This window comes from Ciconia boyciana, chromosome 1 (assembly GCF_034638445.1).
Source record: "Ciconia boyciana chromosome 1, ASM3463844v1, whole genome shotgun sequence".
NCBI lineage: Eukaryota > Metazoa > Chordata > Aves > Ciconiiformes > Ciconiidae > Ciconia > Ciconia boyciana.
This window is the reverse complement of record NC_132934.1, coordinates 204,251,827-204,540,184: the sequence shown is the minus strand read 5'-3', so window position 1 is coordinate 204,540,184 and position 288,358 is coordinate 204,251,827. Positions and strand designations below refer to the sequence as shown.

The 288,358-nt window shown below is 37.1% G+C and overlaps 3 protein-coding genes across 7 annotated transcripts; 1 reads left to right on the top strand and 2 right to left on the bottom strand.

Moving 5' to 3' along the window:
- Window positions 1–31,358: 31,358 nt before the first annotated feature.
- Window positions 31,359–39,004, bottom strand: LOC140648712 (collagenase 3-like). Its single transcript, XM_072855058.1, has 10 exons — window positions 38,873–39,004; window positions 38,531–38,772; window positions 37,223–37,371; window positions 37,005–37,130; window positions 35,978–36,139; window positions 35,234–35,351; window positions 34,498–34,631; window positions 33,984–34,143; window positions 33,105–33,208; window positions 31,359–32,478 (listed from the first exon to the last, which is right to left on the bottom strand). The coding sequence occupies exons 1-10, from the start codon at window positions 38,993–38,995 to the stop codon at window positions 32,378–32,380; spliced, it is 1,419 nt and encodes a 472-aa protein (XP_072711159.1). The 5' UTR covers window positions 38,996–39,004; the 3' UTR covers window positions 31,359–32,377.
- Window positions 39,005–87,298: 48,294 nt separating this feature from the next.
- DCUN1D5 (defective in cullin neddylation 1 domain containing 5) lies at window positions 87,299–102,807 on the bottom strand. Of its 2 annotated transcripts, none has more exons than XM_072850640.1 (8): window positions 102,436–102,807; window positions 99,575–99,666; window positions 96,864–96,934; window positions 96,372–96,463; window positions 89,554–89,662; window positions 89,355–89,459; window positions 88,375–88,477; window positions 87,299–87,617 (listed from the first exon to the last, which is right to left on the bottom strand). In XM_072850640.1, exons 1-8 carry the CDS (start codon window positions 102,519–102,521, stop codon window positions 87,562–87,564), a joined length of 714 nt encoding a protein of 237 aa, XP_072706741.1. In that variant the 5' UTR covers window positions 102,522–102,807; the 3' UTR covers window positions 87,299–87,561. The 2 variants fall into 2 exon arrangements, with proteins under 2 accessions (XP_072706741.1, XP_072706740.1); XM_072850639.1 differs by lacking the exon at window positions 102,436–102,807 and adding an exon at window positions 100,261–100,897.
- A 144-nt stretch (window positions 102,808–102,951) lies between these two features.
- On the top strand, window positions 102,952–286,228 carry DYNC2H1 (dynein cytoplasmic 2 heavy chain 1). Of its 4 annotated transcripts, none has more exons than XM_072850636.1 (89): window positions 102,952–104,765; window positions 106,634–106,801; window positions 107,798–107,933; window positions 108,257–108,375; window positions 108,944–109,088; window positions 109,865–110,097; window positions 110,357–110,491; window positions 110,589–110,702; window positions 110,898–111,009; window positions 111,184–111,308; window positions 112,653–112,828; window positions 114,217–114,412; window positions 115,614–115,709; window positions 117,581–117,733; window positions 117,844–117,942; window positions 120,066–120,205; window positions 120,295–120,523; window positions 121,139–121,266; window positions 122,528–122,643; window positions 123,907–124,034; window positions 128,423–128,572; window positions 129,313–129,518; window positions 130,423–130,578; window positions 130,670–130,784; window positions 131,182–131,352; window positions 131,539–131,921; window positions 132,675–132,807; window positions 132,898–133,015; window positions 133,184–133,296; window positions 133,386–133,505; window positions 135,772–135,922; window positions 137,498–137,700; window positions 138,206–138,388; window positions 138,600–138,782; window positions 138,937–139,160; window positions 139,938–140,053; window positions 142,080–142,279; window positions 142,936–143,200; window positions 143,541–143,748; window positions 144,125–144,254; window positions 146,212–146,367; window positions 147,066–147,325; window positions 148,041–148,224; window positions 149,786–149,937; window positions 150,468–150,612; window positions 151,884–151,986; window positions 153,507–153,674; window positions 153,804–153,928; window positions 155,109–155,357; window positions 156,150–156,258; window positions 157,280–157,393; window positions 158,235–158,377; window positions 160,465–160,546; window positions 161,857–162,011; window positions 163,706–163,843; window positions 166,275–166,388; window positions 167,639–167,799; window positions 167,965–168,088; window positions 168,854–168,975; window positions 169,701–169,787; window positions 171,098–171,224; window positions 173,010–173,151; window positions 173,694–173,803; window positions 176,808–176,906; window positions 178,134–178,257; window positions 181,183–181,346; window positions 182,455–182,574; window positions 185,013–185,147; window positions 185,923–186,066; window positions 187,760–187,849; window positions 191,747–191,812; window positions 196,056–196,106; window positions 198,249–198,326; window positions 199,513–199,644; window positions 201,553–201,625; window positions 207,250–207,410; window positions 212,040–212,165; window positions 214,124–214,234; window positions 216,545–216,700; window positions 218,713–218,788; window positions 220,240–220,451; window positions 222,337–222,441; window positions 243,724–243,840; window positions 254,647–254,856; window positions 257,685–257,774; window positions 272,031–272,140; window positions 272,452–272,533; window positions 280,706–280,822; window positions 285,657–286,228. In XM_072850636.1, the coding sequence occupies exons 1-89, from the start codon at window positions 104,565–104,567 to the stop codon at window positions 285,813–285,815; spliced, it is 12,855 nt and encodes a 4,284-aa protein (XP_072706737.1). In that variant the 5' UTR covers window positions 102,952–104,564; the 3' UTR covers window positions 285,816–286,228. The 4 variants fall into 4 exon arrangements, with proteins under 4 accessions (XP_072706737.1, XP_072706736.1, XP_072706738.1 ...); XM_072850635.1 differs by having other exon boundaries at window positions 147,978–148,224; XM_072850637.1 differs by lacking the exon at window positions 146,212–146,367 and having other exon boundaries at window positions 147,978–148,224.
- Window positions 286,229–288,358: the final 2,130 nt, after the last annotated feature.

Here is a 288,358-nt window from a genome sequence, read left to right as displayed (position 1 = left end):
TTAGAGGGTGCAAACAGGAACTGTGTTGTGGCTTTAATCAGAAGTCTAAAGTGCTTGAAAATTACCTTGTCAGTGGGCACGGTGAAGATTTATTGGCAAAGACACAGCTCTGATTTAAATGGGGTGAGCTGAACTGAAGAGGTGACTTCACATGGCACTTTTGCCTTACCAATATGTCCACTGGTTCATGAGTTCTGCATCAGGAGTGCCCAGAAACACTGAATTCTTGACAAGGCTGAGCAGGTTGGGTGCCTGTTTCGTGCCTTGGCCCCATAGGTAACCCCAACGAGATGCTGATCTTCCCATCTGCCCTGGGAGGCTGCTCCCCTCTGTGCCCTGAGGTCGCCGTTGCCCTCCAGCTGGGTTGGAGACCGCACAGACCACAGCGGTGGTTCTTGCCAGCTTATACAGCAGCAAAGCAGCCAGGACAGATTCAGGAATACTGCTCATTTCTTCCCTCAGCTCATCAACCCTCGGACTCATATGTCCCATATCACTGGTAAGTGCCTTAATCACCGCACTCAGGGACAAGAGTGGGTGCTTTCCCAGGAAGACCCCTGCAGTAGAACAGAGCATTTCACTGAAAGCCTGCCAACATCCAGGCTAATACTCCTCCACCACAGAACTGTTTGTCCTCTGGCAGTGTAATTCAGTCTAGCCCAAGTGCCAGGCTTTTTAGCAGATTTGTCAAAATTCTAGCTGGGAATTTTGCCATTTCTTATTTTTATATGGTTGAAATTCCATCCAGAAATGTCATGCCAGTTCTGTTTGGCAGTTTTGACTTACGGAAAGAAGTGGAAGGATACTTAACATAGTAATATAAACAATTGTCATTAACTGTATAAACGACTGCAAATTAGGTCAAATGAAGCTTGAACTAACTAAACATATAGACACTATGATTTCACCTCCTAAATTTATAGAAGGGTCTGTAAATGTCTTCTTTCCCACCTCCTCTTGGGTCATGCTGTTTCTCAATTCTCCCTCTCTGACCTGCCTGTGCCAAGGACGGGGTATGAGGGTCTTGAACATACCCTGACATGGAAGAAGCTGCTGTTTTTTTCCACTTGAATGGGATTGGGGGATAAATTCATACAAGCAGGTTCTGGGACTTGAGGAACAATAACTGAACAGAAAAAGACACAAGCCCTTTACATCATTATACGGGCCAGTCTTTGCTAGATAACAGCTAGATAATAGCAAAGAAGTGGTTGGGGGAGGTAGGCAAGCAGAAAATTTGCCACATGGAAACAAAAGTAGGTCTGCTATTAAAAGACTCAGGGAAACCAGAAAATACTTACTGAAAATGAAACACTTTCAATTTGTCTCTGCAAGACAGTATTTTGAGAGTATTGAAACTGAGCCTGAAATAGGTATTGACTTGAATTCCACAATTTTGCTTGTATATCCACATACTTCCATTCATAAGTGGGACCTCGTCATCCTAGTTTTATAATATACAGCTGCTGCTATTACATTAGTCATTATTCTACTTCATCTGAGCATTGTGTCCAGGTTCTATTGCAAACTGAGAGATGGCATGTAAAGATATCCTCAAAGGCTGATTTTAATTAAACAGGAATTCAGATTTTTTTTTAATGTCTGTATCCCTCCTTGAGTATTATCAACAATAACAAAGCTGAAATCACTTCCACACTTGTATTTAGTTTATAAACAAGTTTCATAAGTTGCATGTCATTTCCTCTCAGCAATGTCTGACTTAGTAGCTTCTTACGAAGGCATGGTCACAAAGCGGTTGCAGTCCATTGGTGTTATATCATGGGTCAGTGAACAAGAGGTAGGCTAGAATCCAATGCCCAAGAATTTTGAGGTTTGCGGGAATTAAACTGGAATACAAAATTTTGAAATTTTGGCACCCTACATATGACCCCTTATTTCGTAAGTGGCAATATATTGGGGCCATACTCTGAATATTGACATGGCCCTGAGCAATGGGTGAGGCAGGAAGCACTGTGGTTGTGAGACACAAGTAATTCACTGTTTCCTCTTTACCATCCTGGCCCCCGCTAGATTCAGACTATGTCACTGTCCCAACATGCCAAACCATCGAAGAAACTGAAATGTTGGCATGATCCCACCTTTTCTTCTGAAGGGGAATGGTCAGAAAAATGTTGCCCCCCTCTCTCCTCCCATGCACAGACTTTAATGGTCAAGGACCTAAACCTGTGTGATTCTTATTCTGTTATATAGGGTATCAACAAGCTTCCAGATCTCTGGGTTGGTAGTTAATGTGATGGTCATTTAGCCTCAAGATTTACTGTAGTTTCTTGGTTTTGTAGGACAGAAAACAAGTCCACAGAAAATGCTTTCCCATTTGCAGTTGGTCATCCCATCTCTTAACAACTGCTTAAGCATTTGACTTAGGTATTTTCATAAACCATATTGTTAATATGTTATACATTAGTGTTATATGAACTTGATTGCAATGCTTTGGACTGAGTATTAGGAAGAAATTGGGAGCTTTGCCATTTAAAGAGTCTCCAGACTTTTCTGGAATTCCTTTTGGTGTGGACTGGAAAAAGCTTACAGCTTTGATAATTTGACATGGAACTCCTGACTAAGATATTCAGTTAAGTTGTTATAACTACATGAAACTCAAGACGCCTCCTTAAGGAAGCCTGAGTTCTCTGAATCTTTTGGACATGAGCAGGGAGAGCTCTAGGAAACTGTCTCTTGTTCTGTTGTCATGTGTAATGGTTATAATTTGAAAATTTAGGCAATCAGCTACTGGTAATCTTGGTCTTCAGTTCATGTTGTATATTTTAATATTGGAATCTCATACAATATCTGCTATCTTTCATGTGTGTTTCTTAAGCAGAAAGTCTTCTGGATACAGATGAGTTGTGATAGATGCAACGTATTTATTTATTCAGGTGCAGAGACTAGAACAACCATTTTAAATACTGAGTAATGAACTTGACTAGTGATTGGTGCAGTCTTAAGTTCTGTGTGGCAGGGGTCCATTTTTTGAAGGAGACTTGTATATTAATAAACTTGGAATTCTTTGACATCTTCATGTTTCCTTGATCCTTTTTTGGTCTGGATGTCATCACCACTTTATATAGTGGTCTACAATGATGCTTAAATAGCTGCCAGTAGACCATGAGTACCAAACATGAATTTTACCTTCATTACTTATGATCTTTACCTGGAGATCAACATCATTTGTGCAATCAATCATTTCTTTACTTTGAAGAATTTCTGTTAGAGAATGTGTAGTATTCTAACTCTCCTCCTGTAAAAACATGTATGTGTGGCCACCAGATGCACTGGAGACATTTGGGAGTTATTGGTAATGTAATGTAACAGCATGTAACAGCCACTCAGTCCTTTACCTTGTTCTCACTGCACATGCCTCATGCATTGCCCCTGCCTTCTGACACAGCCCTTTGCCAAAGAGAGCTGGAGGTGGTAGGGAAACACACAAGACAGTGGAAGACACCATGATTTGGTTCAAAATTTCTGGTCCCTCCACCACTGACAAAAATATATTTTTTTCAAATGGCTCATACTTCTGAATCAAATGGCTTCTTTCCTTTCAGAGAAGGAAATCACAAGAGGGTAGTATCTTCTGTGGAGCTGCTCACCTGCTCAGAAGTGCTGCTAGCCATCTTAGACCCCTGTCTGCTGCAAGCAGCCCTGCACCCACAAAGTTTTCACTTAGCAGAAGGATGTCTTTGAACAAAGTGATGAAGAGGGAAATCTTTAGATGCTACCACAGGCAGCCAAGGGTATAATTTATCAGCTTTGTAATAATACTGGCAATTAAATGGTTTTAGAGATGTACTTCTTAGACAGGAGGCCACAGACCATAGGACAATTGCCAAGCATAAGCAGGGTAGCCAAAAGAATTGAATATTTGTTGTATGTCTAAAAGAAGGAAAATATTGATTTAGTTTAAACTCTTGTAAAAAAAGAAAAGCTGGTCAATTTTTTAAACCACTTCTTTAAAGATGTTCACTATGTGAAGGTGCTGTCATTATGCATTTGTGGCAATGCTAAGCTAAAAGGAAACGATCAGCTTTTCACATCTCTTTTAAACCTGAATAGCAAAGAAAATGCTTGTTTTGAATACCAGTTCGAATAATCAAACACCTCAGTTAACATATTAAAATGCCTTGGAACACAATTCCAAGAATGTTTCTTGACTAAACAAAAGGATGAATTTTAATAAATACTGCAAATATTAAATTCACGATCTATTTAATTTATATAAAAATTGCTTTGAGCATATGATTCTTGTAGTTAACAGAGAACCACCTGTGATGTCAAGAACGCAGACTCAGGCCAAAGCAAACAGATTAAAAGACCTTATTAATATGTCACTTTCCAGCAGTAGCTTCCTCCAGCTCACAGCTGGCTGCCTGCAGAGGTTAATGTCCTCTTAGAACACCTAGCTGAGATATTAAAATGAATTCACTTTACCTCACCCAAAATAAGTTGGACTATTAAACCTTTGTAATTTTAATTGTTTAATCAAATTCAAGTGATTCGAGTGAAGCACGTCAGGGAGGCATCAGCTCTGGTGTAGAGCAGAAGGAGGGACTGGTGAGTAGCAGTTTCTCCAGCTGGCACTGCTGAGGATGGCGCAAGAGCCAAGCTTGTATGTGCAGTTATGAGCAAGGACAGAGATTAGGTTTCAGATGTTAAATTAAATTATTTTTTTATGCTCACAATGTTCTCAAGGGATTGGACTCACATGACTTGGTTGGAAATGATTACCTAGTGGCCTCCAGCTAATTAAAAAAGCCCAAGGCAGGCTCATCAGGATGTTGCTTCACTATAGTTTTGTAAGACTTGATCACAGTCTTTTCTCTCCAAAATCTCTTAGGATAATGCTTCACATGCTAAAGACCCAGTAAACTGTTCCCAGAGCTATGACAAGTAGTTCGGGTGAAGGTGAACAGAAGGAAGTGCTGTGGGTTGTCATGGCGTTTGAGGAATGAAGGAATAGGCAGCTGTGCAATTCATAATGACTGATTTTTCCCTAGATCATGCATTCACAAGACACATTAAGCTTGTCAATGCATCACCTCTGTCCTTCCTGTAAACACCTTATTATAAAACCACTATAATCTCCAGATTGTACATGAACTGCTTGCAGTGGAAGACACTTCATCCAGTGCACCATGTACTACCTTAGTAGCTATGTAGGACAAACTAAGGAAGACTTACACAATGCCTTTCAAAGATGAGCTGGAAACTAAATCACGTGGCTGTGCTGAATACCAAAAACCACAGCATCAACACACACACAATTATGGCACATCACGATCTCCCTCCCAGTCACTAATCTATCTACTGTCCACAGGTCAAAATTTGTCTTTCTCTTTCTTCAAGAGATAACTTGGGAATTTTATTTCCCCGGGGAAGTTTTGGTTAGCCTTACCTGTCTCTTAGTAATAGCTTCTCAGCCCCACATATGTGAATTATCTTTTCCTATAGAGATGATTACTTGATGCACCTGTAATTAAACTCTAAATAAATAATCCCATATTGTATTTGATTCTGAAGCCATCTGCTTCTCTTTCACACCCAAAGAAAAGTTTGTTAGCATGAAAATTTATTTATATAATAATAGAGCTTCTTTTATCTATGCTATTTAGCAGATGGATACCTACAACATAAAAAAATAGTAATCAGATTCAGTTTAATTAGTATTAAAAATATCAAAAGGCCACAGGGAATAGGCTGTGATTTTTTAATATATTTTGCATAATTTTTTCATATTTTAGTGTTTCTTGAAGTGGTCACTGATCTTTAGACTTGCACTGCAAAATACAGAGTTAGAATTGCCTCAGGTGACACAGGAATATCCTTTCAGACATTGGTATTCTCAAAGGAGCTACACTGTGGGGAATTTGTCTTTGCAGCATTCAAATTTTGTTCTGTTAGAGCCAGGATGCTGTGTAAAATGGATCAATAGTTCATTCCTCTAACATCTATGACATATATTCTCTCGTCATTTTACCTGAGAACACAAATCATATTTGTGAAGCAATTAAAAATGCAACAAAATAGAGAGAGGTATTATAATTCTATTCGCACTATATGGAAGAATAATAAAGTGAAGAATTTTTTTGTTGTCCAGGTATTATTGTTAGTTGAAGACATGCAGTGAAAAGAGAGCAGGATCATTTAAAAGCTTGATTTCCTTCTATTTTTCATCTGAAAAACCTCATTCTTTTGACATGCCAAAATCCTGCAAGAAACAGGTGTGTCTTCCTTTATATTCTGGAAAAATGTAAAGATGAGGAAAAAACCAAGTTGTTCAAAGAACAGTTCATCCTAATGCATCTGAAACCAACTTCTAATAAAATATCTAGCAACTATTTTACATATTCACATGTTATTGTTGGGTAAAATTAAGAAAAATTTAATTGATGTGAAAGATTGATCATTTTACGTGAAGTGAGTGAGAGTCTGGTCTGAATTCCCTTTGGTGTTAATAGGAATTTCACAGTGGAAGAGTGAAAAAATTCCCCTAAGTTTTATTGTTGCAATAATGGCTCAAACATGATTCAATTTTAATAAAAATCATAGTTAGGCAGATAATGAAATAAATTGTTACCCACTTGAGAAATTCCATGTAATATGAATTAGTCACTGAATATGTGTTAAAAGTAATCATACAGACTGTTAAATCATTAATAGAGAATTTTTTATTATTTCTCAAACATAATATGCTTGGCAACTCCTTGTTTTTCTTTCCTCCACCAAGAAAGTTTCTCTTTCCTTTAGAAAATACACTAGTCAAATACGCTCAAAATTTCCCAGATTATGTTTTAGCCCTTCCAAACTTCTACACCACCTATTACTTCATATATTTAGAAAAGAGTTTCCTGCCCAAAGCTGACAAAAAAGGGAAAGAGCTTATTTGCAACAAATTTTTAAGCCACATTAAATTCAGAGGGTGTTGAGTGCCAAGAACACTGAAAACATTTGAGGTTAGTTTTTCTCCTGAACTTGGCAAGTTTTGATTTCTGGTTTTACACTTTTTTTTTTTTTTTTTTTTTAACACTACTAGAATTAAGGCACGAAGTCCCATCAAGTATATATTGCATGTAAAACACATTTTGCATTTAATAGGAAAAAATATTTTTTTCTTAAAACACAGTAGATAAAGGAATACCTAATGTTTAGCTAAGTGCACAGAAATGGAGAGACCAAGCCATTAAACTTACAGTGGTGCCACAGATGGTACATGCATCCATCCATGCTGTTTACTTGTGAACTTACCTCATATACAGAGCAATGCAGTGAATGTAAACACAGGCATATAGATGGGTAATTATGATGAAAGAATAAAATACAAAGCTCAGATGCTTCTCTCTCACAGGCTGTCTTTCCTGCACCTGGGTCAGGGCAACCCCCAGGATCAATACAGGCTGGGGGATGAAGGAATTGCGAGCAGCCCTGTGAGGAAGGACTTGGGGGCACTGATGGACGAAAAGCTGGACATGAGCCGGCAATGTGCGCTCACAGCCCAGAAGGCCAACCATATCCTGGGCTGCATCTAAAGAAGTGTGGCCAGCAGGTCAAGGGAGGTGATTCTGGCCCTCTGCTCTGCTCTTATGAGACCCCACCTGCAGTACTGCGTCCAGCTCTGGAGCCCTCAGCACAGGAAAGACATGGACCTGTTGGAGCGGGTCCAGAGGAGGGCCACAAAAATGATCAGAGGGCTGGAACACCTCTCCTATGAGAACAGGCTGAGAGAGTTGGGATTGTTCAACCTGGAGAAGAGAAGGCTCCAGGGATACCTTATTGCGGCCTTTCAATACTTAAAAAGGGCTTATAAGAAAGATGGGGACAGACTTTTTAATAGGGCCTGTAGAAATAGGACAAGGGGTAATGGTTTTAAACTAAAAGAGGGTCGATTCAGACTAGATATAAGGAAGAAATTTTTTACAATGAGGATGGTGAAACACTGGAACAGGTTGCCCGGAGAGGTGGTAGATGCCCCATCCCTGGAAACATTCAAGGTCAGGCTGGACAGGGCTCTGAACAACGTGATCTAGTTGAAGATGTCCCTGCTCATTGCAGGTGGGGTTGGACTAGATGGCCTTTAAAGGTCCCTTCCAGCCCAAACTATTCTATGATGCTATGATTAGTCAGAGCTTGTCAGGTGATGGGAGAGGACGGTCACAGAAGATACACATTGCGTGTACCCTGTTTTTGTACTGCTTTCCATCAGAGTCTACAGGACACAGTCTGGAGATGGAGCATGAGGGGAGATAGGTCTTGCTCTCACTAAGTGTGGCACCTTTTATTTTCCTACCAAGAAGCTTCCTTCTTTCGTCTTTATTCATTAAGTCTTGAAGTTCTTGCCTTTTCACACTACTTTTCTTATCTCCAGGTCTCTGTTTTGTGAGGAGGTTAATTATACTTTCCTTTGGACTACTCGTTTGAACTTCAGGTTCACTCAGAGAAGGTCTGTGGAGAATTATGTGATACATTCCCTTATTGGTACGTCATCTTACTACCAAAGGATCATAACACAGATGAATAATCACTCACACACACAAAAAGATTGAAACACAGTTCTAACTAAAAGAAAATGAAAGCAGCCATCTTTGACAAAAACTACCTTGTAACTTCCAGACTGAAATAATCACATCTATCAGAGCAGGGGGAGACCAACACTCAAAGCCGTACTTGTGATTTCATCTGTCACAGCTAATGAGGAAAACTTAAACACAATCTCTATGCCCAAAGGCAGATGGAGAGTAAGGAGAACTGGACACCTACAGTAGCTTTCTATATACCTTGGCTTGTCCTGTCTGCCCTAAACCTTTCTTAAAAAATATTAATAAGATTGCTGGATGCACGGTTGACCTTGGGGAGGAGATAATTTAAAAGGTAAAGGGATTAGAAGGAGGAGATTCCTCGCCCACACTAGCAGAGCCTGAAGGAGGAAGGACATGAAGGGAGATCTTGTTCACACAGACAAACTGCTTTACAGGACTGGAAAAAATCATTGCAGCCATGTCCTTCGTTAGTACTAAAACCCCAGCATATTAAAGATGGGGTTCAATTAAACTACTTTTGTCCATGTAAAGTCAGGGATCCAGTTTGTTAGTAGTGTAGCTCCCATTACTCTCAAGGTTCTGTAAGACGCATCTGGGGAACATAATTCACTCAAACTGCCTGAAATAACTCCTTTAGGATGGGCTGAACCAACTCTTAGAGAGTTTCCTCTGCTTCTCCATGGACCATAAAAAGACTTTTATAACAATGAGATAAATCCTTTCACACGAGACATTCCATATTTTGGTGCAGCTGTACAAATAATTCTGTATTTTTCCTTTTAGTAAAAAAGATAGTGCCAAAACCAGCTGGCTGTCATGTTAACTACTGATTCATTAGCACAGAGAATGGCAAACATAGACAAGAATGTGTTCTGCTCACAAGCAATTTATAGGAGTCTTGATCTGGTCAATTAAAGATAAGAGTGTTATTGGTACAAGAAGGATAATGAAAAGAAAAGGCAAAAACGTCATGTTTGCTGTTAAACAAAGAATAGCGTGGAAAGTGCAACAGGATTTTCATCATCCTATAGCATCTTGTCCCCACAACAATAAAAGAAACATATTTAGTCAATTTCTCTGAAGACCTTCCTAGAAAAAAATCTCCAGTGCAATCATCGCTACCGTACTCCAGTTGTGGAATTAAGCAGCATGTGCCAGTATATCTCAATTCCTCCCAGCAGGCATTTCAGGAAAGGAGAATTTAACTTAAGTTTTATTGCCAGAAAATTATTTTGACTCAGTAATCTGTATCAGTTTTCTTGAAGCTAATTCTTTCTTAAGAGTATTAAAATGATGCATGACTCAGGTGCTTACAATTTATTTAGCAGAGTGATTTAATTGTTAGTATCTGCTTGAGGCTCTGTTCTTGAGCAAAGACTACTGGAAAGTATTTGCATTTCGCTCTAACAGTCACGTACCCACTTCCACGCCTGGCAGAACTATTCTGATGGGGACTGAACAAACGCCCAGAAGACACAGGTCTATGGGAATAAGGAAACACAACTAGGATAGGAGAATATTGTGAAAGTCACTTGTGCTATAATGAAGGCCTAGGCAGTGATCCTTCCCAAGCAGTAGCTAAGGCCAATAGTTGTTTTGAGAATTTCCTTGAGAGAATACAATCAATGACAGAGTTGAATGTATTGCCTCGAGTCTGAGGCACGTCTACATCTTTAAAGAATAACTTTGGTACCAGTGTAGGTGAGGCAGCACAGGCCTTACTACAGAAATCTACACTGTGTGTCATGTAGGAAAATTCTATGCACCCACAGGGAGAGGGTGATGACAGCCTCCTGGTGATACCTACCCAGGTAAATAAAGAGGATCATGTACTGGTCCTGCAAAACCTGGTGCACCTCATGCCCTCCTGTGGCTGAGCTTTTTTACCCTCCCTGCTCCAAAACAGGCACTTTTCATTGATGCTGTCAACTGGAGTGCCTGGATGCGCACAGAGGCATTGCCTGCAGGGTGTTAACTGACACTGGGGATGGGCTGGAAACTGAGTAGCACGGTCAATCACCCACCACTGCTGGAGCCCTCTCCCTATCAGCTTAGGACTGTAGGCTAGTCTCTACTGGCTGTCACAGGTAACGTTTCCCCTGCAAGCCACAGTACCTGCCAGAGCTGGGGACCGAATGAGGTTGGAAAAAGGCTCCTTCCCTCCTTTCCCCAGTGCCGTGCTGGAGGCTGTGCGACTTGATCCACATGCCAGGAGGAGAGCCTGCCTGCTGACCGGCTGCCACCCCATACATGGTCTCATTGCACTTGGCAGAGATGCCACCACCCTCCTCTTCTTCCCAGGCCCTGTCAGAACATAGGAGATAGACCTAGGAGCTAAGTTGGAGTTTGCTGATGTCTCACTTTAGAATATTTAACTGGTGTATTTGGGCATCTTTTTATTTATCAGACACCTCTGCAGAAGAAATACCAATCCTAAAGACAACTGTTGTAACAAACACAGGTAAAAGCTGCCATTTACCTATCTGTAAATCTGAATATATTGCTTGCACAATATTGATCCGTCTGGGCTGTTTCATCGCTTTTTAATAGCAAAAGCTAAGTGAGAAAAGATAGAAAACTGAAAGACGTGGAATCCAGTAATCCCCCTCCAGAGATCTGCCTTTCTTCCTTCCCTTCCCTGTTATCAGCAACAGCAAAGATTTGGCTTCTTTCTGTCTTTTCCCACACTTCTACATTATTTGTCCAAGAGCATTATTGACCACAGAGGCTTCCTGAATCTTTCTGCATCATCAGTTTTTTATAGTTTCTCAAGCATAGTTTGAAAACATATGTACCATGGAGATTCATTTATTCAAAACAATTGCTTACAAGCAAATATATTGCTTTTCTTCCTTTTTGTTATTTTATGTTATTTACTTTATACTTTCTCACCAATCTTTATTCATTTCTTCGTTTGCAGAATATTCCTGAATTTTAACTCTGAATCTTTTAAACTCAACTAATCTTTAATTTTTGACTGTAAACAGAGACACCAAACATTTAAATGCTGAAGACTTCCAAATATATTAGATAGTATCTCAGAACAAGAATCCGAGGACAGAGTTAGCAATAACACTACAGAGCAACAAGTGTGAGTGGAACATAATTACTGATGTCTGCACATTGTGGGCAGAGGTGAGAAGGAAGAAAGGGAAGATCAATTAGCCTTAAGTATTATGATGTGACAGAATAAAAACAAGCAAGTCACTCCAAAGGAAAAGCAATTTATCTGGATCAAAATTACATGCAGTTGAGTATCTGATTGAGATCCCTGGGTGGATTCTGAACAGATTGTTTGGAATGCTTTTAGAGAAATAAAAGCTATGAAAGTCTTCTTCAGGAGTGAAATTAATTTCCCTTAATGTTGGATCTCTCCCTTTGAAAGATACGCATACTGAGAGTGTGATTCATCTCACCCTAAAGTACACACTTAAAATACATGAATAGAGCTTTATAAGAAGAGTCTATTTCTTTGCTTTAACTATAATATGAGACTAAAGGTGATTAGCATGGGTTTAAACATTTGTGTTTCACCAGAAGGGTCTCACCCTAGCTTCCTAACAAATAATATTAACAGCTGCAGGGTCCAGATGAACCTTGGTATTATAGTCAATACAGTGTTTACCAGTAATCATTGCCCCCATTATGAAGTATTTCCATTTTGGCTTGGGCTTTGCTAAGTACCAAGGATATTAAGGAAGAGCGGAGTAAAAAATGTGTAATTGCATTGACTGACTAGTAATAGCATCTTGACTTTCACTGGGCAAAATCAAGGCATCAATCAGAAGTCAACTTCAGTAAAAAGTTCAAGAACTTGAATGAGAGGAGATCAGAATTTTCTGTACGTCAAAGGTGAAAATAAACTGGATCTCCAAAAAATACAATCTTAGAAAAGTACTTCAGCATATCAGAATACAAAAATTTGATTTAAAAAAAAAGCAGACGCGATATATGTAAGGGACAGAAAACTGGCTAAATCTAAGATAAATCTCCCATAAATGTACATGCTTCATAGATTTGTCTAAGTTAGGAACATAGTCATCCAGTTTCCTTATTACAGTCAATAAAGAAAAACAGGTTTCTTCAGACAGAAGCTGAGATATTAATGGGTTGAATCACTTTCTATCTCTCTCCATTGACTATATGGGAAGCAGAGAATAATTTTACATGTGGCTTAGCATTTCATTTAGAGGCCTGAAGTTAAGTGGAAGAATGCAGGCATTCAAAGAAGGCTCTGGTTTAGAGGTTAGGAAATGCAGGGACAAAGTGAAAGCTGTCAAACCAAATTAGGTCTTGAAACAAAAATTAAGCAGCAAGAAAAAATGTCAATCATGTAGAGAGATTTAAAAAAGAGGGCAAGAAGAAACAAAGATGATATGTGTGAAGTGGGGTAGAAAGATATTCTAGATATGGCTTGAAAGCAAAATTTGTCCTCCCACTTTTCAGTAGGAATACTGGCACTGAACATAAGACCAAACACTACATAAGTAAGAGGATGTGGGCATGGAGTAGAAAGCAAAATTTTTCAGCTGAAGCGTAATTCAGAGCAAAACATATGAACTGAAAACTCTGAAAAAAGTCAGTGAGCAAATGTTGGAAGAAGGTTGTTGGAAAGGAGTGATATTGAATTACTAGAATTTAGTAAATATAACACCCGTATTTGATATGGTAGAACAGCGATTCAGACAAAAGAAAGCCTGTTAATCCAACCATACTAGTATGCAAAGCATTAAATGAATTTGAGGGTAAGGATAACTAAACATGGAAGCTAACAGAATATGAGATAAGTATGGCATGAACTTAACAAAAGAATGTGATAAATGAAGTTCATATCTTCCTCTGCCTAATGCAAATGTTTTAATAGACAATGTAAATGTGTTAGATCACATTTTCTTAGGCTTCAGTAAAGCATTTGGAACAATACCAAAGGAAAACTGGTTAAAACATCATGATTAGAAGTAGAACTGCAGGGAGAACAAGGAGCTAACTATAAAGAAGATGACTACAGGGTATGCTAAGAGAAGAACCGAAGAGCTTCAGGGACTGGCTGCCGCATGGGAACTTCTTTAGAAATTTAACTAAAGACTTGGGCACAAAAAAATAACTCAGAGGCACTGTCAATACACAAAAGGGTCATTCAGGATTACCCTGAGAACTCATATAAAAGAAATAGAGTGAAACTACAAAATTCAAAATTGAAGACTGTCAGGAGACTGATGTAATTCCTTAGTCATAATCCTTCTAATACCCCCCAGACACCTTGTTAAAAAGGTGTTTTCATTACCCGTCAGTATTGAGATTTCCCAATGCATCAGATGCAGCACAACACAAAATACATACTGGAGCTCTAGAAATCTTCCATATGTTACACTAGGTGCAAGACACCTGTACAGTATGTCTGTCTGCCTTTTCGTTCTTGTGAGAACAGAGCTTGAGCAAGTCAACTCCACTCAGGCAACACACTTGGTGTCCAGAGAGCTGAATGCTTCATATTAAAGATAAGAAAAAAGCAACTAACAAACAAACTTATGAAAGATACAGTAGTAAACCATACCACTCCTTTCTAGCTGATATTTTGAGTCTATTGCTCACAGCCTCTTCTGAATCCTTGGTTCATTATCTGTTCCCTTAAGCAAACCAAACAGAAAATTCAGTATCCTGATGGGCATCCTGTCAGACGGTGCTCACTAGAAGTGATCGTTAAAATATTATATAGCCCCTGATGTGGGTCTCATTCCCACAACATCCCTTACCTCCTAAGCAAACATGTTAAAAAGTGAACAGTGAGTTTTATTACGTATTGATTAGAAAATGTCAGGGATATGCACGAGAAAATTAATATCTTCATCATCTTTCATTTTGCTTATTATGTTCAGCTAATTTTATTGTCTGTTTACCTATGTTAGGATGGGCTGAATCACCTCTGGATGCATAAATTTATCTCCCTTGACTGTAGAGAAGGTCTAGACAATTTGACCTTCAGATGATTACATTCAAGTAAAAATTAGTTCTAGCCTAAAGGTCCCAAAAGTAATAATCTAAAATATATGTTATTTTGGGGACTATTTCAAACAGCTGTCTTTCTTTGGTCTAACTTCAGTTTCTTCTCTCCAGTCAGTCAAGATTCTAACTCATTTATGCATATGCCTCTAAAAAAATATAAACCAATTGAACTTAGCCTTTCCCTCCCTTTTTATCCCTTTTCCTCATTATTTCAGCTTTTTACAAAACAAAAAAAAAGAAAGAAAAAAAAAGCAAGAATTAATTGTAGGATCAAAGTCACAAGTAAAACACAAAATTCAAAAAAGTCTTCTAGCATACCTTTCATACAACCACATGCATTAGCATTGTATATTTTTTACTATACCTTGTTATCAAAAAAGCTGCTATGACTATTTAAATAGTAGATAATATGTTGGTTTTAATAGAAATGCCTTATTAAATAGTGACTTTCACTTGAAACATTGATATACCTATAATTTACTTTCTAGTGGGAACAAGCCATAGAGTAGGAGTAAGAGTAGACTTCATTACAACTGCCAATCCATATTCATTAAAGCTTCTGCTGTTATTACTCCCCATCCACAGAGTAAATTAGCCTCTCCATAAAAGTTAGTGACATGACAATATTTGGCAGCGCTGCAACAAAGTGGCTTTAAACGTGAATTTGCTTGTATGCAGTCTGCCTACCCGGGTGCCAAAACTTAACAGAGCACAACATACATATGTGAGCATATATGTGATCTAGATATGTTTAAAGAGCTGTGTGGGAAACAAACTGTTGATATTGCCAGACTGACCTGCCTTTAACAGATAAGGTTATGTTCGTGAGAGAAGATACTAAGGCAGAATATTAGGCAATCAATGGATCTAAATCAGCCTGGACTGCACTATGCAGCTGCGCACAGGACTTGGTTTATAACTCCTAACGAAACTTTATTTGGGAAATTCATTATGAGAAATTTGCAGTGATACAAATGTCTGCTGGTGTTTCGGTGGGAGGACAAATTTGCCCAGGGCTTACAGCAGACCACAGGTGGGAGAGGACAGGGAGTGGGGCAGAGCCAGGTCGGAGTTCCAGCAGAATGAGACCTGAGGCAGAGTGGGGACAGAGCTGGAGGGTGACACTAGGATGGGCTGCTGAGAAGGACCCTGAGCCATGACCCACAGCAGTCTCGGCTGAAATCCTATGTGAGTGCTCTGCAAGCCCTTTATCAGGCATGAAAATGAAGATGTGAGGAGCCACGTTGTTGCAGGTGGAATAGGAGCTTACAGTTAGTGATCTCAGCAAGGAAATTAAAACAAACACCTATGTCTTTAACCTATGCTTTCCTCTAATAATAATTTTTCAGCTGAGTCATTTCTACAATTTCAGAAGAGGCAGGAAAAAAGCGCTATTTTTTAATGCTACAAAATCATCCTCAATAAAGAATCTGAGTTATCAGTCTCGACAAAGCTCATAAACAGACATCTTCTTATGGTGTTCTACACAGGCAAGAGAGCAAGAGGAAGTCCTGACTAAATCCAGCTACAGAAAACAGCTCCACAAGCATCACTAAAACGGAAATGATTTCCTATTATTTTGTACAGTATGTCTTGCACTTTGGTGCAACTGTATTTTGTGACTCCCACGTAGCTATTCTGAACAAGCTTCCTGAATAAATACTTTAATAGAGTTATGATTATACAAAGTGAATACATACCATTATAATCAATACTTTCAAAGTAGTAGATTTTTAATTCTTTTACTCTGTCAAAATTCTTATCACTGTGTAGCCCAATAAATTGAGTTTTTGCCATTAGAAAAAGTCCATAGTCTTTGTACTGACCTGCTAGGATTTCTCTGGACTTGTTTCAGCCTGAACAGATTCTAGATTGTTTCAGCTGTGCTAGCAATTGTCTAGACAACTGCTATTGCCTAAATCGGTTTTAGTTTAGCTTTCATTTGTAGCAACAGTGAGTAGTTATTCTGCGAGGACTGAACTGTGGTGTGGGAAAGTGCAGATACAGGTCCCAGACTGTAACACAAAAGAAAAGGGGTAGGTGCTCAGAAAGTTGTTTTTCAGTGTAACAGTTTCAATGGCACAATTCAAGGTTTTTTGTATTAAATTGGACTATGAGTGAATATCACTGCAAGTAGTCTAGCAATTTTGTCTGTCACACTGGTAAAATGTTAAGTATGTCGGGTTATGCGGTAAGAAGCTGGTCTCCATGCACAGAGGAGCCCCAAGATCAGTGGAGGGGACCCCAATAACACCCCGACCTGGCTGTTCCCGTGACATCGCAGGAGCGCAACCAGCCTCCCAAAGGCCGCCATGTGCTTACTGGGAATACCTGCCCAGCCTCGCTAATGGTTGGACCTGCAGGCGTGCAGCTGCAGCACACCCGGCTCTATCAGGCTGCTGGGTTTGGTCCCTCTCCTAACAAAGGCGGCTAACAAAAAATTGTTCAATCTGTATAGGTGGTGTGTTCCAGTTTTGCCCATAATAAGATTTTTACTGCAACCATCAAAATTTATCTAGATTAAGATTTACTAGCGTAGAGTCCGTTACCACGGCTAATACAAAAACCAGGAAACACATTCACCATTACTCCTTGTCCCAGCTACTGCTGCTCACCAGCCATTTGCACTATGCTAACTATTCCGTTGTGTGTAAGCTCTGCACTCAGTTTCATCCTGTAATTTATTTTGATTACAAATGACTTAATGCATTTAGTGGCAAAGGAAGATGTTTTATTGGTCTGCTGTTCATGGAGGAAGGTGGTATTAACACTCTCAGTTTCAAGGTTAAAAATTGCACTGAAGTCAGCAGGACTAGACTGAACAATACTTTCTCAAATACAGATAGGAAAATTGTTTGGTTCTAAAGTGGTGGCTGTAAGCCACTAATACTGCACTAAGATATTAAAAAGAAGATGTGAGGAAGATCCCTCTTCTTAATACCACATTCAATAGGTCACGATGGCTTCAGTATTTTGCCTCTGCTATGGTTTGATCCTCAGTCTGCTCAAAAGGAGATACATGGAAAAGTGATCCAAGATGAAGAAATCTGTTGATCAATGGAGATGATTAGGCAAACTGTACAACTGCAGGGATGCCACGGGATGAGGCAGAAATTGAACAAGACTGAAAAATAACCAGAATCCCTTAGGTAATGTAAGTCAGGTTTAGCTTATGAAATGGAGCAGTTCTGCATTTTGCATAACACACAAGTACCTCAGTGTGTTGTCCTTATTTAGAGCATTAATCTACTTTCAGTAACAACCAAAGCTTTCTACTTTCTTTATGCATTTGGCCATAAAATGAATCTTTTTTCTTTTTTTTTTTGTTTCTGTGCTAAAGGTGAAAATTTTTTCATTTACATAACTAATGGCGCCAGTATGACTAGCGATAGGACATGAGGAAATGGACTGAAGCTGCATCAGGGAAGTTCAGATTGGACATTAGGAAAAGGTTCTTCACTGAGACGGTGGTCGGTCACTGGAACAAGCTCCCTAGGGAAGTGTTCACGGCACTGAGCCTGTCAGAGTTCAAGGAGCATCTGGACGACACTCTTAGTTATATGGTTTACTTTTAGGTAGTCCTGCAAGGAGCAGGGAGTTGGACTCGATGATCCTTATGGGTCCCTTCCGACTCGAGATATTCTATGATTCTGTGATTCTAAAATGATAGAAGCTGTCTTCACCAGTTCCTACTAATTCAAAATTTCTGATGGGTTAACAGTGTATGGGCAGAGTTCATACTGCATTGGATTGTCTATTCTGTTGGCAACCATACAAACCAGATAATACCCACAATTCATTCTTTATCACTGGCTCTATCTTATTCACTATAAATGTAATTGTGTATCCATTTCTAATCTGGATGTCATTGTATGTTTGGTCAACCTGGCATTTCACAGATTTAGTATAAATCATCACAGAACCATGATCTGTGAATCACATATATTTTATTGCTATTTTTCCATGTTATCCATTGAACAGAAATATCAGTTAATTCAGCAGTTATAGTCAAACTGTTCTCATAAGGCAACTACATAGAACTCAAAATGACATGTCTAGGGTGGGTGGAAGGTGAACCTCCCTTCCTAACAATCCAGCTAGCTTCTGCGTCTGAAACTAGTTGCCAAGCCACTGGGTTTTTCCCTCAGATCACTAATTAGTTACTATAAACCAACTCATTCTTTAACCAAAATAATTTCTATCTCTCCAAAAGAGGAATTTATTTTTCTCTCTCAGTCAATCAGTTCTACTTGTAAGATATATCACCTCTTCCTTAAACTCAAATCAAAATTAGGTGCATGACGTCTCAATTATTTGACTTTTAAGTAAATGAACTCTGGTTCAATGAATGCAAAGAAAAGAAATTACATTAACTCAGAACTGATTACATGGACAGAAAAAGTATTCACTATTAATAAAGAAGTAATTACTCCAGTGTGCTGTCTCTGCCATTTCTGTCTCACAGCTAAATATGAAAACAGGAGTTTACAATTTATTCTGTAGTTTTGTGACACAAAATGATTTGTGTATTTCTGTTATATACCTAGCTTATTTTCTTCATTTTTCTGTAACATCATGGAAGCATTTCATCTGGTCTGCTGAAACAAATCTTTATGCAAGTGCATGTTGTTTTCTGGGTTTATACTTTCTCTTACAGCCCTGAAGGTTCTCCTGTACCTTCCTTCACTGAATAACTCTATTTTGCAATCGTTCGTTCTAAGAAATTAGTTCCTTATGTTCCATCATCTGCCATCATGTGTTATAACCTGTTCACTGCCAGGTGGTTTGAAGACAAGTCTGTAACTGAGAAGTGTTTGATAAAGTCTCAGGACATTTGTATTACATCTCCTTACATGAAGAGTGTTTTCCGCTGGATGACAGTTGAATCCTGTACCCTTTGAAACTGAACGACATGAAAGATTTTAAGGCATTGAGGGCGTGAGGAACAAGACGCCTAATGAGATGCCTAGTTCATGTTATTTATGTGACAGCAGTGCCCGGAGGACCCCATGAGGATGGGGGTCACACTTGCTTCAGTGATATCCAAATGCAGACACTGCTACAGAAATCACATATAAGCACATTAACAGGCTAGGGACTAAAGTTGCTCTTTCAACACTAATCCAAACTATATTAATCTTCACACAAGTCCTAGCAAGCATTATTTCCTGTTACATGATACACCATAGCCTCGCGTGTTTGTTCTTTTGCTGGGTGCAGAAAGGCCCTCCAGGTCTTCACTATTTACACCACGCCATCTGAAGCAAGAATGCCTGACACAGCAAATGAGAAGAAAAGATTTGTGGCACCTGAGATCTCAAAGAAAATTAAATCCATGCAAGCTGCTTGATGGAAATAACTAATGATTCAAAGTGAGGAAGCAGACTAGTCAACTGTATCATGCTAGACAAGTTCTACACCCACACATTAAATCTGGCATGTTCCCAAGAAAAAAACCCAACAGTTGGTTATGATCATCTCCAGTATCAGAAATAACCAAAAATAATGCCAAGCAGTATGGAGCAGAGTCACTTTCTCAGACCTCCACAGAAAAATTGTTTGAATTTGAATGAATTCAGTGCAACTAAGAATGGGGCCACAGTCCCCTGCTGCCAGGTGTTCTTCCTAAACCTGGGGTCCAGTATCACTATCTTCTTGCTGGCTTAATATCGTTATTTATACAGAACAGCTTCAGTGGAAGGGCCCAAGAAAATGCCTTTGAGAAGCTCAGTAATCTGGTGATTACAGTTCTCTCTAGGAAGTAAGTGGCAGGTATTCGAATCTCTTAGGAAAAGAAGGATTTTGAATCTGGATGTCACGTCCTCTGCATAACTGATCTAACAAAAATCATGAGACAAATGGCTCTGCCCCCTCATCGGCCTTCAAGGGTTTTCTGTGGGGACTGACTTGTTTAGACCACAACTACTACATAAGGTGACTGAGACAATTAGGTTGAAGAATGTATAGTTCAGCTGCTGTGCTTCATAACATGCTGTAAGCTGGTTGTATGTCTAACCTCTTATGCAGTTCTGGCCATGCTCGGCATCAGAAATATCAGGTGCCTCACAGACTTAGAGAGTTAGCTGGGGGGTTTGCAAATGTGCAACTAAACCACTTAGCTGTATAAGTGACACTTAAACATACTCCCAGTTGCTTAAGAAATGTAACAAATTTTGTCATACTGTAAAAAAAAGTTGTTACCAAGCACTGTTATATATGAAAGTTTGAAGATACAATGTTGAATCATGCCATTTAATGTGACTTATAAGAAGGGCACTTTAGCATCTTCCCTACATCTAAGCAAAGGGATTTGGGAGCAATTCTCAGCTTGCAGGTCCCTGGCTATGTTTTGGTTCTCTCTGGGAATCAAATAAAGCACAAACTATCTCCCCCACAGGAAGGAAACTGAGCAGCAAAGGACCCGCTCCAGCGTTTCCCCGTTGCAGCTGATGATATGAGCGGGCTGCATTACAGCATTGACCTGCCCCGCAGTCCAGGGGCAGTCTGAGATAATCACCTATCCTTCTCCCCTCCCCTGCCCATCTCTTGCTTCCTCCCCTTCCCTGCTCCCTGCCAGGCCCTCTTCCTCATGGTTTTTCTCTCTGTCTTTGCTATTCTGCCTAGTGGCTTCTCCATCCAACAGCACGTCATCCAAACATGGGGAAAACAAATAAACAGCGGACAGGTTCCAACTCCTGCAGGCCAGAGCTCTGCTCATGTACCTCTGTGGCTGTACCTGACAGCTCGCTGTGTGTTACATCTACCTGGAGAGTAAACTCTTTAGAGGAGGAATTGACTCATCCCAAACTGGAGTTATGAAGACTGTTTTTACCTGGTCCACAAGAAATAGCATGTCTGTGCCAAAACAGAAAGCATTTTAACTTGAGTTGCATGCCTGCCTCTGTTTCTGCCCCAATATTTCAGAAGAAGTGAGAATCCCTTTTGGTCATTCTCAATGTGAGTCATTAATGATACAGTACTTGTCATATCATATAGGCTTGCAGCTTCTATCTTGTTTACCTAGACATAGAGTACGTTCTTGTTTAGTCATCAAACACAGAGGAAACGAGGCTAATTACGTCATTGTGATATTTTTAAAAATAGATGTTTTACATGTGAACTATTTTCAGTAACAAATTGCATTGCTGGAAATAATACTGAGAATTGTTTTGATTATATCATCTCACCAAAATTTAGCCTACCCATTCCGAGCCTAAACAGATCTGTGCCACCTACACAGCTGTGGTTGTTGTAAGGTGTGTGTGGGGGGTGGTGGAATTACAGTTCCTTAATCTTGTAGCCTGGTCTGCAATGATAGGTGATTTAATCTGCCTGTGTATTTCCGCATAGGATCACATCTGTGGGTCTCACATATTTGTCAAAGTTGGCTTGACATTTCTTGTTCCTGGGAGTTTTGCTTTTAATGTATCCTCCCTTTTAAGGATAACAGCACTGGTGGAGTTTACTGGTAATGACAACCTTCCTCCTTTTCCTGTTGCGACAGTTTGTTCCTATCCTGCCCCCCAAAGTTTGCATTCCATACATTAATTAAACTTCTACCCTTTCATAAAGTAGCTTGTTTACCCAAATCCTTTACTTCTGAGAAGTGTATTTGCAGGCTGGATTTCTTTCCTTCTGCCTGTTTTTTAAACTCATTCTTTCAAACCTGGCATCATAAAATTGGCACAGTAATCTGAGTGGTAAGTATTGTGTAGTAAGATACATCAGAGGAAGTAAAACAAGTCACAGTTTCACACAGCCCTCCCTCTTTGTCTAATGGTAATATCTATTACTTTAGTCCTGAGTTGTTTCCTTATAACAGGATGGCTGGGCTTTTTTGTGATTCACTATTGGCAGTTAGTGTTGACGCATATTGAGCTTGTAAATCTCTGATCTTTAATAAACACAGAGAAAATGGTAAATTGCAGATAACTAATCACTGAAGTAATACTGACAATATCCTTGGCTCCTGCTTATTTGTCTGTAATTTTGGAGGAATTCTTAAATTTGTATTCCCTTGGCTTGTCTTCCCTTATTAGATGGTATTTCTGATAACTGAGGTTAAAGTAAACCTCTTATAATACAGCTGTCTATAAACAATAAGGTTATAAAGTACAGAGAAAGAGATGGATGATAGTTCTAGAAACATCATGACCTGATTCAGTCTGACCTGAATATTGTGTCTAGTTCTGGTCATACAGTCTTAAAAAGCAGATAGCAAGAATAAAAGACTGCCAAAACTGTCAGGAGAATTAAAAAATATTGCTCACATCAAAAGGCAAAAAACTGTATCAGTTTTAAAGTTAAAACAAGTAAGAGATCTGCTAAAGATACATAAACAAGCAACATACAGAAAGTAGGTGCTCTTATTTACTCTGTTTATTTATATAAGAACAATGACACATTCAGTGAAATAGGACAATAGTTTAAAAATAGATAGTAGAGAAGTAGTCTTTCATAAAGACCACAAAAATCTGTGGAGTTTACTGTATTATTTTAAATCTGAGATTCAAGTGAGAATGTGAACATTAAGAATGCCTGTATCTATGTAAGAAAGAACTAAAGAAAAACAATGCAAAATTCAGCAGCTCTTGAAATATTTCATGGCAGTATTTTGTTTACTCATCATTTCCATTAAAGACAGAGAGGATAGGACAGTCCGAGATGGCCTCTGATTTGGACAGCTGGGCAATTCTGATGTTCTGCAACTGTAATCATTAGAACCAAGGAGAAACTTCACACTTTAAACACACGTCAATATGATGCAAGTCATTCCCTGGAGTGCCATGAAAAATCCAATGCAGAGAGCTGTGAATGGAGCAAGAAGAACCATAAAAATTAAAATTTCCAGTGTTTATTTAAGGCTGCATGCACCGTACCAGTTTGTTTGAGCCTGAACTTTGAACAAGCATTTTCCCTCTGGAGATGATGCTTGTGCAGCCTCACACGGGGATAGTGAGCTCACATCCGATATTTACTTTGTGCATTAAGTGACTCAGTTTCAGAGAGTGTAACTCATATTCTAAGTCTCATGAACATAACACAGAAAACTCCCGAATGAGAAGCTGAGCTGTGTGTTTCATCCTTGGCACCCAGCAGAAAGCTGCCAAAGAGCTTCTGCTGTCCTTTGGTGGAAACACTTGAATGGTACCAGATCCAGGTGCTCTTCCAAAACAATGCACATATGTTATTAGCATCTTCTCTCAAGTTATTACTAAACTTGAGACCGCTTGTACGTGAGGAGTAAGTTTCCCAAGTAGTCTGCAAAGCAGCTGTTATCTGGGCAATTACTTCCTGAACCAAAGCCAGATGAAGCAATGTTGAGATTTCCATTTTGTCTGAATTTTGGTTCAGACCCTAGCAGGGCTTCTTATTGATTATTTCTTTCTTAGTTTTCACACTTTAGATGCTCATAATAGTTATATAAATTAAGTAATTGGAAATAAACTAATGTTATCACTTGCTTTATATTTCCCACTACATCCTGATTCTCCTGTTATAGCTCTGTATCTTCCCTGTTATATTACTATGCTGTTATTTCACTGTTTTGTGTCACTGTAGATAGAGCTGGGTGCATTGTATTTCCAAGAAAGTTTATTTGCACCATGATTGTCCCTGAAGGTTATTTGCACCATGATTTCCAAGAGTTGTAGACAGGACACTTCTGTGGTACTTATGAGAGCCTCATGTAATTTTTGCTTCTCTTAATTTGGAAATGACCTCAGTTGGAAATCTATTCTCATATGCAAGCTAATTTTTGGACTGATGATCATATTGGAGCTTCTTTCCCTTTGTTTTGGAGCAGAACCTCCACATTGGAACTACAAAAATGTTCCCAAAGCATTTTGTCCATAAAATGCTCTGCTAAATTATTAGTGTGACACACACAAATTTTGCAAGAGAAAGGGTCCTTGGATGATTTCTGGAAACTACAGCCAGATAGCCAGCCATCAGCTAAGTCTCTGATATGGGCTACTTTGGGGTATAAACCAACCTTGTGTCTAGGCTCTGTCAGAATCACGAAAATTGTTTTCCTTTATGGCTTTTGCCTGCAGGGTCTAATCTAATAGACTGAGAGTAATAGATCAAAATATGTAGCTAGGAGGAGAGCATGCATTTTACCAAGCTCAGTTATTCCAGTTGCCTGACCACATCCTCACTGCACTGGTGAGTCACTTCATCAAGCTGTCCCTTAAAGCTGCACTCCATGGCACTGCAGGCATCTTCTAATTGTCCGGGGGTACCCGCACTGCAGTTTGCCTCTGGAGACCTCAAACATGACATCTTATCCCATGGGTCCTTACAGCTTCCCATGACCAAATTTTTCTGGCTTACCCTAATGTCTCTGCACGACTGATGTCCTTTGACTCCATCATGCAGCTCTGCATGATTTATTTGCCATTATCCACCTGTGTGCTATAGCAAAAGAACACATAATTTGGACCAGGGGTAAGATTTATGAGTTATCAACTTTCTATGGCCAAGACACATCTGTGCCAGAACCTGGAGGCCTGTGGAGGGTTAGATATCTGGCTTCAAACCTCTCAGGCTTGCCCCTGTGAGTGGAGACATCTTCTCTTCCCCAGTACTCTGTGGCTAAGTCTTCACAGCATGTCCCAAGGCTTCTGTGATACCTGCTGATAAGCCCACATACCTTCTTTTATTGAGGTACCCTACAGGCCCAGGCCAGAATTAAGTGACCTCAAGAGTACCCAGAGCCATAGCCAGTGGTAAATGTGGGGGGAGAGATGATTCTCTGGATCGTGTGAATGGAGAAAAAGGGAAGTCTTTTGGAGCTAAGTCCTTCCCTGAATCAGTAGTCATAATGTAAGAAGCACGCATCAAATGATATTAATTTCAGCCCTGACAATAACAAAACTGTACCAGTGTAATTGTTTTTAACATTAACAATTTGAAATACTATTTTAACATTAATAACCCTCAGTCGGCCCTAAAGGAGGGGCACTTTCTGCACCTTCACGTACTTGACAGCAGCAGGGACCATGGTCAGGAAGGACTTGATCTCCTGATTCACCTGGAAAGAGTCTGGAATCATTAATTTAATGTATATACATGGCATGCCTTGACTGCTGTGACCCTGAAGTCATGGTTGTCTACCAAGTCCACCTAAATTATCTTGGTCCCTCTACCAACAGCAACGACTCCACCAGCCAAAGCCACAGTTGCCCACATCCTTCCTGCCTGAGGCTGTGGACTGTCTGCGTGGACCACTCAGGGGACACCAGCAAACAGCACAGGCAAAAGCACCCCCTGAAGTGGACCCCTCCTTCCAGCTACACTTTCTCGCATGTGCTCCCTCCCTAATGCTCACTAGGTTAGTGCAGGGCTGTTCCTGTGTAGCAGGCATTTACAGTGCTTGAACTACTCACCCCTCTCAGGATGGGGTACAATGGGGGACATGACTTAGGAGACAGCCCAAGCTGAGTCTGAAAAGGATGTTTGTTAGATAAACAGATAGTGGAAAGGACACTGAACTCCAGACCCTTCAGACACAGCTCGTTCCCAACAGACTCCCGCAGGTTCCTCTTAGGATGTCAGGCTCTGAAGAGAGCTACATCATTTTATGTTCCTGTGAAGAATATATTCAGACAACACAAGTCATGCAGATATAAAAATAAATTTTTCTTACTCTCTTCCTAGGATTGCAGTCCCTATAATGGTGAACTTACAGAGTGCCATAATAATGTCATTTGGGCTGGAGAAAGCAACATTTGACCCTGGAAATGGCCCATCTGCCTCTTTTAAGAAGAGAAGAACAGGATCATGCAAAGTCCAGCAGAGACTACGTAGTATGGATGTGACCATTCTCAGGACACTGCTCCATAAGCCTCCTACTGCAGAGCGGTAGGACCTTGGTGCAGTCCATGCAAAAAGTAAAGATACAACTTGCATGGCTCACTCAGATACACACAGAACTGCATCATCCTGTATTATTATGGCAGTAGGAAATTTATTATATGACATGTAAATAAGAAAGCAATACTTGTTTCTCTGCTGCTTGGAAAGACTTTTCTTAGAGCAAAATGCTCCCTCATCCATTTTCTATGAGGAAGGCACGGGCAGAGCACACTCTCTGTAGCACAGTGCATGGGAGATAACAGTGTACGAAGCTGAGGGGATAGGCGAAGTGAGTGCCAGAGGTACTCCTGAACAGCACTGGCTGGAAATTCAAACTAAAGTATGTAATCAAAAGGCTGTGACTAAAAATTATGTGTCAACCACATGAAGACTGTGTTAGGTAGGAAGGAGGAAGATCCCAGGCCAGACACAGTCTCTGTGGTCTTTGAACCTTCTGCACCATATTAGGGAGAACTGGTGAGGTCTTCTCTGGAAACATTTTTCATCAGAAACAGCAGAACCATCAAAACCTAAAATTGGTGTGGACTCACAGTGTGTGTAAGACACCCCACTTTGTACAAGAAAATCCAAACATAATTGACAGAAGGGCTTGATCCTACATCCCATATAAGCTTTCTGATTAGTGGTTAGTCTGTCTTTCCAAAGAGTAATGTTTAATTGTATTTGTGTAAAGAGGAAACTTCTCCAGCAGGACAGATGGAAAGAAACTCACCAAAACAGAAGTTAATATGCAATTCTTTCATCTAGAAGACTGAAGATTGAGGTCTAGACCGTTGTTTAAATCAATCTGAGCAAAAAACTGAAACGGTATATTCTTTCCCCAAACCCAGTAAGTATGCTGATTGACAATATGGCTACAGACTATCCCAGAGGAAAAATATTTTTCCATTAAAAATTTCCAAAATGTCTTGTTTCTTTCTATTACAAAGAGTAAAGATGTTTGAAAGTCTCAAAAGTATTTTCAGGATAGGAAAGCCAATTTCTGCCTAGCTCAAAATGCTCAGTAGTCTTACTGATCTGGGTGGTATTAGGGATTCAAAGATCAAGACCATATTCTTCACCTGTAAAATATTCACAAGCCTGGAAATACTAGCTCAGAATGAACTGCAAAAGGCTTAGAAATTGTCCTTAGTTCTTCCAAGCAGATGTGATCATACACTTGATATTTCAGACACTTTTGATTACATTTATACAGTTTTACTTGGGTTCTTTGCAACTGACATTTTTCTCCACTTTTGCCTTACTTCCATATTCTGCAGTGTCATTTTTTCAGAAATCAGGTTGTGTCCTGAAAGGCTCTCATCTTCCCAAGGAGGTGGAATATGTCTGTCTACGTGTGTGTGTCTAATTTTCCAATGAATGAAGTTAAAATAAGGGACTGCGTTATTCCTAGGACTATCCACGGAGTATACTGTTTTAAGTGTATTGCATTGATGTTGAGAAAAGAACTATCAAAAGACTGAAAAAGTAGTGGGCCTGACCGTGAATATATCTAGAAGAAGTTTCCTCAACATTTTAATATCCTAACTTGTCACTCAGAGATCCACATTTCAACGGAATATAATCATTAAATTCTACTTATTAGTGTTGTTTTTTTAATATCTTCACCAAATGTAAGAATTTGCTATAATTAGCTGCAGCTTCTTCACCCACCGTATCATTTTTGATTCTGTGCAGATTCTCTAAGGAGCAAAGCTGTTACTGCCATCTAGTGTCCTCAGAGCAGGTTTCTGGACATTATCCTGAGAAAAAAAGGGTTTTCATTATAAGACTCAATTCCTTCTCCAGTTTCTCAGCTAGTAGTAAATCTCATGTAGCTCACAGTACCTCTTACAGTGTTTGTTGCCTTTCCAGCATATTAATGAATTTAGAGGACAGCTGTCTAGTCTCTTACTTTGGAAAGTGTAAATGATGTTTGCTCACTTCTTTCTCTAAGTATTTGCATCCTCCGAGTCCTACTTGTTCAGGAACATGTAACCAGCACAGAAACTAGTCCTGAGGGGCATCTGACAGATTCCTTTTCCTGCCTTATCCTTTCTCCCCCTCCAAATGATCATTCTTAGCAGAGATCAAAATGGATATAGTGTGTAGTTCCACATAAAAACTAGCAACCTGGTGGGAAGTTATTAGTTCTGCTTACATTACATCCTGGGACACAACTGTCTCAGCCTCTCATGGTCCTCTCCTCACTCACGACATCTCAGGGAAAGCAGTCAGTTCAGTCTCTGTCTCAAGAAAAGGACTCATTTCTTTTCAATACCTGATGGTCTTGGGTGATATCCCATATGGGTCCCCACCAGGCACTCATGCAATGTTATTCTCATGAGATGGCAGCAGGTCCCGTGGCAATGGGTCCTGTGGAGAGTTTTCCTTTCTGGCTGATGGCAGCGCAGGGCTCCTCTGGCTCTGACCTCAGCCTTCCATTTCCACAGCACAAGCATTTTTGTTTTCCACTTTTTCTTAATGAAATGCCAGGAACTGACAGCCTGGTACTTTTCTCAACTGAGGTAGAGCTAACCGCAGAGCAGCGCACGTCTCTCACTGGGGATGCAGACGCATGAGCTGGAGCCGTTCTTGGACTTGTGCCGGAGGCTGCTTCCAGTCAGCCAAGTGGCAAAAAGAATCTGACTATTTGGGCTGGGTCGCAGCTGGATATGATCATGCTGAAGCCTCTGGAAGATCCAGCTTCCTATGCAGTACCTTTTCCCCCTGCCAAACGTTCAGTTTTAACAGAAATTCACATAGATATGAAACCCATTCATTGACATCTCCTTGCTTCTCTGTGCATCTTTGCATTCCCTGCTCCAGTGAGGCTCAGGTCAGACCTTTGAAATTCAGAACTTTCAGACTCAACAACTAGCCCTTATGGAAGACTCTTTATTATTTTGACAAAATTTTCCACCAAGTCTTTATACTGAGAATAATCAGGACTAGGGTTACATGTCCAGAACCTTATTTCACTGCAGAGTAATTAAGCTAAACTACAGCCCAATATCAAGCACCATTTTTTCAGGCACACCATGTCTGTCAAAAATGATTTTGATATATAAGTGAACTAATTTCTGTTTATTATGCATCGACAATTGTACTGGCTTTTTCCCTAACAGTTTTATCAATATTATGTCATATAACAGAACTTTGATTTTAGTCCAATGTAAGGTTTTCCATTTGTAAAGTTTTTTTTCAGCTCTGTATCCTTGCATTTCCTTTAAGCATATTAAGGTCTGGAATTCATTAATTCACAATTTTATAGTCAGAAGAGACCACTAATCTGTTAGGTTACCTTGTCTGACCATCTATGTCGCATAAGTTACAGAATTAAACTCACCTAGCCCATTGGTGGGTAAGCCTGGCAATTTATGCCAGGTATTCAGTGTTGATGGGCTTTGCTTGGCAGGCCTGGCTGATTGATTGACTTAGGGGTTGGTTTTGAGGAAGCAGAAGAGGACAGTGTCGTTTCAATTAGTTATTAATGTTTAGCATTCAAATTAATGTGGAACTGAATTTCACAATATTTCTTAATAACTTATCATACTTTTTGTAATGATAAGGACAAAATCCAACTTAGTTCTTATTCTGCAGGTTTGAGGGTTCTTTCCTTTTTCATCTCTTTTGTCTTTCTGTCTTTCTCTCCTGTGTTGGTTTTGGCTGGGATAGAGTTAAATTTCTTCATAGTAGCTAGTATGGGGCTGTGTTTTGGATTTGTGCTGGAAACAGTGTTGATAATGCAGAGATGTTTTAGTTATTGCTGAGCAGTGCTTACACAGAGTCTGGGCCTTCTCTGCTTCTCACCCCACCCCACCAGCGAGGAGGCTGGGGGTGCACAAGAAGTTGGGAGGGGACACAGCTGGGACAGCTGACCCCAGCTGACCAAAGGGATGTCCCATACCATATGGCATCATGCTCAGCCTATAAAGCTGGGGGAAGAAGGAGGAAGGGGGGACATTCGAGTGATGGCGTTTGTCTTCCCAAGTAACCACTACGCGTGATGGAGCCCTGCTTTCCTGGAGGTGGCTGAACATCTGCCTGCCCATGGGAAGGAGTGAATGAATTCCTTGTTTTGCTTTGCTTGTGTGCATGGCTTTTGCTTTACCTATTAGACTGTCTTTATCTCAACCCACGAGTTTTCTCACTTTTACCTTTCTGATTCTCTCCCCCATCCTCTTTTCTATAAAATTCATTTTCTCAGAGGTAAAAAAAGAAAACCAGATTTTTAAATAGAGGAGGAAATTTTAATGAATAAAATGCACAGGTTAGGGTTCCTGATTTCTTTTATCCAATAGCTCTGTCTTGCTTTTATGACAGGCAGCATAGGATATTTTAAATCATAGAATCATAGAATCATAGAAAACCAGGTTGGAAGGGACCTCAAGGATCATCTGGTCCGACCTTTCATGGCAAAAGCACAGTCTAGACAAGATGGCCCGGCACCCTGTCCAGTTGAATCTTAAAAGCGTCCAATGTTGGGGAACCCACCACTTCCCTGGGGAGATTACTCCAATGGCTGATTGTTCTCATTGTGAAAAATTTTCCTCTTGTGTCCAACTGGAATCTCCCCAGAAGCAACTTGTACCCATTAACCCTCGTCTTTTCCATGTGACTCCTTGCAAAAAGGGAGTCTCCATCTTCTTTGTAGCTACCCTTTAAATACTGGAACATGGTGATAAGGTCTCCCCTAAGCCTTCTTTTCTCAAAGCTGAACAAACCCATTTCTCTCAGCCTTTCCTCATATGGCAGGCTTCCCAGTCCTTTCATCATCTTTGTGGCCCTTCTCTGGACCCTCTCCAGCCTGTCCACATCTGTTTTGCATAGCGGGGACCAAAACTGAACACAGTATTCCAGGTGTGGCCGTACAAGCACCGAGTCATTTCACAATGTCATTTTATTCCTCCACTTTATTTAATTTTTTTTTTTTAAACTGAAAAATAATTACAGTCCCACAACATTTGCATTGATTAAAAAAAAACAACCCTCAAAAACTTACATTGTACTGGAACAATTGCTATAGATATTAAAAGACTGATGAACATGAAAAAAGGTATTCTTTTGAATATTTTGATTTGAATGTTCAGGTTCTCTGCTGGCACAGTTAGGCATAACCTCTATAAATGTCACTTGAACTACTTCAGTCTACACCAGGTGAAAACATAGGCTGTGTTACAGTATGTAGCTTCATGCAAGGTTTCAACTTGTGTGATTCTCTTGTTATTGCTACTTCTTTCTGGTTTCCCCAGTGTCATACAGGCTGATGATTTCTGCAGGGAACACTCTTCTCTTTTCTTGCTTTTCTGTCTGCTTTGGAATGACTCCTTGCGGCTTCTATACCTTCTGCTTGTTCCAAAGATGACAGGGGCATCCATTTCCAGGGGGACATTCCCATTCAAATGGGGATACATTCAAATACCTTTGAATTCTCTAACTTCAGTGTTGCAGTCTGGTGTTACCTAGCTCAGGAAGTCACCATGCAGTCCTGACTCATTCATTACACATCTGAATTCCCAGTACGTTAACAGGAATTTCACAAAGAGCTGAGAGCTGAAGGATTAGTTTAAAAATATAACACTCCTGGGTTTATCAGGTCTATTTCTTGGGACATGCTAGGAGATCCTTGAAAGATGCTAGACATGCTCAGATTACTGGGAATTAATAATGCTCATGATCATGTAGGATGTATCCATCATCTCACTTTAATACTAGATAAACTTTAAATGGGTGTAATGCCCCTTGAAATGCTAATAATTTCTTTTCTTCTTTCTTATTAAGTTAATTCAGTCCCAGACTGACATACAGCTATATAGTTCTATATATACAGTATACATTTGGTGGTACATAGCCAGAGCTTGTTCACAGAACCTTGCTGTCCTCTAATAAATCTATATGCCCATATTATTATTTCCATGTACTAAAAGCTGCTCTGCAGCCTATGACATGGCACTCCACTGTAATTAGCACCAAAATATGGAGTTAGTATGCAGGACACGGACAATTCTTTTGCTCCAGATGCTGTATTCAAACTGCAGCGGTCCGTTGAAGAAGTAGAGATAACCTAAGGAAAAGGAAAGTTAAAACAAATTAACCCTGAGAAAACCGTGTTTTCACATTAAAATTATCTTTCAAATAAAAATGATCTTGATTTTTTTCATTTTTTAATAACTCTTTTAAATGCAATATTTTAGTATTTAGAATGCTGAGCTAAATTTTCAAAGGTCCTCATTCCATTTGCCAGACCTGGATCAGTGTTTTAAAATAACTGATATTTTAATTTAGTGTCAAGCTCTGCATTTTATTACTATACAGCACTTGCTCAGGAAAGTACAGGGTTTGCCTGTTAATGTTTAAGACTCTGACTTGGAAACACTTCTTGAAGAGCTGGATAGGAATGGGCTCCATTTGAAGGAACGGTCACATTATACTACTTCTATATTAAGCATATCACTTTAGGTTCCCTAAGCAAGGAGGCAGGTCTTTTTTGGCTCCTCAAATATATATGTACACAGCTTATAAGAGCACCTTGGCCAGAGGGCAATTTAGATCAGAAACCTGATTCAGTTGAGAACAGAAGTGTTGATGTGAAAAAATCAAAATTACAGACGACAGAATTTCCCACAGGACATTAATCTCAAGTTTCAATGACAACTAATTGTAATAAAGTTTCATTATCAGATTATGTACCATTTCTTTGATAGACTGCATCCACTCTATCACCAATTCCTGCGAATTCTTCCTCTATCAGCCTGGGGTAGCCTGCTTCCATAACCTCCGCCTCTTCATCGTAACTGTATTAAACACAAAAGAAAATAAAAATTCAGAGGATTTAAACAGCCTGGGAGTTTGGTCTGTGCCCTTTATATGCTTTGAAGTTACCCATGTCAGAACTAGCCAGCAGCCTTCAGGTACCTTATGTCTAGTGCAATAATGAAACTCAGGGCAATAACCAGGGCACTCTTCCACCAGAAGTACAAGCTCAATAAACACAAAACTAATAAAGCTACATTTTCAGAACTGATCTATAAAGTACATATTATACGGAGATGATCGTACCTGGATGTATTGGCACTACAAGCCTACCCTGAGGCTGCTTGGCACAGAGATACTAGGAAGGGATGGTAACATCTTAATTATGCATCAGACCTGGCTGTAAGCCCCACTCATGGACAACAAAAACCAGCCATCCTAGGGTGGGATAGATTTCTTACTCCCACAGCACTGATACCATTTTGTGTCACACAAGCAACTCAAGGAAGCAAGATGGGAGTTTTGTCTAGGAGACATGACCATATTACAAACTCTCCTGAATTAGGGCAATTCATTCTCCTTTCCTTTCTTTCACTCTTTCAGCTTTTAAAGGCTGTCCCCATATGTTTATTAAAGTCTTGCATACATCTTTATGACATATTCTACACAGCTATAGCACCAATGAAAACCACAGACTGGAAACATGTGAGCCACAATCAAGTGCCTGGTTTGAAACAACCTGCTGATCTTTTGGTACTTCTGGACAGGTTATGACTAGGGACACTGAAAAGAAGCACCAATCTGTCTCCAGCTTACCTCCAGTACTTATTCCCAGCAAAAAAGAGAGTCTTTCCAGTGTCTTTAATATGGACAGCTGCATCTATTCTTTTCATTTCTTTCGGGAACCCCATTTCATATATCTTTTTAGGAAAGTCTTCAACTATGTCATAGCCATTCAAAGCCCAGACTTTCTTTCCTGAAAACAAGAACGATGTATGCATGAGTCTTTTGTAAAGGCTCAGCTTTGACAGCAGAATAAAATGAGGATTCCATGATCCTTATTTTCATACATCTAACAGATTCTTAGATCACATACTCAGCAGGTGTTAAACTGTTTATGCTAACTGTGATGCTAGGCATCTGAGCTTAATTGTACATGTAATAATTCACTGAAAATTGTATAGATTCGCATAGGGTGAAACCAACAGAGTTTGGTTTTTGAGCAAGGAAGGTAGGATGCTTTGTTCTTCTATTGATTACCTTTACATCACTCACAGAGCTTGACTAAATATGTATATTTTTTCTGCCAACAACAAAATTGAAAACTCACCCTTAAACACGAACACAAGATCTTTGATGGGGTTTTCATAAGCTGCATCTATTTTATTTGGAAGCTCTGGCCAAAAGGATTTAAGTAACACCAGTTCTGCCTCAACCATCTGAGGGTGCAGTCGCCAGAAAAACCTAGTCCAGAAAAAGAAGTATATTTTATGTTTCTTGTCATACTACAGAATAGCAGTATCTTTGATGTGCTATACTAAAAATTAGTTAATGGAGAATTAAATTTTTTTCACAGCATAGAATTTTCAATACATAGAGCCCCTGGTAGACCTTTCCTTTCCTCATTGTCACCTAGCTGCAGACCATTTCTGTCACTCACACAGTGATCATCTCAAACAACAACAAATTAATCTTTTTTTCATTTACAATAAGAGAAACACTGCTGCCCCATGTGAGGCTTCTGAATGTGGTACAACTTCGTTCAAATAAATGCTAGTAGATTTGTGCATGTTGAAGAAAGCCCTGTGGAATGAAAAATGTGTACAAACAATGTCAGTCTTCAGCCATATCATCTTCACTTCATATTCCTGGGAAGTCAAATCTGTAATTGTATTATAAATCCTGCCTAAAATGATATATGATGCAGTTTCTTAGAGGCATCTATATTGACTTGTGATTTTTTAAATTTATGTTTACTCAAATCTTTAGTAAAAAAATGAAATGGTGTTTTCGTTTACTCAAATTTTAGCCAGTACCCACCATCCATGATATGGCAGTCTCCTTACCTGTCCTTGAAGATCAGCATTTCTCCACGAAGTTCTGTTATTGCATCAAGTGATAAATCTGCATCACATTTCTCTGGTGTTTTGGGATGTTTTGGGTTGGGATCTTTGTCTCCAGCACCTGGAATCATATAGTATGATCTAAGTTTGACAACGGTTATTTCCTTTCTGTGGATCATGATATTGAATAGAACATAGAAGAGTTCCCAAACAGCATGATGAATGCAAGCATAAGGGGCAAACCATTTGTACTGGGGAAAGTCTATTCTTTCTCTCCTTTAGCCACATACATCCATGGACTTTGGAGTTCAGCTGTGCTGCAAAAATGTTAAATGGACTTGCTTTCTTTCTCCCAAGTTTCGAAGGTCCCCCCAAAGTTTTATACTTTCTATGATGAAACATGGATATTTCTGTTTCTCCCTTTAGACTCTGTTTTACCTTCTTTTTTGAGGGAGGTTAAAAAGTACAAGGACTTTGCTCCCCACCCACCCCCACCAAAGGAGACAGCAGCGACCAACTCTGTAACACTCTGCAGTGTTACTTCCTTTTTTTTTTTGGTTTTCTCTGAACTACTAAATCTAAGCATCTTCTGTTCCTGAAGTCTGGTTGCCAAGAATCCAGTGAATCAGTCTTAATCAGTCATGACTGTTGCTATTGAACATCTGCAGCTTTTTAGCAACTGTACAGTGCATCTGTAACAGGTTATAATGACACAGGAAATATATATTATATATTATACAGACTTACCATAAAGCTCTTGGATCCCTTGCACATCATCATCAGGAAGCACAAACCCAGTTTTTCCAGTGTATGTGTAAATTGGAAACATCAGAGCTCCAGGGTCTCTAGAGTGTTCAAGTCCCAGTGAATGACCAAATTCATGGGCAGCAACAAGAAACAAGTTATACCCTATAAAAAAACACAGTGAAAGTAAATGTATAGCTCCTTGTATCACCAAAGTGGACTTGGACTAATCAACTAACCTTAACATTGTGCTTTAACATGTAGGACAATGAAGGAGACAACTGGATTAATGGAAAAATTATGTATAATTGCTTGTCTTTTTCAAACTACCACGGAATTTGTTTTAATAAGGGCCTAAACGATCGAGCATCTCATAGCTGGTGTTCAACATAAATCTTATTTGACAATGTTGTTCTATAGGCAGATTTAGATTTCTTGAAATTTCTTAGCAACACTGGAAAGCTCTGGGGTGAAGTCTTAGTCTTAGTCAAGCCAAGAACATTTTTGTCAGGAATTCATCTCCGGTAGAGACCATATTGCAGCAATTAGATTTAATGCCAGAAGGGTGAAATAACACAGTGCTGAAAAAAATAGTGTTTTGTTCTCTTTGTTCTATATTGTTCACTGTCCTGAATAGGCAAGGTGAAGAATTTTCAGATTAGATGTAAGTAACTGATTTGCAGCCGAGTTAAGTATATGTGTTTTCTATAGGCTTCAGTAAGGTAATTCCCATCAGTCTGTGATCAGAACTAGCTGTCCTCAAGCTCAGTGAAACGCCAAGCTGACAAAATATCTTGTTTGTGGCATTTTTTTAATCACTGCACTTAGGAGGTGTATATCTTAAAATTTACGGTAGGCGTATGTTATAATTCCCTTTATGATTGGAGATCAAACCCAGCTTCCTATGAGTAGACAGTGAACATAATGACTAATGAACAGTAAACAGGCAAAACAATCTGTTTACAGATATCAAACAGGATGAAATTGTCCATCTACCACCATTTCAAATAGTCTCAGGAACTTCTGTTACCTCTAGAATCATCTGACCAAGCTTCATCATCATCAAAATGGGCATCTCCTCCATAGTCTGGACCAGGGGGGAAAGCATGAGCCAGTAACCCAGAGGGTCCATCGAAGGGGTAAAAGTCACCATGTTCTATAAAACAACATTCAAAACAATGAAATCAATTATCCCATTTTATTGGCAGCAATATAACCATAATGTAAAAATAATTGGTTCTGTGTTACCTTTAGTGCCAAAGGAGATCATGATATCAGCTATACCACTTCGTATTCTGGTGAAGTTAAGCGGTGTCACATCAGACCAAACTTTGAATGCTTTTTTGAAAGCTCTGTCTACTTCAGCACGTCTCAGATCTGAAGTGTAATTCATAATTCTATCAAACAGATGAATACCTCCAGTTAAATTGTGCGAATTGAAGAAAATGTGTAATACACTTTTATCTGACTGTACACCTCATTAAAATTTTTTGCTTTATTCTTCCCTGTGTTCTTATCTAAAAACAAAGAGCTCGGCAGCTGCATACAGTATTCAAAAAAATAAAAATAACCATTTCTGTTTTCATTAAAATAATTCAGAAACATCTGAAATGATCCAACAGCTTTCTGTAATTGGTTTTATATGCACCAGAAGATATAGAAAATGACAGATATATTCTGTATTAAGTCAAATCATATAAGTAACTTCAAATTTTTTTTATGCCATATAAAATATCCCAAGATCCTCACTTCCTAGAGGAGCAAAACATGATCCAAAGAGCTTTTTATAGGCTAGAATCATCCATATTAAAGTAACATTTATCACCAGACACTGAACTGATAGAGTTCGGTGATATCATATTTGGAATCTGCTAAAGAAAGGTTGCAACTGGTCAAAACCCCCTGTTGAGGACCTTGCGGTATTAAGGGAGAAGGAGCTACCATGTGACCTTTCAGCACTGTAGCTTCCCAAGGTCAACTTTCTGAGGTCATGGTGTGGGGATTTGTCTGACCCAGCATAGATATCTACATCTGGACTGTGAAATGGAAGAGGGACAAGGATCAGTCCCTGCTCTTACAGCCACATTGCACAGACCGGTTTGCATCTACACTGCTTTGTCCAGGGCAAGACCTATGTGAAGCAGACACTAAATCAGGTCCAAAGCAGAGCTAAGGAGTGATCTAGAGATTAAGCGCTGTGAGGATCAGTGGTGAGGTGCATGATCTTAGTCCCTACCCCTCTTTCATTCAGCACCATGGATACACCCAGAGTGTCTCCGTGGAGGCCATATGAGGAATTACTAGCTTACACCACACCAGCTTTCCTCTGTGACACAGTGCAATGGAAAAAAATCGTATTTACTTCCTTGACCTGTAAGGTGGGTTTGGGGGATCCTTCCAAAAGTGGGGCTGTAAGGATTTTAAACTGCAACATGAATTTTGTCAAACTCAAATACATCCTTCTCCCATCTGCCTCATATACTGAGCAACGTATTGGACAAGGCACCTGGAAAGAAGGTAATAACAGTAATAACACTCAAAATGCCATGCATTTACCTGTATGTCAAATTAGTTTTTGACCATTTGAGTTTTCTAGGGAAAAAGTTATATTCCCCCACATCTGGGACACCACATCTTGGTTTCTGCATCAGTTCATACGTTTCTTCATCTAATTTGCCTGTCACCTCCAACCCAAAAAATGCTTGCATTTCTCGAAGTTTAGATGCCACTGTGTTGGCACTCTTCCTCATTATGCCAGCAGGATTCGGACGGAGATCATAGTGAGTCCTGAGATAGCGCTAAGAAGGGGAAAAGAAGTAATAAGCCTAGTTTCCAAACAGTTGTAACTACACAACTTACTATTTATAAAACATGCCAATGAATTATTTTATACTGTACCTCTGCAAACTGAAGGTCTTTCTCTGTGAATTCATGGCTATCTTCAAGGGGAATAGGGATTGTCAGGCAAAATGACAAACCCAACAAGAAAAAGAAGACAGCTGAAAGTCTTGATTGCATCATGTTGGATTTGTGAAGTCTGAAGCCCTGATGTTTTAGAGAGCAGTTACCTTTACTTTTATAGTCCCAGCCCAGTGAGTCACCACTTAGGGACAAATTAGAACTGCCTTGTCGCTGAAAGTAAACATGCTTAGATGGCTACTTTTTCTCTCCTCCCCATCACTGTGGTTTAGGCATCTGTTGTCCCAGTGAGCACTCTGAAACTGTATCCTCATATAAACATGGTCTCTGAATATTGACATAGGTTGTGGGAAGAAATGGGCAGAAGCAAACCACACTTTTTGATTATTTTGCAATCACTTACACTGGCAATCACTGGCAATAACTTTGCAATAACTCATTCTTCTCTGCTAGAAAAATTGCCTTTCTACTATTTGAGAGACAAAAAATCTATATAACAAGCTTCATTATTTTTAAAATAAATTCTGAAACTTTTCAGTAGTTACACTAGTTCAACAGAAATTTTTAACAGTTGGAATAGATCACACACACTTCAATTGTTAATAAATGTTGCCTTGGCTCATAAGAAATAACATTATGGAGTATACAATAGGATATTACATTTCCTTGTTTCTGTAAAGAAATATAACGCTAAAGCATTAACACAAATTTTACTTCAGAGATCCTTAAAGTGACTTCCTATCTATCTTTCAGAATAAATTATTGCTTGAGATGTACCTAAAACCAGAAATGCTAAATATCAGGAAATAGTTTTGAATATTTAAATTTTTTTAGTAGTAGTAGTAGTAGTAGTAGTAGTAGTAGTAAAGCAGGTCCTGTAAAGTGACTAGTTCATACAATCTGTCTTCCTTAAAAAACATGAATTTAATTTACTTTATGAGGGGAGCACAGCCACAGATCAATGAGATAGCTACTACTCTGAGAGAGGCAATCTATCAGCTACAGGTAGGCAATGAATCTGTGTGTCTAGAATGGCAGAAATATGTGATTTTGACTTATGAGGTGGATAATAGGATAAATCTGGCATCATGACGGACATGGGCCTTATTATACTTCAAAGCTTAAAGATGATTTCTGTCTCCCCGGGGTCACTCCAATCTCAGCTGCTGCTAAGACTTGTATCACATCACACGCCCACACGTGTGGGTCCAAGGGGAGGTGCTGTTTCGGCTGAATCCACCTTCCTCTTTCATGGAGACTGTTCCTGCATGGAAAACCTCAGGCAGCTTTCTGGTAGACACTGGTACACACTTCTGGAATACACTACCTTGCCGTGGATGTTGCCTTGTTGACAAAATACGAAAAAGACAAAAATCAGTGAAGCTGAATGTGTAAAAGCTCAATTTGTTACTGAAACAATATTAGACTTCTGTCTTACAAACAATATTAGCCTTCCGTCTTATGATGACAAACAGCAAAAGCAAATAAAGCTGAGAGGAATTTGTTACGTAGGCCATTTCTACCTCACTGCCCATCTCAGCCAGTGCTAAATATGGTTACAATTAGGGATTGACAACACCTGTTCAGACAGTTTGTGTATTCTCCCTTACATTGTCCATCACCAGCACTGAGTTTTTTATTCAGCAGTGGTGGCACAAAGACTGTTAATTATCCCACCTTCTTAAGAAGTGTTGTCCCCTGAAGTGCTCCAGGACGAGCGCTGAATCCATATTGCTGATGTTCTCACTGGGCTGCACTCTTTTCTAGAGCAGACTGCCAGATTATGTATACGTCTTATTTCTTTCCTTCCAACATTTCTGTATTGATATTTGCAGCATTGCTTTCATTAGTGTTGGGGTATTCAGCTATGCAGTAAGCAGAGTTTACAGTGAATTTTGCCTGCTTTGTCTGGAGCTTAGGAGCAGTGGTGCTGCCTTGTCAGGGTTTTTGTGGCTGTAAGGAATACTTTCTTGACACCATGAAACTGTGGGTGTCACTGCTCTGCGGAACAGTGCCAGACATATCTCAGAAATCTGTGAGTAAAATGAATATCTTAAAACTCTACAGGTAATGTTCCTGTGAATTCCAAATTCTCTGAAATTAGCTTTATTGTACCTAAGGGAGAACAATTTTATACTGCCATTTGTATATCACTGCCCTTTGCCAGACTTAACTAGAAGTTTTTTGTTCTGTGTCAGGCACTTATACCACTACTCTTTCTCAGCTCTGATGTTGGAATCTTTGCTTCTGAAATAGGAGAAATTAATTTCCTAACCAACTGTTACTGCAAAAACATGATCAGTCCATCACACTTTATGAGAGAATGTTCCCAAATTATTCCTAAGTGGTTTCAGTGTTGCCTTAATAAATATAGTTTAGCTAACTGGTAATTAAAGGTGAAACCAAGTAATCAGAGGCAATATTTGAATGATATAAATGTAGAACAGAAAAAAATTATTTAGCTAGGCGCAAGAGTAAAATTAAAGAACAGTGTTAGGCTATCAAACAATCCTCCAAGGAGGTGTGGAGCCCTGTTCTTCAAAATGTTTAAGCTGCAGTAGTCAAAGCAGTAGTAAACAGAATTGTCCTGCATGAAGAGAAAGGTAGATTAAGTAGGGAAGAATGATTTTGCAGTTTCTAATCTCTGATTTTTTTTACACAGATGCTCTGAAGTCCTTTGAAGTTCACAATGAAAACTCTTTCAAAAACTTTGCCTTCGGTACTCTTTACAGAGCTGTCCTGAGGCATTTCCAATGAATATTTGAAAAACTGGACCATGTAATTATAGCAAAAAACTAAAACAGGCAGCTTTTCTGAAAACAACTTCTCTTATTAGATCTGTGTAAGAAAAGATGCATAAAGCTGGGTCTTTTGCTATTATAAGACAATGAAACGAACAAGTTAAAAGACAGTCCACTGTTTTGAACAGATTTTGCAAGTGAGTAGAAAAACATACAAAGAGAAAACAGGCAGGGAGTCTGTAAACATTTTGTTACAGGGAGTAAATCAAAACGCTAAAACAGAAATTGATTTCTGAAAGACTGTGTGTAATGAGCCATGTGAGAGTGGACTATGGCTGAACTGTGTTTGCTGCACATTCAGCTGATTCCTTTGGGATCCCTGGCCACGTAAATATACACGATCCAATATGTTTTCTTACACATTTTATTGCTATTTATATTACACCAGTGGCTAGAAGACTATATTGAGGCATGGATTTTTATGTCCTCTGTACACAAACTGAAGAAACACTGGTGAAGGACTGTGCAAACAAGCACATAAAAGGGCCAATGAAAATGAGCAGTATTCCCCCTTTTTCCGAAACAGCATCACAGACGTAGCATGTAATTTTTTTTTAAGGGGAGACAAAAAGCCTTGACAGAGCTGGGAACTAAGTACAGACCTCTGAAGTTGCTGTATATTACCTTAATACATTGACTCTTTAAAGCCTCAAGCAAGTTTTTAAAGTTGGCCATGATAAATGACAACTTCAAAGCATGCCAGTGTTGGGCAATGCAAGACATAAAATCTATGGCTCAGGCTCAAGTGATGCCACTGTCTGAGTTTAAAAAAAAAAAAGAAAAAGGAGTTAAAAACTGTGAAGAGAGATGTAAATGAAGATAAAAGCAGTCAGCAGTGGTTCATAGACCTTGCACTGACCCCAGTACAAACAAGCAAGCATGGAAAGTTACTTTTTAAGTGCATTGCAACCCACAAAACTGCTGAATAGTAAGATTTCAACAAGCACTGCAAAATTTCTGCAGTTCTGGCATCTTGTGGGTGTGGGTAAAGTTAACTGGACTGATGGTAATTTTCACAGGCACAGCAGAGACTGGAACAATCATGCTGGCTTTCCCCCCAAGGAAAAATGGATAAAGAGGGATGGGAGATGTGGCGAGAAGAAACGAAGAGCCTTAAAGCAGCACTTAGGTACTAATTATTTCAAAACAAGAATCATGCCAACCATATGGTTTCAACATACATTTTGCTACTGCAAATAATTGAAAGGTGTCATGTTTTGATTTACACTGTTTGGTGTCCAAAATAGCACTATATAGTGAATGTGGTGAATGCTCTGTGACCCTGAAACAGCAGACACTGCACTTAAGACAAATAAACAAAAGTCAATGCGTCCATTTGTTAAAGTTTCTTACCACAAGTTGTATTTCAGGTGGAAAGTCTCCAGTGCCTAGGGCTATGCCATCACATTTAGATCAGCTTCCTCTGGGAAGAAGGATGGTATTCTGAGGCCTGTTGTGCAGCTGGGTAAATGGAGTCCCAGAGTAGTTAAAAACACACGCTCTGGCTCTGCCTCTCCAGGTGGGACTCCATCTGTGGGACCTGTTACAAGAAGGGGGTCAAAGACAACTGAGAATGGTTTCCAGAAACAGCTCTTCAGCTGGGATGGCAAGGGATGTTACACCAACCTGAATCCTTTTTATATTAAACAGCAGCATCCCTTTGCCATGTGCTGGCAAAAAGATGCTATTGTGGTGCCCAGAGGTGTTCAGCAGGGTCCAGTGCCAGAGGCAAGACACATATAAACATGTTTCCAGGAGGCAATGGCTCTTGTTCGAATGAGTCCCTGCAGACCCTGTGGACCACTAGGTCATGCAGAGGCAAAGACCACCGTGAACTGGCTGCCTTTCTGTCTGCCTACAGCACAAGGCAACTTGCAGCTCAGCACCTGCATGAGCTTGCAGGACCTGGGGGCTGCTGCCACACCGGGAGCTGCTGATCAGCAGTACTTTTATTCTGTACTCACTGAGCTCCAAGGTAAGATTCAGCTTTATATTAAAAGAACTAAATTTGGCCACCTTCCTGGGTGCTGTGTGTCTAAACTCTCATTATAAAAAATGAAGTCAATACACTCACTAAACCATAGCCAGCAGTTCCACTTACACTGAGGTAGGCACCTTGGGATTATTTCAGTTGCCCACATACAGATATCTAATGTTGTTTGAAGGACAGAGAGCTCTCATCAGTCCTGTGTCATCTCTGACAGTCTCATGCAGATGTCTTGCGTTCCCTCCTGCATCTCAAATGGCACTAGATGCCCTTGTTCGGGTTGCTGTGCTGAGTCCCTCACAGCTGCGCTCTGCTGACTGTACAGGAGCTGACTGTAGTGGAGCCCCACCACCCGGTGCACACAGAGACACTTCAATTTAGGTGACCTATTCTAGAGCTGAACTTCAGGCCCATTTTCTGCTGATGGCTGAACAAACCAGGAGCCATCATGTTGCAGAAGTTTGTTGTGTTGCTGTGCAAGGTGGCAGCTCTGCAGCTGGAAGGCAGTCGGGCACTGTGCGCTCCCTCCCAGGACAGCGCTCCTGCTCACAGCTGCGTCTGGCCTTGGAGGAACAGGGGCTCCCACCTCATGCTGACAGCCAAACTGAAAGAGAGAAAATGTGTCAAAGAGGTGCAAGAATCCAGGTATTCTCTGTCCAAACAGCTCCTGCAGAGGTAGTAATTCATGGGATTCAGGAAAACTGCCCCAGAGAAGTGAGTGTGCCCCAGTCAGCTGCTCCATGCAAGGCAGCAGCTGCAAACTCCCATGGAGGTCAGACCATGTCCTGCTCCTTCTTACCACTCTGAATGCTCTTCAGGACTGGAATGGGCTTCCTGTTTTGGTCTATCCATTCTATATGAGCTACCCACAACTTTTTCTGCTTCAGGATCAATGTAGGATGCTAAACTATCTGTTATAACTTGGTAGCTGTCGCCCCTTTAACAGCATTTTTTTTTGCATATGCAGTGATATGCACTAGATACTAATCTGCTCAAGACCTGGCTCATTTGTTGTGCTTCTTACTGCAATCAGAACAGTGCTCCTGTATCCAGGCTGCACTAACCATTTGAGGAAGATATTTACAGCAGTCTCTGTAATTAATTTTTATTGATTTGTGAAAGAAATAGATGGAACCTGCAAAAAAAAAAAGAGATAATTATTTGAAGAATGACTGTAGCCATTATGTTCTGAGATTGTAGAAGTATTTAATTCTTTCATTACGGTTACTTTATTTCTTTTTACAATGTGGTACCCAGTTGCCAAAGTCCAATACTCTCTGACTGGGCTCTTTCAGATATTCCACACATACAGGGTTCAATGCTTAATACAAAGTTTACATACTTGAAATTATCTGAAATTACATGGAATTTTGATTTAGCACAGTGACACAGCAACATACTTCACTCACAATATAAGTACAAATTACATCTAGCAGAGTATAGCAATTGCAACATACAGCTGAATCACAGTACAAATGTGATTACCAGTCTCTATTATATGCTCACTATAATGATACTGGGTGTCCACAGTCCCTGGAAAGTAACACATAGGTTGAAGCCATCTCAAGACTCTTACTCTCTTCAAAGTTCTTTGTTTGGTTTTTATACTCAGTGTGGGGCTGAGCCACATACACACTGCCCCCACGCATACACCCCCCATGCTGCTCTGGCTAACTCAGGAATATATTTCGCACTCTTGATTAACTCGGGGATGAACATTTACACAGCTGGCTGATCCACTCAGCAGAGGTAGCCTCCAGTCCCTTTTGTGCTGAGACAAGTTCAGCTTTTTCTGCAACACCCATGGTCAGTCCTTCTTATATTCTTCCCTGATATTCATGAGCACATCACCCTTGCCCATCTCCCCAGAGCCTTCTTCCATTGTAAGGGTTCATTGATTGTTCACATCAAGTACAAAATATCCAGTTGTCTCTATTGCTAGCAAACTGTAGGCAAACAATGAGTTTGTGTCTAGCCAACATAATTTTGCTCCTAATGGGAAGGAGCTGGTCAACAGTACAAAAAATGGAAAATTAAATCCCATGAATCCAGTTCAAAGGTAAAAACTTAATTTTCTAAATTTGTTTTTTGAGACATTCACCACCCTACATTTCTATTTTTTAAATCCTGATGTTTACATTTGCAAACACATACAAAAATATATTTAAGAACTAACTCAGTAGCACTGTGGCTCTTTGACACTCATAATTAGGTCTTGGTATGTTTCGGTGTATTTTATTTCTTGTGTCAACCCAGAAATACATATAATATGTCTTTAAAACATTTTAATTTTAGCTCTTCCATTCTAAAGTATGTTCCCTGTCTGTCAATTTAGTAATGTAATTTAGTATGTAATACTAAAGTAGTGTTTATTTATGTAATAAATTTAGTGTTACATTTTAGTGTACAATCACATTACAATTTAGTAATGTAATACTAAAGTGGTGTTTTAGTAATATGCTATAGCAACTTTATTCTCAAATCTTAAGACCTCCACTGTGAATGGATAGCCACTGTTCATAGAAAGACATAGTCCATTGTAGATGTAATAAAAATCAGCATTAGGAAGAAAAAAATATTTGATGATTTATTTATATAGCAATTCAACATTTCTTTCTAAAAGTTTGGTCACTCAAGGATTTAAATAAGTTATTTGGGTGAAAGAGAAATTTTGCATGTTAAATATCTAGGTGGAATTTGAACTTCAAATTTCTGCATTCTACACCTTGAGGAAGGACAAATGGCCCTTTAGGAATGTGAAATAAGAAGTGATGTAATGTCCTCTGAAATGTTTTGGTTCAGACTGCTTATTATTTATGACAATTGGAGCTAGGAGCCTGACAGAAACACACATGTCTTTCTCCTGACACTTTTTTCTCTGTTGTATGTTAACACATTTACTATTAGTAATGAAGACTCCTCATAATTTCTGATTCAGCTTTCTATTGATCACTACTTCAGAGCACTATATCTCCTATACCTCTTAATTAATAAATCAGAACAAGTACTATCATTACTGAATCTAGACATTTCAAACTAGTGCTGGCTCTAGTAAGAAGAAATGCAGCAGAGGAAGAGGGCAGGTTAATGATGTGGATTCTGAGGAGGGGAGAGAAATCCTCTCTTCAGCACCAGTGAAAAATATGAGGGTTGTGAAATACTGTTCACAAGATAATGATCTATACTGAATGAGGTATTACCAGACACTTTCCAGATGCATCAATCATTAAAAGTACAGCCTGACTGAACTGTATTCCTGATGCCTTTTCTTTTTCCAAGAATTGGAAATTTCCAATTGGAAATTTCTACTGGAATTTCCACCTGGGTGTCTACCTCAGATTTCTTTTCAGGATCAAAGTCTCCCATATATGCACACAAATAGTTCTGAATAACATCAAATGAATTTTAAAAGTTGCACTGAAATTACTCAAAAGAGACAGCATCACAGACCTTAAGGACAGGTGCTTGCCCTTCACAGAAATGCATGGAAGAAACACTCTTTAAGTGAAGCTTACTGTAAATTTTTGATTTGTAAGGAGTTTTAGGAGTAAAACCATACATTTTAAAAATATTTAGGAAAGGAAGTATAATTTTTAAAGCTCTGCCTTTTGCTTGCCAACCACATTCATGTTGTTTATACAGCTGGGCTTTTTAAAAAACAGTTTCTCAACTCTATTGCAAAAGCTCTTGAGAATAAGGAGGAAAAAAAACTTGATGTCTGATGCATACAGTTTTATAGGAAGTACTACAAGCAAGTGGTAAGCTTAAAATTAAGGTTTGAGTTACTGGTAAGAGATTACTAAAGGGGGATTTAAGAAAATTTGTAGTGCTACCTAGCAAAGTGCATGTTTTCAACTATAAAGGTAAGTGGCACAGAAATAAATGTCTCAACTTTTTCCATTACAAAGAAATATAATATAAAGGTGGCCATATATTTAATTAAAAAACTCACTCCCCCATATGGATGAAATTCAGGGGAGGCCACCGAGATGGTGGGGGCTGGAGCACTGGCCCTGTGAGGAGAGGCTGGGGGAGCTGGGCTTCTTCAGCCTGGAGCAGATACAGCTTCAGGGGGACCTAACAGCAGCTCCCAGTGCCTGTGGGGAGGTCTTCAAGGAGCTGGAACTGGGCAAGTCACTGTGGTGGAGGGCAAGAGGGTGAGAGACAGTGGGCATTACCTGAAACAAGAGAGGTTCAGCCTGGATATAAGGAGAAACCTTCTCCCCATGAGGACAGTTGGGCAGTGGCACAGGGTGCCCAGAGAGGTTGTGCAGTCTCCGTCCTTGGAGGTTTTCAGCCCCGACTGGGTGAAAACCTGAGCCCTGAGTAGCCTGGTCTGACCTCAGAGCTGACTCTGCTGTGAGCAGGAGGTTGACCAGAGACCTCCCGAGGTCTCTTCCAGGCTGAGTTATTCTGTGATTCTCTCCCTTAATATCAGTAACCAAATAGAAAACTTAGATATTTTGAAAACATTTTATTGAGTATGCTTATGTGTGACACTTAAGAAATACTCAAGTTCCATACATTACAGATTTTTGAGTATGAATTAGTCTCGGTACAAAAAAACCCCCAGGGTTCCAAATGTTGGCTGTCACTTGAAATCTATCTTTAGTGGATTCTTACGTTCACATTTATTGATTAATGTCTTCATAGTAGTGGATCTTCAGTTATTGTGAAATACTGGTCAGAAACTGATATAGAAAAATTAACCAGCCAATACAGTTTGCAAATACAAATTAACTTTAATGTGATTCAGACTTAAGTTCTCTAGATATGTAATTTCAATACTTTCAACATCTTATTAGCCTATCTAATGCCATAACATGTCTTGCACAGTAACAGTGCTCTATATGAATGATGTTAACAGAGCATTTTCAGCCATTACTACAGATTTCCTAATTTCTCTTTCTGCCACTCTCTGACATTCTACCCTTTTCATGCCAGCCTCTGCTGTATAGATGCACTTTTGTATTCACTTTCAGAAAAAGATAATAGTTTCCATTCCTCTTTTTCATAAGATGTAGCATGCAATGACCAGCATTCAATTGCAATTACATGGGAAGGGGAAAAGATGATGAAGTTTTCTCCCACAGACTCCCTGGTAAAATGTAAGCAGTCTCCCTGTCATGTGGCTTTAAGCACTGAGCATTTGGAACACGGTAGCTGTGGGATGAAATGAGAACAGAAGGGAGGAATTTCTGCAGCGTTTTTTATAAGTCCTTAGAAATTAATTTCTCATCACAATATCTCTGTTCTTACCTGTGCTGAAAAGTTACCATCGTGTTTCCTAGCCTTGGCATTCAACATTTTATTTTCTGTACCATTAAATATCAAGAAGTGGCATCTTTCCCCTGCTTCTTCCTCTTTCCTCAGCAGGCACTGTGCTCTGATTCACTGCAGCGATAAAGACTGTCTGCCAGTAACTCAAACACATTAGTGGGGTTAAATGATTATAGAAAAGTAAAATTAGAAATATTATTGGTTAACAGAAGAAGACTTGCAAAGGCTGTGACCTTTGTTAGAAATGCTTGTTCATATTCATACTGAAAAACTAAGATGACCCCAGATGACCTCTGGAGGTCATCTTATCCAACTCCCCTGCTCAAGCAGGGCCACCTAGATCCAGTTGCCCAGACCAAAAGTGATCAGAGAGATGGAACACCTCTCCTATGAGAACAGGCTGAGAGAGTCGAGGCTGTTCAGCCTGGAGAAGAGAAGGCTCTGGGGAGACCTTATTGCAGCCTTTCAGTACTTAAAGGGGACTTATAAGAAAGATGGGGACAAACATTTTAGCAGGGCCTGTTGTGATAGGACAAGGGGTAATGGTTTTAAACTAAAAGAGGGTCAATTCAGGCTAGATATAAGGAAGAAATTTTTTACAATGAGGATGGTGAAACACTGGAACAGGTTGCCCAGAGAGGTGGTAGATGCCCCATCCCTGGAAACATTCAAGGTCAGGTTGGATGGGGCTCTGAGCAACCTGATCTGGTTGAAGATGTCCCTGCTCATTGCAGGTGGAGTTGGACTAGATGACCTTTAAAGGTCTCTTCCAACCCAAACTATTCTATGATTCTATGATTCTGTGATTCTATGACCATGTCCAGATGTCTTTTAAATATCTCCAATGATGGAGACTCCACCACCTCCCTGGGCAACCTGTCCCAGTGCTTGGTCACCCTCACAGTAAAAAAGTATTTCCTGATATTCGAAGGGAACCGCCTGTGTTTTAGTTTGTGCGCATTGCCTCTGGTCCTGTCACTAGGCATCACTGAAAAGAGCCTGCCTCTGTCCTCTTTGCACCTTCCCTTCAGGTATTTATAGAAATTGGTCTCTCCTGAGCCTTCTCTTCTCCAGGCTGAACAGTCCCATCTCTCTCAGCCTGTCCTCATAAGACAGATGCTCCAGTCCCTTCATCATCTTCGTGGCACTTTGTTGGGCTCTCTCCAGTATGTCCATGTCCCCCTTGTACCGTGGAGCCCAGAACTGTACCCAATACAGCAGGTGTGGCTTCACCAGTGCTGAATAATCCGATGAGCTTCCTATGGAGCTTCCTGTTTCACAGTGTTCAAGTATTTTTTTAGTGATTTAAGTTATTTGCTGCATTCCCTCTCTCTGTGTCTGTCACAGTCCTTTTCTAGAACTGCTGCCAAATATCTGAATAAAAATAGTTCTTTTTTATTGTCAATACATGCCAAAAAACATATTAATCCAGAGTTACGTTTCAGCTAGATGCATATTGAAATCTGCCCTTTCCCAAGACATAGGCTAGCCATTACATGTTGTGGCTCCTCATAGACACAATAAAATAAGCAAGTCCTTCTCTTGCTAAAGAGCACCAAAGGGAAAAAAATCACACTGGTATTTTCACCCCTGCTGAAAACTTCTCTCTTAGTCAACACCTGAGTAAGGAATCATACAGGAGTTTACATCCATAAAACACATAAGGAAAATACAGTGGAGAAGTCACTTTAGCTTTAGCTAGTTTAGCTAGATTTAAAACATCACAACACAAAATTGCTTGTTACAGATAATAGATGCTCAGTCATTTTCTGTGGCCCATTGCTGTTGATTTCCATGTAGACTTTAGCTGTTCAAAGGCTGCATACAGTGGCTTATTGGGTTTATTTCATTGTCCTAATGAAAATTATCTGAAGGCAGTCATACTTGTTACCGAAGGATTGTGCTAAATCAATTGGAATTTTTGTTTAAAATCCAGTACAGACATTTACTTTTTGCCTGTTCTATAATTAGCTATGTTCAGATGTTTCACAAACACTAGGCATATTAAACAGCTGCTTCAAGTCACTCCCACTGTGCTAACTATGTATACATCTTAAAAGGTAGTTACCATTCCATGACTTATACCAGTGATTAACTTCCAGTAAAGGCTCAGAGTTGTTTAGTCACCCTAAATTTCCTACTGTCTTTCCCAGCAATTGAGGATGCACTAGTGGGAGACTAGAGGCTACTGGGAGTCATCAGCACGTATTTCCTGCAGGTGGGCAAGCATGGTTCTGTTTATTAGATGATCTAGAAAAAGAAAGAAATATTACCTGTGTAAAAGAATACACACAAAATGCAAGCAATTATTCATGTGTCTCATAAATGAGAATTATTGTGTGATGGTTCATACTTGCAGATTCATAACCATTTAAAAACTCACTAAAATGACATAAGGCTTAGGTCAGAATATATTCTATCCCTGACTATTTTAAAATGGTTAGAGCATCTTCTCTTTGCCAGCTTTTGTGCTGAAAGTGATCATTATATCAGCACAGCCATGAGACAGTCAGACCAAGGTCTTGGGAAGACTTCAGGTCACATACTCCTAAAATTTCAGTGTCCTCCAGTTTGTTTAGTCCACTTTTCACTAGCCAGATGTGAAGTGTTATTTAATATATAAACAGGTTAGAAAATACCTGCCCATAGTTGTGTCAGAATCTTTCAATTTAATAAAAAATCTGGCGCCATATGTCCTTTGGTTCTCCTAGCATATAAAATGGAAATTCCTGACTGAAAGCAAACCGTGACAAATGTTCACTGGAAGTTGCACAGAGCTTATGCATTAAGTTTTGCTATTGCTTTGTTTCTTTTTAATGCAAAATAATTTATAAAACCTGTTCAAAACTGACATGGAAAACTCTGACTATGAAAAACAATTCTATAACCATCAAATAACAAGACTATTTAAATTTCAAGCTTACATAAATGGTTAGAAATAAGGTTTGTGTCTTTGTTTTCCTTTAGTCCTGGATGAGGAAAGAACATTGAAGCAGTATCTTTTAGCTTTGTCTAAAGAACTTAGCAAAATATTATGAAACATCAAGATTTTCTCTGAAGGTTGCTTTCCTATAAAGAATTATTTGAAACTATTCATATAACTCTGAATTAAACATTTTTTACCACTTCTGTTTAGGAAACATACATGTATCAACTTCTGACTTACACCTGGACAAAAAGAAGAAGTGTTGTTTCTATATAGTATGAAGTCAGTTGACTTCCAGAAACTGGAAGTCTTCAGACTGAAGAGGATGTTACAACATGACAGATCTACTTTTGGTTATTAGGAAATTTGACTAGGAGACAAAATTTCACATTCATGCACCTAGCAAAGTAGGAACTTGAGGTTCACCCACATCCCAGATGAATGCCCTTGTTGCTGTACTAAAGGGCTGGAATCAGTTCCTCCTGCCTTTGTGTGAGAAGGGATCAATCCAGTTTTTAATCCTGTCTCATGGAGTACCTAACTCCCAGAGTACAAAACTCTGATTGTACCATTAAGTACAAATACTTTCATTCAGTTTTGCTGAATTGCTTTAGTTTCTCCATTTAACATACAAATGACTAAATGATCTATCTAGCTCGGTATTCTGTCTCTTAGCAATGGTAATAAGAGACAATATCTAGAGAGAACCTTGAGTCTGATGAGTTTTTGACTGATGCTGGCTGGTTTCACAATATTCTGTAATACCAAGTTCTAGATATTCACTTACCACTCTGTAAGAGATGTTTTGATTTCTCTGTCTTAAATCAGACTCCTGCAGGCCTGATTCAATGCCCCCTAGTTCTAATACTGTAGGATTTGGTACATAACAGCTTTACATTCAGTTTATGATTCACCTTCATGATTTTGCAAATCTTAGTTATATCAAGTTCTTGATCTCCTCTTCTCCAAACTCCTAATTTGGTAGCTGGTCCATTCACTTAATAATTTAAATTGCCTTTCTAGGTACATTCTTCATTGTCATTATAGCGTTTCTGAGATTTGGAGAACAAAACTGCACAAAGTACTCAAGAATTGAACACAGGAAGGTTTTATATAGTGGCAAAATTATGCTCTCTGTCATTCATGTTCTCAGTGCTTATGCTTATGATGCCCAGCAATTTGTTGACTTCTTTTGGCTGCCACAGCATATCAGCAATGGCTCAATCAATGTATTTCCAAGTGAAGATTTATTCGTTTAGAGTTCACTCTTGCTCTTATACAATAGGCTGTTTACCTTCCAAATCCAAAAGGCAGAAAGAATGTGAACTAACTTAACAGAATCGAAGTTGACCTGACTGTAGATTTTTGCTACTACTGCCTTAGTGGTAGCAAAAACCCAACTAGAAATGCACACTGTTTCTAACATTATCAAAACATAAGGATTGTTTTACCTTATTGTGCAATTTTAGCTGCATTGTTTCATTATCATTTACAGGAAAAGAATAAATAACAGGAAGAGAAGATCAATTTCCCATTCAAAGCTGACATGACAAAAAACCCCCATGTGGCTAAACAAACTCTAAGTTAAATTATAGGATATACGATGTGCTCTGCACTAGATAAATGTGTGGGTTTTTTCTAAAGCTGCGTGAATAACTGATATTTTTGTTCAGTTAGAACAAGAAAAATTTAAAAAAAGAATTATTTGATCTGAAGTTTTTTGTGTTTGCCTTTCTTGTCAGAAGGAAAAAAACCCACATTTCATGTCTCTTTAATGAGAGCTAAGGCTTAAGCAAAATCAGTTTAAAAACCACGGGTAGTATTAGTAAGTACAGCCATAAGATCCAGGGAAGTGATCAACCCCTCTGTTTGGCACTTGTGAGACCACATCTGGAGTGGTGTGTCCAGGTTTGGACTCCCTAGTACATGGGGAGGGGTACTAGGGGTACTAGGGAGGGGTACCAAGATGGTCAGGGGCTGGAGCACAGGACATAGGAGGAAAGGCTGAGAAAGCTGGGTTTGTTCATGCTGGAGAAGAGAAGGCACAGGGGAAACCTTACTGCTACCTACAAGTACCTGACAAGAAAATGCAGAGAAGATGGAGACAGACTCTTCTTGGACGTGCACAGAGAAAGGACAAGAGGCAATGAACGGAAACTAGAACATCAGAAATCCTGCTTAGATATTAGGAAAATTTTCTTTATCATGAGGGAGGTAAAATATTTGAATGGGCTGCCCAGAGAGGGTTTGGATATTCATCCTTGGAGATGTTCAAAATTTGAATAGTCAAGTCCCTAAGCAACATGGTCTAATTAAACCTGTTTTGAGCAAGGGATTGCCCATATGACCTCTGAAGGTCCCTTCCAACCTAAATTAACCAGTGTTTCTGCAATGCTTTGAATGATGGCTGTTATTGATCCAGTAGGTCATTGGAAGGTCTTTCAGAAGGAACTTAAGTATCTTAAGATCTAAGCTGCTGAGAAACAACACTCAGCATACTGCTCTTGGTTTGCTGATTTTTGCGGGTGTAGTCTGAATCATGTTCCTTCCACCCAGTTCAGATTTGTGAATCTTTTCAGGTGCACTGAAATTGTATTTTTTGGTGAACAAAATATTTGTCTAAAATGTTCTTTTAGCTCTGAGTTTTCTCAGTTTTCATAGTAGTGAGTCAATGATAAAATTCTAAAAATTAGTCTTCTAGCTTCAAAGTGTTTCATAAGCATTAGTTGATTAATCCTCATATATATCTATTACCTAACTAAGCAGTTTCTTGCAGGGTATATAGTAAAATTGAGAAAGATTGGACCCAAATTTAAAAATTATCTGTCAATTTCAGTGCATTCATTTCTGGCACTTTGTTAAGCACCTCAATTTAGTCCTCAAATCCAGGTAAATGAAAATTCAATGGTATGTATATAGAGGAGGATCCTAAAAGTATTGGTGAACTCATCAATAAATGTTAATTTACAGATCACTATATAGCAAATTCATTAAAGACAGTTGCAGATTTGAATGTCCAAATTCTAGTGCATGATGCTCAAATTTGCAAATTCAAACAAGAAAGCTGACAAAAGGGTATCCACTGCTAATGGTTTCCCAATCCAATCTCTATGTAATCACCATGTGTTGGTATTCCAGCTCCAAATAAATATCAAGTTGACAACTCAAAATACATACATCTTTGGTAGGTTTCTCCCTTTAAATCCTATGCCAGGCACTCTACTGATTCATAGGCTTAGCACATTCATTTGAGAAGGAAAAAAAATGTCAAAGTGACTGGCTAAAAATTTCTTGAAAATGCTATCTACAAAGGCTTTGTAAGAGGATGAAGTGTTCAAATGGGCTGTTCTTAATTCTTTCATTATGGAATTCAGATGTGTGAGTGAGCACCATGCATATGAGAGTTATAAAATGCCTGGGAACATAAAATGAGTTGTTAAGTTGCCAAAGCTAACATGCTGTTGTACAGGATTAATTATTATTGTGCCTGCTTTAACCTAAGATAATTGAAACTGTTCTCCTGTGACTTGATTAGACTTGATTGATGGTTATTTGAGTCACATAAAACTATGACTCAAGTCTGAGTCTGAAACTCAGACAGTATTTTTAGATTATTAAAAAATGGAGACACAATTGAGGCAGGGAACTCCTCTGTCTTGTTTACCTAAGGAACGAAGAGTAAGGTGTTTCACAGACATTTGAAAGCAGAGGTCTTTCAGTGAGTCACTAGTGGATTTTCCACAACTGCTATTAAATAATAACTAGAAGCATAACAACAAACGGCTGAATTCTTAAATGAGCTGCATGTTAAAGAATGCTCAAATTAATCTCTTCTGAGTACTAAGTCTTTCTGTTTGAAGAAATACAGAGCTAAACTTTGCCCAGGCACAATAGTGTGTTGTCATTTTCTCAAATCCTTTAGCCAAGTGATCCATTTGACATACTGCTTTATGTTAGAGTCCTCTTTTTCAAATCTATGGCTGTAGATAGACACTGCTCCGAACGACTTCTAAACCTCTTTGCAAAGTGTCAAAAAACTGTTAAAAATGCCTGAAAGGTATAGTTAATGTATTCACACTAGTATTTTCAAACAACCTATATTGGATATATATGGTAAAATGCAACCATCTTTCTCACTGTTTATCAGAATTGCTCCAGAGTGCCAGGACTCTGTTAAGTCAAAGATTTTTCTGATTAAATAAAAGATGTATTTTCAAATACAGTCCTATGTGGACGGTAATACTAATATGATATTTATTCAGATATTTAGACATTCAGATATTCAGATATTTATTCAGAACTATCTTGTTAAGAACTTGCATATCTCTCCATGTCATTGGACCAGGCTATAAGGACAATGAAATGGTGTCATGGGGAAAATCCTGCTCAGTTTGCCCCAAATACCTTTTTTCATGGAACATTCTGTTTAGAATAAGCATTTTCTGTTTCTACAACATAATCTGGTGATTCAGCCCTGACATTTTTGATCACAGAAGCTGCAGAATACTTTAATCTAGACATTCTTTGCTGATAGCAATGAAGCTACAGAGATGTTGATTTTTCTGAGTAGCTGGTAAGTATTAGGGGCTTTTTGTTAAAAAAGTTTGAGTATTGTCTGACTCAGACTGAAACCAAACCAAACCAAACCAAACCAAACCAAACCAAGTCATCACAAGGGGTAAACTTACTTGTCAGTCATCTTTATAGAGTAGGTGGTTAAATTCCAATGTAATGACCCTTATCTTGATTAACAAGGGCCAGACTTGCAGTGGTAAAATGTTGAACTTCTATAGCTCTAGGTTAAATCCCAAACCTGAGATGCTAGAACAGATCCATGTACTATTAGAATGGGCATGGCACAGAGAAGAATGCATAATATACACTGAAATTATTTACTCCTACTCAACCTGAGTTAATGAAATTTTCAACAGCAGTATTGGAGAGAGAGGTCAGTCATGCATTCTTCTTAATAAAAGCCAATAACCCAACAGTTATAAATAAAACAGTGATTACAGTCCTTAGAGTATAACATCTGATTAAATGCTTAGTTGGGGGAACAAGGAACTTTCCTAATATATATTCATCTGCCTTCCACACCGTATTTATAAATATATGAAATCCTCTAATCCAGAACAAAAGTTTTCAAGATTACCCCATTTTACATAAACCTGGATTCTAGACAGGCCTGGGGTCTGAAAAATGTGTGGAGATGCAATAAGACAGACCAAGTTTGCAAACTAGACAATATCCTATGATTTAGGCATTAAGAGCACAGGGCATTCAAATGAAGCAGTGAAAAAAAGATAGGATAACAGTGTATGCCATTCACAGAGGGGATTAGACTAACTCATTTGGGAGGATGATTGTCATGAGACCAAGGGGGAAAGATTTGATGGAATTACTTTATCCTCCTCACGTGAAAGGTGCTACAAGTTGTCCCAAGTTGTCAGACTCAAGCAGTTAATCAAGCAGCAGTCCTGCTAGTGGATGTTATTTATTTTTCCCATGAATAGGTGACATAGAAGAAAAGCTGATTTATGTGTTGAAACTTTTTCCGCACATATTCATGTTTTCCCCTCTCCACTTCTGTTGAAGGACTAGCTCTAGTTATATGAAATTATGTACATTCTAGTTGTGATTCACTGTGGAGGAGTACGTTAAAAATGAGACTTTCTTTGAGAAAGATATGGCTCAAGAAATTGTGCTTAGTTAGATATCTGGAGGTAGCTTGATAATTAACCAATTCTTGGTAAAAAAAACCCCCTCCTAAATAGACATAAATAAAACAATCATAACAAAATACAGTGTAATTGTGTTCTTTATCTGAAGCCTCTATCAAGAACAACTAATAATCTTATTAGTGTGAAACTATTAAAATTAAAGAGGAAGCAAACTGAGGGGGGAAGGAAACTACAGCCCAAAGTTTGGAAAGGTGCAATATCTGTAATTGCAGGTGACCTGGAGCTGATGGTTTATATTATGTCATAAAATGAAATTAAAAGTCTGGTAAACACAACACGATTCACATCCTGGTACTGAACTCAAAACATCTAGAAATAAGTAGAATAAGCAAAAATATTTAATGATACATCAGACCCTGCTTTCTGAGGTACCTTGAACTTGCTTTGTTTTGTCCTTCATTGGAATGAGTTTTTGTATTCCAAGGAGGAAATATTTATTGCCTATTACAAAACAAAGATATTTAAAAACATTGGATATGAAACCCCCAAACATACAGCACGAGTCATCACAAATTAATGATAAAGAAAGGAAGTATAACAGCCAAATTTATAGCAGCACAGCAGCTGTTGAACACTACATGGCAGTTTCTACATTGTCAAGCTAGAGATGTACTTACTGGAGCACGTGTTATGAATGGTTGTAAGTGCATGAAGTGCTCTCTCCAGGTCTATAGCTTATGAAGAAGCTTGAAAAACATCAGAAGTGTGGATTCAAGTTTAGTATATAGAGCCCATAGTTAAAATCCAAGTGTACAAGATTAAATGCCCGTTAAAAGAAATTTACCTATAAATATAGGAATTTGAGCAGCGTAAATACTGACATCAAGGATGAGCTTTTGTGGCCAAAGGGAATATAAAACTACTGAGTCAGGGTGGTATGCTGTCCTCAGCCTGTGGTAGCTGGGCCACAAATATAGGTCAATCATCCTGTGGCCGCTTTGGCTAATAAAAGTGGACATTTTAGCTAAGTCAGAAGTTCTTGCCAGAGGCTACAAATGTTCCAGGACGGATCCTCATGGCCATTCACCAAATCAGGGGAACAATGTGTCAAACATCTGCTCTGTAATACAGAGGCTGAAATGTGATGGAGTTGAAAAACTGCATTAAATACTACTATCTTTGACAATGCTTTTGAACTACTGATACTAGCAATAACAGAGATTGCAAATAATTTTTTTCTATTTGATTAGCAGATTATTTTAAAAATATAGGTTATATTTTGAATCCTTGGACCTAATTAATGATGGTTATGGAGGATATTTAATTGTTCTAGGTATCAGAGGTAATATTTCTTTTCAGCAAGATAACAGCTGCACATACTACTACTGATATTTGTGTTGTTCTAAATCAGTCATGAACAGAAGCCCATACAGAATTTAAGACACCCAGTGTTAACACTGATGCCCCTATACATGTGAGTTACAGGGCAAGGTCCTGGATGGTTTAAATGGATATCACGTGAAAACTTGCAAGTGGAAAAAGATGATATTCTGAAATAGGAGGGAGATTTTTCAGAGTGATTAAATTCTACAGAGAATTAGGGTCAACAGCTGCACAAGAGAGCCTTTATTGAGTATTAAATAATTTATCTCTGAATCAGTACTTTGTCTGTTGGACTTCCATAAAAATATATTTTGTACATATATGATCCTGTATTTTTGTCATATCACAGCTCACTACTGTAAGGAACCACCAAAGAGTTATTAGATACATATAATCTTTCTTGACTAACATGGTATATTAGTCTTTTTATCTTTAATCTCCCATTTGCAATTATAGTATTTGAAGTGGGATTGAGAACTACATTCAGATCTGTATCTTGGAAAAAGATATCAGAAAAAGAACAGATGATTTACAAACTTGTTTTTGTAGTCTGCTGAAATAAAACAGAATAATTCCATCAATCTGTTTGTAATTCCACGAATTTATTTGTAGTAACTACTTTGGAGTCCTATCAGAATAATATCTTCCCCATTGCATACTGAGGACTTATTTTTCTGGAACAAAAGGAAAGACCTAGATTGTACACCCTGAACAAAGAGATCGTAAGATTTTTAGGGCACGTGAAGTCCCAGTGTAATTCCAGCAGTTGCTGCAGAACAGCACCACTGTGGGTTTCCTCCTGCCTGCTGATGATTTTGCTACGTGCAGTTGTGGAGTGTGATGAGAATGAGAAGCCAATATGTGGCTTTCCCATTAATTAAGTCTTCATTTTGGGAAGTAAGGAATCAGCAAACTTTATCTTGTTTCCCAGCAGGGCCTAGGGAGGAAGGGGATGTCATTACGCACTTCAGTAAATTCTTCCTTTATTCTAGCTCAATTTTTTCCTACATTGCTACATTGGTATTGGCAAAACTATCCAGGATGAACTGAAATGATCAAGAAAGCCATTGTCACTGAACACCCTGGCCTCTTCCCTGCATTGTCCTTGGGAAGTGGAAATTACAGAAGTTTTACCAAGTCAGTTGAAAATAAAATATTTGACTTGAAATAACTCAGCCAGTTAAATAAAAATTATTCATCTTGTGACAGGAGGGAGACAATTCAGCAACTATGTAATCTTAGCAGAAAAAAAGGCTAAAGTTATGGCCAGTTGTAGGTAAACTCATCCCCACAGCGAGGAGGGTCGGCGTGGCTCAGCCCCATGGCGAGGAGGGTCAGGGTGGCTCAGCCCCTGCTGGGCCCAGTGCGGGCTGGCAGAAGCTTCCAGAAGGCACTGCAGGCACTGGGGCATGTCACGAGGCGTCTGCAAACCTGAGCCAAACCACAGCTATTTGAATGGCTTCCCGGCCAGCCCACGTGAAAGTCTGTGACCTACTTCTTGCAATACCCCAGTGCATAAACGTACCACCCTACCTGAGCTCTAGATTAATTTCCAAGAAGCATTTCTGAATACTTTTATCTTGATTTCCCCTTTTCTTTCCTCTCTCATGCTGGCCAGTGAGGACCAGTCTGTAGTGGCTCCCGTCCCCAGTCCTGTTCCTCCCCAGCCCTGCTGATCTCCGTCTCAAACATAGTGTAAGTAGAAAAGTCAGCTTTCTCACAATTAAAGGTGAGAGAAATATATTCCTCCCCTATCACTCATCCAAATGCACTTTCATATTTATATTCATACACTTCTCTCTGCAGCACTTTCCCCTAGACAGTAAAAGCCTTTCTAAATTACCCAGCTCCCTGCAGCAGGATCCTACAGGCTTTCTTTATGGGACGCCTTGGTGGTTTTGTATTTGTACCAAGAGGAGCGAGAGACAGTCCTGCTCCTGGAGAGCCTGTGATAGAGAGAGAGAAACCTGGAGATGGCGGGACAGTGCCAGGGGCTGCAGCAAAACCCTGTGTCCTGATAGAGACCTCCATCATGGCTTCTTGTGGGGTGCTCCTGAGGTGCTCCCAAGGGGGAGCTGGGCAAGGGGAGCACAAAGGCACCTCACCCTTGGTTTATTATTAAGATGTTGACTTAGAAGGAAATAAGCAAATACAGATTTCTGTAATGGTAGCTACTTGTTCTGTTTTTCATAGTAGAGTCATTGCACTAGTTAGAGGTAAATCTTGAAATGAAGAGTTATCAGCTGTATTGTCTGCAGGTTTGATCATGTGGTATAACAAAACATGAACCCTACTACCCGAGTGTAGTGAAAGCAGTGCAAAGTAAAAACATAAAGACATGAACACCAATTTTTCTTCTAAAGAACCACAGAAAATGTAGTAAACAAGGGAAATAAATTTCCCATCAAGTATTTGTATGTCTTTTTTATTTTATCTCTAGGGTTTTTTTCTTAATTATCTTCAACTGTTGAACATACGCTGCTTTCTCCAACCTCCTCTGAGGGTATCTCCAATCTCCTCTGAGGGTATCATGTTTTTGCTGAGACCACTACTCCAGTTTGTGGCTTCCAAGCGTAATTTGTTTCTCAATAGCAGTATCTGGACTTCCAATTGGAACTAATTTCTGATTATGCATTTTACCAGACAATTGACTTGAACAAATCAGTCATAACAATTGCCTTGAAGGGTCCTCACAGCCCCAAAATCACAGTTACAGTTAGGCCCTGCATGATGTGGAATAATCCTTAGCAAGGGCCTAAACATAATCATGTTGAGTTGAAGTGGTGAAGCGAAGCGAAGCGAAGCGAAGTGAAGATACTGGAGCACATGAGGGATAGGACTGGTGAAGCTGCATTGCCGCGTGGGCACACCTGTGTTGTGTGCTGCTCAGTGCAGAGCAGCAGACATGGCATTCTAGGCTGCATCAATGGAGGAGTATAGCTGTCCTGCATTTTCTGTGCCTTTTCGGAACAGTCTTGTATATAAGGCTGCACAGCAGACATAGAGGTATGGCCTGGAATCATGTTTGCTGGACAGACCTATGGGGGTACATCAGAAGAGACTGGGAGAGGCACAGGAAACAGTCATGACTGCAGGTTTGAGAAGGCTGGCTTGGAGACGAGAGCATGGGGTGGGAGGAAATGCAATGCCAGCATACTCTGGCCTGACACCAGTAAATGGAAATCTTCCGTGATCTGCTCTCTCTCTGGAGCTGAGCATCCTGTTGTAACTCGTCTGGCAGCTCTGAGGCAGGGTTGTACCTCTCCAGGAAATAAACTGTGAGAATCCCTTCACGTGCTCTTCCTGTCTCACTACTAACTGACATCTCAAAATCTTCTCCCAGACTCTATGGTTAGTACTACAGCTCGCTGCAAGATCAACTCCTAATCTGTACAGGGTAGCTAAAAACTCAGTTTGCATGCTGAGCTGGTGGATGGGGATGGAGCAGAGACCTGACATTAGGCCCTGTAAATCTTTTTCTCATTCTTAAGCATTGTGTAACTCATCAGCAGATTTTTGCGTAACGGCAGTTCCTCATTGGTTTCAAGTCCATACAGTATGGATGCTGTAATACAGACTTCTGAGTGGCTCTCGCTGCTTTTTCCTGTTTTCCAGGCAAAGGGGTTTTTGTTCCTAGAAGCACCACTTTTGCCAAGAATGGTAACCACAAAAATTGCTGTTTATGTCACAAATTCAGAGGGCACAGACAGCAAGTCTCTTGCTTGTCAGAGTAGAGAAGAAAGGAAGCTTGAGGCCCTGGGTTACCTTAGCGGGGAGGTGACCGGCCGTCTGAGCTAGCGTGGGAAGAGTCCACCACAAGGAACATGACACTAGCAGTGGTTTTGCTGCTGCCAGTAAGGACCACAGAGTGCCAAAGAACAGAGCATTTCTTGGCCTTCTTTTGTTGTTACACACTAAGGTTTAACTGAAAAACACACCTCCCTCCTCCAAATAAACTTTGCCCAGTTTGAGCATCATAGTGATTATAAACAGCAGAACTGACAGTAATCTGAACCAATAACAAAGAAACCAACTTTGTGGGAAAGAGGAAAATCATGCCAACACACAAAGCATTAAAAGGCAGGAGGAACCAGTGCATGTTTCTAAATATTTCTTCAAATTGTTGCATTTTCTGTCCTGTTTAAGATACACAATACTGCTGGGGAGAAAGCAGGTTGGTACAAATACTTCATTGTGGGCTCAATCCTGCCATGGTGATGAGCAGCAGAGCTTGCAGGGTGCCAATGGACCTCCTGCAGCTGCTGAGCTCTGTGCTTGGAATAACTCTCTGACCAAGCTGGAGAGAGTGATTTCAAGTCAACTGTAATTTGTTTCTTCATCCGTTGTATTAAAGCCGAAGAATCCAGCACCTTTATATTAATTCATCAGCAAAGCACATTTTAGCCCTTCAGTTTTTCATGACATATAAGTTGCATGCCCTCAGTTTCTTTCTTCTTTTCTTCTCTGTTTAGTTGAGGTCTTCAGAACTGAAGTTGTCTCTGATCCTTAAAAATCCTGTGAAAGCCTTCATGAGAATACAGGTTACTTTTGGTTTTCTTGCCCAAAGTATCTCCTTCCTTTCTTTTAGTGTGTATCACTCAGATACTTCATCTGACTGCTAAATTTCAATAAGTTCCTAGTGTATAGACTTAATCCCTTTCATACTTTTAATCTACTATTTACTGTCCTGTAGAAGCATTAGCATTCTATAAAGGGAACTCAGTTATTTAAAATAAATCACTAGTTGTTTTTCAAATGAGGTAGAAAGTATCCCTCTGTGGTTTTTCATACAGATTTGAGTAAACAAATATTTATCTACATCTCAGATGTATTAATTTCATAGAACTCTCATGGTTTCATCCCTACTAAACTTTACATGGTTCTTCTGTGTACCTTTAAATGTTTTAGAGATCCTTGGAAGTGAAAATAAAACACCATGATTATAACTGCCAAGAGCAATTAATGATAATATACTGTTTCATCCACTTATACGTAACTGAAAATGAATATGAAACAAAAGCTTCAGAATAAAATAAAGCTAAAAAATTACTCACAGGTCTTATCACCCTTCTAGGTCATTACCTAGCAACTGTAGCTACTCTGTATTGTTTGACACAGCTTTCTTTTCTCTTTGCTGTATAAATAATAAGTTTGCTTTTAGAAAGAGAGAAGGGATGAGAGCAGTTGGAATAAGCAATTGGTTTCAGGAAAGCAGACCACAACAAAATCAGGGAAGTGGTAGGTGCAATCTTTTGAGAAAATATTCTTAGTCTAAGAAAATAACCTAAGAGTGTAGGACAGAGTAATGTCTAAAAGAAGCAAATGAAGTAAATAAACTGTATGAATGCAAACTCTTCTGAAGCAAGAGGAAGGTCAAAAGAAGATACCATTATACTTGAAGATACCTGAGAATAAGAAGGAATTGAATAAAAAGTGGAAGCACTATTAAGTATGAACGTAAAGTACCAGCAGTAGCATGTGGGCACAAAATGAGAAAGATTAAGACATGAAATCACTTTTGATTTTTAAGGGTCACATAAAGCAACAAGTGTAGACCATACAGTTAAATTAAAAATTAAAGAAAGACAAAGGAAACTTGGCTCTGTTCCTTAGCAGGTGAAGGAGCCAGGTAAGGAAATGGATCATCAATGTGTGACATCATCTGGTGGGAGCACAATGGGTTCCCAGTGAGACTATGAATTTCATGTAGTAGCCTACCTCCTGGATCTGGTTTTATTCAACATTTTCACCAAAAGCTGGATGGAGGAATGGGGAGTATGACAGAATGTGTTACCACACGTGCTTATAGATGTCCTGGATCGCTTTCTCTATCAAGAAACTGGACCATCTTTTTCTGGTTTTTGTTTTTTGGGGTTTTTTTACTTTTTTGTTTAGAATGTTTCTTTGCTCTTAAAGGTGCAGAAGTCAATGTATAGTAAATACTTGAGGTGCTGCAGGATTTGGCAAACCAATGAGTACAGTTGTGTCTCTAAGCTTCTACATTTGGTAAAATATAATAACCATGCAAAGGTGAGCAGGCTATAACAGCATCAATGTTGTTGCAGCTACTCCTGGAAAATGCTTTCTGTTTTTCTGTGATAGAACCTAAAACATATTTAGTACAATTTTAATTAATATGAATGTAAACATGAGTAAGGCACTATATGATCTCTGGCCAATAAATGTAATCACATAACTATTGAGAAAAGTAATCATCAAACAAGTTTTAATTTTACCAGTGATTTTATGCTTTAAACACCAGTAACTCCCAGTCAGGTTCATAAAATGTGTGCATTCGGATGATACAGAATGAGCTAGATGATACATAGTGTAGAGCTGTTGAACTCAAAGCAGGTCTGTAGTAGGTGACCCACATTAGTGACAATACTGAAATACTGGGAGGGTGAGCACTGGCAGGAGAGTGTGCGCCAGACACTGCTCCCACCACAGATCTGAAGCCAAAGTTGGAGACGCAGGCAAAGGAGAGACCTGCTGTGTGTCTTCTTGCTAGGAGGACTTATGTTTAACTTGTGAGCAGCTGCTGCTCCCCCTCCTTCTGTATATTACAGATGGTGAAAGTTCCCTTATTTTGCAATTTATGAATATTCCAAAAGGCATTTTGAGGGGGGTCTTATGAAATAATGTACAGATGGACTTTGGTTTATTGGATTTCTTACATCTTTACTAGTACAGATTGCTGTACACTATCTCTAAGATCACAAGCTCTCACTTCACGCAGGAACAGATGGTTACTTATTGTGCCAGAATAAACTAATGAATACATGAAATGATTGCTCTCAGAAACTCCCAGTAACAGTGAAATGAAGCCATTTTGGATCCAGGACCTTTGCATTTGTAAAAACAGCTATTGGCTTCTGTTTTCTGGCATGCTGAGTAGTATTTGCAAGTCAGCTCTATTTAACGATGATTTCAGCATTCTCTCAGCATGCTATGGAAGTCGTTGGTGCTTAGTTTTCTTTTTTAGTTATATAGATCCTACATTATAGCTAATATGCCAGTAAGAAACAGTGATACGCCATTTAAAGATAAATTTCTTTGCCCTGGTGGCACAGAAAATGCAAATATTTAGATGAATCAAACGAGTAACACTAACAATCTGATCTTGTCGATGGTTTTAGGTCAAAAATATACCAGTAATAACAAAACATTAACCTTTGGTCTTCCTAGGATTTCAAATCATTAGCCCCTCATAATACATAGACACTGATTCAGAGTTGTAAGTGAGATAATGAAGCTGATAGCCATACTGCTCACAGGAAGGATTGCTAAGGCACACAGTTTTGTGCAGTAGCTTTGCCTTTTATCCTTATGGTGTATTTTATGATGAATACTGCATATAGTATATAATGTGAGCCCAATGGTCAATCCTTAATTAATCTTCTTAAATGCACTGTGATTCAATGTAATTAACACAAAGGGCAGAAGTACAAGAGGGAATGTTTTTCCCTCAATTATCAACCTATAGCATTATTGAATAAATTAGAGTCATGCTGAACACTTAATTTCTTAGCAGTGGGTATTACAAACAGATTTTACCTTAGCTTTAGCCCATCTGGGCTGAAAGCTTCTGTTGTTCTGCTCTTTCCGTGGAATCCTTTCTCATCACATACTTACTTTTGAAGCAAGTTCAGGCATTGTATTAAAAAGCAAACATTCACTAAATTCTGATCTAAGAATAACTATAAAAATATTAAAATGCCTGTTTAGCAATGTCTTTAGAGCCACCCCATGGTTCTGCTATTAATTAAGTCTGTTCTGCTTTGGGAAACCATCAATGGGAGCCCAGAAAGATCTAATGTGTTCTGTTTGCAGGATCCACTTCTTTGGCCGTAATAGGCCTAGACGGAAACAAAGAACACAATTTTGGTCTCAGCTGTTCCCAGAATTAGCTTATTTTGGATAAGGTTGGTAGTGCTTGACACAACGCCAACATCTGAAAAATAATATTATGAATGTGTTTCTAGGAGCAATTTGAGTGTCATCACAGCTATATAGTCATGCAAAAGGGTGGGATCCCTCTCTGAGCTTCACAAATTCAAAGTCTGATCCTGTCCTTCACAGTGCTTGGTGTACCCACATTGATACCATTTGCAGTTCCAGGTCCCACAAGGACAAACAGGGAAAGAATGAGGAGACAGGGTATAATACAAAGTAGTAAAAGTGATAACAGAAAGAGTTTATTTTATATATTCAATTCAGGTAGTAAGAAAAGTGATGATACACCCCACAAAAAAAAGGCAATGAGGAGTGAAGTGAGCAGTAAATCTTGAATTCTGTTTATCCCTAAACAGAGAGCTGTGACTTTGCTACTCCTTTAAATTCAGAATAAAAGTATTTTTCCAATTGGAGATGGAAAGCCAAATCAGTCATTAAACACTGCTATAAACGTTCTGGAACAGGCTGCCAAGCACCAACTGACATTGAAACTGGGGGGTTGTCACATGGCTTTGTGCTGAATTTAACAATACGAAGCAGGAATTATTTTAACCTGGAGCATTGATTAGTCCATTACTTAACACAGAAATGTAACAGAATAATATAACTGTAGTCCTTTTACAATATAGAGCTAATTTTGTCTGTTTGTTGCTCTGATTTATGCTCCAGATTAACCCTGTCTCTAAAAGCAAAAAGAAAACATGAACTGCAGTGGCTGCAATTTAGGAGAGCTCTTGGCTGAGTGACTGTGAATAGTAAACATAGGGCTAGACAGAAACTCGCTGGCTGCAAATCAGAGCCCAGCCCAGCTGCCTGCTAAGAGGGGGCGAGTGGTTTTACTTCACTTGCTTTTGCCAATCCATTCTGTTCATAAAGAGTACCTGGAGATACAGAAACTTGGATGTGATATGCTGCACTTGAGCCAATGCTCTCCTCTGCCAACAAAAAGGTAGTCCTCTGCTAGAATCATAATGGAAATCATAAAAATAAGAGATGGGGAGGACTATTGTCCTGAGTCATCTGATCATCCTCCCTGCCAACACAGGATTACTACCTACCATGCCCAAATTAGAGTTTTGTGCCAACTAGTTTTTAGGAAGCCTGAGGTTTGTAGAATTGTCTCTGGAAAAAATATCGTATTTATTTTCCTTTTGAGCTTAAATTTTCAACTGTGTAATGTCACTGTCAATTACTCCTACGCTGATCACTTGTAAAATGTCCCAGTATCCTCATTCTTCTCAATGGCGTGAAAATAAGCTGATTATCCAGCTCTGACCAAAACTTGTGCTCTTGGTTGGATGCTCCAGGCCCCAAAATATAGAGATGATAAGGATAACTAAGCAGTGACATATGTGCTAAGAACTTTGGTTCTCTGGGAATTATAGGACTTCAGGGACACAGATCAATTTCCTCCTTTTTTTTTTCCAATACAGGATAATGAGCCACCTTGTCAAAGGTATCTAACAATTCAGACATGCATCTAACTGGATTTTAAAAAATGTGGAAGCAGCAATGGGAGCTGGGTACTCAGGTTCTCTATGTATTTGACACCAAGCTGCGAAGTAAGCACTGGCATATTTCTAAGACCAGTCATGTTCAACAATTCAGTTACGAAGTTAAGTCAAATACTGAATGGAAACTTCCAGGAAAGACTTATGTTTGTGGCTGGAATGTCTATATGAAATTACAACAGCTTTGAAAGTCTGCACTTAGTATTTCTTACATCTGAAAGACTACCCTAAATGCTAGTGACTTCAGTAGGAACCAGCTCTGCATTATGCCTTTCTTGCTACCTGAATACCCTGTTAGTCTGAGAGTCCCCTGGTATACTAACTTGTAATTTTCCATGGTCTTTATATTTAACTGACTGCCTTAGTTGTCTGTTTTTTGTAAGAATAAGTCTCCCAGACAATATTGTCATATTGTTACGACGATAACAGAGAAAATACGACTGATATGAAAAGATTCCTTTAGAAATTTGTTTTTCATAAAATAAATGTTATAGGTGTATAAGCACAAATTAGTAAGTATGCATGACAGTTGCCTGACTTAGCAGCTAGCTATCTATGAAGATAAAATACAGCAAGAACTGTAATCACAGAGATTAGACTTAAAAACACATTATTAAACTTCTGGTCCCTTTTATTGTCAGGTCATTAGGATTTCTTAGTGTGATTTTTTATTATACTTTATTCAGTCTATTTTCAAATGTTTCAAAGTTGCTGCTACGACTCCCCTTGGGAGACTGTTTCTCAGTCAAACAAATCTCACATTTGGAACATTTTTGCTAATATGCCTTAAAACAATACAATTCTAATTTGTGGTTCTTAATACTAAGAATGCTTCATTAATTACAGCTGGTTTTGCACTTCAAGCTTATTACTGGAATATTTATTCTCTATACTAAGGATTTCAATCACCTAAACTCTTGTAAATGTGTTCTGTCTTTTCTTAAGCCTTGAGTTTGCGAACACTTTATATATGTATAGTGTGGCTATATGTATATAAAGCTATGCCCATGCTAAAATCTTTAGTGGACCAAACCTAGAATTGTCAGAAAAAAATACATTATTATTGTATTGTTGTTCTATTATACTATATATATGTTATCCAAACACTTTATAAACATATACATACATATAAAGTGTATATATACTACAGCTAGGGAAAGGGAATTATGCTCAGAAAACCAACATCAAGATTAATAAACTCTGTGGTTTAGTCCCAGGTCTAATCAACTGCATCAGTCTGCTCTTTCTGATGAGAATCTTCCTTGTAGAATGAATCTCTGAGTCTTACCACAGTTTGATCATGAACAGTTATAGCAGTATGTTCTTTGAGACCTTACGCTAGACGCACAAGTAACCAAGGTGAGGGTTAGATTTTTAGATGAAGTAGACATGGATGATTGCCGAGGAAAAAGAGAAAAAAAGGGCCTGATTATAAAATCCACTTGAGCAGCTTTACACATATGAACTACTCCACAGAAGCAAACAGGCTTATATACATGTTCAAATTTTTACAGCATTAGAAACACTAACCATTTGAGAACTATATAGCTAACAGTTTGTAAGCTACAATGACCACCACTCCCCCCTGTATAGCTACAGTACGTACAGTTCAAACAGCATTACTGCAGTACATTACATACTGGGGCAGGTTAACCTTGGCCGGCTGCCAGGCACCCACCAGCCACTCACTCACTCCCCCAGGGGAGAAAATGGGACGATAAAGCTCCTGGGTTGAGAGAAAGACAGGGAGATCCCTTGCAAGTTACTGTCATGGGCAAAACAGGCTCAACTTGGGAAAACTTATCTCCAGTTACAATAGACTTGGGTAGTGAGAAACAAAGAAAAAAATTAAACCAACACCGTCAATGCCTTTTTCCAGACTCAGCTTCCCTCCTCCACCCTGATTTCTCCCGGCCATAGAGCTGTCATGTATGACGCAGGATCTGTGGGAGCTCTCTGAAATGGCCTCTTGGGATCAGGCCAGGCACCCCAGGGTGTCTGAAGTGCACTGGAGACCCAACTTAAAGCACACGAATTAATTTGTACAGAGAGTGCTCAGTTCCTAACAGATAAATACCCAGTGCCATTTGGGAGGCTGTGGGGTGCCCGAGGACCCCAGGCAGAGCAGACCAGCACGGTGCCGCGTTCACACCAGCCCTGCCCTGTCCTGGTGTGGCGGCCGCAGGCCAGGAGAGGCTCCTCGCAGCGCCTGAAGTGACACTGCGGAGACTGCTCCCAGACACCTGAACCCTGCTCTCTGCAGCCAGGTGTGAGCTAACCGTCCATGCACGGAGCCAGCGGACTTCTAGGTGTTACAACTGGGATTAAAATAAGCATTTAGTGCATTTTTCCCAGGTCCCGGGTCCTATCTGCCAGTTTCATGTATATCCATAGGATATTGGGCTGTAAGACACCCCAAGCGGCACTAGGTCAGTATGTTAAACACCTGAATTGCTCCCTGGTGTTTAGACACCACATTTACTTGTCTGCACCCTCATGCTGAGCTCCACCTCGCTCTGCCCCAGCCCTGTCAGCAAGGAGGAGGCCCAGGGGAGGTGAGGTGGGACAGGACGGTGAGAGGCTGTGAGGTGACCACAGCCCCAGCCGCGAGGCTGTCCCCAGACAGACAAGGGTGACAGCAGGCTCTCCATGTTGGCTGTTTTCCCCATGGGCCTGAGTTATGTGGTTTGTGCATCCCCCTGCATTTCAACAAGGCTGAAGAGCGACAGCCCTTTTTCTCCGAGCAGCCAAGGGCTGGGCCTCCCATCAGCCCTGGCTCCCTCCACTGATGCGGTGGCCGTGTAACAGTGGGCAGAACGCTGCTGCCGGCCGTGTCACAGGGGGTTGGTGACACAGCCGCCCAGGACCGGTAGAGAAAGGGCTGTGCGGTCAGACGGCCCAGGCTGCAGGCGGGTGAGCGAGGGCTGAGGCGAGAGGCCAGGCAGGGAGGAGGGCAGGGAGGGGAGGGGAGGGCTGCTGGGCCCGGGTTGCCCGTGGCGCGACAGATGCCGGCTGCTCCTCCTTTGTCTTCCAGGGCTGCAGGCTCACACAAGGACGGGAACACACCATGGCGCGCTCCCGTCCTCGGCCAGGCAGCCAGAGACGTTCGCTACCTTCTGCAAGGACGATGACGCTAAGTTAAGGCCTCGAGACTCTGGCAGAGCCCTGGGCAGGCCTTGCCCACGGTGAGCCGGGGTGCCTGCCCCTTTGCTTCTTATCCTGCCTCTTCCAGACACACGAACACGCAGGGACAGGACCACACCATGGCGCGCTCCCGTCCTCGGCCACACACATTCGCTACCTTCTACAAGGACGATGACACTAAGTTAAGGCCTCAAGACTCTGGCAGAGCCCTGGGCAGGCCTTGCCCACGGTGAGCCGGGGTGCCTGCCCCTTTGCTTCTTATCCTGCCTTTGACAGACACAGGCCCAGACAGCAACAGGACCACACCATGGCGCACTCCCGTCCCCTCCCTCCGCAGACACTCAGCCAGAGATTTCTGCAGCTTTCCACAAAGCCATGGACCTAAGCGCAACCAAGCACTCACAGCCCCAGTCTGCACCGCGCCAGGGTCCCACAGGCAGCCCGAGGCTCCCCACAGCCGCGGACGACGGGAGCCCCGTGCCACCTGCCCTCTCTGTCTGAAACCGACCTTGAAATAAAACTTTCTGAGTCATGAACCATTGGCTGGTTCTTCGGGTTTGTGTGGTCTTCTGGGGAAAACCTCCTGGGCCTTTTCCTTATTGTCATAGAATCATAGAATGGTTTGGGTTGGAAGGGACCTTTAAAGATCATCTATTCCAACCCCCCCCTGCCATGGGCAGGGACATCTTCAACTAGACCAGGTTTCTCAAATCCTCCAACCTGGCCTTGAACACTTCCAGGGATGGGGCATCCACAACTTCTCTGGGAAACCTGTTCCAGTGTCTCACCACCCTCACAGTAAAGAATTTCTTCCTAATATCTAATCTAAATCTACCCTCTTTTAGTTTAAATCTGTTACCCCTCGTCCTATCACTACACTCCCTGATAAAGCGTCCCTCCCCATCTTTTCTCTAGGCCCCCTTTTAAGTATTGAAAGGCTGCAATAAGGTCTCCCCAGAGCCTTCTCTTCTCTAGGCTAAACAACCCCAACTCTCTCAGCCCTTCCTCATAGGAGAGGTGTTCCATCCCTCTGATCATTTTTGTGGCTCTCCTCTGGACTTGCTCCAACAGGTCCATGTCTTTTATGTCCTGAGGGCTCCAGAGCTGGACGCAGTACTCCAGGCGGGGTCTCACCAGAGCGGAGCAGAGGGGCAGAATTGACTGGCTGGCCACACTTCTTTGGATGCAGCCCAGGATGCGATTGGCTTTCTGGGCTGCGAGCGTACATTGCTGGCTCATGTCCAGCTTTTCATCCAACAGTATCCCCAAGTCCTTCTCCGCAGGGCTGCTCTCAATCCACTCATCGCCCAGCCTGGATCCAGATATAAGTTGGTAGTTTTGATTATTGTTCAGAAACCTCCCGAAAGCACAAAACTGTCTAGATTTCCTATCTGTTTCTCATTTCCATTAGGAATCAGTTGCATATTCATCACAAGCTGCATAGCTCAGCAGCAGCGTCAGCAAGGGAAAGAACTGTATTCCATTTCCTTTGAAATTCTGTCTGCTGCAACACGTTTTGACCACTTAAATCAGTTCACAAGTCAGTATATTACAGAATGTTTTCTAAAACTATAAAATCCTTAAATATCATCCCTACTTTGCTCAGAAGTTTGCAGAAGTACTAGAATTTTCAAGTACCCAGGTGTTTGTTGACTATATTTTGATTATATTCTTACAACGGCCATGCCATATTCAAAATTGTAGGATGAGAGCCAACAGGAAAATTTGGCTATATGGACAGGAATAGAAGAGTGGTTTAAGTGGCCTGTCAAACTGGTTTTATGGTTTATTTCAGTCCCTATAATGCAGTGGCACAGCTAGCCTACTGTATATAAGTATGCAGTAAGTATGTAAAGTATGCAAATTCCCAGATTGTTTGAAATTATTATTTTATTTTAGCAGCCATGGTAGAGTTCCACAAGAATCATAGGACCTTAACATTAGATATTTAAGATCATTGAGTATGGGAACTTTGTTTTGTTATAAAAGCTTAGTGCACATTGATGTTCTACATGAAAAAAAAGTGGAAGAGTAATAACCTTTTTTTTTTTTTTTTCATTCTCCACATTTCCAAGTACCGGTATGAAGCAAATCCCAGTTCAATGGGACAAGATCCTACTATTTGTCTGCAGGTAAGAGAGTATAATTTTTATTCCTTCTTACATGGTCATCATTCACTTATAGGTAAAAATGGGTATTGACTTCCATTCTAGATCTTATTTTCAACTTTTGTTTTTTGTGTTAGGGGCAGATCTGTAAGTGTTTAAGGAGTTAGGTGCCAAGATGCTTTGAGAAACCTCCACTTCTGTGTCCTGCTGTTCTCAATACTTTGGGTCACAGGAGACTCCTTTCTGTTGATTTTCAGTCAAGGCTATGCATTTGAAACAGCAGGAGTGACACGGAGATTCACCCTATCCATATCCTCGAGTAGCTCAAAGAAACCATAAAGCTGGCTTATCTAACGAGGTTTATCAGAATCGGATGCTTTCGTATGGTTCTGAATTCCACGTGTCTAGATCACATTTCAAAATGAGACTTAGTCCAGTAACTCACGTGTCGTCGCGATGCTTGTCCTACCCATGAACCCTATCTAAAAGGCTGTTTTCATTCATTTGTCCTTGTGCTGGAATAAGCATCACAACAAACATAGACAGAAGTCGACAGACTCGTACTCTTGCTGCCCCGAGCTGTTCTATGCTTATTTCCTGTTTAGTCTAGGACCGAAAGGGGAGAGAGCAGCGGCTCGCCGCGGAAGGGGGACACGGCTCCCGCCCCCCGCCTCGCCCTCCGGCCCGGCAGCGCCCTCAGCTTCGGCCGCGCGCGGCGCGGCGCGGCGCGGCGCGTCACGTCCGGGCTGCTCGGCAGGGCCGACCCCAGCGCTGGAGCCCGGGCGACCCCTGGCGGCCGCGCCGTGCCCTGCCGGAACGGCTCCGCACGACCTCCGCCGGAACGGTACGTCACAAAGCGGTGGGCGTGTCCGCGCGCCTTGCGCACCTCTGCGCGGTCGCCTGGGGGGGGAGCAGCGTGCTCCGTTTCTGCCCGTTGTTGTAATTTTATTGGTTTTACAATGGAAAAAGGAATTTCTTGAAAACGTTGACAGCACGTCAACGCTGCTCCAATATAAAAAAAATCGATTTAGCGTCACAGACTACTCTTGGAGAACTAGGTGAAAGAATATCTACCTCCATAGCTAGAATCACTAGGTAAAACTCTATTGCCAGTGTTATCCAAAGGTTAAAACTAGGTAGTTATTTTGGTTGCTCCTGTCCTTAAGATGTATTTGCCCCACTCACAGCAAATGACATGCACAAATGAAGAAATCGGGGGGGGGGGATCATGAAGTTAATGGTTTTCAGGCAGATAATATTTAACAAAGGACAGTATAGCTTCAGTGTTTCCCAGTGTCATAGACAAGGTATGGCTATTTTTATGGTTACACAAAGTCCTGAAGGTGTACAAGCTTACTAACTCACTCCAGCAGTCTGGATTCTCTGGGATCAATGGAAGAATTTCATACAAGGTTTAAACAAAGAAAATGGGTACCACTGGTCGATGAACTTACCTGGGTCTCAGCTGCAGGACTCAGAGTAAGTCTTGATTAAAAGAGGGATGGAATCGCAGATGAAAGTTGGACAGGAAGGAGGTGCAGACACTTGGTTGGTGGAAAAAATAGGTCAGAGCAGAATAGGTAAGGTCAAAGTTTGGTGGCATAGACTGCCATACATCAACTTTTTACTCTCAGACAAAACCACCAAATGGATATAAAATATTTCTATATTTGTTTAGGCTTGCAACTATATTCATTCTTAAAACAACAAAAATACTTACAATCCGGGAAGGGATAATGCTGAATAACAAATCACAGCCTTGTTACTGATAGCAATTTGACATGTATAACTGGGCTTTCTTAAAACAACACTCTTGTAACCAAGTTGTATATAAACATCACCCACTCCTGAAGTGAAAAAGTTGGCAGCTACCACAAGAATACTTAATAAAATTGTGCAGCACCCAAGTAGGGCAAAACTGCGGTATTACTGCATTCATAAATAACAGGGTTTTCTAAGACAGGGTGGGACTAATGTGGTTCCAGTTTATTTCTAAATTGCATGGGTCACATGATGTTATGCTGTGACTTCTGAATCAAAGCGTCAGTTACAGAACATGTAACAGAAAAGAGTGTCTTTCTTACAGGAGATGTGCATATTATGTAATAAAGAATACACATTAGAAAATTAATAGAGTGCATTGTTAAATGATGCACATTTTGCAGCATTTGCTGTAGAAGTCTCCTTTCAAAATTTCCCAAGGAACCACAGCCTTCTGAGTGTTCTGGGCTTGCCTATCGTAGGGCTGATGCAGTATAAACAACACTTACCATTACATAATGCTTAGTCAAACAAAGACTCATGTGGTGCATCAGTGACACATCAAGGCCAGGAAAAGTATTAAACATTTAAGTTGTCAGCAAGCGTCTCCAAATGAGAGATGAATTTCAAAAGGGACTGCATTTCTTACTTAAAATCTAATAAACAACTGATGACTTTTATGACCTTTCTGGCATCAAGTCCACTTCAGATGAGCTTGTGAAGGTGGTTTCCACAGGAACAAAAGGATATAGAAACAGAAGGGGAAAAATTCCCTCCAGAACATGCCATAGACCTCAAGAACAAAACTTTCATGGTATCCCTTTTCCCTATAGCTGGAATAGTAACTCTGGCTCAAACAGTCTGCCCAGGGATGCTGACCTACCTGGCCCATGTGGAGTGGTCCCTTTAACAATGGAAAAACTCACCTTCTGAACAGAAAAGTAAGGACCTTTCTAATAATGAGGTTACTTTAGAAAGAAAAATCTGCATGAGATAGAGGAACTATTATTTTAGAGGACAAACTATTTGTATTTTTTATTTATTGGGAAGCTTCACAAGTGAAATGCTCCCTAGATTTTTCCAATTATATAGAGAGAAGCAATCAAAGTAAAGTTAGGATTTTCTTTGAAATCAGCTCTTTTTATAGATATCATATGAAACCACAGAAGCATTTAACACTTTGTCCTACATAGATAGCAAGTAAAATTCACATCTGAGCAACATTCACTCTGCAACAGTGTGAAGAAACCCCACCTAGCCCAAAATAGGCTAGTCTGAGTAGCAAAGTGGGCTGTGTAAATGTGATTCTTCAAGTGAAGTAATTTCACCTGTTTTTGTTTTACTCTATTTTTCTACAAACCATAGGAAAAAAAAAGTAAAAGTTCTTAAAAGTTTTTCTACGACTGTGTGTCTCTTAAAATAGAAAAAAAATGCAAGAGAATACAAAAATGATGAATGGAAAAGGAAATATGTTTGATCACACTCTTTACTGTTGTTAAAAGCATCATGTGTTTCTCCCTGATGGCTTAGCTTCTCAGTTCATTCTCCTACCTGTGAGAGTTCCTTTAATCTGTTAATTCAATTTTTATTACAGTTCCTGAATTTCTGCAGGCCTTGGGCATTTATTTCATGAACAACATTAAACAGAGATGGACTGGGCCAAATCTCCAAGGAAATTCCAAGTGCTGAACAAAGTAGTTTTAATAGTTTTCTTCTGTACTAGAGCTGATCCTGTATGCCCTGCTTAGGTTTGGTTGCCGGATAGCTAGTGATGCCATCTCCCACGGGAAACGGCCAGTGACCCATCTGCTCTAGCTTCCAATAGTCTGATGAACTCATTCAGTGTCTCCGATTCACATTCAACCTGTTTACTCAGCTGACAGACTACACTGAATATGTTCCATTATAAACTTTATTTCTTCTGTTGAACTGGACTTATGAGTCAGAGTCAAAAGTGATTTTAAGAGAATTTGGCAATAGTCGATTTAGACTGTCCCTACACTCCCCTTGGTATAGAGGGCACTCATCAGAAATCCAAGCCCTACTAAAATGAATATTTAAGTTTATAATGTATATCTGAGTTTTCCTAAAAGCCATGTAAGCTTACTAGGCTGCTGGACAAAAGGAAGACCAGTATCTCTGTTTGTGGCTGTCTTTTGGGTGTGGCTCAAACAATTAGGTTTAATCTGGGATGCCTCCCATATTTTGCCCACAAGCAAAATAGGTGCCAACTCTCTGAACTGCCATAGAGCTTAGACATGATCTAGGCATCTACTTGCTCAGAAATGTCAAATGCAGCAGTTCTGGGGACACCCATCAGCAGATATTTGGACACCTTGGGAACCAGCAGAAGCCTGGGCCCATTAGAGCTATGGTCACCTCTAAGGTTAGATACGGCACGTAGGTATCCAAAGTATGCCTAAAGGCTTGGGTGGATCTAGATGCTGGCTCCTAATCTTGCTCCAGATGGCAATGTCAGCTGAGAGAATTGTGTTCTCAGGACCTCCCTAACATACCTCGCACACCAATGACTATAGGAAGAAACAAGGAGCTTCATTTCTTAGACACACAGAGAGTTTCAAGGTCCAATTCAGGGGCAAAAGAAACTATATTGCTTTTGCACTACCACAGCACTCTGCAGATCCGCCTCCATCCATTACATGGAGTTCTATAGGACTATATAATTACATAAATTTACCTATTTAAAGAGCTAGAAAGAGGTGTTAAAATCTCATGGTTGTAAATACCGTGAAGTAGTATTTCTTCCTTTTTTCTTTTAAAGGATTTTTATGTGGGTACAGCCCAATGTTTATGCAAAGCTACTCTTTCTCAGTAGTAACCTCACTCTGCAGAACCTCTCTCAGCCACTACATTTTTCCATATTAATTGCACAGTTAGCTATGCTTTGTGCATGTGTTGCATTAACACATTTAGAAGTGGACTTTAAGAATACTGCCCCAAGTGCATTCCTGTAACTGTGATTTTAGGTATACCTGCGTGTCCATGATAGCCTAAAGATAGCATTCCCAGATCTCTTTTGAAAATAGTATTTTAAAATCTTAGCCCTGCTGACAAGTCTCTGACATTGGCTTCTTGGAGTGTGTAGCACGACTATTGTTAGTCATCACTCATTTTCTAGGATGTATTTTGCAAGGAGACAGTCCTAAAGACAGATGGGGTCTTGTCCCATTAAGAGATTCTGTGGATCAGAATTTAGGTGTGAGTCTAATTGTTAATGAAATTATGAATCTTAGTTCAAAAAATACAAATGGACCAGTTGTGCTGCTGTACTGCAGCATATGCAAGATGTTTGTTAAATGCACATTCTTTAATCAGCAGATGAGCATTCACTGCAACTTTTCTCATTAGATTTACCTAAAAGTCAACTCGCTAAGCTGCACTGTTTAAAGTTCCAGATCCTCCCTCTGGATTAAAACTGAAAATAACCTGTTATATTTTAGTATTCTAAAACATGGCACATTCTCCTTGAAGTCAAAAATAGGAGAGAGTAGGGACATCAGTATTTCTAATTTTGTCACAACAGTGGGTTGCACTGATGGCAGACATAATAAAAGCCCATTGTAGAAGGCAACATAGTTGTTTTAAACCTTATTAATGTATTTTGTAATACACTCAGATTTTTAGAAAATACATTATTTGCACAAATTTTGAATTCATAGTTTAAAAAGAGGGAAAGCCATTATTTCAAAACAAACCCTTCCATTTTGGTTCAGCTTAACAGGTGTCTAATTTCATTTTTTAAAAATAATTTTGAAATGATTGTTCAAGTCAATGCCCCCCAAAGTCTGGGGGGTCACATGTGGCTGGGGACAGCCGAAGCGCACCTGGTCCTGATGTCCAGCATAACAGCTATAACAAATGTGCAAGAAAGGAATAGGAGTCCACTGGTCCCATGTCTCCTATGGACTCTCCTACAGTTGGGAAACATCCAGCAATTAAATGGTTTCCTCTTCCTAGCAGCCACCAGAATACTATCAAGGGGTTACATTGTTGCAAAAGAAAAGTGCCAAGACTTTTGAATATTCAGATCTTCTTAAACACAGGCCCTCTGTGTAGCATGTTAGGCATCTGCGTAAGGAAACATCCAAAAATTGAAAATTAAGACCAGATAATTTTGTTTGTGTAATGCATTATACCAGCCAAAAATCTAAGTATCTCAGACACTACCTGACACTTCCTTCTATTTCTCTGTGCCTTACTATGCCCCACCATTTCTAAATCTATGAAGACGTTGCATAATGTAGTGTGGCAATCATTATTTCTCACTGCAATATAACAAAAAGAACTTGCTTAAAAGAACTACAGCGAACTTCACACCTGTTTCAAACTGTAGCCCAAGTGATGTACACATAAACCTGGCCTGCAATCCAACCTAAACATGAGCGCTTCCTCTGTCTTCCACCTGGTGCTTCAAAGCAGCAGAAGCTTAGCACTTAGTATTTACTGCTTCTGTTGTAGTTAAGACAGCCACTATTTCAGGGATGGCAGGAAATTCAGGGATGAACCATTTTAAAATCTAAGCTAGAAGGGCCTAAAATAAATGTCTTGTCAATCATTAGGAACCTTATTTCTGTAAGGATGAACTCTTAAGCATGTTTGGAGAACTGGGCCCCTGTTACTTACTTCCAAAGGGCAAAATTTAACCAAAATAATCATACAGCTTGATTGGAATCATCATTGGTGAACTCAAACTATGCTAACACAAATGAAATCTTGAGGTAAAGGCCAAAACATTCAAGAAACATAAACAAAGTAATAAATGGGAATGAGGTGATTTTCTCTCTTGCATTGGTAACATTAATACTAGAAAACAAGTTCTTGGTTTAATTACATTTTTAAGGAATATTGAGCAACTATAGATGACGTACTTAAATGGAAAAATATTTAATATTATGATTGCAGGAATGTTCTAGTTAAAAGACAAGCACTATGCAAAGCATAAGCACAGTATTTATTTGTAGGACAGTAATGTCATTAGGTTGGGACAGAAGTTTTATTAACAACACAGTACCTAGTACAATGAAACTGAAGCCTTGCATGCTAGTACACTAGTTGCCCCCCCAAACTCTCAAATTAATAGAAAAATAATATTCTTTCTGTTATTAAACAAGGACTATGAACACGTTCCCTGACAAACGGTGATCCTTTAGGAAATTAAAATGAGCATCAAAAAGTAAAATAGCAAATGAAACTGTGTTTTGAAGCTTATTCTCTGCTTACAAATAGCTACTGACACTTAAGATGCTTCCCCATGACTTCAGAAACCAGTGATTTTCCATTGAGCTATGCATCACACTCACTATGCTGCAAAAATATAAGAAGCTCCACAAACTGTAACACCCTACATCATTAAAGTCGTAAGCATTTAATTTACAAATTATACATTGTAATGAACTTCAGTACAGCATATACTCAGTTGTGCAGCATATACACGGCAATATCCTTGTGTGATTTAATACACAATGTAAAATCACATTTCCATAAACAATTTAAAAAAAAAAAAAAGTCAGAAACACTGGCAAAGGGTAGGCCTTGGCACGTAAATATCCTGGTGGTTCACTCAAGTGTCAGTAATAATTATTGTCTTCCCATGAACATTGTTAGGTTTGGCATCTCCAAATCTACAAGGACATTTTTCCACAGTAGAGTATTCATTCTGTAAGCCAGTAATTAGCATTCCGGGGGTGGTGGTGGTGGGGAACCAAAACAAACCCCAAAACATATAATTAAAGTCAATGGGTCTTGAATAAGCCTCCTGAAGATTCAGGAAGGGAACAGCATTACACTATCAAAACTTTAAACTGGCTTCTAGGACAGAACCATTCAAATGCAGAAAAACCACCGTTGAGGGAGATTTGCATAGAACAGAAAGGTGACCAGCCACCTCCACAGCCCCAAAAATGTACATATGCTATAGGAAAGCTAAGGAGAACTGAACCTGCTTTCTAATTCTCCTTTCACCTTCAAACTCTTTCTGGGCAGTTTCCACCAGGTTGAACACCAGATAGGAAACATTTATATATATTTTTTTATATATAAAAATGTATGTGCATGTCTAGAGACTACAAGTCTGAAATAGGGACAGAACATTCCCCTGGCTAAACAAATAAGCATGGAAATAAAGGGGAAAATGGTAGGATATGACTGTACTTTATTTTCAGATATATTTCCTATTCTTTCCCCTGTGTGCCATGAATATTTCCGTTTCACATCATGGCAAAAATCACAGTGTCACGACCCATGCCCAGCCCTTGGAACTCCAGCACTGGTCTTTGCTTTGTATTACTACTCAGCCCTGATGCAAAAATCAAACACACGAGAGAATAAACTGTTTTCTTCGTTTTGTAGATCCATGCAAGTAGAACCAATACCTCGAACTACTACACAAAAGCATAACTCAGAAGCAAGTGCCAGGTACGCAGAGGACCTACTTTTTATAGAACTAATGTTCCTCTTCTTATTGTTGCTGTTATCTGCAAAAAATTAAAGTGATTATGTTTCTCATGGATTAATAATGATTTATGTCAGATGTGTTCTGAATCATTCATTCAGGTGTCCTAACATATTTTCCATATTCAAATTGAAGTATGTTAAGCAGCTAGATGAGGATGTAATATTAGCTGTTGAAGTTTATCATATTTCTTTATCAGTTTTAAATATTGAGAGGCATTACATCATAGGATAATATTTCCTCTTTAATTAGAAAAACTGATTTAGAGTTAACTGATTTTGAATGCAAAAAATAATTTCACAATAAGCCTATAATAGTTAGAAGGCTACAACTCACAACTACCATTTCATTTTATTACAATTTAAATTACTACAATAGGCACAGTAAACCTTCCTGAAATATTCTAATATTTAAGAAATGAAAAAGAATCACCTCAGTGCTATTATCAGAAAAAAATTAAACTAGCTGGCAATACTATGTTCTAGCCCTTTAATTCACTATCATAAAATGAACAGTGAAAATAAATTAAGTATTTTTTTCCTTATTGTTTTCAGAATTAAGTTGTATATTAGCTAGAATTTAAATCAGCCAAAAATACCTTAAAATTATTTTATAATCAGCACTAATTCACTACTGAGCTGATAAAAATACATACATGAACAAAACCCATGAAACATGGAGTGATTTTTTTTTTCTTAAATTGTCAAAATTAGGGAAGAAGTTAAATTTAAAAAGCTGAAAAATTTTATGTGTTTAAAGCATCTTTATCACTAGGCATAGTTTCTAGAAGAACAGGATGCAACCATAATGTTTTAATAACTTATAAAGTAGTAAGTCATTCAATAGAAATATGTTGGAACCAACTTGGATTAAGAAATACTACTTGGCTCATTAAGATAAAAATCTGTCCACTGTAAGACCTATAAAACAGAAAAATTCAATAATTTACATCTTCTGTCATTGTTGTTATGGTCAGTTACTATTCAGGAAAAAAAAAGCTAAGGAGATCCCCATATATAGGGAATGTCATACTCTGATTAGCTAACAAAAAAACGGAAGCAAGATTAAAGTTTAGAGTCTGGATGAAGTGATATACCACTCTGAGAAACTAATTTCATTTTGATGACAAGCCTGGCAGTGGTTTAAAAATAAAAATGAAGATAACACTAGGCAACATCATCTTGCAGTACACATTCAGTCTTTACTATGCCTACCTAACACTACAGTGTCCTTTCCCACAGAGATGGAAAGAAATACAGAACGATAATACAGAAGACAAGAGTAAAGAGAAGTAACAGAACTGTTGCCATTGCTTGTAGATATAGATATGCCTGGTTTGCATACCTCTGAACATCCTACTGACTCAGAAAGGCTTAGGGAACTTCATTATCAAAAGAAGATAAAGTGGAACTGTGGAGACAACAAACCGGCATTGCCTTAGGTCTGAGAGAGACTGATGATCTTTGGGAGAGAAGTGTCCTGAGGCAGGTATGGCATCAGACCTCAACAACTAGAAAGTGCCACAAGTGGAACAAGCTGTGTCTGCAAGGAAAACAGTGTCACTAACTCAAACATATGACAGGATGCTGGCTTTGATCCTTTCTGTAATGGGCGCTGAAAGACCCTATGGAAGAGTACACTAGAAAACACCAAGTCCTTTCCTAAGAACAGACGAGTGACCCAAGAGATATGCGGCCAGGGAAGAGAGAAAAGTGCCTTCTCTTTTCATCCATATGTGTTGTAACAGGTTGTTGGAACAGTGTTCATTCAATGAATAATTCATGACAGTTAATTGCCAGGACCATTATGTTCTATCAGCACCTAATAACATGGGATATAATCAAGAATGGTGTTTGCTGTTGCTCCCAGTTGAGATCAAGTTCTGTTTTCTCTATATGCACACAGGAGCAAAGAAGTTATTCAGTAAGGTTAAGTTAGAAATTAGACTGGTCAATCTTGCTGGAATTAAGTCTCTCAGTGATTTTAAGAACAGTTACACATACACAAAAGAAAAAACTAAAAGAGGCAGCATGACAAAAAGTTTTCTGCCCTATTACATACCATTTTATTCATCATACTTAACAAAGCTAAACCTGTACAAGTTTGTACATAACGAATTGAAAGAACTGTTCACTACCTTAAAAAAAATGAACAAAACACCAGAAACGTTAAACTTATGGTCCCTTTTGCAATTTTTGTGCAGTCAATATCAATATGTCAGCTCAAAGCTTTTGAGAGATACGGAAAAACCGTAACAATGGAAAAACAATGGCCTTTTGGGCCACCTGTGATTGGTACCAAGGTTGTATCCATAGTAATCTCAAATGCAAAATTCAAATTCCGCTATATAGAAATGTGAAATTACAGCCATTAGTAAAGAATTAGATGTTTAAACAGTAAAGATCAATTGGATCAAAACTATATATACAGTTAAAGACATAGGTAAACATACATGACTGTTTAATTCAAGATCACATTTTTACATAGGAGAAATATTACATTCCAATCTACCAGTATGGCTTTTTCCATGAACAGGTGGGCGTTTTCAGATTGAACAACCAAAACTGTTAGTTGTCTAAGAAAACTAGAAAAAATTAGTTATGTTAGGAAGAATTAATATAAAGAAATGAAAGTGAGAGTAAAGTGAAGTTTACAAACATAAAGATAGACACCACTATGATTTAGTTTTGGAAGACATTTCACCTTCGATTTTATTATTTGTCATAACTGTGGCAGCATATTTCATCTGTGAACTTTCATCTTAGAATACTGAAAAATAAGGTGTCACTTTTTTTTTTTAATTCAATAGACTGAAATGCACCTGAGCAAAGCAAAATTAAAGTTCAAAGACTAAAGAAAGCATTTAGCTGAACTCAGTTTTGGCTTGTGGACATGCACAAAATTAAAAAAATAAACAAACAGCTTTTGGCACTTATCCACAGTAAGCTGCAAGGTGATTTAATAAAAGCTAATAAAAGTGATCAGCTCAATCTGTACAAGCCATTAGTTCACATTTAAACAATAAATCTGATTGCAGTTTTGAGCACAAAAACATAACTTAAAATCCTATTTTATTCAAATTTGAAAAACTATATTGATTTTAAGTAGTTTAAATACATTCATTCCCAGTCAAAGTTTTACAGTAACTGATGATTTTCAATCACACACACAACCAAGTTATAAATCCCTGAAACATGGATTTATTATAGGAATACTGATAAAACCTTAACAGAGATACAAATGATACATCACATAGTGTCTTACACCTTAACGGTAAGTACTTGACCACCTTGGATTGGTAGATGCATCACTCCTACTGTTAGACTCTAATACCATCCTCTAGGACCAAGCGGTTTAAATTGAATTCACAACAGTTCGCAGTTACCTAAGAAAAGATGATTTTTTTTTTTTTTTAAATCTCGCTATAAAATATTTATCTTCTAACTGGTATTTCAAAACTTCTGGAAAGATAATTTCCCAGTTATAATGGGGACTAAACATACTAGGCAAGGAGAGTCATTGTAGTGAATTTGAGAAAGTAATTTCAGAATCAGCGCCCGTGCAGAGATTTAGTATACAGCAGTACTTCCCTTGACATAAGTTAATTGGTGCATGTTTATCTGTGCATCTTAGGACCTTACTCTACCAGTAGACCTTGGGACTCTTGAAGTTAATCTCATTCTGGCACTAATGTTCTGTGGGGTAGGGCAATTTCCAAATGAAAGGCACTCTGTTATGAGTGAAATCAGCATTATCAGCAATGCAAATAGACAACTTGTAACATATTGAAGAGAACTGCTGTAGCCTACAGGAGGTCTAAAATTAAGTATTTCCCTTAAAAAAGGTGGAAAAATATTTAGAACAGTTGTAGTGCATATGTTTGCATGCACACAGACACTAGCCACTGTACAAGCAAAGATCTTCCAAGTATCTCAACTGCTGTTTGTTTGCTTTTTCCCTCCCCAGTGCTTTTTTTTTGCTTGTGCAGAACCAAGCTTCTAAGGTTCAACTGCACTATCAGGTGAATTGCAGAACAGCCCATGGACCACCACTGCATTGCTTCCTGCAGCCCACACCAAGCAGGTCTGGAGAGTAAGTTGCAAGAGTGGTCCTCTCTAGTAGAACAAGAGCACAGGTACACATCACTAGTTTGTCCCACTACTTATTATTTCTCCTCACACCTTTTCTTTTTTTTTTTTCCCCTCCTTGTAAAAAAAAAAATTCATCTTGGGAATAAAGCTTTCCTTAAGGATAGGAAAACTCATGCTCGTTAGTCTGAAAAAGGGATGTGCAAAACAGAAGTCATTTCCCTGAGGCAAAGATCTTCAAGTCATGCCTAGCTTACATTGTCTATTCTTATTTCAAGCTGTTGAAATATTTGGCACAATGAGGCCTTGATCACTGACTGAGTCTCATGGCATTATCACAGTCTACATAATATATTTATATAATAAAGTAGAAGTTACAAATGCTTCATTCTTTCATTCTGTTTTGGTTTCTCACATTTACTCATTAAAATCCCTTTTCTTCAAGGGTGGCATTGGGCCTCCAGGGCAGGAAGGCAGAGTGACAAACTTCTACTGTATTTAAAGGTTGCCACAAATGCTGAATGCCTAAAAGGGCAATCACAACAGTAATTGGACTCAATACATGGAGTAACAGGGTAAAAATTAATAGCCTGTTATATACAGGTCAAAGGTAGGTAATTTAATAGTCTCTTCTTGACTTACATTATGAAAAGCATCCAGGAAGATAAAAAAAAGTCAAGTTGTGAATGCTTCCAGTCTAAAACATGTAAGAAGCGCAAAGCTTGAAACCAAGTCTTTCCAGCTTTCCCTTTTAAAATATAAATTGCACTTTTTATACAAAGCCATCCAAACTCTAAATTGTAGTAAAAATTTGAAGCTGCCTTACTGTACCAAAGAGTATCTGTGTTCACCATCTGAAGTACAGGCAACTAGTTTTCAGCCATTCTGCATATAGAGCCATATGCTCTACACCTTTCTGCTTTAAAAGGGCCTGCCATTAAATACCATGCCACTGGGTGGGTACTGAACAAAAAAGAAGAGGGGGGAGGAAAAAAAAAAAAAAAGGAAAAAAAAAGAGTTTAAGGCCTTTATCTCCACAAGGAGCTGAAAACTGTGGCACAACCCATGACCAATACTTAATACACAAATTAGCACACTTCCACCCAGGGCTCCAAAAATCAGTCATTCTTTCTAGTGTTTGTCACACAAGACAATCATACCATCAGCAAGCAACAGTGCCAGTTAAGCATTTTTAAGGTCTTCAAAAATTCATAGCAAAGGGCACTTCTGAGAAAGATAATCTTAAAGATTTGGTTTTAAAAATAGAGACCACACTCACATTCAAGGGACATTCTTCACTTTTAGGCCTTTGTCACAAATCTGAATCTTTATTGTTCTGAAATAAATGCTATAAACATAAGACTCAAAACAAGAACTCCAACTTTCAGTCTCAGAAGAGGTGTGGTTCAATGCCCATATCACGTGTAACAAGAAAATTTCCTTAAAAAAGGAAAAAAAAAATTACTGTAAAGTCTTTCTTAAGAATGAAAATGCAATCCTTTGTTTTTTCTCATTAGTTTGTGTACAGGCGGGCACCAAAAAAGCTTTTGCGTTTTCTTTTGAATTCTTGCTATGACGCTTGACGAACTTTTTGCCATTCAACAAATTCATCCAGAAGTACAGGCCCTGCAAACGGATGAAACTTGGAGTTATATTTGCCAATGTCTTTCAAACATCTTCTCTTAAAGTATGAAGGTTAAAATTATTGGTCTAGGTAACATCCATGTCAATCCTATGGTCAAATGCTTATTAAGACTTAAAGATGACTACAAGGGTGACAATCCAAGGGTGGCAAAAAGTGCACAAATAACACTACACAGAATTATGGAAAAAAGTGTTCCTGACATCTGACAGGTGCACTGAACTGAACAGAAAGCATAAAAATAAGGTTATATTGTAAATCGGCACAACTAATTCCTTCTTCCTAGAGCTTTCAAAATTGCACATAATTAGAACATGGACCAAAATGGAATGCCTAATGCAATTCAGTCATAGTATGACTATCAGCCAGGTGCAGAGTTCAGCCTCAAGTACCAGCAGCTAGGCTACTTTATAGTTAAACTAGAGTTTATTATATATTAGTACAAAATGAGAGTTTGCTCTTTGTAATTCTATTTTTAAGTCTGTAGTTTCATGTAGCAAGCAGCTTCACTAGATCCTCAACTGAATATAAGTTGGCTCAAGTACACCACCATACCCCTGACATACTACTACAATTAATATCTGCAGTTTGAAGACGGATGGTTATCAGGACAGTTTTTCTATGCATTGTTGGAGAAGTATTTCATACCTTACAGTATTGTTTCTGTTACAGAAATTTGTTTTATGCAAATTGAAAATACTGAAATAATAGTTGAATAAGCAAAATGTTATGAATACTTACATGCACCATCTTCATCATAGTTGCTAAGATCTGCATGGACAGTTCTGCTGAACTCTAGCACATTGTACCACTGATCCTTGTTCATAACTCTATACTTCGATTGCTAGGGAAAATAATTTCAGAACATTAAAATGTCAAGTGACATTTGGTAATGCTGCATCTCATTTCTCTCATTTTATCTTCAGTCAGTTCCTAACAAACAATTTAATGGGTAAAAATGGCTACTATTTCCTTGGCTTTCCGTTTTTTAAAATACCACACATGTACATATTTCTTAGTTCTGAAACGACATAAAATGGTTTCTTGAAAGATCAGAGCAAAATCAAAATACCAGGGAATCTGGAAGTCACCAGTCCTAAAACTTCAAAAACTGGTAAATTTTCATCTTGCCCTGAAGTGGGGCATACCTAGCTCAGATATATTTCCAGAATGAACGACTACAAAAATCTTCTTTTCTCCAGGGTACAATGCAGTATGATCATAAGGACATCTACTTTGCAACGTTAGTACTGATTTGAAGCCCGGGAATAGCCTCAAGCCTAGCATGCTCCACAACCTACACAAGTCCACATTACTGACTAAGTCACTTGCAGCTGAGCTGCCCAAAATTTTTCAGAGACAGACAGAGCTCAAGGTACCTACATACTGTATCTACACAAAGCAAACTTGCAATTCAGCACAGATGCAGCTGAAGAGACTACTGGGGCTCTATTATTTAATTTTAAATTTACCTTTATAGTCTTATTAAGACAGAACTTTAGTTGCCTTTGGTAAGAGAAGGGGGGTGGGGCACAGGAAGGAAGGGATCTGCGATGCATACAAGAACATCACTGTTTCGTAACACATTGAGCAAGGAAACAGGAGCAATATGGATACATTCTTGAGCAAAACAACACAAACCCTGAAATCTTTTCACAGAACATTCAGAAAGTCAAGGAATTGATTCACAGAATCATTCAGAAAGTGAAGGAAACTTGTACCTCCAGGTATTGATAAAATACTGAAAACAGTGGCCAAGTTCTTCCAAGCAGAAGAGCTAACATGGATTTTGCAGTATCAATATCAAGACTTCGCTGGTCTTTATCCTAAGGTTGAATAAAAGAAAGCATAAAAACCACTCAAGTACAAGCTCGTTGAATAATTAAAATAAGAACTTCTCTAACATTTCAGTAGTCTTACCCTTGCAAAATCAAAGGCATATCTGTAGATATTCTTAAAGGATGAAATGTCATTCAATTGTGACCGCAAGAAGTCAAATTTACTCTGTAATTTTTCTGTACAGTCACACCTTAAAATAAAGAAAAACAAATGACGTTAGAATCATAGAATTGTTTAGGTTGGAAAAGACCTTTAAGATCATCAAGTCCAACCATTAACCTAGCACTGCCAAGTCCACCACTAAACCACGTCCTTAAGCACCACATCTACACGTCTTTTAAATACCTCCAGGGATGGTGACTCCACCACTTCCCTAGGCAGCCTGTTCAAAACAAAGTTCAAAACAAAACATGTGGACAATGAAAAAAAATGCCAAACACAAAAAAATTAAAAACACCAAAATGCAATCAGCAGATGTAATCAGCAGGAGTAATACTATGAAAGTGACTTAAAGAACACTGAACATGCTCAACATCTGCAGCTTACTGAAATGATGAATGCCTGGCTTCTGTAAGCAAGTTTTTTTAAAATGTATGAGCAACATAATACAAAGTCTCTGCTTTACTTCTCAAATAGTAGTCTTTTTATGCCATACTCTGTAATTTATGTTCATACCCAGCATTACCTTATCTTTCAATCACTATGAAAGTTTGGAGAAAACTGTATTCAGTGTGCTTTAAGGTAGTAAAATCCATCTGTAAATAAGGGCTTTATGCCACATCTCTTTGGAAAAAAATGAACCCTAAACACACACTTCAAAACTACATATTTACGAGTGGCAGGATTGAGAAGGCACTCTGCAAAACATACTAGTCTGCTTGTGTTTTATGACTGATAAATGCAAGCTCTGATAAGCCTATCACCTGGATTAGTCAGTAGCTATTCAATTGAAAACTCACAAGCTGTACAAGAATGTACAGGTCTGCCAGCTGACAGGATAACCCTTTGGCAGAAAAGAAGATCCCTACTTATTTTACTTAGCAAGGACTTCTGTTTCCAAAGAGAAAATGGGTTAGATTCACCAACAATGGCAGAGGAGAATGTAATTTACACATGCTAATCCCCCAGGAAAGACTCACTCAAAAGAACAGTTGTTATATTATATCACCTTTTATTCTTACAAAAATAGCTGCCATGCTTTTAAAAAAAAAAAAAAATCCACCTTGCCCTGCATCCTGCATAACAGAAGCAATACTTTCAGAAGTACAGCAGATGCACACAACTGCTTCCTTTGGTAATGTGTCCCCCTTCTGGCAGCTCGCCTCTCAGAGAATACATCTGCATCTTTAACAGCTCCTTGTGGACTTGTCACAGCAGCCATAGCGAGGGCCCTTCGGGAGTACCGCAGCAGGTCGCTGAGATGCTGTACTTTGATGCTGTACTTTGCCCACAGCCGATACTTCCTGTTCCTCAGGCCTGCTAGGCTGTGCGTGCACGTCTGTCTGTCTGTCTGGCCCTCTTAGGCTGCAAGAAGTAGCAATTCCAGCTGATGGAGCCTTTTGTTATTTCTTGTCTCTAGCAGCATCTACCTAAAGCAGCACTGAGTCCCAGCCAAGATCAGTGCTAAATAAATAAAACTATTAGCTAATTAGGCTGCATATTCAGATGACAAGAACTAATATATTTTGCAATAAACCTGCATTGAGTTGAAAAGAAATCTTGTCAAAAAAGCTTTGTCAAATTTAACTAAAGATAAAATTACTTTTTTTTGTCTTCAGCCATCTCATTGGTCTATGTAGTCTACCGTTTAACCCTTAAAACAGTATTATGCTATGCTACAAAGGGATCTCATTTATATTCATATCTCTTCTTTCTATGTTCAAAGCTTCATACTGCAATACTATTGTCTTCTCCATTTGAGGACAAATCTACCTATTTAACACCTAACTAAATGCTCATGTTGTTAGTGTACTAATGACATATATAAACTATTTAAAGTGGCTTTACCACACATTTTGTCAAATATAATTTGACTGAGATTATTTACCATACCATGGATAAACACAAATCTCTCTATGTTTACATTTCTCACAAAATATTTTGTTAAAATTGTTCAAATAATCATAAATTTAAGTACAAAGTAGAATTCCTGTTATTGTCTACTGTATTATTGGCTATATGCATTTTAATGCAGAATTGATTGTCTTGAAAAAGTTGGTATGAAAATGTGCAATTATTAAGCCTCAAGACTCCTGAGCTACTGTCAACCTATTTAAAACCAGTCAGTCAAATGGATCACACTCAAACAGACAGGCAGCACCCTCTGAAGCCCGATGCAGGGACCTATCTATGTTAAAGCCATTTAAGGCATTTCCACACCTGGCCACTGATTTTCTTCACACCAGTGAGGTAAGGAGCTGTTAAACTCCTCTTTTATAGAGATACAGCTGCTTGTGTGGCTGCACCATAAACAAGATGACTGAGGTCACCCATACTTAGAAAAAAAAAATACTGTTAGGAAGATTATAAGTCAGAACAACCTTCTAATTAGCACAAGTGAATTAACACCAAACTCCTGTATAGACACTAGAAAAAGATGTGATTTCTTGAACTGCCTTTCCTGAAAGATAGCATTAAATAAGGTTACCTCAAGATCAACAAAACTAGACATTAGCTTACTACATTCTCTTTATATCCCTACATCATATTTTTAACAATTTAAATTAGCACCACAAAGCAGTCCTATTTTGATTTCTGTTGAGGTGGAGAGTTCATCTGAGGCATAGCTAACATGGCAGAGTGATGATGCAATAACTCCTACTCAGATATTCCAATGTTTCATATTTCACAATTATTCACACATGCTTGTCTTTTACAGAATCACAGATTCACAGAATTGTATAGGTTGGAAAAGACCTTTGCGATCATCAAGTCCAACCATAAATCTAACACTGCCAAGACCACCGCTATACCACGTCCCTAAGCACCTCATCCAAACATCTTTTAAATACCTCCAGGGATGCTGACTCAACCACTTCCCTGGGCAGCCTGTTCCAATGCTTGATAACCCTTTCAGTGAAGTAAAATTTCCTAATATCCAGTCTAAACCTCCCCTGGCGCAACTTGAGGCCATTTCCTCTCGTCCTATCACTTGTTACCTGGGAGAAGAGACCGACCCCCACCTCGCTACAACCTCCTTCCAGGCAGTAGTAGAGAGCGATAAGGTCTCCCCTCAGCCTCCTTTTCTCCAGGCTAAACAACCCCAGTTCCCTCAGCCGCTCCTCATCAGACTTGTGCTCTAGACCCTTCACCAGCTTCGTTGCCCTTCTCTGGACACGCTCCAGCACCTCAATGTCTCTCTTGTAGTGAGGGGCCCAAAACTGAACACAGTATTCGAGGTGCGGCCTCACCAGTGCCGAGTACAGGGGCACGATCACTTCCCTTGTCCTGCTGGCCACACTATTTACTAAAAAGAAAGATTAGTAAGATGTACACAAACATTAAACCAAAAGCATTTAATAATAGTATATAAAGTAGTTTGAAGGTCTTTTAATCTACAGAAGAGTTCCCCTGCCATCATCCAGCACTCCAGACAGAAAAAAGGAAATTATATCCACCTAGCCCGTCCACTACCTTCAAGCACTGAAATAGGATCTTCTGAAATTTAGGTTCCATGTTATAACTGGAGCATATAGAGGTCCAAGGAAGTAATGGCTTAAGAGAGCAAAGGGACATCTTTTCTATGCCCTGACAATGCTATAGTTTCACTATGTCAATTGATTTACAGGTCTGGAGACCAGAAATTGTTTAGATTCCAGTATACATTGAATGCTATACTGGAATAAAAAGGTTATTTACACTATGCTTTGTGTTAGCCTCACAAACATTAACAGAAAGAAAGGCAATAACAAGCAAAAAGCTCATTGGAAAAGCAGCAGATATTAGGCTATCATTAAAACCAACCCAAATAAGTTGGTTTTACTAATAATTGTGCAAACAGCAAGACATTACAAAGCTGACTTTCCTGCTTCTCTCTCTCTCATGTGGCTTCTCTTGTACCTAAAAATGTGAGATCATGACCTTATCCTTCCCTCAGTTGGAATCTATTTTGGCTCTCTCCCCTTTACCTGGCCACTCATTTTCAAAAGCTCAACTTTAACCTTAGAATTTGAGACAAATTTTACATTAAAAAAAATAGCCAGAGGGAAGTACTCAGACAATACAGCTGCTTACACCTCACTTCCTTACACACAAAATTCTTTGTATTTACCTAGTTCAAACAATGACTTCTCTGAAGTTTAATAAAATCACAAATTGTAATCCTTTTTCCTTCACCTTAATTTTGTAACTAGTTTTTTTTCTTTGTAGGTCTGTAAAGCCTACAACTGACAAATACATAAGTATGCTTCTCCTTTAACTCAGGTACATAAAGTGAAACGCTCAACTCTTAAGTTATTTATCCTCCAATGGCTTTAAAGCAAAGGTAGATAAACAGTCACTTCCTGAGGGCTATTCATTTCATCCTAAGGAGGTGTTTAAAATAGCTGAAATAAATGGCCCAACAGAGGTACTTGTTTCTCTCTGCTGACTATGAAAAGAGCTTCACGTGATGAATTTAGATTCAGACACTGAACTTTTATATATACGCATATATACATACACTCATATATATACAGGGCAGAATTCACCCTACTAACATGATATACTAGAAACCTCACTTTCGCAGCTTAAGTTGTTTAAGTCTCATAAACTGCTACTTAGTGCTTGAGCCACCTTAATTTTGACAGCGTATACCTTATCACATATTTATTTTTCTCCTCCTCTCTAAAGAACAAACTTCATCAGCATATCACAAAACCACACACAAAAAGAATGTCACTTCAAACACCCAAATGTTGGCATCTAACTGTAGATTAGATTTAGATGTCTAAGCTTTAGGTGGTGCCATTCATAGACGTCTAGCCAACCAACCCGTAATAGCAATTCAGGTGACCAGTCACTAGGTCTTAGGGCAGACTGAATACCTCCGTAGGCTCCACTATATTGACAAGATCTCCAAAGATTGCAGTAACAGCTTAAGAAATCCAGCTCTTACACATAAACCACACATTTAGGTGTCTTAGTATGGAGCTGAATTCCACACAATCTTGTTCATGCAATTACCTTATGCGACATTTCACATATTTTGAAATAAGGATTCTGTAATATAACTCTGACTTAGAATACACTCTGGCCTTTTATTGCATTTTAATGTAATTTCTTCACACAAAAATAATAATAAAAAAGTGCTGTGCAAGAGTGTAATAATACTCTATTGCTTTAAGAGTATAAAATCCTTCTCCTTCAAAACTTCTGTCATACCTTTCAAGAGAAACTAGATTCCCCCATTCCAGATGCAATCCCATAATATGATCCTCCCTTCCCAGTAAGCACAAACAGCACAAGTCTACAGATTTATATTCTCTTTTTAAGCCAATGAATCTTGAATTCCTTTACGTGAGTGTCACTGCTTCATCCAGCTGCTTAGTCTACAGCCTGCTATTAGAGCACACCCAGGGGAAGCAAAACACACAGGTTAACTGGTTTAGGCTTAGGCAAGTGCTCTGATCACAAGTCTGTTTAGATAAAAATGCACAACAGTACCATATTTTCTGTCTTAAACACATCTAGCCTACAGCATGACCAGCTCTGTTCTTAAAAGAACCAGAAGATTCCTAGTCACAGCAGATTATTAGAAACAAAGTCTATAATATTGGCTCTGAAGAGGTGCCTGATTTCATACATCTTTGTGCTTGCATTCTGCTAGACTGGCTAACTCTTGAGAGCTTCCATTTGGGCATAAAAATTAAGTACTTCAGAGAAGTCACCAAATTATACCCATTAACTGCACCTAAAAATGTATGCACCCAGAATTTAATCTCCGTCATCCTGAATTTTAGGCAATTTAATCATTCCAGCTCTTACTAAATTTAAGAGCTTCTGATAGTCACAAAACAATCAAGGTGTCTATTGGAAGCCTGATCTCAAATCAAATAAGATTTGTACAAGAGAGTCAGGCCAGAGTCACTCACCCTCTGGTTATTCGAGACTATGGAGTATCTGCCCAATACAATTTCCCAAACCAATTCACAACTGATAGGGCAACTGTGCCAACTCCAAGGGTCAAATCAGCCCCTCTTTCCCACCATGCTGTAGCTGCAACAGTGGCTTCCTGACATTTTTAATATTGAATGCAGTGTCATAACAAGTCACCCTTAAAACATTCATGTACCATTAAGTAGTTTCATGAAGAACAAAAAAAAAGCGACAACTGAACTAAGCCTTGCAAAAAGCTGATTAGTTTCATGAAAGACACAACCTCTTTAGGCAGAGCATTATTTCACCAAAAATTCTTTCAAGCAGAAGGAGTGAGAATTTTATTTATAAATTGAAAAAGTGTTATTTAACCTAAACATTAAGCATAGCTTCTGACCTGCATCTAATAAATAACACTAACAACCAAAATTATTATCAATGCAGTCCTCATCTATAAAGCTTAGAAATCAGTAAAAACTTTGTAGAATACTAGTGCTGAGATATGCTTATGGGTATCTCCAGATCTACTTATTTGTGTCTGCTAACCAGAATGATATTTTAACATATTTTTGGTAAGAAAAAGAAGCCACCAAAACTTGACTTATTAGGTTTAGACAAAACTTTATCATTTGGGTGAACTCATCAGATTCACAACTTGATGAACAACAGTAGCTACTTCCAGTTGTTGACCGAGACCAGACTGAAAAACAAGAGTTTCTGGGTCTTACTGCCAATGCACAAGAAACTGAGGGCAAGAATAATTAAGTTACTGGTACAAACATAAAATTAGAACATTTTATTATATATGTAAAAATCACTCTTACTGTAATGAGGTCATTCCTTTTAACCATTCTTCCTTGGTAAAAAATCCCATGCTTTCAGCCTCTAGTTTCCAGGCTAAAACTAACATAATAATCTAGGGGGGAAAAAAAACCAAGGAGAGAAAAAGGAGTCAGTATGTAAGAAAAGGCTGATTTCTAGATGTCGAAGAAGAAAATTCTAAGCATTCAAACATTCTAGCAAATGTTGTATATGCTTGCACTTTATACTTGTTACCATTTAATAATTCAGCTATGTGCAATTTTTCCGTTAATTTCAATTTCTGAAAATGACGTATTACTATAATAAAACAAACAAAAAACCTCACACACCAGCCACGCATAATTGATGTGTTGAGCTGAAATATCTTAGAACAGCTCCTAAAAGCAGAACCATAAACAACTCTTTGCTTACTGAAGTTAAAGAGTTTTACACAGAATGTAATCTTATCCAATACCCCCTTTTAAAGTGTTAATAGTATCGTGCAAGAAACCTACATTTTCAGGCTCAACACCGATGTCTTCACAGAACTTTTCCATTCCTTCGGGACCCACAACTTCATCAGGACCTTCAAAAACAAAAAGAAAACAGATTGAAATCTAAGTAACATTCACTGCTCGCAAAGGTTACAGACAACAATAATTAGACTATATCGCATACAAGCCATCTTTAAAAACACTGAATTACACCATTAAGTAGCTTTTACGTTAGAACCATTCTATCAGCTGCAATGGGGAGACACGCATATTACATATAAAGTAACACTATGAACTAAAAGCAAAACTAAACCAGAACTTTTATGCTGTGCACTGCCTCCCCACAACAGCAGACATGCTATTTTAATTTGTGTATGCGAGTTTTCAAAAGACTCCACTGAGTTTCCCATTGACATAGCTCAACTCCAATAATTGTGGCGGTCAATTGTTTTTAAGACAACTTGGGTATCGCTACTCTGTGCTGAAGTTACTCTATGAATAACATTCTTCAAAGAGTTATTTTATCAGCAATAAAAAAATTAATTCTGTCTGAGCTACTATTGCAGATATTACTCTTTCAATGGTGTTAACATTATGGGTTTGCACTAACACAGAAGAGGATGAATCTTCAAATAACATAAGGTTAGTTTTATGATGATGAATAATATGAGGAGAGTGATAACAATAAATCAGAAAAATGCTAAGCATGTTAGCCACGTACAAAGCAGAAAAAGGTTTATGACTGCAATGAAAATAACTTGATTAGGACCACAACAGTTAGTGTTATGCTGTCACTTTTCCATTTTAACAAAAAGCCTCTAAAAAGCAGCAAAATAGTGTATTTAAAGAGCACATACAGACACACTCTACAACGCTTTGTTTCCCTGAACTTCTCTCTGGTTCCAGTTATTTCTGCTAAGCCTGTTCCAAAAATGACTCCTACTGGGCAACCAAATATTATGACATGCTATTTTGATGTGTCTTGGATCATTATGCTAACATTGTTTTAGTGGATATGAAGCCATGTAAAAGGTAAAGGCTTTATCTTCCAAAACAACAGGCCATTTTATGATTTTTTTGGCAAATTTTGATATTTATACATAGACACAACAGTCCTTTTTTTCCCCTTGATGATATCTGTCTCCCTCTGTATCCGCTGCTGTTATTGTAAGCAGAATTCTTTTTAAGAGTCTGGATAATGTACTTTGAATACTTACTCACTGCGAGATAAGGAGATAGTCAATAAAAACTATTGAGAATGGCTACTTTTACAGGAAAATAAAGTGCAACTGGCATTTGAACCCCTACCTCTTGAAAAATGTTGCAAAGAACATTTTGCCTAGATAAGCAAAACACTGCCATGTGATTTTGAGAAACCCTTACATAGAATGTGTTAAAAAAATTGCAAGTCTAAGTTATGAAGAGAAACACATACAAGGCTTCACTGGTAATGACAAGTATAAACTTGTATCAGTGGTTTTGGCCCAGAAATCATATGTACAATTCATATATATATATATACACACACACACGTGTGTGTGTGTGTGTGTGTGTATATAATTTTCTCTTTTAATGGAAACATTTAATCTCCTATGGTGTATAATTTCACTGGAATTCTATTTTATGCTAGAAACATAGCATATTTTGATTACTGGTTAACTAACAAAGTATAACCTCCTACATTCAGTTCTTGACTCAACAACAAAAACAAAATTTACAGGCCTTAAAAAAGTTAAAAGTATGTGCAGGCACACTTATCAGCAGAAAATTAACTGAGTATTATTATTTTCCTCAGAAAAGACTCTTTATTCCAAAAGAGTATGCCTCAAACCTAAATTAGAAAGCAGATTACTAGAATCAGGAGTAGTTCATTACTGTGGAAAGACTGCAAGGAAAATATCAGTTCTGATAAATATACTCAAACCAATCTCTGGCACAAAAATCATCAGCTCATTTCATAGTGAGAACTGGCCATTAACGAGTTTTAATCACCAACTAGTTATTATGGACTTCAAGTAGTGACTACACAAGAAAAGAAATTAATAACAGTTTACAGATCCTGAATTTCTAACCATGTAATTGGTAAATAAATGGCAGTAATAGTCTAATAAATTATATAAAATACACTGCATATTCACTGAAAGCAACTATTACTTGGACAGCAATTCTGATTTATTTGAAAGAGGCTACTTCTAACACTTTTGAATGAAACATTTGTTATTTAGAATATAAAAAATGTTAGGACAGATTCTCAGATAGGAAAAAGAGTATAAGCATCTATTATTTCATTTTGTAAAACAGAAAATCACGAGAACTATTTCATTATCCTTCCAATCTGATTGTAAACAAGATCTAGTTAGAGAAATAAACGTCTATCTGAACTGTCTCTCAATGTCCTTACTTCCACTTGTCCATTTCAAAGCAAGAAGTAGAATCATTCAGTATATCCTGGTTCAACACTGTACTGTCCAACATCAGTTATTTAATTTTAAAGAACACCATGGTAAGTTATAAAGCACAGAGTAAAGAAGAAAAAGTCAAAAAGAACAAATAAATGAAAAGGCAATAGTAAAAATTATACTAATTCAAGTGCATGTTATAAGGAAGCGAATATGGACATATTTTTTATGTCTACATCAGCATAAAAAAAGCAAAATGCAACTAATATTTGATGTATTTGTTTGTTTTAAACCAAACCATATAGTTTTAAATATGAATCCACTGCATATTACCTGCATATTCATAAAACCAAGCCAGGCACTTTTTGCTTGAAAAATGTTCCTCTCCACTTATTACTTTACCAGAGGCTTGTGATCTGCAATAGCTTATAGAAACACAAGGATGATAAGTGTTATTTTAATATGAGAAATGGGAAATAATTTAAAATTATATTCCAAATAACTTCTTATTAGTTCAAGCTATTTGAACTGTTTCACGAAGTCAATACACATCAACAATGAAGCTGAATTTGTTAAAGGGCAACTGTCTGTCATTCTATTTCAACACTTGTTCGAACATAAAATTACCTTGACATACAGCCCTCTCATAGCCCAGTTTATTGCAACTATTACTTTTTCTGAAATGCAAAAGTACTGTTATCTTGTAGATATTAAACCAAAAAAACCCACACACAGATGGTCAAAATATCACTACTCAGTAATTCAAACGCCTTATTATCTACTTATATTTATACATACAGGCATTTAAAGTTAGGTCTCTAATAAGCAGCATGATCTTCAAGACTGCTGAATATGCACAGATCCCATTTAGGTCAACAGGAGCTGCAGAGTTTGACATATTTAAAAGTCAGGCTATTTATAGTTAGGCATCCAAATTTGGGAAGAAAACTCGGTCAATTTGTTTACATTAAACATGTAACTAAATATCTGTAAATTCTATAGATGTTTGGTACACATACCGGAATAGTAATATGCAATCTATGGCAAGACTAAAACTGCTCAGCACACACAGCTTCCCCCCCACATTGTCTTCATTACACGACACACAACCCAGTTTGCCTAGAAAGTGAATTTTCATAATTTATCATTCTTTAAAAGAATACATAGAATAACTGATTTCTTCCAGTAAAAACACTGACCACATGAAGCATCTTTAGTCAGTAAGCAGTTGCAGCACCTTTCCAATGCACACTCCTTTCAAATACAAGTCACAGACTTTTAGAACAAGCTAAGATTATTTCTAAGAAAGAGGTGAAAGCTAATCATATGAGAGGATTTAAAATTATGCAGCTCCTACATTGCAGTTTTAAAGTGAAAACGTCAAGAAGGAAAAGAACAGTTCAGTTCAGAGAGGTGGTGAACAACTTTATCTTCCATGTATCACTTTAAGCTTCACTGGAAAAGAAAGCAACGCTCTCCGAGATGAAGCCTTATGTGCTGAAAGCTGGAATTAAAGATGTACTACAGACAAATATCCATTAAACTGCCATTAAAAACACGAGTCACCAGAAACAGAGCCATACAGTATGCTACTGCTTGTTGGTTTTATCCAATTTAATATATATCAATTTGTAAACACTGCTTTTATTAAGGAATATTACAAACATATTGCTATATAAGAATCCTATGTCAGAAATGCTCGTGTATCTAACATTTTGTGATCAGCTAGTGTGAACTCTCATTCACATCAGTTTTTGCCCAACGACTTCCTGTAGAGTCTTTTTTCTATTTTTTTTTTTTTAAGGAGCTTTCAAAATATTTTTTTTTTAATGTAAAAGAAATGAAGATCATAAAATTTTGGTCAGTGTTCAAGAAAGATGAACTGAAACTGGAACAGATGCAGAGAAGAGCTATGATGAGCAAGGAAACTGAAAATCGGTATTACAAACCAGAAGAATTTAGCTTGTTTAATTTAACAAAATAAAGTATGAGTAAACACAAGCGCTCACTCCAAATACACTAAGAGGCAGAACCATGAGGGAGGAGCATTATATTTATATAAATGCAGGCACAAGAATGGTTATTAACTGGCTATGAATAAATTTAGACTGAAACTAAAAGATCATTAATGACCACAGAAAGTGAGCTCCGGAACAGTTATCCAAAATGAACAGTCATAACAAAATAAAAGCCAGGGTACTTCTAAGTTCAAGCTTGGTCAACCTATGAGAAAGGCTGTATGCCACAGTTTCTTGCAATAGCCATTCCCATAGCGTTGATTTCGTAAGTCTTTTGTATTCTTATATCCTCAGGACGTTTGTCGTAACTACTGGTTTACTGACATACTTAACAAGTTCCCATAGATGAAGAAGGCATACAGTTACTTCAGGGAAGCCACACTGGAAGCTCCTGCTACACCATACTAATGGTTTATCACTCTAATGGTAATTTTTGTGTATCATGGCATAAGTGGTCTTTTTATGGTAGTTAATGAACAAGATGCTTCAGACTCCTGTATTTATTAAAAAAAAATTTCCTGATTCTGTTTTGGAGTGTGCTGACCTCTCCTTCCATTTCACTGCAAAAAAAAGAGACATTTAATGTAGACAATCTGAGAGTATTGGCAACCTTAAAACGAGGAGAGCTGCCTGTGCCAGGCAGGTTAGAATGGATATGGGGACAAGTGCTGCAATTGGCCCTACCGGTACAGTGAAAGGCAAAACCAGCAGGGAAGGGGAGCAGTTCCGTAGTGTTTCTCCCGAGCGTGAAGAAGCCAAACGCAGGCGCCGTGACCCGCACGACGAGCGCCCCGCACCAGCACACCCCGCCACCGGGACGTGCCCACCGGCGCTGCGCCAAGCGGCCGAACACCGGCCCGCCAGCACGACCGAGGCACCGCGCGGAGCCGGCCGGGCCCCACACCGCCTCAAGGTGCCCACCGCCCCGGTGCAACCCCTGCCCCAGGCACCCCGGGCTCCGCGGCCGCCGCACAAAGGGATGCCGCAGCCCAGGGGCACGCGGTGCGGAGCGGAGCCGCCGCACGGCCGGGGCCCCCGCCCGCGGAGGAGCGGCCGCCCATGCCCGCGGCCGCTCGCCCGGGACGTGACAGCCGGCAACAGCCGCCGCCGCGGGCCCGTCCCGTCCCGCCCCGCACGCCGCTGCCCGCCGGGCGGCGCCGCGCCGCCAGACGGTACCTGCCGAGTTTACATTTCTTGAGACCGGTGTCGTCCGCCGCTGCAGCCGCTGACCCCGAGGACTTCCTCTTCTTCTTCACCGGCATCGTCCTGCCTCGGGGCGGGGGCCACCCCGCTGCCGGGGCCCGCAGCCGAGGCCCCCCCGGGCTTACCGCCCCCCGGCCGCCGCCGCCTCCCGAGACCGGCGGTGAGGAGACGAGAGGAGCCCTGTCCCGCCCTGCTCCTCCCCACCCCCGCCGGGCCCTCCCGCCCCCCCGCTCGCCGCGCGAGCAGGCCCCGCCGCCGCCGCACCGCTCCCAGAAGCGGGTGTCGCCCCCGGGGCGGGAGCGGGGAACCGGGCGGTAGCGGCTGCTCAGGGAACGGCGAGCGACCCGGACACAGACACCGCTGAGCAGGAAGTGACAGCGCCGCCGGGGCGGGTCCGCCGCCGGGGCCCCGCCTCCGAGTGGGCGGAGCTAGGCTCGCGCCCTTCCCGCCGTGAGGTGCCGCCCCGCCCCCGGCCCCACCTACGTGCCCTTCTCGGCCGCCTCCGCCTTGGCGGGCGCCGCTGCACCCGGCGCCGGTGCGGGGCGAGCTGTCGCGCCTCGGCCGGTCAGGCGGGCTGGCCCGCCGCGGGGACGGCTCTCGGCGCCGTTTGCTCGGGCGGGTGGCTCTGAGGGCGGCTCACGGTGGCGTGGGGGAGCGCGAGCACGAAGAACAGGGGCTGTGTGGCCGTTACGGCGCGCGCTCACAGCAGGATGTAACGGGGAGGCGTGAACCCTTCGCTGCCGGTGCCCGCGCAACGCCGCGGGGCCAGCGCGGCCGCGAGGCGCTCGGGCGGGAGCTGCAGGGCCGTGTCCCGCGGGCACCGCGGGGCGGGCCGGGCGGGCGGCAGCGCCGGAGGCTGGCGTGAGGCCGGGTGAGCTGCCTGTGGAGAGCCGCCGGCGCGGGGGGCGGGGGCGCGGCTGGTGGCCGAGTTAAAGCCCAGCTGCCGGGGAAGAAGAGATGTTTTTTCACCGTAAAGACCCTCTTAGTCTGAAGAACCGGCCGGAGGCGTTGGCAGGCGCTGAACGGAGAGCAGATAACTAAAACCCGCACTGACTCGCGAAACCACTGGAAGCCACGAGCACGCGCCCCCGGTGGCGGATCTGCCGTAAGCAGCACCGGCCAGCCCGCCGCAGGGCTCCCGGCGTGAGGCGTAAAGGCGGTCGCAATTGATCGCCATTCAGATTTATTCTACAGCGTGAGTTGTTGGCATCGCTACTGCACGCTGGCGGCTCGTCGCCAGTTGTCCCGCACAGCCAGCCTCTGCCCTCAAAGCCCAGTCCAGCTCGAGAAGCCGGGGGCTGCGGGGCGGGTGTCTCTGCGGCGGGAGGGTGTCGCTGGCGGGAGCACGTTCCTCCGCGGGTCGCTGCTGCTGCTGGCCGGTGTCTGGAAGCCCTGAGCGCTCGCCTACCGCTTCCCGGGGCCGGGCCCGCCGCCGGGGCAGCCGTCCCTCTCCGCCTTGCGGTACCGAAGCAGCGCAAGCCCGAGAACCGCTGGTTCGTTAGCAGAAACTGATCGGTAACGGGGCGGGGGGGGGGAGAGGGAAGCACCCCAAGTACCGCGGTGCCGGTGACACCGTAATGCGCCTGATGGCAGGAGAGATGCTTCGATGACCCCGAGAGCAAAGCCATGCAGCAGGGCGGGGCGCCGCCGGGGACCGCAGGGCGCTCCGCCGGGCCGGGAGGAGGCGCGTGCCCCCCCCGCCTCAGGCGGCCCCAGGGCGGCCTGCAGAGGGCGCGCGCCGCCAGGGCTCCGCCCAACACCGCCCCGCGGGGGCGGAGCGTCGCCTCGCCCCGCCCCGCCCGCTCGGCCTGGCGTGCCTGCCGATTACCGAGCGCGTCGGCTGCCGCCCTTCTCCCCGCTGTCGCCACCCGGACCAAGCTCGATAGCGCGCCAGGGCCGCCATTTTCAGTCACCATAGTGACGGGTCCCGGCAACGCAGGGACGCCGGGAGGCCTGGGGCCTCGCCCTGTACGCGGGCGTGAGCCGCCGTCCTTACCGCCGCCCGCCTTTGGGTCTTCTCCCGTCAGCCCTCCATGTGCTTCCGTGGGGTTCTGGGTCCATCCCTGCCTTGATCCTGCCTGGCGGGGGTGCGTCCTGCCAGCATGGCCGGGGAGGAAGACAAGAGGAAGCGCTTTATTTCGGCCACGGCTGCTAACTACTTCGGACTGGATCCAGCTGTGGGTGCCGCTGCCCTCGCCGCGGGGCTCCGTTCCCGTCCGGAGCTGAGCAACTTCCTCGACGACGGCAATGAGTTCCTCCTCGTTGTGCAGCACTCGGGCACCCAGCTCACCGCATCCAACAAGGTACGGTAGCGTTCAGCCGAGTGTGTGCAGGCACCTATGGATCCAGCGTGTCCATTGCATCCCAGTGTGCCAGTGGGGATGCAGAGCCTGGGGTCCAGCCTAGGTTTAGTGGTCTTAAAAGACTGGTATCTGATTTGGGAGACATCTTCCTACTGCAAATCTTTATGCTGGTCTCAGTGCCTGCTGCATAAATTACTGGCTCAAGAGTCTGTGAACACCATATGGTCAGCTGTGTGATATATTTGTTATTGGATTGCGCCAATGCTGACACATAGTTTTAGTGTGCTGTGTATTGTCACTGTGAATGTAATGCAGCCTGGAGAATGGCATGTTGTCTTGTTGCAAATGCCAGGTGGAGTCTGATGTGTGGGTTGTTCCTGGGCAAGGGTGGATGCAGGTGACTGGAAGGATTGCATTGCCATTGTCCATGCAGGAAAAGTGGCCCAATACGTGGCACACTGGCTGACAAGTCCCAAGGTGGGTGTTTATCCAAATCATGCATTTTGCAGATTGATGTGTCCAGCTGTGAGCAAATCTGAGGTTCATTGTGTGAAATGCCCTGCTCTGCGTGTTTGTGTTCAGCGAGTGACTCATCTCAGTGATACCGTGGGGTGTGATGTGCACTGAATATCACCACGTAATCAGGACACGGTGCGGTGCCTGCCACATAGAGTGTACAGGCAGAACGCGGGTCTTGATGTGCATTCCGTTATTCTGCTGTGAGATCAGGGACGTGGTGTCTGTTATGTCAGTGACAGTTTTTTTCTGCACTGAAGACTAGTGTAATGGGTCGTTAACATGTGAACTCCTGTGCGGACCAGTAGCTTGCATACCTCCTGGTGTAGTCTGTGTAGTCTGTAAAGTCTAGTGCATGCTATATTAATGCAAGAATGAACATTTACGTGCAGCAGTTTTTGGGGTGTGCTGTTGAGCCACTGTCTAATATACAAAGCCACTGTCAGCAGCTGTGGAAGATCAGATGCATATGGGGGCTATAATGTATACCTATTGTCTCAGTGAAATGATGTCTGAAAGTGTTGGGCTAAAGACTTGATAAGAAAGTAAAACTGATACTGTCCAGTAAAATTGAAAGCTGTTCTTACTAGCCCTCTGTTTCTTTTAACAGAAAAAAAGTTCACAGATGTTTACAATTGCACAGAATTTGGGATTTCAGCTAGCCTGTCTTTTTGCTATTGTTTTATCAAATGTTTAATAATGTGCTCCTGGTTTATGAATTCTCCTCGGCCACAAATAGTTTCAATAATTGATTTTATGGCAATTTTTGGAAGTTTACCCATAAGTTGGACTGTGAAGGGCAACAAGAGTCATGTTACAATTTAGGATTTTACTAATGAAGGAGCATGCCTTTCTCTGTCCTTGAGAAATCTATGAATTACAATAGAGTTATGTATTTACACACTCAGGGGAACAATACTGCATATTTAGAAAAATATTCCCAAGGTTATGTAGTGTAAAAATGCAATAAAAAAGATAGACTTCATGCTTAGTTTTCTCTAGGCACAAGATGGAGTTTCTGGTTTGTCCCTAGAAAGTGGTAAGTGGAGTTTTCAAAATCAAAATAACATAAGTAATTATGGTATTTACAGATATTTTGTAACGAAAAAGGCATTACGTATTTGATGTTGGAATTCAGGTTCCTGTGAACTCGTGAATGAGTATAATAAAAGTTTTCATTTTCTGTGCAAATCAGATACTACCAGAATATTGTCAGATTCCACAGGGAGTATATGGTGTTTTATTATTTTCTTCTTGATGTAAATAATTTGTGTAAATGGTGTACATAATTTAGTATAATATGCAGTCAATGACAGTTTTCTAAACAAATCCTGTCTTCTTGATTATTACAGATTGAAGATACTGGTTCAGATAATGTGTTGGTGTTCTTTAAGCTGCGACCTGATGTAATTACAGAAGATAATCTTCATAGTAATATTCTTGTGTCATCTATGCTAGATTCACCAATTAACACCCTTTATCAAGCTCTACGACAAGTTTTTGCACCAGTATTACTGAAGGTGAGCAATATACCAGTTTAAATGTTCTGTAGATTTAGTGAACATTGAAATTCCATAGGATGTTAACTGAGTTAACATTTTATGTTATTTTATGTTTTAAAAATAAAAGATTTTTATGTTTTAAAAATAAAATATTTTAAGAGTTTAAATAATGGGTGATAGTTCTAATTTCTAAGTTAAAGAAGGTCCTTCATCTCCTATCAGTAAGGAGGAGAGGAGGATTCTGGTCGTACATGTGCCTGACTAGAAATGTGGAATACACTGGGCAGTGGTGGTTAATGGAGACAACAGCTCCTTACCTCCTTTCCACCAGTAATTCCAGTCTTGTGTCCTTTTCTTGTTTTAGATATTCTTATATTTTATATGAAATGCATAGGTCTCTATCATGCAAACTATGATTCTGTAACATGTGGTGGATAGCTATGCTAGGCTCTAGATTAATTTGTGCAGCTGCATTTTTCATGGTTTTTCTTTTTAAAAATGTTCTGAGGCTTTTCCTTCTGTTCCATTACAAATATATTTCCTTTGTGGATTTTTTTGTCAAAAATGATCACCATGGCTGTATTTCATAAGCTGAACAAGCAGAGTTTCAGCATTTAAATGTTCTTAATTTCTTGTATGTCATAATATGAATAATTTTAGAAAAACACAATAACTTTTAATATTTGATTCTATCAATTTCCAGATTCTGCTATAGAAGTAGATTCCAAATTTAACTTAAGAGAATTCATTAACAATTTTGAACACATTTTCAGAGTGCCTTTATAAATCCGACAACTGACTTTTGATTTTGTGATAAATTTTTACAGTATTATTCTGAATTATTAAGTGAAAAGAATGAGGTGCTTTTCCTTGACTTTAAGAAAAATAGATTGCTACTTTGTCCCACCATGTGGTTAGTTACTGCTATTAATCTGCATAATTTTTTTTTAAGATTAATGGAAGACAGTAATTGTTCTATCACATGAGTCACAATTTTTGAAATTTTCATTGCAGGATGAGAGATGGAGTAAAACATTTGATCCCAAACTCCAGAAACTTTTAAGTGAGCTTGAAGCTGGCTTGAGTACTGTTCTCAGAAAATCAGATCCTCATTACACAGGAACAAAATTCAGTGAAGATGATGTGCGAGGTTTGTTTTGCAGTTACATCTTTTATAGTTAATTTTAAATTAGGAGTAAACAATTTATTTACAGGTTGAGTTTTCAGTCTTTGTTATCCCAGTGACTGCAGAGTGTGAAATATAACAGGTTATGGTGAGTAGGTTGGTATTAGTGATGATCAGCTCTGGTCTCTTGGTATGAACTTGATACTACATCTAGTCAGAGTCAGAAGTTGAAGGATAATTACATAACCATATAGTAAAAATTTGCTTTAGAAAGTATGTTCTGACTGCAAATATTTTGTGACCGTTCATGTATTTCATATTTAAACATTTTCCATTATTATTTGCAGCTATACTTACACCAACAGATGAATTTCAGTTCTGGATAGAGTGTGCTCATCATGGAAGTAAATGGTGTAGTAAAGAGAGAGCTTCTCATTTTAAAGACCTATTTGAGGACATTACAAAAGTATGTTTTCTTTTGTGTGATCAGTAATATATTTGTAGACTTAGTGAAAACCCCTCATGAAATATATGTCAGTATATGTACACTGTTTTCAAATATATGAATATATAACTATTTAGTTATTTTTTTTAGGCAAAATTTTACTTTAAATGACATTCATGTAGTTTCTAGTGACAATGGTGCAGGGGAATGTCAACATTTAATTGGGAGCAGATTTGACAATTGAATACTAAGAGCTGCTGTAGAAATACAACAGTATGCTACAGTTTCTGAACTAGAAATTGACTCATGAGATTATAAAAAGGAAAACTGAAAATGCAGACGATAATAATGAATGCTATCGTGCAAAATTTTTGGCACCTGTAAAGCGGTTGCTTGAATAGCGCTTCAGATATCAATGCATTCTTCACATGGATAAACTTAACACAAATCTTGTTTTTTGAGAGGATTATGCCGTATTCTGTTAAGCAATAAAACCCAGGAAACTATAGCAATTGCCAGCTTCAGAAAAGTATAAATGTTTCTGCAATACTAGTTGCAAAGTAATCGTATTAAGGATATTTTTTTCTAGGATTATTACAACTTGGATAGTCTCTCATTATTTGAAGTTGTGGATTTGGTGGAGACAACCAAGGATACTGTTGATGGTGTGTGGAGACAAACAGAACATGATCCTTATCCACAGCCACGCATGCGTAATCTCTTGGATGTAATAGGTAAACCTTTATGCAGTCTTTATTAAACGAACAGTTGAGAAAAAGTAAAATGAATCCTTGAACAGAGACCTTCTTCCTTCTAAAGGCACCAGTGATAGCCTACAGCATTAAGGTGCTTTCTTCTTGTAATTATGATCCATGAATATTATTTGCCTTATAGTATCCAATAATTCAGCCAGTTCTGGTAGATGCCTTCACGCATGCTTGGGAAGGTGATAGTAACAAGGTGGACTTGGATACCTTTCAGCCTGTGGACTGGATTTGTCTTGCTTCTGTTTGACTCCTTGTCTTTCAGAGCAGAAAATTTATTTACATAAACCCCCATTTGAAGGTTGATTGAGTCTGTGTGGAGGTGAGAGCAGGACGTGCAGAGAGGTTGCTTCTCTCATTCTCTCGACAGCAGTCCCACGTTCTGGGACAGACATAAAACAGTGAGTTTGTCTGCTGCTGCCAGATGTGTGTGTGCCTGAGGGGAAGGATTGCTGGGGGCAGCCAGCTACTGCCATTACTGCTGATAAAGACAGATGCTTGTGTGTGGATTCCAGAATCCAAATCCATCAGCTTCTGATGTTGGACCAACCTCTGTTTAACTTGGAGATGTTTAAGAGATTTATTGAATCTGAAACAAAATAATCAGTTATTGCTATATTTGTGTGGTTTGAAATCAAGATGTTACCCTAGTTTATTAAAAACATGATTGGAATGTGGTATAGCGTTTAAAGGAATTATTTTAAACAAACATAACATATTGCTTTTCTATACGTTTTGTGTTATAGGTGGCTCGCTAGGTAGATACGTTCAGAGAAAATTAGCAGCTTTGAATTTGTGGGAGGATGCTTTTCCCAGTGTTAAAGAAAATCTAAAGGCTGGCATCTGGATTTGTGAGCAGTGGGTGTCAGCTTGTGAGTACCTAACTGGACAACTATGGCAACGTTATACACTACATCCATGGAAAAATGAGAAATATTCCCCCGAACCGTTAGCCAAACTGGGCAAACGTCTTGATGAGGTAGAGATTTGGATTATACACGTTTACTTAATTAGACACAGAATTAAACAACGTTGTTTTAAGTTAAAAAAGGGAATTAAAACACTTTTATAGCCCTTTCAGAGTCAGATAGCATTCCATAATCCGTGTTTGTCTGAGCCTTTCAAAAGTTTCTTGTAAGATGGAGAGGGATGGGATGTGCTACTTGTGCTTTTTGCTTCTAAGTGTAAGTTTTATGTAAAAATATGTTGGATATATCTAATATTTTTTTCTGTCATAGGTGCTAACTGTTAGAACACTGCATGAAAAACTTACATTCTTTCTGCCAGCTGGAGAACAAAATGCTTTACATCTTGCCCAAGTGTTTGAACCCTTTGCTGGCCTAAATCCTGTACACTATAATCCTTACACAGAGGTATAATGCTTATTTTTAATTTATTCACATTCTTTCTGTGGCTTTTTATGATGTATATGGATAGTCCTGAACTAACATATGAACTCATTATCTCTAGCCATTATGGAAAGCAGCAGTCTCTCAGTATGAAAGAATTATTGCACCAGCGGAACAAAAAATAGCAAGCAAATTGAAGAAATTTATTTCAGAAATTCAGGACAGTCCTCAGCAGGTATGGGTATTTTTGTAGTCTGAATATTTTCCTAAAGGTAAAGTTACTGAATTCTTAAGTATTCAGTTTAGAGCACGGGAATAAGTACTTAGAGCCAAAGACAGTACTTATGAACAGCACTAATGAGTAGTGTCAGACTATTTTTAATTTTTTTTCAGGAGAAAGAGATAACTTTTTTAAAACTTCTTATTCCAGCTTCTTCAAACATTTCAGAAATATAAGGAACTGATAAAGCATCCAAGTATAAGCAAAGAATTGCTTTTTGAAAGGGAAACATTGCTAGCAAGACTTCAAGATTATGTCAAAGGTAAAAATGTATTTAAAAGTATTTAATTGCATTAGTTTTTTTGCAAATACTGGAATTTTTTATTTACTTTCAGGATTATGTCAGTATCCCTAGTATATTTTTATAACAACAATAATAATTTTAAGCGTGTTCTATTAGGTTTCTGGTCTAACATGAATCTTTTGCTTGTGTCAGACTGTCAGACAGACTTTGAAACTCGATGCCATGGTGTTCCTGGTGATGCTTCTGGACCACTGTCAGGCAAAAACCTTTCTGAAGTTGTCAATAATATTGTATGGGTACGGCAGCTGGAGATGAAGGTAACAGATTCTGTTACTGTTTAGACACAATATTATCATAGAACGTAAAACATGGTATTTGAGATTTCTGTGAGGAATTCCCCACAGAAAAATTGTGGACTTCCCAAGAGTTATATAATCAAGATTCCTTATCAGTGGTGCTGCTTGCTAAGTTGAATTTTATTAACTGACCCAGAAGATAGTCTTTTCGTAATACACTGAACTTCCTGTTTTTATGACTTAATTTTTTTTTGGCAAAAAAAAGGACCAAAATTCTGACAGGAGGCATTTTTGTTAAATTTTACCCTCCAGTTTGCATTTTAAAATTGTATTTACAATTTACAGATAGCCAGATTCTGATATCCTAATTCTCACTTTACTAACGTGTGTAGTGTCCCCTTGAAATCAAAGGGATATCTTGGTAGTACTTTTTTGAGTCAGTGCCTGCTAGGGAATTTACTACAGAGACTGTAGTAAAAGTAAATGTCAAACGATTCTGTGTTATCTTACAACAGAATGAGTTTAAAACGTATTTGACTCTATTTTAACTTACATTATTTTTGTTAGTTTGTATTTACACTTTAGATGGAAACTCTGGAACTGTTTTGGAAAGTATGGACTAGTTAAAAGCAAAATGTTTCCTGTAAACATAAGTGACATTTAAAATAACTATAGGTTTGAATGAAAACAGAAGTTACTTATCCCAGAATAACTATTAGCCCATTTTTTTGGCGTTCATCTCTGATTTGCAGAAAACTCAAGGGCCCATTTCAGCTGAATGTGACAAAGGGTGGAGGTCTTAAAGGTGTTACTTTGTTATGTGTTCTACAGAGGGAAAAGCAGCAGCTCAGGTTTCACAATTATTTCTTCTGCTTGGTCTGCTAAAGACCTAGAGAGCAGTTCAGCTGATGCATGTCAGTTGTGTGTCTACTTTAGGCTGTGCTAAATTTTTTAATTGTTCTCAAATCTCAACTGATTCTATTGACTAGGGTTTTGATTAATTTGTCCACACATAGATGTGAAATCCCATTTGAAATACATTTGAGTATTGGCATGGACCTTGTAGATACAACACAAGACGCATGGGAGATCTGTACCTTTATGGAGAATTAACTAAAGACCAGGTGGGATTCTCTGCGGTATCTTAATAGTGGTAGTCACTTGTGGTGGACAACTTACTCAGACCTGATTTACTGTAATAGGAATTTGAACATCTGTGACACAATTCAGGATTCACTTTTTTTCTCTAATGTGTTTTTGAATCCCACTTGCATGTTTTATAATACTGATTTTTATCGTGGTGATTTTTCTTTTCTAATTGAATACTGGGAAGTTAAGCTTCCTTTCTTTGTGATTGTGTTTAAGGTGGATGATGCTATCAAGCTGGCAGAGGCTCTTCTGTCTGACTTGTCTGGATTTCAAACTTTTCATCAAAGTGCAGATTCTTTTCTGGAAAAGTTAAAAGTATATGAACAAGAACAATTTGATGATTGGTCTAGGAATATCCAGTCAGAATTATCAAATCCCAAGTCAGGACTTTGGTAAATACATTTTTGTTTAAATAATGTTTATGCTGAAAGCTGTAATGTGGTGTAATTCAATAGAACTTGAAAAAGGAAATAAAAAATTTTACAGAACTGAGAATGAGTGGAGAAACAAAATGGAAGAGTTCATTATCATTGCATCATCGTGCCAGGCTTAATTGGTAGGGTGAAGTATACAGTTAATAACTAATCTTGCAGTTTCTAGTAACACCTGGAATGAAAGACATGTTTGGTTTGCTTGTTGTTACTACTTGTTACCCATTGTAATCCATATAGTGATAATGTCTAGAAACCAGGTGAGATTAGGGTATATCTGTGATATACAGATGACACATGTAGAGTAACAAATAAATAGCTATTCACAAGAAATTCTGCAGTCTAAATAGAGCAGATGAAAGAAGGGTAAGAAAATAAATTTAAACTTAATGAATTGTGTTCCCCAAAATAATGAAATTACTTTATGGGATATTAAAATATATTTTAACAATTATTTTTTTTAAATGATTGGCCACATAACTTCTGTTTGCATCTCTGAGTGTTGCAAACTTTATTTGAAAAAAGAGTTTGTCCAGTTTCAGAGGATACAGGAGTTGATACTTACATGTAAACTTTTATTTTATGAAAAACACTCAAATATAACTAACAAGCGGATTCAGCACTCCAATATATAACAGACATCTAATTTATTAGTACCATAAAATTTTATTATTGTGAGATTTTAAATGATGTGAAGAGATTAATTAAAAGGAAAAGAAAAGAGGTAGCTCACTGGAAAGGGGAATGCAATGGATATGGGAACTAGAAAAAGATGAGAAAAAAAATGAAAAAATTAGTAAAGCTGAAGTTTTTATGAAAGAAGCCTAAAAGAATGGTGGTAGAAGCATTACTACGGTGGAGTAAAAAGCTGGAGTAAAATCTAAAGATACGCTGATGCTCTTATTAGCATCTGATTGTGTATACCAAAACATTTCACTGATCCAAGTCCTGGTTCTTGGATTGGTTCCCTCAGAAAATTTATTCCCTTTTGCGGTGCTGAAGGCTGGGGCCTGTAAAGTGCCTGCTTGAGGGAGTATGATGGGTCCATTGGTTTTGAGAAATACTGTCTAGCTGTGAGTTACATGTTAACTATTGTGACAAGCCAGAAAAACTTTGTGAGCAAAACCAATAGGCATTGTTCATTTTTTCTTGTCTTCACTGGCTTTGAATTAAGAGAAAGGTTACTAGAATAAGTTCTGAGTAAATAGAAATGTTAATAAATGTAGAAAAATGTAATAGAATGACATCAAGCTTTTTAGAATTGTTTATTATATTATTATAAAATGCACCTAAGAAAGGATCAATATGAAATTATAGTCAATAATATGTTTAATTTGATTTTGGTTTAGCATCCAAGCTAATAGTCCTGTAATGGAGTTGGATCGCGTTTTTGGAACATTAAACATACTTTATTCAGATCGTTTGGTGACTCTCCTGAGAGAAGTACGTCAGCTATCAGCACTTGGTTTTGCTATACCAGCTAGAATACAGCATGTTGCAAACACTGCACAAAAGTTCTGTAAACAGGCGGTCATCCTCAAACAGGTATAAGATTAAATGTCGTAATAACTTCCTGTTCTGACTTCCCAGCTTTAGTAGTAGAACATTTCTAGACTTACCTTTTCTCACTGTGTGGTTAAGCTTTTCACTGTGTTTGTCTGTATGAAAGTGACTTGTTTCTTGAACAAATTAACAGTCCTTAAAAGAGAACAAAAATAAAGAGATGCTTTACAATTTTGGAATGCGTCTTCTTTTGAAACCAAATGAATTATAGTATTAAAGCCATGTGAAGTTACTGTATGAATATACAAAAATAAGACAAGTAATTCATTGATCTCCTGGTTTTAGTGTCAGTTTCTGATTATTGTAACGGAAGGAAAATGTCATAATATGGACCAGCTTGTCCTCACCATTGCTAGTTTTCAACTGAAAATATATTAATAAGTATTTTAATGGAAATGTGTGTTTGTTTTTGGGGGGGTTATTTTTTGATTGGACTCAATGCTACATAAGTTTTCATTTGGTTTATATTTCAGTTGAAAGACCATGTCAAGTTTTCTTCTGTTACTATAAGATGCAAGAATAAATATGTATATATTGGTAAAAATTCTTATGTAGATACATAGGCTCAATTCCATTTCACATGAGGTGTCATTGGCATCTGAGATACCTGCACAGCTAAGGCAGAGATGACACGAGACCTACAAGATACCCATGCATCTGGATCATTGTCAGGTGCCCAAGTGGAAACCTTCGTCATCTCAAAAGGCACTAGATGTCTATGTGTGGACAACTAAACCAAGTTGTAGGGTATACCTCTTACTCGAGCTGCCAATCTGGAAGTAAATAGCTCTTCTTTGGGTTTTGTGTCATATCCTGGTGGATGTCATGGATGCTTGAAAGCCTCTGAAATGGCACTAGATGCCTACATTTACGTACAATAGTGGAACTGTTCCACTTATAATAAATCAGAGACTGAACCTATTTCACTTAAGGTGAAGTATAATCGCCTTAGACATGTGTCAGTAGCAGTCTTTTTTGCTGTTAGAATTCATCACTAGAAGAAGATAGGATCACATTAGCATTGTATAGTACTTTATTTTTGTAAACATTTTACTAGTATAGTTAATTCTCATTTCTTAATGGTGTTGATTGGGCAATACTTTCAGAAATATCCTGCATTACATTTATTGGCATATAAATATTTTTATCTGTTCTTGTAAATTTAATCTCTCCATTTTTACAGGTGGCGCATTTTTATAATTCTATTGATCAACAAATGATTGAGAGTCAGAAGCCAATGATGTTACAGTCTGCTTTAGCATTTGAACAGATAATTAAGGTGAAAGAATTCCTCTCTCTTTGTATTTTTAAATTCAATGGTATCTGTGCATATTCTGTGCTGCTTTTTCTGTGTTTATTGCTGGACTTTTTCACTGCAGCCTTCCCATACAAGCAACACCGTCTGTTTAATTGCATTTATTGAAATCAATGGGCCTTTTTTTTTTGATATTGTTATTTAAACAACTGCTTACTCCTTTTTACTTTGGATATTAGTGTAATATGCTCTCTCAGGAACTATTTTTAGTGTTTCAATTTATGCATGAACCACAATGTGGTCAATTCCTTAATAGTTGGGAATGTAACTCCTGTTTTAACAGTTCCCATATTTAGAACTAAATTCTAATTTCCCATATTTAGAACTAGTTTAACAGTTCTAAATAACATTATTTTGGTCTATTTTAGTAAAAATGGCATATACTTTATTCTGGAGATAAATTAGTATTAAGGAATGGTTTTGCTGTTTTGACTGTTATTAAATTTCTGTGGATTTTGTAATTCTCTTGAATCTTTCTAATTCATGTTTTGGGCAGGTTGAAAGTGGATAGTTTCTGTTTTAGATTTAGAACAAAGAATCTGTGGATCTACCTGATTACTGACTTATGCATGCAGTTTGTTACAGTGGGTTGGTGTTCAGACATAATATAGTTGCTCTGAGAAGAGGGGTTTTTTTATAATTGCTATGAAGTTCACTATACTTAAAGAAGTTTTAGATTCTTTTAAGGAATTTGGAGCAATTTACTTATTTATTTTCATTTTTCTGCTTCAAAGGGACAATATGAACTTAAAAATTGCACTTCAGTCTACAGTTTTTTAACACCATATCTCTATTTTATGTCTGGAGAAACATGTATATCATGAATTTCAGTTTACTAGTTTTGATCGGTTTGAAGCATTCCACTCTCTTCCAACAATCTTACAATGTGAGAATGGCTGGAGAATTATAACACGCCCATAAACTCTGTATTGGGCAAGAGAATAATGCCTCCAGAGCAAGCATTACAGAAATGATTGGAAACTTACTCCTGAGAACCAATTTGCAAGACAGAGTATAAGAATGGGACTGAAAGTAGAAGGGATGTTGGGGCTGGGATTAGTTCATACAAAATGGTGGAGAGTCCAGACCAAACTGTAGGTTCAAAAGTGTCCTGGAAAAAGTTCCCAAACTGTCTCTTAAATTTTCCTTGGGCTGGCTGCAGATTATGTCACAGATTCCTTTAGTGTGCAGACCCTAAGACAGTGATGGGGCAGAAGTGTTCAAAGGTACAACGTAGTCTCCTACTTGACGTGATTTCTGCCCTACATCTTTTAGCAATAGGTCCAGTTGTGGAACTTCAGATGCTTTTTCTTCTGATTTTCTACTGTAAACTTAGAAAAATGCATAAAACCCCCAGAATCTTCATAAAAAGCCCAGAGAAATGGAACTCCCCAAAGCTGCTTATGAGCCTGTGGAATTTTACAGTGTAATTTAAATAATTTATTTCGTGATAATCAGGTGAAGTTGGATAGCAATTATTAGTGTGACATTTTGGTTTTTGGTCTGTGCAGAACAAAGAGGAAGGGAGGAGTTTAAGGAGTCCTCTCAGCTTAAGATGTCTGCTTATGTATGTGGGGCAGGAGTCCCAGTGGATTTATTTCAAGGTCTGTTAAGAGTCTGGCATTAATCCTTCCCCAGTGCGTTGATGTAGCTATAATGATATGCCCACATGTCTGTGATTTGCCAGATTATTATGTCTCTAGTGCAGTAGTGAGAGGGAGGTCCTCTGTTTTTTTCTAGGAGTAAAACCATCTTTCTCATATTATCACTTCCTGTGTGCTAGCTGGTAGACTATATTTGTCATTAAACCTTACAAAAGTTGTACGTTTTTCAAGCATTCAAAATCTGGTCCTGGAGGAAAAGCTCAAATAACATGGGATAATCCTAGAGAATTGGAAGCTTATATCCAAAAACTCCAAGCTGCTGCTGAACGGCTTTCCACTGAAAATAGAAAACTAAGAAAGTGGCACATGAACTTCATTGAAAAGGTATATTTTCCAGGTGAAATTGAAATCACATCTTTTATAGCTTACTTTACCCTTTCTTTCATTTATGTGGTGATGAATATGTTTATTATCCTTTAAAATTCTTTTAACAGGTTATATCTCTCATGAATATTGATCTACTTCGGCAGCAGCAGCGCTGGAAAGATGGACTCCAGGAGCTCAGAACTGTTTTTACCAGCCTTGAGTCACAGGCAGGGTTTCACTATCATATTGCAAACTGTGAATATTTGACTTTTTAACAGTAATCAAGATTTAAGACTCAAACATAGCATGATTGAATTAATTTTGATTAAGGTATTATTAGCTAGCTCAGGAAAACTGCCTGAGTACTACTTAGTTGATGCCAGATGTGATGTAAAATCTCACATGAGGAGGATAAGGATAATCTTTTTTATGTCATACTGGTAATGGGAGAAGAAGAACAATTGCTCAAATGACAGGGGTTAGATGAAAAAATGGGAAAACCTTAGGTCATGTAGATAAGTTGTGTCTGAGCCATTAATGCAAGGTAAAATAAAGAAATTGGTACACGTATGAGTGACCCTCAAGCAGAATAGTACAAATGTATAAAATTTAGAATTAAAATGCATTTCTGCCTGAAATAATGAAAAAGCTACATTTTTATTTGTTCGCTTATCAACTGTCAACTTTTAGAATAGAATCATAGAATCATTTAGGTTGGAAAAGACCCTTAAGACCATCGAGTAAGATGATTAAGATTTTGATAAATAATATCATCTTATCAAAGTAACTGGATGATGTTACTATCACCTAAGCTATTTTGAGGTATCATTTAAGTCAGTTTAATTTTTCCTGTAGCCTTCAGCAATAACGGGTCTATATTCTTAGATGGATGCGGTGTTCTTAGCCTTTTAATGCAAACCCAGATTCTTTTAGTTGGTATTTGCCAGTCAAATAAATGCAGTATTTTAACTGTGTTTTTCTTATAATTTTTTCCATCTTCTCAAGGTAATAGAAATAATAAATAAGTGCATTGATTCAGCTTTTGGTTTGTAATTTCTTTTGAAATTTATTTTGCAAATTTTTATCTTGAAGTCAGTATATTTTTCTTAAAATTAATAGTTTATATTTGCTTTAAGATCTGTTGGAAGATTGTTTTGGTATTACAGAATATTTTATATGGTAAATTAACTAAGCTGTATTCAGTCAGGTTTTTTTATCCTTGACTAGAAGTGATAAAACTTAACCAAGTATATCCTGTTTTCACTGTCCAAAATTGCAATATGGTATAGTTTTACTGCTGTTGTCATCAAGATTTTACATATTTCTTTAAAACTCCTATTTAGAATTGTTTTAAGGCTTAATTGAGACAATTTCAGATTTTCTTAATCTCTGGAATCTTTCTGTTGGAAGAGTTCCTCTGGGCAGCCTTGAATGCTAGGGCAGACCTTAACTGTGTAGCTTCCTTCAGCAACCTTGAACTGCCTCCAAAGCCCTGGCTGAAAATCTCTATCCAATTAAATAAGAAGAGAACCTATTAAGCTGAAAGAAGTTTCTAATTTCTTCTTTAACTTATATTGCCCTTTTGAAAATCCTTGGATGGCTTACAAATGACCATTTACAGACTTCAGCGTATGTTATGGCTTTACACATTCTTACAGTGCAATGTAGCAGATTCTAATGAAAATCTGAATTATTTAAGATAAAATCTTGTATCTACTTATTGGTTAATGTTGATCTGTGGAAACACACAGGAATTTTCTGAAATACAGTTTAAAAGGTAGCTTACATTTTATGGGAAAATAAAAGGTGTGATAGAGGTTTACGTCTCTCATTCAACCAGCTCTGTATCTTATTTCTAGAAGACTCCTGTGCATTTTGGAGTAACCTTGAAGAATCTCATAGTAAACCAATGGGAGGTGAACCTCAGTGAAGTTGTTATGCTGAACTGCCATACAGACTGGTTTTATTTGGATATTTTTTTTATTCCTATATTCATTTGAAATAAATGTAATAGCCCCAGATGATCTTAATACTCAAATTGGTCATAGAATCATAGAATATCTTGAGTTGGAAGGGACCCATAAGGATCATCAAGTCCAACTCCCTGCTCCTCGCAGGACTACCTAAAACTAAACCATGTATGACTTAAGAGCATTGTCCAGATGCTCCTTGAGCTCTGACAGGCTTGGTGCCGTGAGCACTTCCCTGGGGAGCCTGTTCCAGTGGTGTGATACTTCTTTGAATTTTACTAAGATCCTGGTCTTCAGAGATTGTACTGTGCTCAGTATCAGATTATAATTATGGTTTGAGGAATAAAATAAAACTAAAAATAAACATTGTTAAATTTTAGGGTTTCAAATCATGTGATATGAAAGCTTGGAGACAGCACTGGAATCATCAACTTTACAAAGCTCTGGAGCATCAGTATCAGATGGGCTTAGAAGCACTCAATGAGAATTTACCAGAAATAAATATTGATCTAACATTCAAGTAAGAATTTTTTTTTTCCTATTAAAAAAGTATTCTGGCTCGGATTACATTCAAATATTAGTTTTTGTATGATTTGTTTCACTTTTTAGGCAAGGCCGGTTGCAATTCAGACCTCCTTTTGAAGAAGTACGAGCTAGATATTACAGAGAAATGAAAAGATTCATCTCCATTCCAAATCAGTTTAGGGGAGTAAGTGAAGTAGAAGAAGAGTCTATATTCACTCTTATGACCGAAAGAAATGCAAATGGATTTCTGACCGCTTTCAGTAAAGCAGAAGACTTGTTTAGAAGGCTGACAGAAGTTACTAATCAGTTCAAGGTATTTGCAATGTTTGACTGACTCATACTTTTTTTTTTTTTTTATTTGTATCATTTTAAGCTTCAGACATTCTAGAAGTAACTGAGCAATGACATTTGCACATTATTGTCCTTAGACATTCTAGAAGTAACTGAGCAAGGACATTTGCACATTATTGTCCTTAGACATTCTAGAAGTAACTGAGCAAGGACATTTGCACATTATTGTCCTTAGACATTCTAGAAGTAACTGAGAAATGGCATTTGTGCATTATTGTCCTTTTCTGCAAGGCATATAAGCAAAAGCTTAGTAAGTCCATCCATGTTAAGCCAACCACTTAAGGACATACCTAGCTTAAAGCATATGTACATTTCCCATTGAAACCTCAGTATTATACCTGTCTTTTTACTCTTGTTCAAAATCTGTTTTGATTATCCTTAAATGTGTGAATATGTCAAACCATTTTGTACCTCCTAATTTTTGCACTAAGAGAATCTGTAGGTAATTGAAGGAGCGCAAAGGTTGAAGAGAATGTAGCTTCAAAACATTATTAATGTATTTTATTGTTATTGAGAAACAGAGTTTTTTAATCTGGAAAATATTTATTTTCCATGAAATAAAAAAAATGTTTAAAAGGAATGGATCGTAATTGGCCAAGTAGATATGGAAACTCTGGTGAAGACACATCTTTCTAGCAAACAGGACTGGGAAAAAAACTTCAAAGCATTAAAAGTGAGAGGGAAAGAAGCAGAACGTCTTCCAAGGTATAGTGTAACTCTATTCTTCTGTTTGAATAATGTATTCTATCAGATACTTTAAAGGTAATAGTAAAATAGAAAAATTATTTTTACATGGAGATATAGATAGAATTTCAAGTGTTTTTAAAATATTGATGTACTTTTTAAACATTTAGATTTTTGTTTTTCAGTTTTATTTTTAGACACTTACTCCCTTTTATCTGCACAGCCTTCTCTGAAAACTTTTAATGTCTTCCTTTGATACGATGGGAAACCCCCTCAAAATTCAGGGCTGATTCTGAAATACTACAAAACACGGTGATATTTTAACAATCCTTTTAGCCAAGTCCTGTACATGTGGAGTGTATGTGGCAGTTGGGAACAGACTTAGTAAATATTTATACATTAAATAATTGATGTATTTAAACACTTGATTACCTCCTATAACTTATAGTTTAAGATATGCTAGTGCAGGCTTTTATTCTTACATATACTCACATGGAATTTAGTGTATTGCGTGGTTAGAGTTCTGAAATGAAATTGGTGGGAATCATATTCTGAACAAGTAAAAAGAGGTGACGTTTCATGCAGGAGAATGGACTGGTGGAACTTGTTGGCTAAGTGATATTCTGAGTAGTAAAGATTTTCATGAGTTCAAGGACAGACTGGTGAATGGAAGAGAAATTGGCTTATGTGTCTTATAGCCAGAAACGACATGTGGCTGTGAAGTGCCATGACTTGAAAATAATTGGTGTTGAGGGAGGATACTCAGGAAAGTATCAAATAAGGTAGCCCTTTTCTTAGTGTTCTCTAGGCATCTACTTCTAGTCACTGTGAGATAATAAATGTGGAGCCTTGATATGACTCACTATGGCTTTTCATATGTTCTTAGGACTATTGAAGCCTGGTTTAGTACATTCTCATGGAAATTAGAGATTTAAAGACATGACTGTACAAATAATGAAAACATTTTTATTTTAGAGTATAGAAATAGTCCTTTTGAATTTAGTGACATTGGTTATATAAAATCAAGTAATTTTGTAACTATTTGGAGGAGCAGAGCATTAGACCTTAGTCTGCATATATATGCCTAATGATTATAAATATTTCAATAATATGAGTAATTTTCCCAAGAAGCTATGACTTTGATTTTGTAGAATAATGAGGGAAATTTTTTCTTATTAGACTACAAAATCAGGGTAAACTATAGACGTGCATAGATCTTAGAGATATTGACACATAAGTATACTACTGAATATTTGCTATTTTTTAATCTTTTGTCTTGAAGCACCATCAGGATAGATTGTTTAACTGTTAATTGCAACCCTGTGAAAACTGTAATTGATGATTTCATCCAGAAGTTGTATGATGTTCTTGTAATTTCTTTGAGAAAATCTATTCAAGGTAAATAACTTTAATGAATAATTTTTTTTTTGTTTCTGTTGTACGTGTGGACATTTGTGTTAATGTAAATACTAGTTTTATTTAAGAAATATTTTACTCTCGGGCACAGTGAGCTGCAGAAATCACAATGCAGAGAAAGTAATCTGTTACTAATTTTTCACTACAGGCCTAACCTAAGACCCCTTGATGTCCATGTGCATCTTTCGTATTAACTTGTCTTGGCCACATCTGTTCCAGATGTAAAAGAATACATATGAACGTGATTTTGCTTTTTTCTTTTGTCTGGAGGAAAACTTCTTTGACATTTGAGGGAGGAAAATTTCTTAGACGTTTGAGGGTAATTGAAGGAGGCATCATGAAATGTTGTAACTAAAACATATTATTAGATTTTTCTTTCACAAATTGAAATACTTCATCAGGAGTCTTAAATAATCTAGATTTATTCCATAGAGTTACTTGTCACTTAGATTGTCAAAATGCAGAGTGTTAAAGAGTGCAAAATATTTCCCTATTTTTGTGTGGTCTATCTATATCTGACACAGGTAGAAAAAATAGAATAAGGTGTAGATGGTGAGAAATACCATTGCTTTGTGCTTTAAGTATAACAATCAGCACAGGAAACACAGAACAGAGATTGTGCAGAAAGTGAATCATTTCCATAACCTGAAAGGTGAATTGTTTCCTGGAAGAGGTATTATTTCCTGGAATTGTACAGCTCCTTTCTTAGTACCAAAAAGATCTACCTTGGTAGGAAAATACATTATAGCTTAATCAGGCTTTTGTTTGTGAATCTTTTCAATATTTAAATCAAGGTCACTTTAGTTAGTTAGTTTCTTTAAATCAAGGTCGCTTTAGTTAGTTTCTTTAAAACAAACAAACAAACAAAAAAACCCAAACCCCCAAAACAATTTTAACATCTGTTTTTCTCAATTTACCCAAAAAAGACCTGTACAGATTTTGAAAGTGTATAAATAAATGCCTTAGGTTTTTATGTTTAATTCTCAGAAGGGACTCTCATACTTATGGTCTAAATCATATGCTGAATGCAGTGGATTACGTTTAAAAAACTGTGTAAACACAAACATGCAATTTTTATTGAAGCAGCATATAAGATTGGGGTCTGCAATTTTTTAAGCAAATAGTTTCTGTACATTATCATATCTTATGACAATGTTGTATCACAGTACATTTGTCTGACTTGCATATTTGTTACTACAGGTATTTTCTCCATGATAACTTTGTTTTCCACTTTTCTTTATATAGCTCACCTATATGATGTTTCTTCTTTTCTCACTGATGCCATGGAAACATTAGTGGTTAGGCCCCAGACTGTAGACGAAATAGCAGAAGACAATTTAAAATATTTAAACCTACATGAACGAAAAGAAGGGGTAAGATACTATTTTATCATATCCAGAACAACTATCGAAAAATGTAATTGCTTTCTAGTATGGAAACTTCTATTTAATACAACTAGTTTAGACCATGTGGTGGTCCATATAGCACAGTATTTTGCCTCCAGCAGTAAAATAAAGGGGCTGCCTAGGGAAAAATATAAAATCGAGGTAGCATATTTCATGCTTTCCCAAACTTCTAGCCTCCAACCAGAACCTTTTTGAGTTTTTTGTGGTTTCTGAGTATATAGTAACACTCGGTGGATTTCTCTTCCACAACCTTACCTCGTCTCCTCTTGAAAACAAATACACCTTTCAGATCCAAAATATCTTCTGGTAAAGTGTAGGTCGATTGCCTATTAAATGAAGGACCCCTCCTTTTTTTCTTTTTTTTCCACCTGCCCTCTGTTAACTTCATACCATTTAAGTCTTACACTGGAAGAGATATGGAGTAATCAGTCCCTATTCTTCCTCTTCATGACACATGATTGTGGTGTTGTTTGTTGTGTCCTGTATCAGCCATCTCTTTTCTAGATTGAAGAGTTTTAGTTTACCTAATCTTTTCTTATACATAAGCCCACCCATAACTTTGATCATTCTTGTTGCCCTTTGGTAAGTGTTTTCTAGTTTTGCAATAACCTTTTTCTGCAGGACCAACAGAATTTTGAACAGTTTTTAAGACACAAACCGTGGAGTTGTATGATGAAATAACGATATTATGTCTTTTATTCTCTTTTTTATCTTTGTAACTCCTAAAATTTGATTTACTTCCTACTGCTTGGATTAACCTGGTGTTTTTTTAAAAACTGGCTGTCATGACCCAAGATATCAATCCTGAACTGCAGTCGTTAGCTCAGAACTCAACTTGTACATGTGAAATTTACTTTTTCACATATATGTCACTTCATGGCTATCTACTTGACTTTTGTTTGTCACCGGTATCATCAGTCACTATTTCTTAGAATCATAGAATCATAGAATGGTTTAGGGTGGAAGGGACCTTTAAAGGTCCAACCCCCCTGCAATGAGCAGGGACATCTTCAACTAGATCAGGTTGCTCAGAGCCCCATCCAGCCTGACCTTGAATGTTTCCAGGGATGAGGCATCTACCACCTCTCTGGGCAACCTGTTCCAGTGTTTCACCACCCTCATTGTAAAAAATTTCTTCCTTATATCTAGTCTGAATCGACCCTCTTTTAGTTTAAAACCATTACCTTTTGTCCTATTGCTACAGGCCCTATTAAAAAGTCTGTCCCCATCTTTCTTATAAGCCCTTTTTAAATATTGAAAGGCTGCAATAAGGTCTCCCCAGAGCCTTCTCCTCTCCAGGTTGAACAACCCCAACTCTCTCAGCCTATTCTCATAGGAGAGGTGTTCCAACCCTCTGATCATTTTTGTGGCTCTCCTCTGGACCTGCTCCAACAGGTCCATGTCTTTCTTGTATCAGGGACCCCAGAACTGGATGCAGTACTCCAGGTGGGGTCTCATGAGAGTGGAGTAGAGGGGCAGAATCACCTCCCTCGACCTGCTGGCCACACTTCTTTGGATGCAGCCCAGGATACAGTTGGCTTTCTGGGCTGTGAGCACATACTGCTGGCTCATATCCAGCTTTTCATCCACCATTACCCCCAAGTCCTTCTCTGCAGGGCTGCTCTCCATCACATCATCCCCCAGCCTGTATTGAAACCGAGGATTGCCCTGACCCAGGTGCAGGACCTTGCACTTGGCCTTGTTGAACCTCATGAGGTTCACATGGGCCCACTTCTTGAGCTTGTCCAAGTCCCTCTGGATGGCATCCCATCCCTTAGGCATGTCAACCACGCCACTCAGCTTGGTGTAGTCTGCAAATTTGCAGAGGGTGCACTTGATCCCACTGTCTAGATTTGTTGATGAAGATATTAAACAGTACTTCTGAGTTCATTCTGCAGTTCTTTGCAGGTGGCCTATTTTAATGTCTGGAATAATATAGTATCATCAGTAAACTTTATAATCTCACAGATTAGTCTCCTTTTCCAACTCTTTTATAAACAACTTGAGCAGTCCAGCACAGGTACCTACAGAACTCCATAGGTGATGTTTTTCTATTGCAGGAACTAGCCATTTACTCCTGTCTCTGTTTTCTTTCACCCAATTAATTATATCTGCAAGGACCTTTGTTCTTATGTCAAGGCTACCAGGTTTCCTTAAATGCCTTTGGTGAGGGGTTGTGCTAAAAGCTTTTTGGAAACCCAACTGCAATATATAATTTTAATCTCCTTCATCCATACCCTTGCTGATGCTTTTAAAGAGTTCTGGTTCTACAAAATCATGGAATTCTACAGAAGCCATATTAACTCTTCCCAGCTGAACAATATTTATCCACAATAGGATTCAGTTCTAAATCAATGCGTCTGAGTTTAGGTGTAAATGTGCAGGTGTCTGCAGTGTGTGTGCTGTTTATATACTCGGTGGAAGTCTGGTTCAGTTGCTGACAAGTACAGTTCTAGGATTATTGAGATGCATGTCCAACATCCACACAAGACTGGCAGACATGACGGAGGAGTTCTGGGAGACCTCTACCATTCTGTAATTGCAACTGGAGGCCAGTTGAATGCCCTAAGGCATCTCAAATGGCCCTAGACATGTATTTGTGAGAAACTGAATCAAGTCCCTAGTGAATGTAGTCAGTTGTAGCCTAGAGCAGTCCATTTCACCCTGAAGTAGACACCTCATGGCTGATCCTCTTGAATTGATTTCTTACTTCCATTAAGAGCTCAAGGCAATTGCTTGTATGTAGGTGTCTACTGTTTTGGGGATGTCCTGGCATATCTGAGAGCTCCATACAAGGCTGGCAGATATGACACAGGACATATGGAAGACCCATAACTTTGGGGGAAGTGGATGTAAGGCAGATGGGATAGAGTAGGGGATCTCAAGTAATGCTGGACACTGTCATTAAATGAATCGAGACCGTGGTTTCGATGATCATCTTTGACGATAATGGAGTTTCAGATGCCTACTTAACCAAGCCCATGTACAGACATCTAATTTTAGCTTAATCTTTATCTTGGTTACAGTTTGACTGTTTGGCTGCTAACTCGGTGAGGACTCTGTTAGGTTGTGTATAAGTATTTACATTTTGTAGCAACTCTCTGGGAGAATTGTTGGATGTTGAAGACAATTAATTCTCTATAATTTACAAAACAGTATTGATCCTTAGCATTAGTGCTGTTGTCGCCTCTTGTTTTTTAAAGGAAAACAAACATAACAAGATATTTTGGTAAATGTGTAAAACTGTGTGTGTTTATTTCAGTTTCTTCTGACTTTTATACTTTAAAAGAGGTTTTTTGTGGTTTTTTTTTTTTTAAATTTGATTGGATCTCAATATGTGGGGGAAACCTGGATATTTTTTTTTTTCTATTATCAGGTGAAAAAAAATTTGTGCTCTTTTATATGAATATAACGTCTGTTTATTTGAAGTGTCCTTATTCCTGCTTTTTGTTATTCCACATTGTTGTGGTTTAACCCCGGTAGGCAGCTAAGCACCATACAGCCACTCACTCGCTTCCTAACTCACTCGCACAGCCTCCCCCACCGCTCCTGGGACAGGAGAAGAGGAAAGCAAGAGTAAAAGCGAGAAACCTCATGGTTCGAGATCAAAATAGTTCAATAAGTGAAGGAAAAGTGGAAGAATAAATAAATAAATAAATAAAACAAAACAAAACAAGTGGGCAATTGCTTACCACCTTCTGTGGACAGACCAATGCCCAGCCAGTTCCTGCGCAAAAGATGTTTAACCTAGCTAAATGCCACTCCACCCCGTTTTATTGCCAAGCATGACATTGTATGGCATGGAATATCTCTGCCTGGCTGTGTCCCCTCCCAACCACTTGTGCACTGGGGATGCAGAATGAGAAACAGAAGGCCATGATGGTGCGCAAATACTTTTTAGCAGTAAGTGAAACATTAGTGTGTTGTCAGCATTGTTTTGGTCACAAATCTAAAACATAGCACTATATGAGTTGCTATGGAGAAGATGAACTCCATCCCAGCCAGACCCAGCACACATACATACATATTTACTGAAGTCTGTTGCTTTTCTGCTGTTCTCGAATCTGGTTGAATGGATCTCTGCAATATATAGAGGCATTTTTCTGTTTCATAGTAAGCATTCACTTCTGTGTATCGTGGTAGGATCAAGATTTAGAATTTCTCTAAATACCTCAGATACTATTATTTCCAATGTTTTAATGTTATTCTATAAACAGTATTAAAAAACCAGCTATATATAGACATATAATCTGTGCATACACCATTGATGATTCTTATGTATTTGCTTATAGTTTGGACAAACAAGATTTGCTGAATTTTTACATACACACATTTTTTTATCTGTTTGAATTTAGATTTTTCTCCTGTTTCAAGAGGCTGAAGATAAAAACAAACTTTTGCGAACTGTGGCTGGTGCAGGTTTGGACACTATCAGTAACCTAAGAGCTACATGGGATAAATTTGAATTAATGATGGAAAGCCATCAGCTTATGATTACTGAACAGGTAACAATGAAAGATTAATATTTTACCTAAAAATCTTGAAATTATTTTGAATAAGTCTGGGGAAATACTTTTTCTTAGATTAAATCCATAAACGTTCTCAGTTTAGTGTTAACACCAACATTACTGAATTGAGGGAGAGCCTTTAAAGGAAGAATACTTGAACTGTTTAAACAATAATTAGGTGAAACTTCTGTTGAACTGATGCTGAAACAAATGTTACATTGTTGTACTTCTGTCTCAAAGAACTTTCTGGAGACAGAGATGGCTTAATGATGGCAATGGTTAGCTGAGGAAAATGGGATAACAATTAAAAGATAGCATTTTTATTACTTTATCATGTTTTTAGTACCGATGCTTGTTATTTTTTTTCCACACAACTTTGCTACCCTATGTGCAGTCCTGTAATTTTAGTCCATAGGCAAATTGCTGAAATTATTTGAAGTACTACTGAAGATATAAGCAAGCCATACAAATATAGCAATTTTTCTATGTGGTATAAGATGCAGGCTAAATAGGTAGCATAGGTCAAATAAATAGGTCTCAAATACCATCATAAAAAAATAAATGCTCCCTTTTTAAAAAAAACCAGAAGAATAAAGATGAACTATTTCTTAGGGGATACAAGAAGTTTTTTGATTTTCATCAAGTTGTAGTTATCAAGTTTTGAAGTTATTTTGATTTTGATCGTAGTTGTAGTTATGAACCATTGAAGGAATTTCATTTTAACTCTTGCTTTACAGATTGAAATGATGAAAGGAAATGTGATTTCACGTATTAATATGTATCTTCAAGACCTGGAAAAGTTTAAAGCTCGTTGGGATCAGCTAAAGCCAAGTGATGATGTCATTGAAACAGGTGGTCAGGATGTGCTTGAGACAAGTGCTCAGATCATAAAGGAAAAAAAGAAAGAATTTGATGAACTTGAAACAGTGAAAGAAAAACTCATGTATGTTTATTTCCCTGTATACATTACTCATTAATGTATGGATCTTTTGCAGAAATAGTATCTCAGAAAATGTTAACTAAATTTTATCACAACAAATAATATAAGGAATTTCATTTTATTTATATTACATGTTTCTCTTTAGTTTTTCAGGGTCCTTTTTGTTCATTTTACATAACATGAATTTCTCGAGCTGAGTTTTTCTTGATTTTTTTTGGAATGAAAAATCCAAGAAATCTCTTAGGCTTTCAAGTAAGGGAACCTGTACACTAAAGGCTTGATTCTGACTTCTGAAGTTTGCACTAAGAGAAGGTTAGGGGTGTTGGTCCAAGAGGGGGAGTTATTGCTTCAGTCCTCTTGTAACTTAAGTGGGCACGAGCTCACCTCTCCTATTTCTTGAGTAAGTGTCCTATCTGATAGACTGTTGTGCAAAAGGAAAGGATTTTTCCATTGGGTGCCTACTTTTATTAAGCTTATTATTGCAAAACTTGAGTGGACAAAGTTTTCTATTTAAATTCTTAGCTTGGCCCTTAAATATTATAGTAAATAAAATTAGCATATTCTTTCTATCTAACAGGAAGAAACAATCAACTAAATTTTTTTTTTTTCCAAGCTTTATTTTTGGGGGCACAAAATAATTAACTTTTCTCATAAATGAGAAAGGAATGAAAGTTTATGGAAAATAATTGTGAATATGGGAGAAGGTCACTGTGTAGGAGAGTTATCCCTGGTATTCCTTTATTATTTTTATTTGAGAAGAAGAAATTGCAGTTGGCAGCAATGTTCTTCAATGAATCCAATGGCTTTTCTTAAAAAAAATGTAATTATTTCCATATGATACCATCTCTTAAACCATAAATGTGTAATGGAATAGTGTAATGTATGATACAATGATCTTTTTATTCAGCGAAGAATGCCATCATTTTAAATTGGAAGAGCCTGACTTCTCATTGTCAAAAGTTGTATGTCAAGATATTAAGAGTTGTGCAGAAGTCTGGGCATTGTATGAAGAGTTTTATCAAGGTTTTCAGGAAAAAGCCAAAGAAGACTGGATTACTTTTAGGTATGATTTTGTTACTTTATATTTCATGGATGTACGTGTGTGGTTATAGTACTGTGTTGTTACCACCTTTTTATATTTGATTTTCACGCAGGAGTAAAACATACCTGTTTGAAGAGTTCTTGTTTAACTGGCATGACAAAATGAGGAAGATGGAAGAACATACTGTAATGACAGTAAAATTGCAAAAAGAAGTGGACAAATATAAAGTAAGTTGCTAATTACAAAAAGGGGTATAAAAAATGTTTTGATATTACTGGGTAATATACTTCATTCTGTAGCTCATTTTTCAGTTCTTATAACACAATCAGTTACAATTTAACAAAATATCTTGTGATACTCTTTTTGAACGTTTCACTTACTTTTGAGAACCTTTTAGTTCCTTACAGTGAACAGGAGGGTCATTACAGTTCACATAGACGCACATTTAGCAATGAGTTTTCCTCAGAGTTATACACCTAAACTTTAAATCCAGGAATTGAAAAAAATGTACTTCAGTTTAAGAATATGAATTTTTGTTTTGTTTGTATAGCATGTCACTCTGTAATTGAACAGATACAATTTTCATAAAGACTAGATAGATTCACATATGCGTTTTTCCTATAGAGGATAATTCCACTCCTAAAATATATAAGAGGAGAACATCTTTCTCCAGACCATTGGCTGGACCTCTTTCGTCTTCTGAGTCTTCCCCGAGGCACTACACTTGAGGGTTTGTTATTTGGAGATCTGCTAAAAGTGACAGATACCATTATAGAAAAAGCAACAGAACTTAAGGTATGAATAGTTTCAAATAAAAGTACTATATTTTATTTTATGGCTTATTTTATGTAGTATATCTTGTTCTGTATGTATATTTATATTTTTATTACTATAGAAATAGAATTTATGTTATATTTTTGAATCAAAAGCTTATTGCAAGCTCTGTAGTTTCAAATGAAATCTATTTACGCTTTTAAAAAGGATTTGAATTGTCGGGCCCAAGGTGAAGTCACAATCAGAGAAGCATTACGTGAACTTGAACTCTGGGGAGTTGGAGCTGTCTTTACATTAACAGATTATGAAGATAGCCAAGACAAGACTATCAGGCTTATTAAAGACTGGAAGGACATAGTCAACCAAGTTGGAGATCATCGCTGTCTTCTACAGTCCCTCAAGGACTCTCCATATTACAAAGGTTTTGAAGATAAAGTGTCCATCTGGGAAAAAAAGCTGGCTGAGTTGGATGAGTGTCTGCAGAATTTAAACCAAATTCAAAGGAAATGGGTCTATTTGGAACCAATATTTGGTCGTGGAGCTCTGCCCAAAGAACAGGCTCGTTTTAACAGAGTTGATGAAGACTTTAGGTTAGTATTATGGAATGTGACTTATTTTTTGTAGTATCTTTGATGTGTAGGCTAGAACATTCTTCATGGTGAAAATATATGGAACAATTGGAATATGTATGGAGATGAAGGCCAGCAACAGGAATTCAGTAGATAGATGTGTGGCAGTGACATAGATCTGAATACAGGTGGTAATGTAGGTTTCATTTAATGGGGTACATGTGAAGACGGGAATCACATGAAACGTCAAAGATCACGAACAAGGCAGGCAAACACAAGATCAATCTTGTCAACAGAAGCAGAGGTGATGTAATTGTTTTTTCAAGAATAATTTCTTGTTGAAGACAAGCAGTTGGTTCACTAAGAAAGTACACAGATGGCCTTTTGGGAGAAACAGATGGTTTATTTGTTCCAAACAAGTCAAGGAGATAAAAAGGGAGGAGATTTTGGAAATGTAGAAATATATGTACCATTATCTGTCTTGATTTGAGTTAGAATGAATTCTAAGAAGGAAATAAAAGTCAATAATTGAATTTTCTTGGTTTTGGGTAGAGAAATTTTAGCAAGAAACAGTTGTGATTAAATCACATTGGAGAGACATTGATGTAAATTCTGAAATGTTTCATCATTAATACTGAAAACTGAAAGTTATATATCAGATATTTATATGACTTACCTGTGCTTTAATTTTTATTTACATAACTACATGTATATTGTCTTCAGTTTAAAACTGTAATGGTTGTTTTATGAATTATTCGATTTTTTTCTCTCAAGATCCATTATGTCAGATATTAAGAGTGACAATAGGATAACATCACTGAATGCCCGGACAGGAATAAGAAATACCTTAATTACCATACTTGACCAGCTTCAGAGGTGTCAGAGATCTTTGAATGAGTTTTTGGAGGTACAGCTGACATTAATATAGTTTTCTATAAAGAAAGTCAATAAGTTTGAATTTAAATTAACGAAACTGATTTATTTTGTTTTTATATAGGAGAAGCGCTCAGCATTTCCAAGATTCTATTTCATTGGAGATGATGACTTATTAGAAATTTTAGGACAGTCCATGAATCCTCTGGTTATCCAGGCTCATCTTAAGAAACTTTTTGCTGGTAATGCATTGGTCTTCATTTGTGAAATGTACTTATTTAGAAATTAGGTTCTTCAAAGCTAAGTAATCAGTTGCAGACTTTTTTTTCTCTCTTTCTGGTACTAGACACTAAGGAATTAATGTTTGACTTTAGCAATATATAATTTCATTGCTGTTTTCTGATTAATAGGCATTAATAGTGTGAGCTTTGATGAAGAATTTAAATACATAGTTGCCATGAAGTCTGTAGAAGGAGAAACTGTGCCACTTAGAAATAAAGTTCTTCTGTCAAATGATGTGGAGGTAAGAAAATCACATCCAAGCATAGGTCAAGCATCTTTGAGGAATTATTTTGTAATGTAACTTTTGAGGTTTTTTCATCTCTTTGTCAGGTGTGGCTAAACAGTTTGGCTTTGGAGATGAAGGAGACCCTGAAAAAAATGTTAATTGACTGTGTTGATGCTGGAAAAAAATCACAAGGTTCAATTGATCCATCGCTCTTTCCTTCCCAGGTAGTAGTTGATCCAGTAATGCCACTGTGTAGTCTTAGATTTACCAAATAAGTTATTTATTGAAGTCTCATAAAGTAGTATACACATGGATTTGGAAGAAAATAACCCCAAACAAATCAATTTTATTCATTTATAGCATAGATAAATTCTTAAAAAGAAGTGTTCTTATAATTCTTTTGTAAGCATTTGAAATACTCACGTCTTTTACATGGCACCTGATCTAACATCCATCTATTTATTAAATTTGATGTAAATCTTGATCTTAGTTGGTGGTGAATGTTGAATGCAGGGCTGCTAAAACTTAGTAACATAAAAAAGCCCTTTTTGAATCTGATTAAAATATAGTTTCTAAAGCGTAGCCATATAAGCAGAAATAGTCATGAACATGAAATTCTGAACATGCAATTTTGACCAGTAGCACAGAGAATCATACAGAATCACAGAATGGTTGTGGTGGGAAGAGACCTCTAGAGATGATCTGGTCCAACCCGCCTGCTCCAGCAGGGCCACCTATAGCCTGTTCGCCCAGGACCATGTCCAGACAGCTTTTGAATGTCTTCAGGAATGGAGACTTCATCACCTCCCTGGGCAACCTGTTCCAGTGCTCAGTCACTCTCACAGTAAGAAAGTGTTTCTTAATGTTCAGACAGTCTCCTGTGTTTCAGTTTGTGCCCATTGCCTCTTGTCCAGTAACTGGGCACCTCTGAAAAGAGCCTGGCTCTGTCTTCTTTGCACCCTCCTTTCAGGTATTTAGAGAAATTGATGAGATCCTTCCGAGCCTTCTCTTCTCCAGGCTGAACAGTCCCAGCTCTCTCAGCCCTTCCTCACAGGAGAGACACTTCAGTCCCTTAATCATCTTTGTGGCCTTTCACTGGACTGTGTCCGGTAAAGCACCTGTCCTTATTGGCTCCTCTATCACTTGGAAGAGGAAGTTGTCATCGATGAACTCCAGGAGCCTCCTGGATTGCTGATGTCCTGCTGTGTTGCCCCTCCAGCAGGAATTGGGGTGATGGAAGTCCTCTGTGAGGACCAGGGCCTGTGAATGTGATGCTGCTCCTATCTGTCTGTAGAGGGCCTCATCCACTTGTTCTTCCTAGTCAGGTGGCCTGTAGCAGACATGCACTATAATGTCACCTTGACCTGTCCTTTTTTAATCCTAACCCATAAGCTTTCAGCTGGCTCCTTATCCATCCTCAGGCAGAGCTCCATGCACTCCAGCTGCTGTCACACATAAAGGACAACTCCCCCTCTCATCTTCCCTGCCTGTCCTTCCTAATGAGCCTGTATCCCTCCATTGCAACACTCCAGCCATGGGAGCCACCACACCACAACTCCATGATCCCAACAAAATCATAGCCCTGCAACTGCACGCAGATCTCTAATTAATTATGTTTATTCCCCATACTGTGTGCATTAGTGTACAGGCACTTTAGAGAGGCACCCCAGCATGTTGAGTTTCTGGAGAGGGTTTGGGGGATTTCTCCATACTAATGCCTTGTAGGCACTTCCTTGCTGACATGCAAGTAGGCACTTCCAAGCTGACATGCTGGAGGTGACCCTGCTTAAGCCCCTCTTTGTTGATTTTTGTGATCTCTTCCCGTCACATAACCCCATGCCCTTTGCTTAGTGATCCTGTCTGTCACTCCCTCACAGGCCTGCTGGTTACTCTCTCCCTCTCCCAGAATGTAGTTAATATTACAAATCTTCAGAGTGGCATAATTGGTGGAATTTTTTGTTACAGATCTTTCCAGTTCCAAGTTTGACTGAACCTTCATAGCTCAGACAGGGCTCTTCCAGTGAACTTAAAGTAATTAGAACATAAGTGCAGTGTTAGAAACTGGAATGCAAAATACTGTGTTAGCAGATCAGTGACACAAAAAGTTAGAGGCACTCCTGAGCCTGTTGAGTATGGGCTCAGCATGCCTACAATGGGGTAGTTTTCATCTGACACATCATTTAGAAAATGGTACTTTAAAAGTGTCCTTTAAAAGGGAAAAGATACTTTAAAAATTTTGCTACCACACACTGTAGAACAGCTAAGGGACTTGCTGTATTAGATTACATTGCAAGTTTTCCCTAAATGTTTTCAGGTTTTAAGATGGCTACATTTATTCTTAAGAGCATAGCAAATGTGTGGCTTTGTTTAAAAATGATACAGTAAAATACTTTAAATATCAGACATAATAAGCAATTATAAATGAATTGAAAAAACTTTTAAAATGTCTTCTGTATTTATAAAACGTAATTTGAACTTCCTCTTCCAAAGATTCTTTCCTTGGCAGAACAAATTCAGTTCACTGAAGATGTTGAAAGTGCTATCAAAGACCATAATCTGCAACAATTAGAATTAGAACTGATGGCTAAACTGGAACATTATACTAGCACTGATACGAGTACAGAAGATACTGGGAGTACAGGTATAAAAATGATCATTAATATATAATTATTTTTAATGACTATGTAGTTGTATAGTATTTAACATTGTTTATTTAAACAGGAAATTGTATAACTGTCTTGATTTGAGTTCATAAAGTTGAGTTACATAAAGGTAGCCACCTATTGCTGCCAAGATTACTGTATTTAATATTTCAGAGTGAGCAATGGATTTCTGTATATTTAATATTTCAGTGAGCAATGGATTTCTATTTAGATTAAAAATGATCTTGCAGCATTTATATATTTGCAAACCTCTTTAATGAATTTTTAAATAACTTTTAATAATTTTTGGTTTATATATTTACTTATGATTTTTCCTCACCTACTGAACTGTGCTCTAGTGTTATGTTTCACTGGAACTGGCCAATCAGCAGTTGAGGTACATTATGTCATGCCAATATGTTCTGTATAACTGTGTAGGTGATTCTGTTTTTCTAGATGTATATATCTGCATCTGAATTAATAATTATTGAGTACCTCTGTAGCAAAACTAATAAACTAGTTATTCTCAAGACATAATTGTTCTGAATCTTATATAGTCCAAATGGATTAGAATAGTTAAGTCTTTGAGTGCTTATTCCTCTCTTTTGACCAGAAGTGGGGCTTTGAATGACAACCTCAGATGTAAAATTCTACGGTGTAAGTTAGGTGAGATGGCTCTTACCTATACACATAAAAAGACTCAATTTGACATGTAGTTGACAATCTTCCACCACATTTGTGTAGCTGCTTACTGTATTAAATTCTAGTTTCGAATTTATGAACTGTTAACATCTGATATATTATTTAGGAATAGGATTCATATCACCTACCTTCAGCAGTCTGTAGGTGTGGTTCTTTATCTAAGCTCCCTTTCTGTGCTCTTTCTATAGCCATTGGAGAAATGTCATCAGTTATAGAAGAGTGTTTATTCCATCTATTGTATAAAACATTTACAATAACCTTTTAGTTTGGATAATAGGTGTGATTTTGAAATTAGTTGCCTGATTATCCCCACTTACTTTGGTTTAATTCCCATCGTGGAATGGTATAGGAGCACACAAACTGGGTTTCTTTCAAATGAAACTAAATTAAATAGTACGTTCTCAGAGTACACTTAATGCACCGAATGTGCTAATGAACATTCATTCCACATCACCCTAATTAGTCTGAGTAAAATCTCCAGAGTGCATGTAGTATGGTTTTCAGATCCTCAGCAGATCAATTAACAGATTGTGCCACACTGATTACTAGAGTGGACATAGCTGTAAACACTCCTGGTATAAATTGCTTTCCAGAAAAGCCTCTGTCTCTCTTTGTTGAGTGTAGAGGCAGACAAAATCACTTCTAAATGACTGAAGTTACATGATGATTCCCATTCTCTGTCAGGATCTCATTTTATGCTGCTTGCTTTAGATAATAAATAATATCTGTATATTCAATTGAAACGAGATCTGAATAAAATCTGCTGATAATAGAAAGCACACTGAGCTTGAGAATGGGTAACGTATATATTCCTTACTACACTGTTGTGATTTTTTTGTTTGTTTTTTTTTTTTTTTTGTGGTTATTTGCAGAATCAGGAATCCTCGAGCTCAAGCTTAAAGCTCTGATTCTTGACATCATTCATAACATTGATGTGGTGAAGCAGCTGAATCAAGCTCAGGTTCACAATGTTGAAGACTGGGCTTGGAAGAAGCAGCTGAGATTTTATATGAAAGACCAAAAATGTTATGTTCAGATGGTAGATGCTGAACTCCAATATACTTACGAATATCAGGTGTGGTATTTTTAATTTTTACCTGATGGCTTTTATATATGTGTCAAACACTTTCTCATTTCACACATACTGCTGGTTGCCTCCTAACTGTTGCCATTTTTTTCAATTGTTGTGTCCTTAGCATGCTGTTTCATAGGAAATACTAAAAGATAGGTTAATCATTTTCATTCTTGATATTGATGGGGTAAATGTAAGTTGTATGGAAAGCAGCTACAGTATCATATAAATATTTTCTAATATGCTTGCTACTTTTATATATCAGAGTGCAGTTTTGTCTGTGTTGACCTCTTTTCTGTTATTCGAAAAAAAATTTGTACAATGCTATGACATTTAATATAAAATCAGGAAAACTTCATAACTATAAACAAATTCATATACTTAATGAGACAATAATCTTGACCGTTGTATTATGTTTTCAAATTAATGGTTTATGAATTAAATTAATGAAATTACATCATCAATAATTTCTGTCTACCAATCAATATAATTTGTTTTGTTTCTGCAGGGTAATTCCCCTAAACTTGTTTATACACCTTTGACCGATAAATGTTACCTAACTCTTACTCAGGCTATGAAGATGGGCCTTGGAGGAAATCCCTATGGTCCTGCTGGAACTGGAAAGACAGAATCAGTAAAGGCCTTGGGTGGACTTCTTGGAAGACAAGTATTAGTCTTTAATTGTGATGAGGTGAATATGGTTCTGTACAATTTAGGAAATGAATATCTATGCCCATACTTCATAAAGCAATATTATATTCTAGAAATACTTTTGATAATTTGTCAGTTTCCATTAGAAATTTGTGGATATTTCCAATGACATATTTTTTAATAGATGGGAAGACAGTCTTTCATTACTTTCTTGTTATTTGAATTTTGATAGTATTCTTTTTAATTTTAAGGGCATTGATGTGAAGTCGATGGGGCGCATATTTGTGGGCTTAGTGAAGTGTGGTGCCTGGGGCTGTTTTGATGAATTCAATAGACTTGAGGAAGCTGTATTGTCTGCAGTATCCATGCAGATTCAGACAATTCAACATGCATTGAAGAAACATAGTCCTGTATGTGAGATGCTTGGCAAAAAGGTATAGCAAAACTTACTTCTTCTTATAAAAATAGTGTATAAACAACTGGGTCAAACTTAAAAAACTGACTACTGTAACTAAACATAGTACACCCAACATTTCTCAATGCTGTTTCATATGACAATATACTGTTACAATGTACTTCTAATGCTAGGTTGAAATGGATCATAATTCTGGAATTTTTATCACTCTGAATCCTGCTGGAAAAGGTTATGGAGGAAGACAAAAACTACCTGATAACCTCAAACAACTTTTTAGGCCAGTTGCTATGACTCATCCAGACAATGAACTCATTGCAGAAGTGATTTTGTATTCAGAAGGCTTTAAGGATGCTAAAATACTCGGTAGAAAATTAGTGGCTGTTTTTAATCTAGCAAGGTGAGGTGGTTTTTTTTTTTTTTTTACCTTAGTCATGTTACCTTTCTAATTCTCTTCCTTCCTGCTTTTATTTTAGCATTGATCCTTGTGGTTGTCTCACTGCCATCATGTTTCTTCTCCATCTAGTCTATGCCAAAGCATGACTGTAGGGATACAATCTACACATGCTTTCTGTTAATTTTCTGTAATATTTTATGACTTGGATATTGCAGAAAGCTATGTGTCAGAAACAAAACTAGACATAAAACCACAGGTTTGGAGTAATCTAAAGTTTTAGATTCAATATAACTCTTAAATCTGAATGGTATACCATGCATCTCTGTAGATACTAATTTAACTTATAAAATAAAAATATTGCAATATATTGGGAGGTTCAGGTGTGAAAATATCTGGAGTGCAGTTATAATCTCAAGGTGGCAAAGTACTGCTCCCCTATTAAGCTCACTAAATATGAATGTGAGCATTTAGACTCTTGAAGTTGTTGAAATGCAAGTGACTATTTGGTTATAAGTATGCATGTTAGAGAGAACAAAGTTCAGAGGTTTTAATTAATGCTGTTAGGGACAATAATAAATACATTAGTTGTTGAATATACTCCCTCTGAAAATTTCAGACTGTCATTGCTTGTCTCTCTGAAATGCATTACAGATGATGCTACAAATACTCATTAGTTTATCTTTTGCCCAAAACCATATTATAAGCATATTCATTCACCAAACAAAAATTTCAGGTGCTGTCACCTAAATCTTATTACAATATTGCTGTTTTTAAATTTAGGGAGCTTCTGACACCACAGCAGCACTATGATTGGGGTTTACGAGCGTTGAAGACTGTTTTGAGAGGCTGTGGCAGTCTTCTTCATCAGCTGAAGAAAAGTGAAGCAAAGCAAGAAAGTAAGGTTGACTATGCCAAGATATTGTACAGATATAATTCACTACAGCTTTCTTGTTCACTGGAGTTTTGAGAAGCCATGGCTTGGATCTGGAGGCAATTTAGAAAATAAAAAAATATCTGTGAAAGTCCTCCTTCATTAGGAGATCACAAAAGACTGTTGTCATATTCTAGATCGAGCTTTTATATGATAGGAATATAGATATAGGACTTTATTCTGGGATGATTTTAAGTGATTCTCAAAGACTCTTGTTTTCACTTGGCTTAGGTCAGGAAAGTTGATCCTCTGATACTGTCATTATTCATCAGTTATCAGACCATTTTGATTCTATTTGAGGATTGCTAAAATTGTCTCACGGCATTAGATTCAGATTGGTAAACAGAGACAAATATAAGGACAGGTAGAAATGATAGAAATGTATTGGACTAGACTGGGTCACTATTTTTTTTTAAGATTTTTTTTAAATGATTGATTGTTGTTGTTTAGATGTTAAGTAAGTGGGAATTAAGAGTGTGGGATGGATGAGCATTTCACATCTTTAGGACACAACTACTGCTTCTTGTTTGCTTAAACAGCATATATCTGTCCAGACAGTACTGAAAGTTTTTAGAGACAGCCTTGGTTTACAAAGCTTGGCATAACAAATGGTCTGACAACTTTAAAGGATTTGTAATTGACTTTAGTTTGGATCTGCCGAAGAAGGATTACCAGCAGTGTGTTTTAGGGCACATTCCCATAACTGTTCCTTGCTATGACATTTTAGCTTCATGTTTAGATATGTGGAATTTGCTGGAATTTGTTTCGTCTGGTTTAAATCATAGTTTTCAATAACCCTGTGAAAGGCAAGATGGACGGATTTAGCTTATGATTTAGACCCAGAAATTTTTCCGTGGTTTTGTTTTGTTTTTTATCTCTTAGCTTGAGAAGCTTAAGATATTTCGAACAAATGCGGTTTCCTGTTTATTTATGTTTGCTTGTATTGTTGAGTCAAACTCCTTTGGCATGTCAAAATGTTGACCATGTTCTTAAATGTTGCTTAAATTTTGTATTACTTCCTTTAGTAAAGCAGTTCAACCTTTCTAAATCAAGTTCCTTAATGTCAACATTTTTCCTCCTAACCGTTTATGATGCTATTTAGAAAATTTGCCTGTAGAAGCACTTGCATTTAAGACATTGTTCTGGATGAAAAACCTTGAACTTTTTTCAAATTCTAGAAGGGTATACTAATCCTTAACCTCTGGAGCATTTGTGAAAAAGCTGCAGGAAAAAGGGAAGTTAGGAAATGGACACTTTCTGTCCCTTGTGTTGAATTTGGGCTACAGTGCATTCTGGTTTGGGGCAATCATGCATCCAGAAGGAGGGCAGAAACACAGGATGATTTTCACCTGTGGTTCCCAGTGCTGCTCTCTGCAAATGTAAGTGTTTTACATGACAAAGTAATTTGATTAAAAAAGCAAAAAAACAGAGATCAGAGTGCTGTGCCTTTCCCATCATGAGTATCTATTTTTCTGGCAGAGTAAAGCTTTCTTGTGGCTGTTTTCATTCTGGTCCCAAAACACTTACATTTCCATGGTACTTCTGATTCCAGAGGAGCTGTAGAGAGTGTTCACTCCTGGAATATTCATAGTTAATTAGGATGCACTTGAGAGATGTGACTTCAAACTGCCTCTGGCAGGGTAAGGTCTATAATCCAGGTCCTTAATTTCTTTCATGAGTGCTTTAACAAGTAATCTATTGTGCATTGCTTATCTTAGCCTAATGAATAAAGTGGCCCTATGATGTACTATCTGGGCAGCATCAAAACCATCTCATATCTGTATAGAGAGTGTCTGTGAGCATATGTGATACTTACAGTAAGGCACTCATCTAACTTCCAGGTAGAGTGGTACATGAACTGGAATGTAGCCTGAGCTGTGATTCTACCTTCAACATCTTAGCAGTATGGGCTCAAGTGCTGATATATTACAGGGAAAAAAAACCCCAAAAAGCAGCTTAAACTGATCTGGCTTATTTGCTTTTATTTGCAGTTAATGAAAGTCACATGGTGGTTCAAGCTCTGCGGCTTAATACCATGTCCAAGCTTACATTTGCAGACTGCGCAAGATTTGATGCACTGGTTAAAGATGTATTTCCTGGCATTGACTTTAAAGAGGTGGAGTATGCTGAGTTAACTACAGCTTTACAACAAGTCTTTGAAGAAGCAAACTTGGAAATTATGAGCAGCCAGGTAAACATCAACTACAGCAACAAAACAATACGAGTTATTCTGAATTAGAACTGATTAACATTACATTCGACTCATTTCTGTTTACTTTTGAAAGAAACCTTTTATAAAAAAGTGAAAATAAGTAATAATTAGATTCTGATTACATGTATATAAAAAAATAGATGTGTGTGTTTGAAGCATGGTAGATCAGTTGTTAATTGAAAGAAAAGTAGCAAGGAAAATTAAGATGTGAACATTTGACACACAGTTTTGTTCAAGCCATGTACAAACTCCAATGAATGTTTTGGACAGTGAAAGAATTAAATATGTGAACATTTGGTTTTATCGAGCAGTTCTGTGTCTCATTTATATATATTTATTGTAGGGCCGGATGAAGTTTTGTGACTAAAGGTTCATTAATTTATCAGTAAAAATATGCCCAAAGAGGGCTGATATTTTTATATCAGTAATTTAGTTAAGTGCTTCTAACATGCAAAGTAAGTTTCTTGATATTCTTTAGTATCATAATCTTAATTAATTCTGCAAATACCTATTGTTTAAAAAAAATTATAGAAACAAAGTGACTGCATCCAAAGTAAATTAGAAAAACATTAAAAAAGAATGTGACTGAATTAGCTTTACAACTTCACATAGCCATTATCTCTTTTATTATCTAGATCAAGAAGGCTTTGGAATTATATGAACAACTACGTCAAAGGATGGGTGTAGTTGTTGTAGGTCCAAGTGGTGCAGGTAAATCAACACTTTGGCGGATGTTAAAGACAGCACTTGGTAAAACTGGCAAAGTAGTGAAACAGTATACTATGAATCCGAAAGCTATGCCTCGACATCAGTTGCTAGGCCATATTAACATGGATACCAGAGAATGGTCTGATGGCGTGCTTACAAATAGTGCTCGACAAGTGGTTCGAGAACCCCGAGGTATGTTTGTGAAGGACATAAACATCATTATGCTTAAATTACTGAAATTGTTTATTTTCAGTTACATTTTTATATTATGTTATTATTTGTGCATAGCATACAGTAAGAAAAACTTTTGGTGACAATCATAGTCAAGAACACAGATATCTAGTTTCCAAATCTTGTGATAAGAAAGCAAAAATAGACATCAGAAGATAAAACATGTAAGGAATATCTTTTAAAGAGTTTATATTTAAATTATAATGAAGGAAGAGTGATAAGTAGTGTTAAAATAACAAGGGGTCATATTCTTTAAATGTTTTTCTTGGGTTTGATATTTTATTTTTGTGTCTGGAAATAGATGTTACTTCATGGATAATTTGTGATGGTGATATTGATCCTGAATGGATTGAATCTTTGAATTCTGTTTTGGATGACAACAGATTGTTGACTATGCCCAGTGGAGAAAGAATTCAATTTGGCTCAAATGTCAACTTTATATTTGAAACTCATGACCTTAGCTGTGCCTCTCCTGCTACAATATCTCGAATGGGAATGATTTTTCTGAGGTAAGTCACAGGAGTATTACATACTTTTAAAGTAAGCAAATATACCTACTTTTCTTTTCTTGAAAGATAGCCTGAAGTGGATGGAGCGATTTAATTACTTGCTTACACTTATGAAGCAAATAACTGGGGGAGTTTGCTTTAGGTTGCATGTCCCTTCTACGCTGTCCTGTTATAACCTTTTGGCCAATGAGCAGACTTTTTGAAAGAGACATGGTGGGTTTTTTGTTTGTGCGTGACCCTTAGAGAGCCCAAATATTGGTTAGAAATTTTTGTTAAACTCTTTCCCTGAATTTTTTTGTTCCCTTTGAACCAGTCTATGTGAAGATGTGGGTGCCTTGTATTTGTTTGAATCTTGTTCTGTTTTGCTTTGACCTAGTGATGAAGATACAGATCTTAATTCTCTGATAAAGTCTTGGCTAAGAAGTCAGCCGGAAGAATGCAGATATCACCTTGAAAATTGGATTGGGGACTATTTTGAAAAGGCTTTAAACTGGGTTGTGAAGAAGGTTAGTAACTGAATACTTAATCAATTTTCAGCTTCTGTTAAGATGATGCATTTATCTAGTTTAACACTGAAGAGATCACTCATGTTAGTTTTTAAATTTTAAGTAAAAAAAAAAATCTCAGTGCTTTTTTGATTGCTGTTTTCTTCATAAGATTAATACTGGAACCATTCTAATCAGTTACCAAAAACTAATTGCTGTACTTAAAGTTTTGAAACATTTAATACAATTTTAACTAGTTAAAGCTATGTATTTCTGTGAAACTTAGTATCTGTCTTTAATTTTCCATACTGGACATTTCTTTATACATTTTCAAAGGCCTGAAAGATCTGAATGTCTAAACTAAAAAATGAAGAAGTGAAGAAATGTTTTTTCTAGATTTAAGTTATTGACTATAACAAAAAAAAAAAGCTAAAATTTGAAAAAAATGCACAGTGCAGACCAGGGCTTGTAATAGGTTGGGGGGAAATGTAATGCTAGACACCTAAAAAGACTGATAGACGCATATCTAAAAAAGTAGTCTGAGTGTTCAGAATGGTAATTTTTCACAGCTCCCACTAATCTGTCCTGGGTTTAAGTGAATAACTTTAGCTCTTTAGGATTCAACTCAAAACCTTAACTGAAAGATGTTTTAATAGGTGAAAGGTGGTATGTAATAACAGTATCACAAAAGGAGAGTCCAAAACCTTGTACATTATCAGGATTCTGTGATTCTGGGATGTACATAGAGATAATTGTTCTGCATATACCATATTATTTTAAGTAGTTTGGATGCTTCCCTGCCTCCCCTTCTTCTGAAGGAGTTGCATTTGCATTGAACAAGTGACTTATGTTGCACAAAACATTATTTAGGAGAAATCCCCACTTCTGTGGCCAGTAAGCTAGTATTTGGGAGACCTGCATTACCTCCCCTTGGGGAACGCATATGGTCCCGTTGTGTGTTTAATATTGTTTCCCCTCTTGCTTCTTTCACCCATGGAGATTTTTAGACTTTTAAAGTATCTTCAGGTGGATGCAGAGGAAAAACCATGATACAGATCCTGAGGCTGCAAATCCCCTTTGATGCTGTTGTGGTTTAGCCCCAGCTGGCAACTAAGCACCACGCAGCCGCTCGCTCACTCCCCCCTGGTGGAATGGGGGAGAGAATTGGAAGAGCAAAAGTAAGAAAACTTGAGGGTTGAGATAAAGACAGTTTAATAGGTAAAGCAAAAGCCACACATGCAAGCAAAGCAAAGCAAGGAATTCATTCACTACTTCCCATGGGCAGGCAGGTGTTCAGCCATCTCCAGGAAAGCAGGGCTCCATCACGCGTAATGGTTACTTGGGAAGACAAATGCCATCACTCCAAATGTCCCCCCCTTCCTTCTTCTTCCCCAGCTTTATATACTGAGCATGACGTCATGTGGTATGGAATAGCCCTTTGGTCAGTTGGGGTCAGCTGTCCTGGCTGTGTCCCCTCCCAGCTTCTTCTGCACCTGGCAGAGCACGGGAAGCTGAAAAGTCCTTGAGTAGTGCAGCAACAACTAAAACATCTCTGTATTATCAACACTGTTTTCAGCACAAATCCAAAACATAGCCCCATACCGGCCACTATAAAGAAAATTAACTCTATCTCAGCTGAAACCAGGACAGGTGCTAAAGAGCAAAATCCATAAAGAATCCATTAATGAGAAAGATTTCCAGTATACAGTTATGTTGATTTCTTATAGATTCTCAAAATCTGTAAGGAAAGTTCTGATTGCTTATCCTTAATTACATCAATACATAGTCTGGAATTAAAACTTCCGAATCAATGCTTAAAAATAATTTCATGTCAAGTGAATCTTCTAGAATAACAGCAGTGTTGAGAACTTTCATCATCTATGGAAGTGTCAAAGAGCAATGAGTAATAGTCTGATAGCAATACATCACATTTATTTTTAGGAATATATTTAAATCTATTACAACTTGCAATTTACAGAATGACTCTGTGGTAGAAACAAGTTTAGTTGGAACTGTGATGAATGGGCTGTCTCATCTTCATGGGTGTACTGATCGTGGACAGTTTATTATTAACTTGTTACGGGGTCTTGGTGGCAATCTGAACATGAAATCACGACAAGAATTTGCAAAAGAGGTAATAATCTTTTTCAGCAAGTTTATTAAAAATTTCTCAGTATAAGTAGTAGGAATAGTGATTTTCTGTCTTCTAACATTATTCTAACAACATTATTTTGAGTTTATGTATTGTATACGCTGGGCTATGGTTCTGTCTTTGTGTAGATACTTGAGGACACAAGGACTAGGGAGTAGTGTTGGAAAACTATGTGGGTATACTGGTCCATAGTGTCTACAGAGGGCTGTCCCTGGAGATAGTTATCTCCACAATCGCACTTGGGTTTTGTGTCGGAGAGAAGGAAATAGTTCCTTGCAAAAGAAAGGCTGGAGCTGTAACATATATAGAGGGCAGATGGTAAAGGTTTAGACTGAGCTTCTGGAATTAGCTATTGATGAATGTGAATGAGTTATCTTGTTCTTATGATTATTATTATGTATGTTGCCTAATTTGAAAAAAGTTTATGTAAAGCTTTGCTTTATATTATGAAAAAGTAATACATGGAAGAGTAATGTGTTACTGTTTAGTTAAGGACTTAATCATAAAGTATACGCATAACATGATTGAATTTTCAAAGGCAGCCTTAAAATTATCAAATCAAAGAATATATACTTTATTTTGCAGAATTATTCTTTGAACATTCTTTAGATTAACTTGAAATTGTAGATCTTGTCATTAAGAGTATGCATTTAACAGAAGCTTTATTTTTTTTTTTAAAGATCTTCAGTTGGGCACAAGAATCTCCACCAGATCCGAGAAAGCCCCTGGACACATATTATGACACTGACTCTGGACAGCTAATGCTATATCAGCTGAAAAAACCTGAAAATCTAACAGCTGATGATTTCAGTAATCTCCAAACACTTCCCGTCATCCAAACCCCTGACATGCAGAGAGGTTTAGATTACTTTAGAACCTGGCTAGACTTTAACAATAAGCAGCCATTTCTTCTTGTGGGTCCTGAAGGATGTGGAAAGGGGTAAAAAGTATTTCCTGTTTTAAGCAAACTATAATTGTAGCTATTTGACAAAGTTTGTAATATTTTGTTATAATGGTTTTATCATATGAGACTCTGCTAGAATATCACTTACTAATGAAACAAACCTGTAGTGGCAAATAGTTAAATTCATATGAAGATCTACAGGGAAAGTTCAGGCTGCCACTATGTATCTAAGACATCTGAATGAGGCTTTTAGATATGAAACAGGACCTTTGGAAAACCTGTGCTGTCATGGAGCAACAGCTGAAAGGCACGTGCGGAATCCAGTCTCATCTCAAGAGGCTCTAGATGCCTATGTGCAGGCAACTGAATTTAGCTCATCCTGTTGCCTATCTTAGGTTCCTTATTTAGATGGGCTGGATCAATATATACAAGGTATTTAGGCTAGGTGTTTGTTTTGTGTAGCTGTATACTACACTTTTATTGAATTTCTTGAATGGAAAATATTACAATTGTAAAGGCAAGAATGTTTAATTCAGCAAACCTCATGCATCACCTATTACATTAATACAGTATGTAGTATATGCATTTTAATTCAAAAACTCTACAATATCTTTGGATACACAGTATTTAAATGCATTTATGTATTACTTAGGCTTGTATGTATGTACGTACACATTTCCTTTTTTAGGATGCTGCTTCATTATGCATTTTCTCAACTTCGATCAACTCAGATTGCTACCATTCACTGCAGTGCACAAACTACCTCTCAACATCTTCTACAAAAATTGAGTCAAACTTGCATTGTAATCAGTACAAACACTGGGCGAGTATACAGACCAAAGGACTGTGAAAGGCTTGTTTTGTACTTGAAGGATATTAATCTACCCAAACCTGATAAATGGGGAACAAGCACTCTTGTGGCTTTTCTACAGCAGGTGAACACTTATTTCTGTTATTTATAAAGAGACTTAAGTATACTGGAAATAGTTTAGTGTATGTAGTAAATACCTACATTGATTATTTTCAGAGTTAACAACCTGCATCTGTATTGACATTAGTTTTGTTTGTACTTAGATAGAATATGTAGGTGTCAGCCAGAAATAAGATACCATTTTTATTTGACTTATATGCATAAGTAAATAAAGACAGTGCTCACCTCAGTGAGTTATAACACATAGGCCTATGAATGACAAGAAAATCATCAGGAGGAGTCAGTATGGATTCACCAAAGGCAAGTCATGCTTGATCAACTTGATAAACTTCTATGATGAAATGACAGACCTGATAGATGAGGGGAGAGCAGTAGATATAGATTTTTTTGTATGAGATTTAACAAGGCTAAGTGCCAGGTCCTGCACTTGGGTCACAACAAACCCATGCAACGCTACAGGCTTGGGGAAGAGTGGCTGGAAAGCTGCCCAGCGGTAAAGGACCTGGGGGTGTTGGCCAACAGCTGGCTGAATATGAGCCAGCAGTGTGCCCAGGTGGCCAAGAAGGCCAATAGCATCCTGGCTTGTATCAAAAATAGTGTGGCCAGCAGGACTAGGGAAGTGATCCATCCCCCTGTACTTGGCACTGGTGAGGCCGCACCTTGAATACTGTGTTCAGTTTTGGGCCTCTCACTACAAGGAAGACATTGAGGTGCTGGAGTGTGTCCAGCAAAGCTGGTGAAGGGTCTGGAGAACAAATCTTATGACGAGCACTTGAAGGAACTGGGGTTATTTACTCTGGAGAAGCAGAGGCTGAGGGGAGACCTTCTCGCTCTCTACAACTACCTGAAAGGAAGTTGTACTGAGGTGGGTGTCCGTCTCTTCTCCCAAGTACCAAGTGATGGGACAAGAGGAAATGGCCTCAAGTTGCGCCAGGGGAGGTTTAGACTGGATATTAAGAACTACTTCTTCACTGAAAAGGTTGGAAGCATTGGAAATGGCTGCCCAGGGAAGTGGTTGAGTCACCATCCCTGGATGTATTTAAAAGCTGTATAGATGTGGTGCTTAGGGACATGGTTTAGTGGTGGACTTGGCAGTGGTAGGTTAACGGTTAGACTCGATGATCTTAGAGGTCTTTTCCAACCTAAATGATTCTGTGATTCTATGATTCTATTCTATGATATAGTCTTACCTGGACTCCACTAAGGCCATTGATGCTATCTCCCAAAAGATCCTCACAGAAAAGCTGTTGATGTACGGGCTGGATAAACAGATAGTGAGGTGGGTTGAATACTGTCTAAACGGCCAGGCCCGGAGGGTGGTGATCAGTGGCACAAAGTCTAGTTGGAGGCCAGTACCTATTTAACATCTTCATTAATGATCTGAACAATGGGGCAGAGTGTACCCTCAGCAAGTTTGCAGCTGACACCAAACTGGGAGGAGTAGTATACCTCTGGCAATTAAGAGAACAATAATAATGGTATACTTCTCACTAATTTTTTCCTTTAGTTGTGGTAAGATACTCTGTTGGCTTTCTTTTAATACAATATTTATTTAATTATTAAAGGTTCTTACATATCAAGGATTTTACGATGAAAATCTGGAATGGGTTGGTTTAGAAAACATCCAAATTGTGGCTTCCATGTCTGCTGGAGGAACATTAGGAAGACATAAACTTACCTCCAGATTTACTTCTATTGTTCGTCTCTGTGCAATTGAGTAAGTATGTGGAAATTAGTTTGACTCTCAGAACTCAGATTCAGCCTCTGTTTATAGGGCCCTTGCTGAATGTAGTCTTTATGAAGATGTGGCTGTTCTAGTCTTTCTTCTTTTCTATCAGTTTGGGATCTTCAGATTTGGTGCTGTTTTGTGCCTCTTGGCACTAGAAACCAGCTGAGGAGCAATCTGTAGCTACGTGTTGATAGTGAAGTATTTGAAATATGTTTCCTGTTGGATGATTTTACTTTTCAGTAAACTGCTTTCTGCAGCTTTACATTAAGGTGCTGTTTGGTTACAAAATTAGAGAAATTGAAAAGAAATTTATTTGTTTTTAAGTTTGAACAGATTTACAGATGTATTTATAAAATTTCTGAGGGTGGCCTATTGCAATAAAATGATAATTTTACTTAGCTGCTAGATGGAGATGCTGTTCATTGAAATTTCTTAGTAATTGTATATATAACTTTGAATCATTTTAATAAAATTAACAATAATAGTCCATAATGATTACTTTGTTTTTTCCTTTGTAGCTATCCAGAAAGAGACCAACTGCAAACTATTTATAGTGCCTACTTGGGACCTGTTTTACAGAAGAACCTAAAGAACCACCCTGTTTGGGGTTCTTTACCAAAAATACATCAGCTAGCAGGATCTATGGTTCAAGTATATGAACAGGTGTGGAAATTTAATTTCTTTTTCAAAGAGATGGAAGATTCACATTTTTTTGTAAAAAATAATTAGCTTTTGATATTAACAAGAGAATAAAAAGCTTTATCAGTATTAAAATCTAAGTTTATATCTCTTTCATAATGTTGATATACATTTTAAAGCTATTTATTTACAAAGAATCCTAGGTATTAGAGGGAAACTGAGTAAGTGGTAAGTGCTCTTGCTTTCCCACAGATTTATTGTATGATTTTGGCAAGCATCTTAACGCACCTATACTTTCAGTTCCTGATTTATAAAAGGTGGATAGTAGTGTTTTCCTACTTAATGGATGAGGAGACAGGGTACTTTCAAGATTCTTATGCGCTCAGATGTTATGGACGCTATTATGAATACAGAAGAGGGATATGAGGATGGAATCCCTTATACACATTAAGGACTATCTATTAAAATTTTATACAGTTAAAAATAGGTGCTTAGACACACAAGTTCTTTTTATCCTCCTAATTAAAATTTTTCGAACCTCTACCTAGCAAAACACTTAAGTACTTGCTTTTCTTAATCATGTACATAGCCTTACTGGGGTAGATACTGTGGGGATGTAAGCACTTACTGTATGTTCCAAGAGTGTATGCATGTCCCCATCTAGACAGAACCGTGATACAAAACCAATCTTTATGATTGGAATGCAGGTATAGTCATTGGCTAGCATGCACCCGTTAGCAGGGATTTCATATGATATTATCAATGTATTATGAGAAATCTCAGTTTAAATCTCATCACACAAGGACCAAATAACTGATGAGGGCAGTTATTCTATGAATTAAAGATAGAGTTGTAAATTCAAATATCCTCTTTGGGGGAAGAGTTAGTATTTCTCTAAGGCTTTTGTACTGACTAAGTGTTACTGATTTAGGTAGTTTTTCATTACACTTTTGTATTTCCATTGCATTTTATATTTGATATTGCTTTTAAAAAATGTGCGTTTTGTCTAATAATACTGCATTAACAGTCCTAGGTGACATATGCAGTTATTGTTTGCATCAAAAATGGTACAGAAGACAGGTTCTAATTATGAGAAAATCTTTTGTGCTCAGAATACAAGATTTAAACCATTCGTCTCTGCACTTTCAAAAAAACCCTAAAGAGTGCATTAATAAAATATCTAAATATGTAGTCCTAATACAAAAATAATTTATCTGGTATTTTAGAAAAATACAAAGCTACACTTCCAAGTGCTTTACATTTTAAAACATCCCTCCCTCCCGTTCTGTTTTTAGGTACGAGCAAAATTTACAGTTGATGATCACAGTCATTACCTTTTTACACCATGTATTCTTACTCAGTGGGTTCTTGGTTTATTCAGATACGATTTAGCAGGTGGTAAGTCCCTTATTTGTTTTTCATTTATAAAGCAGTTCTAAAATGGCCTAAATTATTATTGATGTCAGTCTTACTGTTGACTTCACATGCAACTAATTCACCTATGGTACTCTTTCTAAACTGTGAACTGTCTGTTACTCCATAGAGGGAAAAAAATGCTTAACAGTTCATTCCATAACAAGTAAACAAATTTAAAACAATCAATGATGTTTTAAAATATGTGTGGGAGCTATTTATAGATCAAGGGAATTTAGTAGGTTGGGTTTGCATTTTCTACTATGGGAACTTGAAATGTACGCCCTAATCCCCACCATCTTTTTTCTGGTTTTTGGGGGTTTTGGGTTGGTTATTTTTCTGACCATATGTCTTGTCTTCTGGATTCCCAGAGGCTTGCCTCTCATGCTTTTCTTTTTATACCTGGTTGTATAAACCTGGTGAGGTGACTGTGGAACTACAACTGATACACGTTATCTATGACCTACTTAACAAAAGAAGAATATGACCACCCTTAAACATATAGAAACATCTAGAAAACTCTCTTATCTGTATAAAAGTTTACAAATACCTATATAAGAGCCTAAATACTCTCACAGTTTGGGAATGCTTGATAATTACAGTCTAGTCTCAAAGTTCTTTCCTTAACTTTGGAAATGGTGAAATTTGGAAAGGTATTCAATTTTGTGTGCTTTTCCAAATAGACAGCATAGGCTTCTTCCTAATATTGTTTTTGTCATTGAAATTGCTATTACTACTAGATCATGAGCAATTATTCCTTATTGTGTTTTAGCTCTTACGTTAATTAAAGGGTTACAGAGAGGGCTGCTTAAAGAGTGTAAAAGTGATAAGACCGTTATGCTCGTATTCCATTTATTTTCTGGGATCATCAAGTGGTATAAATGTAGCCTGAATGAGGTCAGAAAAGCTACACTGACAGTCAATGAATGGGTAATCTCAGCCTGTTTAGGGACTCCACTGTTGTATTTGAAGGTGACATATGCATATGCTTTTTCAGTGATGAGCAATATGGCATGTCATTTACTGATCTCACCTTCTTTCTTACTTTTGTGAATAATATTGAATCTTTGTATTCTCTCGAGTGGCATTTTATAATACAGACTGTTTTGGGTATTTATTGTTATTTTTCTATTTACTATCAACCTTTCTCTTCCCCTTTAAAATAGTCTCCTGGCTTTTTTTGTTTTCATTGCCTGGAATTTTGTCTTTTAATTTTTACTTTGTGTGCAACATCTTATTCATTTTCATTAGAATGCTGGCACTAAACTGGAGAACTTGTTTTAATAGAATAAGTTTCATTTTATCTTGTAATGATCCATAAAGATATTATTAAAAAGCACTTCATAATGTTTACTTTTTTCTCTTATTTCTTCCTTATTGATGCTTTCCTGCTGGTATGTAATTTCACTTACTCATTTTCAATCTCATATTTTGAAATGGAAAATTTGAGAAATGTAAAATTTATTATAAGTATATAAAGCTAAATCTCTCCTTAAATTTTGTAGGATCATCAATACAAACTGTAGACTATGTATTGGAAATTGTTGCTTACGAAGCACGTCGTTTGTTCCGTGACAAAATTGTTGGCATGAAGGAACTCCATGTATTTGATAATGTTTTGATGAAAGTGTTTCAAGGTGATTGGGGCTTAGATGTTCTGGACAATGTGACAGGTAACCATTTGAGGCGTACTACACAAACTTGAAATATTTGTTTAGGAACTGCCTAATCAAATCAGTCTGATCAGCTCAGCCTATGAGCTGAGCATCTAAACTTTCAAATGTTTCCTTTTATTTTCACAGATATCTTCTATGTAACTTGGGGAGTTTGTCAAGAGGCATTCATCACACCAGGACAGGCACTACCACCACATGGGAGGCCACTTGGCAGACTAAACTCAACAGACCTGAAAGATATTATTCAAAAAGTGAGAGAAGTTTAAAGAATATACACATCAAGGATTCACAGCAATTATTCTAGACATTTTTTTAACAGAAGTCTATGCGAGCAGCAGGTTTAGGGTGGGGTCTGCTGCTTCTTTGAGGAATCATCTTTTGCATTTGGTCAAGTGAGGGAAGGTTTGTGATGCTCTGTGGCAGGCAGTAGGAAGTATCATGTAGCGAGGTTCTTTTAACAAAAAGGCATCAGTCACATTTGCTGGTGATTTACAACAGTTTGATGAACAACATTTTGAGAAACGTTGATGTGCATATATGTTTGGGTTTCGCTTGAGTACCAGAGTGTTTTATTAAATGTTTACTTTCTGAATTTGTGATTTGCTAATGTAACTTTTTTCTGAACAAATGCAAATGGATTGTTTGGAGATTTGGCATGCTTTTAAACAGTAAAGTACAAAAAATGAGCTTGGTGAGGAAATGCAAACGTTAACTCTGCTAGGCTGACTGATTTTCAGGATGAGAGCTTTAAGATCATCTCCCCTTATTAGTAGTGTTTGACGAACTGCTCTTATAGATAGGAAACTACTCCCTCTCTTTTATTGCCAACTTGTCGCCAAGTTTATTGCCAACTTGTCGCCATATGGGAAGTGATGAAGTTCAGTAGCCTCAGTAATCAGAGTTTGGATTTTTCTGACTACACAATTACATTGAGCTTCAAAGATGAGGTTTTATTAAGTATAACAGGGCCAGAATTTAATTTTAGGGTCTGTTAGGGTTAATTTAGGGTCTGTTATTATGTGTGTTTCAATAGGAAATTCCATAATCTGCAATTATGCAGTAATTAGCTGCCTAAAACACTCTTCTAAGTTATGCCAATATTAATTAATCTGTAGTCAGAGACACAGCTCAGACTTTATTCTGGTCCATTATTTAATTTTAATTAATTCAGTGGTAGATTTCTATTTCAATATATTAAAGAATTCTAGGGTATCCCAGTGCTGGGGGTAATCTGATCTGCTCATTACTGGTAAAGGGTATGCAAGGTATCTAAATTCTGTCACATAAATAATTTATTTGTAATGGATCCCAACGTGGTCCCTTAAGCTTTCAAGCCCTTCTTTTCTAAACTTTTAAACGTTGGATGCTTTCATATCTTGCTGCTTTTATTTATTATTAGTGAACACATTTCATTTTTTTCTTTTTTAATAGGGTATTATTCATTATGGGCGAGACAAAAAAGAGATAGAGGTTTTACTGTTCCAAGAAGTCCTCAGTTACATTTCTAAAGTGGACAGAGTGCTAAGTTTTCCTGGAGGATCACTTCTTTTGGCAGGACGGAGTGGTGTAGGTCGTCGAACAGTTACCTCTTTAGTTAGTCATATGCACGGAGCTGTTTTGATTACTCCCAAAATTTCCAGAGACTATCAGCTGAAGCAGTTCAAAAATGATCTTAAATATGTAAGTCACTCAGTGTCTTCCATTTTGTCGTGTTGTAGGTGTGTATTAAAAAAAAAAAGAATATGGGAATTTTGAAGGACACAAAAGTGTTGTGTGAAGAGATATTTTAAGAAAAGCAAACTGTCAACAGTCTAAATGAAACAAGTAGATTTTTAGAAGTTCTCAGTGTTTAGATGTGCATACTGTTCTTTATAGTAATTATCTGAAACTCTACTTTTTTGAATACCAGAGCTGGTTTTATGTGTTGTGGACTTCATAAATTCTAAGTTTACGTGAATATTGGAAAGGTTTTTTCCATGTATATATTTTCATTTTTTTATATATTTTCATATTCTGTCTCTACTATGGTCTGCCAGTTAATAGGGTAGTAGCTGAATCAAGTACAATTTTTGTGATTGATGAAAGCGTATAGATTATCTAAAAACAAATGCGAACCTTGAATCAGGAGTTTCCCAGTACCTTCAGCAATGCTAAAGAAAATTCTAGAGCTAAGCCCACACAAAAGAGCGATACAACTCTATAATTGAATCACATCTGGAACATAAATATACTCTATGAAAGAGTCTGTTTTAATTATTTTTTCATTACCAAGCTGTACATCTAGGTAGAATGTTCTTTATATTTGATATCTCATATAACCGAATCACCTAGTAATCTTTTGTAAATATATAACAGTTTAGGTGCTGTGGAGAAAATATGTATGTAATATATAATCAAGGAAAGCTTATCATTCTCTTATGAACAATACATACATTCCATATACTGAGATTTAAATGTCTTCCCTGCTTCTAGGTGATGGAGCTTGCGGGCATTGAAGGACAGCAGGTGGTATTGCTGCTTGAAGACTATCAGTTTGTTCATTCCACGTTCCTTGAGATGATCAACAGTTTACTATCTTCAGGTGAGACAAGACCAAAAAGACTATGGTACTACCTTTACCACACAGTTAGTTCAATGAGGCAGAATTAGATTATGTTTTCTAACTTTATGTCCATAGCAGAAGTGTTAGTTAGCTTCTACGCTGTTTTGGCTAGAGTGCTTGTGCATGAGAAACTGACTTGAAGTTCACTTAGCTATCCTTTAACCTACCCTACAGTACGGGTGCTTTCAGTTCCTCAAAGTTGCACGTTAAGTAACTTATTTCAAAGGAGTTCTTTATAATAGTGTAACAACAAAATAATAATGTATTCTACTCTACAGCTTCCCTTTTCTAATAAAATTCAAAATTGAGAGGTGTCCCAATGTTTTACTAGATTGTATAGACTGAGTCCTTTACTTAAATGAACACCAGCAAAGTCCACTTTTCTGAAGGTAATGAGATGATAAATAATAATAACAAATAACAAAAGTTACTTTATTTTGTTATCTAGCTTTGTTCCTCGATTAGACAGATCATTGAAGGACTGAGTCTAACTTACTAAATGTTTTTTGGAACTGCAGTAGTTTAAGAGCTGATTGATAAGAGCACCAGATTTTCCTGTCTCTCAGGTGCAAATCGGAGTCTCCTTACAGTATTAGATTCTCGTCATCCAGTGTTAAACCTCTGAGGACCTAAATGTGTGAGGACCTAGATAACTGTTCTCTTTCTGTTTTCTTGGTGTATGACAAAGTCTGGTTTGATTTGGTTTGTATGCAGTATTGGATCACTGTCTTTGGGTATTTTTGCATGAGTTTTTGAAGAATATATCGGTAATATTAACAAAGTACTCTGTTTAAGTTAAATGGAATCACTATGATTTGGTTTGTTGTTTTCATGATATCATGAAAAGAATGATGAAGTACATGGGAAGATACTGATGTAAGTATGGAGGTGAATACTGCCATACTCAAATTCTCTGTAGAGAATTCAAGGGAAACCTTCAAAGGAATTTGAAGAATTATAGTGTATTTGATCTGACATTTTAAATTTATTCTTCAAATAGGAGAAGTTCCTGGGCTATATAAAATAGAAGAATTAGAACCATTGCTGTCTCCTCTGAAGGATCAAGCTTCACAAGATGGATTTACAGGACTAATTTTCAACTATTTCACATACCGTATGTGAACAGAATTATAAGTTATAATTTATTACAAGGTTACGAAAGTGGTGTAATAATGGAGAAATAATTTCTAACATGGTCCTTATTTTGTGAGCATTTTTAACTTTCAGTTAGTTATTAAAAACCAGGCAGGAATAATGGTTACATTGTGATATGTGAGGGCACAGAATCCTCAGCTTAAAATTAATTCTTCTATCTGAAATTTTGTATCCATGACTGTTCTACAAATCTGTTATGAAATCTGCTGTTGAAAGTAATTAGAAGGAAGAAAGCTTTTGTCCCCATCCTTTTCTGGTTTGGTTAGCTTATATATCTGGTAACAGAGTTTTCTTCTATTTGTCAGTTATACCTACAAATCACTTTGGATTTTGAGTAATCATAAGCAAGTTTACAGATAGGTTTCTTAATTATTTGTGTTTCTTCCTTAAACCAACAAGAAGATTAAATAATTTACAAATAAATAGAAGAGTGCGACTGAAAGAATACAGATATTGGCAGTCATACTCAAGGGCCCTGGAACTATTTCTAATTGGTTCTTTTGGTCTATATTAATTGGAATGGGACGTAGTGGTATCCATTTAAATACTGTCAGCTCTTCTAAATTTAAAAAACACACTGTAATATACGTAATGAGAATCCATGATATTAAATTTATTTATTTAAGTTCTGTTTATAAAAGTTCCTGCCCTAGTGTGATGTGGTGTAATAGTATCTTTTTTCAGAAATTACCTTGTGATAAGTATTTGAAGGACAGTAAATGATTTGTATTTGCAATAAATCTACCATCATGTAGTCAAATTATTATCTACTAAATATTTAATATGTTGCATTTTCTTAGGGATCCAGCAAAATTTGCATGTTGTCTTGATCATGGATTCTACCAATTTAAATTTCACAATAAACTGTGAAAGTAATCCAGCACTGTACAAGAAGTGTCAGGTTTTGTGGATGGAAACCTGGTCAGAAAACAGTATGAAAAAGGTAAGTTGCATTAATTAAAAACTGATTTGTTTAAACGAGTATGTCAAAAAAACCTGAGCTTTGGTGAATAAGATCAAAATATTTAAAGTTGTGAAGGAATAATTGTCACTATGCTTATTTAATCCATTTGTGCAGTCCTACAAAGACAGAAAATTGTGCAGTTAAGTAATATTAGTTAAGCAATATTAGTAACAGTAATTAGTAATAACAGATAAGTAATGTTAGCGTTGTTATTTTACCAGTAACATTATGTTTTGTTCTCTCTGTGGGCTGACTTGAACAAAATGCTGACTACTATGACTCTGATCAAACACAGCATTTAAGAACAAAGTACATCTAAACTGCAAGCAAAATGTTAATGTCAACTATGCTGATGATATCTGCTGTTCCTAGTATGCCTGAAAGCTAGTTTGAAAATAAATTTGCTATGTGTATATGAGCTGCTATAGCTCTAAGATTGCATTGTAAACCTTATATTATTCTTGAATCTTTGTTAAGTGTTTTGCTTGATGGAACGGAATCAGTGTGTTCTTTTTAGGATCAAAATCTGCTTATTTCAGGATGTTTGCAGTATAAGTTTGAGAAAGATATATATTACTTCTATATGTTCAGATTGCCAAATGCAATACCCTGATGGGGTAAGTCTGCCAAAACTTCACAGCCCCAGCTTGAACCAGTGGTGAAGCTGAGCATGTGTTCGCAGTAGGCACATACGCAAACACACATATACAGCGCATATATACATGTGATTGGCCACACAGAACAACACAAACAGTAACCCTCAGCACAAACACGAACAGCACCGTTGGCATCATCCTGTTCCCCTCTCTTGAGTGATCGCAATGAAGGTCCATTAGTGGGAAATATGTACATGTGCAGAATGTGGATCCCCCTACTAGCTGGGCATAGACACACAACCCCTCCAGTAGTTGTCTCTGGATCTCCCAGTGTCCCCAGTTGCTGGCATCTGGATGTACAAGCTCCTGAGGCTGCAGACCCGCTCCAGCTGCTGGTACAGACTGCCTCACTATGCATGCATGCACGCACACACACAGACACGCACACACACACACACACACATACTCTGGATCCTTCCAGTAACTGGGCTTAGACATACAGTCCATCTGGTAGCTGGCCTTGGATCTAGGATCTCCCCATTGCGTCCTGAACAGGCACATACGCATACACGTACTCACACACACAGACACATGCAGCCAGGTCTCATTTGACTCCCAGTCTCCACAGTCTCTCAGGTATTTGGCCTGGACCTTTTAGTCCCTCTGGCAGCCAACTCCTGCGGGTGCCTCACCAACCCATAGTAAGTCTTGTGCAATCTGAAATGCTCTTCCACTGCATCCCATAACGTGTCCCAAGCCTCCTATGCAGTAACCCCCTCAGTCTATTCTGTGAGGTAATCTGGCCTCTCCCATTGACTCATCATGACTGGTTTCACACCTGGACCATAGAGCTGGTCACTCTCCTGAGAGAGCCATGGGAGCAGCTGGTGCAGAGTGTCCATTTCTGCTTGGGTTACTGGGGATCCTCCACCTGCCATTGCACCTCAGTTTCAATGGCAGGTTGTCCTGAAAGTTCTTTTTGGCAAAAATGTTTGGACCAGCTCTGTCCACAGTTAAAAAATATTTTTCAGAGTATTTTCATTTTCACTTCCGTAGGGATTTTTTTAAGAGGAGTCTTATCATTTAGTTGTATGCCAGAACCTTTGAATATACTTTGTTTACTTTTACCATTGTACTTAAGACTGTCTGATTTCTTGTTGAGTTGTATATCTTTTTACATCGTTGACATTTGTGTTATTGTAGGAGTCCTCTGAGAATTAGTTGCTTTTTCTTAGAGCCAGCAAAAGCTCCTCTGCTTGAGACAACAGGAAGTTATCAGTTACAGGGAAAGGCAGAATCGATCTTTTTAATGCTATAAATATTCTGTAAATATACTTATGCTCAATAAAGCTATGATATTCAGTCTTTTCAAATGAAAAACTAGATTAAAGGTTTGGGGTTTTTATTTTAACTCATATTTTCGTTGTTCATAATTTTCATAAAAAAAAAAAAAAATGTTCATTTTTTTAGATACCTGAAATGCTTCTGTGTGATTCAGATGAACAAGAAAAGACTGGAAAAGCACATAAGGAACTTCAGAAAAAGCATTCAGGTAATATTTAGGTGGACCTATTAGTTATTATTGCTTATTATTATGCCTGTGTTGGACATAGATAATAGCACAGGTACTTTGAGTACGTTTTTGCCAGCATATTCATAGACTTCAGTATTGCTCACATGGCAGGCATTTTGCAGAAGGGAACATTAGTCTGGAACATACATCCTGGCTCATCAAACCCAGTCTCTTCTGTCACAAGCAATCACTGCGTATATTCAGTTTTATAAAGTGATTAAGCTGCATCTTGTTTTGTTTTGTTCTGTGTCTTCCTTCTACGTGGATGTTCTTTCACAACCTCAAAATTTGATGTTTTGAGAGTTTTTCTGCTTTCCAGTCTATATGTTTTCATTATTCTTATCCTAGACCTGTTCATTTTACTTTAATAATTCTTTATCTCAAATAATTTTACTTTCTTGTAAGCAATGCCCCTTTTTCAGAATAATTTGTTTTTATAATAAAACTTCAAATTTAAGTATTTTAAAAATAGAGTGTCAAACATAATCTAGGAGACCAGTGCCAGCACTCATTTGCATGATACTAATTTTAGCCACTTTTTATAAAGCATTAGTCTAAGTAACACTTAGAAGTCATGGAGCAAACAGAGTATAAAATGGTAAGTGGTTTGCTTGGGGTTTCTTGTTTTGTATTGCTTTTTAATAGGCATTCCAGCTCATCAGAATGATGGCCAAACATAGGATTTGGTGTTCATGCTACCATCCATCTTTATCCTAGATCTTGCCTCTATGCCTGAGTACTTATTAAAGGCATTCATTTATACGTAGATAAGTTTTAGCAATTTTTTTCTTTTGTAGGGTAATACAATTTATTTTATAGTATCTTTGGGCTTCTTTTGAGAAACTATTCAACAAACTGAAGGACCTGGAATGTTCAGAATAACCTTTTAGTCTACCTGTCATCAGAGACAAGGGAGAAGACAAAAACACTTGGGCTTCCTTTCTAAAAAAGTCCATGTATTTTCAAATTCAATTTCTGTGGAAATAAAGTTTCTTTTATGATTAGCCCTCCATAATCTGCAATTAATTTTGCCTTCTTTTCCAAACATCAATGAAATATTTTACAGCTTTGAAACAATGTCAGTATATTTCTTTCTGAAGAATATGTATTTCAAATGTAATTACATGTTGTTTCCCTGAGAGTACTTTGAAAAAAGTATATTCTTTGTAATATTTTGAATGTCCTTAATTCATATATCAAAAATGATGTTCTGTTGTTCTTCCTTAGTTATTTTAATGTGAAATAAGAATGAGTATATTATTAACTCTGTAACAAATTATGTTGTACAGGTGATTCTGATTTTCTGAAGTCATTTCTGGCAATCCATGAATCATGTAAAATGCATGGAGCAACGCCTAGCAGGTATATGACATTCCTTCGTCTGTACAGTACCATCAATAGCAGTAAAAGAAGAGAGCTGATAAAAAGGCAGAACCACTTGCAGGTATGTATTTAAACATTTTTAACATACGGCTTTTTAAAATAGTCTCACATTTGGAAATGCCTTGTGTATTAATGGGCTGTAGCTGCTAATGTGGTTGTGTGGGGCGTCCTCTGTTGGCATATGCCCATGCTGTGGTTTCAGAAGAGGAATAGTATGAATCTTAATGCACATCTCTCTTCAAATGCCTCAAAGAGTGAAGAGCGGTTTCTTGTTTTCATTAATATTTTTCCTCAAGAATGTATCAGACTGGGTATGTTTTCTTGGAAGAGTAAAAAATACTTGAAAGCACTTTAAATTTTTTCACCCATATGTATTGGAATTGTGTTGCAAACAACCCATCATCTTTCAATCAGTTTAAGTGCTGCCTCTGCTTGTATAAATTTTCCCCATGTAGATGCATATTCCATCCCTTTCTTTATATCTCTACAGTGACTTCCTGCTTTGTGTGATTCTTGCATCCTTCTGGTTCAACAAGCTGTTATCTCTAACTCATAGTGCTCTTGGGTAGATTGGCCAATGTTCCCTTTGTTGTGATTTTCTCTAATTTTGTGTTTTGGAATTGATTTCGAATTCCATTTCCACACATCAAACCTTTACACAGTTCTAGACCAAATGCAGTTCATCTCACAGATGTCGCTTTACTCCTGTTCTGTATGCATCACATGCTTATTTATGAAACCCATTTGTTTTCCTTCCAATCATCCCCCCCCCCCCCGTATATTTCTGGAAAGATCTGTATGATCCTTTAGGACATGTAACTTTTGGCTTTACTCTTCTCCCTTCCCTTTCAGCTCCTTTTCCCAGTGACCCTTGTTGCTATTCTGAAACCACAATTGCAAAGCGTTATTTCTTCTTAAAGCATTTGTCAAAAACAAATTACTTCCTTGCCTTGTATTCTACACTGTTTTTATTCTGCCTGCCAATATTTTTCCATCACTGTAGTAAGCAATTTAAGAAGATTTAGGTTTGCAATGATAGATACTGCTTTTTTATTTATTTAGAAAGTAGCTGTGGTTTGTTTGTGACAAATACTCATTTACTTGTTAAATGCTCTGGTTAAATAAAACTAATCATTTACATGAAAATTAGAGATGTGTATCCTAAATCAAAACATCTTCCAGGTAATATTTTTTTTCAAATATATGTTGAAATAATTCTGTTATCTGATTACCCTGGATAAATAATTTAGAAAATGTGAATAAAGAAAATAGCTAATCTTAAGTATAATTGAGGCTTTGTTTTATGTCATTTCTGTTCTTTAGAGAATGTACAAATATGTAGAAATAGGATAACCTAGTTTCTTTCAATTTGTTTAATTTTTGTAGATTTGGGTTTAAAGGAGATATAATTATATGGAGTCAATATCAGTTAACTGAAATGCTATTGAATTAGTGAGAAAAAGATTATGTACTACTTGCTGTTCCATTAAAAGTTTGTTACTTTGAGCATTTCGTTTTCAGCTTTTTGATGTAGTAATAGGTCTTACAGCGACACATCTAGAAGTGTCAAATCTCATTTTTGAGTTAAATAATACTAAGGAAATGTAAATAATATCAAAATGTGGAACATAAATTAAAAAATTAAGAATATTTGTCTACATCACTCTTAGTTTGTGCATACTATTTATAACCAACCTTCATGTAAATCTCTTTAAAATTCATTGCTAAATAACTGCTTCCTATAAACTTTTATAGGCAGGTGTTTCAAAGCTGAATGAAGCTAAAGCCCTGGTAGATGAACTGAACAGAAAAGCTGGAGAACAAAGTATTTTACTCAAAATGAAGCAGGATGAGGCTGATGCTGCCCTTCAAGAAATTACAGTATCCATGCAGGTGTTGTATACGATCCCATCAAAAGTGAAAAAAAAGAGATGCTTTTCTGTTTTTCGTCTCCATAAGTGCCTGTGCTTTGTATTCTTTTCAAGGGTTACAAAACCTGATGCTTCTACAAGAATTTGCCTAAGGGAATGCATGAGCCCTGGCGCTTGAATAAATTTGCAACAGGACAAGAGGATTATATAATTTAAATCATATTTAAACTGATTGAGTATGAAGAGATCAGTGCAAGTTTTGCACCCGAGTAGTATTTACTGCTGTAGTTTAGTCTGAAAGTTTTCCTAGAACTTCATAAATCCAAACTGATCCATTTTATAATGTTTGTTACAGATAGGAACTTTCAACAAAATACTGACAAGTAGCACTATTTTAAGTAACAAATACCAGGAATTAAATTTGTGGACTATTAGAAAGTATGTATTTCATGAAGTCCAGTCCTCTGAACTTAACCTCAGAGAAGGTTAAATAATACCTCTGTGTTCATCACTCCTGGAATTTTTATTCTTCAGCTCAGAGGTAGACCTTCTGGTTTTTGAGGACGTAATTTTCTTTAGTAGTGTTTTCTCAGTTAAGTAAAATAATTGTGCAGAAAATAGATCTCTACATTGATACTTCCAGAAATAATAAATGTAGGATAAGCCATAATGAATCTGCTGTCACTGCACGGTTTGTTTTGTCACTGTTTTAATCTGATCGGTCTGAAGCAAACTTAAATAAAGTTTAAGTTTGATTCAATGACAATGACTCAATGACAAAGACATTCTCTGTATGCAGTAGAGTAGATGCCTGCTCTTTCAAACCATTTTGTTCACAGCGTGCATTACTTCCCATTTTTGTAAGTCTAATTCTGTTGGCAATTTTTAATACTTTTACCTTCTCTCTGCCTACTGTACATGAATTTGAATAGTGATGATTGGCTTGGCTGTTCACCGCTGGCCTCAAAGAATTTATTACGCCATTTTCCTTGATATCTGTTTTAAGTCTGTGTCTGCTGTTGTCCAGTAGAGTTACAGGTTGTATGGGTAGCACATATTACATTGTAGGAAAAAATCAAAGAATAGGCCAAAAGCAATGAAACGTGATGGGCGCACTGACATCAGAAAAATTGCAGTAAAATTCTGATTATTTAGATTAGCACAAAGTATAGGTGCCCTCTAACATTTTAATGTCACTTCAAATGTTCTAGTTTATGTAAGAGAGAGGGCTCTAATACATACAGACTCTTTTAATCTTCTTTCAGAGCAAGGCTTTTGACCTACAACAGAATTTTAAGGTTTTCTTATTCAGAGCTATCATTCAGTACATGTACATTTGCATGAAATGTCTAAGCTAGTTTTATGGAGTTAATGTTTTATGGATTTGAATGTAATCTTCAATGACATGCTGGTCTATAGTTTGGGTTAAGTGCTCAGAAAGATTATTATTAATCTCAATGTTTTCTCTGCTTATATACATCTGTTACCTTCTGCTACAAGTTCAACTGAGCTCAATGATTGCTGGTTATAATAATGTGTTATATACTGGAAAATATATCAAAAAGTAAACTCTGGCTTTGTTGTCTTTTATCTTTTAGGTGAACTGAGCCTAGAATATTAGTCTTATATTTTATGCATTTATCCTCAGTTATTTATTTTGTAAATGGTATTGGTAGTCACTGGGGTTTTTTTTGTTTTGGGTTTTTTTTTTGTTAACTTCAGGATATGTCAAGTCCTTTTTATCGTAGGTATCGAAGTACTTAGGAGTCCTGGAGATGGCTAATAACTACTGTCTGCTATATGGTAGGCACAGTACAAATCCAGGAAAAAAACAGATGTGAACCCAAATAGTTTACAATATACGTGTAGGACATAAGACAGGTATCCTTACAGACAGATGGGTGCAAATTTACAAGTAAATACTGTATTAGTATTTTTAGTCTAATAGGCTGTAGTTCCAACACAACTGCTGCTTTTATGAACATTATAGAAAAGGAGAATTTTAATGGTGTCAAGAAACAGAAATGTGAGCAGCTACAAAGACAATGGCAGGAAGATATTACTTTCAAATGTAGTAAGAACGTTACAGAGGCTGTCACTCTTATCCTTTTAGAGGAGGACTGACGTCTTTGTAAGGAATGGAAAATCAGAGGCAAGGAGAAAAAAGATCATAATGAGTCTCAAAAATAGAGGTACAGATCTTGTCTGTGGTAAAGAAAGGGAAGGACACACAGTAAAAGCAAAAGATGCTTATTCCATATAGTTTAGTTACATAAGTATAAGCTTAAGGCCAATGCTTATGTATTTTTTTGAATCAACCTGTCTAGTATCAAATATTCTCAGATATTTTATTGTAGTTGGTATTGTGCAAATTATATTATAGTCAAGACTAAGACATCTAAAGGAATAAAATCTGTGTAAATTTGAAAACTAACAGTATTCATTTTTTACAGAGTGCTAGTGAGCAAAAAACAGAAATGGAAAAAATAAAACACCGGATAGCAGAAGAGGCTGCAGAAATAGAAGAAAGAAAAAGAAAAATTGAAGATGAACTAAAAGAGGTCCAGGTAAGAGCTGATAAGGAAAAGTAATATTTTGCAGTCTGATTTTATTTTACTTACTCCAGTCCTGCCATGCAAAATGGTTCTGCAGAATTTATCCCTGCATTTCTTAATTTCCTCTAAATTATTTTGATATTAAAACTTTTATGCATTAGAAAACAGTATTCTATTTGCTAGATTTAGATTGTAATTTGGCATTTGTGTTCTATTCGATCTTAATTACAGGGAGAATTTTCAGGCCAAATCTTACCTCCAGTTGCTATTTCTATGCTGCCATGATGTACAGCTGGGTTCTGCAGATTTTATGGAATGTTTTTCAGTTGCTAATATCTTATATAGACCAACTACATTACTCTGCCCTGGGCAAGCTGGTAATATCACAGGGCTTCGTACTATCAGCTGAATGGTTTCATTATCTAGCAGTTTAATGAGAGATAATTTCCAGTTATTACTAAATCCTGAAAATTATATATCCTAATGGCACTTTAGCAAACTGCTTGCTCAAGAGACCTTAGAGCCGTTCAGTCATTGCTTTTAATCTCTATTTTTCATCCCATCCATTTAAAAATTATACTAAAGAATAAAGGAAAAGTACAACAACTTTTTTTTTTTCTTTTTAAATATCATAGGTGCCAAGGAGTCATATCCTTGTATTGAAAGTGACATAGAACTACAGGATTAGGGTAAATCCCTTTCTGTGGTCTTTGATAAATATGAAGGATGTGCAAGGTGTACACAGTCTTTAATGATAATCTTTAACTTTCTTCTGTTTTCTTATCATTTTGTTGCTTTGTTGATAAGGGCAAAGGCTGTCTGGATTTGTTTAGCTACTGAAAAAATAAAGCGTTGGCGACCTGTACTTCTACGTATCTTTACAAAGATACCCTCAGGCATGCCTATAAATAGTAGTTAGCATCATTATTAAAACATACCTGTATCACAATGAACATTTACGCAATGAAAGAGCAAGCAAACATGATTGATACTAATATCTATATAATGTTTATGATTTAAAGTGCTGATTGAAAAGTTAGGGAATGTCAGGATTATAATATGCTGTTTTATACAGAAATATATTATCACTTAATAAACACATGGCAATTTTTTAATAACTTGTGCACATGAATATGCATTAGTGGCAGTCGGTTAGGTAATAAAATATGTAAAAAGAAGAAGAAATTGTTTGAAAACTGAAATGGCAAATGTTCAGTTTCTTGTCTCCTCCTCTCTTTTTTAATGCGTTTTTATGTTTTTAGCCACTGGTTAATGAAGCTAAATTAGCAGTTGGAAATATAAAGCCAGAGTCTTTGTCAGAAATCCGGTCACTACGGATGCCCCCTGACATAATCAGAGACATACTAGAAGGAGTTTTACGGCTGATGGGGATTTTTGATACATCATGGGTGAGCATGAAGAGGTGAGGATTTTATTTAAGCTTTAAACTTAAACAGTAATTTAAAATATGAAATACTTTCTATTGTATTCAGGAATAACAGTGTGTGCAGATTTATTTGGTTTTATAGGGAAATAACCTCTTTAACACTTGTTTCTTCTTTACTTAGTTATTTAATTCTCTTTACAGTTTCTTGGCCAAAAGAGGCGTGAGGGAGGACATAGCAACCTTTGATGCCCGTAATATTCCAAAAGAAATACGAGAGAATGTTGAAGAACTTCTTTCTAAAAACAGAACATCTTTTGATCCGAAGGTAATTCCTGATTGCATTACATAAAATGAAAAAAGACGAAAAAAAGGAAAAAAAAAGACATGATTGTCTGATTTGCCAATGTAATTTTTAGAATGAACTTAAATTAGAGAAAAAGTGATGAATTGTGCTTACAGAATTTGTCAGTATAAAGGATAAAAGTGTAGTAGAGATTACTCTGTTGCATACTGCCTCTAACAGTGAGAATTTTGTTGGTGACTGAGGAGCGATGGGATGAGAAGTCATTATGTAGTCAAGTCCTCAGAGATTTTTGTCACTGGTATAAATTAGAACTCAGAGCAAGGAATTGTAACTGGCTCCTTCTGGCCTCTTTGTAGCAGTAAGAGTCTTAACAGCATACTTAATTAAAAAAAGGGGGACTAATGATGATTAAATGTATGGGTGATCTTTGAGAATTGATTTGGCAGTAGCTATAAAAAGGAATTCTTAAATACTAGTTCCTTATTTTTAAAAGGAAAATTGTAGTTCCCTGAGAAGGAACACAGTGATAAATCATGCATTAATTTAAAACTGCTTAACTTCAGTGAAGCTTCATAGTCGTGAAGATACCCAATTTTTTTTACACAGATTGATGGCCCACGATATAATCTCTTAGTAACAATTTAAAAGATTAGTTCAGTAGAGGAGCTGACTAGCTGGCATATTTAAGTTGATAACTTGTAAATCTGTTGCAGTTATTTATCCTGTATTTATCTCATCTGCATTATACTTCAAGGACTTTGTTGTAACTGTTACTGAATTTTTCAGAATGCTAAACGAGCCAGTGCTGCAGCTGCTCCATTAGCAGCTTGGGTGAATGCCAATGTCCAGTATTCCCATGTCCTAGAACGAATTCAACCTTTGGAAAAAGAAAAGGCTGGCTTGGAAGTGTAAGTTAGACACTGTTACAAAATAAATGTTCTTAATTCCAGTGGTGGTGGGTGAAACTAAAGCTGCCAAGGAGGAATTGAAGTTTATTAAAAACAAAAGATATAAGAAACCGTACCTCATCCATATGTAATAAAATGTTCATACTGAGACAGAAAAAGTAAGCGTGCAATATTTTGTTTTTCCTGGAAGCTATGCCTTAGATATTTTTTGGCCAATTGCAAGTTACCTGTCTCAGCTGAAATGTGTCAGGGAGAAATGAACATCACAGACATGCTTAAAATGTATTCTGTCAGTGAAACCCATGCTATTTTATGAGATATGTAGTTCCTCTTTTTTCAGTCATGTACCAAGCATAATCAGTTTCTCCTTAGGATCAAAAAGATATGACATAGTCTTATAACCATCTATAACCTGAGGAATCTATACTGATTGTTTTGCCAGATCTTAAAATTCTGTGTTGGAAGAACTTGTTCTGATCTTTAAGAATACATTTGAATGGGGTGTTTGGTTTCCATTTTTAAAGCTATGTGATGAGAAGTAGTCAAAACTTTTACATGTGAAAACAGATTTTTGTTCATATAAATCACAAGAAAGAACTGTCTCTGAACTATCTATATGTAAATGACTTTCCTTAATGAAATATGTAAATGACTATATGTAAATGACTTACTCTCTTTTTTTCCTTTGGATTCATAGTCTTAAAATAAATATTACGTTTTTGTAGTAATCTCAAGAAAACTGAAGACAGAAAACAGAAGTTAGAAGATCTTCTAAACTCTGTTGGTCAAAAAGTATCAGAACTGAAAGATAAGTAAGTTGAGTTTGTTTATTTCAAGATATAAATAAAAACATTTATGATTTTACAGTATGAATAATGAAATTTAGCTAACCAAAGGTAGCTCCCTGCTCAGCAAGATATTTACATCAGAAGTAGTGATAATTAGGCTATCTATACACTCAGTGGAGATAAATAAATACTGTTAGAATACAGTTCATCTCATCGATCAGATGAAATGCTCTTTAAAAGTGCCTGCTTCTCACTACTGACTATGTTGGAAGCCTTCAGTGTAGACATTGTAGATGTCAAAGATAAGCAGTATGTAGAGGACTTTAATGTCTCCTTAGGACTTTGGAAACATTCCTATACAAGACTTTACTGATCACAGCTTGAATAAAGGCAGTTCTATTTCTTTTAGGGTGGCCTACTTTTCTGACAGTTAGCTAGTTAGCTGTCTCCCTTTTTCTTAGCATCTCATCAAGTGCGTGACTCACAGTGGCATAAAAATTGCTGTGGTGAACCTTTATACTTTCTCCAGATCCAGTTTAATCCAAGTTTTTTAGTTTGATGTTTCTGTTATGTAGTTACTATAGGAGATACTTTACAACCTCATATATATGCACATTACTAAAAGTCATGTTTTGTAGTCTGCAAAAAAAAAAAATTGGAGAATTCTTGTCATTCAGCTGTATAGTAATGTCTTAGATTAACTAGATACTATATACTATATATTGCAGTTAAATATATTAATTTAAAAGGTGGATTATTAAATGCATTAGTTATTTTAATTAAATATTAATTAAGTTAATTAGATATTAAACATTATAAAATAATACCTAAACCTTACCTACTGTTTGGGGCGTGTTTTTATTTTGTAGTAGTTTACAAAATAGAGTACTGTGCATTGAACTGGGGTCATCAGTGTGAATTAGCGATATTCTTCTTTAAAGGTTTCATAGATTAAATTTACCAAAAAGTAACAAATGTGTAATATGGTGTTGAGCCTGCTGTTGTCCTGACTAGGTGCAGAACAAAACACAATCACTAAAATCAAGTCAGGCTGTTTAAGTAGAAGAAGGAATGATTTTCAGACATTATGGTCTATATTGCAAATGTATTTTTAAGTCTCACCTGTGCATCTATCCAAATTTTGTTAGTTAAAAGTCTAATAAGCTCATCTGCCAATTAGAAGCAGAAGGTATAAAACAAAATTGTAGTTTTCTTCTTCATGAACAATAGGGGAGGAATTAATGACAAATTCAGTCAATTAAGCTGCCTTGAAAATAACTGTCCATAAGTTAAGTAGTTCATGATAGCAATTACAAACAGTAGTTATTTTACAGGTTCCAGAGTAGAACAACAGAAGCAGCAAAACTTGAAGCAGAACTAAGTAAAGCTCAGAAAACATTGAAAGCTGCAGAGGTACTGATAAATCAGCTTGATAGGGAACACGAAAGATGGAGCACCCAGGTTAGTGAAAATTTTCATAAATACATCTTATAGCTGATAATTTGAAAATACAATTTTTGCACTGTTTGGAGAATGTGAGTTATTGCCATTCTGCATGTCTCCTAAGTGTACATTTATTTGATTTCTCATTAGAAATAAAAGCTTTTCTTCCTTCTGAAACATCCTTTTACTTCACTGTACAAGTTAGCTTACCTTTATCACATAGCTACAGAATGTGTAAAAAACCCCCCAATATTTAATATAGAACATACAACGTTCTTTGACGTTTTTCAGTCACAACAATAATGTAATTGTTATGATGGCTGAACATGTCAGCAGTTGGAACTTCCAAGTTGAGATGCAATCAAAAGGGGCAGATTTTGGGAAAGCATTAAACAATCACAGTCTTAAAGCATACCTCCTTTATGGCATCAATGTTGGAAATGCAAATGTAGACCTACCCAAAATGTTGGGTTGCTTTTGAAGTCTTCACTTACGTGTTTGAAACTTTTCTGCTTCTAAAGTACGGAAAGTGAGCATATCTTATTTGCTCAAATGATATATTTGGGAGAAACTGGCAAGCCTTTGGCCACACAGGCCCCTCTTCAGTCTGAAACAGAGAGGAAAATTACAAGATATATACAAGCTGAAAATAGCTGTCACCTCCAGAAAGCGATACCAAGCTTTCTTGGGTATCTTAAAATGGAAAAAATCTCCCTGCTGAGAGACATGGTCCTGTCTCTCCATTGATGCTGAAAAAAACCTAAACAATTAGGTAGACTAAATGCCTGCATTTTGAAGAACCGAAGTTAGAGTTAGATGAATCCTTCTTGCAGGTTGACCAGCATAATGGAAAGAAATGGAAGATTTTCCTCTCAAAGTAGCTTTACAGCTATTCCAGCTGCTGTAGTAAGGATTTGGTATATTTGAACCCCAAAGTTTAAATGCTTCTAAAAGTGATTCCTCACAGTTTTTCACTCTGGTACGTTACTGCTGTCTTTAGAAAGTTCAGACTATCTATTATTGGTATGCTGTAGACCAACCTGGCAGATATATTAGTCAGGAGCTCATCCCATATTGAGGACAGAGAAAAAGCAGTATTCATCTCCCTTTAAAGTAAGGAGGAAGTAATAAAAAGTTGCTTTTTTGTTTGTGTAGCAGCTTTTTTTTTAATGTCAGTTTGATTAAAGTAAAAAAGTGACAGTACTTTCAAACCAATTATGGCAGTGATATATTATTTTGATACACTGTTCTCCCTCAGTATTTTTCTCCAAAATACTGGAACATTTCAAAGCAGAGGTGATGTAGTGCAGATAAATTATTTGAAGATAGATGATAAATGTATTTTATCATGTAAGTCTGCAGTGAATCACATTTTTAAGTATAATAGATACATAATATTATTTAGTATGTGTATACATATTGTAAGTGGTACTCACTAGCTGACTATGACTGTGACTAGGGTCACATATTTCTTATTTTTCTTACTATAATACTATTTACCCAGTTATTTATAAGTGACAAGGTGAAATGTTCATCAAATTAATAGATTTTTAGTAGCTAAATTCTGAGAAACATCTATCCATGCTCTAGCCCAGAACTAAAAATAACTTTTCCCATACTTTCATGTGCATGTTGCTGTGGGTTAGGTAGGTGTGGATACCTGAAATGCAAGAAGAGAGACTGTCTCAACTGTATTCTCAATGGCAAGCAAATTGAATTCTGACTTTTTAGTAACTGATTAGAAATATTATCAGTTTTTGTTTGCAATACACCTATACATTCTGCACTTTTTTTTTTTTTGAGGTGTCAGAGATAACAGATGAACTGGCTACGTTGCCTAAAAGAGCTCAATTAGCAGCTGCATTTATTACCTATCTTTCTGCTGCTCCTGAGGATCAGAGGAAAACCAGCTTGGATGAATGGACCAAATCAGCAGGCCTTGAAAGTAATTTTGTGTGTGTGTCTGTGTGTAAGTAATTAAGCTTGATTGAGGAAGCGATAAATGCCAGTGAGTTCTAATGAACAGTCTCAATTGTCTTAGTGTTCCCAAATGAAAAGTGTCAATATTTCCTTCTCAATAAAAACTTGTATATACTGTCAGACTATTTCTTAGGATTATTCTGTTAATTATTAAGATTATAAATACTTACACATTCTTAAGATTTAGCTCCATGGTCCTTGCTTAAAAAAAAAAGTTTACATGAATGAATGTATTCACATTAACTGTTGTAAATTTGCCAATACATTCTGAATTCTTCTGCTTTTTCAGTAATCATTTTTATCTATGTGTGTTAATAACACCATTAAATATTTTTATAACATCAGCTGGTTAATAGTAATAAGTTCAAGCAATAAAATAATAAATTTAAGGGAAATCTACAGGCTTGCACTGTTAGACAGAGTCTCCACTGTATATGGAGTGCTAAATGCTTAAAAATTATGCAGACTATAAATACTAGCACAAACTTACACTCTTTCATTTATCAGAGTTCGATTTACGGCGGTTCCTGTGTACAGAAAGTGAGGAGTTAGTTTGGAAAACTGAAGGTTTACCTTCAGATGACCTTTCAATAGAAAATGCTCTTGTCATCTTGCAGGTAAATTTGGTTTTTTGTCTTGTCTTGGAAGTATTTCAATTTCTACAAATTTCAGTAACATCGCATCTTTCTGGAATTTTGAACTATTTCTTTTGTGTTATTTTATTAGCACCATAGAACAGACACAGAGAAACAAATACTTATGTAACTCTGAGTATTCTGTAACAACAGGAAAAAAAACAGTTAAAGAAATGCATGTTTTTCTTCGCTTTTACAATTTTCTTCCAGATGTCAAACAGCCAAAATCTGGTATCAGCCTATTCAGGCTTAAAGTGTGAATACTCATTAACACCAATACAATCAGTGGAAGATTATGTCCTATATATGTTCACTTTGACATATCATTTCTAATACTTTTTTTCTCAGAAAAAGGAAAAGGCTATATGCAGATACTTTCAAAACATCTAGAGTTTAAACCCTGAAATTTCATCAGATTAGCTCTGTGATATAGGATACAAAATGCCATTCACTTAAAGCCAGTAGCTAATAATACTTGAGAAAAGAATGATAATACTATGCTTATAATCATGATTCAGTTTTATCATATAGTTATATATAGATATATAATATATAATAAATACATATATGCAATTGCACAATTATGTACATAATATTGTAGTTATAATCTAATCGCTTATTAGATCCACTAGAAAGTAAAGATTTAATGCCATGAGGAGAATCTCCATTCACTGCAGGCAGTTTGCTTGGATGATTGATGATTCTATCAAATCAGTTACAGCCTTTTCTCCAGTTTAAATTTATCTTGCTTTATCATCTTGATATTAGATCTAGTTATTAGTTTCTCAGTTTGATTAAAAAGCTCTTCAATAAGTACCATTTTGTATCCTTAAAGCTACTTATATACTATAATGAAATCTTATTTTCATGTTTTTCCTTAGTTGAATAGATTGAGCTTTTAAAAATCTCACTGTGCATGAAGAGCTTTTTCAAGCCCTCCCTCAGCTCAAATAATTTTCTTTGTGTACAGTTTTTTTCAGCATCCTTTTAAAACTGGAATTGGACATGGTATTTTACCAATGTCATCTACAATACAGTTCGCAAGCCTTTGTGCTCATCTTTTGATGCTTGGATATTGTCCGTGTTTCCCTGTCAGTTTGAGATGTGTAGTTACTCAGTTTGGAATAGCAGGACTCACAGTTTTAAAAAAAAAACAACCCTGAAAGTGTTCTTCTATGAGACTGAACCAGAGAATTGCTGAAAATACATGTTTAAACCCTCAGCAAGTTTGCTGATGACACAAAACTGAGAGGAGTGTCTGATACACCAGAGGGTCAAGCTTCTGCCCAGAGGGTCCTTGACAGACTGAAGAAATAGGCTGACAGGAACCTCATGAAGTTCAACAAGGAGAAATGCAAAGTCCTGCACCTGGGGAAGAGCAACCCCATGTAGTAACACGTGCTGAGGGCCACCCAGCTGTAAAGCAGCTTTGTAGTAAAGGACGTGGTGGTCCTGGTGGACACTGGGTTGTACATGAGCCAGTGATGGGCTGTTGCTGAAAAGAAGGCTAATGGTATCCTGGGCTGCTTTAGGCAAAGTATTGGCAGCAGGTCAAGGTAGGTGATCCTTCCCCTCTACTCATCCAAATGGTGAGGAGCCACACCTGGAGTCCTGTGTCCAGTTGTGCAGTCCTCAGTACAAGAGAGACTTGAATGTACTGGAGAGAGTCCAGTGAAAGGCCACAAAGGTGATGAAGGGACTGGAGCATCTCTCTACTATGAGGAAAAGCTAGGAGAGCTGAGGCTGTTCAGCCTGGAGAAGAGAAGGCTCAGGAGAGATCTTATCAATGTCTATAAATATTTGAAGGGAGGGTGCAAAGAGGATGGAGCCAGGCTCTTTTCAGTGGTGCCCAGTGACAGGACCAGAGGCAGTGGGTACAAACTGAAACACAAAAAGCTCTGTCTGAACATCAGAAAATACTTTTTTACTGTGAGGGTTACTGAGCACTGGCAGAGGTTGCCCAGGGAAGTGGTGGAGTCTCCATCCCTGGAGATACTCAAAAGCTATCTGGACACGGTCCTGGGCCATCAGCTATAGGTGGCCCTACTCAAGCAGGGGTTGGACAAGATGACCTCCAGAGGTCCCTTCCAGTCTCAACCATTCTGTGATTCTGTGAAATCTTAAATGCACGTCAACTGTGAATAGATCTCTTTTCACTTGCTGCACTTACTACCATCTCTGTGGTCACTCCGTGATGTGACCATTGTGTAAGTTCTGAGCGCTTACATAATTAGTATATCAGTGGTTAAAGTCCCAACATTTAGAAAGCAATGTGTATAGCGTAACATATCTTTATATAATATAATAGTAAAGCTTTGCACAGTACTGGTATGGGAACCACACATTAATAAAGGTTTTATTAAAATGAAAACCTGCTGTCTCGTCAGTACACGTTACTAGGCAATATCACCAAAATATTCTACATTGTAGTGTTTGCAAGTTTGAAATCTGGATTTGTTTGTGATCATAAGTAAAATGCTATTTGTATCTTTATGTCTGCAAAATTCATTATTCTTCCTAAAATGCATTGAAGTCCAAAACCAGGAGTACTGTACCTTTATCCACTACAGGAAGGAAAAGGAAAAATAATACCTCTTCTTCCAAGTTTCAAAGCAGTTGTGAATAACAAAAGGTGTAGATTATACTCATTGAATAGAGACTCCTGTTTTTAAGAGAAGGTGAAGAACTGCCTAACTTTAGCAGGACAAACACCTGAGAATTTTTATTTTGGGTACTAATTTTGTTCTTTTAAAAAAAAAAAAAAAAAAAAAAGACATTAAATTCCTTCTACTGTTTTTTATTGTCGTTTTGTTATTAAGCTGTTAATGTTTCTTTAAACAGTTTGTTAATGGAAAAAGATTTAAAAATGACTATACCATTAGTTTGGGGAAATAAAAAAGGACACCATTCAATTTTATTCTTAAACAAAATAGGTTTCAGTTAAAAAAAAAAATAAATATATGTACACATTTTTTTTCCCCCCTAGAGTAAAGTTTGCCCATTTTTGATAGACCCTTCTTTCCGGGCTACTGAATGGTTGAAGACACATTTGAAGGAATCACGTTTGGAAGTTATCAACCAACAGGTGCAGTATTTACTCTTGGTCTTACAATTCTGTTCTGCTTGAGTTCGTTCTGTTCCAGACTTGAGAGAGCAGTTTTTAAAAGGTTGTGATAGCAGTCAGCAAAAATGGCTTTATGTACCATGAAGCATGTAATTTCTCACAGAATTCTAGGTTACAATGATTCTTACATGGCACTGAAAATTTGTTTACTCGAGGAGATCAGAGTATTTAAAATTGGAGGGTCAACATCTGGTATTACTTCTACAAGTTTGCCTCTTTGTGCTGCCTTCTCCAAGAATATCAGTATTTCCTGCTGAGAGGGGGATAGTAAAAGATTTGTAAACAGAGAGGTCTTTTGTATTCTTGGTTGCAGTTCACTGGATTTCAGGAGTATGCATACACTTCTTCCTTATGATTTTTGTGTTATATTATCTACATTGGAAATAGGAGGTTGGATTTCAGTTTGAGATTAAGGTACCTAAGATTAATTGTCTACGTGTCACTGTTTACATGGGTAGCAAGGCTTGGCTCAGTTCCACACACATAGCCAGGCATCTAGTGCCATTCAAAAGTCCCTTATTGAACCCCACCTGGCCTGAAGATACTGCTTCAACAGAATGTAGGTCTTCCACAGATCCCTGCCAGCTTTGTGTGGGCCTTTTAGATACTCTCTGATGGTACTAGATACTTATCTTTGGGTAAGTGAATGCTTCCTCTGCTGGCTGATTGGCTTGATTACCTTTTAGGCTCTGTCGTCTGCATTGTCTAGGATCTCCATTGACTGTAATGGAATCTTAAACACCATGTGCATGTTTAGGCACCTACACACAAAAGACTGCATTTAGATATCTCAATATCAATGTGAATCCTGTCCTTAGGTCTTGATTCAGTTTTGAGAGATAGCTACCTTATAACATTTGAGATGTGTTAACTAGCCAGGACTTCCAGGTGTGCCTGACAGATGTGACACAAAACCTATGGTAGACCTGCTCTCTTCTGGTGCAGCACTGGGAGAGCTAGGCATGTTAAATAGGTTGCCTGTTTGTTAGTAGCTGAATAGATCAAACTTATTTACATTAAACACTTATGGCTAAACCCTGATATATCATATGATGCTTGCAATAGAATTTTTCAGCTATACTACTGACTTTTAGATTTAAACTCCTGGTATAATACCTTCCTGTTCATTCTGAAGTGTTAATATTTCAAAAAAATGTGAATCAAAGGAATTTATTTTTATTTGCCCAGGACACCAACTTCCTAACAACTCTTGAGCTGGCAGTGAGATTTGGGAAAACACTTATTATACAGGAAATGGATGGAGTGGAGCCTGTACTTTACCCATTGCTAAGAAAAGATCTTGTAGCTCAAGGTAAATGACCAAGATCTTTACAAATGCTTGCTCAAAGCTTTTGTAGGTGAGATCTATATATATCATATAAAAGTCAATTTTTCTGAAAACATGAGTATTGTGTAGTTTTTTCCTCTTTAATGTTAACCTGTTGCTAACACTTCAGTGCATGAAATACGTTGGAGATATGTTCTTGTTTAGTAAGTGGAAAAATACTGAGAAGTATTTAAAGATTTTTTTGACTGGAATTAGAATCAAGTGTTTTTCTCAACTGTTCACAATTTAAATTTTAAGTTAATTTCTAGTGATAATTTCAAACACATAGTTTTATTTAGGAACTTAGGCCTTAAATAGACCAGAAATTACACAACTGGTTGTGCAGTTAGAAATCAGAGTTTTAGAATGTTGGTGTTGCTGTTTCTCTTTCATTTGTCTGAAACTAAAGAAGGCACACAGGTCTGTCCCTGATGTGACTTTGGAATGGGGGGTGGGTCACAGATATCAGCAAAATGGTGGAATTCGGTAAAAGGAGTCTCCCTAACTGATGCAAGGAAAGGAAAAAAACCCAAACACTTACATTTTACAATATCTCTGCTTTGGAGAGGTAATGTACTTTTATATAACTCTCTATATAACTGTTTTGGATTTAGTTGCTTTAAAAAGGCCGATATGAAAAATTGTGTTGAAAGTTTAGCAAAGATAAATAGTAATGATATAAGTAACTCAGCAAGAATTATGTTGAATTATGTTGCATAGTTTGAAATTCTATCAAAAGAACTGAGTGAATTAAAAAAAATACAATGTATGTTTTAAATACTTTCTAAATGACTGCAATTAAAGTATATTTATGTTATCCTTAGTAATTATATTTCTGCCTTAAGTGGTAATTCCTCAGCATGTACCACAGCCTGTGCATGTAATTTACAGTACGAACTTTGGGCACTGAAAATACCTCAGGACTCCTTTTTGCTGTCATTTCATCTAATATTGAAATCTAATAGTGGGTGAGGTAGCAGTGATTCTTTAAATGTAAATACAAGGTAAAAATAAATGCAAATGCTGTAGAGTTCTTAGATACATTTATCTCCTATATTGGAAGGGTCTGTTTAGTGAAAAGAAAATGTTAGTTTAAATCATTCTTCCATTACACATGTGCTTGCTCATTTATTCTCGGTAAAAGTTGAGAGCACCACCAAAGCAGTGACTTCAGGGATCTGTAGGAGGTTAGGTAGAACATCTTTACAACTTTTTTTTTCACTAGCTTCTGCTGAACTTTGGAAAGCAGAGATACAGGATTACAGACATCTTAACTGATTTTACTCAAGGAATCAAATTAAGAGATAAATATGTCTGCAGAACTGTGGAGAAAGCAGGTTAAATTAAAATATACTAGTTTATTCAGGGAAATTGCTCATAAAACTCAGGCATCTGCTTTTTCATGTTAATGAGCTGTGTTAATGCTAAGTCTGTGCAAGTCCAAACTAGGGAGCTGTTTTTTGAAAAGGGAGAATGGGTCACTATTTGAGTCTTTTCAGTCACTTCACAAGCAAGCATGCACTCCTTCTCTTTGTCAAAACGTGGAGGGGGGGGCCTGTCTGCATTATTTTGCTTGTGATGACTGTACAGCTTTTCATTACTTGGAATGAAACATTACGAAAAATGTGAATATATATATACTGCAATAAATTTGTCCTTGTACAGCTTCCATTTTCTGTTTGATGTTTTTACTGCATAGGCCTAAAATTTATTCTGATCCTTGGCACAGAAGGAAAATTGGTATGTGATTTTCATCTCTACCAGTGTTTTAGCAAGAGATTTATACTGAGAGCATTTCTGATGTGCTCCTAGTGCAAAAAATAGAGGAGCACCTAAATATGCCACCTCAGAAATTTCTCTGGAAAGGAAATTTTCACTTTGAAACTTTTCATCTTATAATTCTATTCTTCCGTCTTTTTTAGTATTGGGAGGCAAAATCTTATTCTAGTCATGTGTCTGAGTGTCATGTTTGAGCCTATTCTTTCCTGACCCCGCTAGAATGGAAACCTGTGGTGGAAGGAGGGTGGTGAGAGGCCATACATATAGTTTCATTCTGACAGACTTATTGAGAAATGTCAAAATATTAGGAGTATAAACAGAGATTGAAGCCATGACATAAATTTCATAAATTAATTGTTTCTTTTATACTGTGATTAAATTAAATGAATTTATAATAAGACAAATTTATGGGGTATTTCTTAATGGAATATTATTCTTTCAATCTAATGACTAGATATTCCAGCATCTTTAGTTTCATAGACTTTCTCTATAACAATTATCATAGAAAGTAATATTTTAATACAATTATGATTGTACAGCAACATCAACCTTCTACAAATAAATGTAACAGATCCAGAGGTGAAATCTAATGGTTTTGGATCACATTCAGAAAAAGTTGAACCATCTTAGTTAGCCAATATGTAATTATGGCTAGTGTGTTTTGATAGAGTGGTATAAGTATGTGGAAATGTAAATGAATATGTTTAAATTATGGCAGGATTCTTACACAAAAGGGGGATTCTCCAGTGCATCTTCTGTAGTGTTTTGTCTCCTATTCATTGTTTGAAGATTTCAAAGATTCATTAGTATTACTTTTACTTCAAGTGCATTTTTTGCCATTTATGCTTTTTGTACTGGGTAAGGATAATTAAAGTACCCTGTTAAATATTCTCATGATGTAACTTTCTTATACTAGTGCTATGTTATTGCATTTTTTTGTCTAACAATGCAGGATAGGTTATGTTCCTTAAATTTTTTAAATTTATTTTTCTTTCCGAACAATTTAGAAATAAATGTTATAAAATATATTTGCATCTATTGGTCATAAATTATTACAAAAGTACCATTATTTTCAGATAATTCTAGAATGTTCCCATCAGAGTGATTATAACATCTATTTATTATTTACAGGACCCCGTTATGCTATACAAATAGGTGAAAAAATGATAGATTATAATGAAGAGTTCCGTCTTTTTCTGTCAACAAGGAACCCAAATCCCTTCATTCCACCTGATGCTTCTTCTATTGTTACAGAAGTAAACTTTACCACAACTGGAAGTGGCTTAAGAGGACAGGTGGGCATTTAGGATAAAAACTATGTATGTATAGCAGATATTCATAGCTACATCCAGCTTCTGGAAGAAGCCCTATGGGGCAGTTTACATTAATGGTCACGGAGATATTTTCTAGCACACAAGTATAAATGGTAAAATTGATGCTGAAACTAAATTTAAATTTTAAAATCTTGGTTTTATGCACTTTGGAACCAAGTAGTGAGTCCAACAGAGAAAATTGAAACCGTCTCATTGACTTCAGTTGCAACAGATTAATTACTAAGCTTCTGTTTTCTGTCCAGGATGCATTTATGGTACCATGGAAACATTTCTGTTATTGCTCTCCAGTGTCCTAGTTAGAGAGTAAGGCTAGCATCAAGATACTTTGTGTACAGGAAAAATGTAATGAAACCAAAAAGTTCTATATTTTACTTCCTCCAAATGCTAGTAGCTTTTGATTTTTTTTTTTTCTATAACGTTTAGGAAGCAAAAAGTAGTGTACAGATGGAAGAGAGAAAAAAAAAGAAGATAAATAAATTAAGGGAAGAAAAAACCCTCTTTATTTGGTATGAAACAAGTTTTTCCAAACTAACAAGAGGCTTAGAATGGGATGTAAATAAGATGTTGATAAGTAAGATACAATTTAAAAAGTGAAGCACAAATAACGGTACATATTTCCTCCCTCCAGTGGAGATAGGGAATCGACATCATACAATGTAACCATGTGAATTGACCCCCTCTTTAAGTGGAAATACAGGAAAAAAAAGCTTTTTTCTTTTGTTTTCTCTCTTTGTTGGCAGGAAAGGGGTTTGACTTTTGGTAGACTTGCTGGAAAGAAATTTGCTGCCATTCTTTCCAGTTTGTGCTTTCTATCACCTACTTCATTAGTGTATATACTGTTATCAGATATAAAAAGAAGACTGCCAATCATTTAAACACAAGTGTGATTCAGATTGAGGTCCAAAGGTTTAGGTCTCAGCATAAAAGACTCAGAAATCTATTTTCAAAAATATAGACTATATACTGCTATATGATTAATGAGTATATATTATGCTATATAATTAATTAATATATATTATGAAATATTAGAGTGGTTTTTATCCTGTTGAATAATTTCCTTTCTTTTTAGCTTTTGGCTTTAACAATTCAGCATGAAAAGCCTGATTTGGAAGAGCAGAAGACAAAACTGTTACAACAAGAAGAAGATAAGAAGATACAGTTAGCTAAGCTTGAGGAATCTCTTTTGGAGGTAAAATAAATTTACCTCTTTTATATCTGTTAGATCAATAAGATAGTGTTCACATTGTTATGTGTTTGAATGAAGATGGTGGAAGTATTGGAATAATGAGTCCTCAGGATTTTTGATTTGAGAAAATAAAAGTTGGGAGAGTAAAGTAGATAAAATATGTACATCTGGCATGAAACTGTAGTATTTCAATACATTAAGCATTGTCAAAGTTAAATGTATGAATTGTTGAGCTAGATATAGGCTGGTTTAGACTGATTAGAAATTTTAATGCATTAAAAAAGAGAAACCTTTGTTAAAAATTATACTATTTCTTTTTCAAATTATGAGTTTTAAAAAAAGCCACATTTTTAAGCTTGTGGATCATGTCAAATGATGCTTTCTCAAGTTGAGAAATAATTCTGTGTTGTGAAAGGAAAAAAACCTGAAAGAAAAATTCCCAGTAGAAAATGGAAAGATTTGTTGAGAGAGATATTTAAAACTTTTAAACCTCCACAATTTTTTCTTACTAGCAGTGAACTGTAATGTTCTTTATAGGTAACATTTTTATTTCTTGTATTTAAAATTAATATTATCAATTTTCAGTTTACCTTTTTATTTTAATGAAAGTAATTATGCTCAGAAACAGTTGTGCACCTCTATAAGAAAAGGTAGCTTCCAAGGAAGAGGACTGTTTTCTTTTTTGTTTGCATCTTGCCATGGTTTTCACAGAAACTGTACTTATGTCCGTAGGAATGGATCCTCAAATCCTCCTTCCTTCTCAAATGTCATAGATGCAGGGAAATTGACCTACTGCCTCAAAATCCTCAATCTGTAGCTGAGTCATAGAACTTTGCAGTATCTGGCACAATGGACTTGAGCATAAGCTAATCATTTTTTACAGATTCCTCAAAAAGTAATAAACTGAACTTTATTAGACTGGCCATTAATAGCTCAATTTTAGAATTTTGCACATAATTATCTAACGTGATTTGAATTTCCACATTTACTGTCCCTATTAAACTCCCTATTAAGTCTCAAATACTAAGCTCAAACCTTTTTTAAAACTGTGATGGGGCAGATTTCTCTTACAGGCAGAAGGAAACTTGTTCTTTAGAAAAATTCCCTATTCAGAGTTGATAATTGTTTAGCATCTTAATGTCTACCAGAAGATGAGAGTTCAAAGATGCAACAAAAAAATGTCCACTTTTTAGAACAGCCTTTTTGTGTGATCTTGGAACTCCAAAATCTTTCACATTTGTCCAATCTGAATTGTCAAGTGCAAAATTTCAAGTAATTGATGTGTAAGATACCTGCAACAAAGAGTGGCCAAGTATTAACACTGAGGTTGGTTTCAACTTTGGCATTCTTGTTAGCACTGAAATCAGAATACTATTTGACCCTGAAGAAAGAAACCTAAAGCTCAGTGGAAACTGACAGGTGCTACATGGACTTTGTCAACAAAGAAGTTAGCGCTGGAGGTGATCTAGCTAAATTCAAGTTAATCCTAAAGCAACATTAGCATTCCATCTGAAGTATTGTACTGGTTTTCTTACGAAAGCCTTGGAGTAAAGACATACATGCTGTCGCTATCTCATAGCTCACACTAGGATTCCTCACAGCAAAATCAGACTCCTTGAAAAAACAGATTATCTTGTCCTAAACTCTTTTCAACTAGAGAACTAAGTGCACTCTGCTATTCTAACTGGTGAATCTCTGCCTCCAAATATCCTGAAATGCTGTCGTACAGGTAGTTGTTCAGAACTGACTTAACTGACAAGAAGCCAATTCTGTGTTGTTGTCTTGACTAAAAAATTGTATTGAAGTGTATTTACTGAAGGTTAGCAAAGAACCTTAAATAACAGTGAATTATTCAAGCTTTTCCCACTTATTGGAAGTGAAATTGTTTGCACAGGAGAACTCGGGGAAAAATGGGGTAATCTCAAGGATTTTGAAGGGATGTCTGATTACAAAACTGAAATTGTTGTAACTGTGAATATTCATCTCAGTTGGAAGTGAGAACTAAATTGTATAGGGGATATTGGAAAGTTTTTGAAGGAAAATGAATTTATGAATGACTGGGTACAGGAAGTCATTACAAGTAGCCAATTTCAGGTTAAATTGGCAGTTATATAGAAGAAAAGATGCCCTAATTTGTATTTACTGAGAGGATATTAGTGCATAAGACTCTGATCATATAAATAATTCTGAAAAGCTTGCTGATGATTTAAGTTTCAGAACCTGGCAATCTGGATTTTTGGAGTTTGTTCTTGGGTTTTATTGTCCATGTTTCTTTTAAAACAACACCTCAGTTTTTGGAGTAACCACGTGCTTTCTAGTACTCTTGATGCATTCAGTGATTAAGAAATATGTGCAGGTCAGAAAGAAGGGCAGCTTCCAAAAGGGTTACTTTACAGGGTTTTTTTTAATGTAACATAGATTACTTTTTTTTTTTTTAATAGACACTTGCAACATCCCAAGGCAATATACTAGAAAATAAGGATCTGATTGAATCTTTGAATCGGACTAAAGCAAGTAGTGCACTCATCCAAGAATCACTTGCTGAATCTCACAGACTTCAGAGTTTCCTTGATAAGGTAGAAGAATATTCTAATTCTTTATTGCTGTTTTTTTCCTGCTAAAAGTAGTCCTCTTCTATATAGGGAGGATATATACATCCACAGGAGTGTAAGATCAGTAACATACTGAATTAATTTTTTGGAGTAAAAGATACTTGGGATATGCAAGTACAGAAAGTATTTTCAGTAATTAAAATCCTTTGTTTTACATGGTGAATAGCTACACAATTTAAAGTCTGCCAGTTTGAATTACAGGAATTTTCACCAAGGACTTATTGGCAAGTAATGGGTTTTGACTTCATTTTTGCAATCTGCTATTGCAAACAGTGTGGCTTATATGGATGTTCTTACTTAATATATCCCTTGGTATTGCAAAAATTTAGATCATTGGTGATGCTATTCATCTGGCATACTGCTTTTGTAACACGCTATGGAGTTCTCCTCTGTGTTCTTATTTCTTTAGTTTAAAATTTTCTATTGAATTTTGAGATGTGTTCTGTGATGGGAAGAAGCCTCAGTGACCTAGGGATTAATTTCCAAAATGTTCTTCATAATTTAAGGAATTTTTTGCTAAAAATGCTTTCTTCCAATTTTGAAATCTAAAGACAGTGTTGAAGTCTTGAGTGCGTGTCCCTCAATTTGAAGAATCGGAAAGGATTTAGTTTTCTAAAGCAGTGGCAGTCATCCAAATGTTTTTTCGGTGGGATGAATAAATGTTTATGCAATAACCGGTAGATGGCAGTAATGTCCTGTTTTTTAATATATGTATGGTTGGTTGTTTTTTTATCCACAGGAGAGGGACGCCTATCTGCCGCTAGCTGAGAGTGCTAGCAAGATGTACTTTATTATCTCTGACTTGTCCAAAATTAATAATATGTACCGTTTTAGTTTGGCGGCTTTCCTGCGGCTTTTCCAAAGGGCTCTGCAAAGCGAGCAGGTATTTTCTGTTTTCCTGAAGCTGTGAATGCTGCAGAAGAATCAGTCTGCTTTGATCCTTAGAATGTGTTAGTTGCTCTGGACATTTTTAGAAAATAATGTATAATAACTGATGATGCAATGTATAATAAGTGGTGATGCTGAGCTGTTGTGCTTTAGGTATTCAGAATACATGCACATGGAATTTTTAATGCTCTTACATTACATATAAATCGTAAAATTCCTGTGCCATCTGAAAACAAAGTAACTCTTACTTGTAATTTCAGGCTTGCTCTTTGTCTAAGGTGAATTAGGAAAAACAAGGTTGACTATAACTTTCCTGAAGGCTTTATTTAAATAAATTAATGATCTAATCTGTAAATAAAGCTAATTCTATCAACAAGGAGTAGAATAACAAAAGACCTATATTTCTACATGGTTCAGTTACCTGAAGGAAGACCAAATCTTTATATACTTTTATACAGTTTGTAAGCATGCATGCAGCCTGTCTTGTTGAAAATGTAATTTTACTTTTCTGTGTTCTAATGACCAACATATTCTTCTTACTGAAGCACAGAATCATGGATTTATCCCTTGTCACCTCACTCTTCAGATCCCCACACTGAGTAACGATGCATTTTCTTTTTATTCAGCATTTCCAAAATTCATCGTTTTTCTCTTTGTTTCCACTTTAAAAAGGCATTCACCAGCCTTTCATCATGTCACTTTTGGATTCCCCTTTATTCTGGCATCTGTGCTTACAACTTTCCTTCAGCTCCAGTCATTACCAGGAGCATGGTTCTGACTATACGAACTTGCCCTCTTTAAAATTATTTACCTGTTACTTTTTTTCCACAACATGAGCTTCTAACTTCATGTTCTTTCTTTCACACTCCTTCATAATTTCTTTTCCTCCTGCCTATTACGTTAGCTTATTTAAAGCTCAACTTTTGGTTTTGCCTTCTTTGCTTTCTTCCTTTTTTCCTTCTCTATCCAATTCTGCATTTTTCCCAAGCTATCTTTTAGACATAGAAAAGATATTAGTCAAGTCAGCTTGTGAATCCAAATTGCCCTCCTTTATAAACTCATCTCTTCAAATTCCAGCACGGTAGAAAGGAACTTGTTTCTGATAAATCTCATACTACCTGTTACCTCCCCCACCTTTTTTTTTCCCCCCTCTTCTTTCTTTTATCCCTTCTTTCTTTCAGTTTTCTCCTATTATAATTAGTCTCTTAGTCTGTAAGCTTTGAAGGACAGGGTATATTTACTATTTTCTACAATGTTTACTGCAGTTGGGCCAAATTTGGCTGGAAGTCTAGTAACTACACTTAATGTCAACATACCTGTTTAATAACATTAAATACGGGAATTCAATGCATAAGCAATTTTTTACGAAGTGAAAACTATGACATGTCAAGGATATTAATGTTAGAAGAAACTGTTATTCTCTGTGTATTTACCTCACATATAATGTTGTATAATGTTCACAGTCAAAATATTCAAGGCCAAAATATTAATTTCTTAATGCTTCAGCATGAACTTGTCATTTTATCATCCACTTATTGATAGCTGCAACTGAGTTCAATAATATGTTTTTAGAACTGTTAAGTGTCACATAGAGTGCAGATTATTTGTGTCATTCTGGTGAAATTTACAGGGTATATTAAAAGATTTTTACTTCCACATGAATTTTGAAATCCAGACTTTCTTTTTAGGATTCAAGTAATACTGAGGAAAGAATCAAGTTGCTTGTTGGCTCATTGAAACATACAGTGTATGAATATGTTTGTCGTTGTTTGTTTAAGGTAAGATTGTATTTTTTCTGGCTTTTATACAGTGCACCGGGTTTGAAAGCATTCTTTCAGCAACCAACACTTGATCTACTTCAAATAAGCAATATTGTGTCAGTACATATGTAATACATGCAAAAAATTACACTTGCAATATTTAACATGCAAAATGAGGACTAAAAATTAGTATATGACAGAATAAAGATTGCTTATGCGCATTCTCCACAGAGCAGTTTTCTAATGGACAAGACTATTCTCAGTCTAGTCCTATTTCTGCTTTACCTCTGGCCCTTCATCTCTGCCTCGTTCTGGCTTCATAGCAGTCCCAGCTTTGTAGTCTTCTGAGCACTCTTATTCTGTTTGCTCTTATTTCTAGCATTTTTTAAGTATGAGCGTTTAACCTAGCTGTCATGATAAGGTTTTGTGTGATTATTTGTTCTTTAAAAAAAAAAAAAAAAAGGGAAACAACAAAACTTGTAATATTGTCCTTTCTCTTTTCAGTTCCTCCCCCAAATCTCTACCTGCTAGCTTGTTTGTTTCTATCTGTTCCCCTGTTCCTCCATGTCATGTTCTAAATGTATTTCTTGTTTGCTCTGTATTTGAATCAGGTGGCTTTTCTCTTTCTTGGTGAGAAGCTAGGATAGATATGCCCTTCACTTTCAATTTTAATTTTTACTTTCACATGGAACAGTCGTAACAGTAGGTGTTTGTCTCACAGTACCAGGCTGAAGAATGCACGGTAGGTCTGCATAGATGATTTAAGCAGTAGTAGAAATCATGCAAGTCTGGAGTTTGATCACTGAGAATGGAGAGATCTTGGAAAATTTTACAACACCTCCCCCCCTCCCCCCCAATCTAGCAACACTGTATTGAGGATGCAGAGGTAGGAGTTATTTCTGAGGATTTTGGTTTATCAAAGTCCAGGTGGATTCTCATGAAATGCTCTCATAATAATTTGATGTCTGTGTTTGAAGTCATGAGTCTGTGAAGTTTTCCAATAAGGCCTCACATCTTTTGGATGTTGGAAAGCAGCTATTTTTATATATCAGAAAAGATGAAAGATTTCAGAAGTAAGGCACAGATAGGAGACTTCTAGTAGGAAAGATTTTCACTGTGAGTGATCAGACTGGAGTTTAGAAAGTACTGAACGTGCAAGTGTTACTGTGCAGCTTCAGACTAATGGTCCATCCAGCTTATAGTATTGTGTTCTGATAGTGGAGAGAACAAATAAGCTCCTCATGCCATCAGCAATCCACTGCTAATTCTGTCTTTTATCCATGCAAATTTTTAGACAACTGTGGCACTGAGGCTTTACTAGTGTCTTCATAAAGGGTTTAGCTGATACAAGGTAAAAAATTTAAAAGATGCGTAGATGTGGCACTTAGGGACATGGTTTAGTGGGACTTGGCAGTGTTAGGTTTACGGTTGGACTCAATGATCTTAAAGGTCTTTTCCAACCTAAATGATTCTATGATAAGTTTATACCTTTTAAAGCGTCTTAGAATAAGGAAGGATCGTTTTGTTTGTCTGTCTGTGGTCAATATTTATGTTTTTGTGTGTACATAGACTTCATCTATGCTAGTAAGTGAAGTCGTGCCAAGAAATTTTCCTGAGCACTGGAACTGGCCCACCCTTATTGTTAATTTGTCAAAATAGTTGCTGTCATAGGCTTGGCCTGGGCCAGTTAACATTCTTCCAAACAATCCCATTCAAGTTTTGGATACTACATTATCCAGGGACCATTCTAATAGGCAGATTGGATTTGGATTTGCTTGCAGACCTTGTCTGAGAGGATGAAAGAGTTGAATGGTGTGGATTTCAGCCATTCCATGGCAGTTGTTCTCAGTGTCATATGATGTTCATGGACATATTATGTTTATCAATACAAACAGAACTTTAGTGCTTTGCTCAGTTTGACCCTGATTCCCAGTTGGGGCCTGTTTGCCCTCCAGTTCTACCCCTGTAACAAAACTAGTAGCAAATATGTGCAAAAATAAAATATAATGTCCTTTATTTGCTTTAATTCTATCCTTGGGGATACTTTGTGCCATACAATTTTGTAATTGAAAGAATTAATAGAATGGAACTATTTAAAACAGCAAACAACAACTTTATCTATCGGTATCCAAAGAGATACAGATTATGCCAAGCGTTTGTTGTGGCTGCCATCATGCATTTCTTCAGTTACCCAAATCCAGTTTAAAGCAGTTGTGGCTCATATGAATCAAGTTGTATATAGCCTCTTAGTTGTTTCTGGGGTCAGTCATTCCAAGGGCAATTAAAACCCTGGTCTCTAAGCCACATGTGTCCCTTTAGTCAGTCAACCAATTCTGGAACCTAATCACCAGGTTAATGATTAAATAATAATCTCTATTATTTGAAATACAAATGCAGATGCAGTTGAAGTTACTTTTACTGTGCATGAGAACTTCCCAAAGATTATTAACATCTTGAACACCCTTACTCCATGTTTTTGTTCTGTGTTGTTCTTATATTTGTCTGTTTCTGAGCTGATGTGTCAGGCTTGTAAAAAGGCATCTGTATGAGAAAACAGTAATAATAAAAAGAAAACAAAAATAATTTGGCCCTCTTATGTAATTTTGGGCTCTAAAAATATAATAGACATGGAGATGAGAAAGCCAATATTAGTCAAACAGTTCATCTTATACCTTATAACATGTACAGAATATTTCCTAGAGTATGCTTCCTCATATTTGGTCCTGTCTCTTCTGAAAGGTCCCGTGCAATTAATTTTTCAGTAGTATTCTTGGTACTTTAATATTCTTCAGAGTGGTAATTCTCTGAAGCTAAGGACAATCAGGCTGTCATTTTGAGGTACACATAAGGCATGTATGTGGGAAACCACACCATGGAAAATTCAAACAACATTGTTTAGAAGTCAAGAATAGAATTGATTTCTATAGGAGTGGACGTGTGTTGTGTTTATCAGCTGGTTGAGATGCCTGTGTTTTGCAGGCTTAACCCAATCCCTTGCGTCATTGTTTTTTCTTCTGTTCTTCCCTTTCACCTGTGCTTTATGCTTTTTAGTAATGTTTCACCTTCTTGAAAGGAAAAGGTACTAGCTTCCTTATGCTTACTTAAAATTCTAATGAAAGAAAATATGTGTATATCTTCTATTATCTGGTAAAATACATCTTCCAGATTACAACCAGATTTTGAAAATCGGAGGCTTCAGTCTAGGTTTCTGAGTGCTCCTGATTTTCCAGTGTATCAAATTCCAGTTTTTCACGTTGACTTCATTACATAGTAGTCTGTCCTTTCCAGCACAGCTTTGGTAAAACACATCTATGAATGTTTCTGTGTTTGGACATAGGAATCCCAGTTTTAACAAGCCAATATTCGTTTCAAAAATATTGTCTTGAATGTTTGCGTGGTTTATTCTGTGGCTCCAGTAAATCCTTGTTCATGGTTTATTGCTCCAGTGCTCAGAGACTGGTTGAAATTCGTGAGGCAACAGACCTAGGAAAAAAGTCAGAAGGTTACAGTTGTTTGGGTTTTTTTAAAATCAAAATTCTGTTTCAAAAATCTGCTATAAGAAGATTTCAAGCATTTCCTATGCTTGAATTTAAAATATAATTTACAATATACAATTTAATTTACAATTTACAATTTAAAATATAATGGATTCTGTTTAGTATGTTTGCTTTGTTACAAGTACCTGTTTTTTCTTCTTCCCTTGATTTTAAATGTACTTAGTTATACACAGGATTTGGGTTAGTGTTTGTCTCTAAGTTGCAGAGATATGTAGCAATTTTGAATTAGGATATGTGTCATTAAGTCACTGCTATAGAATTAGAGGTGTTTTATTAATGAAAATTTGTTACTTATAAAAAAAGCAGAAAGGTGACTTTTGATGAACATATAAATACATTTTTACTGCTCTTATTTCAGGCTGATCAGCTAATGTTTGCTCTACATTTTGTACGAGGAATGCACCCTGAACTTTTTCAAGATAATGTAAGTGCTAGAGGAGAAAATCTCCAAGTGATATACTAAGTAAATCACTAAGTAAACTTAATATGGAGAGTAAATGAGTAGATAACAAGTTTTTGTCAGTAAGTGTGGGACTTGGAATTTTAGGTTTATATGCTACTATTTTTCTATAGTTACTTTCGGATGTCAACGTTTTATTTATTAGGTTCAAAGTGGAGATTACCATGAGAAAGGTAGGTAAATGGTTGCCTTTTAAATAGGGGTCTGAAAAAGATGTTTATGGAGGGTTCTTGCAGTTTTTTGCAGGCACTGTATCAGTGTTGCCTGCCACCATGTGGCTAGACAGCAGTTAAATACAGACATTCCTTTCTAAGTAAAGCGATGGATGCGCATCTGTTTCACTGTGACCAATATGATTGTGCATATTGAAATGCAGAGAAGAGTGCAAGACCTAGGGAGAAATTAAGTAAAATTCTGATTCTGCAGCCTGCAGCTGAAGACACAGCGAAGAATTTTCCTGGAAGGTGAAGTAATGAAGTTATCTTTTGTGCATTTCAGCCATTGATTCTTCAGTGTCTAGGAGATCCCTGGAGCAGTGATCATTAACATCCTCATTTGCAACAGTGTCTTCAAGAGTGCACTGTACAGAGAGTGTCCTTGTATGTTTTTCTCTGGCCACATAAGTATTGCATTCTTTGCACCATAGTGGCCTATCTTTGAGAGGAATGATGGACTCATACTGAAATGGTTTATATTTTTTATAGCATAGTGGGATGCAGTTGATATAGGTTCAAACCACATTTAATAAAACTGTCTGTCCATTCAGTTTTCAGGCAAGTGCTGCATTATTAGCATATTCACAAAAAATTGAGAGATGTCACGTGACGTTTTTGACAGTGGTCTGAATGAGGCCTAATGTGAAAATGCCTAATTTATGGGGAATTTACCTGTTGTTTAGAGGTTACCCTATTCCCAACAAAATTGCAGCAGAGCTTATGTACTGCTAACCCTTATTTCCATAGGGCAGCACACATCTCAGTAATAGCATGTTCTTCTCTTTGGATGTTAGATAACGCTTTTGCCCAACGTGGAGGTTCATGGTGAATTTACGTGTTTCTGGTAAAATGGTACTTTTAGCGGTGATTGAATTGGTAACTAAAAATTAAACACCTGTTAAAATTCATCTGAGCAGGTTATCCTAGACTGTTTTTGTAGGAAACAGGAAAAAACCAGACCTGTTTGTTTTTTTTTTTAAGCAATTAGTTTCATCATAAATGAATTTTGTAAAATAGGTCAGATGGATTACCACAAAAATTGTTTACTTCTCTCCATTGCCCTTACAGGCAGACTAGACTAGCTGGCTGAGATGTAGATGCCAAAGTTATAGTTGGCTATAGCGTAGTGAAATTATTCCTATAAAGTCTGCCTGCAGTAGAACAATATGCACAATCGACTCAGTACAATTGCTTGAACGTGGCTGATTAGCATGAGTCAAGACACATTTAATTATCTAAAATACCTACATGGAATGGAGAGACAAAGCTATGGCTTTCTGTACCGGAAGCTGGAGACCAGAAGGAGTATGAAATGGTAGCAGATGTCAAGTAGCTAGAGGAGAGTCCGTTACAGGGTAAAAGGTAAAAATCAGATAATATATTTGAAAGATGTAATGGAACTCGATTATATGAAGGATACAGGTTTAAGGTACAACATTTAAGAAAGGTTGGTTGAAACTTTTTGATGTTATGAATGCAATGTAGTTTTATTGCAGACATGAGGATTGACCAAGTGAAATCCCAGTTTTTCAGCAATGAAGCTGCCTGATAAAAATAACTCAAATTAATCTTGTTGGCAGAGGCATACCCTAGCTACTCTTCATTAGTACAACTTCCCTAATACATCTTCATTATTTCTTTTTGGCTTCTGAAAGTACCTTACTTTATCTTTTTAGTCCTTGAGTTTATGAAGTCATGAAGGCAGCAACTTGCAAATAGTTTTCTGACTAAATTAAAGCCTAGCCGCCTAGGCTTCTTAAGTATTTTTAAGTACTGCTTTATGTGTTCGTTGCTATGGTTTAGCATGCATTTCCATCAGCTATTAGAGCTCTTAACCAGCTTAATCTAGGTTACATATAATGCACATTCCTGCAGTATCTGAGTACGCAAGAATTAAACAGGCAAATAATATAAATAATTTTCTTACTTCTCTGAAAGGTAGAAGTCATTTTAATTAAATTGTTAAGAAAAGAGTACTTGTTCAAAATATTTATTGAGGAAAATGAGGCTGAAGTGGTTATTCTTTTAAAGTTATTTCTTTTAAAGCTTTTAATGTGATGAGGCTAGAAGTCACTTATGCTGCTAGAGAATTTAGTATTCTAAGTTCCTATCCCAAAAGAGTTCAACCTTCTGCACTTATGAATTTTTTGCATAGTGATGAGAAATTTTATAGTACAACTTCAACATTATATTATAGAATGCCTTGGCTCGTAGAGACATTCTCTTTCTGAATCAATATGTATAGATTTTTCAGAGGTAGTTTTACAAGTCTCTACATATTATACTTCTGCTTTTCTTCATAAAAAATTTACACATTTTCTGGTTTTAAAACTAGGGAGCCTTCATGTATTTTTCTGTGCACGAGCATTTTCTTTGTAATTCGGGAGAGGATCATTAGTTTGTAATTGCAGAGGGAGTTCTTTCAAGACTCAACTAGATTAATGGATGCAAAAAGCTATGCTGTGGTCTGTATCAGAGTAGTACTAGTTGATTGACTTTTTCATTTGGAATGTTACTATTGTCTTGAACAATAAAAACAATAAATTTTTTCTTTATCTTAGAATTATAGATACTGATTATGTAAAATTTCAGTACTCTGAAGGATTTTTAGTACATTTCTTACCACCTCCAAATATAGGATTATGTCATTTCTAGTATGTTTTGAAATACTTATCTAATCTGTCTTAAAATGATTAAAAGCTGTCTTCCTGGATGCAAATTCCAAATCTAAAAGATTTAATCATACATAAACACAACTTACATTTCCCCTTTCTTAATGCAACCAAAGTATTCGTAATACCAATCTATTGTACTCAGTATTCCTCTTGTTCTACTAACTGCATCTTTTGGATACTATGACATGAAACAATATTGAAACATGGATTCTGTAGTTATCTGTTGTATGTTGGCTGCTGATACCCTATCAGGCAGTATGTGTGTCTTTGCCAGCCAAGTATGTTACTTCTTGCTAGTCTATCGTTGTCGCGGATGGAGTGAGCATGCACTTCACTCGTTAGAGAGAAGTAAAAATATAGTTTATTGATATAGAATAGGGAGTTAACAAAGTTCAATGCGACGGTGTTTTAACAAGATTCAATGGCGAGGTACACTTGATTATTTACTGCATAGAGGACAGGGTCAGACAAAAACTGTCAGGGAGACCCTCCCGTTGAGTCATGAGGTTCGGAAAAAGATCCCCTTGCTTTCTAAACTCCTTCTCAGAGGGGAGTCTAGGTGCTGTGAGATCCAATCTTCGTCCCAGACTTGGTCAACGGTTTATGTCTAAAAGATTATAGGTGCACAACCAATCCTTTATATCACTTAGCTAAGATTTCAAAGTTTAGCATGCTATTAGTCACTTACCGAGGACCTGTTGTGGCAAGGAATCTCTCAGCCTCGAGGAGTAACCTTGAGAGGCGTCCCTGCTCAAGGGGAGATCCTGGCATGCAGCCCGCTGCCGTGCAGGAGAGCTCAAAGGGCTCTTGGGCTGCTCACTATTTATGGGGATAAGATGATTGACCCATAGTCACATTTGCATGCCGACCACAGATTTTAGTTTCTTCGGTGGGTGCATTGCACAGTAGGCCTAGGCTATTGTGTTGTTATCTGTCTCCTGAATCCACTTTGAGCCGATGCAGCCATCATGACCAGATGCATCCATTACAATCACCACTGGTGGTTATCACCTAAGCAGGGTTGCAGGAGATAAAGGTCGGGGGCAGGGGAAGCACACCGTCACAGTAGTTGGGTGATCTGGGTGGGAGCTGTGGGTGCTGAGAAAGGATAGGACTTGTAAAGCAATCACTTAGCTTGGATTCTGCAAAAGGCATTACATACTGGTAGTATAACCTGGATTTTTAAAAATGTCTTAGAACTCTTTCAGAATCTAGGCTTTGTTTATCTTCCTGTTTTGCTTACATGCTGCTACATATTAATCTTTATTCTTAAAGATGTCTTGTGACTTATCCGAGTTGTTTATTTATTCCCCCTAGGAATGGGAGACTTTTACAGGTGTGATCATTGGAGATACCATAAGAAAATCAGTAAGTTACATTTATTTCTGTATTTTGAAATAAGGAACATTTACTTAAATCTTGAAAAGTTAAGGTTGTATTCTTACTATATTGTTTGATTAATTGTATTCATACATGAAAGGAACAGATAACTTCTGACATAGAAATATAAATATTAGAAAACTTTTTGAACATGGCAAGTCATTTTCTAATTTGCATAACTTTTTGCCTGTGTTGCTTTTTTTTCTGTTACGAGGATTGCAATTTTTTTTTTTTTCAGTGGTATATTTGAGAAGGTTTTAAGCCCAATTCTGTAACTAAAATCAGTGTTTCTGAATCCCTCTTTCTCCCGGTATCATATATGTGTGGTACTTTTTGTATGGATTGATGGGATTGTCCACATACTTTGCTAATTTGACATACTTTCTTCCTTAGCCTCAGAGTTTTGCACCTGGAGATGTATTTATATATTTTTCTAGGTGACAGAGATAGCTCAAGAAGCTTCTGTTCCATGTCTAACCAATCATACTGTAGTTTACTATGTGTTCCTCAATTCTACTGAATCTGTATACTTTCAGAATAACCTTCTGGTAGAAAAGGGTTGAGAAAAAAGTTAAGCTTCCTGTAATCTTATGTATTATAGCCCTTCTTTGAACCAAATATTTTGACAAAAGTTTTGAAAGGTGTTTTTTAGGAAACGTGAGCCCAATCAGGAATCATGACCTCAGTGTTTACTTCTTCTCTTGCTAATCTCCTCTTTCATTCAGCATCAGGCTAGCTCTTTTCCATCACGCTTAGCTGCAGTTTTCATCATTCCCAATTACTTTTAACCTTTAGCCTTGTTTAGATATCCATCAGGGTATCTCATACATCCAGTGGTAGAAGACAATGACCAGTGTGAGTACCTCATTTTTAGAATATCCATGGCACTGACTCTGTTCACCTGCACGCTGACAGAAGTGGCAAGTCACTTAAAACACAATGTATTACTCAGATTTTCTTACTTAGGCAGCTGGCTACTAAAAAGATCCTTAAATTCTCAGTTTCTCTAGCCCTTAGATGACGCTACAGGTTTTGCATTTCAGTGTGAACACAGAAGTCCCTCTTCATCTCTGTGGAGTCTTTATAATTCAATTAGATGTCAGTGAACTTGGTGAATGTCAAGTATTTTCTTGCAGTAGGTCATTTTCAAGCTATGTGAAATCTGATTGTATAATGGAATTTAACACTAGTCCTACCTCTACCCCACCTAAGGCACAACCCATAGATTTTGGAGAGATTGTGAAGATACATGATTCAACGCCAATTCTAACTGGAATATATATTGCAGACCCATCTCACATTTATTCCTAGAATTGCTTCTGACTTTCCTACTTTTGTTCTTTCTTGGACTTCATAACTTATGGCTGAGCTATCCTTTCGCAAGAAAGCTTTCCTTTTTTCTGCTGAACATTTAAGATTACTCTTAAAGTTGCTTGATTGTTGAGAGGTACATTTCCATACAGAGACTGTCAGACTGATTAATGGGTACTGTAAGATTTTTTATGAAAAATGGTATGGTGAATACAGAGATTGCACTGGAGCTTTAAGCTATGTTGTTCATCCTTGGAATTTCCTCCATCCCCAACATCTAAGGAGGAAAAACATAGAGCTGTGGCCAAGCTTTACTAGTGCAGAGATGTCCAGAAGTGATGTTTTGCCTAGTGAATTATGCCAGAATTACCCTTTGTGTGAAGAACCATCCTCTTCATGACTGTGAATATGTGCAATGGAGTTATTTTTTGAAGTGAGTTGCTCAGAGTGCGCATGCAGATAGCCAGTGATTTGGATCACTTGTTTTTAATGGAAAAGAAAACTACTTAGAGTTGAGTGTGTCATACAGATACTCTAAATGATAAAATATTTTCAGGCTCAAGTAGTTAAGCAAACAATGTGAACAGTATATCTCAAATTACTGCTAGATTTGTTTCATTATGCCATTTATATATCTCAAATTACTGCTAGATTTGTTTCGTTATGCCATTTATGAACTTAGCAAAACACCACAGAAAGATTCCTGTTATGAATGCTATTTTTGTTAAGAACATTCATTTCACAATCTGATTACTGAATATAGTGTTTCACAAAAATTTGTGTAACTTATGTGTGTAATATGTAACTTGCTTCAATAAGGATTCACAAAGAAGCGTTCGTGACCAGATTCCCTCTTGGATAGAACAGGACCGAGCGTGGGCAGTAACATCTTTGAAGGTATACATCACGCACGTGGTGGGTTGAATTTAGCTTAAAAAGCCTTTGGTTTTAGCAAATAGTAATTTGGACTTGAATACTCAAAAATGTATTTGTCAGATGGACATATTTTGTTATTTTAAACTGTTTATTATATCTTCCAGAAACCATGGCTTAATATATACCCATTTGAAAAAAACCCTATATTTTTTAAATTTAATCTCATTTTTCTGAACCTTTTAATGTACATCTCTACCCCATTTAACAATGAATTTCAATGCATGTGAATGAACCTATCATCTTACTTAGATTAGAAAATATTGTAAGCCTACCCAAGGTACTACAATTTCTACAGACAGAAAAATGTACAGAGGAAAAATTGCAAAGAATATTTAAGTTGCAGGTTTCTCTTATGTAATGACTTTCACAAACCACTTCATATTATATTAAAAACCATAAACTGTTAATTGGAAAACTAGTTTTCTACTTATCAGATTTCCATGCACAACTTCAGAGGTATTTCAGAGTTTGTTATTGCTCAGATAAAGTAATTTCAAACTAAAACAAAAAACACTTTTTTGTTTTGATTCATCCCACAACAATCAGTGTTGAAGTCCTCTGATCCTGAAGGGAAGTGAATGATAATACTAGTCCTTGAAATTCTGTTTTAGGCTCGTCTCCTGCATGTAGCTCAGCAGTAAAAAGGAAAACCTTGACTCGTCTTTGGCAAGGACTTTTGCTGCTAAATCCAGAGTTCATTACTTTTCATTTCTCTTCACCAGGGATCAGGAGCAATTGCAATAATGGTGTGGCAAGAATGATTGTTAGAGGTTTAAAAAAACAAACAAACAGAAAGTTAGTAACTGGGTGAATCAGTAGCATTTACTGACAGTAAAAGAACCTGGTCATGATTAAAGGAAGGACTACAATTGGGTAGAGCCCAAAGTTTAAAAACAAAGAACCTACAAGTTTAAAAACAAAAATATCGAGCAAATACAGACTTAGCATTTCCAGGGAATAGGTAAACAAATGGTTAATTTCAAACCCAAGCCTTTTGTTCTTTAACTCTGAAGACAAAATTGAATTATGTGATATGCATAAGTATTTACAGGTTTAGGGTCATAGTGTTATTTGTAAATTATTTAAATATACAGTGTCCAAATGGGTATTCTTCTTTACTGTTAAATATGCATGATTTGTTCTGTAGATTTCTCTCCCAGATCTCTATCAGACACTTCGCTTTGAAGATGAAGTTCTGTGGCACACTTTTTCTCAGAGCTCTGTGTGTGAACAAGACTTTCCATCTACTATTGTAAAAAGAATTTCCTTATTTCAGCAGGTAATCTTTCCGTATTAAATTATTTAAAAATAATTATGAGTTCAGCATTGAAAGTAAGTTTTACATCTTGGAAATTTAGGCTTCAGGCCTGGTTGAATTATAAGCAGTGACAGTATCTGCACTGTCTTACAGCTTAACTAGTTTATGTAGTCTAAGGATTTTTTTTTTTCTATAATACATATTTAGTTCTCTCTTATCTGGGTCTTTTTTATGTTGGCATATTGGCTGCAACTGAGCATAGTCTGTAAGGTAACAAGCTCTTTATTAATAGTCACAGAATTAATTTTATGAATAGATATTAAAATTCTTTCATGGTTGCTTTGTTACTGCAGAATTTGTCAGCTTGTTGAGCATCATTAATTTAGTTCATCATTAAATGTACAAACTCACACATCTGACTGAAAACCAAAAAACACAGTAGCAGCCACAACTTTTTAGAACAGTAGTCATGAAATACTACTCTCCCTGAAAGCTTGATGATTAAAGAACTCACCAAGAAAGTTGGAGAGGCAGGTTCCTTCTTCCACCTGGGGATCCTTCTCCTCTGGAAGAGAAAAATGTCATCCCTCTGGTGTTTATGGAAGAAAGGGTTGTTACTTTCAGATGATGCTGTGATTTTTCATTTGAAGTCACTTCACATAAAATGAAGGCCCATACAAAGAAGGGATGAGGTATCAGACAATGTAGTTTCATACTAATTGGCTCTTAGGGGCTCTCTCTTGGGAGTTTTTCTGGAGGAGGTGAATTTCTAAAGGAATTTAGGAACAAACCATTTTGCAAAGGAATTTGTTTGAGTCATGTTTGATTTGATGAAATGCAAAAGAGCAATTCTTATGTGTGCAATGTGTTGTCATAAAAATTCTGCATTTATAGGATAATAAATCTGTAATGATCAGTGTATTATGCATCTAGGTCCTTGCATAGAAAGTATTAAGAATGTTTCTGTTGATGAAATATACTGAAACTACCTGGTTAGGTTTATATGCCACTCATAAGTCAGTTTCTTTAAAACTGTATGTTAAACTTAAAAATAGTGCAGTAACACTTAGTGTAATCTCAAGCTTAAAAAGTAGTATTTTCTTAAAAATTTAATGAAGTTAAATTTTTCCTCCAAAACTAACAACAGATATTCCAGACTTGGAAACTGAAATGTGACAGTAGGTTCAGAATTGTGGCTTACAGGTCTGCAAGTAAGGGGGTAGGAGAAGGGGTGGTGATTTTAACAAATAATTTCTACTAAAGTTGCATTAGTTGCCTGTAGTTGCCTGCACTGAACATTTGCAGGAAGTTAAGTGAAAAAGAGGTAGCTGCTAGGGAAACTGCTGTTTTAATTTGTATCTGAATTGTTTAGCTGTTCATGTTCTGTAGTCTTTTGAAGAACAATAAAAACATCTACATAAATAGGAGGTCTGAAAATCAGAATGTCTCAGACAAAAAAGTTAAGTAAAACTCTAAAGGTGTGCTTAAACAAAGGAAATTCTTTCAAAACTCATTATTTTACTGTATTACTGCACCAAAATCGGAAACATTAGTATTCCGGTTAGGAAGTTACTACCTAAATACATGTATAGAATTTAGATTACCAGTATAAAGCTAAGTTTGCTTTCTGTCATTCTAGCTGCTTACATAGCTACCTTTTTTCTAAAACATTGTAGAAAAAGTTCCAGCTTATAAATAGATATTAGATGTAGGTCTATCTTCTGATTCTATTAATAGGACAAGCTACTTACAAAAGAACAATTAGATTATCTTGGAAAGGAATGATCGAATAGCTCTATATATTGAGAGAATGTAACTTTTTCTAAAGAGAAGTGTAAAGAATTCAGCCTTTTTAGAAGAGACTTGCTTTTTAAATTGTCACAATATACTTTCATAAACTCATCTCACCTGAGTATACTTTATTTTAAGGTACTTGTGGTCCAGGCTGTCAGACCAGACAGGCTACAGAGTGCCATGGCTCTTTTTGCATGTAAAACCCTAGGTAAGTTAATTTTTCACCAGGGTGTTTCCACACAACTATTAAATAATATTTTTGTCCTATGTTTCTCTTTTATTTTATAGGTCTTTGGAATCCTGAAGTTTTAGGATTTGAAAGTATACTGTAAATGGATTTGCTGATTTTGTTCTTGTAAAGTATTGTTAAAAAGTGCTTTTAAAATGGTTTAGTTTATGCTGCATAGAGATTTAAAATATAATAAAAATCTCTCAGATTATTTTAATGATTTCTTGAATACTGGAGTAATTAAGAAAGGAAGATAGCTGGTTTTCTGTAAGTTGTACACTGCAGCATTTTCCTTAAGACACAAATTTTCCAAAAAGATTATTTCATTTAGTGTCATTTACCATTTAAAAACCATTAGGTTTGAGATTTTGTAAACTGGATCTCAAAAGATTTTTTCATATTTTCAGTCATTTTTGTCAGTCTCTTGGACTGTAATACAATTTTTACTGTCTGTTTAGACATACACATGATTTACAGTGATTCAATACTATGATTGTCTATTTGTTCTGGTCTGTCTACTTCCTCTCTGAGGTCTGTTGTATCCAAAATTTGGGATTTCTATTCCAAATAATCTTAATATTGCAATACAGCACACCAAAGCCTTCCTTCAGTTTTTAGCAGTTAATGACAATACACATATGGAAGATGAATTATGGGTGTCTCATTGGGGTGGACACTGTAGTTTTAAGTCACCCTCTGCATTATGTAGGGACAAGGAAGAATTTGTTGGGTTTTTTTAAGTTTTTAATTTTAAGTTCTTGAAATACATATAATTTCTTATTAGTATAAGATTAGGTATGAGTTCAGGTGTCTGATACTTACATTTTTAATAGCATTTGTGTGCGAGTTTCTCTTACTCCCTCTTTATGCTCTGTCTGTGGGCATTATTTGTTGGTCGAAATTTGTTCCATGTCTGACACCAAGGCCAGTATTTTCAGGGGTAAGGTTAGCCTGCTCTGTCAAACATTGTTAGTAGATAGGGTAATTTAATCATGGTGAGTGTACAGGTCCCACACTGACAATGTCCCTGCCTGTTGGAATCAAATGACAAGTGCTATCTACAGTACGTGTGTCTCAAAGCCCAGCAGAGACCTGAATTCAGAGTAAGTTTATTCATCCACTTACTGTCTTCCAAATCTTAATGTGTTACATAAATTAGTTAGGTCTATCTTGATACCAGGTGTTTCACAAGGGAATGGTTTTTGTTGAATAAAACTACAGCCTCACTGAGGAAGGCAGAATACCGTTGACTCCATTTGTAGGCAAGGTTTCATCCACAGATTTTTCATGCATATCAGTGAGATTTTGTTTTGAGATCATGTCATAAATCATGAATAGCGCTTTCCAACTAATAAAAGGGGTCATGCTTGTATTAATTTTTTTTCATTTTTTTTTCTATCACGTCTTTTTCAGGGTCCTTGCCCTGAAAATTCTTAAACAAACTGTTTCACTTAGTTCAAAAGGGAACTGTTAAGTTTCCAATCTCCTTTGGCTGTTTTCCTCTGAGAAGAATGAGATCCAAAAGAGCTGTAATAGCCTACAAGAAAGCCTTCTACTTCTGTTTTATCCAGATATGTTTTTTTTCCTTTTTTCATCTTTTACATATATTTTTAAATTTATGGATGAAGGGGATTAAAATAATTTCTTTTGAAGATAAAGTTCATAAGAATTTTCTATAAATGTATTTTGTGGGCACCCAAAGTATGCTTATTTCTTTATTTAACATGCTATACTGAAATGCACCATGTTAGCAAAAATCATATTGACAGTATACTCCCAGATCATTCCACATCGCTCATTGAGTTGGGTTTTTTTCATATCTGCTTTAACTTAGTTTTTTGAGTCTGGCTACATCAGAAATAGTATTTAAAGATGCTTGATTTTAATTACCTACATTTTCATATCCTTCAAAAAAGCAGTAAGGATACAAAGAAAGAACATCAGTGCAGGCTAAACAAGTCTGTATTTTATTCCCACAGACCTATTTTCTATAAAGTAGATGAGAGCTCTCATGGTCAGATTGCATCTAGGCCAAAATAAAATTACTTGCCATAATAAAGAAAAACACCACCTCTCCTGCTTTCTGTATTGGAATTGTGAATAGTAATAATATATTTACTAATATTTTTGTACATTGTTTCTCTGTGTACAGATCACCAACAGAACAAATTTTAACAAGGACTTTGAGTTCAAGTTCCACCTTCTGTAAATTGGTTTAATGGCATTGACTTTAGTACAGAAGTTTTGTGAAAAGTTCTTCATTGATTTTATGGGAGCTTCATCAGTTTATACAAAACGTGAAGCTTGCATCCTGTGCCAAACTTTGTATTTATATTTCAGGTCTTTCTTTTTTCCCCTTTGATCCCCGCCCCCCCACTTTAGGCATTCTCTGAAAAGTTATTTGCTCTTCATATGCGTTTTCTTCTCATGTCAGGATGTGAGTTTGGATAGTGAGGTTTAGGAAATTCTTTCAGAATGGAATGTGGAGGCAGAAAAGTATGTCAGGAATTCCCACTCTGACTGCATAGTTATTATCTGGAATATGAGTGCTTATTGATATACCCTGAAAACACTGGAGTCGTTTTTTTCAGTTCTCTAAATGTAATCCTGGCTGTAGTTTTAATTCTAATGGCCAGGAATAGACAGGGCTGTATTGTAGTTTTTCTATATTTCACTTCTGTTGAGCTTCCTTAAAACAAAAAGCACCTTCAGCATAGCTATGCTTTTCCTAAACAGTGTCCAAATTTCTAAAAAAAAAATACTTTTATGGAAGAAAACTTACACTATTAATTTTCTAAATGACGCATCTCAGGAGTGCTACAATATATTTGGCTGGGCAGTTACTCATTTACAATTGCACCTCTTTTAAATCAGCATCATTACCATAAATATGTTGTTATAATAACTTCAGTTGCAGATGTACACACATTTGTCTATTGCCCAATCATAGCTTTTTATTCTTTTCCTCAGTTATTGCAAGGCCAAGCAGTAGTCCCCATAGAATTATGTAGGCTGTCAAAACCCCTAATCAATTAAGCTTCTCAGGAATCTGTGTGCCTTCTGCTTTCACTGCTAAAAATAATAATACACCCAACAGTCTCTGGTTTATCTTGATTGTAGTATATTCCATGCACCTGTTTGTAGCAGCAAAGCAGTCTTAGGAACAGGAACTTAAGAATGGTTGAACAAGTGAAGAAGAGAGGTCTGTCTAGCGTGTTACTGTCTTTGTCAATGACAAATAATAAATGTCAAGGCAAGAGTAGAAGAACATCACAAGCCTATAGTGAAACCTTTTGCAGTGACCAGTGTTTTATGTCTCCAGCATTTCTCAACTGGAAGTAATAACACAGTACTTAAAAGACCCAATGGATTTTACTTCTATGACTTTGTATATCTGTTCTCCATTTTCATGTAATAGCGAATATCTGCAGCATTGCATGATGCCTATTCCACCATGTTAATTAGTGGTCAGAAAGATCTCCATTTGTTTTTTGTATCCTTGCTGCCTGTTGACTTCAACAGATATTTTTAGTCCTGTATCTTTCATAACATTTGAAACAGTGTGAAGATTTTCAAAATTATTTTCCTCACTGAAATAAAAGTTAATAAAACTTAAAATTTACTTTTCCAAAACCTTACTTTTAAGCAAATTTTGATCTAGAATTTGGTGTTAAGATTCAATATATCTTTATTGCTTATGTAGATAGTGATTAAGTTCTAATAATGCTTTATGTAATGTTTTAATATTTATATTAAATTAGTAAGGAAACATTTATCTGTTGATACTTCAACAGTGAAATATAGTTACAGTGAATACAACTTAGTAGAGAGGGATTTGATGAGATGAAACTCACTTAAGGTGCAAGACAGTGGTTTATAGCCTAAATATCAGAATGCATCACAAGTACCTCTTCCTTGTAGGCTTCATCCACAAAAAGAAACATTTGATGTTGGATTTTCTAATTATAGGCATAATACTGTCTTCCATTCTCAGCATTGTATGTACTCTTTCACAAAAACTAACTAAAAAAGCATTCCTACCCTAGAGAATGCTATCATGTTCTACTTCCTGATATTTTTCTTTTATTGCTTAGAGTGACTCAAGTAGCTTGAATTATGACTGTAGTTGAAGAAAACCAAACCAATCTCTAGATATATATAGTTTCTTTTTTTTTTTTTAGCTAACTTGTCTCTTTTATTTCTTTCTCCCTTCCCCGCCAATAGCTTAGTTATTTCCATTTATTATGCTAGTGAAGGGAATGTTAAACCTGCAGTAGCTTGTATTTGTAAGAAATGTTACTATAAGCTCAGTTTGGAGGAATGACTTGAAAGCTAGTATGCTGGGCAGCTTTCATTCAAAGTGTAAACTTTTTTCAGGCCTTCTGAAAATGCATCCAAATTTGGCCAATACAGGATTCATTGAGAAACAACTTGCAGATGCTTTTCAGACATTTTTGAGATTCTGACAGTTAAGCGTCCCTGAAGAGTCTTACTCGCTCAGCATGCTTCATTCCAGCACTGAACAGCCCTACTTTAATTTCAGTGTTATTTTATGGATCTTCTAGGGTTTAGGGCTTATTGGCAGTGAGCAGCAGAACTCATCAAGTGAGCTGTCCATATCAATTGCCTTATGGCCTCAGTTTATATATTTGTCTCTGCTTATATTACCTCTATATGCCTAATGAATGTAAAATGAAAACATTTTCCAATATTAGTCTTGTTTAATTCAATTTTTTTAAAGCATTTTGATTGATAGTGATTTTATCCATTTAGCTGCATTTGTTAGAGTCTCTGTACAGATACAGAGAACCCAGACCTCGTACTAACCTTTGCCAACCTAACCTGTTGTATTCAAATTATATAGTATTCTATGTGGAGATAACTCAAGTCTGAAAGCAGACTGTGCCCTCAAGGAAATGTGTATTGCATCTTTTAGTAGGTGTGGCAGAGATGTCACTGATTTGGGCTCTTCTGTCTTGCTTTATGTTGTGATTTCCCATTGCACCTAACACTTCACTATTTAAAGACCACTCTAAAGATGCATTGAAAACATGTGGTTAACACTGTTTATGACACACTTATACGCATAGCTGTGGGCTCGTGTATAAATGCCTTGCCTATACTAGGTCAACATTCTAAACATTTAAGTTGTGTATTAAAGCAAACAATAGACTAAAGTAATTGTAGTACCAAGAGCTGTGTAAAGTCAAAGCCTAATAGTTAAGGCTCTCAGGACAAGACCGGAGAGAAATTCTGCATGTGGACATACACACTGCAGTTAGTTTTAGCAAATAGCATAGCTTCTTATATTCTTATATTCCAGCTCTTCTTTTTTTGTATGTTTTCTTGAAGATTACACTCTAAATAAAGACTGCCGTTTATATTTGTCAAGCTGGAAGTCCAGGCACCATTTTGGTGCTTTTGTCTTTTATCAATATAGAGTGCCTTCTACCTGCATATTGTAAGGTTTTTTTTTCGTATTGTAGGACCAGTTTTATGGTCTGCATTGAACAGAACTTTGAAAGCCAGATGACCTCTAAAGTCATTAATGAAGCACTCCATCCTGTGTAGTCACTTTATTTCCATAATAATTCTAATTACAGGAATAAAAGAATTATCTCCATCACCTCTGAATTTGAAACGTCTGTATAAAGAAACTCTGGAAATTGAGCCCATCTTGATAATTATTTCTCCTGGTGCTGATCCTTCTCAAGAGTTGCAGGAACTTGCCAGTGTTGAAAGAAATACTGAGTGCTACCATCAGGTCAGTCTTAGATAAGCATAATGATTAAAAACCACAATGTATAAAATTTTACAATAGTAATATCTGTTTTACCTTGGTTTTTAAGGAAGATAGTATCTAAAATCATAGCTTGGTGTCTGTGTTATTCCCACCTATCTCACCACTAACTTCTGATTCTATTGGCAAAATGGGGTGGAGAAGAGAGACACAATTAGTGATCCTCACAGAAGCAGAATCCACACGAGAGGCATTCCTCCGACTTGGAGAAGGGCAAAATGAGAAGATAGATGGAAGAGAACAAAAGAGACTGAGAATTGTTATACATGCTGAAACATTATCTTTTTTTAGTGTGGAATAATTGAAATATGAACAAAACCCACTGAAAACTAGACTTCATAATTTCCTCTGCTTACAGAACTTGCATATTTCTTTCTTCAACAGGAAACATACACCAGATGTTCAGTGTTTGTGAATACTTTGGTATTTTGTGAAATACTGTAAAATATTTTGAGAAATTTTACAAGTAAATGTTAACCAATTAATTTTTGATGGGAGTTCCTGAGCAGAACTCTTATATTTCAAGTCTTTTTAAAAAAGTGTTTAAGATTGACCATGCGGGAAAGCCCTCAGATTTCAGGAATAGGCATACAACACCAAAATTATTTGCCCAGCTAATATAACAGTTGTTTTTTGTCATGGTATACAACTGCTTCCCTGTTTTTCATTCAACACAAAACTGAACTGGGTGAAGATAATTCCCCTTGAGTAGACTTTAATCAGAAATTGTACTATTCAGAAATCACTTTATATTTTCTGTGTCTGTTTCAAATTTGGATCTATGCAGAGGTGTTGAAAACAACTTTACTTTTTTTAAGAAGAAATTTACTGTAGCTGTTAAATTCATAGAATAACCTAGGTTGGAAGGGACTTCTGGAGATCATCTGCTTCAACCCCTTGCTCAGAGAGGGGAGGTCCCCCCTCCAAGGATGGAGATCCCACAGTATCTCTGGGCAACTTGTTCCGGTATTTGACCACTCTCACAGGAGAATGTTTTTCCTAATACCAAATCAGTATTTCCCGTGTTCCAACTTGTGTGCATTGACTCACGTCCTACCACCATGTGCCTCTGAAAGAGTTTGGCTCTATCTTCTCTGCGTTCTTCAATTAGGTAGTTGTAGACAGCGACAATGTCTCCGGATTTGCTTGGCTAAACAAACCCTGCTCAGTGTGCCCTGACCATGTTGGTGGTCTGCTGTGGAGTCACTTCAGTATGACCATGTCTGTCTTTACTGGGGAGTCCAAAACTGGACACAGTACTCCAGATGTGGTCTCACAAGTTCCAAAGAGAGGGGGAGGATCACTTCCCTGGACTTGCTGACTGCTTTTACTAATACAGCCCATTATGGGATTGGCCTTTGTTGCAAGGGCCCATTGTTGACTCATATTCAACCTGTTGTCCACTAGGGCCTCCTTTTCTCCAAAGCTCTAGGCAGACCCCAGCCTGTACTGTTGCATGGCATAATTGCATCCCAGGTGTAGGACTTGTTGAACTTTGTCTTGTTGAACTTCATGAACTGCCAGCCTGTTTCTCCATCCTGTTCAGGTCCATCTGAGTAGCAGCCCTGCCTTCCAGCATCGTGGTTGCTCACCCTCCCTCCCACCCCCTTTGGTGTTATCCATTAGCTTGCTGAGAGTGCACCCAGTCACTTAACCCAGGTCACTGATGAAGACGTTAAACAGTATTTGTCCTAGTACTGATCTCTGAGGGATACCACTAGTTACTGGCTGCCAGCTGGACTCTGCACCACTGACCATCCTGTGAGCCCAGCAGTCCACCCATTTTTCTGCCTATCTTATTTTTCACTTCTCCAGCCCATATTTTTCCAATTTGGTGATAAAGAGGATATGGGAGACTGTCAAAAGCCTTATATAAGTCAAGGTATACAACATTTACTGGCACCCCCTTGTCCACAGTGGCAGTCACCTCATCATAGAAAGCAATGAAGTCAATAAGGCATGAGCTGCCGTTGGTAAATCTATATTGGCTGCTCCTTATCACCTCTGTGTTTTTCATGTGTTTAGAAATGGCTTCTAAGAGGACTCGCTCCATAACCTTCCCAGGGACTGAGTGGAGACTGACCAGCATGTAATTACCTAGGTCTTTCTCCTTCTTGGCCTTCTTGAAGATAAATGTGACATTTTCCTTTTTCATCATCAAACAACTGAGGTCAACATAAGCTTTTGAAGATAAGAGCGAGGAGTGAGATTAGCTTCCTCTCCCCTCCACTCCAGCACTCTTGGATGCATCCTATCTCATCCTATGGACTTTTTTATTTCTGAGTGTGTTGAGTGATTCCTAAATCTGTCTCTACTGCAGGTATCGCTTCAATCCTGCTTGTAGGTTTGGGAGACCTGGGAGGCCTGAGAACAAGCCTCAGCAAGTGAAACCTCAGACTAAGAGGGCATTGAGTACCTCAAGCTTTTCCATGTGCCTTGTCACTATGTGCCCTGCCCCACCGAGCAATGGGCTCACAACTCGCCTTGGCTTTCCTTTGCTGGCAGGAAAGTTACAGAACTCAAGAAATGTGAAGTCCTGCCCCTGGGAAGGAAGAAACCCTTACGATGATACAGGCAATGGATTGACTGGCGGGGGAGGACCTCTGCTGAAAAGGACTTGAGGGTTTTTGTAGACGACAAGCTGGACATGAGCCAGCACTGTGCCCTGCCAGCAGGGAAGTCTTTGTGATGATCTAATAACAGCCTTTCAATACCTACAAGAAGGTAATTGAGAAAATGGACCCAGACTCTTTGCAATCAGGCATAAATGGTAACGAGATAGGTTATGACTGGATGTAAGGAGAAACTTTTTCAACATGAGAACAGTCAGACAGATTTCCTGGTGAAGTCTCCATCCTTGGAGGTTCCCAAGGGTCCACTGCACAAAGCCCTCAGCTCCTGGTCTGATCTTTCATAGCTGGCCCTACTTTGAGCAGGAGGTTGGACCAGAGACCTTCCAGGATCCATTCCAACTTAAATTATTCTATGATCCAAGTGGTTTCCTAATATTCCTAATACACAGTACCAATACACTTTATAACTTTCTGTAAAACATTGTTTCCTTCTGTCATTTGAAATATTCAGGGGAGGGGAGTTGTTATCTAGCTGATCACTGGTTAGCATAGAAATGGAAAATGTCAAGTTTACTGTTGCTTTTAAATAGTCCTTGAAATTGTTCCTTTCCTGGAATGTGCACTGATGTAACGTATTTTTTCCCATCAAATTGTAAAGATTTAGATCCTACTGCCAGCTTATCTAGCTGTGAATGTTTCAGAATGCATATTTCTTACTCTGCCGCATGGCTTTTTGTGTTTATCTCTAAATATCCTTTACATGTCGGAGTTTTAAAATGTAACATGGTATAGTATTTGATTAAGGAGCAGTGCTCAAAGCTAAGTAATTTGAAAGTTGTCCTACTAATGAGAATATTTTTTGTCGTTATTTTTTCCTGCACTTTCTCATGCAATTTCAGTAGAACACAGAAGATCAGATTTTTCTTCTCTGTTGAGTTATTTCATATGGGGTAAAGAACAGACCACTAAATTTGTGTGGTGTACTACCATACTGTCTGGTGACTTTCAGTTATCTTCTTTTGTTATCTTCAGTTATCTTTTAAATTATTTCAAGATATTATACTCAGTTGTATTTAGGCAGAGGACACCCCTGTATCATCATATAAAGCTAAGGCTCCAGGTTCCTTTGATTCAGTACAGTTTTAGGATAAAAAGACAGGGTGGATTTCCTCTTAAGAGATATTTGATGAAGTCATAATAATCACAATAGTTATATTTTGCTATAACAGTAATGCCAAGACAAGACTTTTCAGATATGCTAAGACCACTTTCTTTTCAACCTGTTTGGTTCAGGGTTTTTTGTTATGTATAGCTTCCAATTAGATTCTAAGGGAGAACTAAGGTGAATGTACTCTACAGATAGTCTAACATCAATTGTTGTGGTAATTGTGCCACAGAACAAGTCCTTTCTTTATTATCAGTTTTCACTAATTTATCTGAAAATTCAGTTTGGGATCTTTGTATTTCCATTTGAGGATCCAAATTTATTTTAGCAGCAATATGGTACTATAAAAATGAAGAAAAGACTGTTTGTTAAGCTGTTCATATTTCCCAGTTAGAAGGAGAGCAGCCTTAGTTTTTCAGTCATCTGAATATGAATGTTTCTCTTCAAAGGAAGTACTCCTAACTTACAGTCAAAAGAAAATTCATTCTCATTTATATCTCATTTTTATTGTATCAGCAGTTCTGCAGTAATACAGTTCAGTCACTGATATTTAAATTACTTTTTGAGTTCCCAGGGAATACCATCACTGTCACCAAATGATGTATGTTTTTTTCCATAAAAAGGCTAGGTAATGATGTTTCTTAAGAAACTCTGGTTAGATAGGTTGCAAGGAAAAAACTACGTTTTCATTAATCTTTTCCCTACTTTAGTAGCCTATCACATTATAGAAAATTCTGGTTATCTTCAGCACACCTTCTTTTTTACATATGCAGTCTAACTTGGAAACACAATTTCATATTTAGCTGTTAAATAAGCTATGATAAATTCCTGATACAACTGTGTCTTTCATTTCAGATTGCAATGGGCCAAGGCCAAGCTGACCTGGCTATTCAAACTTTAAAAGAATGTGCACGCAATGGAGAATGGCTGTGTTTAAAGAACCTGCATCTTGTTACATCGTGGCTTCCTGTATTGGAAAAGGTGAGGGTAACTAGAGAAGAATGTATTGGAAAATAGACAAAATTAGTATGCAACATTTCTGAAGCATTTCAGGCATTTCCATGGTGATGTTTAAAATTACGACAATTTAAAAATAAACCTTTGCAGTTATCTCAGTCATGAATAAGGTGAAATGCTTTGGATCTAAGCAGCTCCTTCCTTTGTGTGAGTGCTTTAATTTTCATACAATGTAGAGTATTTCTGCCACAATGAGTGAACAAATGATCCTGTTAGGACTTCTGGTACTTTATGGGATACTGCCCATGTTTGCTGAATGCTGAATCTATGTATGTTTAATTTTTATTTTATTTCCCCAGTTCTAAGACTTCCTTTTTATTAGTTCTTTTATGTTAAGTGTAGCTTGTGTCTGAGTCACCAAGAGGTTTTTGCTAATTTGAACTTAAAATGTCTAATGTTCTATAGAAATATACTCTTACTTGTAGCATGTAAATCACTAACTTACTAACTAGATCAAAGTGACTTTACATGCATATCACTGTGAAATCCGCAAAGAAAACTAACTCAAAAAAAGAAAGGTGGGGAATTCCTGTCAACAGTTACTACAATCTTAATTTTCCAGTTTCTAATGATTGTCTGTAATGTGTACTCCATGCACATGAGCTTGGAGACTATCTTCTGTCTGTCTAGCAATGACCATGTGGCATGCATGTGCCTTTCTCATCCATATAATCCTTTTTAAAAAAAGGGAAAGGCAAAGCAAGCTAACACTGATATGTGTCATCTAGTCTGAATATGATAGTAACAGTAAGGGAGTGTTTGTAAGCCTCTTACTAATTTCAGATCTTGTAAGTCTTTAAATATGGATATGTATCAGAAGTTTCTTATTCTTTCCACAAGAAGATAATACTGAAGGTGTTAAACTTCTTGCTGAACTTAATGTAGACTGAGATTTGCTCATGTTTGACTCCCCTTGTCTGTTTTGTGTACCATTAGCAAGCATGAGGCTATGTAATTCGTATGTTTGAACATCCTTTTAAGAGAGACGTGCCTATTTATAGTTCAGTTCCATCCAGGTACTTAAATTAAATTCTCACAGACTTTGCATTTGGGCAGATGAAATATTTTTTCTGACACACTGGTCAATATGAACTTTATAATTATGAAGATTATAGCTTCATAGCTTACAGCTGACTGCCCTTAGCTGTCTTCTAGCCAAACTCGATGTATCAGAGGATGCATGCTGCAGATGACTGCATTTGAACCAGCATGTAAATTCCCTTGTTTTCTTTTCTTAAATCTCCTGCTTCCAAGGCTGTGGATCATTGTTCTCAAGTCAATTGTCAAACAACTTTGGTAGCTTCAGTGGAAAATATGTCTGTTTCAGATGCACATAAAGCACCAGCAGTATGTTTTCATATATTCATTAATTACATATGTTTTGTGAAGCCTTTGTATTTGAAATAGTATTTGACAATATTTATTCTCTTAGAACTCCATTTTCCTATCTTCAGTTTTCTGTGAATCATGATATGTGAAGTGTGCATACAACAAACACTTGAAGAAAAAGAAATTAATACAGCTATACAGTTGTTGAAAGTTATCGAGATCTGCTGTTGATAGGCAACCCAGATTCCAATCCTTCATCTTTTGAGATGTAGCCTTCTGGTGTGTTTTTACCTAAAAGAAGTAAAGAACTGCTATATATTCTTATGCTCTGAATTTAGGATCTGGGAGGGAGTTGCAAATATTTTGACAAGACTAGGATGAACTTTCAACTTGAGCACGGCAGGCATATAGAATGTGTGGAGACAAGACATCTTAAACAATAGTCTTTTGAATAACCTTACTTGTAAAAACAGCTAAAGAATTTTTAGACAAGCCTAACTTTCTAATTTAGGTGGTTATAATTTTGTAAATACTGTTCTGTATATTAAAAAAAAAAAGAAAACCTACTTCAATATATAACATCTCTTTAATAGGAACTGAATACATTACAGCCTCAACCAAACTTCCGCCTTTGGCTTACTACTGAAGTTCATCCAAAATTTACTCCAATTTTGCTTCAGTCAAGTCTGAAAATAACTTATGAAGTAAGATCTGTTTGGAAAGCTTTTATTGCATGTTTTCAAAGAATGAACTTTGATGTATAGTAAAATACATGTTTAGATAGATTAAAGTTTGGATAATGTGGACTATTTTCATAACTGGTTTTGCCTTATTTCAGTTAGATGTAAACCAAAAAATGCTATGAATTTACCTTAAAGGATTTTTAATGATCATTTATAATGTACATGTGGAAATTTGCAGAAGCTGTGCTTTAAAGGGAGGGTTTGTAAAATTTCTTTCCAGATATTTTTTCCAATTGCAAGTCTGAACTGAAAGTATTTGTGTTGTTTTCTGCTTCAGATTCTTTTATGCATTTAATCAGTGTTTCTTAAAAGCAAAAACCTTTTAAGGGTTTTTGGGTGCTGGGACATGGATGAAAAACAAGGAATTCCTCCTTGATGAATGTACTCATCTGAAGACCACAGAATCACACTTTCTTTTTCTTTTTGGCCCCATAGCTTTTTATTCACTGGACCCTTTTAACAAAAATGTCTCTCCTCCCATACAGCAGAATATACAGTTAAAGGCCTTTACTGAAAGTTGAGAGTTTTGCTTTCAGAATAGATCAACCTAAGGAATAACTGGGACTATGCTCCTCCAAATTGTTGGAAAGTGCTCTAATCATTTCACAGAATCACAGAATCGTATAGGTTGGAAAAGACCTTTAAGATCATCAAGTCCAACCATAAACCTAACACTGCCAAGTCCACCACTAAACCATGTCCCTAAGCACCACATCTACATGTCTTTTAAAGACCTCCAGGGATGGCGACTCAACCACTTCCCTGGGCAGCCTGTTCCAATGCTTGATAACCCTTTCAGTGAAGTAAAATTTCCTAATATCCAATCTAAACCTCCCCTGGCGCAACTGGAGGCCATTTCCTCTCGTCCTATCACTTGTTACCTGGGAGAAGAGACCGACCCCCACCTCTCTACAACCTCCTTTCAGGTAGCTGTAGAGAGCGATAAGGTCTCCCCTGAGCCTCCTTGTCTCCAGACTAAACAACCCCAGTTCCCTCAGCCGCTCCTCGTAAGACTTGTGCTCTAGACCCTTCACCAGCTTCGTTGCCCTTCTTTGGACACACTCCAGCACCTCAAGGTCTTGTAGTGAGCGGCCCAAAACTGAACACAGGATTCGAAGTGCGGCCTCACCAGTGCCGAGTACAGGGGCATGATCACTTCCCTAGTTCTGCTGGCCACACTATTCCTGATACAAGCCAGGATGCTATTGGCCAAGGTCTTCAGTGGTACAGAAACTACAGGACTGTATAGGATTGTCACATTTATTTTCATCTAGCTTCTCGAAGTTATTGATCCCACTATCTTTGGAATAATTGGAACTTTGCACGGATGCAATGTTCTAAATCCTTTTGTTACCTTTTTTTTTTTCATTTATAGTAAATATTTTGTTACCACAAAAGGGCAATGATTGCCAATGACTTTAATAATATTTGATTATTATATGGTTGTGGTATGTCCCTTAACTGTTACCAATCAGTATGTAGGTAGTTTAAAAAAAAAAATCATCGACTACAATATTTTGCAATTATTTGCCACAAGTGTGCATATGCAACATATGCAACTGTGGTAATCTTATGGAAACATTAACAAACATTGTTTTTCAAAAGAAAGAAAGGATATTCTTATAAATATGAAAATGGGATCTCTTTAAAATTTATGTTTCCCTTCACACTTGCAAATAATTTGAAAATGGCTGGATATCTAAGCAATTATTTTTACTTCTAAGCACTGTAATCTTTGTTATTATATACACTTTAACTGCAGTTATTTCTACTGGTTGTAAACACTACCTAACACTAAATCAGAGAACTGGCATTTTATCATACTTGTATACCATATCTATATGCTAACTAATACAGTACAGTGATGGCATAAGGCGAGTTGGGTCTAATCACAGAAATGATAATTGGTAGTTGAGTTTGTAAAATCAGAAGAAAGTTCTTGTTCTTGAAGAAATTGAGTTTACTTTTAAGCTTACATATTTTGATAGAGTACTATTCTTTCACTAAGTTCTTATAGTGTAGTTCAGTTCTCCTATTAGTTGGTCCTGGTTACAATTTCAGTATGTTTAAATTGTTTAAGCTGTTTTCAGTATGAGATCATTCTGTCGTTAGGCCGTTTATTACAAGCAGATTTTTTTCTTGTTAAATTTTGTTTTATTAAGTACTGTTTGTCATTTCATTAAGTTATAAATTGTAAGTTAGAATTTGAGAAAATAGTGCATAAATATATCAGGTTTTCTGTCTAGAACAGCATTTTTCCTTGCAATGCAGGCACCTCCAGGCCTCAAAAAGAATCTCTTGCGAACCTATGAATCTTGGACACTAGAGCAAATTAATAAAAAGGGAAATTTGTCTCGAGCGCATTGTCTCTTTCGTTTAGCATGGTTTCATGCTGTATGCCAAGAAAGAAGAAATTATATTCCTCAGGTAATATTTTTTTTTTGCTACCTTTGAAAAAAATTACCCCATTTATTAGGTTTTATATTTGCAAGTATTTTTCATCAGGTATATGTTGGATCATGTTCAGAGATGAGTAAAACTCAGATACTTCTGGTGCCTGCCATCATTATTGCCTCTGAATTCATTGCAAAATAAGATCTTGGTAGCCTAAATTCTTATCCCTCTGAAAATTGCTACTGCCTGGGTGGGGTTATTTTGTGATTTGTGTACTAACTTATACTGATGCAGGAGTGAGATCCCATGGAAAAGACTGTGAATTGTGTTTGCTTGGGAGAGGAAAAAAAAATATTTTGGAAACATACATGATTGAATGGAAGACGTAAGAAAAGAGACACTTTGGTGGGAAGGAGGAGATTATATTGTCTACTCTTTCTGCACACAAACCCTCTTCGAGGAGAAGGAAAAACAAGGGAATTCACTCATTTGTTGTGAGGATTATAATGGTTTTCCAAGACTATGATGTGTTTTTTCCTTAGATAAATTTTTGTTTAAAGCAAACATTTATTTCTGGCTGTAGATGCTTAAATTAAACAGAACAAAACCCCAACCAACAACCTGTTCTATGTCTTGGTTTTTTTTATTTAGGTGAGTGATGAAATTAACCTGTCATCTGAAAGATTTGATCTGGCAGAGCCTAGAATGTTTGAGAGTTTTTTGCTCGTTTTGACTTTGTGATTTAGAAGGTTGTCTGCCTCTTGTAGTAACAAACTTTGAATATGGTGTTCAAGGAGTAGAATAAGTGAAAATATTTAAAGTGCTGATCTGATACATAAACTTTCATTTGGCTTTGTTCCAATTCATGTTCATTTACCACCAGCTTTCCAAGTGACACAAGACAGGATTACTGCTTTGTCCTTAATCCACTGTAACTGTTTGTCTCATGTACAGACTTAGTGACAATTTTATATTTTGCTTAAGATTACCAGTTTCTAACGTTGCTGGACTGCAATCCCAGGTAGAAGCTCTTGTATTTTATAATGAATTTCAGATTGTTCTGGGTCCATGTACAGATCTGTCAAAAAAAATACATGATCACTGTTGAGAAACTGCAGCATCTTTCCAGTTTATGACCCTCACGGTGACTGGCTGATAGCTTGATTCTGATCTGTGAAACAGCTGCAGTCTTGGCCTGAGACTGTATCCATCTCACTGGATACGTGCATGTTATCTGACACATTTGCATGTTTCTCATTATGAGTGACACGCTCCTGTTCCTATGATATGATCCATATGCAAAGGTACAACCATAAGAAGATACAGCAACAGCGTATACCTTTGAGATCTGGATTTCCTAAGTCCTGTATCATATATCAAAATTTATTTATACTTATCCATTTACATTGAAAGGATTTTCTGAGAATTGCATACGCATTACACATTAAAGCTATATAAAGAATAATGCCACCAAGAACAGAAAGGAAGTACAAACTGAGAATGATTAAAATATGCATATGGCAGTCAGCATTTTTGCTGTAATAGTAGCAGTAATTGCTTTACTCATTAGATTTTTTTCTGTCAGTAGAGAAGTGACATGAATTAAGGAGTGAGATGATGAAAGTATAATGTAGACTGTGTTTGAAGAATCAGACCTATTTATTAAAATCCAAAGGAAACTGAAATGCAGAAAAGCCCTCAGAAATAAAATCATAATTCAACGTGTGATCTAGTAACAGATGTCAGCATGTTTTAGTTGAAGTAAATACTGCTAGGAAATAAAAGAATCTTAAGTTTACATTCCTCTTACTCAATGGATTCTAGTTTGTATAAGTATGTAGAATTAAATCACTGGTAGAGCTGACTTTTTTTATACTACCTCCACTGAATGTTTCCAAAGGTGCACTTTAGAGGACATAGTTTGTCTCTTTTTTCGTTCAGTATTAAGTATTATACAGTATTCAGTAACCACCTAATATTTGTAGTTTACTTCATGATCATCATTATGTGACTAATTAAGTTCTTTGGCTTTCTTTTAATGGTAGGGTTGGACCAAGTTTTATGAATTTTCTTTATCTGATCTCCGTGCTGGTTTTGACATTATTGATAGACTCTTTGAGGGTAAGTCACTTCTTAAGGAAACATTTCTCACCTCTGTAGCATAACCCTTCTGAATGTGTCTCATTTAAAATTTTTAGGATATTAAAAACTTTTACGGTAATTTTTATAAATTGGTTACTTTGTGTGATTGTTTTGTTTGGAGTGCGGCCATTCTGTTTAAAGGCTGCTTTGAAGGTATTTAAATTTTGCATTTGAATCTTCATTGGGTTGGAACCCCTTCCCAGTGTGAGCTCCCCCATATATTGAATAAATGAATTGAATATGAACTGAATATGAATGAATTCTTCATATTGAAACTCACTGTTAGCTAGAGCCCACTTCATTGTTCTGTTAAGTAGCATAGTAATTTGTTAATATTAGTTAATACGAAAAAGATAATTTTTTTAAAGTCTTTGCATTTTATATTATTTCAAAGTAAAGTTAGGAACTCATAGTTAGAGATAATTTATGATCATTGACTTAAATGAGATTTATGGATGATTAGTACTTCTGGAATTGGACCTTAGTTATACAGACTTGAAACATACAATGTTGTAAAGAGGATGAATCATTAACTATCAATGATAATCATTAATCTAATCATTAACTATTGCTGTGAAGATAACTTTTCTTACTAAGGAATGATTGAAGTATTTGGAAACAACAGTTACCACCAATAAAACCCCCCTTAAAGTAGTTGCTGCTTTCTTTTTTGAAGGGACTTTAAGAAGTACCTTTCTGATCAAGCTTCTACTTGCGCATGAAAGCTATAAAGTATAAGTAGGTCATTGTCCCATGTAGTTATTTTGCACAACTGTGATAGAAGGAGGTGCAATTAAGTTATTTTGAACTTGAGGGATATAGCTAAGTCAGAGTGATCTAATTGCAACATCAATCTGACCAGGAGACTAATAGTAACATGCTTAGTTTTATGTGCTATGTTGTGTGATTTATGATTTACAAAGTACCTATCCTGGACCTCTTTGTGTTTGAAAGATGACATTTCCAGTAATGTTATCTGTTTCGAGCATGATCTGGTTTGGTTCAATCAATCAGTTTATTTTATGAGATCAGATGGTACTGTAATACAAAATAGTGTATAAAATTTTGAACAAGGGCATTCTTTTTATTTATGACAAAGGAACACATAATTAAAATTTTAATAGCGTCATTTCTGAAATGCATATAACCAATTGGTTTAACTACAATAAAAAGCACTTCAAGACTTAAGTAATATTTCTAATAACTCATTTTGGAACACAGTAAGTGTTCGTTTTATCAATGACAAATATTTACAAACTCATTGAAGTTTCTGCAGCTTTTATTACTTGGTAATATAGAAGAAAAACAATTAGAAATTAATTATTTGATGTGTTTGTATTTTTTTATTTTACTGAAGAACTGCAATGACAAGAAATGCTTATAATGCAATGCTATCCATTGATACAAACCTAATATTAATTAATTTATAGGTTCCAAAGATTTTCAGTGGGAATTTGTTCATGGCTTGTTTGAAAATGCAATTTATGGAGGCCGTGTAGATAATTACTTCGATATGAGGGTTCTTCGGTCCTACTTGGAGCAGCTTTTCAATTCACGAGTCATTGGCAGTTTAAATGCTAGAGGCAAGAAGATGACTAGTTTCCCATATTCGATCTCTTTACCGAATTCCTGCAGTATTTTGGTAGGTATACATCTTCTATCACCTAATATAGAAACTAAAATAAGTTATTTTCAAGGATTATTCTTGAAAATAATTTGACAAAGAAAACCAGAGCTACAATCCAAAGGATACCTCCATTTATTTAAGACTTCTTTCATGTGGAACACTAATTCTTAAGTTGTCAGAACCATTCAGCTAGTCTGTTTGGTCAGTCTTCTTTTTTATGATATCTGATTAGACTATGGTGCAGAGCAGCATAGCTATGAAGAACTGAAGTAAAAGTAATATAGAAAAGAAATAGCTATGAAGTAAAAGAAATTGGGTCAATTTATTACAAAGAAGGATATAATTTTTTTAATATAACTTAGTATATTAACATAATAGCACTTTTGTACAGACTGCTAAACATTCTTATAACTTCTGGATGAAATAGGAAAATCTAAATATATCTCCTTATTTACAAAATATAGCAACTTTCTAACATAATCTGCTTACATGCTGTGGAGGCTATATGATATTTTATTTGGAGATAAATATGGATTCTGATTCTCCTTTAGTATTCCTTTAGTGTAAACAAGAGGGAATTCAACAGAGTCTAAAGAACTGATCTCTCCCTATCCTTTAAAATACTATTGTTGTTGTTACTATTATTAAGATTCATTTGCATTTTAATGTAGGACTCCATACTGGACCTCTAATATGAGTTGATGTAAATGGAATTATGCCAGTTAAAATAAATTGCTGTTGTTTGGCATTCTCTACCTGGATTCTGACTGTTTAGGTTTGGCGTTTGTTTATTTTTTTTACTTTAAATATGATGGTTATTTTCTATAAATGTGCTAGGTTAATATCATAAAGAGGGAAGGAATAAACAAACCAGGCTGGTCTCTATTTGTGCAGATAATATGGTGAAATAGATGAGCCTTTCTTCTCGCCTGCACTGCATTTAATATCTCTCAATTTCTTATAGTTATATGATTATTTATGTAAGACTTTATACTTTTATGTCTTAAATATTTTTCTGAGAGTAGTTTTGATTAGTAGAACACTAATAATAAAGCTAAGTTTGATTACTTAAGTTAATTGGAATAATATCTCTTACTAAGTAGTGTTCCCTCAGTGTTTGGTGTAGAGGTCTGCTACTGTTGTTATCTCTGAAGTGAGGTTCCGTGTCAAAGAAAATCGTGCACACCTAAGACATGCTCCTGCAAGCAAAGGATAAAATGCACATGATATAATGCAATAGAGTGCAGCCAGACTTTCAAACTGTAAATATTTTTGCCTTTAAAGCCACAATAAAAGAGACATCCAGCACCATTAGTCTACCTTACTCTGCAAGGCCTCTTTCTGTTTTGTACAAGAGCAGCATCGCTAGTGACTATTACACTATAACCAGTACTGATGCTATTCTGCATCTCCAATGGTCATGCAAAGTATTTTTACCTAAATGATTTCACTTTCTTTGAGTGATATCTTCATAGATTTAAATGAAGTGAGTGCTCTTCATTTTATAAATATTATACTCTTATTCAAATTCCAAATGCTGAAATCTTTTTTCTTTTTCATATTATCATTAATCTTACTTTTAAGTTTTCAACAGAAATATTGTAACTACTTTTCAGAGACAGTCTTAGATATTTTTCTTTTCAGTTGATAGCATCCCTGTAATCAGAATTGCTTTTTGCTCTTTTGGAGTGGAAACACTATATAAAAGAAGATAGTTTTTTATAAATAAAATCAAGAAATTTATAAACAAGATTACCAAGATATGTCATGTGTTATATACTTATTTTAATCTTTGTGTTACGCAGTGCACTTAATGAAATTCTTTTCAGCATACAGTGTTAATTTCATGAGCTGAACAAAAAGTTCCCTCAGTTACATTTATTCTTTTCTTCTAATGCAGGATTATCGTAATATTATTGAAAGCCTTCCAGAAGATGATAAACCTGATTTTTTTGGCCTGCCTGCTAATATTTCTCGTTCATCACAACGTATGATCAGTTCCCAGGTAAAATTACACTTTTCATTGACCTCTGAATCTTTTATGAGTCCAGTACAAGCTAGAGAACCCAGCTACTTGTTCATAAATATGAATTTCCGTAAGAAAGTCAGAGTAAATGGAGGGATTTTTGGAATATGTTGGCTTTCATCTGTAGAATATTTTAATATAATACCGGTTATCTTTAGTTACAAAGATATTCCTTTAGGACTTAAATAAACAAAGAATTATTGAGAAGGTTTGCAATAGTATAATTCAGTTCATGTTGAGGAGTATCCATGTATGTAAGTAGTTTCAGTAGTTCTATTTATACTGTTAATCTAACTCCTGTCAATGGGATAGTTCTTACAGCTACTGTTCACTGTAAGTTAAGGTTTTAGTTTTGGTCACCAAATTCTAATACAATAGTTTGACAGATAGAATATGGGTAACATTTTATGCTTTTTCTGAAAGAGAAATTCTGAAGAATTCTCCTGGTAGTCAGAATTCGATCTTTACTGTTAGAAATGTGAAACTTTGAAAAGAAACGTTGTTCTCACTGGAGAATAGCATACAACTACTTAGGCATGTCATAATGAAATTCTCAACATAATGAAAAGTAAGTTCCAGGGTTTTTGTAGGTCTTACTTTAAAAATTCACTAATTTTAAATATTTCCATTATTGCTTTAGCTGTTAAGATATGGCAGATGGCTATATCATAGTCAAGAGTTCTCAGCTATCATTTAATTGCAGTGTAGTCCAGATTCGAATATATGTTTAATATATGAGAATGCAGTTATCTTAGTGCTGGAATAATAGGCAATGATCAAAGATTTTTCACCTATTTGTTTTAGAGTTGTATGTGGAAGCCTTAGCTCAGGTGAGTGACCTGGGTTACCCATTATGCTGGGTACTATCAATGGCACAGCTGGGGCAGCTATTCTTCTCACCCTTTGTGGAGCCAGAAAATACTGAGTGTCTCTCTTGTTCTCCTCATAACTTCTATTTTGTCAGTCTAAGAAGGGAAAGGATGGAATGATTAGAACTCTGGATGTCTTCATCATCAATACATTGTTTCGTTTGTTGGACAAAGCTTTTCATTGCTAATATTTTATCACTTCCCTTAGGTGTCAATTCAGTTGCCTAAGAATTGGTATCTTGTATCATCTGGAGATGCCCAGATGTATTTAAGACACCTACTAGGAGGTGCCAAATATGACACAGGACCCAAGTGAAAACATTTTCTTGTTGGGCCAGCAACTAGAAGTCAGGGGCAAGATGGCACTAGAAGCCAGTGTTAAGCAACTGATTCCTGCTGCTTGTGTACCCTGATTCAGTACAGCATGGATCTGGAGGTCCTGTGTCATATCTGCCTATCCATAACATTTTCTTGGATAACATACAGAGTTTCAAATGGTATTATGTGTAACAACTGAATTGAGCCACTAAGGCCTAGAGTCTAGGGAGGAGTTCGACGAAGAAGTGGCTGTACCTCAGCCTGAGTTGAAATTCGATAATGCTCATAGGCAGGTGAATGTCCACCTTTTGTTTATTCAGGTTTGCTGGGCTTTCTAATGCCTTTTAGCTCAAATGGAGCAAGTTTAGGACTTTGACGCAAAGCTTAAATTCTTTATTCTATATTTTTTTTCATTGCTTTTTAGTTAAGTCTGGATGAGAGCACACGACTACTGAATAAGCGCAGTTAAACAGTACAAATCTTTAACTAGTGATTAGCATAGTTTATTTGACTGGTAAATTAATTGCGTCGGATAACATGACAGTTGATTGAATTGAGAATCTTATATCAGAGCTGTGAAGTGAACTGGTCTGTATATCAAGGCTCGCTTTAATTTTCTGCATAGCCCTGGCATGCTGTCTTATATAAGGACAAGTTATAGGTGAGAAAAGATTAAATCATAGAATCATAGAATACCAGATTGGAAGAGACCTCAAAGATCCAGTCCAACCTTTCTTGGCAAAATCAATTGGAAGTTCCCTATAATTTCAAGACTTAGAATTACATTTTTTAAAAAAGTATCTAACTGTTTGCTCACCCTCACCTAAAAAGGGCTCCATGTAGAAATTTCTTATTGGTATAAGACCTTTGATCTGTTAAAAAAAACCAAAACAAAAACAAACAAACAAACAAAATTGCCTTTGAGTATTGCATTTGTTGAATATCAAATTATAGTACTGGTAAACTTGTTTAAATATATCTGTTCACTTAAATCCATAGCTGTATTGTGAAATTATTTGTTTTATCATTAGCACATGAAACTATAAAGCTATATAAAGACAAATCAGTAGGATAAGGGTGCATAGGGTAATATGCTGAGCTCAAGAACTCCTCTATTACAAAGCCAAAAAATGCACCAAGACTCAATGTAACTCTGTTTGGTTTTGTCTTAAAATCTTTTACACAAACATCAACTTTAAACGCTTTTGTTTGTCAGATACACTGTAAACTGCTGATTATTTTATTTATTTCAGCTATGCTTACATAACTTGTTAAGAGCTGCAGTTGTTAAAAATGCTGGTATTTGAAAATAGGTCCTTAGTTAACCTCCACAAAATCAGAATAGATTCAGAGTTCCTGTGTGAAGGGAAATAGGTAATTAATGCATTTACAAGCAGACTCGCACTCTGCTGAACTGGTCTGTCATAGCATTGATTATGATCTATAAACTATGTATTATAATCTTGAAAATATGAGACTGCTGTAGTTACAATTCTGTGAGATGCTTCTTTGTCATATGAGAGATTTCCTCATCCTTCCATTAATAGTTTGTGGTACTTCTTTAAGTCTTACGCAATTTAAGTAAAAGAAATGGAAGATTTTTCTTAAATTGTGTTTCTACCTAACTGTAAATCATACTCCCATTCCATTTTTGACAGTTTGACAGCTGTTTTGGATCCCTAGGTGATCCTGTGGTTCACAATCTGAAATAGAATGATTGCCTTCTAACAGTAGTGTTTCTCATAAATCTATTACCAAGCTAAAGCAGAGAAAAGCTGAATGAATATGGTAGTGAGAAACAAGTTGCTACCAGCTCAGTCGCCATGTCACTCGTACCAGGAAGGTGAAAATTAATACCATGTCCACTACTTCACTGATTGTATGCTAAGTATGTGGTATATTCTCTTATAATTTGCCTACTATGCCATATAGTTTCTCACAGTCTGTATTTTTACTAACATCTTCATCCTTATGCAGAGATTCACAGAATTGTATCATCTCCGCCACTGAACTCAGGATTAGGTGAAGTGGGTTGTTTTTGAAACATACATACTTTGAAGTTACTTGTTTAAACCAACGGACAGCAATTTCAACTTTAGTCATATGTTTAGGCTCAGAGATAAAATAATCATTCAGATATACATTGTTTTTAAGGAAATTGTAACTAGCAATCTTTTATCAGTTCAAAATCTTTTAAAATAAGTATTAGAACAGGTAACACTATGATCTATTCTATTAACCATGAAGTTAAACTAATGTAATTCTATTACAAGAAATCTGATATCATTTTATGACATCATTTCACTACACAAGATGGAATACTTAGAAATGTAGATTTTATATAGACTTTCTATGAATATTATTTATTTTTCATGTATAGGAATATACATGTATTGCTGTACTGTATTGCTGCAGCAACACACTTTGCTGTAGCAGAAATTTGCTGCAGCACAGTGCAGCATTTTGCAGTGATGCAGAGATCTCTTCTGTGACCTACTGCGTTGCTAATGTTTGGGTAAACCTAAAACAGCACTAAAAAGAAATGGGCTTTTTTCAGTAACCTTGCAAATATTGATTATATTCTCAGCTTTTCTTTTTTCCAGCAGAGAACTTCAATTCTAATTTAAGACCTGAATATTGCTAGCTGTATTATTTTAATACTGGTAATTACTAATTGTATTGTTAGAAATTACATTTTACGATGTTCTGTAGTGTAATTCAGAGAGTATTAATAATGCATGCATACTGGTAAGAGCCATTTTGTTTTTAAGAAAATACTTGACTTACATAGACGTGATCTTTTCAGCACCATGACTTACATTTTTTTTCTGGATTTTGTCCTTAGTTGCTTTATGTAGGTAGAGCTAGGTAAATTTTTAGAGGCTGGATTTCTAGAGTTCTCTGTGGCTCTTTGGTTCTACCTTACCTACTGTTACAACAAGCCCTTGACACAACATCCTTTAGGTTGAATATTGTCATAAGTAATCTCACATATCTTGCTATGTTCTTTCTGCAGAACAGTGCAGTTAAAATAGAAAATAAATCAGCTGACAGTGCAGCTGCAGGAATAAGCATAGCTCGTCGTGTCTGTTTTACACCAGGTAGAGATTTTCTGTACAGCTGCAACTCAAGTTTCCTCACGCTCAGCAAGAGTCCTCACCACTCAGTTACAGTCATACTCTTTTCTTCTGATCTGATAAACACTGTATTTTTGCCTGCATATTGTCCTGTATTCAGGTGGTTTAATCTCCCAATCTAACCTATAACCAATGATTAGAGCAGTCAGAATATGTGGAGGTTTGCTTTAGGTTTCCTGTGGATGAGAAGGGTCTGTAATTTAGATCTCTCTCCAGTCACCTTTTTGCAAAGTGGGCTTTTGGCTCTGGTGTAATTGTCTCTTATTCTTGGAACCATATTTCAGTTCTTTTATGAATTCCTATGAACCAATTTCATCCTTTCTTATAATTTTTAATAGAATCATACATAAAGTATCTTAGTCAAAATAACATTTATCATATGTGATAAATAGAATTTTTACAGACTGAAATGGGCAGGCCTGCATATGTATTTTTACACCTTGGAAAAGCAGTAGGAGCTATCTTGTTCTGTGCAGGATTTAGCATACCTGCAACTAATATGGCTTATTGCCAGTAACCACCCTAGGAACATGAAATGAAAATGCACAGCCATTGTTTTTTCTCCCTCCTTTCTTTGCACAGCACTCCTTAGAGTGTAGCATTTAAAGCCTTCTGTTAGTGTTGTGTGATCCTGTCAAATCCTGTTGAATAGCTATGCCTGCAAATGACTACAGCCTATAACCAGTAGCTATGTATGGTCAGTTGACTGGTTAATCTAAACATTATCCAATAATATAGTAAAGCATTTTGCTAAAAAAGCCATTCAGTAACTGGCAAGTTATCCAAGACTCTTCAAATATGACTGCCAGTGATAACCAATATGGCTACCATTTTGTTTTCTTAATGCTAATTTCTACATAGAATACTGTGTATAATAATTTTAATAATATCTTGCATCAGGAATTCAGCATTCTTTTACACGTACAGGTTCATAATGCTTCACAGAGACTATCATATGAGACAGGTAAGTCTCAGTAAGGATGAAGAATAGGTTTTTTATATTTTCATGGACAAATGAGTACACTTTCTCACACATATCATGCAAGGATAAAGGACAGTTACAGTCTCTCTATATGCTAGTACAGCATCTTGATTCTTCTGTGTCCACCATCCCAGGAATGGCAAGTGGAAGGCAAGCCTGTGGACTTGCAGTTCACTTTATAGGACCTCTTGAGGGTGATTGTGCATGCATAGTTGAAACTTACTTTTTAAAGTTCGTGGAGGACTGTCTCACGTGAGTGGGACCCCATGCTGGAGCAGAGGAAGAGAGTGAGGAGAAAGGAGCGGCAGAGACAACACATAATGAACTGACCGCAACCCCATTCCCCATCCCCCATCCCCCTGCACCGCTGGGGTGGAGGAGGTAGAGAAGTTGGGAATGAAGTTGAGCCCGGGAAGAAGGGAGGGATGGGGGGAAGGTGTTTTAAGACTTGGTTTTATTTCTCATTATCCTACTCTGATTTGATTGGTAGTAAATTAAATTAATTTCCCCAAGTCAAGTCTGTTTTGCCCATGACGGTAATTGCTGAGTGATCTCCCTGTCCTTATCTCGACCCATGAGCCTTTTGTTGTATTTTCTCCTCTGCTGTCCTTCTGAGGAGCAGAGTGATAGAGCAGCTTTGGTGGGCACCTTGTGTCCAGCCAGGGTCAACCCACCACATCTTCAAAGTGCTTATGGGCATCACAAATGTAAAATCATACTTTGAGCTTCAGATTGTTGAAGAGCACACAAACTGTAGCTTCTTACCAATTTTTCAAATAGTATAGTATTTTTCAAATACTATAAAATTATTTAATTGTAGATTTTATATACCAATTTAAAATGTTGAGCTGTGAATACCTACAACTTCAAACAAGTAGGTTCCAGTTCACCTCAACTGAAGTTGCTGGGAGTATTTCTCCTCCTATATTTTTTCCTTTGTAATTTTATTTGCTTTTGAACCAGGCGAGTGATACTCTGCATTTCTGATGGTTCAGATTTGGAAGAAAATTACTTGCTTTAAGAGCCTGTTTCAGACAAATTTTATAGCCTCCAATATAATCCAAATCTGACTAGTATTTTCTGTGGCAGGGTAGAGGATATAAGGTAATTTGGTTTTCCCAGATAAATTTCTCTCAAATCCAGCTGCATGCTTGTCTTCACCTGTTTTGTCTCAAAGTGAGTGATGGGAATCACTCTCACTTCTCCCAGTTAGCAACTCCATTATTTTTATTATCTGAAAGTAATTGCAGAAGGATGGTTCCTTAAGATACTCCTTTTTTTAAAATCATAGATATTTATCTCAGCTCTTTTGATAATAATTGATTTTGCTTTTCTGTTCCACCTAACTAATCTCAAAATGTCTTCATGGATTCCATCTGGTATTCATGAAGGCACCATAAAGAGTCGAACAATTCCTGTAACTTTAATGTGCTTCTTTGTATTGTTAACAAGAGAACTGACTTGCTGTTTGACATATTTAAAGGAATGCCTTTCCCATCATGTTATGCTCTTGGTGCTTTCTTCCGACCTTATGCCCCTCCATTTCTCTTTGGACTTTGGTCATCACTGACAAACCTAGTTTAAAGCTCTGCTAGCTAGTAGCAAGCCTGTTGGCAGGTACTCTTGTTACACTTCTCATATGGATTCTGTCTGCCCCTAGCTGTCAATCTCTCTCAAAAAAGGTGTCACAGCCATAAGAGCCAAATTCATGTCTGTAACATCCCAGCGCTGCAACCAAGTATTGTGACCTGGTTGCGTGGTCACATGCATCCATTCCTGTCCCATTCCCTTCACTAGCAGAATCAGGGAGAACACCAATTGGGCCCCCATGTCAATGGTCACCTACCACTTCCTCTGAATGGCACTGGTTCTGGTCTGTGAGTCAGGCTCAGGTAGCCCACATGCCTCCCTGACAGATCATTTCCTCCTCACCTGTTTCTACTCATTCTGCAATTACACATCTGCAGGTGGAGAAGGAGCCTTTTCCTTCTTGTTGGAAGTCACAAACTTCTCCTTTTATTTTACAGTATGGCCATAATATTTTGGGTAGTTACTACAGGATGGCAAATAAACTAACATAAAAGAAAAAAAAATTTCTATACTAAGGATGAAAATCATCTAACAGAGCTTTATTTTTCTCAAAGTTAGGTATCTAATCTGTTGGTTATCTAGGCTTCCTGTATGTTACGGTCCATCTCCAAAGAATAACACATTCCTACCTGCCAGAGAGTGAATAATGTAGACCTGTGAAATCCTGTTTCCTTCACTAATATTATCTTCAGTTAGTGTTTTAGTATTTCTTAAAATAACTCCTGTATTAATACCAAATATTTTATTTAGATGTTATTCTATAATACATTTCCTAGAAGTCAATGGTATTTTAAAAATAGGTTTTGTGGAATAAAAGTGTGTCTGAAATACACAGAGAGGTTCTGTCAGATTTGTAGTTGAACTCTTAGAGGATATTTTATTAAAATCCTACTAGAAAAGATTTGTGATGTATTTATTGATTGAAGTCACTTCAAATTCCCCTGATCAATACTGGAATAATTTCATGTGAGTTTGTTTTTCTTTTAAATGTCTAGGTACTGTGACAGAAAAATATGATAAGCCCAATTGAAGTTAAAAAAAAGAAGCTCCAGTGTAACTCGTCTCATCTAACTTGAATCATATGAATGTTAGCCACCTGATCTTAACTAGTTATCCATTTTTTTGTTACTAAAGAAAGATAAGCAGCTACAGGGAATAATTTGTGCTATTCTTAGATAGGCATCTAAAATAAAGGGGTGAATCACCTTTTGGAAGTACCTATTTCTTTCCACTGAACTTTGGATCAAGCTCTGTAGTAATGTCAACAGCATTTCTAAAAATTTTATATTGAACATTTTAATTACCATTTACGAGATAAAGGAAAACTGCCATAACTACCAGGTTGTTGGTTATGCAGAAATGGGAGAGTGTCTCTTCTACTGGAAGCTGGACTATTTGAAAAATTAGATATTCATTGGGACAGGAATTGAAACATAGTTGTCCCATTTCTGCATTGAGTGCTGTAACAATCCAAATATAGTTATCAGACTTTCTTTTCATATATAAGTATTCAATTTAAAATTGAAGAGTTCAGGAGGAAGAAGTGAAAATTCAAGCATCTTAAAGCATGCAGGTTATAGTGCTTGTCTCAAAGATGTTGATAATTTTCTTAGAAATGCTAAGAAATGAAAAAGGGATTTTATTAATTAGTGAACAGATTTTGTTTTGTTTTGTTTTCCAGGGCAGTGAAAGACCAACACATTTCAAATTTCATTTGTTTGTTATCAGTTTTATTTTATTCAACTGCTAAAGCAAGTGAATGGTTCCCACAACTAATTGTGCATCCTTAGGCAAGGCCATCATTCACATTAATGGAAGAGAGTGTGCTTGTGAGACTGACCTGTTACTTGCCCACTGACAGGAACTTTTCAAAAGTGCAGTTTGAGATTAAGACAATTTTTTTAAAAAAACTTAAGTTAAAAATGTAAATGCCATCTTAAGTTAAAATTAATGCATGAGAAACAGAAGGAAAGCCATGCACACCAATATAAGGTGGCATGAAAGGATTGGAATCCTGGTTAGAAAGTTTTCTTAGACCGCATAATTATAGAAATGCTGGTTAGAAGGGACCTCTGGAGTTTATGTAGTCCAACCTCCTTCTCTAAGTGGAACTGTTGCCAACACTGTCTATGGCTTTGTCTGTGTGCAGTGTGTGTCATCATCCAAGTTGTTCATGGAGAAATTCAAGGGTGTGGGCCCCAGTATCAAACCCTGGTTTCCTTCTCACTGGTTGCCAGCCAGATGTCAAGCCCTTGATCACTACCATTTGACTCCAGCAATACAGCCAGTTTTCCATCTAGCCCGTTCTTTGAGATCATGCTTCAAGTCCATACTTCCTCAGCTTCCAAAATAGGAATGCGATCAAAGATGATGTCAAAAGCCTTACTAGCAGTATCCCCCGCTCTTCCCTCATTCACATAGTCATTTCATCACAGAAGGCAATCAGGTTGGTCAAGCATTGTTTGCTCTTGGTAAAGCTATGTTGACTGTTTCCAATTGCCTTCTTTTTCCCTCTAGTGTTTGGAAGTGGATTCCATGTTGATGTGTTCTGTGATCTCTCCAGGGACAGAGATTAGGTGTAGTAGTCTGTCATTCCATGAATCTTCCATCCATTTCTTAAGGCAAGCATAATGTTACCCTTACCAGCAGTAAGAATTTTCTATGATTGCCATGATTTTTCATATGCTGTACAGAGCAGCCTTGCCATGACATTGGCTAGTAGCCATGGGTGAATCTCATCTGGATTTCATTGATTTTAGTAGAATCATAGAATCACAGAATCATTTAGGTTGGAAAAGACTTTTAAGATCATCGAGTGCAACCGTTAACCTAGCACTGCCAAGTCCATCACTAAACCATGTCCCTAAGCACCACATCTACACGTCTTTTAAATACCTCCAGGGATGGTAACTCCCCCACTTCCCAGGGCAGCCTGTTCCAATGCTGGACAACCCTTTTGGTGAAGAAATGTTTCCTAATATCCAGTCTAAACCTCTAAACCAAATGGCCAACTTGAGGCCATTTGCTCTCATCCTATCACTTGCTACTTGGAAGAACAGACTGACACCCACCTCACTACAACCTCCTGTCAGGTAGTTGTAGAGAGCGAGTAGGTCTCCCCTGAGCCTCCTTGTCTCCAGACTAAACAATCCCAGTTCCCTCAGCTGCTCCTCATAAGACTTGTTCTCCAGACCCTTCATGAGCTTCATTGCCCTTCTTTGGACATGCTCCAGCACCTCAAGGTCTTTCTTGTAGTGAGAGGCCCAAAACTGAACACAGGATTCGAGGTGTGGCCTCACCAGTGCCGAGTACAGGGGGACGATCACTTCCCTAGTTCTGCTGGCCACACTATTTCTGATACAAGCCAGGATGCCATTGGCTTTCTTGGCCACCTGGGCACACTGCTGGCTCATATTCAGCCAGCTGTTGACCAACACTCCCAGGTCCTTTTCTGCCAGGCAGCTTTCCAGCCACTCTTCCCCAGGTCTGTAGTGTTGCATGGTGTTGTTGTGACCCAAGTGCAGGACCCAGCACTTGGCCTTGTTGAATCTCATACAGTTGGCCTTGGCTCATTGATCCAGCCTGTCCAGATCCCTCTGTAGAGCCTTGCTCCCCTCAAGCAGATCAACACTCCCTCACAACTTGGTGTTGTCTGCAAACTTACTCAAGGTGCACTTGATGCCCTCATCCAGATCATTGATAAAGATATTAAACAGAACTGGCCCAAATACTGAGCCCTGGGGAACACCACTTGTGAATGGCTGCCATCTGGATTTAACTCCATGTTCATGTATGAGTATGTTCATGTTGTCTAAGTAAATGGTTTCTCTCCCATTATTAGCTGCTCCTTTCCTTCCTAAACCATGCACAGAGGCCATTGAATACTTCAGGCGTTTATGTACCATCCCTCACTTATGTTCTCTTGCATTTGTCAAATGCCCCATGTTTTCTCTGAACTTCTGCATATGTGTTGAAACCCGACTCACCCTTAATGTTCCTTGTTAGTCTTATCTCCAGCTGGGCTTTGGCTTTTCTAATTTCACACTGAAGTGCCCAAACCATGCTTTTATCTCCCTTCCTCCCTCCCTCCCTTCCTCCCTCCTTCCCTCCTTCCCTTGATTTTGCCTCTTATATGTTCCTTTTTTTTGGTTTTCCAATCCATTGAGACACTCCCTGCTTACCCAAACAGTCATTCTGCTGAAAATCCTGGTCTTTCTGCACAATTAGGTGATTTGTTCTGCAGCTCACTCAAAAATACTCCTTTATTCCTCTTTTTAATCAGCTGAAAGTAATGTGCTGTCCACTATACTGTTTCCAATTTTCCCTCTCCCTTATGCCCACTTCTCATGGGATTCTGCTAACAGTTCCCTAAATAAACCAGTGTCTGCTTTCCCTGAAGTCCAAAATGTTAACTGTGCAGTTTACCTCATGCCTATCCTCAATATACGTATAAATACAAATAATAATTCCTGCCTGCATTTGCAATGTTGACTGTTAACCAGCACTTTAGAAATTTCCTTCAGTAATGTCATCATTAATAATACAGCTTTTTCACATTTGGAAATATAAAGACGTACAGTTACAAATAATGGTTTTAAAAGGGCTTCTGTGACTGAAAGGTAACTCTTAATTTGAGTTAAAATTTTATAAGCTAGCAGGTCTCTCATGAAACTTATTCAAGGTTTTAAGATACAATTCCCATGAAAAATTTGTTAATGCATTTCTTTGACATACTATAAAGCTTGTGTGTTTTATTTCTCATACTCAGTAAAAATCTCATCTTGCAGATCACTGCTATAAATATAAATTTGGATGTGTAGAGGACTAAATGCACATTGTTATAGAGAGTATTTAAAAGTGTGTAGAAATGACCTGTGTCTGTATTTCATAATTAGTTTCATGTATTCATACCATGAAATTTCATACTTGTCATGAATGGCAGCTGAATCATTTGAAAACTTAAGACTTTGTTCTAGTAGAAACTTAACATACAGAAACAGTATTCACACATTACATTCAGATGACTTAAGTAAATTATGATATCTGAACAAAGCCAGGTTTACAAAATCAGACAAGAAGCATGTTTCCTAACTGTATACTCCACATAAATTATACTGGCACAGAAAGCTCACACTGAATGCATTATTTTTATAGATGTGATTGCTTAAAGAGAAACAATTTCTTTAATGAAATCCATTAGAAGTCAAAAGGAATAGCTCATCATACTTTAGGTTAGCTGCTAAATATAGTACTCATTTAAAATAATTACTGTTGCTATTCTGTCTGTGCTTGAAACTTAAAAATTTTGTAGAAAAACCCAATTATGTTTTTATAGCTATTTATTTTGTGATTAATACTTGCTGAGTTAAAATGAATAGTGGAAATATGTGTGGAAATAATAATGGAAAACAGTGTAGGGCAATCTAGTAAGGCAAGCAAGGTATGAACCAGGGTCAGGAAACATGAAGTGAATCTTGCCTCATTAAATATAATTGCAATGATTTCATTGACTTCAGTAACGGCATTTTATCCTTGGGTTCTTTTTTTCAACTTTGTTGCTGACCTGCTCTTATGTTCAGCAAGCCACTGGCTAATTCTGTACCTCTTCCCACCATTCCTTGCATATCTTGTTTACTTAGATTAAAACTGCTCTCTGTCTTCCTAAAACTCTAGTCAGATGTATGACTGTAGTACAGTTCCAATGCTGGTTTTTACCTTGTTAACAACAGCAACAGAGACAGCATGTGTAGGGGAGGGTGTACAAGGACACCTGGAACTCTTGGATTGCTAGATCATGCTTGAGATTATACAAGTCTCCACTGCTGTTATTACCCAAGTCAGCTACAGTAAAGTTAGGGTGAGTATGTCCACCCAATATTACAGTCATACCTCTGACTGCAGTGTTCCTGCTCTATATAGAATAGTGGGGCTGTGGTGTGTGGTTATTTTTCAAGGTGCAATTGTAATATAATGATAGCTATAGCTTCTTGTGTGTTCATCAGCAGACTAAATTTTCTCTGTCAAAGTTTAGCTCCTTAACGGGACTCTGAGCACTGGTACCTAATTTTATATCTACTGCTCCCCCATAATTCTAATCATGCCACATATAGTAATATGGGTATAATTATTGAAAAGCATGCAATTAAAATTATTCTTGAACTTGTTATGTTATTGCTATAGATGTCAGGATGAACATAAATCTATTTTCTTAAAATAATTCAGCATTTATATAACCCTTGTATCAACTGTGCAGAGCATATAATTGCTGACATTTATTAAATGCATCCCACATCACACATACATGACTAATAAGCTCTAGCAGAAATTGATGAGTAATGACAAACTGTATTTATTATTACCCTGCAATTGAGCAATCTGAGTACTTAACAAGAAGTTCTAAAATACGGGGAGTATATTGTATATACCCATGGTGACACATAAAAGAAATTTGCTGTGCCACATAATGGAGTGGAAGCCACAGTACTGTGCTCTAATGAGAAATGCAGCCCTTTACCATTGCAGTGAATCAATGCAGTACTTCAAGTAGTCTTATTAATTGCCATAGGATTGGTGCTATGTATATGAGAATATATTGGTGCTCTTAAATTTTGTCAGGGTGTGTAATTAGCTAAGGTCAACCACCTCTTCTGGCCTTCCTTTTAGCATCGTGTTCTCCAGGTAGTATGTATCCTGGGGACCTCTACAAAGTAAAGCCCTTAGTTATTCTTTCGGAGAAGGTACAACTGGAATGCTGGCTGGGTCAGTAGTGGGCTTGTGCTGTCTCTCTGCAGCATCCTGCTGATTTTCTTTCCTCCTCCACTGAACCCCTGCTCTACAGAGGAACTTCCTGGTGTCAAAGGTATATGATCCTCTTCTGTATAAAAGAAGATATAGGAGGTGTCAATATCTTCCCTCGTTTGCTTTGTATTTTGATTAAGAAGGCATGTATCTCTGTAATGAATCCAGTCCTACTTATTGAGTGAATGACCAGCTTTGAGGTGACCTTGAGGGAACAACAAAAGAGCAAGCATAGACCTACACTGTTTCTTACTCATCCACATGCAGTATGAATGATTTGGTTATGAATGCCATTAAAGTAGCCTCATCCTAACAACCTCCATGGACCCTATTCTTGCAGAGGGGGTAAGGGACACGGGGAGACTGAAAGTCAGAGAGCTTTCATTGTCAGCTTTGTCTTAGACTACTTTCACAGCAATGTGGATTACTGCAGCCAAAATACGAGGAACAGTATGGAAGCATGTAGTTCTGTCAGAAGGCATATCAAACTGAAAGCTGTTCCCTCTCTTGACACAAGAAGACATAGTTGCATTACACTTAGGTACTACTTTCCCAATATTTACCAAAGTGACTATGTTATAACTTCATATTTTAGTTTGAGCTGTAAAGTCTTACAAAAACAGAAATATCTCCTTGAACAGCTGTGTAAAGGGATATATTGTTTCATTCACAGAAATGAAACGTAGAAGTGGTTTCTGTGCTAAGACTACATCCTTTTAAAACTGGTAGATGGCAGTAGAGTATCTGCTTTGACACTGTCTGTAGATTTACTGAGAGGAGTTTGTTAGCTTTTTGTACAAAAATAAAAATCGTTCCATAGTCTTGAAAAAAATAGCAGTTATCTGACTGGCAAATCTCTTCTGTTTTGTATTCTTAGAATAGTAATCATATTTAATTCAGAAATGATTGATCCTAGTTTGTTTTTTTTTTAAATTCAGTGACAGAATTTCACAATTATTTTTGGCTTTATTGCTTTCCTCTTTTTCAAATTGTAATACTGTGTGCAAAATTTGATTTTGTAGTATAATTTGTAGAATAGATTGCTTATAAAATAAATACAAGACTTAGATATAAGCCTGTGTTTGTTATATATTGTATTTGTGAAGTAGCAGTTTTTGCAATAGGTGTGAATTACTGAAGGCAAGACCTCTTCCTCCTCTTGTGCATGAGTAAAGAACAGAAATAGATTTTGTGTTCTTACAAATCTTTTTTTATCAAAGTTTCAGGGAAGGAAAAATTAAAATCTTGACTTTTCCTCATTTTTATTTTTCCATGAATTTTTATTTTAGTTTTCAGGTCTAACATGACTTTCTAGTAGTTCCATATGAAGCCACATTGGCTCATTCATTATCTTTATTGCTTTCCGTTCTGTTCATTATCTCTCTTAATTTCTCTAAATGTGTGGGGTTTTTACTGTAATGTGTTGATCAATATCATAACAGCATAAATCCACAGAAACCCATAAAGTGTGCAATAGATGATAGAGCTGAGATGCACAATTAGTTTAATAACTAGGTAAATAAATATTGACATTTCAAGTTTGACTACCCCACCTTTATTAATATATGCAACTTATATTTTTCTGTACTGATAATGCAAAAAACCCATAGTGTATGAATTTTACACTAAGAATGGAAAAAATATTCAGTAGTAGTTTCTATATGCTGTTCATAGTTATTAGATGGACTGTTCACAAATAAATTACTTCATTGAATTTTTTATATAAATACTGTTTTGATTAGTTTACCTTACTTAAAACAGGCAGCTTCTACAAAGACTAAATTCTACAAGTTCTGAATAATCTTCTCACCCCTCTTTAAACAGACCATTATTGGTGATTGCTTTTATATTTTGATTACCTTTCTTTCCATCCTTCTCATATTTTCAGTGATGGTACTGTTTTCCTGCTTTATAGTAGATTTTTTCACTCATCGTTTTTTCAAAATAATTAAGTGTGCACTTGGACTGGAATAGTGCAACATGTAAGATCTTTTAGTGTATAATATATTAAAAGACTGTGTTGAGGTAACAAAGCTAAGCATTCAAAGGTTAGGTATTTTAAAAGTACTCTTATTTTGATTACCCTGCTTTATACAACTATGATTAGATTTTCAGTTTCCTCAGTATTATAAGTATGTATGTAATTGCTTGGTACCTTTCCAAACTAGAGTGCAAAGGATATGATTCAACAGACCTAGATGTCTGCATCTGCACTAGTCACTTTTAGTCTCTCTTTGTGGTCATAGAAGTATCTTGTTTAGGGCATGATTTAATCTCATCCTAGAATAAGAATCTGAAGTTGATTATAAGTTGACCTGATGGTAAGATGTATATAGTGTAGTGAGAGGAGCTGAATTCTTCTTGACTTTTTAAATTAGGTTTCCAGGAAATGAAAATCCTCATTCTAATTTCCACAGCATAGACCCATCTATCTGAGGTACCTATGTAAGGAACTTAGTTTTCCTATGTACTCAATAGGAGGGACTTCTGAATGACAATGTAGCCCACTAAAGATCTGTCTACTGATTATGTAGGGAAGCTACGGTGGTAATCTTTGTAATTTAAGTAAGTTTTAAGTAAGCTTTAAGTAAGTGCCTGAAGGTAGGTGGGGTGAATTCGTGCTTGTCTGTTTTAAATTTGATTTAAGTGACTAGGTATAGTGCCCTCTCTCAAACCAAAAGTTATTTTGTCTCCTTAAATACAGATTCCTAATCATATTCCCTTTGTCAGCTGAATCAAGGTCGTCTTCTAGGTACTCATCCAGTCTGTGTTCTCATTCCTGTCCTGCTGCCTTACAGAGCCATTTTTGTCTTTCATTTGGCCCTCGGAAATGTATTCCTGATACTCCTCTTTCTTTTAAAATCCGGTTTCCCTTCCAACTCCAAACTTGTTTCTCTTGCCTGGAGGTAAAAACAGTTCCAGGGAGTGACTGCAAACATACCACATAACCTGGGAGACCTTTGTGATACCCCTGGTAATTCTAATAGGGAAATACATACCACTCCTGGTTTTATTCAGGTCATTCCCAATCTTAACACATTCTTTGTCCTAATCTGTGCATTTGACTCTCTTGTTTTTACAGGACATAAGCTGAAACAATAAAGGTCCAAACTGGGTATTAGGGCAAACTTTTTCATCATTAGGACAATAAAGCACTGGAACAGGTCATCCAGAGAGGTTGTGCAGTGTCTGTAGTTGGGATTTTTCAAGACCAGGCTGGATAAAGCCCTGAGCAACCTGGTCTGATCTCAGCCCTCACCCTGCTTCAAACAGGTTAGACTAGAGACCTCCTGACATCCTTTCCAATCTGAATTATTCTATGATGCTATTAAAAAATCAATTTCCCTTTTCATTTGCATAACATTCAGAAAGAGACTGATTTGAGAGTACTGACTACTGAGAGTACTCTCAGTACTGCGAGTACTGAGCCTTTTCTCAGGCTTCAGCTGATTTGAAGTAGCATAGACTGGTCAGCACTGTAGGAAACTTCACTGTGATTTGTGAGAATAAGATGCCATTCAAGTTCTAAAATTAAACTTGTCATCATACTTAAGCAGTAATATGAGTTATTATTTTACAATCTCTAATTCTTTACTAAATTTGGAGACAGATTTCATGGATGTAAAAAATGGCACAGAAAAAAATGTCCATCAAATTTCTAGTCCCTTAGCAAAAGTTTGGGATGCTGAAGCAGTTCAAAGATGAGGTCAACCTGAGTACTTTGACATGACTAAGATATATTTTCCTCTGTTCCTTGAAGGTGAATGACTGTTCTAGGCTAAAATTTAAAAAAAGTATTCAGGCTGAAAGAGCCACCGGTACACAAAGTTTCAGCCTAACCCATTAAGTTTTTTTAAATTACAGTCAATTGAAAAAAGTCTGCTGTCATGGAAACTTTAGTAGTAAGTTATGCTACTATCATACCTGTTATATGTGAGAGAAGAAATGGGAGGAATTGGAAAGAGTTAAAGAATTTCCATAAACATTTGATAAAGATCATAGTATCATACAGTGCTCTAGAAAACTGAGAGTTAAAACTTGATTTCTTTTGATTCACTATGTTTCATTTAAGTGCTTAACTTTTGATAATCACATCCCAATATTTTTGGACTACTTTGATAAAATATACAAAGCAGAAACAGATGTAGTTGCGCTGAAGAACAAAGATTGAAATAATGGATAGATAGTGTATTTCCTATTTAAGTTACATAGAAAAATTCTATAATTAGATAATTAAAATTAGACAGCTAGCCCTATACGCTAGAGTTAGGAAATACTTTAATTAATTGATCTTGCAGTCACTGCTTCTCAAATTCATTTCAGCTATATGTAGCTAAGTGTTTATACCTATGAAGTCACTCAAAAAAAGAATACAATATTTAATATTTTCAGTCCCCCATTATATAAATCCCTCAATCATATAAACTTCCTGCAGCTTTATAGTATAAATATACAAGTTTATATGCAGTACTACATACTGAATTACTAGTAAAGTATATTTGATATAAATGTTTTATTTCTTTGCAAATAATGTCAGGCAACTATCCAAAAACAAATCATAAGAGCCATAACTATAGCTAAAAGAATGATATCTGGAAGGTGCAAATGTCTGTTTATTATCTATATTACTTGTCAGAACATTTGCATGAGTGCAGAGTGAAAAGGAGGAAGAATAACAGGAATGATAAAGATACTACGATCAAAATGTTAATCAGAGAAAATAATTTTTTGCTAAATTAAACAATCTTTTCTGCTATACACAATATCTGGAGAACACAAAGAATTATGAAAGTTTAAAATTAAGTTATGAGAATGAGAAGATGAAATGGTATTTTCCATAACGAGCTATACTGAGCAGTGGCTCATATTTTCTTTTCCTCCCTTTAGCTGCCAGAATACTTTGCAGAAGCCCTTCTTGTAGGCCTTCACATCCATTGCTAGTTTCAAACCCAGCTGAGATTTGGCTGCCCTCACTCCATCCTAAAACAATTGAACAATGTCTTTATATCCCTCCTGGGTAGTCCATCCCTGCTCCCATCTTCTGTGGAATACCTTTTTGCATTTGAGATCACTAGGAGCTTCCTCTTTAATCCAGATTGATCTTCTGCCATGCTTGTTCTTTGGCTTGCTTGTCATGCTTATCAGAAAGCACTGTTCTTGTGCTTTGAGGAATTCGTTCTTGAAGATTAACCAACTCTCCTGGCCTCCTTTGCCCTCCAGTGCAGTTGCCCATTAGATCCCGCCAAGAAGATCCCTGACTAAGCTACAATCTGCTCTTCTGAGGTCCAGGGCTGTGATTCTACTAATTGCTTTGCTCTCTTCTCTCGGGATTTTAAACTCCACAATCTCATGGTTGGTGCAGCCAAGGCTACCCTTGACCTTCACATCTTCAACCATTCATTGTTTATTAGCAACAATAATTGCTAATGGTTGCAATAATTAGATTCAGTAGAGCATGTCCCCTGGTTGGCTAATTGATTCCCTGTATAAATTGTCTTCAACAAATTCCAGAAATCTCCTGCATTCCTTGAACCCTGTCATATTGCACTCACGGCAGGTACTGGATTGGTTGAAGTCTCCCATGGGTATGAAGGCCTGTGATTGTTGGGCTCCTTCAAGCTGTCAGAATAAGACTTCATTTACTTTCTCAATCAAGGAGTCTGTAGCACACAGCTACTAAAGCACCATCCATGTTAGTCTGTCCTCTGGTCTCTGCCTGTAAGTTCTCAGCTGGCTCATAACTTGTTCCTAGGCAAAGCTCTGTTCACTCCAGCTACTCCTTTGCCTTTACTGCAACTTCTCCTTGCCTTCCTTTCTAGCAGTTTACTTCAGACTAGACAAAAGTAAGGTTTTAGTACAGTAAGATGCTTCCTCCCAATATTCATTAGGTATGCATGTAGTTCCTCTTGGCAAACCAAGTTGCAGGATCATGACTAAAGTACTTTATTATAATAGACTATGACTTTTATCAACTAATAGTGGTTTTTGAGATGTGGAATTAATTTCACTTTAATTCCTTAAATATAACAGAGAAAAAAAATCCTATTTTCATCATTTCTGAGATCTGGAATCACAGAGTATGCATAATTCTCTAGGACAACAGATTATGTTGTCATTTCTGAGGGAACTTAAAAAGATTTTTTCAGAATTAATATGTTAAGAAGTGAGCATTTCATGAAAAAGAATACTATTTTAGCTTAATTAAAAGTATTTTTAAACTTGTTTTTCTAAATATAGGTTTATATGTTATAGAGATAGATTTTATGTATTTATACTTTATATGTATTTATCTTTTGTTTTATGTCTTGTAAGACATTTAATATAATAATAAAATTATAGTAAATGTTATAAAAGTTAATATTGGTTCAGTGTACTATCATCTTGTAGTGCTTCATAGTCCCTATCAAAGCTGATAAATATGAAGCTGTTGTTTGCTTCAGCAAAAGAAAATGAAAAACAAAAGAAAACACTACATCATTGCACATCTTTCAAGAACAGAAAATAAGTCAAAACCCAGCAGAAACAACTTGACTTCCTATCTCATTCTGTCTCACAATTAAATAGTCCAGTCCTTCTGAACAATTAATAAATTTTTTATTATCAAGTTTAATTCTTTGAAGTCAAGCAAAAGAGAAGAGAATTAGTAAGTTGTTCTCTAACATGTCTTGCAAAAAACGCACTGTGAAAAATAACTAAAATTTAACTAAATAACTAAACTGTTATTTAGTTACTAAATAGTTACTAAACTTAACTAAATAAATAACTAAATAACTAAACTATTTGACTAAATAACTAAAATACCTACAAATACCAGGTGTTTTATATGCAGTTTAAGGGACAGACTGCAATATCACTGAAAAAGTTCAATTTCAGTATTCTTTCTTTATAAAGTTATACATATATTTGATCAGTTTATGTGTGGAGTTACCAGGGTTGCTAACAATGAAAGGCAGTTGGACCTGATGAACTGGGAGCTCCCTTCCTTTCTGAAAATTTTGCAGTTATTCTTTTAATTGCTTGCTTTCTTTCTTTAATAAATATGCATTTATATAATCTGAGGTAGCCTGAATATCTGAGTAAGAAAGAGATCCATGGGAGATCAGAATGAATTGATTATAATTGTCTTTGAGTTTTGATGCCTGATAGCTACTATATGTATTTAGTAACATATTCTGGTTTTTTGTTTCTTTTTTTTTTTAATTACACATGGAGTCTAGTTAAAGGCAGAGCTTGAGTTTTGTCTGTAGATTTTGTGGAAAAGAGGCTTTTTAATTAATTATACACCTCATGAGTTTTAAAATTATAGTTGAACAAAGACAATGGCTATGATATGAAAAATATGGATTTTGTTTGTTTGTTTTGGGCTTAATATGAATGAAGCTCAAGTATGTTATATATTTGGATATGGGTATTTGTGTTTTGAATAGATCATGATTAGTAATTAAGTATGCAGAAAAGTATAGTCCATATATAAATTGGAGAGTATTTGCTATTGTATTGCATTTTTGCACTAGAAGAAGTTTGTTTATCCTTCTTCAAGATTTGCATTTGTATTCTCATCACTCAGGTCATTTCACAGCTTCGGATCCTGAGCAGGTCAGTAACTGCTGGCTGCAAATTTGACAGAGAAATATGGTCTACTGAACTCTCTCCTGTTCTCAACCTGTGGAAGAAACTTAATCAGGTAGGAAAGTAGATAATTTAAAAAGACAACTTTTTTTTCCCCAGTAACTACATTACAAGTCTAAGGATTTATCTTGAATATTGAAACATAAGAAGCGAAAAAGGAAATTAAATGCATTTGAGGTGGGAAGTACGATGTTACGTGTATGTAATTAGCTATGAAGTCTGTATGTGGCATAGCAGTATATTTCGATGTGACACCTTCCATTATATCGTACTGACTAGAGTTAAATATACCTTTAGGCCTGCAAACCGTCCTTGCAAGAGCTCAGGTGAAACTGTTGCATATATGTATACATGTACAATCAGAAAATTAGAGATTGTGATTGTAGTGTTTGGAAGACTGATAAATGAGGCCAGTTTCAAACAGTAAAACAAGACCGCACTACATTAATGCTCATTAACAGCACACATTGCTAATGGTTATTTCTTTGTTATTAAACACTAGCACTGCACATTCAAAGCACTTATTCTTTAAAACTTGTGTCATAAATTAGCAATGAGTATACAGTACCATGAAGCTGAAGCCATGTAATCAGTGCTGGTGGCTATGGTCCTTGATGGTCTTAGTCACCCAGGTGGAGGTAATCAAGCCTGAGAGCTCTTTGACAAGGGAAGCTGGACCTGATGCAGGCCTCGTCTTTCTCCTCTATTTATTCTTCTGCTTAAATATGGGAAAATTAATTATGCAATATTTCTGTGTTCTCTCCTCTCCAGTGTTTGTAGAGTCACCAGATGCATCTGTATTTGACCTACATTTTTACTGCTCATAATATCTTAAAAAGAAGACTCCTATATTATCTTGAACTTTCTTTGAGTTTCTAACATTTTTATGCTGTTAGCAGATTAATTTATTTACCTTTTGAAGATCTCCTTTAGAATAGGATGGCCTCTGACCTCTTGTAGGGTTTTTTGGGGGACATTTGCTTGACTAAGTTTCAAAAAATTTAAATAATAATGCCCTTTATCAAAATTAGTTTTCATAGTCTGTTTGACCAATACTTCCTTTAAGCTTTGAAAAAGTCTAAGCATCTTTAAAAATTCTCCATACATTGCATACAGTTCTATGTTCTAATTCTTTATTGATAGCTCAATGAAGGCATCATGTTTGCTTTCAGAAGTTTTTATATAAAGACTTGGGAATTGGAGTGAAGAAAATAGTTGAATATCTGCTTAAGTTAACAACCATACATTATTTTATTTATGCATGAGTGGGCACAGAATATGAGCTAAAATCATTTCCCAGTTATGAAGAAGTAAAATCACAAAAACTATCTATTCCTGAAGTCTGTACAAAACTCTTTTTCCTCTTAGTTTTGGAAGCATTTACGTTTAGCTGCAGACTCTTTATTATAGAATCATATAGTCATAGAATGGTTTGGGTTGGAAGGAACCTTTACAGGTCATCTAGTCCAACCTCCCTGCCATGGGCAGGGACATCTTTCACTAGATCAGGTTGCTCAAAGCCCCATCCAACCTGATCTTGAACGCTTCCAGGGATGGGGCATCCACAACTTCTCTGGACAACCTGCCCAGTGTCTCACCACCCTCATTGTAAAAAAATTCTTCCTTATATCTAGAATAAATCTACCCTCTTTCAGTTTAAAACTTGCTCCTTGTCCTGTCACTACAGGCCCTGGTATAAAGTCTTTCTCCATCTTTCTTATAAGCCTCCTTTAGGTATTGAAAGGCCACAATAAGGTCTCCCCGGAGCCTTCTCTTCTCCAGGCTGAACAACCCCAACTCTCTCAGTCTTATTTTTATAGGAGAGGTGTTCCACCTCTCTGATCAATTTTGTGGCCCACCTCTGGACCATCTGGGGTACAGTACTCCAGATGGGGTGTCAGGACAGCGGAATAGAGGGGGAGAATTACCTCCCTCGACCTGCTGGCCATGATTATTTTTATGCAGCCCAGGATATGATTGGCTTTCTGGGCTGCAAGCACTCATTGCTGGCTCATGTCCGATTTTTCATCCACCAATGCCCCCAGGCTCTCTGCAGGGCTGCTCTCAATCCATTCATCCCCCAGTCTGTATTGATATTGTGGATTGCCCTGACCCAGGTGCAGGACCTTGCACTTGGCCTTGTTGAACTTCATGAGGCGGTGGTGGTGGTTGTTGTTATTACTATTATTGTTATTATTGTCTTCTTTCTTTTATCTGTTGAATACAGATAGTAGTAAAGTAGAGGCAGATGGGATAGATGCTGACAAATACCTTCCATTTTATTTACAAGAAGCAAATATTAGTCTTCTACCTGTCAAATGTACTTATCATTAAGGGTAGTTGGAAATAATGGTTGAACATCTGTTTCAAACTACTGAAACTCAGGAAGTGTCCAGTATAGATCTGAACTGAATCAAGCTGATGTATTTATAAATTCAAAGCTGTTTTTAAAATAAGCTACTTTTTATTCCAGAGGCAAAAAAGGCTCAGAAGCTTGTTAATATGTAGACAAAGATTAACTATGTTTTTAAACATTTTTATTCCAGTGCTGAGTATGTAAATCAAGGATTAACTAAAAAAGGATTGTCTTACAAATACCTTGAAAATAGTTATTATACATCTAAATACTGATGATTCTGAAGCATAACAAAATTTACCACTTGACATAGGTTTGGCCTGTGGAATTTATACTGGAATAATTGATCATAATCTTTAAGTGTGGACATATTTTTATCTGTATACTCTCAATACCGTATGAAGATTATTTTTGTATTTTGTAACCTAGTGTCGAAGTTTAGAAAATAATAGACAGCATTTAACTGGGTATTTCTCTGACTGAACATCAGTGTTTCATCCTACAAAAATAAATCTAAATATTTTAGAGTATACCATACAGCTAAATAGACAGAATGTCTGTAGAATTTATATAGTCAGTGAATTTCAGAAATCAGTGATAAAACAAAAATTTTACATAATATTGGCCAACATCTCACAAATCTATGCATGGACTATTTAACCTTAGTGATGTGCCCACTGAAGAATTATACCACATTGAAGTGTGTAAAATAATATTCATATTTTTTCATGAGTGCAAATTGTAATCTTTCAGTCAATAGTATTGAGTGCAGCTAACAGAGGCAGCAAATGCACACAGCAGTTGGCCCAGCAGCTTGTGCAGAAGAGCTTACAGAAGACCAGCAACTTTGCTCAGTAGAGGTTACACCTTCTCAGCAATGGTAGTGATGTGCCACAGGGCATGGTCCCCAGCTGCTGTTGGAGCAATGGACCCTCTAAGATGAGAACTTTGACTCAGACAGGGGTCCAGAAGGAGGATGCAGCTCTGCATATCTTGAGCTGCAGGGAGTGCCTGGTGCCTCTTCCTGAGGCTGGGGCAGCAGGAGGTGGTCTTCTAACCTGCAGGAGATGTGTGCTTGTTGAGGATCTGCGTCACCAAATTAGGGAGCTGCGAGGGAAGGTCAGTGGACTTTGCAGCATCAGAAATAGATCAGCCGGATCTTTTCTGAGACGCTGTAGCTTAAAGAGCCAAGCCCCCAGCTTTCCTGAAGGAGGCGCAGGCAGAGTCTGTGCCTGTTGGGAGTAAAGACTTACAGGATGGCAAAGGCTGGAAAGTTGTGACTTCTGGCACCAGGAGGAAGGCTTCTGCTCCACCTCAAGATTTACACTTCCAGAACGGATTTAGTGCCTGCAAAGCTGACAAGGGCCTGGGAGCTCTGTCCAATGAAGCTCCCAAGCCAGCTAAACCTGATCCACACAGAAGCACCAGGAGGAAGTCATAAGGAATAGTAGTTTACAACTCCGTGCTGTGGGGAGGAAGCTCCCATCTTCTGACCTGATGTGTCATCTAGGGAAGTTTGCCGCTTGCCAGGGGTTTGCTGCAATGCTCAGATCTGGGACACTGTGGAAAGACTGCCAAGGTTTGTCTGGCCCTCAGACTGTTACCCCTTGATGCTTTTCCACATAGGCCCCAATTGTACTGCCAGGGGTAACCTGGAGCATATGAAGCATGACTACATGGGTCTGGGGGTGGTGGTTAAGGGCATGGGGGCCTAGGTGGTTTTTCTTCCTGATCCTTACAGTGAAGGTGAAGGACATGAGGAGGAGTGGATGGGTCCTACAACTGGTTGCACAGCTGGTGTCAGCTGGTTTCATTTTTTATGACCATGGGACACTTTTTGAGGATTGATGATTGCCTGCTTGAAACAGAAAGGGTCCACCTGACTAAGTGGGGCCAACAGGCTGACCAACTTGGTGAGGAGAGTTTTAAAATAGAAATATAGGGTAGGGAGAGGGTGACCAAAAATCATGTGAGGAAGTAGTTGACTAGGTTGGTAGGCAAAGTATGTCTGTAAACATCATCAACAAAATGAACAAAACAGAGCTGAAGGGGGACCATCTAAAGTGTGTCCATATAAACAAGGAAGTGCCTACCTGACAGAATTATGGGGAAAACTCTCACACCTCTCTGGGAAATCACCATGATGGAGTGCCTCTCTGATGTGCCTGTACAGTAATGGGTGCAGCATGGGGAACAAAGAAGAGGAATTAGAGGCTTGCATGCAGTTGCAGAGTTATGATCTTATAGGAATCACAGGGACATGGTGGGATAGCTTGCATATCTGTAGTGCTGCCATGGATAGCTATAGGTTCCATCGGGATGAAAAGCCAGCAAAGTGAGAACGGGAAGTTGCCCTTTATGTGAGAGACCAGTGGGAATGCATGGAGCTCTGCCTAGTGATGGACAATGTGCCAGTTGAGAATTTGTGGATTAGGATTAGAAGGCAATATTATGGTGGGTGTCTGCTACGGGCCACCTGATCAGAAAGATGAGACCTTTTACACATACCTGGAAGAAGCCTCACATTCTCAGAGCCTGGTCCTTGTGGGGGGGACTTTACCCACCCTGATATCTTCTGGAAGGACTGCGCAGCAGGCCACAAGCAATCCAGGAGGTTTCTGTAGTGTATTGATGACAAATTCCCGACTCAGGTGATGAAGGAACCAATAAGGGAAGGCACTCTGTGGGACCTCATACTCGCCAACAAGGAAGAACTGGTTGAGGATTTGAAGGTTGGGGGCAATCTTGGTTGCAGTGACCCTGAGATGGTGGACCTCAGAATCATGAGCGGAGGGAAAAAAGCAAAAAGCAGGACAACAACCCTAGACTTCAGGAAAGTGGACTTTGGCCAGTTCAGGGATCTGCTTGGAAGAATCCCATGGGACACTGTCCTGGAGAGCTGGTTGCTTTTCAAGGAATACCTCCTCTAAGCTCAGTGGTCAATGTCAAAATGCAGGAGGTCAAGTAATGGCAGCAGGAGTCCTGCATGGATGAGCAAGGAGCTCCTGGGAAAACTCAAAGGTAAAAAAAGAAATGTAGCATAGAAGGAAGCAGGGGCAGCTGACATGGGAGGAATATGGAATATAGAGACACTAAGCAGGCAGGGAAGGGGTTAGGGAAGCCAGAGCATATCTAGAGTTGAATCTGGTGAGGGATGTGAAAGGCTGTACTAGGTCTGGCTGGGATGGAGTTAACTTTCCTCATAGCAGCCAATATAGTGCTGTGCTTTGCACTTGTGGCTAGAACCGTGTTGATAAGACACTAATGTTCTGGCTATTACTGAGCAGTACTTGCACAGCATCAAGGCTGTCTTCCCAACCTCCCACCCGCCCCTAAAGCCAGTAGGCTGGGGGTGGGCAAGTGGTTGGGAAGGGGACATAGCTGGGACAGCTGACTCAAACTGACTGAAGCAATATTCCATACCATGTGATGTCATGCTCAGCAATAAAATCTAAGAGAAAGGAGGCGGGGGGGGGGGCATTTGTTATTAAGGTGCTTATCTTCCAAAGCAACCATTACGCATACTGAAGCCCTGCTTCCCAGAAGTGGCTGGGCATTGCCTTTGGTTTTGCTTTGCTTCCACATGTGGTCTTTGCTTACACACACACACACGCACACACACACACCCCCCCCCCAGTTAAACTGCCTTTATCTTGACCAACAAGATTTTTCATCTTATTTTCTCCCCCTGTCCTGCTGAGGAGGGGAGTGAGAGAGTGGCTTGGTGGGTACCTAGCAGCCAGCCAAGGTCAACCCACCGCAAGCGGGTATGGCTGGGATGGAGTCAGCTTTCCAGCCTGTAAATTAACAGCAGGTATGGTGCTGTTAATCCATCACAAGAGCAACAGGAAAGGTTTTTACAGATACATCAGCAACAAAATGAAGATTAGGAAGAGCATAGGGCCACTACTGAATGGAAATGAGGACTTGGCCACAAAGGACAAGCAGAAGGCTGAAGTACTAAATGCTTTCTTTGCCTCTGTTCACTGGTAAGTCTGGCCTTCAACAATCCCAGGTCCCCAAAAGCAATGGGAAAGTACCGAGCAAGGAAGACTTACCCTTGGTGGAAGAGGATCAGGTTAGGGAGTGTTTAAGCAAACTGAATGTAAACAAATCCACAGGCCCTCATGGGATGCACCCATGAGTGCTGAGGGAGCTGGCTGCTGCTGTTGTGAGACCACTCTCAGTTATCTTTGAAAGATCAGTGTGACTGGGGGAGATTCCTGAGGACTAGAACAAAGCAAATGGCACTCCTTTCTTTAAGAAGGGCAAAAAGGAGGATCCAGAGAACAATAGGTCAGTTAGCCTCATCTGGGAAGATTGAGCAAATAATCCTGGAAATGATTTCCAAGGCTTTCCAAGGGTCATTAAGGTGATTAGGGGACAAGAGCATCTGTCATACGAGGAGAGGATGAGAGAACAGGGACTGTTCAGCCTGAGGAAGAGAAGGCTTAGAGGTATCTTATCAGTGTGTGTCAGCTGATGGGAAGGAATAAAGGAGACAGAGCCAGACTCTTCTCAGTGGTGTCCTGTGACAGGACAAGAGAGCATGGGCACAAACTGAAATGCAGGAAATGCCATTTAAACATAAGACAAAACTTCTTTACTGTGAGGATGGTCAAACACTGGAACAGGTTGCCCAGAGAGGCTGTGGAGTCTCCATCCTTGGAGATATTGAAAACCTAACTGGACACAGAGTTCTGGGCAATGTGCTGTAGCTTTGAGCAGAGGGTTGGACTGGACAATCTCCAGAGGTTCCTTCCAACCTCAACTGTTTTGTGATTCTGTGAATAGTAGTCCTTTGTGCTCAGTTCTCAGAGCTATCACAGTCTTTGTGGCCAAGCAGCAAAAATGGCAGATATAAGTTGGAAATTTTAGCTTTTTCATTTTAGACATTTTGAAATGGGAAATAATTTTTATATATTACTACAATACTGAGGATTTCTATGTTGTTACTTTTTGAGAAATATTTCTGGAAATTTGCAGGACTCCTTTTTCCTCTCAGTGGCATACATTTTGCAAAGCCTAGTTAAATGTTACTACCAATTGTTCAGACATTCTGAAATTGTGTAGCTGGGGAGTTTATTATTCTTTGTCTGTCCATAACAATAGAATCATGGAAACTGTCTCTCCTTCATCCACTGTTTATTAGTCCAGCCAGAATGCAAACTCTGGAATTTTTAATTGAATTTGACTTTAAATGAAATAGATACTTAAAATCTGGTTTAACTCAGTGCACTCCTATGTTGAAAGTTACACAAGCAAACTTCCTCTTTCTATTTAGCTGTTCTGGACTAATACAGAATGTCTTGACATTTTCTATATTCTATATTTTTCTACATTAGCTTCATTTGAAAACATACATTTTAATTCTTGCCATTGGAAAACACCCTTGTAATGAATACTGTCCTAAAACTGCTTCTGCAGTTCCTTTCAGCATGATTTAATAACGGCTTAAAAGTAATCAAATTAATTAAACTCTCATGAACCTGCCAGTAAGTTAAAAAAAACCCAAATACTCAGATGCTCAGTATAAGTTTGCATGAAAGACTATTTACTGAAAAAATTGAAGCCATCACTGAATAACTTTTCAAACAAATGTTACACAATTTTTTTTTTTAAAATCTTCCTTAATGTAGAAGGATGGCCTACTACAGCCTGTTGGCCAGGGCTGGGCCATCAGAGTAATTCAACCAGCCTGTGTCCTGGTGTCCGTTCTCTTCCCGCATAGCCTTCTGCCGTGACAGAGTGTAGATCAGGACCTATATAAGCACTTCCTTGTCACATAACTGGATCAGTTGGAAATCACTGTCCAACAGAACTCAGTCATTGCCCATCATATGATAGTTTTCAGAGAAGCACAAAAGTATCAGGACGCAATGGGGCTGCATAAGTATTTCATCATGTCCAAATGGCTATCTGTCATGAGTAGAGAGAGACAGGAATCAGTGCTATATTTTTGTTGTAAGGTGGATGCGTTTTCTGCCTTGTTTCAGGGAAACCCTTTAGTACCTCCATGAAAGTTAGAAGGCTCACTCATAATAAAAATCTGGAAGCAACAGCTTCAAAATTATTTTTGCTGAATACATGATCATAAGCTATCATGTTGTGTTCTGCCTTATCTTTTTTTGTATTTGTAAATTGAAGGCTAACTAATAATTTTCATAAAGTTGCATAATGCTGCAAGAAAATTGCAAAAGTAGTTTTGGAAATTAATGGGTTGTTGCTCTTTTATCTAAAACATTAGGAACCTCAGCTTTAACAAAAGAACGGTGTTTGTTTCACCAAGGTAAATCAGTGAAGTAGAAATACAGGGTAATGCTTTCTTTTATTTTCAACAATGAAAAATGTGTGTAATAAACAGTGAGAGGCTAATATCTAAAAGAATAGGCAGAGAGACTCGAGGGACAAGGCAGAATAGGTACATCAAAAGGTCAGTGGAGGTTTCTAAAACCCACCACCACCAAAACTGAATTTTGAATCAAATGCAGAACTAGTGGAGGTATATGAGTTTATTTTCATTATATTTGTTACATTTCTGAGGGAGAATTTTCATAACATATTGGGAGTTTGAAAAAGCTCGAGTTTAGGAAGGTAATGAAGAAAAGCTCTGGAGCAGCTTAGGTGAGACTGTATGAAGTCTTATATTGTACTGAGATAGTAACCAGTGCAGAAGTGAAAGAGGGAAAATGATCAAAGTCTCAAAATACACCTAATTTAATATTGGTGGCATAATATAGTATTTAATGTTAAAGATTAGAACGTATCTTCAGTTTCTTATGATTAGGAAAAGCACTCAGTACTTCAGCAGTTCTTCATCTTAATTCCCAAGGAGGTCATGAGGATATTTTTAAAGCTGATGTGAGGTATATACATAATGGATTTTAAGGGAATGTAATAGAACATTAAATGTATAAGCTGATATTGGTATTCATGTTTAATTTTCCTATAAAAATGACAGATGGGTTGTTTTAACAAATTCTCAGGAGAAAGCATTAAAAAGAGTCATGAAATGAATATGCAATTCATAGGAGACTGTTATGTAAAGGGCAGTATTGAGGAACTTAAGGCCTCTCTTGGTAAACTTTTCGTGAACTAAGACAGTATGTGTGAAAGACTGAGCAAAGCCTGCAAGTTGCAATGTCTTTGTTCTTCCTTTTTTGTGCAATTAAATACTCCAATAAGAAATTATCAGCTAGCTTGTGCTAGTTTTACATTACATTTTATATATACTCAACAAACTATGGTCTCAGAAAAATTGAAGTGAAACTGGTACTGTGATTTCAGGATGTATGCAAAGACAAAATACAAAACATAAGATTTCTAAATACTGTATGTTTCTTACACTTTGAACAGTAAGTAACTTTGTTGCATACCTTTTTAATAATGTAGGAGGGAAGACCTTATCCTTCATTTTTCTGTCAGTCATAAACTGAAGTATCTGTATTACTCTTTCACTTGGCTTTTCTCATATTTTTGCGTGGTGGTTGAGTGCAGTCTAAGCTTGAAATGAAAAACATGTGAAAGTTCTGACAAACTTACAGTGCCTGGGAATGGTTATGGAGGCAGACATCCTGTGTGTTCTGGAAAGCAAGATGCCATGTGAGAATTCAGAAGTTTATTTAATCTGAAAAAAAGTCAAAACTATTTGTTATTTTAAGAGATACTTCAGAGAAAGTAAAATCTGATTTTACCTTTAATAAATTACTAGAAATTGAAATAGGAAAACATTTTTTTCCCATAGGCTAGGGTTTTCTTTTTGCATTTGTGCCCTGTAGAATTTTCCAATAAAGTTTTAAATTCCATAACTGGAATTCAGTGCAGCATCTTTTCATATGTCAGGTTGGCAATTTCAGAATACATGCTAAAATATATTTAAGTAATAAGCTGCATATGAATTATGATTTGCATAATGATACCATCTCTTGAAATTATTGAATAAATTTGGATTTTCAGTGGTTATAGTGGAATGGAAGTAAGTAATAAAAATGTCAATCTGAGAGCAGCAGTACCTCTCAGAGTCTGAGTCACTCAGGATTTACACATAATATTATATTTATTTTATATTTATTATTTATTTGTATTTAATTTGCTTCGAGGTTGAACTAGTCTTATCAAAGCAAGAGCTATATTTGGCAGCATGGTTTATAGTACCCAATACAGTCTTGTTATGCTGAGTACACTACTGCTTTTTATATTGACACGTTAACTTGAATACTAAAAGCAATGATTCAGCTAAGTGAAGATTTTTCAGAAATTCCAGTACTTTTGAAGTAATTGGGTAGGCAGAGTTGTCTCAGAAGAGTGGTGCCTTTATTGAACATCCCACGGACAATACTGAAAGTATCATTATAGTTTTAATCCAGTGTCAGAAAAGGGGGTATATCTGAATTACTTCAAAGCTAACAAGGTCATATGAAGTATTAAGAATTAAACAAAGAATGCGTTGTATAACATAATAGTTTCCCTGAGTTTATTAACTGGACATCATATGTTCTTTTTTAGAATTCTAACCTGATTCATCAGAAGGTGTCTCCTCCTGTGGAGCAACAAGGATCTCCAATCTTATCATTCATTACTCTGGAACAATTCAATGCCATTCGCCTTGTGCAAAGTGTCCATCAGTCACTTGCTTCTTTAAGTAAAGTTATCAGAGGTACCTCATTACTGAATTCTGAAGTACAAAGACTAGCAAGAGCTCTGCTAAATCAGAAGGTAAGTCATTTTGTCATGAATTTACATTATAAGCAATGAAAAAAACAAGGAAACTGAACAAAATTCTGATACATACTTTCATGTCACCATTTGCTCTAAGCTCTTTTATTGATAGAGACTCTAAAATGGAGTTCTTTTATTGATAGTGACTCTAAAACAGAACCATGTTTTTTCTGGAATGAAAACCCAGAAAAATGTTGCTTCAGGTACTTGCAGAAGCTTCTGAGTATATTATACTTTCATCAGACTTTCTCTTAAGGACAAATCCAATAAGATTAGAAGTTGTGGAATATTATTTCCATTTCAAATACCAAATCATGCTAGGTAAGTCAAATACATTAGGCAGTAGAACATGTAAATCTGTGCCTTTTCTTCATTTTTCCAGTTTCTTAAAATTTAAGTTTTACTGCAGTTAAAATCAAAATTCGCTCTCTACATTTATTCACTATGGATTATTGCCACACCAGACACGCTGTACATATCATATCAACCGATCATCTCACCCTATATTCTTGATATATGAGAAAACAAACAAAATTTGTACATGTACTTTTTCCATGTTTTCTGGCATCAAACTAGGCATGTTTATAAACTGGTACAATCAGTGACTGCAAATTTACATGGTCTGTCAGTAATAGCTAGATAATTGGATTCCAAAGATAGTCAAACATTGATGTGAAGCTCCGTGGTTTTGTTTCACCTGCAGCAACTGATAAATTGTGTTGATGCTAATGCATGGATATTGAGATTGGCCCTACAATGAATGATAATTCCTATTAACATCTAGTTTATCTTCATGTGAGGATCAAGTACTGTTAAAAAGATTGTTATGCTTTTACTGATCTATCAAATTTCTAATTAAACAATAATTACATTCTTTGTCTTTTCAGATTCACAAGACAGCATTTGTTAACAAAATTGTAGTACAATTAGAATAAATTAACATTTTCATGTTAGCAATCTCACTGCCTTTTTAAACAAGTTTTGATTGTATGGTAGAAATTGGTGCTAAGTACAAGTCATAGTGAATGTAAATGATACATGTAATGGCCATTTTTTAGTTTTATAGCTATATTTCTTGTTACTGAGCAAGAGAGTATGGCTTGCTTGTATGCTTAAGGTGCACTATTAAAGTGGAAGCAGCAGGAGCTATGAAGCTGATCACTGTCACAAAAATGTACTTAAAGATTCTATGCATTTTTATCTCTCACAAACATCAGTTCAGTGCTTCCTGATATATTGAATAAAGTGTTTCTGGCATTTCATCTGCTTGACACAGATCACTTTATTGGATTGTGACCATAAAGCAATCTTTTCAGCAGCCCTCCAGAGAGGCTAATGCTATGCTCTTGTCATGGCAGCTTAACCTCACCATATTTATCATCTTAAAGTGATTTGTTTTGTGTATTTTCTGTACACTGTTCTTGTTTAGTTTAGTGTGGTCACGTGTTACGTAACAAAGGATTATTTTTAAAAACTTATATTTTGAAAGCACCAAGGTTGTAGTTCTTTTAAGATTATAGCACCTGAAGAAGCTGGTAGATTACCAGTAGCAATGTGAAACTCAATAAATGTATGACTTCTAATGGTTTCAGCAATGTGCCTTATTTGTGCAAAATTGATACGTTAGTGTACATCTGAAATATGCTTCCATACTAACAATTAGCTAAGCTATTACTTTAAACTTAGAGTAATTTAGAGTGATATATTAGCAATGTTAGGTGAATGCCTTCTAAATGATAGATTGGTGAGCTGCCTGTAAATGCATATCTAGCAAAAGGGTCTGCAAAAATGCAAGGATAATATTTTCAAATACAAAAAGTTTTCCAAAAATCGTAATTATGTAAAAAAACCATGCAGTTAACTGTACTTTATTAATCGTCTTGTATGTATTCTAGTTTATTCAATTCATTATTAATTAGTGTCCATGGATCCAGATATTTTCTGGGTTTTATCTGTAAAAGGTACACATGGAGTATTTAGTTTGAAAGATACTTTTTCTTACGAACTTCTGTGATCAGATTTTGAAAATCTGTTCAGCGTATATGCTAATGGATTGTGAACCTCCTTGAAAATGCGACTGTAAATGTTAAACAGTATAAACTGTTTATTCTGCTCAGCAACTTCAGTATTGTGCAATATTCCCCAGGTAATGATTTACATCAGTTCTCTTTCACTTAAGTAGGAGAATCTTGCAGAGTCAATTTCCGTGTGCTTTACCGATTCCTGTGGAGTAGGTACAATTAATGTTTTTTTCCTTATTTATAAATCTAACAGAGGATCTTTTAAGCCTTTCTTTTTGAAGTCAATGAGAAATTTGTATGGGGAGGTCTTGCAGGATTTTATTCTCAGGTGTTGTTCTACAAACACTTTAAGATGATGAGAAAATAATCATGCAGAGGAATTGTACCAGATTCACTTCACCACAGAGTCACACAACTGCCTGTTCAAGTCTGAGGAGGCAGCAGAAAAGGAGTGGGAACCTGTGGCTGCAGTTGAAAGATGGCATTGTGGCTTTCCAAGAAAGAATCAACTTAGGTCTTTTTGAAGTGTTCGTGGACCTTACTGGTGTTTCCTTATTGAGTAGCAGAGGTTCATGTAAGTTCTCCATCAGCACTGTATCTCTGTGGGCCACATAAAGAATTAGCAGGAATATGGCCTTCCCATTAGTGGTTGTATGCTTTGATCATTATATTACTTGTATTGCCTTTTTTCTTTGTAGATATATTTGATCTCCAGATTATTTAATTTAATTGAAATTGCTAGCTTAAAATGTAATGATGATGGTTTTAAAATGGATACTTTCAGTAAATATATTTTTATTTCAGTGTCCCCTCACGTGGCAGACCAAGTGGGAAGGTCCAGAAGATCCTTTACAATATCTTAGAAGTCTTGTAGCTCGAGCATTTGCTATACAGGTAATTTTCAAGAGTAATTTTACCTCAGTACGCAGGTGTTCAGTGACATGGTATATTATGTGAATTGCACTACAGCAAGCCTTTCCAATCTCAAGTCCCAAAGAGTTTTAGATATGTGAAAAGGCATGTAAAAATTTAAAGATAGATGAGAAATGTGAAGACAGCAGACTGAGCAATTTGAAGTCAGTAACTTAAATACAGTAATGTTTACATCTTAGATTTTAGTCATTAGTCTTTCTGATGAACTGTGCGGGAAAAGATAGATTTATTTACTCAGATGAATCTTTACTTCTAAGTCAAGACACACTCTTTAATCTGGTAGAGAAACACATATAAAGAGATAAAGTGAAGCAATTCTAATAGAGGTAATGTAGAAATTAATAGAAGACTAGTCTTTGAAGCAAATAAAGAAAACATCAGCATTCTCCAGGTTTACAAGGGGCTATAATAGAAGGTGCAGAGTCTGACAACAGCTCTGTCAATCTACAGTCTGACAGTGAGGAAGAAAATTTTTAGTTAAGGTAAATCTATCTGTACTTTGATTAACAGAAAAGGTATATTTAAGATAATAGGCAGACAAATAAAAAAGTCTTTTATGTAAATTAATTAGTATTTAAGGAAACAGATTTCATCATATTGGATAGAGAGGAAACTGCGAGAACCTTCCAGGGAGGAAGGTTCCTTTAGGAGGCACAGATCTTCTATTACCTCCAGGCAAGAAATAGAAAGCTGCTGGTTTTGACCTTCATTAACACGGGCTTGTTCTGTGGGATATGAAGATTTCTGTGAACATTAGTGTTGACTGTCAGATTCAGAAGGAAGATTTGAGGAGAACATGATTTCTAGGCATTACTTTTTCTAAAGAAACTATCAATAGTTTGATAGTTTGTTTCCGAAGTATTCATAAGATTCTTGTTGTGCAAACCACTTCTTTTGGCTAATGCTTATTTTTTCTTTATCCTTTCCTTCACAAAAAAGGCTCAAATTATAAATAATAAAGTGTAAATATAGCAACAAGTGACAATGCATGTTCAAATGTTACATTGGTCGTATAACTAGAGTTGAACTTAGTCCCTTCTGACTGACTATTATAGTCATTATTATTAAAAAAGCATCACTTGTGGCTGAGTCAGCAGTGTTCATAATCTTCAAGAGTACCTTGCAATTTGTGACTTCTACCTTTATTTGGTTGTGACCAAACTGCATGCGATTTTCCTTACTTATATGAATTTTTTTAAATGAAAGCCTGAGATTAGAGTTCAAGCTTCTGTGTGGAGTACACCTCCCATACAAAGTGGAGATAATGTAGCAGAGTGTAACAGGTTGAAATTAGTCTTAACAGTAATAGATTATTTTCAGCGAAGCTTATTAAAAAAGTTTTTATTTCCATATATTACTCCAGTCAACTATTGACAAATGTGCTGCATTATATTACCGTGATAGTACTCTTCCTTTTTCATTGTTCAAACTGCTGACAATATTGTACATTTGAATTACTCATTTTTATGTAATGCTATTATGAAGGAAACATTTACAATTTTAAACACTTATTTACTGTAAAAGAGGGACAGATTATTAAGGCGAAGCTTTACAGTAGATATTTAACTGTATCCATAAGCAGTAAATTGTGTTAAATTTTTTGTTAGTGACAATAGAAAGTAGTAACAGATGACCAGATACTGGTTGTTATATTTTTTTATATTTTTTTATGTCAAATATGTAATACAGTTCTATTTGAAGCCATTCTTAATAATACATTATCAGTCTGTTTTGCTTCTCAAGCTTCTAGTCAGATCACATCTGAAACACAATTTCTATGTTTTTATTTTTCTGTGTAATTTACCAGAAAATGTTGATTATTTCTAATAATGCATTTCAGTTGAATCATCTTTTTCCTTAAATGTGATTCCGATTCATGTTTATGCAAATTACACCAAGATTTTGATTAGCCTTGATCATTTTTTAATTAACTTTCCTTTTTTGTGACTTTTCATTATTGATTTTATAAATGTAATTTACTGTTACTTAATTATAAATTTAATATTCAGAAATTCAATAAAGGCTTCAATACAGATTTTCTCATAACTCTGAAAATTATCTTCAGATTTATATTTCAATAAAGGTCATATTTTGGATTGGTTTAGTTTTGTATGACCAATTCCATCGTCATGGTTTTTTGATACTTATACCTCCACCTGTTTCATTCACTGTAAGATATTTAATTCTACCTTCACCATTTGAGACAGATTTGATTTAGGTATTTTTCAAGAGGAAAATAGGAGACATTGAAACGTTAAACTTGTACTGAAAGATTGCATCTACTAAGGATGCAGTAAGTCTATACTTAGGTTAGTAGTTAAAGGCTGCCTTGTCAAGATGTTTGCTGCCAGTGCAGAAAATAATAAAAGCAACTGCTTTGTTACAAACATTTAATGGGGATGGGGATGAACCGAAAATATAGGCCAGATGGTAGAGTAATTATAGCAGAATTTATAGAAGTGTAAAGATGTTCTGAGAGCATTACACAACAACAGACAGAAAAACAACAGGTGTTGCATTTTCTCAGGTCTGAATTCACTCGGTAAAAGCAAAATAAAAAAAGGAAATCTGCCTACTTAAAGTATGAACAAATCAGTACATGCAAAATGCAGTAGAGCCATGTTATGCTATCTATGTGTTGTGGTGACAGAGTTGATGGAAATATGTGGTTTCTTCCCAGGTGGATGTTCTGGTATTTAGATATTAGCTTTTGCGTTAAATTAAAACAAAAATTCTATGTATTGAACATTCTTCTAAGATGAAGAATTCTGAATACTTTCAATTAGCAATGCTGACCTTGAACTTTACAATATCATGTTTCAGCTTGCCTGTCCACAGTGATTTATTTGCTATCAACATTAAGATATGAAGCTTATGAATCATCATAGACCTTTGTGTAGGTTGTAATTCTTGGTCCTTATACTCCCATTTTCTTCATGGTGGTATCTTAAATGTGGTTTTCCTCTCTCATGGTACATGATTATAGCTCAGCTATGCATCAGTGTATAATGGAATTTAAGTCCATCCCAGTCTGTAGGTAAGTGTCTTCTCATGACTATGGATACCAGCAGGAGAGAAAGAAAGAGAAGAGACACAGAACTACAGCTATTAAGAGGCAAAACAGCAGCCCAGGCAAATGTCAGATGAATATCAACATTGAAAAAATGTTTCAGGTCAACAAATTGGAACTTACTTTTTGTTTCCACAAGAACTAAATAAAGAGCTTAATTTCACTTCTTCAAAAAAAAAAAACCCTTTTGTTCCAACAAGACCTTATATTTCAAGTGAAAATATTTATTTCATTCTTTTGGACTGAGCTGCTTTAAAGTCATCTGTAAAAACAGTTCTTCCTTTGAATGGCTGTTTGGTCAGACAGCTGATAAAAGGCTTACAGCATACACTGAAAATGAAGACTGTTCGACCTCAGAATCATAAACAATACTTTCAGAGTTCTAATCAAGGAAATGTTTATGAATATTGAAAGTTTTTATCTGCATAAGTCATGGAAGTTTTTGTTGAAAATGTGTGTGTATCTATGAAGTACTCATAGTATATTAAAAACTTATATTTCATATTTTATCAGACACTTGTATATATCTCTCTGGGATGCTGTTACCTCTTGTCCCCTCCCATCCTCAGTGAAATCTAGGGTAGTAATATTTAATTTCAATACCAGTTTAACCCCTTAGTATAAGATTTTTACTATTTTACTACTCTTTTACTGTTTGAAGTAGAATGACTTTGTTTCTGTTTTGGAACCCTTTACTATTCCTCTGTTTCAACAATCAGCTCTCCAGAAAGGTAGATTGGACAGCCAAGGTATATGAGGTTTGAACTCTTGGAAGTTGCATGCTGAAGCTACTAGAAAACCTTCTGGGAATAGGAGACACAGGATTCTTCCTTCACACCCAAGGCATCTAGGCAAAGAGGTTCAATTTTCATTCACTGATAACAGGCAGAAAGTCTGCTCTTAGAAAGCCAAGGAAGTCAAGTCCTCTCAGTTTTCACTGAGTTAAAGAACTGTGAGGGCCAGCCTATAAATCAGTCTGACTGCAACAGTAGATGATATGCACATAAAATCTGAGAAGTAGAGGCTGACAGTGAATCCCAAAATAGGCATGCACACATACAGACACAGCCAGCTACACACAGGTTAACAGACAGAGGAGGGCAGTACCTTTTTACAGGCAGCTGCATAAACACAGACAGCACAAATAGCCCTATCCTATTTTGGTGGTTCACTGCTCAAGGAAAACACCCTTCACAAGTCGCACTGATTTTTGGTCTCTCCACTGTCTTGCTTCCAATCCCTCAGTCTGCAGCATGCAGCTCTCAGACTCTCATCCTCTTTCTGGCTGGTACTGCTAGAAGTTTGCTAATGGATTCTCTTCCCCCACATAGAGAACACACTTGCACACAAAAATAACTAAAAATAGAGCTTAAGAGGAGGATAGGACAGTTTCTGGTGATCGGGTACAAGGTTGGCTAAAGTGTACTGACCAGCAGCCTCCCTATGTGCGACCTTGCCTTTTATACCTCTCTATCTGTTTTCCCATTCTTGTTTATCTCCCATCCACCTTTCCCCACCTTTGGCCCTTACCCTAAATATCCCATAATAAATATTGTACAATCCCAGAATTGTCATGTTCAGTCCCCAAATTCAGCCACCTGGGCACTCCGTAAGAAGTCCTATACCCCTTTAAGTAGTAATCCTGCTTAGTTTGCATGGCATTTCAGAGTTTTTTTCTGATAGATTGCCTTAGCAGATTTTGCAGCAGGGAGATTTTGCAGCAGGGACAATAGCTTAATGGTTTGTCTTTTATGGTCTTAGGAGTAGCTGATTCAGATGGATTAGGTTGGCTACGTTCCCCACCTTGTCGTTGTTCCTCTCATCACTCTCTCTCTATTTGAACAGCTGTTATCTAGGTGTCTGTACAGTGTGGAATACTTCAGATTTAGTATTCTAATATTAAAGCACAAAAATCCATAAAAATATTGTGTTTTAAATCCCCCCGTTCCATTATTTTAATTCAAAGTTCAGAATGCTATGAAGAATCCACCTTATTCTGAAGAGTTAGCATTTTTCTGTTGCTTTTCTTGTCTTCTCCTCTTCAGCTGTCATGAATATCAAAACAAAAATACAACTGCAGCCTAACATTATCTGCTAAGAAACTGAGCCTTAATTGGCCCCCACAGCTCTCATCATGTTGCAGCATGATTTCAGAATTTATCAGCCAGGATATATCTTTCAAGACCTTTTATCTAAGTGATAACTGCTTGGTAAAAATTGGAAATTTGCAAGTACTACTATAAAAATTTAGATGTTTTTTTGTCTCTCATGTAAGAGGCAAATTTGAAGCTCTGGTAGATCCAACTGTCATACCATGTCCCTTTTTAGTCACTGTTTCAGTTAGGTTGTATTAATTAAGTAGTGGCCAGTATAGAGCAGTAGAGATTTATAAAGACACACCATCCAAACAGGATGCCGCATGGAATGTCAGATGAAAGTATCAGACTTGCACAGGTCATAGGAGTTGTCCACTGAAATAAGGTCTAGCTTCCAAGGCTGCTAAAGCAGAAGCTGAAGCATGTGTTCATGCATGGGTACCTGAGATGGAAAGATTCCTTAAGTTTTCTTTTTTGTTATGCGCACCAGTTCAAGACTTTACTTTCCAGAGGTACTGAAATTACTATTTCTTGTGGTTAAATGGTTCTTTTCCTGCAGAATACAGTGGGTTTTCACACTACATCTGAAAAATTTGGAGTTTTAAATGGAAATATTTTTTGGTTGTCAGTGATCGAGGTTTATCTCAAATTTTGGGAAAACAGTTTTCAAAAAGCAGCATTAGAAAAGGAAAGATATCTTGACTTGCATTCTGTTTGGTTGCAGTGTGAGCTGTTAAGTTTAATCCCAATGAATTTTAGATGCTCTGTGAAACTGAGGCATCCACAAGTTATGGACTTTTCTATAAACGTCAGCCTTCAATATTTTGAAATGTAATCCATTTCAACAGAATTCAACTCCTGTTCATTAAACTCTCAGAATTCTAAGCATGTTTTGTGAGAATGGCTATTCTTTTTTAATTATTAAATACCTTGTAAGCAGAAGTTTCAGCAGCATCCTTTATCATACCACTAACCAGTTGTTCAGCTCTCTGATTGTAGAATATTGATTGAGAAGGTGATCACTCATAAAACAATTTTTATAAATGTTGCATACAAAAGAAGAAAAAAACAGGTCATTGTGTCTATGCACTTTCTGAGAAATTACCTTATTTTAAAGAAAAATATCTTTTTTTCTAACCTTGGTTTAAATTTAAAAGAACTAGATTTAGTATTCTGTATTTCTTCTATGGATGCAAGTTAGTATTTATATACTCCGTAAGTTACAAGAAACTGTACCATGTATTATATGAGATTTAAAGCTGTAGCTGATATACTTTATTTAATCTAATAAAATAACCAGCATTCATTGATTTTTCTCTTTAAGCTACAAGATGCATTTCCACAATACAGGAAGAAATCTGAAAAGATACAATGATAAGATATTAATAAACTGTATGCATTTAAATTGTTAAAATTTAAAGTGTAGATTGATCAGTTTCTAACAATTTGTTTTTCATTGTATTCTTTCCTTTATCATGGACGAAGCTGTCTGTAAAAGAGAAAGCAGAATAAAATGGATAGTCTTGTCTGACAAAAGCTCAAGCAAAAAAAGGTTAATTATAGTACAAGTAGTAGAAAAGGATGTTATTTGCATATGAAAATGAGTCTCCTTATGTTATGCTGTCAAAGATTTTGGTAATTTTAAATTCCAGCCATTAGTAAATGAGAAAGCTGCAACACATGGTAATACACCAATTTGCAGGTACATTCCATCCATCTGCTTTCCTTTATTCTGGACAACTCGGTTGCAGTAACTTGCTCTTCTGATTACCACTATATTGACAGAAATATTGTGTCGACTAATAATTAACAATCTATTCAAAATCTTTTATTGTTTAATTTTTAATTTTTATTTCATAGTCATTCATGCATACATAGAAATAAATTTCTTAGAGTAATAAATTTCTTAGAGTAATAAGGCAGCTTTGCAACTAAAAAGTAACTAGATGTGATCATGGTTCTGTTTTGAAATGTAGATGTTTTGGTGGGAACTGGCTTGAAATATTCTGTGAAATATTTTGTGAAATATTTCACCTCTTGATTTGAGATTTTAATTGTTCAAGATCAATAGTAACATGATATAACTATTCCTTAAATAGCATTTGCAGATATATATAAAAAAGTAAGCCCATTTTCTAATAGAAACACATTGCCATTCCACAAGCAAGCATAATCCCTAATTAGCAGTCTTTTTGGCATTTCTTTGGGGGAAGGCAGAAATGTAGCTGCATGTTGACCTATCTTTCTCTCTTTGAAGGAGATTCCATATAGCTGAATTTGAAATGATAACATAGTTTCATATTGTACTCCTGTACAAATATAAAAAAATATTTAAATTTTCAGAGCTGTTAAAGTTTCAGAGCTGTCATCTCAAATTTAGTTTGTGAAGGAAAAGCTTCGCGAGAGTAATTTTTTACTAAATCCTTGTTCATCTGTTGTGTGTGCAGTAGTTTTACTCTTGGGAATTCACATTCAAATAAAGCAACAAGTGCAGAATGCAGGTGCACTCAGCAACTCTGTTGTCATGACTGTATTTTAAAACTGGAGTAAACACAGAGACATTCTGGTTTGGAGTTTTGGGGTTTTTTTTGGTCTTAGTAGAGTTCTTCTTGGTGTGGTTTTTGTCTTTAAATGTTCAGCAAGGTACGTAATTGAGGAAAAAAACCCCAAAACCTTGAGTCAAAGGAGAAGAGTTCTTAAGAGTGATAGGAAGCTTAGATCCCCAATTTAGGCATGTAAGTGATGCTTAAAGTTAGGAAGGGTAAATACCCTCCTGCCCTATAGTATGTTTCCAGTGTATTCAACTGAATACTATAAATAGCAACTTAATTAGAATGTGTACCCTTAAATGGAGGAGAATGCATAAGAGCGCATTTGCAGGCTGTGATATTCTTATGTTGTTAATTCCACGTAGTCACTCTGAACTAAGAGAGTTATGATCCAATGAGGAATCTGTTCTCTACATCTGAGCTCGAGTTTCAAGATTCCCATCAGGTTTGTGCTGTTGTACGGTGTTGCATTTGCTTTTCCTTATACATACCATATATTTTCTTATAGGTTCTCTATAATTACCATTTTCAGTGTGATTTCTGATATTGCATGATCCCACATAATAAATTTAATCAACTGAAATTATCTATGTATCAGGCAAAATGCAGTAAATAATTTAGAACTAGTTGTTCATTATTCAGATATGTAGATTATCAAGCTGGAAAAAAGATTTATTCAGTCATGTATTCATGTATTTTATTCTTATCAGACTGAGAAAGTCAAAATTGATGGTTTGAATATATCAAGAGAAGAATCCATCAAGTAAAAATACAATAAGATATTACTAGAATAATAAAAATAAAATTGTGTTGCTTATTAGCTGCAAATTTGTTAAAAATGTGTCACCCATGATATCACGATAATATAAAAATGCAAAATTCTTAATGAACTTATTAAAGGTCAAAGGGAGTTGTTATTTCTTTGTATTCTGCACTTTTGAGGCCACATGTGAAGCACTTGTCCAGTTTTTGGACAGTCAAAAAATTTGTTCAATCAAAAAATATATTGCATACATTGCATACATATCTGAGAGTTAGGTTAAGCCTTAATGGTTACTAGTAGAGGAGAGTTCTGTGACACAGGCATGGCTGAGAGATTTTCTCTGAATTTTGACAGCCTCAAGAGAGAGTGTTAACACAAAATAAATGACTGGTAAACAGTAAAAAAAAGAAAAAAAGAAAAAAGAGAGAGACTGATGACTGCAGTCCAAGGGGTCATTTTTTCATAAGAGGAACAAGGACTGTGAGGGAGAAGCTTAATGGAAAATCTGTATCTCATGGGATGTTGACCAGAGAAAACAAACCATAGCAAAGTAAGCAGTTCTCTGTTGGCTCTCCTTATTGTAACATAGCCTTTAAGCTGGTACTATAAAAGAAGTTACTGCAGTGCATCCCATCGTTACTAGTGCGTAATATATTGAGTATTCTGTACCCCTGTTTAGTCACACCAGCACCATCACAATATACATTTCGCATCCCTACTTCAGAGCTCTGCAAAGGAATTATGTCTGATGTAGTCCTGACTTTGTCCAAGGATTATGGTATTCAGTCTTGTGTGTTATCTGCAAATTAATGTTATGTGCCACTGCAACTTCTTACCAGTGGAGGTGGAAGTAGGACTGTAATCTCTTTCAGAAGGAGAGGACACTGAAGTTTCTTTGAATGTTTGTCCCCTTTGCTCTCCACATTTTGTAGTTTCTGGTTCTACCAAGGAATAGTTCCAGCTCTTATACTTCCTTACCCAGTTATACTCTATGTAACTGCAAATGCAATCTAGCAGCTAGTAACTGATGTATTTAGTTGTGGAGAAAGAAAAACTAGAAGGCATGAAGCATAAGAGTATTGTCTAACTGGATTCTGTGTTTAGTGATCACATAGGAAATATCTGAAAGTAGATATTTTTGGCATACATCAATCATGAACTTGTCGGTATGATGTTACAGTTCTTTAAATGTAGGAAACAGCAATTTATGGAAAGTTAACTTCCTGTTTTGATAAAAATAAATTGATACAGTAACTGGAAAGAGATCACATTTGCTAATGCTTCCCTCAGCTATGCCTTACTGCACGTCTGCTTCTGGCACATTGTTGGTTAGCATGTTAATGCCACTGGACTCAGAATTTTTATGCTTTAACAGTGTTCTATTGTGTTAGTATTCAGACTTCCTGAACAAACAGGGTGTTTCTGAGGCATGTCAAACTGAAATAAAGGAATAATAGTATTTTATTTAAAGCACTAACCAGCAGTTTTGGTCTGCATACTCTAAAATTAAAAACAAAACAAAACACCAAAAAACCCCCTTATTTTAAAACAAAAATAAGACTCCAAATTAAATTCCTGTGTGATTTACCATTTGAGAGATAGCATGTGCCAACACCTTATCATACACCTGAAATACTGCAGTATTCACATGTTCATAACTAGCTCAAGAGTAATAGCTCAAGGATTTCACATACAAAAAATATTCCCACAAGGAAGCAAATTGCTGTATGCCAGTTGCTCCTGAGAAGCTATGCATTACACACTCTGTGCTCAGTGCCAGAAAAAATACCTCTATTTCATTTCTTTGCAGTGTAACACAATTACTCCTGCTGGCATTTACCACTGAATGTCAACACTTAGGAGCACACCTATGGAACAGTTGCTGCACTGTGGGGAAAACAGGACTTTAGCATAACTGCTTGATTGACCTTTGCTTAATCTAAACTCTGGTTAACTGAGTACTTACTCCCCTAGCAGTGCTACTCACCATCGTTTGCTCTCAGGCTTATCCAAAGTCCTGCATTTTTTTTTTCCATACTAACTTTGAATCCCTCTAAAACTAGTGGAAAAACAGAATTGTATTCTATGGTTTCTGGCTATGCATATTCATATAACACTGAATACAATTCTCTATCTAGGCACAGAAATGAAGTCACTTCTGTAGTGATTTATATGATTTTCTCTTTCAATAAAAGGTCTCTTCTGGGACCATACCAAGGGAAAAGCATGGTAGAAAAGAATACATTTGGAATGAATTAAAACAAGTGAAGGAGAAAGTACTTAATTCATTGTAGAGGAGTTCTGTGATCCTAAAGTTGTATAAATGATAATGTGAAAATCTGGCAGCCTCTTTATTCCTTCCACTGTTCAATATAAGGTGCTTAGTTTGCTTTGGGATTATAGAAGATAAGGAAGGCTTCTCTCTGAAAATGGAATAGATGCTTCTTGGATGTTAAGATACATGATAAAATATTATTTGAACCACCTGAGACTGCACTTAGAGTTTTATTTTTGTAAAAAACAAAAAAAATTCCTTTTATTATACCAAACAGAACCTCACATTAATTGAAGTTGTGAAATATCCTGCTAGGAATTGCTTTGCAAGCATTTTGGGTATTGCTGATAAATTTTGATGTTATATTTGTAATCATCATATGCTAAATTAATCTATCATGGACAGTTCACACTTAAATTTCTAGTTTCATTGTAATAAGAAAGATTCAGGAAATACTGAAATATTGAAATAACCAGTTACAAAGAAGAACATATGATGGATTTTTAATTTTATTTTGTAATATAAATCTTTCTGGGGTTAGGATATTTGGACTTGTAGACCACATTATTGGTATAATTGAAATTATTGATATAATGTGAATTTATTTTTGAAAATAAGTTATTTACCATTTCAGCTTTCATATGTGTTTTCCCAGATGTTATAGCTGCCATATCTAACCAAAGATGTCTGATGATTTCATACACTGAAAGCTGCTTTCAGTGAATTTTGATCTTGACTATTAGCTGTTTTGAAGAAGAAAAACAAATCCTGAATTGCAGCAAACATGTTAAAGACCATATTATGGGAGGCAGGAGTGAGGGGGCAGTTGGGAGAGCATGGGTATTGGCCTGAACCACAGAGACAAGTAGCTAGATTTTACACCATCTTGGAGCCGATGGGAGTCTTCTCACTGTAATCCAGCTGGCAAGTGACAAACGCATGGATTATTTTGGCCTACCTGGCAGGAAAGCAAAGTTTTCTACTGAGTTGGTGATGGAAGAAGGCCCATCAGACTGAAATGCTGCAGGGCCATCCAAGATTCATGAGAAGTCAAACAACTTTGCATCACTTTGACAAATGAAGTCAATGTATATTTTTATTGGAGTTGGGATAGGAGAGGAAAATTAAGATATTAGAGCTAATCTGTTACAGGATTTCTCCTTTTCAAGAAACATCACTTCAGTCTTTCTACAGCTTAGCTTAAAGTTCCTTCCCATCAAGACCTGATCTCTTCCAAGCATTACGGCGGTGGCAGTGGATGTACTAGTGACAAATGATCCATTTAAGAGAGTGGTGTTGTCTTTTGAGACTGTAGCACTTCACTAACATGCTGCCATGTGGTCATATAAGACGAAAAGGAGAATAAGCATAGGGATATTTTTTACACTTCTGTTGTAAAATACATTTCATTATCATTTTATTGCATTTAAATCTTAAATTATTTATTAAACAGCTGTGAATGAGCTATGTCTTCATCTTTATGTAGGGCAGTACAAGCAATTACAAACTTTGCTTTTATGATCTAATGAAAGTTTGTGGTGGTGTGTATTTCCTAGTGCTACTTAATTATATGAGTTCAGAATTAATATCACCCATACTGGTCTTTTAATTGGGTGGAATATAAGCATCTATGTTCCTGACAGTGTTTCTCTTTAGCAGTGACATTAGAAGTTTATTTGATGACAGCAATAGAATGATTATATTAAATACAAGTTGAAATGATAGTGTCTACTTTTATTACACAAAACAATTTACAAAATCTGTCCTAACCAGAATGCAGAGTTACTGCTATATGTTAAAAGAGATTGTTATATAAAGTCATTAAAAGAATCATGCAGACAAGAGTCATTAACTGTGTACATTTAGCTAATGAAAATGGAAAGCAAAAATCTCTTAACTGGTTCATAATCATTTGGGTTGAGGACTCATAGTCAGTGATGTGACAGATAAAAAGATCACTAATCAAATGTTTGTTTGAACATGGTGAAAACATTATGGAGATGTGTCTGACACACTGACAAAATAAAATAAAATTCATTGAGTGATATTTACTTGTATTTTGGATTATTTTGTCACTTCCAAGATACTTCCATGGAATTATTTATCTGTCAGCAGTTCAAAGAATACAGTAAAGTACTCTTTAAACAAGATATGGATGCCTGGCAGATGCATTGTGTAATGAGAGTGTAGCTTCCAAGATTTTTTATTCAGTGACTAGAGTAATTTAATAATCTTCTAGTAGTTGGTATTTAGAAAGGACCGTCATTTGTCTTTCTCTGTTTAGTGATAGCAGGTGGATTTTAGTCTCTGATTATTTTCTGGCTTAGTATTAAACATTAATCTTTCTATGCAGAAGCATAAGGCTTGCAACTACTTATAGAGTAGGTTATACAGTAACTTAACATTTATACTACAGTACTGTAGTCAGGACTGTGACTATACCATGTAAACAAATTGTACCAAAGATGTACAGTGTAAAAGTTTCAAAACACAGGATTTTGAGTATGGACTGTTGCATAACCACTCAGGTACCTAAATAATTCGTCTGAAGATAACAAATTCTTTAGTCTGAGATAGTGTTTTGAGGATCAAACTCAGATTTCATTACCTAAGACATGGTTTATCAAGTTGTAAGGTGCAATATGTGTCTCTTTTCTCATGTAGGCACATAATGCATTGCGTTGATGGGAAATGCCAAGCTTGCTGCTCCTAGTAACAGGCTTCATAGCTGCATGTAAGACAGGGTGAAAGAAGTAGGTTGAGGCATGTGTTCTGTAAGGATAATTGAGGCCGGTTATTCCCCCCACCTCTATTAGTTTCATTTATTACCAAATATAACAGAGGCCAGTTTTTATCTTATCAGAAATTCATGTCTCAAATTAATACACTAAAAATGGCAGCATCAACATAATACTGAGAGATACTTTCAAAAAACTTGTTGGTAAGTACTTATAATAACTGCAGATTGAAAATCAAGTGTTTCTTGAATTTAATATGCAGTTTACAGAAAAGAATGATCTTAAAGCATACTTGAAAGGAATGCAGTTACTTGACTGAACTTAGTAAAGCAAAGACAGTAATGACAACCATTTTGATGGAAAACATAAACTCTCCTGTTAGTAAAGGTGAAATAAGGTTTCAACAGAATGTTAGAAACTTGATAAAAGTTTCATTGTACAAAGTGAGCTGCACTGTACAAAGAATGGAACAGAAGTTTATTTAGAATGGATGAGTCACATTACACATAAACTGCTACTTTTCTTTATACTTTTAAATGGTGTTAATTTTCTATTTACCAGTTTGAAATAATTGAAATTAATATTAATGTTTGAGGTTACAGTATATTTACACAAACATTTTTCATTACTCATAATAATTTACAAACCCACATTAACTCAAAATGTTGAAAAATCAGGCAATAACTTCAGGATTCTTTGTTTTCCTTTTTTTTCCCCCTTTTTTAGAATTGGGTAGAAAAAGCAGAGAAACAGAAACTACTGTCAGACACCCTTGACCTTTCAGAGCTATTTCATCCAGACACATTTCTCAATGCCTTACGCCAGGAGACTGCAAGGTGAGGGAAAAATAATCTGCCTATTTATGTGTGCTAATGTGCCATTGTTTGCTATGTGTGAAGATGATTATTTCATTTTCAGGACACAGATCCAACAAATTATGTCAATTGCTGTCATTAGTCATCTCATTTTTATTACTTGCACTGAAGTAGAATAGCTGTGAGTTACTTGTTTTAATGCTGATTATTTTTTTTATATATAAAATAAATTGGGTTTTTGTATTTTTTAAAATACATTGGTTTTGGTTTTGTATTTCATTTCCTGTTGTTACATGTCTCTAAGATTTACTGTATATATGTTTCCCTTGCAGAGTAATGAGCTGTTCAGTGGACAGCCTTAAATTTACAGCATCATGGAAAGGGCGAATACAGGAAGGCAAACTCCAAGTTAAGGTATTTTACTAGGATGTTTTACTAGAATTTTACAAGGATGTTTTATTAACATAGTCCAAATCATCTGTCCATAAACCTTCTGGAAAACTGAGCTATAAATACATTGGTGTACCTGAGATACAAAGGCTGGTTAATGGTATACAGCTACAAAAATGGTAGTGCAAAAATTCCACAGAAATGGGAGAAGGAAAGCAGTTATATTTTTACCCCTCCCTAGTCACAGTGCTTATTTAAAATTTAAAATTTTAAATTTAAACTTATTCTTGCTCCATTCTCTTCAACCACCTGTTAGATAAAAATTGAAGCTGCAATTCCATTAGTTAGTATCTACCTGTTGTCCAGAAAGTAGTTGTCCAGAAAGACTTGTGGCATGTAGCAAGAGGAAATACACATGTAAATCTGTAAGTCTAAGGCCATGTGTTAGCATTTGTCGAATCACTGAAAAGAGACTTCTAAGGAAGTAAACAAACCAAAGTAAACTACTAGCTTTTGATATGATAAAGGCCCAACAATTTTTTTAATGGACACTTAGAGCTACAGCCAGCAGCCATAAAGTCACTCCTGATTGCTTGGACAGCAAAGTAGAGATGAATCATCAAATGGTTTAGTTTAGCTTCTTAACATTTCAGGTGGCACTGCCACTTTGGCTGAATCCAGATCTCTTTGCACCTGTTTTATAGTTAATTTTGTAGGGAATTCACAAAATAAGTTTTCTATGCTACGTCTTCCAACAGGTATGTTGGTCCCCTGATAATACTGCATAGCTCAAAGTGCTATGTTCAGCACAGAGCACGGCACTTAAAACTGCATTCTCACAGAAACACAGGTGAAAAATGCAGGGCACTCACCACGCGACTATCTACTGATGTGCGGCTAAAGCAAAGAGATTGCTAGACTAGGAGAGAGAAAGCAAGTGGCAGGGCACCTTTTCTAGTCTGATAATGCAGGCAGACACAAGGCTGTTGGGGATATTAGGGTTCTGGGTTGGCTGCTGTCACTGTCTAAAATTATTAATACAGAATGTGTAAGAATTCATTTTCCTAAAATATTAATAGATTGTAAGGCCAGAAAAGATAACTGTAATAATCAAATCTGACCTTTATACAATACAGTCTTTTGAACTTTGTTGAATTAATTCCTGTTGGAACTAGAGAATATAATTTAGAAAATTATTCAATCTTGGTATTTAAATAAGAGTAATGGTCGGCTACTTCACTTAATGAGAAGCAGGTGCGAGTCTAGAACCTGGAGATAAAGAAACCAAGGGACTTCTGGGGCAATTTCGTTCACTGGGATAAACCTAGGATATGATAAACCTCAGAGCCTGCAAATCACATGTTCTGAGGTTCCAGATTCAGCCAAGACTTCTAAGTCCATGGCAGTGAGCCAAAATAGAGTTTCACATCTCAGACCACTCATTCTAGTAGGCTAACTATCAGCTGCAGATCCTAGAAGACTGGACTTCTTCAAAACCATCCTACCATATTTGAAAAATGTCAGAAGTCAATGTCAAATACCTGAACTCCATGCATGAATAATATTATCTAAGTATTTTCATATGCTAAAAAATATTACAATATTTTACAGTTGCTAGATTGAAATAACAGCTTGGAAACTAAAGAATTAAAGGGTAATTAGAGGAAAGAGTTTTATAACAACACTCCAGTTAGGTGTATTGAAGCTTATAATTCTTCACTATGTGCAAATTTATGTGGTAGATTTTTGGTAATATTTGTTAGAATACACTGTTAGCAGTCACTGTTATATGTAGGCAAAAAGGTTTACATATATTCTCTATGGCTTTACAAGAATGAGTCTTATGTTCCAAGAGGAATAAAAAATAAAAATAGAATTTTGTTTAAGAGCAAATTCTCTGCTACAGGAATAGTAGAAGCAGTTAGGTGAGTGGTTATTTTTAACAAAAGGTAAGAATCCTGTCAAGTTTACTCACCTGATTTGAATGTTATCCTTTCCTCGGTATAAGCAATATTCAGTGAATCTGTATTAGTAAGTATTCACCAGTATCTTCACTGCTCCTTTGAATCTTTGATGTACAGAAAGGCTTTGGAACCCTTTGCCATGCTGAATATTTAGATTCCTTTCCATGAGTCCTTCCTGTACTCATGGAGAACTGGGGAGAAACTTCCACATTAGTAAAGCCAAATACCACATGGACTGTAACTAGGGCATAAAACTGTCAGTGATTCAGAAAAATCATCCTCTAAGATGTATCTTGTTTGATAAGGATCCTCTGGATTGCACATTAGGCTTGGTTCACATGAGCAATGTGAATTTTAATACTGGTAAAGTTAACATCGTATCTGCAGTTTCAAGAATTCAGGCTAACCTTATAGAATGGGGAGCTATTTTGAGTGGGCACTCAAAAAAAAATTCAATCAGCAGAATGGATAAGTCCTTAAACACATGCTGTGGTGAGGTAGCTGGGACCCTGTTTTATCCCACCTGACTTTAGATACCTAATCGGAAATTGGAGTTCACCAATCTCATTTTGTCAGTGAAGAAAGACATGCACCGCTTCAGATCTTAAATGAGTTAAGCAACTTTCAGGAGATACCTGTCTTTCTCCACTGACAGGAGAAAACCTACAATTGCTATGGTCCTAACGTAGTAGTTTTGGTCAACTGCCTGAAGGTAAAAGTTTGGTTTTTTTTAAAAACCTGTCACATTTTGGACGTTTAAATAAACAGGTATCATGGAGACATAGGGTTCAGGAAAGAGTTATTTAAAGATTTTTCAGACTTTATGCAAATATCTGTTAAGTGTATACGTTGCTGTTATGAAGAACACCAGTTATCTACTTGATTAAAGATGGTATCATCATTGTATAAAAGCACCAGTGCTGATAAGATGATCTCTTTTATAGAAAGTGTAATACATGAACGGAAAATCTTACATAGGAGTGAAATAGAAGAAAACAAAGTGTGATCACAACAGGATGTTGTAAAAACAAGGCACAAAGTGTTAGCAAAAAAATAACATGTCTACTTTTGCTGGCTTAGGCTACACATTATCCAGTTAAATACACACAATCCTCAGTGAACTGGGCCACTACAAGTTTGACATTGTGTATCTCAGCCTTATACTTAACTGTTACTTCCTCATTGAATATCCATTTGCAGATAAGGCTACTAAGAAATTTTTCCCATTTAGAAATTCAGTTCATAACCAAAAGGAGGTGTTTCCATTTCAGTTGTGTGCAGAATAAGATAACTGAAATAAATGTAAAATGTTTCTTGGCATCCTATTGTGCATGCATCTATTAATGTATTTCGTTAGCAGTATATATGCATAGACATACTTTTGTGTCTGCACAAATACCTTTTTTTTGTTCCCTTTGGAAATTGTCTCTTCATTATGATTTGTTGTGTTTCAGTTTAGAACCTGCCTGATCATACAGCTCTCTGTCAATAAGATAAACTCATATATACCCAGTCCTGCTGTTTTCCTCCCCCTTGGCAACTTTCAGATCTTCAGATTATATTATCGAATGGCATGAACCTGCATTCATTTCTCTTTGCTAAGCCACTCTCTTCTTATGTAAGATCGATCTTCAAACTATCAGAAAGTTTGTGATAAAATAATTGGTAGAATAATAAATATGATTTATTTTTGTCAGAAGATTTGATTTGTTAATACTGCATGTTCCTTCTTCACATGATTCAGACTGCAGGTTTAAAATTGGATCTCTCTCATCCCCTATAAGAACCAGATCATGCTATAGGCTATTCTGAGGTTTATCAGTCTCAATTTATACTAATGGTGCTATTTCACTTTGTGTGACTATTTCCACCAAAAGACTTTATTCTATACTCACAATGGCTGGGGGACTCTGTTTTGGGCTATGGGAGAGTCATGCTCAAGTCCCTGAATCAATGGATATTTAATTATTCTAATAGAATATCTTTGTTGAAGGATTGGAACAGTTAGGAATGGAGATGAACATTGAATTTAAACCTAAGATTCACACATACTTTGTATAACTTTCTTAGTCACACTGTCAGTTAGTGACTGTTTTGAAGACTTGCTCTTTGAGATTTTTTTTCTTGCCTTTAATTTTAAGTTTTTGATGGCTTAGAATTTGTTCTGATAAGGAAAAGAAGGTGGAAATCTCATTATGATCTGTATGATGACAAAGCTTTGTCAGCCTTCCTGCACTTTTAAAAAATGACATCATGCTTCAGCAATTGTAGACATTTGGAATTATTTTTGTGTGCCAAAAATTTCAAATAATATACCCTGTGATCATCTGTAAGTCAGAAGTATGAAGTGCTAGAGCTGTTGGTGTAACTACAAAGTAGGCAGAGGAACACTCAATCAGGCCAAGAATACACCTGAATCTGGCCGGATTATCAAATCTGATGTTAAATTATCAGTGTTAACTCAGGTGATAGTTTAGACGCATGATGTGGAGTAGATGTGGAGTAGGATACGATGAATATTTGATTTAGAATCAATCTGTATAAAATAGCACTTTAATATCACTTCGGATTGCTTTAACAAAAGGTACTGAAAATGTATGGCTATTGCAATATAATCACACATTGATAAGCAAATATATCTCTTCTGTTTGCTTTGTGCACTGATTGTGCTGTTGTGCAAAAGAAGATAGTCATTCCTTTTGGCATTCCATTTTCTGTTATTGTAGAAAAGAATGAAAGAACGGAAGAAACATGGTAAGAGACTTTTTGGGTAGTAAGTGCTATGAGCTTGAGTAGAGCTTAATATAAATAGTGAAAAACAAAAATTTATATTCAAATACATAATATCAGCATTAATATCAAAACTATGTTCTTAGCAATTGACAGAAATACTATTATAAGGCATCCTGAGAGGTCTTTTTTTACGGTGTACCTCCATCCTGAAAAATCAAGCAGTTAATGATGGAGGCCTGTAGAAGTAATGAAGTGAAAATATGACTTCCTGAAGTCTGCTGTAGTTTGTATAATTTCATGGGAAATTAAGGCATTAAATAGTAAGGAAAAATTAATTGCAGAGAATTTGAAATTTTGGAAACAGAGATGCTTTGGACCATGGTATCAGCACACTTTCTACGAATGTATTTTAAAGAAACATAATCTGTAATGTGTAACAATAGCTTTTTTGAAACTAAACTAGTACCAATAGTTGCAAAATGCCAAATACTTTGTAAGGATTAAAATTTTAAAAATTATGGTCAACTCCAGCCATTACTCTGAGCTGAGTTGCAAAATTACTATGCATGCAATAATACTATGCATGCAAAAATACTGTGCATGCATACTGTGAAATCTATGTCCTTCATAGTAGATGTAATTTCTCTACACCGTTTATCATAGAAATGAGAACATGGCTATGGGAGTACTCAGCCAAACAGTATCTGAAAGTGTGTTGTTCCTGTGTTTTATGTTTTTCAGTGTCTTTTAATATTGAATCAAAGTAAAAATTGTGGTCTTCATCTTCAGAGGAGTTTCTATGATTGGTTGAAGTTTTCCAGGAGATCAAATGAGGTTGCTTTACATAGCTATAATGTCAAAGGAACTGCCAATATCAAAAGAAGAAATGTGTGTGCAGTAGAAAGAGATTTTTCAATAGGTGACCCACTTCTATAGAAACTTCTTTTAGAGATGTTCAGGATGGCTAGACCTTTGAACACCCTAACGGTACATTTTAAAACCTCTTCATCAGACCAGTCTTCCCTCAATAACTTTGCCAAACTCACATATTTATCAAACTAAACTCCATGAAAAAATTCCCTGCAGAATGCAGGAAGGGCAGAAAGAAGAACATGTGAGATGAATCTTTCTAATATTTGTGTGATAGGGATAAATAAGAGTTTTGAAAGCATGCAATCAGAAGTGTAGTGAGATAAACTGTAATCTGGGACCTATGCATATAATAAAGTGAGCCCTTAAGTATCAATGTTAACAACAGAGAGCAGTAAGAAGGAATCTGTGGGAAAGCCTCAGTATAATCATTAGTAAGACTTTGTTCCTTTTGTGCCTTTTATGATATTTTTCTTCATATTCTTGTTCTTGCAAGACAGAAGAAGTGGCACTGGAGTGTATATAGGCTATCATGAAAGACTATTGACACCCAAACTTCTCTTTTACTAGATGAAGCCAGCTTTTTCCAAAATCTCTCTGTGTCGAGAGGTTTTGAGTTTGAAAAGAAACAGTACAAAATATAAAATGTTAATATTGTACCTGAAAAGCAACAGACCTGAAAATCTTAGGGAAGATTCAAAAGAAAGATCACAATAAACTTGGCAGGAGAAGGGAGAGGAGTGTCACACTTTCATAATAAAGGAAAGACCTTAAGCTTTTGACAAGAGGTTGAAGGAGAAAAACAGTTTTTGCAGTTCCAAATAGAAAGACTGAAAAATTTAATTAATTTCACTGAGGCCTTGTTATAATAATTTGTGGAAGTTAAAGTTGGAGCAAAAGCCATACTACTCTGTGCTTTCCACTGGGAGTTGTTTTGGTTCGGGTTATCCACATTTTTGGAGGCTCTACTGTGAGTCCTAGTCTGTATGGAGCACAGATTGCTTGAAAGAATGTTGCCACTTCTCTGGTCACTGTCTGTCCAAGGTGAAACACAGCTTTTTTCTATAACTTTTTAAAATGCAATCTTTTATAACCTTTTTTTCACGTTAAGATATGTGTATATGCATCTTGCACATTGTAAGGAAGAGTATTCAGCTCAGAGTTAGAACAGAAATATGACTTTAAAGAAGCAAATTTTTGAAGACTGCAATGCCTGTCTACATCAAAATAATAATTAGTTATTAAAAATGCAAAATGTAATCTTAGCTAGTATACAGTTAGTAGAGTATTAACAAAAAAACACCAACACTTGGGAGGAAAGCATTGCTTTTAAACCTTGACAGTGACCCCCATTCTGTTACTTTTTAATTGCAACTTTTCTTGTCAAATAAATAATTTTAGAATACTGTAATTACCTAAGCAAATTATTTTTGTTATATATTCTATGATAGCGATCTTCATTGTAACATCATACTTTAAGCACTTTTTAAAATTCAGTACACTTTTTAAAATTTCTTGCAAGAGAAAATTATTAGAAAATGATACTTTTCTCCATTTTGGTTATGTGGTCACTCATCCATGCCAACAGCATGGTATTTCCTAGTTGCAACATCGCTTTATGAACCTTGTATTTGGTGAAAGCCTACCTCAGTTTTATGTATTTAATTCAGGGCTTTAGTATGATAGTATAACAGACAGATGATTTACAGATTGTAGCTTCTGTTAGACTTCTGCTCCAGCTTAAGCTTTAGCCTTTTGAAAAGCTGCATGAAAGTTATTACTGAGTTAAGTTTTATTATTGCTAAAATTGAAGTTCTCACTTCAGCAGGCCAAACTGACTATTGTTATTATTTATACTGGCAAACTATTATTATTTGTACTGGGAAAATAGAATGATCAACAGATATTGAAAATTTTATTTGGAAGAAATCCAGAATAGATATCATTGTCATTAATTTATGCAGGACTTCAATGAAAGAAAAAAGAGAATGTTTAGTTCAGAGGCTGAAAGTACTTAGTAATTAAAAGAAAGCACTTAAAACATGTTACATGTAAAGCATTGCATGGTTACTTATAGAAGCATATGGGATTCTTATTTAATTTTCCCAAACAATAGTTTATTTAAGAAAGCTTGAGTTATGTTAAATAAAATTTTCTCTCATATTATTTCAGTATATTTTGTTTGCCTCTGCAGAAGCTGTGTAATCGCGCATTCCATTCTTTGAAAGCTGCGCTCAGACTTCCAAGCAGGAAGTCATGCTTATTTCAGTGATTGTTCTTTTCTTCTTGACACTGCAATGATTGTGTACTTGGCTGTTGCTATCATATTTCCATTAATCTAATGCCAGGCAGCTGCAGTTTTATAAATGATGACATTTACAGGTATTTTTCTCTAACATTTCAAAGAATGTGAATCCAAATCAGAGGAAGTTCACACTGAAGTGTGGTCCAGATCTTGCTTTTAAATCGTGTTTCCTATTCTCACACAGAACATTACAATAATTAGTTTCCTGTTATTTAAAAATTTGGTCACAGTAAAAAGGATCATCATTTATTAAAGCACAGTGTAATCATTACTGACATTTCAATTCTGTTATATATGTTTGAATATTTTATATTTCCATGGCAGATCAGTGGCTTACAACTGGAGGGTTGCAGTTTTGATGGGAATCGACTTTCAGAAAATCTGCATGATTCTCCCAGTGTGTCATCTGTTCTTCCTTGTTACATAGCCTGGATTCCACAGGTACTAAATTATTAAAAGCCCTAAACTTTCAAGACCCGTAATTTTTTTTTTTCTGTATAGTAGCTTTTCAGTATGATGTTGCTGACCTGGTTTTCCCCTCATTTCAAAATAAAAATCCCTGTCTTTAATAGGAAAAGCACTTGCTTCTTTTATATGAAGCAAGAACTTCTTATAATTTTGTCAATATTTTTTAGCTTCTTTTGTTTAGATTAAGACAGGGGCTTTATTTCAGTCATACCTTTTTTTCCTTGTCTTTTAAAAAACATTAACGTATTTTCAAAAGTGTATTTAGTGAACGTATACATGAGTTTGGGAGTTCATTCCTAGAGTATATTTTCTTTGCATTTTAAACATTAAATTAAAATGCAGCAGCAATAAAAAGATAGAGAACATGATGTGATCTGTAAGCAAAGAAAACCTTTCCCCTACTTACACTAATTTAAAAAATGCCAATGCTTGCAGAACTATGTAAGACGAAAGTGTAGTAATCCAAACAGTAAACATTGTTACTGCTTCTGCTCTCCAATTATAATAGGAATCTCTGATAAATAAAGCAAAAAGTTACATAGAACTTATTCAAGGATGTGTAGGAATTACACATTCATATACTTACAGTCGTATAACTAAAAGAAAGCTTATTGTAGAATTCATCTCATCTAAATTTAGCTGTCTAAAAGTTAATTGCCTGGTATGACTTAGTTGCCTTAGCTCTTTCTTTGGTCTCATTAAAAGATAGGCATCTCAGGAAGTCCATCCCATCATAAGGTAACTGGGATAAATCTCTGTCTAGGTGTGACTCTAGAGACAGCCTAGACTGCTAAATCTGGGACAGACAGGTGAGAAGAATCCCACATACAGATCTAAAAGAACATACATTAAGACTTTTACACCAAAAATGAAGTGTAAATGTACAAAGTGAGAAATAGGGGTGGATGCAGGTTTTTTACACTTCTTTATCACAATAAATAAAATTAGAAGTATATAAAAAATGAAAGATAATGTCACCTTTTATCCTGTCCTGTAGACATTATCTCATCAAGCAAATTAATTTATTAACCTTAAGAGTTTATTATTTAGCAACCTAGAGAACTCTGCAGAGTTCTCTCTTGAGAAAGCTAGGTTTGGTTAGAAGAATGTTAAAGAAAAAAGTTCACTGGAGCCAAGTAGTTGAAATTTCAGTTAGAAATGAGTTTATTAATTATAATAAATCATGGCAATGATGAGATTTGTGGCATATTGTGATAGGTATTGTGCAAGGAGCTCCATTGCTAACACACTACTGTATCCCAACTTTTTTTTTTTTTTCTCATTGTTATTTCCAGCACTGGAAGTATAGCATTGTATTATAGTACAGCATTAGAAGTATAATCATCAAGATTTAGACTTTGAACACACAAGTAAATACTAGCCACCATCTGCACTACTGCTCCCAGCTTTGATGGGAAAGAAAATACTGAAACTTAAAAAAAAACCCAACCCAGTACAAAACCTATTACAAAGTTGACCAGTGAAAGATTTTTCAGTGCTTTAGTAGTTTACAAGGTTTGTTTTGTTCAGAGAAATAAACAGATTTCTAATTTACGTGAATGGTGTGTTTTGTTCAGAGAAATAAACAGATTTCTAATTTACTTGAAAAGTGGTGCATGGGATAAATAGAGAATTGCCACACATCTTAATATATAGACTCAGTGGTGGGTGGGGTAAGATGGTAATATGCATGGTTTTACATGGTAACACCAAATGTTTCACTGAAAATGAGGATTGTAAGTAACCCTCTCTTTGTTCTGAAAAACATTCATCTTGTGTTAGAGATAAAACAGATTGTTAAGTGTTTTTCTGAATAACAGTCTATATTCCTTAAAGTTCAAAGATAAGATCCAGAAGTTATATGTGACATCATCAGAGAGCTTTATCTATAAAACATAGAAGTGAGACAGTTCATAATAATCAGTGAATTAAACTTCTTCCAATCTACTTCATATTTGAAATGAATAGCAAGTGAAGTCTTTGTGTTGGAAAAAAATATAATACTTTTAAAACATGGGCCAAAATGTGTCAACTGCCCAGATTTTAAATGTAAACTGTCTCTAAGGAGAGCATTTCTGAATTGCTCTGCCTTTAAGTTGTTTTGCTATGGGCTTCCCTGTAAAAATTGACCATAATCAAACACTGTGCTCAGAAACCAAGGCAGCATCAGGTCATTATACACTTCCCCATATCTCATTATCCTCTCCTTAGGAGAAGAGTGCATGAAGTAGAACATATTATCTTAGGATTCTTAGGTTTTGAATTTGTTTTCTTTTCCCCATAAATATCTCTTATGAAATCTAGTGAGCAAAAATCTGTATATCTATAATGCAATGTTTTGAGGTCATTTTCAACCAAACTAAAATAAAGTGAACTCTTTGGAAAAAAAAAAACAAAACAGTAGCTTACAGGATTTCTCTGAGAGAAACCCCTCAAAACGCTGCAATGCTCAAAACTGAGTATTTTGAGCTACTAACATGATGCTTATTCTCATTAAACTGTGAAGGTCTTTCCAGTTTTAATTCACTGACAGATCCCAAGCTGTGAAGGGTGTCGCTAAGGGGGAGGGAACCATGTGTGAGGCAGTCTAGACAAAGAATTTTTGGACTGTGCGTAAGCCAAGGGCATAAGGATTTGTGGTTCAAAAAGGCTTTAACAGAATGTTTTTAACCCTCAAATAATATGATTCCTTAAAACATCAGTGGGATTGAGAAAGGTGCGAGAACAGCTATTTTGACCCAAAAAGGTGTAAAAAGAGTTTTTTGAAGACAAACTGGCCAACTTTTGGCCTCCCAGCTTTGGCAAAACTTAAATTCTCTGATTAACATTTTATTCTCAGACTGGCCAGCATTTTGTCTTCTTCAGTAGTGTTAACCAAGGGATAAATGTGGTAAGTATAATCCTTCTGAGAACAGCTGAGTTCTTTTGACAAACTTCTGATTATTAAGTTATTCTATACAACTCTTACAGTGCACAGACCTTCTGTAAGGATTTAAACACTGATGTTCAAAAGACATGGGAAGTTCATTTTCAAAAGAAACAACAAAATTCTTCAGACATGGCTTACACTTGACATGCAAGGCAAAGTGCTTGAAACAGTTATTGTTTGCATGTTTCCTTTTTCCTGTTTTTAGATATTTTCTAATATTGGAGCTCCACTAACTCACATTTGATGTGATTTGCATTAAAAAGACCCTCATTTTTGTTTCAAATTCCTTTCTGACAAGTCTGCTGCTTTGTTATTTGATGTTTGAAAATCTTCTGACATTTTCCTGTTGACAGGAAGGGAGATTTTGAGTGTGACGGAAAACATGTTTAATATATATCAATTAAATCAAACTCTGAATTATTTACATTAACTAAATACATTATGGGTTGAAACCCAAATTACATGCTGTAGGAAGTCTAGACTGAGTCTTTGAGGTCAGTTCTATAGTCATGCATAGGGACAATGCCCTGCGCAAAGCCCTAGGAGGAAACTACATCCAAGGCACACACAGTTTGTAGTACAGAAAGTGGAGAGGAGCTGTTACTGTTCTCAGAGTAGAGCATTGCTTGCTCATCAGGATACAGACTGAGAGGTAAAGCCATGGCTCCAACCAAGGTCCTTCCCTAAGTAGTGTTGACGATATAATTGTAATCTTTGTAATAGTAGTACTGCTAATGCTGTGCAGTAGGAAAGTACATGTATAGGAGAATACAAACTATAAATTAATTCAGCCGCAAGTTCAAAGCATTAAGTTCAAATCTGAATGTTTAAAGTTAACTTGATAATTTCTTATTTAGGCACTTAATGGAAATGGCCTGTTTTCCAGAAGTGCCGAAGAACCCAGGCTGCGACTGTGATCAGTGTTAGTATGAAAGGCATTAAAAAAAAAATCAAGAAGTCATCGAACCTGCTTTTTTTAAAATTAATAATGTAACTTTTTATATATGCTTGCATGTCTTGAAGTGCTAGAAGTATATGGAAAGGACTAGGGAATTTAGGCTGTTTGTTTGTTTGAAGTCCTGGCGTAACTAAATTGTGGTTAATACTTCTGGGTTCCTCTTAATATCCTGCATTAAGTGGGGGCCCTGTGAGGCTCTACTGTAACGTATAGTAGCTCTCTCTGTATCAGAGAATAATTTTTACATTTGGATTCACTGATGTTAGAAATCATTGTTTAAATCCATAAAGTAGCCTGGAAAGTGTAGGGTAAGATTTTTTTCTTGGTGCATTGCCTGAAGTATCCCACATGCAAGTATCTCAGACGCCGATCACAACTGGAGCTGCATTACAGGAGGAGCAGCAGGGTTATGCCGCAGGGCCGGAGGAGGTGAGGCAGCAGGGCTTGCTGAGAGCACTGGCTGCCCCAGGACTCCAGCCTGCCCGGGTTAGCAGCTCCCTGCAGTGCAGCGCTGGTACTCCTGAGGGGCCTTCTCCCCTCTGTGAGCTGTTCAACACGTCCCTTGCCCCTGGTTTGCAGAAGCTTTTGACCTGCAATTTTTGGGATTTTTAGCTGAATGAAGATTTTGATACGTAGTTCACAGGATCACCCCTACTACATACTTTCTTGTGTTTTCAGTTTAACAAACTGGAGAGAAAAAGTAGAGGCTTAGTTATGGAGCAGTCTAGTGAATTTTCTGAAATCTCTGCTTTGTTAGTAATCCTTCTCCTTTGTAGCCGGGACCAAGAGTTGCCTGTCCAAGGCTGCAGTGTCTAAACTGTATCTTAGGATCCAGCTTTAGATACCGTATCATTGGTGATTATTCCTTTCTCATTTTTGTTGTCTGTTTAAGTGATAACTAAGTGCTTGTTTGTTGACAGGATGCATATGGTCCATATTCTCCAGAGGAATGCATATCTTTACCAGTCTACACTAGTGTGGAGAGAGACCGTGTGGTGACAAATATTGATGTACCTTGTGGAGGAAACCAAGACCAGTGGATTCAGTGTGGTGCTGCTTTATTTTTAAAAAATCAGTAATCTGAAACTGCATTAAATTAACTCATGAAGTTAAGAATCATTTAAACATCTCAGTTGTTTCTTATTTAAAAAACACTTTAGATTAATTGCTTACACGTTTATAAAGCAATGGTTTATAAATTCACCTGGGTTTATTTTTAAGATATATAAAATTAATTCTAGTTGAATAGAACTTCATTGTGTCTTTGTGGAATATTGTAAAAGTTAACATGGCACTATTCAGCAAACTATTAATTTAGGTTGTTTCTCTAGATTGTAATGTGCTGTATTTCTTTCTCAGACTTGCTGAAATCTCTTATGTTTTGCCCATAAATATTGAATATAAATTCAAAGTCAGCATTTTTTCTTTGATCAGTTTTTTTCATTAGCTTTTTTCAACTGTTATGCCTCCATTATTTAATAAAATAAATTGATAAAAGTTACCTGTTGTAATTGAAATTGAATGTTTTACTTGAATACAAAAATCAGGATAAATGTTTCAGTCTGTTTTAATGGTGTTTTACTTGTAGTCATATTTCTTGTATTGGTAGTAAATAATAGGAGCTTCATAAACTTCATGTGGAGTTACAAATTCAGTTAGACTACCATCATGGTTGTTATCTAGAAGTTACTGAAAAAAATATTTTATGAAAATGTACTAAATTCCAGTAAGAATGTGGAATATTGCCCACATAAATGCCCAAGATAGGCAAACAATTCCTTAGACAAACAAAAGAGGTTTTCACCCAGTTGTTAAGTGATTAACAGAGGGGTATAATTACGCTTTTGGTCTGTGATGTGAGAGACCCCTGGAATCTTGTTCTTAGTGCAGGGTACTCAAGTTTGATTTCACTGATTCATGATGTATCATGTTGGGATGCTGCCATAGCTTTGGTGTGCAGTTAGACAAAATCCCCAAAGAAGCAGGAAATGCAAAATCCAGCAGGAAGGAGCATTACTGAAGAACAATGAAGTCTCAACATAAGAATTGAAAGTGTCTGATTTTTAACAGCGATTACGGAGTCACCTCATGAAGATATTTTTAAAAGCCAAAAGCTTTCTTGATTTGCTTAGAAAACAAAATAGATGTCTTGGTTCTGATATCTCTGATAGATTTTATATTTATTTTAAAGTAGTATTTAAATTAAGACTATATTTCACTTGATATTTTTCATTGGTGGTTTGAGGGAGGGAGAAGGAAAGCAGAGAAAAGATTGGCCACATCTCCAGGTTAGCTTCCTGAAGAAAGTCTTTTTCTCTGTTCTACTCTATTGTTCATCCCTTATACTTGGTCTTTTGTCTTCTATTTGGAAATTTTCCCATTTTAATTCTTCTTCTACTAAAAAGATGTCCTAAAATAATTTGATACAAGTGCACATACATTTTTTAAATTGAATCCTATCTAAAAGCAGAATAGATTTACTTGATACTTTTCAGATAATTGTCTCACCTTCCGTTATACATTTAACTCTGATTCACTGAAGAATAAAAATGTAGCAAATTTGGAAAATAGTTCTCTGTGAAGAAAATTTTGGAAGAAAATAACAAAGTTTCCAACAGAACAGAAAGCACTCACATAAATGCGTGTACAAGCTCTGTGAGGATTTAGAGGGTGACTCGTCCAGAGAAAGTATTCTGTCATACTAGGCTTTCTTGGTAAAACATCGCTGGGAGAGGAAACAAGTTTTACTGAGGGCAACAGCACTTTCAATTCCCTTAGGCACGTGTAAAGATCATGTTGCAGCCTTCCCATTTGGATCCAACATGTTTCCATAAAGCAGACTGGATTTTAGCTTTCATATTTCTCAGGATTTACTGGCTCCTACTAGTTCCAGCTTCTCTTTTATGGACAGGTAGAAAAATACAGATATTCAGATCACTACCTATGTTAGAGTAAAGATGTCTGGAAAACAGACATCATATTTTAACCTACCTTGCACAGAAAGTAAAGACCAAAAATGTAGTAGATGGTTTTAATGACCAGTCTTCCTTGTTATGGGAAATAAAAATCTACTGTAATGGGTTGTAGCAACCCTGAAATAAAACATTAGTAGAACATTGTGGGGATTTTCATGGGTTGGGTTGGGTTTTTTTTCCTCTCGTAATTAAGCTTCAAAGATGCCTTCCATCCTACCAAGTGTAAATACGGATATTATTTAGAGGCTCTGGTTTCAAGTCTCCTCTTTTTATATATTGAGTCAGGAAGTCTTTACTGAATCTATTAATATACAGATATTGACTCTATCACAAAAAACAGATATAAAAGAGACTCCTCCAGACCTACCACACTATCTTTATTTCTATGTCAGGGTCAGGAACTGATTCAATTTCTTACCGATAACTTGTCTGTATCCTAACCCCTCAGAACTGGCCTGTCGCTGCTGTGGAGGTTCGTTACCTCTTGTATCTGTCATCTCCTACTGACTCAGATATAGAACTGCAGAATATTTCTCAGCTCACACCGTCAGGAGTTTTGTTTTCAGGACATGCATTCATGCATTTCTGTCAGAGAGCCTTCTTCCTGTGAGTAGAAAGTACTGTTAGCCAGCTTGGTTAAATCTCCT

Coding starts and splice junctions, on each gene's coding strand:
- LOC140648712 (XM_072855058.1), bottom strand. CDS start 38,995: ATGATGCAATCAAGACTTTCAGCTGTCTTCTTTTTCTTGTTGGGTTTG. Junction 36,140..37,004: donor TTGGTCAGATGATTCTAGAG/GTAACAGAAGTT, acceptor GTTTTTTTATAG/GGTATAACTTGTTTCTTGTT. Junction 34,144..34,497: donor TCTTGTGTTCGTGTTTAAGG/GTGAGTTTTCAA, acceptor TCTTGTTTTCAG/GAAAGAAAGTCTGGGCTTTG.
- DYNC2H1 (XM_072850635.1), top strand. CDS start 104,565: ATGGCCGGGGAGGAAGACAAGAGGAAGCGCTTTATTTCGGCCACGGCT. Junction 133,016..133,183: donor TCTTAAGAAACTTTTTGCTG/GTAATGCATTGG, acceptor TCTGATTAATAG/GCATTAATAGTGTGAGCTTT. Junction 218,789..220,239: donor TATTGATAGACTCTTTGAGG/GTAAGTCACTTC, acceptor ATTAATTTATAG/GTTCCAAAGATTTTCAGTGG.
- DCUN1D5 (XM_072850639.1), bottom strand. CDS start 100,379: ATGAAAATTCACTTTCTAGGCAAACTGGGTTGTGTGTCGTGTAATGAA. Junction 96,464..96,863: donor TCGGTGTTGAGCCTGAAAAT/GTAGGTTTCTTG, acceptor TTTCCCCCCTAG/ATTATTATGTTAGTTTTAGC. Junction 88,478..89,354: donor TATTTTATCAATACCTGGAG/GTACAAGTTTCC, acceptor TATTTTCCCTAG/CAATCGAAGTATAGAGTTAT.